At 39.9% G+C, this 282,750-nt stretch overlaps 4 protein-coding genes across 19 annotated transcripts; 1 reads left to right on the plus strand and 3 right to left on the minus strand.

Moving 5' to 3' along the window:
• Window positions 1–23,617: 23,617 nt before the first annotated feature.
• On the minus strand, window positions 23,618–96,774 carry LLGL2 (LLGL scribble cell polarity complex component 2). 5 transcript variants are annotated; one of them, XM_051995089.1, is made up of 27 exons: window positions 96,098–96,774; window positions 74,908–75,017; window positions 71,058–71,164; window positions 42,519–42,616; window positions 40,198–40,279; window positions 39,573–39,688; window positions 39,021–39,179; window positions 38,188–38,350; window positions 37,613–37,745; window positions 37,412–37,466; window positions 36,583–36,731; window positions 30,390–30,607; window positions 30,188–30,255; window positions 29,950–30,103; window positions 29,750–29,854; window positions 29,375–29,667; window positions 28,867–29,017; window positions 28,267–28,417; window positions 27,877–27,993; window positions 27,626–27,792; window positions 26,800–27,064; window positions 26,438–26,591; window positions 26,279–26,307; window positions 25,755–25,802; window positions 25,149–25,191; window positions 24,769–24,827; window positions 23,618–24,298 (listed from the first exon to the last, which is right to left on the minus strand). In XM_051995089.1, exons 3-27 carry the CDS (start codon window positions 71,130–71,132, stop codon window positions 24,291–24,293), a joined length of 3,060 nt encoding a protein of 1,019 aa, XP_051851049.1. In that variant the 5' UTR covers window positions 71,133–71,164; window positions 74,908–75,017; window positions 96,098–96,774; the 3' UTR covers window positions 23,618–24,290. The 5 variants fall into 5 exon arrangements, with proteins under 5 accessions (XP_051851049.1, XP_051851048.1, XP_051851050.1 ...); XM_051995088.1 differs by lacking the exon at window positions 74,908–75,017; XM_051995090.1 differs by lacking the exon at window positions 96,098–96,774 and having other exon boundaries at window positions 23,618–24,295; window positions 74,908–75,800.
• A 932-nt stretch (window positions 96,775–97,706) lies between these two features.
• On the minus strand, window positions 97,707–109,716 carry TSEN54 (tRNA splicing endonuclease subunit 54). Of its 2 annotated transcripts, none has more exons than XM_051995106.1 (11): window positions 109,605–109,716; window positions 109,070–109,234; window positions 108,802–108,865; window positions 108,623–108,706; window positions 104,217–104,315; window positions 102,795–102,847; window positions 101,551–101,646; window positions 100,609–101,270; window positions 99,881–99,941; window positions 99,340–99,459; window positions 97,707–98,286 (listed from the first exon to the last, which is right to left on the minus strand). In XM_051995106.1, exons 1-11 carry the CDS (start codon window positions 109,676–109,678, stop codon window positions 98,136–98,138), a joined length of 1,629 nt encoding a protein of 542 aa, XP_051851066.1. In that variant the 5' UTR covers window positions 109,679–109,716; the 3' UTR covers window positions 97,707–98,135. The 2 variants fall into 2 exon arrangements, with proteins under 2 accessions (XP_051851066.1, XP_051851067.1); XM_051995107.1 differs by having other exon boundaries at window positions 98,129–98,286; window positions 99,344–99,459.
• A 1,688-nt stretch (window positions 109,717–111,404) lies between these two features.
• On the plus strand, window positions 111,405–129,220 carry CASKIN2 (CASK interacting protein 2). 4 transcript variants are annotated; one of them, XM_051995101.1, is made up of 20 exons: window positions 111,405–111,524; window positions 112,803–113,403; window positions 117,967–118,018; window positions 118,595–118,692; window positions 119,216–119,361; window positions 119,436–119,531; window positions 119,697–119,827; window positions 119,920–120,028; window positions 120,567–120,675; window positions 120,931–121,025; window positions 121,260–121,521; window positions 121,825–121,949; window positions 122,223–122,283; window positions 122,400–122,491; window positions 125,484–125,594; window positions 125,677–125,778; window positions 125,996–126,134; window positions 126,525–127,979; window positions 128,062–128,278; window positions 128,385–129,220. In XM_051995101.1, exons 2-20 carry the CDS (start codon window positions 113,310–113,312, stop codon window positions 128,476–128,478), a joined length of 3,588 nt encoding a protein of 1,195 aa, XP_051851061.1. In that variant the 5' UTR covers window positions 111,405–111,524; window positions 112,803–113,309; the 3' UTR covers window positions 128,479–129,220. The 4 variants fall into 4 exon arrangements, with proteins under 4 accessions (XP_051851061.1, XP_051851063.1, XP_051851062.1 ...); XM_051995103.1 differs by having other exon boundaries at window positions 121,828–121,949; XM_051995102.1 differs by lacking the exon at window positions 111,405–111,524 and adding an exon at window positions 111,566–111,583.
• Window positions 129,221–129,349: 129 nt separating this feature from the next.
• TMEM94 (transmembrane protein 94) lies at window positions 129,350–176,877 on the minus strand. 8 transcript variants are annotated; one of them, XM_051995097.1, is made up of 32 exons: window positions 176,834–176,877; window positions 162,884–163,010; window positions 145,945–146,064; window positions 144,945–145,072; window positions 144,409–144,545; window positions 143,715–143,917; window positions 143,181–143,332; window positions 142,788–142,890; window positions 142,483–142,569; window positions 141,934–142,050; window positions 141,521–141,577; window positions 141,113–141,217; window positions 140,384–140,548; window positions 139,941–140,150; window positions 139,018–139,327; window positions 138,541–138,714; window positions 137,554–137,656; window positions 137,240–137,457; window positions 136,329–136,510; window positions 136,096–136,234; window positions 135,648–135,763; window positions 135,294–135,393; window positions 133,234–133,342; window positions 132,793–132,982; window positions 132,432–132,509; window positions 132,058–132,143; window positions 131,703–131,784; window positions 131,184–131,332; window positions 130,931–131,025; window positions 130,723–130,816; window positions 130,360–130,530; window positions 129,350–130,189 (listed from the first exon to the last, which is right to left on the minus strand). In XM_051995097.1, exons 2-32 carry the CDS (start codon window positions 162,902–162,904, stop codon window positions 130,117–130,119), a joined length of 4,074 nt encoding a protein of 1,357 aa, XP_051851057.1. In that variant the 5' UTR covers window positions 162,905–163,010; window positions 176,834–176,877; the 3' UTR covers window positions 129,350–130,116. The 8 variants fall into 8 exon arrangements, with proteins under 8 accessions (XP_051851057.1, XP_051851058.1, XP_051851056.1 ...); XM_051995098.1 differs by lacking the exons at window positions 162,884–163,010; window positions 176,834–176,877 and adding exons at window positions 157,436–157,501; window positions 157,783–157,875 and having other exon boundaries at window positions 131,184–131,245; XM_051995096.1 differs by lacking the exons at window positions 162,884–163,010; window positions 176,834–176,877 and adding exons at window positions 157,436–157,501; window positions 157,783–157,874 and having other exon boundaries at window positions 136,329–136,507; window positions 140,396–140,548.
• Between the last annotated feature and the right edge of the window lie 105,873 nt (window positions 176,878–282,750).

The raw sequence follows: 282,750 nt of genomic DNA on the forward strand, positions 1-282,750 counted from the left end.
CAAAATAAGAATTGTTGTCTGACCTACTTATTCTTTATTTAGTTTCCAACTAATTTTTGGTCTCTTTTCCATGGCTTTTTATAACACATAATTTTTACTACATCATGGTCTAAAAAGGATGTATTTACTATTTCTGCCTTTCTTCACTGGATTGTGATGGTTTTAATGTCCTAATACATGATCAATTTTTATGTATATGCCATGTATTGCTAAGAAAAAGATATATTCCTTTCTATCCCCATTCAAATTTCTCCAAAGGTCTATAATACCTAACTTTTCTAAAATTCTACTCATCTTATTAATTCTTTCTTGTTTATTTTGTGTTAGATTTATCTAGTTCTGATAGAGGGAAATTGAGATATAGTTGGTATAGTTTTGCTGTCTACTTCTTCTTACAACTCAACTTTTTTTCTGGGAATAACAAAGAATTGAGCAGATTTTGTTTTAAGTTGTATCCAATTTTTTTGCGATCCCATTTGGGATTTTTTTTGGCATAGATATTGATAAACTTGCTGGTATAGATGCCTAAATAGATACTTAGCGAACCAAATACAGGAGTAGTTTACCATTTTCTTCTCCAGCTCATTTTACTGATGAGGAAACTAAGGCAAACAGGGTTAAGTGACTTGGCCAAATTCATAAACTTAAGTATTTGAGGCAGATTTGAACTTAGAAAAATGAGTCTTCCTGACTCCAGGCCTGGCACTTCATCCTCTGAACCAACTAACTTCCCTAAGTTTGGCAAAGTTTGTTTGGCAACAGACAATTTTTGGATGATGAAATTGAAATTATTTCTAGTCATATGAAAAGGTGTTCCAAATCATTATTGATCAGAAAAATGCAAATTAAGACAACTCTGAGATACCACTATACACGTGCCAGATTAGCTAGGATGACAGGAAAAGATAATGACGAATGTTGGAGGGGATGCGGGAAAATTGGGACACTGATACATTGTTGGTGGAATTGTGAACACATCCAGCCATTCTGGAGAGCAGTTTGGAACTATGCCCAAAGGGATAGCAAACTGTGCATACCCTTTGACCCAGCAGTGTTTCTACTGGGAGTATATCCCAAAGAGATATTAAAGAAGGGAAAGGGACCTGTATGTGCAAAAATGATTGTGGCAGCCCTGTTTGTAGTGGCCAGAAACTGGAAACTGAGTGGATGCTCATCAATTGGAGAATGGCTGGGTAAATTGTGGTATAGAATGTTATGGAATATTATTTTCTGTAAGAAATGATCAGCAGGATGAATACAGAGAGGACTGGCGAGACTTACATGAACTGATGCTAAGTGAAATGAGCAGAACCAGGAGATCATTATACACTTCGACAACGATATTGTATGAGGACATATTTTGATGGAAGTGGATTTCTTTGACAAAGAGACCTAACTAAGTTTCAATTGATAAATGACGGACAAAAGCAGCTACACCCAAAGAAAGAACACTGGGAAACGAATGTGAACTACCTGCATTTTTGTTTTTCTTCCCGGGTTATTTATACCTTCTGAATCCAATTCTCCCTATGCAACAAGAGAACTGTTCGGTTCTGCACACATATATTGTATCTAGGATATACTGCAACATATCCAACATATAAAGGACTGCTTGCCATCTAGGGGAGGGGGTGGAGGGAGGGAGGGGAAAAAAAATCGGAAAAGAAACGAGTGTAAGGGATAATGTTGTCAATATAAAGTAATCATTAAATAAAAATTAAAAAAAATAAAAAAATAAAAAATAATAATTTGAAAAAAAACAAAAACAAAAACAAAAAAAAATTGTGGTATAGAATGTTATGGAATATTATTTTCTGTAAGAAATGACCAGCAGGATGAATACAGAGAGGCTTGGAGAGACTTACATGAACTGATGCTGAGTGAAATGAGCAGAACCAGGAGATCATTATATACCTCAACAACAATACTATATGAAGATCAATTCTGATGGATGTGGCTCTCTTCAACAATGAGAGGATCCAATTCAGTTCCAACTGATCAGTGATGAACAGAATCAGCTACACCCAGCAAAAGAACACTGAGTAATGAGTGTGGACCTCAACATAGCATTTACATTCTTTCTGTTATTGTTTGCTTGCTTTTTGTTTTTGTTCCCAGGTTATTTTTACTTTCTTTCTAAGTCCAATTTTTCTTGTACAGCAAGATAACTGTATAAATATGTATACACATATTGGATTTAACATATACGTTAACATATTTAACATGTATTGGTCTATCTGCCATCTAGGGGAGAGAGTGGGAGGAAAGAGGGGAAAAGTTAGAACAGAAGTTTTTGCAAGGGTCAATGTTGAAAAATTACCCATGCATATGTTTTGTCAATAAAAAGCTATAATAAATTTTTTTTTAAAAAAAGTTTGTTTGGCAAAGATCAGATCCTAGATAGTTCTTTAATGAGTTGGGGAATCTTTATATTTCCTTTTTCATTTCCTTTATATTTCTTTGCCCAGTATCTTGTACTAGAGAGGATCAGGAAAAGTCTAGATGGCATAGTTCATAATAAAATCTAGTATTTCACATTTTTCAATATTTCCAAATATATAGTGGCACAATTTTAAAAATAAGGATCCTTTTTTAACAAAGTCCTAATAAGTTATTTCCTGTCCTATTATTTGCAAAAGAGTCTTTTCCAACCTAAAAACCATAAGAAAAGGGAAAAGAAAATTCAAACCTATCTTTTTAGGAGAGAAATCCTAATTTCCCACAAAATTCCCTGAGCATAAGTGTTCACTGTGCAAGGACTAACAACATTGAGTGGAAGTTATCTCAACCTTCAAATAAGAAAATAAATTGAATTGGTTTGATTCTTGAGTAGCAACACTGGCCCACTGACTGTAGGGGTCTTTGCCCTCTCCCTATCTCTTGCAGGAGCCAGGTCTCTGCCAAGGCCAACTACCTTGACTCTGGACTCAATTGGATACAGAGTGCTATATTAAAACAATCAGCTGCATCCAAGGAGACTGGAGTACTTTGCCCTTTCCCTTTCCCAAAGGGAGTAAAGGGGCCTCTCTATTCTGGACCCATACATATAGGCCAGATTTAATCATTGACTAATTAACAAAAAAAAAAGAAAGAAAGAAAGAAAGGAAAGGAAAAAAAGCTCAGTCTTCCTGTCTTAAATGGAAAGCTTCAGCTTTATAGAATTTCCCAGTCCATGTGGAACTCTCCCTACAGAAATAGGGACTTTGAATCAACTTGACATCACCCTCTCACACTCTAGAAAGGAACTAAACTCTACTAGATGAAAACTCTTCCATGATTCCCTTAGTGCTTAAGGTCATCCTTTTGGGATCTAGACTAAGTCGGTTAGCTTTTTCTTTTGATTTGCCCACAGAGAGAAACCAAAATGTCTCTAGGAGTCCCTGTTGTATGAATGGTCCCCTTTTGAAGTGTGGAACTGTGGCAGTTAATGTTTTTTCTTTTTTTTTACTAACTACCTTGAGACTAGATTGACTTGGGAATCAGAAGGAGGAGACAAGCTGAGCATTCCATAAGCTGGGCACATAAAAAATTCCTTGGAAGAATTCCTTGCTGAACCTGGAACTCCCCCTGTTTTGCCACAGAACCAACCCAGATGTCGACTCCCAGCCCATTGACCAAACCTGACATGGCCACAATACTCTTCTGAAAAATAACACAGCCCCGGGATAACCTGATAAAAACCACCCTGCCCCAGTCCCTGACCTGTGAGTTTTGTCTTGATAACCCTTACGACTTTGGCCCACCCTGGGCTCAGTTCCACTTGTGCTCCTATGTATACATGTATATACATTTCTTCCATCATAGGAGGAATAAACCCATGGATACAACCTAACTCTGTCTTTCTTAGACAACTATGGGGAAAGGTTGACTAGAAGTTCCTGTTGGGATTCTAAATTCACCAAATTACAGGATAAATAAGTTAATTTAGAGATAATTGAAAATAAAATTTAATAAGTCAAGGAAAAGATTCTCAAGAAAAAGGATGAATTTCTTAGGGTCAATTACTCTGGGGTTTCTAGGTCACCAATCAAACTTTATACTATGGACCCACAGTCAAAAGAATCTCAGAGAAAGTCTGGACTAATGTCATAAATGAGGCAAAGTGAGCAGGAGGTCAAAGTTTTCTTCTCCCCATTACCTCCCATCTAAACATAATTACAAAGCACCATTTCAGTTTGTATGGTGTGCTTAGTCTAATACTTCAGAGTGTATCAATTAAGACATATTTCTTACCTTGTTAAAAGTATCAAGTCTAAAACAAGTCCCTCTCCCTTTTGCAAATTTATGATTAGAAAGAGAGAGATATACAGGTACAGGTTCAGAGGCACTAGACTATTGCAATATCGCTGTTTCAGCCAGTTTCATGAACCGATTTGGGATTTTCTTGGCAGCGATACTGGAATGGTTTGCCATTTACTTCTCCAGTTCATTTTACAGATGAGGAAACTTGGGCCTTGCCCAAGATCTCACTGACAGTTAATATCTAAGGCCAGATTTGAACTTGGGAAAATGAGACTTCTATCTTAAAGCCTAACATTTATCCATTGGGCCACCTTGCTGTGCTAAACTGTTGTTCCCACTTCTCTGTGTACACACACACATACACTCTCCCCCAATATCTTAAACTTTCTTAAAATTAAAAGAAAATTTTCTCAATAGTATTTTATTTTTCCAAATACAGGTAAATAGAGTTTTCAGCATTCATGTTTATAAGACTTTGTACTTCAAATTTTTCTCCCTCTGTCACCACCTCCCTCCCCAAAAGAGAAAGCAATCTGATATAGGTTAAATATGGGAAATCCTTTTAACCATATTTCCATATTTATCAAGTTGCACAAGAAAAATCACATCAAAAGAGTAAAAACCAAAAGAAAGAAAAAGCATACAATAAAAAAAAAGTGAAAATATTATGCTTCAATCCACATTCACTCTCCATAGTTCTCTCTCTGGATAAGATTGCATTTTCTATCCCACGTCTAATAGAATTGTCTTGAATCACTACATTGCTGAATCAAGTCCATCACAATTGATCATCATAAAATCTTTCTGTTACTGTGTACAATGTTCTCTTGGTTCTGCTCATTTGACTACACATCAGTTCATATAAATCCAGGTTTTTCTGAAATCAGGGTACTCATCATTTCTTATAGGATAATAATATTCCAATATACATCTGTATACACCATCACTTATTCATCCATTCTCCAACTAATGAGCATCCAGTCATTTTCCAATTTTTTGGCCATTAAAAAAAGGGCTGCTACAAACATTTTTGTATTTGTGGGTCCTTTTCCTTCTTTTATGGTTTCTTTGGGGTACAGACACAGTAGTGATACTGCTGGATCAAAGTTTTATACATCTTTGGGCACAGTTCCAAATTGTTCTCCAGAATGGTTGAACCAATTCACAATTCCACTAATAATGCAATAATATCCTAGTTTTCCCATATCCCCTCCCACATTCATCATTATCTTTTTCTATCATTTTAGCCAAACTGATAGGTGTGAGATGGCACCTCAAAGTTATCTTAATTTGCATTTCTTGAATCAATAGTTATTTAGAGCATTTTTTCATATGACTAGAAATAGTTTTAATTTCTTCATGTGTGTTAGGTTAAGATTTATGAATTTTCTCCTACAGAATGGCTCACTCCCACAACAAAATCTAAGATACCAGGTTGTATGAAAATGTTTAATAACAATTATAAAAATTATATTATAAAATAGGAATTATAAAAAAGGAAAACAAGAATTGACAGTACGGTTCTTACAACAAAAGCACTTAATGTATCTTATGATTAATATAACTACTACAATACAATAAGATAGACTAGAGGAGGAGAGAAGAAAGAATAAATAAATCACCGATTCTGGGAAGCACCAACTTTGCAGACCTCAGGCTGGGGAATCCCAGATTACAGCCCTGAAGGTCCTGAGCAGGAGGATCCCAAGCAGATCATCCTCTCCATGAGTGAGATTCCAATTTGGGTATTAATCTATCATGATTTAAATAGCGCAGGAAACAAAGGTGACTAAATACCAGCACTGACTTCACTTTCTTGAGAGAATCCAGAAGGAGGGCTTTACTCCTGGAGTGGTTAATTCCAGTATATAGATAACGCATCCTTAGTGGATTTGGACAGAATCCACCCAGAATGGTTTTCTTTAAGCTGTATTTGTTCCCAGCAGCTGTGAAATAGGGGTGAATAATAGTTCACTCTACTGTAAACTACTGTGAAGAAAGAAAGAAAGAAAGAAAGAAAGAAAGAAAGAAAGAAAGAAAGAAAGAAAGAAAGAAAGAAAGAAAGAAAGAAAGAAAGAAAGAAAGAAAGAAAGAAAGAAAGAAAGAAAGAAAGAAGTGCAAACACCTTCTTCCTCCACAGAAACAGCCAGTAGGCTGGCTCAGTTTGACTGGCTGGGGCTCAGCAGGAACTATAGGAACTTTCACCACTTGGACTGCATTCAGAGTTGGAGCACTGAGTTCAGGAAGAACAAGGGAACCTCTGCTGATTAGGAATGCCAAGCCCGGATGTACAACAGAGACAAGATAAGAAGGAACCAAACCTGTGAATGCAGAAGTAGGGGACCAGAGACCCTGCTGGTTGTGGGCACTTGCAAGAGGGAGGAGCTTTTGGTTTGGGGTTCTAGGTCAGAGGGAGAGCTTCAGCTAGAAGCTAGAGATATCGTCCCTCTACTCCATGATTAGATATGCTTACACTAAAATGAACTGGCAGAAAAGAAAGAACCTAATCATAGATACTTACAATGAGAATAGGGAAGACCAGGATTCATCTTCAGAGGAGGACACAAGTAAAAAAAAAAAAATTTCTTCTAGACCAAAGAGTATGGTTAAATGGCTCTCTGTATAGAGAAAATTTATAGAACTCAAAAAAGAATTTAAAAATCAAATGATTTTTATTAATCACACAATTAATCACAAAAATCACATTGAGGAAAAACTAAAAACTAAAAAAGAAAAACAAGATAATAAAAAAAGTTAACCAACTAGAAAAAAATACAGTCTGAAAAAGGAAAATAACTCTTTGAAAATTAGAATTCAGCAAGAGGAAGCCAATGAAGCTATCAGATTAAGAAATAACAAATCAGAATATAAAGAATGAAAAAATAGAATATGAAACATTTTTTAAGAAAAACAATAGATCTGGAGAATAGATCAAAAGAAAATATAAGAATAATTGGATTACCTGAAAGCTGTGATTAGAAATCATAACAATGCAAGAAATAATCCAAGTAAATTGTCCAAAAGTAAAATGTCAAGTAAATTGAGTGATAGAAAGTAAAAATAGAAAAAAAAAATCTATCCATCACTCCTCAAAGAGAACCTTTGTGTAAATCACTTGGAATATTATTGACAAATTTTGAAACCCCAAATTAAAGAAAAAATTTTGTAAAAAACAAGAAAAAAACAAATCAAATATACTGGAGCTAAGATTAGAATTGTTCAGGACTTAGCAGCAGCCACAATAAAAAAACGCAGGTCTTGGAATCATATATATTGGAAATTAAAAGAATTAGGTTTGTGGCCAAAATTATTATATCCAGCAAAATCATTTATAATATTGAATGAAAAAAAAAAGGACATTCAACAAATTGGCAGATTTTTAGGACTTTCTTTCAATCAAACCAATAGAGAATTTAACATATAAGAGCCAGTATCAAAGATCAATTTCAAGGAACTTAATGGACAAATTGTTTATGTTTTTTACATGGAAATGTATAGCATATGTCTAAAATTGACATCAGTAATTAAAGACCAGCTAATTGAGTAGCTCAAAAGAAAGATTGGGGCAGAGTTGATTATGATTTGATTCTAAAAAGCAGAACCATCTGGGAAAAGCTAAAAATAGTAATTATGTTCTATAAGGTGCAGAAGAACAGAAAAGGCACTGGGTGAGGGGGAAGGCTCATATTTCTGAAAACCTACTAACATCAGGAATTGGTTAAATTGGCAACACTACAACTATACCATTAAGGGTATGGCACCTTCTAAAATCTATAAAGAAATAAGGAAGGAGGAATGGGTAGAGGAGGAAACAAATGGTGGAAGAAGAAGACAAAGGAGGGATCCACGGGTGGGAGAAGGTCAAGTTATAGCAAGATAAGCTAAGGAGCAGAATTAAAGTAGAAGAGTTAGCAGGAATAGGAAAGAAGTATGTGTGTGGCTTTGTGGGTGATTCTGAAAATATGGCATGAATAAAAAAAATCTATATATGTTTATATAAATATATCTGTGATTAACTGTAGCCTGCTTGGAGAAGGTGGAGGGGGGGGGGGGAGATAAAAGAGAGAAAAAAAATAAAACAAAAAGTATGCAACAGAGAACAAAAGAACAAATACAAAGAAGCAAAGAAAAGGACACTCATGAATATAATTTCTTCTACTATTATATATCCTTTCTTGAACTGGTAATTTTTTATATATGTTAAATCCTCCTTAATGTTCTGCTGGACACATGACAATGTTCTGTTCTGTTCTGTTCTGTTTTGCTTTTTCTATTTTTTTAAATTCTGTTTTTAAAAAGAAAGAAAGAAAATGACTGAAGGAACTCCAAGGGGTGGTGGTTTGGTGGATCTCAGTGGAAAATAGGGCCAGCCACACTATTTAGTATATCCTGATTGCTGCCACTATGTGTTTGAGCAGTGAGAAATCTACTTTAATCTTATCCCTACCATCTGCAGATGAGGAAAAAAGTTAAAGACTGGGTTATATGTACTTTGTACTAATAGCACACTTACATCTCATACACACATATGTAAGTGGCAGATGAGAGAATGACATTTGGTAATCTTTTTATCCCTTATCAATCAAAAGTATTCTCCCGTAAATTACTTACGGGATGGCTTAATTACAGTTGGATTTTCCCCAACCTCTCTATCCTCTCACTTTAAAAACAGATCTCCATGGAAGCATTGTAGAAAGAGCCCTGGTTACAGAGCACAAATCCTAGTGTTGATGTTAAACAAGATACTTCTCTGGATCTCAGTTTCTTCATGTATAAAATGAAAGGGTTGGACTAAATGATCTCTTCCCACTCTTAAATCCTATGATTCTGCAATCAGTTATTCTAGGTGTGAGCAGAACTCACTCCTTTCTGCCTCCCTTCCCCATCCATGGATCTAGAGCTGAAAAGAAGAAAAGAACTATTCTATTATTGAAAATTTTGCTGACCCAGTGACCCTTTTTTCCCTTTTCCCTTTAAAAAATCTTTTTAGGGGGCAGGTAGGTGGTGCAGAGGATAGAGCGCCAGCCCTGAAGTCAGGAGGACCCAAGTTCAAATCTGACCTCAGACTCATAACACTTCCTGGCTGTGTGACCCTGGGCAAATCACTTAACCCCAGTTGCCTCAGCAAAAAAACCAAAAAACAAATAAATAAATTGATAATAGTTTTTTTTTTTCAAAATACATGCAAAGATAGTCCTCAACATTCACCTTTGCAAAACCCTTTGCTTCAAATCTTTCTCCCTCCCTTCCCCTCATCCCCCTCTCCTAGCCAGCAAGCAATCCAACATAGGCCAAACATGAGTGATTCTTCTAAACATATTTCTACATTTATAATGCTGCACAAGAAAAATTAGATTAAAAAGGAAAAATAATGAGAGGAAAAAAAAGCAAGCAAGAAAACATAAAAAAGGTGAAAATATTATGTTGTGATCCACATTCAGTGCCCACAGTTCTCTCTCTGGATGCAGATGGCTCTCCATAACAAGTCTATTGAAATTGGCCTGAATCACCTCATTGTTGGAAAGAGCCAAATTCATCTCTGTGACCCTTTGTTCCCAAATCTGCTTGTCAATCAGTGTTGGGGAGCGGTGTTGCCCAATCTCCTGATATTTGTGTCTTATAGTTGAGTTGTTGGGGTATGACAAAAATATTGGGGTACCAAGGCAAGCGTTGCAGTGTCATCTCTGAAAGAATTCAGACTCAAACCATCTCCAAATCAAGCAATGCATTTATTTGGGCACTTTCTTAAGATAAAGGCTGATAAGATGTGCATGTTCTAGAGAAAGAGAGAGAGAGAAAGTCAGAATATAGTAACTAAATATGAAAAGTATTGTTGCACAGCCAGAATATTGGAGCTGGGACAGCAGCTAAAATTCCATCATTCCCACCTCGATTCATTTGGGACTAGGGAGGAATATATCTTCCATAATTACTTCAGGCTGATAAGGGGCAGCGAGCTAACCCTACCTAAAGGCTCACTTAGGAGAGGGTAGAGATGGCTACGAATTGCACCTGAGCCCAATCAAGGGATCGCCCAGGGGCCTAAGTATCAGTTGATACCCATTCTGTAAGGTCATCTGGAATTTAACAGAGGCTAACCTGGAAGAGACAAATTGTGTTAGGAGATTCAACAGGCAAAAGCCAAACATAAATTGGTAAAATAATCAGAATATTGGGGCTGGGGCAGCAGCTAAGACTCCATCAAAGTCATCCCCTACCTGTCTGTACTTGAAAATTGTCAAGTACATGCTACCTTGGGGAGGAACTGAGATGCGAGGGCTCAAACTCTTTTGCTGATATGGACTTATCTGGACTGTCTCATGCCAAAAGATCCCAATGAAACCTGGATAATTTTGAAGTCCCCTCTGATTTCCAGTGATCAGTCTATCCATGTGTTGCTACCTTGATTTATTATAATTAACTTTTAATTCTTTGTCTTGAGTTTTGCCTCATTGATCAGAGAGAAAAGCTTTAATAATGTTCCATTAAATACTAATTCTAAATTAATGAAGGAAAAAAATGCAAAAGATGTTGGCCTAGCCACCAGACCTAAAACTCTATTAAAAAGCAACAGTCATCAAAACCATCTGGCTAAGAAATAGAGTGATAGATCACACAAGACAAAATAATCAATGATTATAGTAATCTAGTGTTTGATAAACCCCAAGACTCTAGCTTCTGGTATAAGAACTCATTATTTGACAAAAATTTAGTGAGCTGCCCAGGGTCACACAGCTAGGAAGTGTTAAGTGTCTGAGACCATATTTGAACTCAGGTCTTCCTGACTTCAGGGCTGGTGCTCTATCCACTGCACCCCCTAGCTGCCCTTAGTCAGACCAATTTCTGATGTTCTTATCCACTTTAGAAATGGAAACTGGCAAATGCTTTGAATCAGGGCTTGATTTCCAATCTGCAAAACTGCTCATTTATTTGCTATTTGCTTTAATTAATGAGTTTCCCTATTCACTAATTGGGATGCTCTTTTGTGTATCCAGTGTTTGGTGGGATGGGAGTTAAGCACATATAGGAGAAAAACAGACAAGGAGTGACCCACAATGATTCAATTGTAACTGAATTAATTACAATCAATGACATCAGGGAAATGATGCTAAAACATGCAAGGGAATTGGATTTAAGTGAGAGCTCTGTGCTAAGTCAACAGCCTCACTTTCTCTTCTCATCTGAATCCAGAGGCAAAATATAGATTGGGACAACTGGAGATGGCCCTGGGTGCAACGGGAGACTTTGGCCTTTAAGCTAAGGTCTTTAGCAGTCTCAGTTTGACTGAGGCAATGTTTAATCAGTGATTAAGGTTAGGCAAAAAATAAGATAAAGAATCCCTATATATCATGAAGTCTGTTGTTATGTGACTTGAAGGAAAGCAGAATAGACATCTTTAATCTCTTCTTCCTCCCATTCTTCTCCAAGGGATAAGAATCGGGATGTTGGGGCTGGAGGTCACTTTGCTCTCCTCAGAGAGATGGGACATGGAGCTAGTATTATATTTATCACTGTTTGAGAAGGGGAACTGTCTTTAGAGTATCTAAGAAGGACTGGCTGAAAACTGACCTTAATTCTGACTTCACTTTTCATGCAGGGCAGGGCATTCATCTCCACACATAAAGTACCAAAAAGAAAATTGACAGCTTAGTAAAAGAGCACCAAAAATACTGAAGAAAAGAACACCTTAAAAAATAGAATTACCCAAATGGTAAATGATGCACAAAACTTCACTGAAGAAAAGAACTCCTTAAAAATCAGAATTGGTCAAATGGAAGCTAATGATTCCATGAGATTTCAAGATACAAAATAATGTCAAAAGAATCTGGGTCATCCTGGGCAAGTAACTAAATGCTGTTTGCCTCAGTTTCCTTATCTGTAATGTGAGCTAGAGAAGAGAATGGCAAATTACTCTAGTATCTTGACCAAGAAAACATCAAATGGGGTCATGAAGAATTGGACATGACTGAAAAACAACTGAACAATTATAATTAACCATCATATAGGACCAGAGACTTCTCCATTTGCTTCCCCAGGCTTCCCATGTCACCTAACTCCAACATAAGCCCCCAATATAGGAGCCAAGACTCTCCTTCATTTCAGAGAGATTTCTACTCAACACAGACGTGATTCCTGGAGCTAAGATGACAGTGGTTGAGAAGGATGAGTACCTCAAACAATTCTTGCCTTCCCGTCTTAACCATCAGGGACTATTAGGAATCCTTCATCAGCCCTGCAAATTGGGGCAAAGAGCCCTACTCCTTTCTACTTTCTCTTACTTTAATTAAATCAACATTATCATTATTGCTGTGAAGGGAATGCTCCTGCACCATGGATTCAGACAGAATTTCTATGAATCCCAATCTAAAATTACTAGCTATGTACCCATAAGCAGGACATTTATCTTTTCTCTTCCTTAGTTTCACCATTGAAAAAATAAAGATGAACTTGTAAGAAAAACATTTTATTTGGCATTAAAGTGATACAAAAAGGTTGGGAAAGTGACTTGTAGAGTTACTGGAGGACGTCATCAAAAGTCTCATAATTTAGCATGCCGATTGAGTACAGAAAGAGAATAATAAAACTGGAGAATTAAAAAGCCATTGGAATATTTGTCTGCATGTGGTATTAAGGTAACCATTGTATATCCCAAGATGGTCTAACATCTCAAGAATTGTCTTCCAGGAAGGTGATTGTCATTGAAATCATTGTGGGTAGTTGCAGTTTCTTTTCTATGGTAACCACATTTCCACTGTATATTAGTGCATTTTCTGTTCTGTTGCTTAGGTGTGATTCCACACCAGTGGAGAGGATGTTGATAAAAAGCTGTGGGTCTGCATGAAGAAAATAGTCAATACAAAAAGAGAGAATTTATTCTTTGAGAGAATCACAAGTGGTGGTAGATTCTCTTCAAGATCAGCTCCGGAGCATAGAAAAGAGAGGGAAAGGCTTTGGGAGTTTCAGACATGTAGAAACTTCAGACACAGCTTCTCAATACATTCCTCATTTCCAGCTTCCCTCTCCAGAGATTTTGTGAAATTTCTCTTTGGGCGAGATCTCTTGCATTCAGCTAAAATATGTCATTCTAAGCAGAACTTTTTGTGTTTTGATTTATCTTCTAATTTGTATAATTGCTAATTTGTTTGCTGTTTGCTTTAACACTGTGATGGTCTTTTGTGTAATCAGTATTTAATGGAAAGGAGTTAAGCATACATAGCAAAATACCACTTTGTCTTCTGAGAAGAATCTCTTGAGTTTCATGAAGAGCAAATAGAAGAGGAATGACTCATAATGATTCAATTTTAACTTTAACTTTAAACAACTTTAAATCCCTACCTAGAAATTAAAGTTCTAAGAGACTGTTGTGGATTATCTGAGACCAAAATGAGAAGCTCTTTCAATTTTCTTTGCATATGGTCTTCCCCATTAGATTGTAAGCCCCTTGAGGACACAAATAGTTTTTTTGCCTTTTTTTTTGTATTCTCACTGCTTAGCGTAGTGCTTAATAAATGTTTATTGACTGATGGATAGATAGATAATATAAGGGAAAGTATAAAAAAATGAAATCAGAAGTCATTTCCTTGTTTGTTACTTTGATAAAACCACTTAGTTTTCTTATTTGTAAAATGAAAGTAATAATACTTATCCTAGAAACTGCATAAGACTGTGATCAGGATCAAATAAGACAATGACTGTAAAAGCTTTGTAAAACTGTAATACAACAAAGAAACATGTTATTGTTTCTATTTTATTGATATTTGATTGCGTCCCAGCAAACCTCTACCTCACCTACCCAATGTCAGTTGAAAAATATGGTTTAGGTGACAATAATAGAATTAGTAATTGCTGATATTTATACAAATAAAGTTTACCTCTCTCTTCTATAAGCAATTGGGGACCAGCACTCTACTTACTTTGTCTTTGCCCTGAATCAGTTGGGTCCAGAATTAACTCATTCATCTGTTCTGCTTACTCCTTGGTCCCATCCCTTTCTATCTTCTTATTTGGAAAATAATAAAAACCAAACCAATATTACCACTGTTATTGGGTAGAATGTGACAATCTATCAATCTGTTACCAGAAGTGTGCTGGAACCAGCTCCAACAGACCAGTGACAGTTGTTCCAAAGCTCACTGATACGCCCTCAGAGAAGGGGGTATGTGTGAAATTGCTAAGGACAGAGCTCCAGTTCTCATCCATTTTTCCTGAAAATGCAGACAAATAGTCATCTATGTAGCCTCTGTTTGAAGACCTCCATCACCTTTTCAGGAAGCCCATACCAGTCATTCACTCTTTGTGACCCCATTTGGGATTTTCTTGGCAAAGAAGGAGTACTTTGCCATTTCCTTCTCCAGCTCATTTTACAGATGAGGAAAACTGAGGCAAACAGGGTTAAGTGACTTTTCTAGGGTCACATAGCTAATAAATGTCTGACGCTAGATTCGAACCCCGAAAGCTGAACCTTCCTGATTCCAAGTCCAAACACTCACTCCACTGAGTCACATAGCTGCCCATACTTTTGGACAACTCGGTCAACAATCAGTCAGTCAGTAAGCATGTTCCAGGCATTGTGTTAAATGCCGGAAATACAAAAAACAAAAAAACAAAAAACGATACCCTATCCTTCCCTACTGTTTGAGCCCTTTGGCATCCTTAGTTACATGCCTTTCATGTTAGATTCTCCCCCCCAAAAAATTACTATATATATGTGCATACATCATATATACATTATATATACATATATATATTTGATTTATGTTGTATTTAATTTTCTATGTGCATAATGTTTCTCCTCATTAAAATGTAAGCTCAGGAGGTACTAATTAATTTTTGTCTTTATAGCTAATCCTAGCCCTTAGCACTGTGCATGGCACATGGTAGAAGCTTAGTAAATGCTTATTAAACTAAATCTGTATAGAACCTCGGGCCAACAGCACAATCCATGAGATCAGGGGAGTTCCAGCAAGTGGAAAGACAAAGCAGTCAGTCTCCGTAAGTGTGGACTGAGTGCCCTCTGGTGAGCACCGGGAGGTAGTTAAGGCACTGGGAAAGCTTTTGTAGTCACAATATGCTGGTTGGTGACAACTGTATTCCCTTTCTGCATCCCTATAGGCGGCAGAGTCTGGAGTCTGAAAACTAGAATTCAAATTCATACTTGGACACCATGTCACCTTGGACAAATCATTTACATTTTTTGCTTCAGTTTCCTCAACTGTAAAATGGGGGAAATAATAGCATGACAAGGCTAGATGGCAGGTCTCCAAATGCGAATGGGTAATTTCTATTTAGATTCAGAGGATCAAATGAAACCATGTTTGTAAAGCCCTTAAAACAGAAGGTGCCATATGAATTCTAGCTAGTATTATCTAGTTCTGTGGTTCACAGGAAATAGGGGAACTAGCCAAATATAGATGAATATTGGAAGAGTATTCCTAAAACTTATATCACATATCACTTCTGCTAAAACAAGATAATAATCCCTCCATGGCTGAAGAAGACGTGACATGATTTGCCCCCAAATTTTAGAGTCAGAATTTAAACACAGACCCTTAGATTTCTACTGTACCCTGCACCCAGTTAATTACTTTGGATCAGTTATGGAAGATAGCTGATGAGAGGAAATTATTTTGGTTGTAATACTAGGAAGTTTGATTGATCATCAGGTAGAAATGTTAGTTGTAGATCTAAATTAGCATAGGACACAACCTTTCTTCAAGTCTTTTGAAATATAGAAAAATAATGATTTTTTTTAATGACCTGTGATTTTCTTGGTATAAAGAAATTGGGGTATGAAAATTCCTTCATTAGTGAAGACAGCCTTAGAGAGCTCGCCTTAGGGAAATGTGAGTTAAAATAATTTAGACTTATACAGCCCGATGAGAGGCAAGCCTCCAACCCAACTGAAGTTCAGCACTCTTTCAGGCCAGGATGTCCAATGATAACAGAGATTTAAGTGCATATGGAGCTGACAAGGTTCTCAGAAGGACTTTTTGATAGAGAGTCTGAATTATAGTAAACAATCTGGAAGGCAAGCAGGGAGGAGCACTGATAGGATGATTTTGATTAGGTCTTTTGTTACCTTTAAGAGAACTTTCTTTACAGTCTGTCCTCTCTCCTCCCCACTGGAATGCTTACTGGAATTCTTTGCTTTGACAAAACCATCATAAGTCCACAATTACTGTATCCAATCAGAAAGCCAAGTTATGACATCAACCCCCAAGGTTATATTTCCCCTATAAAAAACTGACTAGCACTTGCCAGTCCTTGATGGTATCTTCCCCCACTGACGTTTCCTCCTGGTTAATAGTGAATTCTGCAAGAGAAATCAGCTCTTCTCTTTTTCTGGTTAATTACTAAAATGCCTTTTCTTTGGTAAAAACCCCATATATTAATTTAGTCTGCTCTTAGCAGCATAAATCTTTGTTTCTGGATCTGGAGAATGTCTAAGTCTACAATTTCTTTTGAGTCACCGTGTGATATCAGAGCCTGTAACTTCAATATGCTTTTGGGGTCCAAAACCCCCTTTCCCCATTATTTGGTGCCCAAACTCCAACATTTTGATGGCTCTTTCAGTTGTCCTGAAACCCCAATATAATTTGGAGAATCAATACTCCTGCATCCTATCATTTGATGAACCCCAATAGAGCTTTCAGATCGACAAGCACTTTTTCTAGGAAAGCCCCAGAGAATTAAATGACTGGCATGCTGAGCCAGAATTCTAACCCAAGTCTTTTCACTATATATCAAGGGTTTTTTTTTTTTTTGCTCTCCCTACCATATTTATGCACACTGTATCTTTCTTGTTATTTCCTTGCTTATATGTGTGTGTATAATGGATAAGGGGGAGGGGTTGATTTGGACACCCCTGACCAGTTTTTTGCTTCAGTTCAGAATCTCAGAACAAGACAACAACGTGTTAAAGAGGGAGAACTAGTAGTGCTCTAGATCAGAGGACCTGAATTAAAATATGACTTTACAGAAATTTACTAGGTGACCCTGATGCAAATCATTTCACCCCATTACCTTCCCCCATTCTCCAAAAAGTATATCTTTAAGCCAGTACAAAGAGAACTTTTCACTTCATTATTTTTCTATAAGATATGAAGAAATCCTCGAAGACCAGCTTGCCATTGATGGTAAGGACAAACTAGATGAAATAGGTATTTATACAGTCAAGTGCTGTATTTAATTTTTACAAATGTCTCATTTGATCCTCCCACAAACCTTACAAGGTGGGGGTATTATTATCTTCAGTTCATATTTGGGAAATTGAGGCAAACAGTAACTTGTGCAGCTCCTAAAATATCTGAGGCTCAATTTGAACTCAAGTCTTTGTGATTCTAGGATCAGCATTCTATGCATTGCTCAGCTACACTGGATGGCAAAAGATGAAATCATCTCCCCTAATAGCCTTTAAAAAGCAAGTTCAAGACAGTTTTCAGATGAAGAAATTAAAACTATCTATATTCATGTGAAAAAGATGCTCTAAATCACTATTACTAGAGAAATGAAATTTAAAATATCTCTGAAGTACCATCCTACATCTATCAGATTGGCTAATATGAAGAAAAGGAAAATGGTAAGTGTTGGAAACGTGGGAAAACTGGGATTCTAATGCATTGTTGGTGGAGTTATGAACTGTTCCAAACATTCTGGAGAGCAATCTGGAACTATGCCCAAAAAGGCTATCAAACTGCATATCCTTTGATCCAGTAGTACCACTACTAGGTTTGTATCTGAAAGAAATCATAAAGAAAGGGAAAAGGATCCATGAATATAAGTTTATAGCAGCTATTTTTGTGGTGGCAAAGGGCTAGAAACTGAGGAATGGCTGAACAAAAAGTGCTCTATGAATGTAATGTAATAGTATTACGCTATAAGAAATGATGAGCTGGTGGACTTCAGAAAAGCTGAGTGAAATAAGCATAACCAAGACAACATTGTACACGGTAACAGCAACATTGTGGAATGACCAAATTTGATAGATTTAGCTCTTCTTAGCAATACAATAACCAAGACAATTCCTTTTTTTTTTTTTTTAAATAACTTTTTATTGACAGAACCCATGCCAGGGTAATTTTTTACAACATTATCCCTTGCACTCTCTTCTGTTCTGATTTTTCTCTTCTCTCCCTCCCTCCATCCCCTCCCCCAGATGGCAAGCAGTCCTATACATGTTAAATAGGTTACAGTATATCCTAGATACAATATATGTTTGCAGAACTGAACAGTTTTCTTGTTGCTCAGGGAGAATTGGATTCAGAAAGTAAAAATAATCCGGGAAGAAAAACAAAAATGCAAGCAGTTTATATTCATTTCCCAGTGTTCTTTCTTTGGGTGTAGCTGCTTCTGTCCATCTTTGATCAATTGAAACTGAGTTAGATCTTCTCTTTGTCGAAGAAATCCACTTCCATCAGAATACATCCTCATACAGTATCGTTGTTGAGGTATATAATCATCTCCTGGTTCTGCTCTTTTCACTTAGCATCAGTTCATGTAAATCTTGCCAGTCCTCTCTGTATTCATCCTGCTGGTCATTTCTTACAGAACAATAATATTCCATAGCATTCATATACCATTATTTACTCAACTATTCTCTAATTGATTAACCAAGACAATTCCAAAAGACTCAATAGAAAATGCTATCCACATCCAGAGAAAAAGACATGGAGTCTGAATGAAGATTGAAGTACAGTATTTTCACTTTTCCTTCTCATGATTTTTCCCTTTTGTTCTGATTCTTCTTTCACGACAGTACTAATATGGAAATGTGTTTACTATGATTGTATATGTATAACCTATATGAGATTTTGGGAAGTGGGGAGGGGAAAGAAGGTAGAAAAATTTGGAATTCAAAAATCATATAAAAATGGATGTTGAAAATAATCTTTACATATAATTGGGGAAAAATAAAATAACATTAAGAATTTTTTTTAACAATTTGAATAATTTTTAATTCTTCCAAATACATGCAAATGTTTTCAATGTTTACCTTTACAAAACCTTGTATTCCAAATTTTTCTCCCTGGAGAGTAAGTAATCCAATATAGGTTAAACATGTGCAGTTCTTCTAAACATATTTCCATATTTGTTATGCTGTGCACAAAAAATCGGATCAAAAAGAAAGAAAAAAACACGAGAAAGAAAAAAAATCAAGCAAACAACAAAAAAAAATGAAAATACTTTGCTTTGGTGCACATTGGTGCACATTCAGTCTCCTTGGTTCTCTCTCTGGATACAGATGGCTCTTTCCATCACAAGTCTATCGGAATTGGCCTGAATGATCTTATTGTTAAAAAAAAGCCAGTTCCATTACAGTTGAGCATCATAATTTTGTTGCTGCTGTGTGCAATGTTCACTTCACTTATCAGCAATTCTTGTAAGTCAGAAATTTTGTTTTTTTAAAAGCAAGTTCAACAGTTCTAGAGGCAGTCGAATCCAGAGATAGCTCTGGAGTACGTGGAAGGACTTTGCTAATGGTCTTTTCCTTCTTTGCCTCTATCATAGTAGATCAATCAGGGGTAAGTTCTCTCTTTCCCAGAACTGATCCTGGAATATTGCACCTAAAAGGTTGGCCCAAGATATCCTGGAATAAAACAGCTTAGAGAAGGGTGAGCTCTTAAAAGGGAAAGCCAATCTTATCTAAAGGAACAAGCTCAAAAAACTCGGCTGAGTACGAGTCCAGCAACACAAGGATATCATGAAAAGGGACATAATGCTCCAAGAGGGCAGAGGTATATGCTGGCTTGGCCACTTATGTTGCCTATAGCTCTCTCCTTCTGCACTCTTCATCCCGATTCTGTGTTTATTTGTAGGAGTCTAAGTTTGTTGTAGGAGTGTTTCACTACTCTTACTTATGCTATGCCATCTCAGTAAATGCCTTTCTTGAGAAATAATTGGATTCACCAGACGATTGTTAAAGGAAAATACAATGGTGAACTATAGGAGTGCCTTTCTCTAGAGTACTATGGAACTTGAGGTTTCTTTCGAAGATGAAGGTGGAAGAGAAGAGTTGTCAGAGGGAATTACATGTAAAGCTAAGTAACAGCTATAGGGCTTTAAAGTTAACAAAGCACTTCACATATAGGAGTTCTTTTTAAGTCTCACAATGGCCTTGTCAGGTTATGCTATGGGTATTATTAAAGTGTCTGGCACACAGTAGGTGATTAAAAATGTTTGTCATCCTCATTTAACAGATGAGAAAAGAGGTTCAAAATTAAGGGACTTGTGCAGCTTCCCACAGAAGTAGCATAATGGACAGTGATGGATTTAATAGCTGAATTATGTAGGTGAGTCACTTAGCCTCCATTTTCTTTTTTAAATGAAAATTTATCTCTCAGGATTAATGTGAGGACAAAGTGAGATGTAAAGCACTTCCCAAACTTTAAAGATCTATATAAATGCTGTCTCCTTAGCACCGCTACTATTATTTTAAGAGGCAAGATTCAAATCCAAGCCTTTCTCACCCTTCTCAGCATTTCCTTTGATATACTATATATATATATATATATTTTTTAATAATAGCTTTTTATTTAATGGTGAAATACTGTTGTGATTCACATTTGGTCCCCGTAGTCCTCTTTCTGGATGGAGATGGTTCTCTCCATCACAAATCTCTTGCTACTGAAAAGAACTGAAAAGAATCAGAATTGATCATTGCATTTTCTTGTATAAACAAGTATTGATTGAGAAAGAACACTGGGAAATGAATATAAACTGCTTACATTTTTGTTTTTCTTCCCGGGTTATTTTTATCTTCTGAACCCAATTCTCCCTGTGCAACAAGAAAACTGTTCAGTTCTGCACACATATATTGTATCTAGGATATACTGTAACCTCAACATGTAAAGGACTGCCTGTCATCCGGGGGAGGGGGGTGGAAGGAGGGAGAGGAAAAGTCGAAACAGAAGTGAGTGCAAGGGATAATGCTGTAAAAAATTACCCTGGCATGGGTTCTAGCAATAAAAAGTTACTTTAAAAAAAAAAAAAAGAAAGAATTGTGGGGACTGAATGTAGATCACAACACATTGTTTTCACTTTTTTAGTTGTTTGCTTGCATTTTTTCTTTCTCATTTTTTTCTTTTGATCTGATTTTTCTTCCGCAGCATGATAAATGTACATTTTAACATGTATTGGATTATTTAACAGAATTCCTCTATGGAGGGGGGAAAAGAAAAAAAATTTGGAACACAAAGTTTTGCAAGGTGAAATGTTGAAAATTATATATGCATGTTTTGAAAATAAAAAGCTTTAATTTTTTAAGTAAAAAAAACCAAAACAAGTATTGATTGGTCCTGCTCATTTCACTCGGTTCATGTAAGTCTCTCCAAGCCTCTTTGAAATCATCCTGCTGGTCATTTCTTATAGAACAACAATATTCCACAATATTCATATACCACAATTTATTCAGCCATTCTCCAATTGATGAGCATCCACTCAGTTTCCAGTTTCTGGCCACTACCAAGAGGGCTGCCACAAACACTTTTGCAAGTGTGGGTTCCTTTCCCTTTTTATGATCTCTTCGGGATATAAGCCCAGTAGAAACATTGTTGGATCAAAGTTTGCAGTCCTTTGGGCATAGTCCTGAATTTATGCTGTTTCTTCCCACTTAAATACAATCGAATCAACCCCATGCCAGCGAATGTCCTTTAAATCCCAAGCTCCTTGGCGGCAGACACCGTGTCTTCTGGCACCCTGTAAGCCTTGCGAAGGTTGGCAGCTGGTGCACTCATTGCATCGACACTGACACCAGGAAACTAGCTTGGGAGACAGTGCTCGGATCCCAAAACCGCGTGGGCCACATGGTAGAAACCGAGGAACCCCGGTAAGCCTGACAGAAAGGAGCGTGGCTCCGAGCAGCCGACCACCACTGTGTATGTGCAGCCCCACTGCGTGTATATATGATATATGGGCAGCGGAACGGCGCACTGGAGAGTGCCGGGCCTGGAACCAACCTTAGACATTTATTAGCTATAAAATGAGTTGGAGGAGGAAATGGCAAACCACCCAGTACCTTTGCCAAGAATACGCCCTCCCCCCAAAAAGGGCCACGGAGAATTGGACACAACTGAAATGTCTGAACACTACACACACCTAAGCATGTAGATGTGACTCCTCCCACCCCCCCCAGGGAGCCCCCACCCCAAGGAAGGCATTTATCTTTTGAAGTAATTACCGACTCATTTGGGTCTACCAGACTTGGTCTCTGACCGCCTCAGCCCAGGTATCCTCCCCAGTCTCACCCTTTCGCCAAATGTGACTGTCCTTGAAGAAGACAACAAAGAATTATCTAATTCCATTTCTCCGAATAGTTTTAATAGTTTTGTTCTGGGGAGGCCAAAGTTTCTCCTATTCACTTCCCCATTGTGATAAAGCACTCATTTATGTAGAGTTTTATAGCTCACAAAGGCTTTCACATACAAGGCTCTTATTTGATCTTCCCAAATGACTCTGAACCTAAATAAAAATTATTATCCATTAGCACCAGGAACCCTGGCATCTAGCATTATGTTGATGTTACCCTAGTATCTGGGGCTGGCTGCTCTGTCTGACTCAGGCTAGTCTCTATTGAGTTCAGGTTTGACTTTAGACCCAAATGAGACAGTCGTGGATCAGTCAACAGTTAAGCAAAAAGTCAGGATTTCCCCCAGCCCTGGTTTCTACGCCTACAAATTCATGGTGAAGGGAAAAGAGATGTGGAATCCAAGCAAGAAGCCCTGTACCATTTCTTGATCATTCTAGGGCTCAGTCTCCTCATCTGTCAAATGAAGTTTGGACTTTGTGAGTGTAAAGGCCTTTGAAGCGTGAATCTACAATCAAGAATGTTAAGAATTATTAGGGGGGAGGGAGGAGGAAGGGGGAGTCCTACCTATGTACCTAAGCAGCATTCCACCCCTGTGACTCCATGCCTATCTTCTGATAGGAGTAGAGGCTGTCATCAACTCTCCTCAGGAATCAAGATCAGTGGGTGCATTTCCCCGGAGTTTATGTTTTTATAAACATTTTTGTTTTCTCCTAGTTTTGCCTTCAGAGGCCCAGAACACAGCCTGAAGAGGCTTGGAAAGCAACTGCCCATCAATCACACAGACAACAGCAGAGAGATTTTTTTCTTTTTTTTAATTTTTAAAACTTTTTTTATTTTCAAAACACATGCACGGATAATTTTTCAACCTTGATCCTGGCATTCAGATTTTCCCCTCCTTGAAAGATTTGGGTTAGAATGGCCCCTTGTTGGCTCACTTGGGAACTCTTACCCAGAGCTGAAATACGACTTGGGGGGCAGAAACCACAAAGAGCCGACAAAACGGAATGTTTCTAGCCGCCTCCCAACCAGGGCAAGGGTGCAGGAGCAGACAGACACACAGACACGTTCAGATAATAAACATTCTAGTCCTTTATTCCATAAAGACCAGGCCACAGTGTTGTTTAGACATGGTTTGCTCCATTTTAAAACAGCTATAAGAACAAAATCTCCCCTTAGGGGGTTCAGGGGATAAGACCCCATGCCCTCAGCCCTTCGGGGGTCCCAGCTCCCTCAGGGACTCAGCTGACAGTACATTTCTAAAAATCCATATTCATTTAAATGTAAGACCCTACAGGATTTTTTATTTTAATAAAGTACCAAATAAACCATTGGGTCAGTCCAGCAAAGAGGTAATAAGGTATTTATTAAAAACTTTTTCACCCAGAGGCAGTTAAAATTTATAATTTAAAACTCATCCCACTACAAAAAGGAGGGGAGAGGGGGGAAGAGAATAAAAACTGTGCAAATATTGACAAAAGGGACTAAGACAGACAAGGAGCGGGGGAAGAGATCACCCTGTCCATTCAGGGAGGTCTCTGGATTCCAACCTTACCCCCTACTAAAGGGGATGGGGGAGGCGTTGGAGAGGCTGGAGCAGCAGCAGAGGTGCAGGCTGGGGAGTGCTCCTATCCAGCCCTGGACAGGCCCCATCCAGACCTCCACCAGGGTCAGCACCCTCCATGGTAGGACCTTCAGTAGTGTTGTGGCACTTATGTCTGCAGGGTAGCCTCTGCCTCTGCAACCATCACTCTACTGGGGAGATAGAAAGAAGGACCACTGGTCACCTTTGTGGGAGAAGACAGTCTCTGAGAAGGACCCACCCAGAGGGATTGGGTGGGAAGGAGGGAGATGGGCAGAAAAACAACCTAAATGTCCAGGGGAGGCCGGACTCCCTCAGTGAGGAAATTCCTGCGTCTAGCCCTGAGCTAAAAGCATTTTTGAAAGCACTGAGGAGCCAGTGTGTATTGCAGTCTATGTTTTCACCTGTCCCTCCTGGGGTTTTCCATAAGCAGAGCACTTAAGAAGATGGAACAGAGAAATCCCTGTTCTCTGGGCCTTGGACACTCCCCTCGGTACCGCCCAGGACGCCTGGATGCCTGTCTGGGGTGGGGTCCCTCCTGGTTCCTCTCAGGGGGCTCCCTCCCAAAATACGCCCATACCTCGGGATCTAATGCCATGGAGGAGCAGAGAAGGCCTGCCCAGGACCCTACTGCGTCACCTACCTCCGCCGTTGTGTCTGCGTCCCATTGCAACTTGCTGGGAAGACCACTCCCCATAACTCCTGCAAAGAGAAAACTGTCACTGACTGGCTGGGACCTCGTGAGGTTAAGCAGCATTCCATTCCATTCAATAAACACGAGCCCAGGAGACTGTGCAGGTCCCAGAGTGTTATTATCCTGTGTGCCGTGGGAAATACTGGGACATGAAATAAAAATGGCATCCAGTAGGATGCAGAAAAAATGTCTCGGGTTCACTGGGACAATGTCTTCTGCAGCCATAGCAGTCACTGCTGAGGGAATCCTGGTTCTATCCTTTTTTGGGGAGGGGAGAGGAGAGAAGGGATAGAGAAGGGAACAAGAGGAAAGAATAGGGATTTTCTCACCCTCTGTCACCTTCCAAAGTGCTCTGGATCTCTTTCAGGACTCCTGCAGAGAGAATCAATTCACAAGCTTTACCCATACCCGACATTACTCCAGCTGCGGGGACTACAAAGAAGGAAATTCCTACCAAGTACGACTATATTGTATGTTTCAAAGGTTTTACTGCAGCTTCAAACTACTAAAACCTAAATACAACGAGGTATAAATATAAATAAATGCAAATCAATGGGCTGCAATGGAAGCAGGAGGGAGGAATTCAGGAACAGAAAGTGGGATTTGGGCTGTTTTATCAAGAAAGGGATGTTCTGAGGAAGACACTGCGCCATCCGAGAGGTTAGGGAGGAACTGGGATATGTTGCCACCCAAATCTCTTAGAAATGATGACACTGTCCTACTTCACACAGCCTGCAGGTGGGGATGGGTAAGGGAAGGAGGGGGAAGATGGGTTTGGAGCCCCCTCTTCCTCTCCCTGCCAACGTACTCAGGGTGTTGCCCCGTTCCCAGAACAAGCCTTTTCAGATCTCGGGGAAATCATTTTTGCTAGGATGAGGTCTAGTATGCATCTCTACTTCTTCCCCAGTTCAGATCCTCTCAAATTTCCCACTTACTCTCATCATTGAGCAGGGCCCGCTCCATCAATGGTTCCTGGCTCCTCCCTGAAAGGAAGCGGAGTCCACAGACCCACTGAACCCTGACCCTGCCTCCTCTGGAACCTTCCCCCATTTCTCCCAACCCTGACACCAGGGGAGCGTTCAAAGTCGGGGGACTCTGCTGGGGTCACCTTCAGGACCTTTCACAGAGTCCTCAAAGTCAAAACCGCTTTGGTTACAAGACTAGGACGTTTAAATCTCTACTATGGCAGATTGCTGTCAACCCACAAAACCAAAGCTTTTTGGGGAGCCCTCAACAGCTTTGGGTCAGCCTGCATCAATCTCCAGTGTGGCCAGGAGGGAAACATTTAACAAAATAAATGGAACAGAACATAGATAATGCTTCTATCCGAGTTTGGTACTGCTGTTCTAAGGGACGCCCCCCTTTCACTCCCGGCCCACAGACCCAAAGTGCACCCGGTCCCCTCCCCACCCCCGGAGGCTCCTTCTACAGACCAGGACCTACAGGGAGGTTCACTCACCGCCGCCATCTCCCAGGCTCTCCGAGTTCCTGAAGGAAGAGGACACCGAGCTTTTCTAAGAGCCAGAAGGCAACTTCCCCGCCCAGCTTCCAGCCCCCCAAGGCCCAGGAGGACAGTCCCAGACCAGGCCTGCAGACCCGGGCCCGCTCTCTCACTCACCTGGCTCTGTTTGGGGTCCTCTTGACCCCTGAGCCATTCTGAGCAGAGTAGTGATTCTTGGTATCCGCTGTATCCACTAAACACCGAGGCTCAACCAGCCATTTTGTAGAGAGAGAGAACCTCTCAAACTCTGAGGGCGAGATCAGGTAGAAGCCTGCAGAGTTAAGTGAAGGGGCAGAGAGATGGCAAAGTGAGCATCCAAGAGGGAGCTCGGACAGAGGTGAGCGACATCCCCTCAGGTCTCAGGGCGTCCTTTCAGCCTCCCTCTGACACCTGAGCCCCGCTGAGGGCTAGGCCTGGAAGCCCTTCCCCCTCCCCCTGAGGACAGCCCTCTGGGTCTGGGGGCTCCCACGCCACCATACCTTGGCCATATTTGGTGAAAACACAGGAAGCGATCCCGCTGACGTCCTCCTTGCGGATGCAGCCGTATCGTACCTGGGGCTTGAGGAAGGGCAGGGAGACCACCTGGACGTCGCCCAGGTTCGTGAGGACGGTGAGATGGTGTTCTCCATAGTCCTCCGCCTTGCAGCTGCCAAAGTGGGCCACGCTGACCCGCCGTACCCGGGAGCCCTCCAGCGCAGTGAGCTTCAGTTTCAGCTTTGCGCTAACCTTGGGCAGAGTGAACACCTGTGGGGGAGGAGGAGGAGGAAAGGAACCTGTCACCCACGCCCCTCGGAGAGCCCCTCCATTCACCAATCTCCACTTTAAACTCAGACTAACAGGAGTTTTCATCGTCTGCCTTTCCCATACATCTCCCTCTTATGGTCTCCGGGGGGATTTGGTCTTCGTTCCTCTAAGAAAGCCCATTATTTCCTTCATCTAGGTTCTGTAGGAAAATTAACTCCTTTAGGAAGTCTTCCCAAGGGATTATTCTCATTACTCCTTCAGTCCTAACATTCCCACAATGTCATTTCTCTTCCCTCTCGATGCCCAAGATCATCCTGACAGAATGCCCGGGGGGTGACCTCCAGCTGAGGGAGATTTTCCAAGGCCTGTAGCAGTTTCTACGCCCAGGAACTCAGTCCGTAAACTTTGTTTATTAATGTATTCATCATCTTCCACCTTACTTTTAAATTTATTAACTTTTTTGTAATACGCCGGTCCTGTGCTAAGAGGCAGAGGTACAAAGAAATGAGAACGAGTGGTCTGCATCGTCTCCAGGTCACAGAGCCCCTTCCTACCAACTACCTTGAACTGCTCCTCAGACACCACAAGGAGCTGGTGGCTGCCCTGCATGTCCGGGCTCTTGGAGAGGTCGTGGGCTGCCTCCAGGGGCTCAGGCAGGGGCAAGCCTCGCCCGTCCAGGACCAGGATGCCTATCACAGGGGCCCGGTGCATCAGCTGGATCTCCTTAGCTGGGGGGGGAGGGACAATGAGAGATGAGTGATCTCCCCTCCCCCAGCCCCCCCCCAGGCCCAGCCCTCCCCTCCGACACTCACCCTGCTCAGCTCTGACAGGGTCCTCCATTCTCCTGTCGGGGGGTGGGACGCGCAAGGAAAAGGCATAGACTGTGCCCCCGTTGGTGCCCACCCACAGAGAAGGGCAGTGGCAAGAACCTGTGAAAGAACAGGGTCCTGTAAGACCACCTCTGCGGCTCCATCCCCCTCACCAGACGTACCCCGGCTCACATCCCACGTTCTAGGGGGCAGGGAGGGGAGAGGGAGAATTTCATCTCAGATGGGGAAACAAACACGGCTGTGCAAGTTCCCTGCCCACTTGTACACGTGGTACATGAGGGAGCACGGCAGAAGGGAGAGCGAGGGCTCGGAGGCTGCTCGGGGGGTAACGCTGCGCCAGCCCCCCGTCCCACGAGACCGAGCCGCGCTCACTGTCGCGCAGGTAGGTGTCCGCGAAGTAGAGGGTCCGCACAAAGCCGGTGAAGGAGTCCTCCGCGGACCTCGCTTCGATCTTCCTCTGCACGGGGGCCAGCTCCATGTTCTGCAAGCCCACTCGCTCTGCCCTGGCGTTCAACTCCTGCAACTAAGCCAGAGACGGGGGCGAATGGAGAGGAGAAGGCGCGCAAAACACCGGGAGCAACTACTGGGGGCATGGGGTAGGAACGTAGACCCTGACATCAGAGACAAAACGGACATTTGGGGGAAATCGGGGAGAGCCCTGGGAGGCTGCGAAAGGAAATGGGCACAGGGTCGGAGGCAACGCCAGGGACCCACGGAGAAGAAGTACCAACACAAAGGGCAAATCCGAGCCCGGGGGGCTGGAAGGGGAAGCGGAGTGATTCACTAGCATCAAGGAACTTCGTCTCTATCTTAACCCAAAGCCAAGCAGGCTTTTTTGGACCACAGGCACTTCTCAGAGACCTCCAAAAGGGACGTCCTCTCCCTCAGGTAGCCAAGGTCCCCAGGGAAGGGGGCACTGGCAGTTGGGTCAAGAAGAAAGCAGCTACCAGCTTGGTCCCTCCCCAGGCCTACCTCTCCTGCGTTGCCCGCCACGCGCCGCTTGCGCCCAGACGCCCTGCTCCGGCTCATTCTTCGGAACGACTGCCGCAAGGATTTCTTCAGAGACTTTACCCGAGAGAGGGGGCCCTCCATGGCTAGCTGGTCACTGGGGTGCAGCGTACATCTAGGGACGGCCAGACACAGGTCAGAGCCCTTCAAACGGTGCAGCTCGTGACATTAGCTCTCAGAAAAAGGTTGAAAGGAAACATGTACATCCCTCCTTTCTCTCTCTTTAATTAAAGCGTTTTATTCACAAGACACATGCAGTAATTTTTCACCCTTGCAAAACCCTGTGTTCCAATTCCCCCCCTTCCCTGCGCCCTCCCCTAGAAGGCAAGAAGGGTTATTTTTCTAAATTGTGTTTTTTATCTAACCCAGTGCCCAGGGTTGGCAAGCCCTTAATAAATGTCTGGGTAGCCGCCCGAGCCGTCTCTGGGCCCTTCCACGTCCCACCCTTTTCCCCAAGGGAAGGGCCGCTCACTTGACAAAAACCTGTCTCTTCTGCTGGTGATCAAAGAGCCCAAAGCCATGACTGGTGCCGAAGGCCACGAGCTTCCACTCCGAATGCAGAGCCAGGGAGGTGACGACCGCGGGGGGCTGGCACTGCACCAGGATGAACGGCTGGAAGCCTGGCTCGAAGCAGATGGGCCCCGGCCGGGCCCGCAGCCTCTCGTGGCCCTTCCAGCGATAGCCTTCTTGGTCCTGCAGGAGGTTCGCTTCCGCGTGGTCCACTGCTTGCTCCGCCTCCTCGTCATTCAGCTCCAACACCAGCACCTGGGGGGAGGGGGAGCTGAGCCGCTGCCCAGGAGGCCCCCCCATCCTGCAGCCGCCCTGGCGCCTCCCGCCCGGCCCCTACCTGCCCTGCAGTGCCCGCCACCGCCAAGTAACCGCTGTATTTGCAAAGGAAGATCTTCTGAATGCCCAGGCGAGGGTCATCGCTGTAGGGATCGAAGGAGCCGACCTGACAAGAAGGGAGGGAGAGAGGGGAGTGCCCAGGCCGGCTCTGGAAATGCCCCCGCCCGGCCTGCTCCGCTCCTGGTGGGTCCCCGGCCTTACCTTCCTCAGGGGGGGCCACTCGTCCTCCCCCAGGGCGTTGAGGTTGTCGTTGGGGTCGGTGTCGGTGAGGAAGACGCGCGCCGTGCTCAGCTTGTAGAGCAGACGCAGGCAGACCCCCGAGGCGTCCCAGAACCTCACCGTGCCGTCCTCGTGCCTGCGGGCAGAGGCAGCGTGTGAGCGCCCTGGTGCCGAGGGGCTCACCCAGCCACCCACGCGGGGCAGCCCACCCCCCACTTACCCGGTGAGCAGCAGGTCCCTCTGAGGGGGGTCTGGGGCCAGGCTGGTGCCCCCGTCGATGGGCCACACCTGCAAAACACACAGCGAGGCAGAGGCTCAGCCCCCGAGTCGCCCCAGGGCCCTCAGAGCATAACCGCCCCAGGGTGGGCCTTTACCCCCCTTGGAGGGGGAGCGAGTTCCACTATGCTCTCAGGTAAACGCACCATGGTAGAGTAGTGAGAATTCTGTTTGTTCCCAGCTGCAATGATCCTCTCCCACAGCTTCAGGGAGATGCTGGAGACGTGGTGAGAGCAGGTAATGGCAGAGCAGTGCAGGGAGGCGAGGTACGGGGCTTGGATGGCTGGCCACCCCGCCGTCTTCAAGTCAATCACCACCAGTTCCTCCTCAGCCAACACCACCATGGCGTAGGGCTCGTCAAAGTCTAGGAAGAAAGGACAGGGCGACTGCAGGCTCCTCCCCTGGGCTCGCCCGCCCCCACTAGCAGGCAGTTTCATTTCCCCAAATCCAGGTCGCCATTCCATCATCCACATATATATGTAATTAATATATGCTAATATAATTACATACACATATTAATATGTTATTACATAACTAATATCTTAATTGTTATTATAATAAAATTATTAGAATAATGGTTCTGGCTGCGTGACCCTAGGAAAGTCACTTAACCCCAATGGCGTCAGCAAAAAAAAAGAGAGAGAAATATTATTCCCCTAAAAGTTGTACTTCCACCCACAGATTGTGATGGCCCAGGGTCTGCTGCTGCAAAGCAAGGACCCCAACACTGGCTAAGGCTTAGGAATCACATCACAGAGATGCCCTCTACACCCCCCCACACCACGCTCTCCAGGAGCAGAACCACGGAATTCCCAGCCCTCTAAGGTCCCTAATGAAAGGAACGATTTTCATCTATTTTTCTAAAAATATCTTATTAAAGCAACCCCAATCTCTCCTTCAGAGACTTTCTCAGAGGGGACCAGTCTTTGCCAGGAGAGTGACCCAGAGTCACTGATCCCTCCTGTACAAATTCAGATTTGGGAATCCTTCCCAGGAGACACACGCCTACCGCCACATATCGGGTCACTTGGCTCTGTGTGTGTGTAGGAAGTGGGGATAAGCTCCCAGAACAGGTGACAGGAAAGGAGCCGGCCCACCTGGTTATAAATAGTTTATGGGGTTCAATCAGTGCCTTCCTCACCCTTTAAGACAAGGTTGTTCCAAGGTTGAACTCCTTTTAGAGATGGAAACTTTGTGATCCTTGCCCAGGGGAATCCCAATGGCTCAAAGAAACCTTTATCTCCTTACCCTACAGTACTGAGCTCTTAGCCCTCTAACCCTCCACCTAAATCAGTTCTCTTTTGATTTTAGCAAACTCTTCCTTGGCCCTTGAGGCTCTTGGCCCTTTACAAGACTTTTGTATTTAGGAAGAATCTGTGATTTTATTAACTTACAGAATTTCTAGAAGTGTTACTGCCCTGAATAATACAGCTCCCAGTTACACTAAATAAGTACTACTGAATTGCCAGAAACACAAATCCAAATGTTTTGTCAAGAGTAATTTGCCCAGTGTCAAAAAGTTAATAGCTAATAGTTAATAGAGATTTTTTAAACCTCTTTTCCCATTTGATCTTCAAAACAATCTTATGAAAGTAAGTGTTAATATTAGCCTCATTTTACAGATGAGAAAGCTGAGAAGAATGAAGAGACCAGGCTCACAAAGCTGGTAAAAGTTTCAGAATTTGAACTCAGACCTTCACAACTTCTAGCCTTTACTCCCCCCTGTGCCATTAGCTGTCTATAGGACAAGAATCTTGGCAAAGAAACCACAGACTGAAAATAACAGTCATGTTTCCCATATTTTTCCCAATTGGTAAAAACAACTATAATTCAATTAAATCAAAGCAATAATAAAAAAAAATTATCAAGATTATTTGAAATAAGGATTTTATATCTATCAATAATTATGAACTTCACCCTAAGCATACATGTGCCTTGAGATGTATGAAATCACTGCAATTAGTAAGAATTAAAAACTAAAGCTTTGGGGGCAACTAAGTAGCACAATGGATAGAGCACCAGCCCTGAAGTCAGGAAGAACTGAGTTTAAATTTGGCCTCAGATACTTCCTAGCTGTGTGACCCCTCGGCTAGTCACTTAACCCCAATTGCCTCAGCAAAAACAAAACAAAACAAAACCTAACTAAAGCTTTTGCATTTTGAAAACGTGTGTCCTCTATATAAGTACTCATATCTGCATTCAAATTGGAAAAGAGAATTTTTTAATATTTAGAAATGTTCCAAGTGAAAACTTTCAGGAGTTTAAATTTGTTGAATAAAACATTTCTTAAAAAAGCAAAATCTTCTAATTCATTCGCAAGAACTACTGACATCAGAGAAGATGGACACATGTTAACCATCTTTCAATATCTTTGCATTATTAGTGGATGGAACTGAAAAATGAATATCATGATTTAATAAACCCAGCCAACAATCCTCTTATTCCACTGTGCTCCACATTTTTGTGCAACTCTGCCTTACTTAAAACTAATACCCTTGAAAGTCAAGATATCAACCTTGTGATGTCATTGGTTCCCTTTGAGAAAACAGGGGGATGATGAACATTTTTGTGAGATATCTTGTTCACCAGACACCAGAAATCAAACTAGACTGACCTACTGAAATAGTGCATTACAAGATAAAATTATTTTTAAAAATATTGCTTATTTTGTCTTTACCTCACCCATTTTAATTCCTACTTTTTGTGTAAGTTTTGTAATGTACATAATCTTTTGTAATGCACATAAATGTATGTGCATATGATTTATAAATATAGATGTATTGGAAATGTTCAATTTTTTAAAAAACTGAATGCATGATCAAAGAAGACTTTTTACAAAACAATATGAAAATACAAGTGAAATATATGAAACCATGTAAGTGATGCAAGAGCAAGATAAGCAAAAGCAAAAAAAAAAAGCATACAAACTATAAAAAAAGGAATTAAAGCTGAAGATAGCAGGGCTTTATGAAAATCCTTACTGCCTGGGAAGCAGATGCAAGAACAAAAGAATCTCTTATCTTGCTGAGGGCCCCAAGATCTGTCAAAAGGCAGAAAGTAGAACCTCAGAGGAATTGACCAGAATTCCCTCTTATTCACCACTTCTTCCCAGGAAGATTCTTTTATGAAAATATGGGATTCCTACTTGGGTGGACAAGAACCTAGTAAAGAGAGCCCTGGGAATATTTAGTAAATAATGATGTCATTCTGCTGAAAATTACAAAAGCGACAATAACTAATGATTTAAAGGTGGAGAATGTCAGGCACAAATAATTTAATCCAGCATTGTGTAATGAATAGAAGCCTGGACTTGAGAATTAGATGATGAGTGCACACTTAATTCAAAGTACTTGCTTGTGTGACCTTAGTTTCAGTTTCCTTCTTCAGTAAAAAGACTAGAAGACCTGGATGGTCTCTTCTAACTCTGGACCCAAGATCTCTTCAGTCAGGATTATCAGTCCAATTCCTTGTTCTCAATCAAATCGAAAGCAAGAAACAAAGTAATTTGGAGGCTGGGATATCTATTTTAAGACTTTAAGTGTATTTCCTTTTAAACTGAATAGAAGGAAGACATGGAGGTTTACTGAAAGCCAACATCAAGAAAAATTTTTTAAAATGTTGGGAACCCTAGTTCCTAGTGACCATGGGCAGATAATGACTTTGAGCAGTGGGTTCAGGAATGGCTAGAGTGGAGTGGATATATAGAAGCTTGTGCCTACCTATTAGCTAATGGCCAAATTGTGGTATATAAACATAAAAGAATATTATTGTGCCATAGGAATTGATGAAATGGACAATTATGGAGGAAATGGGGAACACTTCTGTGAACTGATGCCAAGGGAAGTGAATAGAACCAAGAAGAACAATTTATGCCATAACATTATGACAGAGAAAAACAACTCTGAAAGACTTCAGTGCTCTTGTCAACAAATGAAAAACAAACCCAGATTACTAAAGAAATAGCATCTCATCCACCTCTTACTAGGGGAGGTGATAGACTTAAAAACGTGGAATAAGACATATAAGTTTGGAAATGGCTAACAAAGGGTTTTGCTTTGTTGGACTATGTATTTTAATTATGAGGATTAAAAAAAAAAAAAAACTTCATTGGGGAAGGACCAATGGGAAAGTTAATAACTGCTTAAGAAATTCCCTTAACAGTATTTTATTTTTCCAATTACATATAAAGATAGTTTTCAACATTAAAAATGAATTAATTTTTTAAAAAAAGATGGGTCATATGAACAAATGATAGTTACCCATTATAATAAAAAAAAATCTCCCATTAATAAAATTCATTTGTTTTTTTCAAATACCTTTGTTTCTTGTGAAATTTTATCTTCCTAGTATGTTTATGAGGCTGTTTTTCATCCTTGTAGAGAGGAAGAGAAACTCAGGGAAGCCGATAGCATTTTTCTATATTGTTTTGTATTTTAGCATCTGTGCCTGACTTATCTCCCCATTACGTCATCGTGCCAGTCACCTGAAGGCAGAAACCCTGTCTTACTTGTTTTTTTACCTTTAAAGCTTAGCACAGAAGGTGACACCGTGTCCTGAGCTGAAGTTTGTTGTTGAATACCAGAACCACAGATAGCCAATGACAGATGTAGGCTTTGAACCTCTGGACTATAGTCCTACTGCAGGGGTCCTCAAACTTTTTAAATAGGGGGCCAGTTCACTGTCCCTCAGACTGTTGGAGGGCTGGACTATAGTAAAAACAAAAACTTTGTTTTGTGGGCCTTTAAATAAAGAAACTTCATAGCCCTGGGTGAGGGGGATAAACGTCCTCAGCTGCCGCATCTGGCCCGCGGGGCAGTAGTTTGAGGACCCCTGACCTACAGTGATAGCATGGCCAACAATAACTTAGGTATGCAGGGCTCGCCAGATGGGTAAGTAGAAGGAAGATTTAAGGGCTGAATCTTACTGGGAAAGGACCTGATAGGCCCAGGGAGGACAGGAAAATACAGGGACCAACAGGGTTAGGGTAGTTCTGGGACTGCCCTACCCTTTCTTCTCCAGCTCGAAAGGCCTCATTAAACCAGGATAATTAGGAGGAGGAACTCCTACTCTCTCTTTTTCCCTCCAGGTTTCAATATCAGCCCCCTTTGATCTCACCTAAGTTGGAAGACTGATTCACTCCAGTGCTATTCAATTCAGGCTGTGCCCAGCTTTTGCAAGGGAAGACCGGGGTGGGAGGAAGGCAGGAATCTTAAAGGCCAAACAGAACACTATCCCTCCCCCACACCTCATTTCCCTTAACCCAGGAATTAGCAGGGTAGATTTTTAAGCAGAGAAAGCCGTGAACAAGAACAAAAATTAGCACAGAGAGACAGCACAGGACAGAATCTCAGCGCCGACTCCCAGAGGGGCTACAAACTTGGACAAAACACAACTTTAAGGAGCTAAATGGCCTCCGAGGTCCCTACCAGATAGGATGTTCAGAAACAGTGGGAGGGAATGACCAAGATGGGCTCTGCCACAGGCTGACTCAGTGGGCTTAAGTGAGTTACACTACACGACTGGGGATTTACCACAGAGCCCCTTCTTCCCAACAGTTCCATGAAATGAGACAGATATCTAATTATTTTGCAGATGTGGAAGCCAGGGCTCTCAGAAAGGTTATGTGATATGCCCAAAGTAAGCCCCAAACCACCACCCCCATCACCGACTTCAATTCTCTATTACATCAGAGTTAAGTAGCAATGGAGGGAGTTGAGGAATCCAAGTTTGTCACACGTTCAGGAAGGCACAGTGCTCAGTTTTCCCCAGCTTCCTCTGTCCCTATTTTTAATTCACATACACGCTTTAAAGACTTATTATAGGGAGAGGGAGGCTGGAAGTCACTGAGACCTGGATTTGACTCTAGCTACTAATATATACTGGCTTTGTAACCCCCAGTTAGCCATTTGGCTTTTCAAAGTGCCCTAGGAGAGCTGGGTCAAATAGAAATGAAAGCCTTAAACCATATATAAGGATGCCTGCAGGTATACACTGACCTAGAAAATCACTTAATTACTATAGAGAAGGTACCAACTTGCATTGGCAAGAGGAAGTTTCCTCCCTAGTAATTCCCTATATTAATGAAATCACAGGTACAGTCCCTATCCTTATTAGAGACAGGAAGGCAACAAGTGGACATAGGGCTGGGCCTGGAGTCAAGAAAAGACCCAGACTCTGTAGTTGTGTGCCTCTGGGCAGGTCACCTAACTAATGTCTGTCTGCCTCAGTTTGTTCACCTGTGAAATGGGGATAACCACAGCACCTATCTTGCTTTAAAAGATGCTTTTTCCTTCCCTCCCCTTTTTCTCCACCTGCTGACCCCAAAAGTGTCCAGCCTACCAGAGTCAGTCTCTGTGAGGACAGTAAAATCAATGATTCGAGAGGTAAAGTCAAAAGCGGTCTCCTGGTTCCCGTGGATCACCGAGATGCTGTGCCGGTCTCCATAGCTGGCTCGGGGCATACCGCCCTGGAAGATGATGTAGGGCAGCCTGGAGGGGGGAGTCACACAAGACAGAATGAGCAACCTCAGTCCCCTCAGGCCAGGGCTTTGCCAGAAGGGAGTGGGGACTTGCCTTCAGGGCGAGGACAGATGGGAAGCATCCTTCCTGCTTTTCTGTCCCACTAAGACAATCCAAGATACCCATGGCTTGTAGAAGAGTGACACAACATGCCTCCCCTGTCAGGAGATAGTGTCCCAGGTGCTGATGGTGATAAGGACATAGTACTACAGCAGAAAGGTTTTTGTCTCATTCATTCCCTTAATTAATACTTTCCCTTTCTCTCTGAATATAGTATTTTTCAGAATAAAAAATCCCAGTGCTGAAAGGTTGCTAGAAATAAGACGTCCATTCATTGATGTTGGAGACATACATGTATGTGTAAAGGAAATTAGGGTTTATAAATGACTCAGGAATTTTCCCCCTTCCTTTCCAGAAGGCTCTGAATGTTCTTACATTGGCTCATTTTCCAATTCTTATTTCCCTACTGGGTTAGGGCCAACTGCTTCCGCTCAAGGTGGATGGTAGACTGGAAATCACCACTGATGTGTCTTCACCAAGCAGCAAAGCATATACGTGTTTAGGGAATACAGATCATTTTCTGTGTGTTGGGGACAAGGTTGGGGAATAGATGCTAGAAGGAAAAAAAAAAGAGAAACCCAGAGACGTACCCTTTCCTGGTCCTCAGCCAAAAGATTTTAGAAATAGCTTTGCAAGGATAAGGACCTGGGGTAAAAAAGGAGAAATGGAATTGATTAGAGAACACGTAGGTTCATTTAACAGATTTGTATGTCTACAGATGCAGCGATCTGCTGAGGAGACCGATGCTTGAGTCCCTGGTTCTGATTCCAGGTAGACCCACACCCACTGACCATAAGGCACTTTGCTTTGCAAGGGCTCCGGATGCTGGACTTCACTGGACACTTTCCACTGGCAGTAGCTCCCATCATAATGGCAACTGACAATGCAACCCCCATCTCGCTGCCAGCAGACATTCTCCAGTTGCTAGAGAAGGGGAAAAGTGGGAAGGATAACAAAATTGAGTAGGCAATTTTCCCCCATTACCTAAAACCCCCTTCCCCAGTTTAAATACTGAGGATTAGTTCTCTAGCATGGTGTAATGGAAAGAGTCAGGGGACCTGGGTCCCAGCTCTGAAACTTTACTTAAGAATTTCCCTTCTCTGGGTCTCAGTTTCCTCATCTGCAAAATTAGGGGAATTCAACTAGATAATGTAAAATCCCTCCAGTTTCAAATCCTAGGATTCTCTAAGTTCCTCTGGAGTACCCAGAACACTCCATAGGGTATCGAGGGCTTCAGACTATATATATATATATATATTTTTATATTTGCCCTGCCTGTGTCAATCATCAACCCCAGACACCAGCATCGTAGGAAAGTTATGCTCTTCGCCCATCCTACTGCCCCACGGCCCCAGGTATCACCTACCTGGCCACTCAGGAAGTGGTGGAGCACCCGGCTATTCTGAAGGTCCCAGATAATGATAAGGCCTCTGCTATAGCCAATCAGGACCTGGGTAGGGTCCTGGGGGTGTTCTTGCAGCGCCTCCACCATCTCGAATGCCCGACAGTGCTGTGCATCCTTGGGCAACCTGGACAAATGACAGAGAGGCTCCTACTTTAATCTGGCATTGGGGGTGAGGAGGAGGGAGAAGAAAGCAGGATGCTGACTGTTCTCTCCTTCCCCTACCTGCAGTCTCAGCAGGGAAAGGATCCCCAATTACCCCAGAAACAGCAAAGGAACAGTGGATCCTAGCAAATCTACAGATGACCTTTTTGTATAAATTGCAATATTTAAGAACTGGAAGCCAGGTTATCTTCTTGTTGGGGTCCTGGATTTCTTCAAAGGAGGCAATGGTCTCAAATGTCCCAATATGATGGTAAATCCTGCTTCAGAAAATGGCTGTACTTTGGGGCCAGTCCAAAAGCCAGATAAAGAAATAGCATGTGGCGTCTGATGGCTATCCAGAGACCAAGTTCAAATCTGAACATGTCCCAAATTACCCAAGTTTCTCCAATAAGGAGAGTATCACCCTTCCCTCTACCTGAACTCTACAGCCAACCTGCCCAGTCCTGAAATGGGTACTGAATGAGCGCTGTCTTATGTACATTGTCATTATGGTCCCAGGACACCCCTCCTTTCATCCAACTCAATCTGCCTTCCTGGCCCTTCCAAGCTATACCAAGAACACAAGTGCTTGCCCCTGGAGGGGGCTAGGCTGGCCTGAGCTTGGTTCTGGGAAGATCTGCCGGGACCCTCACCACTGCAAGACAGCCTCAGTACTGATGGTCCGGTCCTCGAGTATCTGGAAGGAGGGCAGCTTCTCCACAAACACGTTGCCACTTTCAGTACCCAGATATAGCAGCTCTTGGGAGGAATGAGGCAGAATCACTGTTATTTGGGTGGCGCTGGGGGCAGCCCTGCAAACGGGAAAATTCACTGTTTTATTCCAATTGCTGAAATCCCCAATTAAGGCAAAAAAAAAAAAAAAAAAGTAGGAGTGAGTGTGAGGACCCAGGGAAAGGAAGAAGAGCAGACTCTGTCTGTGAAGTCCCACCCCCAAGAACTCAGGCCCCTTCGGGCCTCCCTCTGTCCCTCAAGTATGCTGTGCTTTGGAAAAACAGAAATCTCACTGAGATGATTAAACAGGCCTCTGGGTAGAACACAAACATATCAGTTACTCTCCTCATCAAACCCAGACAGATGGCAGTGAACTCTGAAACCTCAGTGCTTCCCACACCGTGCTGGAAAAACACACCAGAGAATTCGGCCCTTCGTTAGCGCCTCGACAGGACCTGGGCTCTGGGACTCACCCCGGGGGCCCCCGAAGCGTGGAGAACTTCTCTTCATGCAGCTCAGAGACCCCATCTCTCTGATTCAGGCTCCACAGGTGCAGGCTGTTGTCATCCAGCAAGGTGATCAGTTGGCACTGAGTGCAGGAGGGGACAAAGACGGATGATGGAGAAGGGATGGGGGCTGAGTATGCTGCTTCCATAAGGAAGTGGTGGGGCAGGGACAGGGGAAGAAAAGGCTTGTTTTGGATCCTCTTACCACAATTGGTTTGGGGGACCCTATAGTGCAGGGAGGAGCCATAGATGTTCACCAGGAGCTTGGTAAATCAATGTAATCTAGCAGACAGGATTCTTTGTGGCTCAGTTAATGAATGATGGAACTTTCATTCTTCAGCTTGTAAAAGGAGGCGGCACCTCCTCTGTACACGGGGTAGGACCACTTCCAATAATACTTTATGGTTATTATACTGTTTTCCTCTCAACGGAAACAAGGTGGGGTAAGGGAGGATAATGGGAAAGGAAGACTTGGGACCCTTGTCAACCAGTCTGCGTTCCTTCTAGACAAGGACTAGGTGAGAGGGAATATATGCTGGGAGAAAACAAGGAGCGGGGACTGGCGATGCTAGCAGAAGTCTGACATCCTCACCTGGCCAGGGAGGAAGTGGATTTGTACCACAGCATTGTTTTCCCGGTGAAGACCCATGAACTCCACACCAGGGGCACCGTAGCTGGAAGCTGGTTCAGGAACAAGTTCAAAAGGAGAAGTCCTCCTCCATTCCACACTCCTTCTAGGAAAGCTGGTGAAAGGCGCTCCCTCCCTTCCTGTGCAGTCCTCCCTATCCCACCCTCCCCGTTTCAGGTCTAAAGACCACAAACTTCTCCAGCTCAGAAACTGAAAGAATGACGGTTTGGGTACTTTTTGTAAGGCAAGTGGCTAGCAAGGGGCTGATTCCCTGGACACACTGTCATTGTCAGAAGGCCACCCCACTCTGAGCCTGAGAGAGAATAGTTTCACTTCTTTGTTCTGTATCCAGAAAGGGGCTTGAAGACAAAGTTGCTGCTGATGCTCAAAAAGGTCCTTGGACTCCAAAGCTTCAATTAACCCAGGATTCCCATGAAGGGACTGTAAGAAACCCCTGCCACTCCCACCTCCTCACCCCCAGCAGCTGCTCCAGGCCAAGTTCGATGGGCTACACTGGTGAGCAGGATATGCCCAGCCTTCTCAGGACTGGATTGGTAATGATTAACCTGGCAGAGATGCAGGACTGATTCACTCTGTACCAGGCAGGGCCCCATGTGCTCCCAACTGTAGCTACCCCTCCCACTCAAACTCAGCAAGATTGGACCTGTCCCGTTCTGTACTGTCCTTGTCCCTATCTCCCTTCCCTAACTTAGAGCCCAGGTCAGATCAAGCAGGAAAAAAATGCAGTAGCTAGCCAAGTAGCCCAAAAGTCTATATGCTTTTACTCTAGATAGTTGTGTTCTGGTTCAGTTCTGAAGATGGCACACCTAACTGGAGAGTCCCTAAAAAACTCTTGCCTTGCCCCCTCTACAAAAAAAAGAAAGAATTGGGGGAAAAAAAACCTACCCACAAAACTCTTGCCCAGGCCTAGGTCACCCTGGGTCCAGAGCCCTTTGGGAAGTTTAAGGACTACATTTGAATAAATCTCATCTTCTGAAATGACCCAGAAAGCATTGGGGCAGAGGAAATTAACAACCCCAATCTGGTCTGTATTCTTGGCAGTTTTTAGAATACTCCCCCTCCTTCCCCCCAATCAGTCTAGCTTCAAAAGCCTCTGGGTAATTATTAAGGGTTAGAATTGGCTCTGAGATTGAGGAAAGCTCCCAATACTTAACTATTTGTGCTCAATTCATGGAGAAACCAAATTACAACCATCCTGGGCCCAAAGAATCAATTAATATTAATTAAACACATGTCCTTCACTGTGTTAAAATACTAGGGATACAAAAGATAAGAAACACAAAAGTATTTATTCTAACAGGGAAATCCTAATAGTTTCACTGGAAGGATCCTACTTAATGGATGTGGAGGTAGAGAAACGTGTACCTTGTCTCAAGGACAATCCTCTGATCCAAACCTTTTCAAAGATCATGTGGACACTATATTGCAGGAAGGAGCCATAGATGTTCACCAGGAGCTTGGCAAGTCAATGTATGTATAGTAGATATGATATTAGACTGGAGCTATCTCTCTATCATAGCCCTCCCCCCCCCCCCAAAAAAAAAGGTGATTTATAAATTTAACAGATTTATAAATTCCTTCTAGGGCAAAGGCAGCTTAGCCATTTTATATGTGTGCCACTGGCACAGTGCCTAGCACTTGATTAGGGCCTGCTTTTTCATTCACCTGGGAGTGATCCAGAAAACAAAAAACCCCTACCCCCCATTTCAAAGAACTCTACATCTTGTACCTTTGTTATACCTCAGTAGGAGCAAATGAAAGCTGTAGCTGAAATTAAAAGTCTCCTAGGAATTAAATAAAATTAACTAAAACCTAAAGTGCCAGTATAAAGTTAAGTGCTTTTTAATACAGTCAGTGGATTAGAACTGAATCTACAGAATTCAACTCTTTCCAGTATGTGTGGTCTTACCCACCCCCTATCAAAGGACAGCTCCCAGAAGATGGGGCAAAAAGCAAACAAGGGCTTTTTTCATTCACTCAAAGAATCAGGTGTGGGCGGTACAGGTGGCGAGCTACATACCCAGGATAAAATTGGAAGCTAGGAACTCCAAGGGAATAAGACAGACACAGTGGGACACAGTGAAAGAGCACCTTTCATTTGTCTAGGTGGTCAGTAGCCCTTCTCAGATAACTCCCTCCCACTACTGAAAAAGGCTGACTTTTGTAGGAGAGAAACCGAGGCGTCCCAAAGCTCTGTCCTTCCTCAGGGGGTCTGCTTGGGAGCTTTTTAAAAGGGAAGCGGGCCAAGGCAATGAAAAGGATACAGCTTGATGGCTCCAGATCTGGTCCCAATAGCCATGATTCGGAGGGAGGGGCTGTAACCCAGAGCACTGGGCTGGTGGGGGAAGCCATGTTCCACAGTCTGAAAAAGAGAGAACCCCAAATTAAAAAATTTGGCAACAAATAGAGAGAACTGCTACATCTTCCTGCCTGGGGCCAAGGGCTCACCAGGGCATGGCAGTAACGGTGGTATTAGGCAGGCAGAATTGGATAATGAACGGTTCCATCACTGGAGGACAGGAAGAACTCAAAAGATCCGCGTTCTAATCTACCTCAGGCTGGCTATGTGATATTCTGGACAAGTCACTACACCTGCCCAAGCTTCCCCTTTGTCTTGATAAAATGGAAACCATAATAGCACCTACTCTATTAGGTTGTGGTAAGGAAATGGTAAAATGCTTTGCAAGCCTTAAGTAGATGAATGATGGCTATTACAATCATTATAATTTTTTTTTTTTTTGGGAGGGGGAAAAGGTAATTAGGGTTAATAACTTGGCAGGGTTATACATTTTAAAAGTGTCAAGGATTTGAATTCAGAGCACAGCTCTGGAGTCAGGAGGACCTATCTGCCTTACCACCTAATTGCCTCTAATTGTTATAATTTAATTCATTTCTGTTATGAAGACAAAACTATGAATAACAATATTAATGATAATTAGCATTTATATAGTGCTTTAAGATTTGGAAAATACTTTATAAATATTATTTTGTTTAATTTTAACAGTCTTGGAAGACAGATGCTATTATTAACCTCATTTTATAGATGAAGGAAACCAAGAAGATAAGTGACACTGCTAAGGTTGGATTCAAACTCAAGATTTCCTGACTGCTCAGTTCAAAATGATATAATTTAAAATTTAAAAGAAACTTCCCCCTCCCTTCAAGGCATTATCATTACTAAGAACACACAAAAATCTATGAACTGATAGTTAAATAAATCCCACAGTTTATTATGGCACCATTCAGGTTTTTTCCTTTGTTAGCCTAGTGTCTTGTACAGATGTTAGGAATTTGAAGAACAGTTTCCAATAGAAGAGCCAACCTCGATCTTTGGTCTCAGAGTCAGGACCATCTCATTTATGAATGTAAATGAGGGAGGGAAGGAAGAATTAAAATAAATACAAAAGTAAATATCAAATGGTAAGTGAGGTGTGTGTTTTGAATAGATAATAGGGAGGATAAAAAAAGACTTAATTTAGGAAGTGGCACTTGCCAGGGATTCCTAGAGGCAGAGGTGAGGAAGCAAAGCATTCTGGCCAGGGGGACAAAGAGACCAGAGAGAAAAATCAAGCTGGTCAGTCTGGCTAGGCCATTGAGTCTGTAGGAGGGCGATAACAAGGCTCTGCCTCTGCTTCCCCATATGCCCAGCATAGCTTTTATAAGTCCCACATTGAACTCCATGGAGAGATAGAGCTAGCTGGGGGAAAAAAAAATTTTTTTTTTTTTAAAGACATTAGGCTTCTGAGAAATGAAAATCAGAATTAAGTCAGAAATAGGTACCTGCTACTCCAAGTTCCATACCTCGTATTTCCTGGCAGATTTTACCAGTTACCTGTTCCACTTCATACAAAAATAGATAAGGGTAGAATGGACTCTGGTTGGGGAGCAGTCTTTGATTATAGGTGTCCTGAGGGCAGGGCAGGGCTGTAAGTCTCTCTCCTGTTTTTTAATGATGATGAATTTAAAATGGAAGAGTCACTCTAAGAAAAGCTTCATTTGAATTATGAAAAAATATAATGGATTTGCAAATGAAGGTGGCTTAGCTGTGCCAGATTTAAAATTATATTATAAAGCAGCAGTTACCAAAACCATTTGGTATTGGCTAAAAAATAGACTAGTTGATCAATGGAATAGTTAGGTTCAAAGGACAAAACAGTCAATAACTTTAATAATCTAGTGTTTGACAAACCCCATAGACCCCAGCTTTTGGGATAAAAACTCACTATTTGACAAAAATTGCTGGGAAAATTGGAAACTAGTATGGCAGAAACTAGGCATTGACCCACACTTAACACCATACACCAAGATAAAGTCAAAATGGGTTCATGACCTAGGCATAAAGAATGAGATTATAAATAAATTGGAAGAGCATAGGATAGTTTACCTCTCAGACTTGTGGAAGAGGAAGGAATTTATGATCAAAGAAGAACTAGAGATCATTATTGATCACAAAATAGAAAATTTTGATTATATCAAATTGAAAAGTTTTTGTACAAACAAAACCAATGCAGACAAGATTAGAAGGGAAGCAATAAACTGAGAAAACATTTTTACAATCAAAGGTTCTGATAAAGGCCTCATTTCCAAAATATATAGAGAACTGACTCTTAATTTATAAGAAATCAAGCCATTCTCCAATTGACAAATGGTCAAAGGATATGAACAGATAATTCTCAAAGAAACTGAAACTGTTTCTAGCCATATGAAAAGATGCTCCAAGTCATTATTAATCAGAGAAATGCAAATTAAGACAACTTTGAGATATCATTACACATCTGTCAGATTGGCTAGAATGACAGGGAAAGATAATGCAGAATGTTGGAGGGGATGCGGGAAAACAGGGACACTGATACATTGTTGGTGGAATTGTGAACACATCCAGCCATTCTGGAGAGCAATTTGGAACTATGCTCAAAAAGTTATCAAACTGTGCATACCCTTTGATCCAGCAGTGTTTCTACTGGGCTTATACCCCAAAGAGATACTAAAGAAGGGAAAGGGACCTGTATGTGCCAACATGTTTGTGGCAGCCCTGTTTGTGGTGGCCAGAAACTGGAAACTGAGTGGATGCCCATCAACTGGAGAATGGCTGAATAAATTGTGGTATGTGAATATTATGGAATATTATTGTTCGATAAGAAATGACCAGCAGGATGAATACAGAGAGGACTGGTGAGACTTACATGAACTGATGCTGAGTGAAACGAGCAGGACCAGGAGATCATTAGATACTTCAACAACAATACTATATGATGACCAATTCTGATGGACCTGGCCATCTTCAGCAATGAGATGAACCAAATCAGTTCCAATGGAGCAGCAATGAACTGAACTAGCTATGTCCAGTGAAAGAACTCTGGGAGATGACTAAGGACCATTACATTGAATTCCCCATACCTATATTTTTGCCCACCTGCATTTTCTGATTTCCTTCACAGGCTAATTGTACAATATTTCAGAGTCCGATTCTTTTTGTACAGCAAAATAATGGTTTGGACATGTATACTTATTTTGTATTTAATTTATATTTTAATATATTTAACATGTATTGGTCATCCTGCCATCTAGGGGAGGGGGAGGGGGAAAAGAGGGGAAAAATTGGAACAAAAGGTTTGGTAATTGTCAATGCTGTAAAATTACCCATGCATATAACTTGTAAATCAAAAGCTATTAAAAATTTAAAAAAAAAAATAATGGATTTGGAAACAAAGGACTTAGATTCAAGTTCTCAATGACAGAAAAACTTGGAAAGACTAACATGAACTGATGCCAAGTGAAGTGAGCAGAATGAAGAGAACATTGTACACAGCAACAAGATTATGTGATGATCAGCTTGTGGTGGACTTGGTTCTTTTCAACAATGAGGTGAATCTAGGCAACTCCAAGACTTGTGATGGAAAGTGCCATCCACACCCAGAGAGAGAGAACTATGGAGACTGAATGTGGATCAAAGTAGAATATTTTCACCTTTGCTGTTTTGTTTGCTTGCCTCATCCCCCCCCCCCCATTTTTCTTCTATAGCATGAAGAATATGCAAATATGTTGAGAAGAATTGCCCAAGTTTAACCTATATCAGATTGCTTGCTATCTTGAGGAGGAGAAGGAGGAAGAGAGGGGGGAAAATTTGGAACACAGGGTTTTGAAAAAGTAAATGTTGAAAACTATCTTTACATGTATTTGGAGAAATAAAATGTATTCTAAAAAAAAATTTTTTTTTAAGTTCCCGAATGGACTGTTTCCTACCATTATGACCTTGGAAAACTCACTTCCTTTATTCTGGGACTGAGTCATCATTTATGAAAATGTAGGGGTTGGGCTTCATGATCTCTCTACATCCCTTCCAGCTCCAAGACAAAAGACAGCCTTCAGCTTGCAAGGATCTCAGAGTGCCTTCCCTCAAGGCTTGACCTTATCACTAAAATGAAGGTTCTCAGGGTTACTTTTGTCATTCATGCAATAAGCATTATTAAATGACAGGTCCTATACTTCAGGGAATCACATTCAGCAATCTGCATTTCCAGACCAGAATACCCCAAGGAGTAATGAATTGCACAAATTTATTGCTCATAATGGTGTGTTGCTGTTTTTTTTTTTTTAAAGGCTCAGTATTTGTTCTAAAACCATTCCTTTGAAGTAGAGTCAAAGAGCTGCCCCAGCTAGCCAGGTCTGGAGGGACAGGCTTGTAATCCCCAGGTAGCTTGAACGACAGTAAACCTCTAGTATTGGGGGAATTCGCAGTAGGAGTTGGCATTTTTTTTCCTAAGCCAACAGGGTGTCTGCACTTTTGGGCTTTAATATAGTGAGCTGCCAATGGGGGTCAGCAGGTTAATTCCTCTTCTCCCTCCCTTCAAAGCTCTCCCAAATTCCTCCCAGCTCTAAATCCTAGGAATATCCAAGAATATTAGGGCCTGGTGTTTTAAATACAAAACATTTGCTAAATTTTCCTGTTGGATTTAAGCAGATACATTTGGGGGTGTAGGGATAATCTGGCTTCGAGGATAGGGACTGTTTTGTTCCCTTAGTGCTTAGTACTGTGGACACAAAACTTTTTAAACAAAGCAGAATGCCAAAAGTTTACATACACCCAAATACTCCTCAACCTTGTCTAATCTCAGTAGTGGGAGAAGTGCCAGGTTGTCAACTCAATAAACCTTCTGTTCAGCCTCTCTCCCTTAGAAAGTAGCAAGCTCTTCCAATGCCAAGTGGAGAAAAAATTCTCCACAAAGGTCCCCTTAGAATTGACAGCTGAGACAACCAATGGCAGGGGCCCAACTGTAGTTTGACCGTTTGGACAAGACAAATGTGGAAGAGAGAAGAGGTAAAGGAGGAACAGAAGGCCATCGACTCTTTTCCCAATTTGAGTTATTTAAAAAATGCCAAGTCTGGAAAAGCCCAGATTAGATAGTTAGTTTGAGGAATGTAAACATCCTCCCCGTTCCCCCTCCATGCTCAATGGGAGGACACACAGTCAGGGTGAGGAAGAAGGGGGAGGGAGACCAAGTCTACAGCCACCTCAGTCAGTGCTGAATTATCCCATGTCCTATTCCATAGACTGAGAGGGCAATCCGGGCACTCCCGGCTGATCCACTAGTAGGACACAGAAAGGATTCTTGGGACCCTACTCTTTCCCATCATTACCAGAAACAGAAGACATCCTCCCTAGAGACCACAATGGCTCAGTTTGGGGAAATGTGAAAGATCGTTAGGACCTCATTTTGAATACTTTGTAACGGTGGACCAATTCATTCTGAGCATTTCTTCTTTTTGTAAAAACAGGGTAGCTGGAACTGGGTGACCTTATTTAAGGAAGAGGAATCTACACTATCAGCACTGATGATGTGTGTGTGTGTTTAAAATATTTTAAAAACTTAAAGTCAAGAAGTTCTAACTAACCTCAAGTCCCAACTTTGGTACTTAGTTGCTATGCAATTTATAAGCAAGTCACCTAAGCTTTGCTCTGTCTAAATTTCCTCATCTGTAAAATGGGAGTGATAATGACTGCACTCTTTGCCACACAAATTCCTTCTATGACACAAAATTACTGTGGATAAAGTGCTTTGTAATCTTTTCACCATTCAACCAAATGGATTCTAGAGCAATTTAAGTCTGTTTCCCCAGTCATTGGAATATTTGGTGGAGAAAAAACATTGGAAGTCAGGCTCAACTTTGCTACTCTTTTTAATCATCTGATCTCAGAAATCTCACTTTTCCAGTTTCTTCATCTGTGAAATGGGAAAGGTGCTAGGATACATAATAATAAGCAGACTACCTAAGGGTCCTCCCAGAGCTGAGGCATCTATATGGCAAAGATAAGAGTTCCTGACTCTGGAAGACCTGAGTTCTTGGATACTTATTAGCTTAACAAACACTTATTTATTACTATTATTAACTTTAAAATTTTTAAAAAATATTTTATCCCCAACCCCCCAATTACCTGTTAAAAAAACAAAACAAGTAAAAAAAAAACACCAAACCAATTCTGTTGCTACTGTTACTGAATCAAAAGAGTAGAGAAGAATTCAGGTACCGAGAAGACAGGGTGCTTGAAAAGAATAAAGACTGGGTGTAGAGAAGACATGCCTGAGCCAGGTACTGAGTTCATTGAGAGTAAAGGAGGATGTGGACAACCACTGATTATAGCAAACAAGTATTTGGACAGGAAGGAAGGGGAATAAGCATTTATATAGAGCCTACTATATACTAAGCACTGCACTAGTTCGTTTTACAAATATTATCTTGCTATCAACTATTTAAAGGACAAATAATTTCAATATTATATAAACTACTTGGAAAAATAGGTGAAGAATGACTGCTACTAAATTCCTAAATCAGGAAGAACAAAAACAGAGAAAGAAAACTATGGCCCAACTTTGCAAATGAACATTGATGCAAAAATTTTAAATACAAATGTAATCTCATTTTGAACCTCACAACAATTCTGGAGATAAGGTGCTTTACATATCTTCATATGTAGATTATCTACATGTAGATATCTTATGTAGAATATCTAGAGGGATAGAAACTGAGGCAAACATGTTAAATGACTATAGCTGTTATATGAATGTCTGAGGCTGGATTTGAACTCAAGTCTTCACAACTTCAAGCCAGGCAATTTGCCCACTTTACAACAGTTGCTTTCCAAGGATGGAGTGAACCTCAAAGAAAAAGGGGATGTTGTGTGACAGGGGCAAAGAGAGGCTCTGAAATTGACAGTGGGGGAAGAACATGCCCACGGAACATGGGAAAGAATAGCCAAGGTTAAAAAAGTCAGTTTAATGGAACATCAAAGCCTGCAAGACATCAGGGAAACTAGGACTAGGATCCAACGTTTAATGGTAAAAGGGAGCTCAGAGGTCATGTAATATACCTTTCATTTTACAGAGGAAACAGGGACTCCCAAAAGTGCCGAGACCCCAAGATCACATAAGGAATAAAGAGTAGAGCTAGTTTCTGAACAAAGGTTCTCTGACATAAAGGTAGCAATTTTTCTACTATACCATAAGACAGGAAAGTTCTCTGAGGGTACAGTGGAAAAGGAGAAGAGGACAGTAAGTTGGGAAGAACTGGAGTTCTTATCTTATAAAATTATCTTATAAAAGGTAAAATACCATATATACCTATCTCAAATTCTTCCTATTTTAGAAAGGAGAAAAAAGGAGAAATTTTGCAACAACATTTTATTGAAAAAAAAGTTAAAAACTGTCTTTTATATGCAATTGGAAAATATAAAATATTCTTTAAAAAAAAAAAAGAAGAAAAAGGTAGGTACCAAGAAAGTACCTCTCCCGAGGAAAAGACAGTTTAGGCTTCCCTTATTCGGTAGGAGAACTCTGGGACTCTGGGTGGGAGTGGGGAATGGGGATGCTGCTCAGAGGAGGAATCATAATTATCAGAATATTTACATAGTACCTATTATATGCCAGGCACTGTGCTGAGCACTTCACAATTTTACCTCCTTTGATCCTCATAACAACCCAGGAGATAAATGCTATTATCACTCCCCATTGTAAAGGAAAAACTGAAGCAGGCAAGAAGAAATAAAGTAACTTAACCACAGTATCACTCACACACACACACACACACACACACACCCACCCACCCACCCCCACCCACCCCTAATAAGTATCTGAGGCTGGATTTGATTCCAGCCACAGTATCTCTCTCTCTCTCTCTCTCTCTCTCTCTCTCTCACACACACACACACATACACACACACACACACACACACACACACACACACACACACACCTAACCCACCCCCACCCCTAATAAGTATCTGAGGCTGGATTTGATTCCAGGTCCATTATTTTACCTAATGCACTACCAAGCCAGCTTGGAATACCAACATCTGATTACCTCATTCTAGTGTAGTCTGGGCTTATTTTTAATGTGCATTTTTTTAAATTAAAGCTTTTTATTTTCAAAATATATGCATGGATAATTTTCAACATTTACTCTTGCAAAACCTTGTGTTACAAATTTTCCCCCTCCCTTCTTCCCTACCTCCTCCCTTAGATGGCAAGTAATCCAATATATTAAACATATGCAATTCTTTTACACATTAAATTCTTTTTTAAAGTAGTATTTCATTTTTCCAAATACATACAAAAATAGTTTTCAATATTCATGTTGGTAAAATTTTGTGTTCTAAAATTTTCTCCCTCTCATCCCAATCTTACCTCACCCCTAAGAAAGCAGGCAATCTCATACATGTTAAATATGTGTAATTCTTTTACATATATTTCCATAGTTAATGTTCAAATATTTTGAATTTTTGAATGATGCTACTGTAAAGGAAAATAATGACCTTACTGGAGATAGAACACCCTCAATTGGGCAAAGACAAAAGAATTATAAGAGCCAAAGATAGGGGTGTTTATTAGTGGTAGAAAATCCTCCACTTGCTGAGTTTCTGCCATGAAGCCCCATTTGAAGTATTGTTGTTCAGTCATATCTCAGTCTTTGTGACTCCTTTTGGGATTTTCTTGACAAGAACACTGAAGTGCGTTGCCATTTCCTTCTCCAGTTTATTTTACAGATGAAGAAACTGAGGCACACAGGATGAAGGGACTTCTCCAGGGTCACACAGCAATAAGTATATGAAACCAAATTTGAACTCAGATCTTTCTGACTCAACTCTCTATCCATTGCTTTATTATGAGTAAATGCCTCACTTCTAATCAAAGCTCAATTCCTTACTCTAGGGGTGACTTTATTAAACTTCTTTCCCAGTAAATTTCAGCTCCCTTTTATGTGTAGTCTTCCATTAAATTATAAGTTCCTTGAGGATAGGGACTATATTTTTGTAGTATTTGCATGCTCAGCCCAATAAAAATAATGCTCCAATTTTTTATGTATGTATATAATTTAATACAGAAAATGCATATTAAGAAATTAATCAACATACATAAGAAAAAAGCCTAAAATATAAATAATTTTATTTTGCAATTATTTTGTTTTTATGATTCTTAAAATGTAACGATCATTTAAGAAAATGAATAAACATTACTAAAAATTGTAGAATGCTCAATTTTGTCAATAAATGAATAAGCCCTTATTGTATACACCTATTTGTGCTTAACAACTAAAAAACAAAGTTAACTTCTTTACACCATGAAATCAAATAAACTTAACACTTATCTACTTTGCATACACTCACAATTTTTCATTTTCCATGTCAAGTTAAAGTGCATGGTGCCCAAATAAAAAGCATGTTAAAAAACAAACAAAAAAACCTCCCAGTATTCTTACTCTAAGGTAAATTATAATGCAATCAATAGATAAATAAATAAATAATTCTGACAGGATTCATTTTAAATGGATGAATAAAAAAGAACTGAACAGTTTGTTAGAAACACTTCAAAGAAGGAAGTTTGCTTCTTGATTAAACCTATACATATTTTCTGCCCACTTACAGTGCTTTAAATTAATCAGTGAAGTTTATCTTCTGATTCCATTAATTTATCCAGATATCAGGATGCAAAGCTAAGCGCTCTAATTTTTAAAAGGAGAATTTCTAATAGGCTATGCAGTGAGGGTAAAAAATGTAAAGAACAGTTTATTTGAAATATGAAGATAGAATAAGTGGTTCAAATAAACTACCCATATGACCTTGGTCATGGTACTTCCTTTTTCAGGACTTGGTCTATCTTTAAAATGGGAATAGAAGAAGGGAGGGGTTAGTCTAGATGGTCTCAAAGGTCCTTTCCAACTGAATTTTATTATTCTCCCTCCATCCCCCTAGCATTCATATAGCTGAAAAAAAAAATCATCTTCCTTATTATAAACAGAGCTGACAACACTCCCCTTCCTTGAATTTTTAGTAGTGGTATATGTTCTTTGGTGGCTTGTCAGAAAATCATTTGGTGTTGTAGCCAAAGGTCTATTTGAATGACAAATTAGATTTGTTGCTAAAATGCCTATAGTAATGGTCTTTCAAACTGGAGACTTGAAACAATATATCCATAATCCCCATCCCCCCACCCCCAGTACAGGAGGCACTCTGTCTAGTAGGAGGACAAGGGCTTCAGCAGCAGACAAGGCAGCTAATTTCTTCCCACAAGATGGTCCCTTGCAGTCTGACGGAAGGACCAAGGCATTGAGGGATTACATATTGTCCAACTGGGTATAGAACCGTCTGTGTCACAGGCAGCCACTAAAACAGAAGGAAGTGGCAAGGTCAAGAAACCTAGGTCAGCTCTGAAACTAAGGAAGCAGTAATGTTAGGGGGAGGAGGGCAGTGTAGTATATACAGACTCGGGGAGATGACTCCTAGACAGCCCTGTGGAAGTGTAATCATCAGCAAGCATTTATTAATTCCTTTGTGTCAGGTTTTGGTAATAGAAACAGAAGTGAGATAATTCATTGACTGCAAGGAGGTTACATTCTGCTGGGGAAACAATATGTAGAGTGGAAAAACTATATACAAAATTAAAAGGGTTTCACACTCAAAGTGGTATTATGCAGAGCCTAGAAAAAGACAAGGAATTCTAGGAGGTGAAGATGAGAAGAGAGATTATTCCAGACAGGGGAGGCAGCCAATGTAGAGGTCTGGAAGTGCGAGATAGAGAACTGTATGAGAAATAGTAGAGAAGGCCACATTAGTTGGACTAAGGAATGAATAAATAGGAGAAATATGTAAAGGTTATGAAGGGCTTTAAATGACAATGGAAGAGGCAGAAACTTATAAAGAAGAGATGAATAAATGAGGGTAATTGCTCCAAAAGAATGGTTATCCCTAAAATGAAAATATAAATTCAACAAGGGAAACATTTCAGTGTTCTAGTTAGTTCCTTTTTTTTTTGTTTGTTTGTGTTTGCTGAGGCAATTGGGGTTAAGTGACTTGCTCAGGGTCACACAGCTAGGAAGATTCTGGTTAGTTCTACCTCACAGTGATTTCTCACAGTTTCTACTTTGTAGAGGAAAAAAAAAGAGTGGCCTATGATGGAAGTTTCCTGTTCTAAATAGATTTTATCTCATTATACAGACTGAGTCACTTGGGCTGAGTCCTTTAAGAACTGTCTTCACCATTCTGGCAAAATGTTGCTGCTAAGATCTAGCCTAGGCTATAAACCCTTTTGGATTTCCCCAGATGAAACCAAAGAAAATGAATGGCATACAGTAGGCATTTAATAAACACAGGTTGACTGTCTGACTAACAAAACCAATGTTAAGATTGGTGTTTGTGTACATCTGGGAAATATAAATCGTGAATGTAGGCAGAAATATATACATACATACAAATTTAATGTCTGGATTGACAGCAATGAGATCACTCAGTCTACACATCAGATTCAAGAGATACTAAATGGAAATTGGGGAGGTCCCACAATTGGAAGGATTAACACTAGTCCTCACTTTTTCTTGTTTTTCAGGAAATTTCAGTCTATGACTGTGTTATGTGAAGTGTTAAACCAAGAAATGGAGCACATTCAATCAAACTACAAAATACAAATTCATCTGAAAAAATTTCATTAAAATGTTTTCTACTTTTACCTATGCTTTTCAGAGTATACATAACAATAGTACATGCTTATCTAGTGTTTGACAAACCCAAAGATCCTAACTTTTGGGATAAGAATTCATTTTTGATAAAAACTACTGGGAAAACTGGAAATTAGTATGGCAGAAATTAGGCATGGACCCACACTTAACACCATATACCAAGATAAGATCAAAATGGGTCCATGATCTAGGCATAAAGAACGAGATTATATAGAGGAACATAGGATAGTTTATCTCTCAGCCTTGTGGAGGAGAAAGAAATTTGTGAACAAAGATGAACTAGATAGACCATTACTGATCACAAAATAGAAAATTTTGATTATATCAAATTAAAAAGCCTTTGTACAAACAAAACTAATACAAACAAGATTAGAAGGGAAGCAACAAACTGGGAAAACATCTTCATAGTTAAAGGTTCTGATAAAGCCTCATTTCCAAAATATATAGAGAATTGACTCAAATTTATAAGAAATCAAGCCATTCTCCAATTGATAAATGATAAAAGGATATGAACAGACAATTTTCAGATGATGAAATTGAAACTATTACCACTCATATGAAAGAGTGTTCCAAATCATTATTGATCAGAGAAATGCAAATTAAGACAACTCTGAGATACCACTACACACCTGTCAGATTGGCTAAGATGACAGGAAAAAATAATGATGAATGTTGGAGGGGATGCGGGAAAACGGGGACACTAATGCATTGTTGGTGGAGTTGTGAACGAATCCAACCATTCTGGAGAGCAATCTGGAATTATGCCCAAAAAATTATCAAATTGTGCATACCCTTTGATCCAGCAGTGTTTCTATTGGGCTTATATCCTAAAGAAATACTAAAGAAGGGAAAGGGACCTGTATGTGCCAAAATGTTTGTAGCAGCCCTATTTGTAGTGGCTAGAAACTGGAAAATGAATGGATGCCCATCAATTGGAGAATGGCTGGGTAAATTGTGGTATATGAATGTTATAGAATATTATTGTTCTGTAAGAAATGACCAGCAGGATGAATACAGAGAGGCTTGGAGAGACTTACATGAACTGATGCTAAGTGAAATGAGCAGAACCAGGAGATCATTATACACTTCGACAACGATATTGTATGAGGACATATTTTGATGGAAGTGGATTTCTTTGACAAAGAGACCTAACTGAGTTTCAATTGATAAATGACGGACAAAAGCAGCTACACCCAAAGAAAGAACACTGGGAAACGAATGTGAACTATCTGCATTTTTGTTTTTCTTCCCGGGTTATTTATACCTTCTGAATCCAATTCTCCCTATGCAACAAGAGAACTGTTCGGTTCTGCAAACATATATTGTATCTAGGATATACTGCAACATATCAAACATATAAAGGATTGCTTGCCTCCCTCTAGGGGAGGGGGTGGAGGGAGGGGAAAAAAATTGGAACAGAAACGAGTGCAAAGGATAATGTTGTAAAAAAAAAAAAATTACCCTGGCATGGATTCTGTCAATATAAAGTAATTATTAAATCAAAATTTAAAAAAAAAAAAAGACAACTCTGAGATACCACTACTGAAATTGGCTAAGATGACAGGAAAAAATAATGATGAATGTTGGAGGGGATGAGGGAAAACTGGGACACTGATGCATTGTTGGTGGAGTTGTGAACGAATCCAAAAAGTTATCAAACTGTGCATACCCTTTGATCCAGCAGTGTTTCTATTGGGCTTATATCCCAGAGAAATACTAAAGAAGGGAAAGAGACCTGTATGTGCCAAAATGTTTGTGGCAGCCCTGTTTGTAGTGGCTAGAAACTGGAAAATGAATGGATGCCCATCAATTGGAGAATGGCTGGGTAAATTGTGGTATATGAATGTTATGGAATATTATTGTTCTGTAAGGAATGACCAGCAGGATAAATACAGAGAGGCCTGGTGAGACTTACATGAACTGATGCTGAGTGAAATGAGCAGAACTAGGGGATCATTATACACTTCGACAACGATATTGTATGAGGACATATTTTGATGGAAGTGGATTTCTTTGACAAAGAGACCTAACTGAGTTTCAATTGATCAATGATGGACAGGAGCAGCTACACCCAAAGAAAGAACACTGGGAAATGAATGTAAACTATTTGCATTTTTGTTTTTCTTCCCGGATTATTTTTACCTTCTGAATCCAACTCTCCCTGTGCAACAAGAGAACTGCTCGGTTCTGCAAACATATATTGTATCTAGGATATACTGCAACATATTTAACATATATAGGACTGCTTGCCATCTAGGGGAGGGGGTGGAGGGAGGGAAGGGGAAAATCAGAACAGAAGTGAATGCAAGGGATAATGCTGTAAAAAAAAAATTACCCTGGCATGGGTTCTGTCAATAAAAAGCTATCATAAAATAAATAAATAAATGAATGAATTTGAGAGTCAAAAAACAAACCAAAACAAAACAATAGTACATGCTTACAATCTGTAAATACCCATATTTTGGAGTGTGGCAATTTATGTTAAATAATATCTCAGAGTGGCAATCAATTGGTACAGTGAATAGGATACTGGGCCCTAGAGTCAGTAAGACCTGAATTCAAATCCAGTCTCAGATATATTTTAGTTATACGACCCTAGACATGTCACTTCATCTCAAATTCATCAATTGTATAATAAAAATAAAAAACCTACCTTGCAAGGTACTGTGGATAGAATAAGGTATTTGCAAAGCACTTGGGCACAGTGCCTAGCACATAGCAGACACTATATAAATGCTGGCTCCAAGTTCAAAATCCTGCTACAATCACAAAAAAAAGAGCCAAACTAGAGACCAAGATAAGCATCTGCATGGACCATTTTCCATACATTGAATTCACTCCTTTCACATGGAAATCCTTCTTTCCTCCAAGGCCTAGCTCAGGTGACATCTTTTGCAGGAAGCTTCTTTAATCCTTCTCCAAGCTGAAAGTGAATCTTAATGCCTCAAATTTTCTGAGCATTCTACATATTCTACATATTTGTAAACTGGTTATAGCATCCCCTCTTCCCTTTAATTCTAAGGTCCTTCAGGGCAGGAATAGTTTTCTGTATACTAGTCTCCAGCACTGTTTTGTACATTTTCCCCTAGCAATTATAGATTGGCTATAAAGAATTATAACTGGATTGTGCTGCTAGTAGCATCATACAGGTCTGTCTCCAAGATTAGCTTACTGCCACTACCCGAAATATGCTGTCAGCTTCTAGTTACAAGGGTCCTCAAACTTTTTAAATAGGTGGCTAATTCACTGTCCCTCAGACTGTTGGAGGGCCCGACCATAGTAAAAACAAAAACTTTGTTTTGTGGGCCTTTAAATAAAGAAACTTCATAGCTCTGGGTGAGGGGGATAAATGTCCTTAGCTGCTGCATCTGGCCCGCAGGCTGTAGTTTGAGGATCCCTGTATATGGTAGAAACTAAAGGCACTGGTGGACAAAAGGCTTACCCCCTGAAGACAGGAAGACCCAAGTTTATCCCTTCTGGTTTCTTCAACTCTCATTTTCTATGTCACTAGTTTGACTTATCTTGCACCATCTTCTTACTTTTTAAGAGATGAGAGTCCCTTGGGAGCCAATGAACTTAAGACATTCACTGCGGGACTCAGAATTAAGTCACTTAATTTTTTTTAATTATAGTTTTTTATTTTCAAAATATCTATATGAATAATTTTTGTCATTCACCCCTACAAAACCCTGTGTTCTAATTTTTTCTCCTCCCCCAGTCAACAAATGATCCAATAAATGTTAAACATGTGGAACTCTACTATACATATTCTACAAATGTGTATGATGCACAAGGCAAATCAGAAAACAAAAGGAAAAAAAGAGAAAGAAAACAAAATGCAAACAAACAACAAAAAGAGTGAAAATGGCACGTTGTGGCTCACATTCAATCCCCACAGTCCTCTCTCTGGGTGCAGATGGCTTTCTTTGTCACAAAACCATTGGAATTGGTCTGAATCATTGCAATGCTGTAAGTCACTTAATTTTTCTGTGTCTTGGTTTTCTCATCTTTAAAATGAGGGAGGTAGGACTTGATTGTTCCAAGGTCCTTCTGGTTCTGAATTTATGATCCTATTTAACATTTATTATATTGAGAGCAAGGGAAAAATCCCAGAAAAGAGAAAACAAGTAAGGCTGCTCATAGAAAAATTGATTTTTTGAAACTATCTAATGTAATTTCTTCACTTTATGAATGATAACATGAGAAAGGACTGACTACAAGATACCAAATGGCAGCCCTCAAGCTCTAGAGAGGGCTAAGACAAAAGATAAGGTACAGGTATTGGGGGGGGGGGGAGGGGAGGAGGCGTGGAGGAGAGGGGAAAACAAGGGAATTAGTTCTAGCTGAGTTGGAAATGGAGTCCAAAGAGAAATGTAACATTAATTCAGGAACCATAACGAGGGCTGAAAGCAGCCAAAAAAACCCAGCTTATTACAATAAAGTGGGACAACTAAAGAAAGCCTAATACCTAAAAAATCAAGCCATTAACTAGAAGACTATAAGTGACATCAAGTCAGAAGGCTCTTTTCCATACCTACCATACCCCAACCTTTTTGCCAATGTCTCTTTCCTCTTTAACCTTCCTGGCCAGATGCTGACCTCTCCTATCAGAGAGATACTTCTCACCTTTGCTGGAAGGAACTCAATCCCTACACACTTCACCCTCACCTCAGGCTTACTCCCCAAAGGGTCAGATAAGTCAGTTACCTCCAGGCTCCTGAATAGGGGGGAATATATCTGTTGATATACCCTAAAATCTCTTTTTCATTCATTCTATATTCCAACCTTCCTATGTATTATCATCAATGTGGCTTTGTTCGTATGCTTTTTCCCCCTTGTGATCTGATTTTTCTTATACAACATGACAAATATGGAAATGTTTAAAAGGATTGCACATGTTTAACCTATATCAGATTGCCTGCTGCCTTAGGGAGAGGGGAGGAGAAAAAATTTGGAAAACAAAGTCTTATAAGAATGAATACTGAAAACTATCTTTACATATATTTGGAAAAAATATATTATCATTGTGAGTTCCCTAGGGCCAAGATTATCTTCTCTATTGTATTGGAAGTGCTTGGCACATGGTAAGTTTTTTAAAATTTCTTTTTCATTCAGGGGCTTAAATGCTTCCTAAAATGGAAATTCCTAGATCTCTTCAATACTCAGCTTAAATGCTATCTCCTATACACATATAAATTCTTTACTGATCCCCCAAGAATATCATGGTGTCATTTCCCTCCATCAAAAATAAAGTATTTACTTATGTGCAGGCTTGCTTCTCTTGCCGTAAATTCCATAAAAGTCTTTTTATCCCCAGCACCCAGCATTGTGCATTGTACACACTAAGTGCTCAAAAAAGATTAATTCATAGGTTATGAACAAACCATTCTCAAAGAAATCACAAAGCATTCACAACCACATGTAAGAAATCTTCAAATCACTGATAATAAGAGAAATGCCAATCAAAACAACCCCGAGATTTCATTTCACAACCTGAAAATTGGCAAAAATGACAATTGGTTGATGAAGAAAAAGTTGTGGGATGATAGGCACATCAATATATTGCTGGTGCAGCTGGGAAATGGTAGAACCATTTTAGAAAGGAAATTTTGAATTATGCAAACAGTGATTAAAACACCCATACTCTCTGACCCAGAGATTTCATAACTGGGCTTAAATCTCCAGGAAGCTGCTGATAAGAAAAATGAAGCTACTGATAAGAAAAAAGTACCCACATATATCAAAAAATTTATAGCAGCACTTTCTGTGATAGTAAAGAACTGGTAACAAAGTATGCTCATTGATTGGGGAAAACAAAATGTGGTATGTGAATGTAATAGGACATTTTTGTACTGTAAGAAATAATGTGTGCAATGAATATAAAAGAAACATACAAAAATCTACATGAAAGGATCCAGAATGAAATAAGCAAAGCCAAGAAAGCATACACAGTAATAATCTTGTTTATATTATAAATTATAATTATATATTATAAAGATCATAGCGGTCTAGTAGGACTTGAATGAAGAAACATGACAGGATACCCTTAATCTACCTTATCATGGAGGTGGGAGATCCATATATTCTTAAACACTGCATAAATTTCTGAACTTTTTAAATACTTTTTTTAATATAGGGTAAGAGAAAGGGTTAGTTGGGGGGGGGGAAAACTATGGTGATATAAAAAGCAAACAATATCAATAAAAACATGTTCTTAAAAAGTTTGTTAAATTGAACTATATGTAGACTATGAGCCACATTTGTAATTTACTCCAACTGTATGCAGTTCATAATTCCCATACTCCCTCACACTTTGGGGTAAGGTAAAATTTGGCCATTTGTTTTATGTGCACTAGATTTAGTGAGAAAGGGAATGGAGGAGACGACAAAAGAATGTCACCAGAGAAGCCCAGGGGATTGGGAAAGGCTGAGATCCAGGAACACTGTCCAGGTATGATCGAAGAACACTGGCTTTAGAGGAAGTCCAACTAGATTGGAATCTAGCTCCCTTCCAGCTTTAAATTCTGTGATTTTGTCAGTTATGGAGTGGAGTAAGGGTGGTTGGTACAGGGCTAATATGCTGCAATCAGTCTATTAATCAGCATTTATTACGCACCTGCTAGGTATTGGGCATTGTGTATCACTACCCCTTTCTGGACGAAATCACCACTTGGGGTATAAAGTCTTAGAACGATTACCTTGGGGGAATAACGGCCATGTAGAGTCACTAAGGGCTTGGGACAGAAGAAAAAGTACAGGGATTACAATGCTTTAGGGAAAGCAAGTCCAGAGTTCAATAGCCAGTCCTTTCCATGTCATTCCCTTTATGGCTCAAAGTCCCAGGCAGTAATGTCTCCAAGGCTAACCTACAAATTTAACAAAAGCTAGATATCTGAGCTACTCCATTCATCTCCGCTCTCCTGTCACCCCAGAACAACCCCCATCTCAGGTATCCAGCCCGCGATGGCCCATGTCTGACTGTAACTATGACAGAGACAGCCGCCCCAGGGTATCCAGCCTGGGATGACATTGCTGTCTGGTTGCAGCAAGGGCTCTCACTTCTCTGGTTTCCTAACTTCCCATTAAAGAGTCCATTGTTCTTTCTTCCCTTGCCTTCCCTTAAGATTACCTGGGCCAAGTATCAGGACAGGTCTATTTCTAGCTATGAAACGGGAGTGCTGTGATCTATTTTATCCTAGGCCATCTCCTTCCCAGTCAGCTGTTCATTTTTCATGGAATAGCCACCAACACTGACATCTCCCAGCAGCTGAGAACAGCCCCCAGCCTGCTACTTGGCCCAGGTAACCTTTGGGGATGGCAGAGGGAAGAAAGAACAATAGACTCTTTAATACGGGCTCAGGAAACCAGAGAGCTGATCCACAGCAGAAGCCAGGCTACAATGTCACCCCCTTTCCAGAGAAAGCACCGATTCATTCTCCTCCTCAGGAGGCTACCGTGGCCTCCAGGATCCACTTCAGCCTACGAGGAACTTATTAAGATTAAAAAATTAAAATGGCTATAGCTCCAAACCTGCCTCTGAGGGCAAATGAAGAGCACAGCATCCCTGGCCGGGATCCATCACTTGTACACTAACTGAGTGACCACAGGTGTTGGAATCTTTACAAACTGCTAACTCATTAGAGTTGATGTTTTGGGCCAGAACCTGAAACAAGGTACTAAGTAGAACTAATTGATACAATGCTTGTGTTCACACCTTTACTCAATGGAGTTCACAAGTTTGGGAGATTGACAAAGTAAACTTTGTGTGTGAATTCACACCTCCCTTGAAGCTCTTAGGGCCAGAGAGCACTCTGGGAGAAAACCCATAATCCTGCTCTCTGATGTATAAGAAGAAAGCAGAGGCCCAATTGGGGAGAGATTCATTCCATTTTCTACTTGGCTGGCTGGTGGCAGAAGAGTTCAGCTGAATTACATTAGAGAGGAGCACTCTGGGCCAGACACAGAACACTCAGGGAAAGCCAGAAGCCCTCTCTCAGAGGCAAGAAAGATTACAACTTTTACCTTGGTGCTGGCTGGAGGCAGAGGCAGAAGCAAAGGACAAAGCTACAAGAGCTCTTAGAACCAAGGAGAGAGAGAGGCCTCTAAGGAAAGCTAACCGGGCTATATTGGAGACAATAAAAGATCTGAACTTTTATCACCTGGCTGCGTTTTGGGTGATTATTACTCTTAACTGATATGAAGACGGCCTCCAGAAAATCTCCCCGAGAAACCTGCTTTCTCCCAGAGACAACCACCATTATTATATATTTTAAAAGAAGAACAAGAACTCAACACATAGGCAAGTTACTTTCTGAGCCTGGCTCATCTCAGGACAAATGCTAAACGTTATATAAAAACTTATACTTATTGCATTTGATCCTCTTAAAAACCTTGTGAGATGGATGCTACCATTATCTGTTTGAAAGATCAGGAAACTGAGGCAGACAGGTTAGGTGACTTTGCCCAGGATCACACAGTTGTCTTCCTGAGTCCAAGTCCTAAACCCTATCCAAAGTGTCACCCAGATGCCCTTATAAAGGGTATTTTAAAGGGCAGAAGAATTTTGTATTTCATTCTGGAGGAAGTTTCTGAGCAAAGGAATGATGGGGCAGGATCTGTGAATTTAGGAATACTGCTATCAGAAAAGCTTGGGGAGGGGAGAGTGGAGGCAGGGAAACCAATTAGTCTAAGCCCTGTGCCAATACTTGCAATACCTCCCAGGGTGTGTGCTCTGTAACTGTGACGTACTGTGCAAAATATGAGTAGCTATTACTATTATGATTCGAGAACTTCTTTGGAGAGGTTAGAAAGGAATAGCAAGCAGGGGCCTGGCCTCCTGGGGATGAGCCTGGTTTGGAGAGCTGAGTTTTTCTTTCTCTTGTCCTGGGTGTGGTTCAGATCAGGTTCCATGCTGGCTGTAACCTAGCTCTTGTTTCTCCTGTTGTCACCTCCCACTCACCATGGGAGATAAAGAAGGCCCTCTGCAAAGAAACTAAGGCTCCTGTAAGCAGGGACAGGCTCCTCTATCTCCCTCAGAGCTTCTGCCCCCCCAACCCAGAAAGAAACAAAACAAAGCCCCCAAAGCCTACCCACCAACTGCCCAGAAATAGCACAGGTCTCTTTTGAGGGCTTTATGACAAGCAGGTTCACCTGTCATCTTATCAGCACCAGCCAGTCCAGACATGCTTTCAGTTTCACCAAAGGAGCTAGGCGGACGCAGGAGAGAGCTCAGGGAGGCAATTCTGACTGTAGGTGGTGATCCAGACCAAATTCCTCTCTATATTCACTGGCTCCCAGGGAGCTCTCCTGTTAAATTTATTTATTTTTTTAAAAGCTTTTTATTTTCAAAACATATTCATAGATAATTTTCAACATTCACCCTTGCAACTTTGTGTTCCAAAATTTTTTCCCCTTCCCTTTCCCCATCCTTTTCCCTAGAAGCAATCCAATAAATATATTAAACATGAACAATTTTTCTATACATATTTCCATATTTATCATGCTGCACAAGAAAAATCATACCAAAAAGAGGAAAAAATGAGAGAGAAAACAAAAAGCAAGTAAATAACATCAACAAAAAATGAAAATACTATGTTGTGATCCACACTCAGTCCCTATAGTCCTCTCTTTGGTTGCAGATGGCTCTCTCCATCATAAGTCTATTAGAATCACCTCACTGTTGAAAAAGTCCCGTCTGTCGGAACTGATCGTCGCATAATCTTGTTGTTGCTGTATATAATATTCTTTTGATTCCACTCACTTCACTTAGCATCAGTTCATATAAGTCTCTCCAGACCTCTCTGAAATCATCCTGCTGGTCGTTTTTTATAGAACAATAATGTTCCATGACATTCATATACTTATATATAATATTCAGCCATTTTTCAACTGATGGTCATCTATTCAGTTTCCAGATCCTTGCCATTACAAAAAGAGCTCACATAGGTCTTTTCCCCCTTTTTATGCTCTCTTTGGGATATATGCCCAATAAAGACACTGCTAGAACAACACAGTTTGATAGTCCTTTGGGCATAGTTCCAAATTGCTCTACAGAATGGCTGGATCAGTTCACAACCAACAATGTAATAGTATTTTCCCACATCCCCTTCCACATTCCTCATTATCTTATCTTTCTTACAATCATTTTGAACATATTTCTATATCATGTTGGGAAAGAAAAAACAGAACACAAGGTAAAAAACACCTCATTATCATTTCCTGTCATCTTAGCCAATCTGAGAAGTATATAGTGATACCTCAGCATTGTTTTATCCAATTTATTTTTAAAGTAAGAGGATGATGCAAATAAATCAAACTAATAAAGAAAATAGGGGTAGAAGAAGCAACAAAAGACAAACACCAATTGGTGCTTAATAAGTGCTTTTTACCCAAGTCATGTTTTTTTGTTTTTTGTTTTTCTAAGATTAGAGAGATAGTGGAATAAAAACTTGAATCTTAAGTATCAAATTCCATTTTATAAAACTGGTAGTTAAGATGAGAAATTTGGATGGATGTTGTGTCTGGCCCTATGATTTCAATAGCGTTTAGTATTTTATTTTATCAAGTGTTTTCTATGTGCTTATTTGTTTTCTAAGCAATCTCTGAAAATAGGTAGGGCAGGTATCATACTTATTTTAGAGCTGGGGACACTGGGCTTTTCAAGGTTAAATTCCTTATCTACAATCAAAGTTACTGACTCTGAATCTAATGCTTGTAACAAAATAAAAGTCTTCATGACTAGCTAGATAAACCAGTGATTTAATTACATTGATAGATCAGTCACTGGAGGGGTTTCCTTCTTGATATTAGGGATAGAACAACTTCTGTACAACAGACTGGGTATATCCTCAAGCAGAATGCGACTGTTACTATTGTTCTCTCCCTGGGCAGTGTGGGGAACAGTGGACATGGCAATTAGGAGATCTAGGTACAAACCCCAATTCTGACAATAACGATCAGTGTGAAGACATTTAACTTGCTGTTTCTTACCGTGAAAAATGGGGATACTTAAACAACGTACCCCCTAGAGTTGCTCTAGGCAAAACACTTTGTTTAGCTCTACAGTGCTACAGAAATGTTTGGTAAATCCCCTAACAGATTTTTATGAACCACTTACATCCAGATCTGTAGCTACAGATGGACTATGTAACTGGAAAGAGCACCTATATCAATAAGAACAAGAGTCTATCAACATGTTATAATAAGAGTTATTCAGCAGACCTTGGAGGGGGAGGGATGGGATAGTTAAGATGTTAGACAATTTCATACTGTTAGACTGCAAGGAAAGCAATTTGGTTCAGTCTATAACATGGCCAGCATATAACTACATTTAACAAAGGCTTTTTGATGATATGAGGAAACTAGAAATTAGAAGGTTCATCCTAATTCTCTCACTAATATGTGTTACCTTGGGAAAATCACTCATTTCTTTGAGCCTCCATTTTCTCATCTGTAAAATGGAATAATAATGCCTGTTCTCCCCACCTCACGGGGCTTTGGTGAGGATCAAATGCTATAATATATCAAATAGCATATATATAAATGAAAATGTTGTAAAGTACAAGTCAACAGGAAATAAAAGTTATGGAGTAGAGGCTAAACCATGATTTACTTCATTGTCAGAGGAAATTCTTAGAGTCAAGGAAACTCCTTCAATTAAAGCAGGTCAGAACTTTCTCTGCAATTTCTAGTCCAAAGCCCTGGAGGTTAAGTGATTTGCTAATGTGTCAAAGGTGGGGCTGCAACCAAAGTCTCATTATTACTGTTATTATTATATCTATATATCATATATATTACATCTATGCTAACATTGTATCTTATTTATTGTACAATAATACTTAATATTAATAATTACATTCTAACACATAATTATTATATAATATAGACATAAATATATAGATTTATATATCTATAAACAGATAATACAGCTATACTATATATCTATGTTGTTATAACATATAGATTGTTACATCTATATTATTATGTCTGTAACAAAATCCCTCAACTTACCACAATGTCATAGGAATTTAGTTACTAAAGATACCTGAAACTTATTATAGATCTTTAAGGTTTGTAAAAGTTTTGCTTCACCCCCTACAGCAAGCCAGATCCTCAGTCTATTCATCTCTGTACTGATCTGAACTAGGCAAAACCAGCTGTACCCTTCTGTTGTTCCTTGAGGACCCCACCCCCATTTTCCATTGCTTGCCCAGGGATTGATAGCCAAACCAACATGGTCATGCACGCCCTTCTTAATACAATTTATCGCCCTAAAACTCTCTTGTGTGGCCAGCACTCTCTGAATTCCTTCCTATCCTCCCATGTCAGCCTTATCTCTCCTATACCATTCTATTCTACCTCTATATCAGACATACCTTCTATAATCCCCATTCTATGTTAACTGTTCTTCTTTTCTAAAGTTTAGTTCTAAAGATCCTTTTCAGAAATTACTTTAATTTAAATGTAACTGGTAAATTTTGTGCAGAATCCCACTCTTCCATGAGAATGTAAGCTCCCTCTAAAGTAGGAATTGCTTCATCTGGTTCTCCTCACTCTAATCCATCCTTCCACTCAGCTGCCAAATTGATCTTCCTAAAGCACATGACTGTCTACATCATTCTTCTAAGCAATAAATTCCAGTACTCCCTATTCACCTCCAGAATCAAATATAAAATCCTCTATTGGCTTTTAAAAGCCTTTATAATCTAGCCCCTTCCTACATTTCTGGTCTTTTTACCCCTTATTTACTTTGATAGTCTGTGATCCAGGGATAATGGCTTCCTGCCTATTTAATCACACAAGATATTCCGTTTCTAGACTGAGCATTTTCCTTAGTTGTTCCCCATGCCTGGAAAACTCTCCCCTCCTTATCCCCTGCCTCCAGACTTATTTAGTTCCAAGTCTCAAGTCACATCCCACCTTCTGCAAGAAGCTTTTCCCAACCTTCCTTGATGCTGAATAATATCCACTCAATAAATCCTTGCTGAATTGAATTGGAGAGGTAAGAAAAATTATCTATGGCAATGTAGTATCAGAGGCAGAATTTGAATCCAAATTTTCTTAACACTGAGCCTAATATTATTAAATAAAATAAAATTTAAAAAAAAGAAAAAAAAAAAACAAAAAAAACAAAAAAACACTGAGCCTAATAGTGGGACAACCAGGTGCTACACTGAATAGAGGGCAGGGTTTGAAGCCAAGAAGACCCAACTTGCATCTTCTTGATTTCAAACCCTGCCTCAGACCATTTCCTATGGTCAAGTCATTTAACTTTTGCTCATCTCAGTTTCCTCATATGTAAAGTGAGAATAATAATACCACCTACCTCCTAGGATTGTTGTGAGGATAAAATGAGATAATAATTGTAAAGCATCTAGCACAGTACCTGGTACATCACTTGTTCAGTTGTTTTCAGTCGTGTCCGATTCTTCATGACCCCCTTTAGGTTTTTTTTTTTTTTTTTTGGCAAAGACACTGAAAATGTTTGACATTTTGCTCTCTAGCTCATTTAAGGAAACTGAGGCAAAAAGGTTAAATGACTTGTCCAGAATCACACAATTAAAAAGTCTCTGAAGCTGAATTTGAACTTAGGAACAGAAGTTTTCCTGCTTCAAGCCCTGCTTTTTATTTACTATACCATCTAGCAGTTCTGGAACATAATAAATAAATAAATTTTATTATTCTTTATTAATAACATATTATACATAATATAATAAACTATTTATTATTATGCAAAGCACAATAGGATGATACAAACTGCTACAGTCTATTTGAAAGGAAAATGGGCTTTCTTAGATCAGAGTGGATTCCTTCTCACTAGAGGTCTTTGAGCAAAGGCAAATGGCCCTTTCGGTCCTTCAAGCCCCTAGAGATCCTGTGATCTATTAAGTACACATATTACTATGCAATGTAGAACAAGAGGGTACAGAAACAATATGATGGGAATTTCAGAGTTCTGGGGTTGTTTTTTTTTTTTTTTTTTTTGAAAGATTAAAGTCATTCAGTCAATAAACATTTATTAAGCACCTACTATGTGCCAAGCACTAAGCTAAGTGTGGAGGAGCTCACATTGTAAAAATGAGGAACCAGAGACAGAACTGGGACAGCTAGGAAGCAGACCTTAGTTCAAATGCAGCTTTAGCCATTTACTTGCTGTGTGACCCTGAGCAAGTCACTTCACTGTTTATCTCAGTCTACTCATTTGTAAAATGAACTGGAGAACTCCAGTATCTCTGCTAACAAAACCCCAAATGGGATCACAAGTTAGACTTGAGAGAAAAATGCCTGAACAAAAGAGATGTGGTCCAAATTGGGGTTACCTCTCTGCCAAGAAATATCCCCACTACCCAACAAGAAGACCCAGAGTAGGAGAAAAAAGATTTGGAGGCTCTTTATCACACCCAGTTTTCAGGACCACCCAGCCCAAATCCTTAGGGAAGCTGGGGGATGGGAACTTCCCCATGCTACAGAAACTGCTTGGCTCAGAGAACTCTGCCAGCAGTGCTGTTCTGGGTGCTTGGGGATAGAATGTCCTATTCTCTCCCAAGCTCGTTTGGCTGGTTTCTGCGTTTGGTTTCTCTTCTGTTTTCTGAGAGACAGGTTATAGCTTCCCACCAGGGCAATTCAGGTGCCTGGTCACAGACCAGTAAGCACTAGTTTAAAAAGCAAAAGGGCTCCCTGCTCTCAAGGAGTTTTCTGTCTAATCAAATGCATGCTGTCATTTCCCAAAGGTCCAGCTTTCACTTAAACAATGAATCCGGGGCAGCTAAGCAATGCAGTGGATAGAGCATCAGCCCGGAAGTCAGGAGAACCTGAGTTCAAATGTGATCTCAGACATTTAACACTTCCTAGCTGTGTGACCCTGGACAAGTCACTTAACCCCAATGGTCTCAGCAAAAAACCAAAACAAACAAACAATGAATCCTTCCAAAGTAAGCCCAATAGACCTTAGACAGAAAAAGCTACCTTCATCCAGAAAAAGAACTATGGAGACTGTGAAATGTAAATCAACATAAGCTATGCTCATTTCTTTTTTTCTGGGGTTTTAAAAAATCTCTCCTATGATTTTTCCCTTGTGCTGTGATTTTCCTTTTCCAACATGATTCATTAAGTAATAAAATAAGAAACCAAAAATAAATAAATAAATAGATAAAAACCTTTAACAACAACAAAACAATGAATCCCACATCTGAAGAGTTCTCAAAGACTTTCCTTCCCTCACACATTAAATGCAAAGCAGTTAGTGGCACTTGGGTAGCAAGGGAATAGAAGTTTTGGATTCTTAACATAGCCAAAGATACTAACCAACTACAAGCATAGAAAGAAAAGATAAAAACAAAAAAAATAAAAGTTCCTGCCCTCAGGGAGTTCTCTTAGAAAACAGCTAGGGGAATGGGAGTGGGGCAGGACAAGTAAATCACAAAAAAACTGAGGGCCAGCCCTAGATTTCCTTATCAGTAAAACAAGAGATAATTAAACAATTACCTCACTAAAGTCATCATAAGGATTAAATGAAAAGTAAAGTGTTTAGTAAATCTCTGGCTAAGACTGACTACCTTACCAAAGGTTAGCAATTAAAGAGGTTTTACAACTGTTCACCATTGGGGACTTAACAAGGGGCAAGGAATTATTTTCTCCACACCAAGCTAAACCAGGATTTCTTAAACCTGGATTCATGGACAAGGAGTCTGTAGACAGATTTAAGGGGATGGAACTTTCATAATTAAAAAAAAAATTAATATCTTTATTGTCACTATTTTCTAACTGAAAGTTAGCATTTCCTTCAATAACACATGGATGTAGATAACAAAACAATATTCCAAGATAGGGATCTATGGCTTTACCAGACAAGACTACCAGAGTGGTTTCTGATACAAAAAATGGTTAAAAACTGGACTAAACTAACCACTTAGCCAAGTATTAGTGATCTGGGGCTTTCAAAGGAATCCCTGGATCTCCTCAAAAGGGTTAAATCCATAAAATTACAAAAGTCAGCCACTATAACATCACCTAAAAGGTCAAGAGTATTCAGATACAGGATTTGCACCCAAAACACCAGATTTGTCCTGGTAATTGTTCAAGTTCCCAGGGTTCCCCAATAACTGCTTTTCATCTACTTGAAACAAAAAAGTAATTCACAGAATGAAGGTACCTGAAAAGACTAGGGCCTGGATCAAAGAGTGAGAGACCAGGCTAATTATGCCATAACATCTCCCAAATTGTGGGGTATCTACTCCTGCTTATAATCCGCCCCCTCCCTCTTATTTACGGGAGCAGGACTCAAGAAGAGGCCTCATGGGATCCTGATTCCCATTATATATTAAGTCTTAAGTTACACAGGCTTTGGCTCCTAGGGAAATTAAAAGATAGGAGAATAGGGAAACACGTTACAGCCAAATTCTGTCTATTTTTCCTTTATAAGGAAAAAAAAAAGAACAGTAACAAAGGTAGCATTTCTCCAATGGACATTTACAGATCTACCAGTAACCTTCAACATAAATGTTTTAAATTTCTGCAAGGTCTTTTTGGGGTTTTGGGGGGAGTTTCGGGGGAGAGAAAGCAAGCAGCAACATCCTGAACTAGCATCATGGAGATAGGCCTGATTTCTCTCCCCATTTTCTCCCCTCTTCCTAGGCAGGAAAATGACCAAAATACAAGACCCGGTAGCATTTCAGGCAATGCTGAGAGCTTCCATACTTGAGGAACGCAAAAGAAAAGCCCAACATGCTCTCCCTATACAATGGCAGTTTCCACATCCCCATCTACTCACCTCCCTTTCCTTCTCAATTCCACACACTTACCTTGTTAAACTTAAAGAGATCCTGTTTCAGTCGCTCCCGGGCCTGATCATGTCCAGATCTCAAGAATCTTTTCATCCTCTTCGGCTCCTAGCTGCCCCACCAATGACCTAGGGAAAGACCCCAAAATTCCAACTTTGAAGTGGTGCAAAGTATTCCTGATTATGGTTAAAAAGCCAAGACAACAACCCCCTGGGGATTCTCAGATGGTACTAGGACAGAGCCCACAACAGTGACAAGGTTATAATCATTTCAGGATTTAATAGCCACAGGAGGCCATTGTAAGGTTTTTACTTTATTGAATGAATAACTCAGAATTCCAACCTTCCTCTCTATTAACCCATATCTTAACTGCCCTTCCCCTCAGTCCTATCTGAGGTTTACAATTCTTTGGGATAACAAGTCTGGGAAAACAATTGACCAATACTCACAGATGCCACCTGCTTCAGATCTGGAGTTCAGCTCCTAATGTTTTGTGTTACTTTTTGATAACTAGCTTATCCTGTAACCAAGACAGCAGCAGGAAGGGCTGGAGGAGGCAGCCATTTAACCTGACTTTATAGGTACAGCTCTGCCTAACAAGATGGGCCCAGCACTGCCTGAAGGTTAATTGTTAACTTGTTTTCTCAAAAACCACAAGGCTTTAGTTTCATAGAAAGGGACACTTCCTAGGTTTCTCACAGGAGACAAATGGGAGTGACAACCCAATAGCTTCCTTTAATTTTTTTTCCCTTCAATTGGAAACTAATCAACACAAATATTTCAAGATACAAAGATCATTAAAAACTATGTAAGAAATGAAATTATGTATAGTGGATTAAAAAAACAATATCGAGTTCATCAAGGTAGTAAGAACAATGCTTCGTGTCCCCTTTTGTACACTTTTTTCCCTTTCAGTGCATTAAAAATGTTATTGATCTTTTTTCTATGTCTATTATAACCCACAGTAATTACCTTCTTTCTCCCCATTCATACTTCCCACCTCATTCCCAGCAAAATCCCTTCCTAGAATTCGCTCTTTCGCTCTCTCTCTCTCGCTCGATCTCTCGCTTTCTCTCGCGAAAAAAAAAAAAAAAAAAAAAGAAGAAGAAAAAAACCCCATCTCTTTCATATGTACTCCAAAGATCTAAAAAGGGCTCAAGATAGAATAGCAAGATCAGAAATCCAAAGATAAACAATAATAAGCCCTTTCAACCAGCTAAAGTCTACACAAAACACTGAGGCATCTAGGGCTGGGAAGAGAGTATGTAGGTGATGTCTCCTCTGTAGAGTGCTACAGAAAGGCTGGAAGCACCCTGACTAGAAGGAACACAAGCCACCAGAGACTGTTCTTAGTACGGATAGTACAAGGGAAAGAAAAGCCAGCAGCAGAAACAAAGGAAATCAAGGACTACTGTGTGTGTGTATATATATATAGTACATATATATATAGTCTGACCCACCCTAAGAGTACAGAAGGGATCAATCTGTGGGTTAAGAACAAAGTCCCAAAGTCCCAAACTCAGAACTAAGGCTATAGATTTGAAGAAAAAAAAAATACACAGAAGAGCTACTCCATAACAACTTCAACTATAAATAGTTGTGGAAAAACAAAATATCTTAAAATCAAGGAAGAGGGGGGAAAAATGAAGTACAAGTAAGGGCTCTAAAAGAATTGGGAGAATAAAAAATTCAGAAAAGATTTTTTAAGAATCTTATTCAATTATCCAACTCTCTGAATTTTAATATAGACCAATATAACTATGATTATTAGACAAGAAATACAATAACAAAATCAAAATACTGAAAATCTAGATTATCTACTATAAAAAGTACTACCTAGAAAACAAGGTCATGGAGAAAAAAATTTAAGAATAAGCTTTTTTATGTTAAAGTATATGTTAAATCCAATATACGTATACATATTTATAGTTATCTTGCTATACAAGAAAACTCAGATCTAGAAAGGAAGAAAAAAAATCTGAGAAGGAAAACAATAATGTAAGCAAACAATAACAAAGAGTGGAAATGCTATGTTGTGGTTCACACTCATTTCCCATAGTTCTCTCTCTGGGTATATTTGATTCTTTTCATTACTTAACAATTGGAACTGATTTGAATCATCTCATTGTTGAAAAAACCACACCCATCAGAGTTGATCATCATATAATCTTGTTGTCGCCATGTAAAATGATCTCCTGGTTCTGCTTATTTCACTTAGCATCAATTCATGAAAGTGTTTCCAAGTATCTCTGAAATCATCCTGCTGGTCATTTCTTACAGAACAATAATAAAGAATAAGGCTTCTTAAAAAAACCATGACCAAATTAAAAAAAAAAAATCCTGGGTAGTATATTTCAAGAAAATAACCTGGTTCTATTAGTCAGAGGCAAAGGGAATATGGAAAGAATCCTTTTGAAATAAACTCCAAAGTAAGAATGTCTAGGAATGTCATAATCAACATTCAATGCTTTCAGGTCAAAGAAAATATACTGCAAGCAACTACAAGGTGGGAATTCAAGTAGCAAGAAACAACAGGGAGGATCATATATGACAACATCAATGATGATAAAGGAGAGAAAAGTTTGGTGTAAAATATCCAAAGGGCAAATGATAAAAAAGCTTGTTTTGCAACTAACAAAGAAAGAAGGCATTCCACCAAACTGCTTCTATGAGACAAATATGATCTCACTACCTTAACCAGAGAGAGAAAATAGAAAACAAGAAACCAATACTTGTAGTGACAATAGCTCTTTTTGTTGTAGCAAAAAGCAAAAATAAAATTCAACAATGTCAAAAAGATGATATTTATCAATCAAAGCACAGCTGAACAAATTAGGTTTCTGAATAAAATGCGATGTTATCACAATATTAAGAAAGGATAAAATATCTGGCTTCAAAACAAAACCTTGCACAAAGCAATATACAGAAACAGGGATCAATTTATACAATGACAATATTATTAAGGAAAACAAGTTTAGACATTGCATTGATTAGAGTTCTTAGGTCTTTCAATCCAAGTTCTAGAAGGTTGAAGATGGAATCATGTTTCCCACTTCTTGGTAGAGAGATAATGGATTAGAGGTACAGAATGAGACAAATATAAGGAGAAAACAGGTAACCTACTACCTCAAGTTGTGACATTATAGTAGACACATTGTAGACGTGGGTTAAGCAAGCTTGGGGGAGATAACCTGAGACTTTCATTCAAGTGCTGACCATGTCAGGTACTTTTTACAGTTTCTATGGAATTATTGACGACTGAGGAAAAGGAGAAAGTAGGGTTAGCCACTGCAGCAGCATGGTATAGTAAAAAGGACTTCAGGCTTGGAACCAGATAAAGTAGGGGTTCCAGTTCTCCCATTTGCTAATTATGTACTCTTGGGAAAATCACTTTAATTCTCTCTGGGCCTAAGGAGGTGGAACTAGCTGATCTCTAGGCCCCTTTCCACTCTAACATTCTGGTATTCAAAGGAAAACAAAAACATTCCAATTTAGTGCTTGTGACCCATGATTGGATCCCTGGTGCTTCCCCAACTGTGTCTGCTCCCCCTACCTTCCACTGGCCCCAAAGCAACTTTCTAAAATTAGCTCTTTAAGATTAGACTTGGCAGAGCTGGAATCCTGGGCGGGCTTCTTCCACCATTAGCTAGCACTTCTGGGTTGCAGCAGCCCAATGCTTAATTCCCATGCGTTTAGGAAATGGGAACTCATTTTCCTATTAGCCAAAATGAAACAGCAGAAAATTGGAGGCCACTGGATATAGTAAAAAGGTAGGCTTGGGTTCAAACACTAGTCTGCTTCTTACTCCCTGGGCAAGTGTGACTTTGTGAATTCCAGTTTCCTTATTTGTAAAAGGAAGGAAATGGCCTACCTCAGGAGTTGGGTTTTTTTTGTTTGTTTGTTTCTTTTTCTTTTCTTTTCTTTTTTTTTTTTTCACCACAGATTGTTCTGGCAGTCTGATGAAGTCTATGAACTCCTCCTCTGAAATTTTTAAAAATTCATAAAAAGCATTGGCTTATAAAAGAAATCAATTATATTAAAATACAGTTGTCAAAATACTTTAAAAAGGTAAGAAACTCTGGGTTTTATGATCTGAGATCCTCCCCTTCCAGGTGAACCTATGAAATTAGAAATCAAGATAAGCAAAATTCTTATCATGCAAACCACTTCAACGTCTACCATAATTGAGTATGAAAGCGGTTATTAGTCATTGTTTCTGGATTATCTGTCCCCAGTTCTATTAGCATGAGCATCTAAACATTATCCAAAATATAGTCTATTCAACATGTTCAAATTAGCACGCATCAAGCCTTTGAAACTCAAATGCAAATAGCAACAAATAGTTCACAGAAAAATGGAAAGCAAATTGAATACCAGCTTATATTTGCAGTTTGTATTTGCACAGTGTTGCATGGGGAGCCATTTAGTAAGCAGTTAAGCACTTCTCTTCCCCTCCCTTCAGAATTGTAAATACTGTTATATTTAATATAACTAGCTGGGGACCTGCTGGGGAGAGTAGGCTGGCTTAGAGTCCTAAGGTCAGTTCCCAACTTACAGATGGGCAGGATTCCAAAAACCCATTTGTAGCTGGTTATTTAGAACCATAGAAACCACATTACACATTGTGGCTAAGGTTTCTGGCTATCTCTCTAAAGTCTCCTTATCCATAATATTCTCCTCCAAAGCCACAGCTTGAGGAGGGTTAGAAGAAAAACTTGTTTTCTAAGGATGGGTCAAGTGGCATATAAACTCCAGTAAGTCTTACATCAAACTTACAAGTTTCAACCACAGGCCCAGTGACAGACTCTGCACATTATCAAAGTTTTTCCCAAAATGAAAAAAATTTTTTTTGGCAATAATACCTCAAAGTCTGTCTCCTTAAGTACAAAAAAATTGTGAACTGACTTTGTGAAGGGGACTACTATTTCTAATGAAATCATTAATCTTTTGAACTGTAGAAATAGTTGAAATGGGAAGAAAAGTAGTTGAAATATTGTTAATACTAGTCCCAAGTACCACTAGGACCTCTGAACCTCTTTTGGTCTTGAGGGAGGAGAGGAATGGAATGCTAATGGTTTAAGATGGAATAGCAGAGCAGGCAGAAATAATATAGTAAAATAGAGGAGGTATGGAAGGGGCTAGGGAGAGAATGTTTTAATGGTTCCTGCAATAATGTCAAGTTTTAATGCAGGAAGGCTTCAGGAAGAACAGAAGTAGGTAGCCCAAGGCGACCTGTGCTACTGATAGATGCCTAAATGGGAGGCAGATTAATGATATCTACTCCAACAAAAACCTGAAATTTGCACCACATCAAATGATCAAGAATTCCAGTGAAAAATTATAGCCAAGTGCTTCTTTCACCTCAAAACTGCACAAAACAGAGTCCAGAAATTCTTGGGAGATAGAAAAGGGGCCCCACAAAACCATATCCAATCTAAGCAAGCACTCATGCAACTCTAACCAGAGACAGATCAAAGACACTTATATGGCAAGAAACAGCAAGAAAAACACATGGAGATTTAAAAAAGAATGTCCCAAAGTTTATTGTAAGCCCAGGAAAATGACTGCAGTTATCGTGTAGGGAGTGGAGTACCAGATCAGAATAATCCAGTGCTCAGAATTCTTTTCTGAGATACTATGTTAGGTCCTGAATTCAGCCATGTAAACCCCAAAGATCCAGGCTGGCCTAACCTTGGGACAGGGAGGTCAAGTAGGGCCAAAGATAGTAGGATGGGCTCTGGTACTGATCCAAAGGCAATTCATTAACTAATACTAGAGAGACAAGCTCAAGAATAATGGGAAGATGTAATGTCTATGCTCTGATCTGGGACAGAAAAATTTACCTGTATCCCTCAGCATATCTACAGTCAATCCCCTATACCAGCCTGAGTCTTTTAAACATATTCATCAAATTTACTTTGATTGGATGAACATTTCTTTTCCTGCTTCTGTTTCATTTCAAGGAAGCCCAAAGATACTTTCTATCTCTCCCAAGCATGCACACAAGGATGCAGCTAATGAGCAAAAATCAATCTCAAGACATTACACTCTGCCATGGGTCATTTACAGAGCAACTTTGTAGCCAAAGGCATTGACAGAGAGGTAGGGGCTAAAGTTCTGGTGGATTAATAAATTGCTTACCATCCTGGCAGGGGATCAAACCCAGTCTGAATATATCCCAATGCGGGTAGTGGGGGTCAGTGTTTCTTCATGAATGAACAGAACCAGCCACGTCAGGAGTTTTCAAAACAAACAGCATATGCCAGGCAGCAGAGACAAGTCCCCGCCATGCTGCTATCAGCAGCCATCCAGGGAACAGAAAATGGTTCTCTGTCACTCAAGCCTTTCTGGAGCCTGGGAAAGAATGTGTGTCTGTGTATTTGTTGACCTGCAGCTGTAAATCAAGCCTGAACACTTAAAGGGACCTTGGAGAGCAAGGCTCAGGATGGGATCTTCCCTGAGACTTGGAAGTGGCAAGTTTGGCCCCATTGCAGGAATAGAAGGCTCAGCAGTGAGGGATGCCCTCCTCCATTATTCCAAGTCAAGATGTCAATTGTAGGTTTCAATGGAAAGTGGTCAAGTTTCAAAACAGGATCAAAGAATTGCTGATGTAGAGCTGGAGAGTAGGGGAAGACATCACTTAACCTCAGATTGCTCCAGGCTCCTTTTTAAGACAATAAAGTAGAATTGTTGGGGGAGGTTTCTCTGTGGTAATGAAATCCCATCCTAAAGATAGGGGGAAATTATTTCAACCAGCTCATTCTCTATGAGACTGACCTTTACTTTCTCAAGGTCACACATCTTGTACTAAAAACCCAAGTCTTCCAATGACATCCACTTTCAATACTTTTTCTTTATAAACATGTTGCCTTCCATTTAAAATATTCAAAATTCCCAGGTAGTTCATTTGAGTGGAAATTCCCAGGATAAGTTTAGTAAATAAATACAGACTTGAGGGAGGAGAAAAAAAAGCAGAAATTCTGAGACTCTTGAGATAGGAAAGAGCTCTCCTGAAATTACTGCCTTTCTTGATAAGCATAAAATATTTTCCCCTACCAGCTAAGGGAGAGAAATAATTTTTTTTCCTTTTTCTATTTTTTTTTTTGGGGGGGGAGGGGGTATAAATGGAAGAGCATGTCTTTGTGTCCTTAGCATAATACTAGCACATAGCAAACACTTTAAAAACTTGTCATTTCCCCAAAAATTGTCCAAAAGTTTAAGAGAAATGTAAATTAAAACACCTCAGAGGTTCCCACCTCCCAACCATCAGGTTTACAAAAAAGATGATTAAAAAGGGAAAATGACAATTGTCGGTGGGGCTAAGGGAAGAGAAGAGGTAGAGCTGTGAAGTGGTCCAACAACTTTCAAAAACAATTTGGAATTTTATCACAAAAAGCACTAAGGTATATTTTTGTTAAGTTCATAATTTTTAAAAAAAGTTATTTTAAATGCTTGCTTGATAATTGACTGTACAGCTGCCACATTGCCTCTGGAATATTAGTGGGGAAAGGGCAAAGAATCAATCAACAAGCTCTTAATAAACTCTAGGTAGGTGCCAGATACTGCTCTAAGGGAAGGGAAGACCTTAAAAAAAAAAAAAAAAAAAAAAAAGAACACGGTTCCAGCCCTTAAAGAATTAACTTTCTAAAGGCAAAGGGTGATTAGATTAAAGGTGAGCTGTAGAATTCAACCAGCAGTCCACAAGTCCAAAGAAAGTACATAAAAGTTCATTAAAAGTGCTATTTGGTGGCTGAACACGTTATGGTATATGAATGTTATGGAATATTATTATTCTATAAAAAAGATCAGCAGAATGATTTCAGAGAGTCCTGGAGAGACTTACATGAACTGATGCTGAGTGAAATGAGCAGAACCAGGAAATCAATGTACAGGGCAACAAGATTATATGAAGATCAATTCTGATGGACGGGACGTGGCTCTTTTCAACAATGAGATAATTCAGGCCAGTTCCAAGGATCTTGTGATAAAGAGAGCCATCTATATCCAGAGAGAAGACTGTGGGAACTGAGTGTGGACCACAACATAGTATTTTCTTTTTTTGTTGTTGTAGTTTACTTGCATTTTGTTTTCTAATTTTTTTCCTTTTTGATCTGATTTTTCTTGTGCAATGAGATAATTGTATATATATTCGATTTCTTGCCATCTAGGGGAGGGAATGAGGGAAGGGGGGAGGGGGATTTTGAACACAAGGTTTTACAAAGGTGAAAAATTATCCATGCTTATGTTTTAAAAATAAAAAGCTTTAAAAAAAAAAAAAAAAAAAAAAGGTTGCTATTCAGTTCTCTAGGCCCCATTTAGCCCTTAAGAGATCTCACTGAAAAGTAGGAAAAAAACCCAAAAACTAAAGATCCCATTTTGAAAGCCTCAAAGATAATACTTGCTGCTTCATCTTTTGTGATTTACAAAATCATCTACAATTGAAATAGACTGGGCAAATATCAAGGAATAAATAAGTTCTTACTCAGGACAAATGACTAACTAATCTGAGACATGAATCCAGAGCCGATTCTTAGCTCCAAAAGGTCAGTGCTATTTCTCATGTGTCAGGTGGTGGCTGCTGCTAATCTATCTAGAGCCAGGTTCTTGGGGGACCACTCCAAACTGTGCTAATACTGAATGAGATAACCCCAAAGTCAGCATTCTTTGGTGTGGAGAACATCTATACGCTCCTTTATACAATGCCTTCCAAATTTGTCCCCCACCCTCAATCTAGGAACCAGAAGAACTGGGCAGGAAGGTCACCATTTAATGGAGCTCCTAAAAATTCGCCTTTGTAAGCGTACTCAGGAAAACCATACTATCTCCTGAGAGTTAGCTGTTTTCTCTATACTTTATATAGTGATAGATTTCCTGAGAAAATGGGAATTATTTTAGCAGTAAATACACTTCAGCGCACCCATCAGAGGGACCCTTATAGTTAGGTCTTTGTAGAGATAGATCTTTCTAAATCACATTATATAAATAATTTGTATTAGTCCCAGGGAGTGACGCCAGGCCCAGAAGCTGTTACAAGACATAGAAATGACTGCTACTCATACCTCTAACAACATACTACCTGCTTACCCAGGACTTCTTCCAACACATATCTCAGGAGCTTCAATAGTAGCTTTCTTCCCGAGTATCAATTAGAGATCAAATCTAAACCCCAAAGTTCTCATCAAGTGGCCTCCTAAATTTCCCTTTCAAAATGTTCTAAATCATTATTGATCAGAGAAATGCAAATTAAGACAACTCTGCACCCCTCTCAGATTGGCTAAGATGACAGGAAAAGGTAATGACGAATGTTGGAGGGGATGTGGGAAAACTGGGACACTAATACATTGTTGGTGGAGTTGTGAACGAACACAACCATTCTGGAGAGCAACTTGGAGCTCTGCCCAAAGGGCTATAAAACTGTGTATATCCTTTGATCTCTAATTTATCCCAAAGAGATCATAAAAAGGGAAAAGAACCCATGTATGCAAAAATATCTGTAGCAGCCCTTTTTATGGGGACCAGAGACCAGAAACAGAGTTGGATGTCTATCAATTGGAGAATGGCTGAAAATAATATTATGCCTGATCTTTTTGTCCCAGCAAATCTGGTTATCTGGTATGTCTCTGTCTTCCTCTCTCTTTTACATTTTCTGCCCCCCACCCCCACCCCATCTTTTTATGTTCCCTCTGGAGTACCTTTCAAGAACAGAGTACCTACTAAGTGTCAAGCGTTGGGAGTGGGGGGGAGATGTTACTGTGTGAGGGTATAAAAAGAATAAAACAAACATACAAGTAACTATGGTATGATGCAGAATATAGAGTTCTTGCCATGAGAGAAATGCTATACAATTTAGAATTATATCCAAAGGACTACAAAACTGTGCATCCCCTTTTATCCAGCAATATCATTGCTGGAGCTGTATCTCAAAGAGATCATAAAAGTGGGGAAAGAACCTACATGTGTAAAAATGTTTGTGGCAGCCCTTTTTGTAGTAGCAAGAAACTGGAAACTGAGTGGATGCCAATCAGTTGGAGAATGGCTGAATAAGTTATGGAATATTATTGTTCTATAAGAAATGATGAGCAGGCTGATTTCAAAAAAGCCTAGAAAGACTTACATGAATCAACGTTGAGTGAAATGAGCAGAACCAGAAAAACATTGTATATAGTATATAGATTATGTGATGATCAACTATAACAGACTTGGCTCTCTTCAGCAATATGGTGAATCTCAGATAATTCTAATAGATTTGCGATGGAAAATGCCATCTGTAAACAGAGATAGAACTATGAAGACTTATTGTGGATTGAAATACAGTAGTTTCACTTTTTTTTTTTTTTTTTTGTAAGTTTGCTTTTTCTTTCTTGTGGTTTTTTCTCTCTTTTGGTATGATTTTTCTTGTACAATATGACAAATACAGAAATAAGGAGGGAGGGAGAAAAAATTGGAACATAAAATCTTACAAAAATGAATACTGAAAACTATCTTTACATGTGTTTGGAAAAATAAAAAAAATATTGAGAAAATGAGAGAAATGCTATAAGTGGGGTGTATGTGTCACATCTGTAATAGGAGGGGGGGAGGAGCAAAAAAGGGATGGGACAGGATGAGAAAGCTCCTAAGAAACAGTAGGTGAAAGAAATCCTGAAAAAAATCTTAGAAAAAAGTACTGACAGCTAAAATTAAAAGGGAAACCAGTAACTGGGGAAAAGATTTTTGTACCAAGTTTCTCTGATATAGTTTTCATTTACAAGACATATAAGGCAGAACTTCTTAAACTTTTCCATTAACAACTGCTTTTTACCCAAGGAATTTTTCTGTGACCCCATCTGGAATCTGACCCCAAATGTTTCTGGTTATGTTCATGCATGCACAGTGCAAAATGTACATGTACATTTAGAGCCAAAGCTGCAGTGAAGTTGAGCAATACAACATGAGCAAGCATTGCTAGAAACACACAAGATACATTACATGTCTGATTTTGAATAATTTTTGGCCATTGCATTGAGAAACCCTTTACTATTGACAATTTTTCACAACCCTCATATTTAGTTCCCCAGCCCCAAATGGGGTCAAAATCCACAATTTAAGAAACTTTGATATTGAGAAACTGACATTTATTAAGAATAAGAGCCACTCCTCAATTGTTGAATGACCCAAGAATAGGAATGGCTCTTAGTTCTAAGGAAGAACTCAATATCAATAGCCACATGAAAAACTGCATGAAATCAATAATAACTAGAGATATATAAATTAAAACAATGAGGTCCTATACCTCACACCTATTGAGTGAGTAAAGTGGATGAAAAAGGAAAATAGCAAATGTGGAAGAACTATGAATGGTAAGGCCATTCTGAAAAGCAATTTGGAACAATATCCACAAAGTCACCAAACTGTATATATGAGGCAGTGAAATGACTTCACCAGAATGTCCAAAAGGCCCATGACTCACCCAAAACAGGAAGGTCAATACAAGAGAGACCTATGATTATATAGGTTAGAGAAGTTCCTAGTTGAGGAACTTTCTTTACCAAAACAGATGGGCCCCTTCTAGGCACCTTTAAAGGGCCTTAAAACTTCCCGGTATAACACTGAGAAGATTGTCTATTCTAAGGTTCCACAGTCAGTTAGATATGTTTGAAGCTGGAATAATTCAGATGAAAAGTTCTAAAGGAAAATAGGGGGAAAGAGCGTATGAAATCTGAGAATAGGATGATTTGTTTGGAGATTGTGGGGTAAGGTAGAGTCGAAGGTACCACAGAAGTAAATGATCACCAGAAAGGAAAAATGTTTTAGAACTTTTCCACAATGAAATAAGATTCCATAATAAGTAGTGAACTCTCTCTCAGAGATATTCAAGTAGAGGCTAGAGTTTATTTGGCAGAGACGTTGTAAAAGGGAATCCTATTCATGATAAGTGGTTAAACTATATGACTTCTGAGGTCCTTCCCAGAGTTCATGATTTTGTGATCTTTAGTGATTCTCATTTCTTTTTAAAAAGAAAATTTTAATTGTTATCTTTTATTTTTATTGTCTCCTACAGCATTTCTCCCTTAAGAGATATGTCTCATAACTAGTCCTCTCAATTGCATTTCTTTCACCTTTTAATTATTTTCAAATATATATGTATGTATAGATCTTGCTTTGTATACATCTGTTTGCATATTGTCTCCTCCATCAGACTATAAGCTCCTGGTATCCTCAGAGCTTAGTGCAATGCCTAGCACATAATGGGTACTAATAAAGCATTTATTGAAATGAAATGAGCTAAGAAATTTTTAAAAACAGACGAGAAAAATCCAACAAAACTAATGAACACCTTAAAAAAAAAAAAGTCCCTAGACAATATATGTGATATTACACATTCATATTCTTCTGTAAAGGGAGATGAAGGGAGGTGTCCTTTAACTGCTCTTCTTTGGGGTCAAATGTGGTCTTTGTAATCTTGCAATATTTAGTTTCAGTTATTTTAATGTTGACTGTCTTTTCCACTTATATTGTAATCAGTGTGTATATCATTTTTTTGGCTTTGCTCACTTCATTTTGTATTAGTTCATACAAGTCTTTCCCCTGTAGTTATCATGTTCTTCAATTCTTACTGTAATTATTTCATTATTAAAGTAATATTCCATTATATTTGATACCATGAGTTTGTTTGGCCATTCCCCAATGGATGAGAATATATTGTTTCAGGCTCTTTGCTACCACAAAATTGTTACTGTCAATCATCTGGAGTATATGGAGCTTTTCTTTTCACCAATGGCCTCAGAGCACGTGTCCTACGCTGGTAGAATCTCTGAAAGTCTAAAAGTATGAGCATTTCAGTCTTTTTCTTTGCCTAATTACAAACTGCTTTCCTGAACTAGGTTTTCCCAACTTTTATTTCCACCAATTCCTTCATATATCTGGATTTCCCTAAACCTTCCAATATGGACTACTCCTGTCCTTTTTAAAAATCACTTTTGTCAATTTGTAGCTCCTATATTTCAAAACATCTAATTTAAATCTCCCTTCTTAGGGTTTTAACTCTTCAAAAGTTACAAAACTGACAAAAGTTGACAAAAATTACATCTACCTTGTGCATCTCCCATAGGACCCACTGTGCTGTATTGAAAAGAACATGATTAGAAGTCAGGAAATAAAGTTTCTAGACCCAAGTATGATCACTAACTGTGTGACCTTGGACAAATTATTTCACCTCTATGAGTTACATCATCTATCAAAGAGGGATAATCCAACTTCCAAGTTTGCTATGAGTATTCAATGAGATAATCTGTAAAGACATCTTTGAAAAAAAAAATCACTGTCACCTAAATGTTTGATATTAATAACAGAATGGCAAATAGCAGGTGACTAATAAATATTTGTTGAATATACCTCCCTTCTTTCTAATTCTGTATGGAGACAAGATGAAGAAAATATCACATAGCCACATAACTAGGGCCTCAGATGTCTGCCACAAAACCCCAACCAGCAAAAAAATGTTAAAATCAGGCAGGCTGAGAGGAGAAGGTCACATCCAGACTAGCCACCACGACTCACTAAAATGACCTCTAGGAACAATGGACAAGGTTGGGAGAGTCCTACAAGAATTCCTTTCTGCTTCTTAGGCCCTAATATCTAGGAACACTTTAAGGAAGAATAGAATAGCTCTGGAAAGGAAGCCAAGATAACCAAAGTCCACTGATTTTAGAAGGCAAATATACTCCAAGACAAGAAAAGCAAATTATCTGAGACTATTAAGGAAAGAACAAATGTCCCCTTATCTCTCATTTCTAAATTTTCTACTTTCATTAGCTTCATTCCCTACTAATCCTAATCACATATTCTCCTTTCAGTTGAGTTATTTCTCTCCCCCTACCACCACCCAGAGAAAAATTAAACAATGCAAGAAATGATTTTAATCACATGAATAAAGTCAATGTTGGAAAACTGAAAAATTGTCCAAACACAACATCAGCAGTGATACCATACTGTCAGTGTCAAGGTAAGCAAGTGAACCTTGATGGAGCAAGTTGGCTAACTGATTATTTTTCTAATTTTGAACCATTCTCGCATCCCTAATATAAATTCTACTTGGTCATCATGAATGATTTCTTGGATAAATTGCTTAAGTCTGTCAGGATTTTATTTAAAATTTTTGAGTCAATGATCATCAATGATACTGGTTTTTTCCCAATATTTTATCTTTTCCAGGTTATATATTAGGACTATGTATGTCTCATTTCTGTCTCATTCTGGCTTTCATTCTCAATATTTGAGAATAATTTGTAAAGTACAAATATTATGTTCTTTAAAAATTTGGTGGAATAAGGGCAGGTAGGTGAAGCAGTGGATACAGCACAAGCCCTGAAGTCAGGAGGACCTGAGTTTAAATCTGGTCTCAAGACACTTAACACTTCCTAGCTGTGTGACCCTGAACAAGTCACTTAATCCCAATTGCCTCAGCAATTGATGGAATTCTCATTGTGAATCCATTAGGACCAAGAGGTTTTTTTCTTTGATAGTTCCTTTAAAAGCTGTATCTCTTTCTTTTTTTGAGATTAGGTTATTTAGAATCTACCTGGTCTTCTGATGGTTTGGGTATTTTTATATTTTTGAAGGTATTCCTCCATATTATTTATAAATTTTGTTGGCATATTAACCATGCACAATATGTTCCGATTATTCTTTTCTTTTTCTTCTGGTTTTGCTGAGATTTCACCTTGCTCATTTACTATTTTAAAGAATTGATTTTCTATTCTCTTTTTGTCAAGACCCCATTCTGCCACAGCACAATATTCATTCCTAACTCAAAACAAGAAGTCAGTGGAAAAGGTATCAATCAGCAAAAGTAACAAGAGTCATAAGGTTTGACTAGGAAGAGAAGAAAACAATCGAGAGTAATCATCTCAAGAGAAGGAAGGAAATATATTTATTTACATATCACCACAATGTGACAGATTGGGGAAAGGGAGGAGAATAAGGAGCATCTCTGTACTATGATTCTTAGACCTATTTATCTAGTATTCCTGCCCATCTCTTGATTTCAATTGCCAATTCATTGTACAATCTGTAGACAACCTACACTTAATTTAACTGAACTTTCCCCAAAATCTTCCTCTCTTCAAAATTTCTCTATTACAGTTGAAAATAGCAATATCTTCCCAGTAATCCAGGTCTGAAATCTCAAGGCCCTCTTTGACTCATTTTTCTTTTTTTAACATTCCCCTCATTATCCAATCTGTTGTCAAATCTTCTTAATTCTATCTTCACAATATTTCTCCTATATTCTATTGCAATAGCCTTCTGTTTGGTATTTCTGCTTTGGGTTTTTCCCCATTTGAGTGCAGGATCACTAAGAAGCTAAAGTGATTTTCCTAAATATAGAACAAGTATGACCATGTCATTCCTCTATTCAAACTCCAATGACTCCCTTTTATCTCTGGGATCAAATATAACATCCTATTTGATTTGTAAAGTCATTCACAATTTGATTCCTTTCTAGTTTCTAAGTATTCTTTCACTTTATTCCCTTACTCTGTACATGACAATCCAAGTCTGGAGCTCACTAGAGCACCAGATTTGAGAATTATTTGTAAAGAGATGATAATTAAACCCACAGGAGCTACTTTTCCCCAAGGGAAAGTATATATAGACAAGAGAAAGCTCAGGACAAAATCCAGGGGTAAACTCCCATAAAGAGGCAGAATATGAGAAGCCTCATCATAGCAAGAGCTGAGAAGTTAGCAGAAAATTAAAAACCTTTACTTGATCCTGCTATCACCTCAAGCTAAAGACTTGTATCTTTCCTCTCTTAGAAAGTCTTGTAATCACCTTTTTAATGTAATATTATGATTGTTTTATTCCACAGATTAAAAAGAAAAGAAATAAAACATTTTTTAAAAGTCAGTCTGCATCATCCCAAGTCTAAAATCTTAAGAGCCAGCCTGTATTTTTCCCTCTTGCTCACCTCCCATTTCCAATAAGTCATCAAATATTGTTGATTCTACCTCAGCATGTTTCTCCTCATTCACATCCACACCACTCTAGGTTATCATCCTTTGTCTGGGCTACTGCAATTGCCTTCTTGCATCCAGTCTCTCTCCTCTTCAATACATTTTCACGTGGTGACCAAACTGATGTTTCAGAAAGGCTTGAACACATCACTCAAGAGGTTTTAGTAAAAAGGTCCCTTTTCCTTTAGGATAAAAAGCACTCTCTATTAGGCATTTAAAGCCCATTATACTCTAAGTTTCCATCTTTCCATCTTTCCAGCTGCTAGGTCATCAACAGTATTCTTGACTTATGTGTAGTCACTAGACTCTGATCATCAGACTCTGAAGGGAAGAACAAGGCTGATGACCTTGCACAGCACTGCCTCATTTAAATCTAATTCACTTGCAAGTCAAGACATCACTCTTCTGATGTCATTGGTCCTTTCCACCAACGATGTATGAACAATCTTTCCACCCTTATGACATTTTATTTCTGTATGAACTCTAGAAGTCAGACAAAATGGGCCATTTAGTATTCCTCATGCACATTTCTCCTTAGTCTTTGCACATTGCCCCCACATGCCTGGAATGTTGAAGTCCCTCTTCTCAAGGTTCACCCTCTTAAATGTCACAGCTTTGAAGAACTCTTTGTTGCTTCCTCTCTAAAAAATTCTGCCCTGTGTGTACAGGGATACATATATACACACACACATATGTATACATACATAAACTTCTCTCCACTCCCCAGCCTTTTTTTCTCTCTCTCAATTTCCTGTAAATATTTATTGTTCCTCATAATAGAATGCCATAAGCTCTTTGAGAAGCAAGGGGCTGTCTCTCTTCTGTAATTTCAAAGTTTCCCTAGTCCAAAGGATCTCCAAAATTTTCTGGAACAGAGTAGGCACTTGATGAAATAAAATTTTTGCCTATAGAGAAATGAAAGGGCAGGAGTTTAATTCTTTTAAGCTGATACTTTTTGGAGATGTCTGAGCAAAGTGGCCAACTCATCCTGGTCACTGTTTCAGAGGTCAAACCATAGCACAAGACTGGGATGAGCAACTCTGGCAGAGACTGGGGAAGGGGGCTCTAAGCCGCACAGTACAGTGGGGAACTGCTGAATTTGAATCGTGACTCAACCACTCAGTACCTGGGTAATCTTGGTCGAGTTACTCCACACTTTAAGTTTTAGTTTATCTTATCTTAAAAATGAGGGGATTAAATAGGATGATATCTGAGGTACAGCCAGCTCTGAATCCATGATCTAATGCTCCTGTGGAATCAGTTTCAGCCCAGATAGTGAGCCAAAAATCTTGGGGGGCAGATGGACATAGGAAGCAGGTCAGAGACAATGACAGGAGGTCCCTGCCCTTCTTCAGAAGGAAAGGGCCCAAATGGAGATGAATTTGTTCTAGAATAGACAGGACCACTGTTATTTTCTGGTTACATGCCAGTTTCATAGTTCCCGGGCTTGCTGAATGAATGAGCTTTCTAAAATACACTTACTTCCCTGATGAGCAAACCCTACAGTCTAAGGCGCTAATTTAAGAAGCTGTCCTCTCCCTTCACACATCCTGTGAAGCTGTGGCTTTGGCATCTCATCAATCACATCACCAAACGTCTTCACTAAGAGGCGGAGCCTACACCAAATGACAGGTAGAGGCAACCAACAGGCCATCTGGCTCGTGTCATTATTTCCATCACTAATAATCACCTTCAGGATCCAATATAAAATCCTCTGGCTTTCAAAGCCCTTCACAATCTGCCCCTCCTCCCACCAAGTTTCTACTGTTCTAACACCTTCCCCTCCCCCCAAATAAATACATACTCCAGTTGAATTAAATGAGCTTTCTAAAACATACTGATGCTGCTCTCCTATTCAGTGACATAAGCCTCCTGAGTCAGGGTATTTTCATGTTTCCCCATGTCTCCGATTTCTGATTTCTGGCTTTCTTCAAATCCTGGCTAAAATCCTATTTTATACAGGAACCCTTTCCCAATTCCCCTTAATTTTAGTGTCTTCTTCTTCTTCCTCTTTTTTTTGGAGGCAATTGGGGTTAAGTGACTCACCCAGGTGCATACAGGTAGTAAAGTGTCTGGTTTTGAACCGACATTCTCCTGACTCCAAGGGCAATGTTCTAACCATTGCATTCCCTACCCACCCCTAGTGTCTTCCTCATGTTAATTATTTCTAATTTATTCTGTATACTATCTACATGGTTCCTCTCCCATTAGACTATGGGCTCATCCTTGAACTCAGAGGCTATCTTTTGCCTTTCTTTGTATCCTCAATGCCTGGCAGGTGGTAAGTGTTTAACACCTGGTAGGTGTTTAACAAATGCTTACTGACTGGCGATTTGTACCAGCCAACATCTAAAACAACTTTTGTGGTGCCCAAGATGCCTAAGAAGGCTTAATTTCTCAGAAGTCTCACCAAGATTCACTCTCCCTATCCCCGAACCTGAAAGAAATGTCACCTTTACTAGGAATCCCCAAGACAAGGGAGGAAGGTCAGCTCTGACAACAAACACGACTGCTCTTCAGAGGGTGAGGCTCGCAATGCACTGAGGAAAATTATGATAGCTTTTCCTCCTCCACCACTCCTGCTTCCACATTCAATTAGGTTTAACCACAACTAAGTCCCATCTTATTAAGGAGAGCTGGTCAGAGATGAAAGAGATCTACATTCCAACACGTTTAGAAAGTCAGATTGGAGAGATTTAAGCCCTAAATTCTCTTCACATTAGTCCAGACAAACCAGGATTCTTACTATCCCTCATGCATAACATTTTATCTCCCACTTGCATAGACCTCGAATCCAGTTCCTTTTTGCCTTTTGAATTCACATGCTGCCTACAAATGTGGCTTTGTGAGCCTGTGCCTCTCCCCCAAAACTGCCTTGTCTATATATTATCTCCCTGGATAGAAAGCAAATATCTTTGAGGGAAAGGTACTACTTATTTAACTTTTATTTTTGCACCTCCCAGGACCAAGCTCACAGAAGGATATTAACAAATGCCTGTTATTTGACAAATACAGGAATTTGTTTGAAATGACTGTACAAGATTAACCTATATAAGGTTCATCTTATGAGGTTTTTTATTTTTATATTTATTTTATATTTTTATATTTTATGGCTTTGGAGGGAGGAAAAAACATGCTACACAAAATCTTACAAAAATGGATGCTGAAAACTATCTTTACATGTATTTGTAATAATAGAATACCACTGAGAAAAAAAAAAGTGCCTGTTATTGGTAATTAATATTTACCTATCACCTTCCATTGCCATTCTAGCATGGCAGATAATAATGCTAAAATCCCAAAGCAAAAGACAGCAGCCAGAGGAAAAATGACAAGTCCAAATACTCCCAGAGAAAAGAGTTCAAGTTGAGGAAATAAGGAATGTAAAGCTTCCACTCTGGGATTGCTGTCCCTTTAAATTCAAAATTTCAGTTTCTTTGCCCATGCCCTCTGTGCTGTACCATTAATTTAAAGGGGTGGCAATACAGAGGAAATGGTCAAAAAAGAGAGGCAAGAACATGGAAAACAGAGGGAGCAGCAAGGAAAGGAACAGACAAGCACCCCTATTTGTTTTGGCCAACAAAGCATGGGTTCAGTTGGGTGAGCCATTGGGAATATTACTCAGATGCCCAGTTCCATTTCCAAGTTTCTTTCCCTTCCTTGAATTTAAATGGCTACAAGAATATGAAGAATATCTTCAAGAAAATGGGACAGTTAGTAGTACAAAGAGGGAATAGCTAGTAGTGCAGTGGATAGTGGTTTGGAATCAGGAAAACTCATCTTCATGAGTTCAAATCTGGCCTCAGACACTTACTAATTGTGTAATCCTAGCCAAGTCATTTGCTTCAGTTCTTCATCTGTAAAATGAGCAGAAGAAAATGGCAAACCACTCACTCCAGTATTTTTTGTAAGAGAACCCTAAATGAATTACAAAGAGTTGAGCAGGAATGAAAATGATTCAAACAACAGGCGCATCAAAAATATGGTTAGTCAAGGTCTCCCATTTTCTCTGCCCCAGAAAAAGACTGAGATAAAGCCACTTCCCAGGCTCAGTTTTTTAGGACAATAAAAGAGCATAGCTCAGTCTTCTGGTTGAGGTGGGAACCCTGTCCAGTGGGCTGGCAATCTGAGGATTTTCCTAACCTGCTTTAAAGGAGATTAACTGGTACTGCTGCAGGCCTGGGCCCCACATCACCCAAGCACTCAGTCATATTTCCAGGATGTCCACCTACTCTAAATGCTGGGATTGTTGGGACAGTTGGCTCAGGAGTAAACTCTGGTCTCTAAATTCCTGAGGGACATAGTTTAAAAAGGAGCAGTTGCCCTACCCACTCCTTAGAAGCCTCTCCTAGACCAAGAATTCAATCTAGATCCTCTGAAAATGGAAGAACTATTGGGGTGATTCTCCAGAACCCTGACTTAATCTTCCACCAACATAGAGCCGGGTATGCAGTGAGTACCTTACACTGTCTTGGACAAGCCATTCTTGTCATTGAAGCCATATACCCCAGGTCCTTGGGCTCTGAAAAGTGAGTTTATTTTATTTTGCCAGGAACCAGGCCATCATATTGTTTCTTGGTCACCTTCAAACCAAGCTGCCAGTAAAGTATACCTCCCTTATCTTTCCAACTCCCCTTTACTTATACATTTTTTAAAAATCTCTTAAAAAATAAGCTCATAGAGAGAAGTACCCTTCTAGCTGGCTAGTTAACTCCCAGCACATTTAAGTCCAAAAGAAATTCATTTCACTGCTAAGCCTAGAGGGAAGATCTCCCTTGAGGCAGATAGACCAAATCCCCAGAAAAGGCCACTACAGGGCAAGTGTAAACAAGAAAGAGAGTCCCTCAATGCCCTCCAGACAAGGTTGTAGTCATTCCCCTTCCTCTCACAGCTTTTTATGGAGGGCTAGGCCCTCCACATGTCCTGTGTGCCCACATGTCCTGGGCACACAGTAGGTGTTTAACAAATGTTGCTTCTTGTTGGCCCAAGAATCTCTTAAGAGGGTTGAATCAAACAAGATCTGTCTTAATAAGCTGTAAGTCTTTGAGCGTCTGATAACTGTTCACTCAGAGTAAATATTTAGAATTCATTATATATATATATATATTATATATATATATTTATTTTCTCCATAGCTGGTTCAAATCCTACTCCTTTCGGCAGCAAATTTTAAAAAATCACAAAGAAGGTTAAGAAATACTCTGGCTCATGCCGGATAAAGGATTTAAGAAGTGAAAACTTTTTTTGTTCAGACAAAATTCCTTAACCAACTAATGAAGAGACTTCTCCCATGGTCCTTCAAGGGGCCACCAAAATCACTAGCACTTAACTGGAGGTTAAGTTGGCTAGCCAAGTTCCAGGACATTAGGTGCCTCTGCAAGAATTGTTCAACTCCAAAAGCTCTGGGTGTTTGTGCTCAACTTCTCCTAACTCAGAGATTCTTAACCTGCAGTTGGTAAATTTTTTGTTTGTTCTAATACTTGATAACTGTATTTCAATATAATTGGTTGCATTTGAAATGATGTATTTTCTTTTATGTATTTACAAACTTCCTACCTTCAGACAGGCAAAGGAATCTATGACAAAAATAAAGGTTAACCAACCCCAGCCCTGGTCCATAATTTTTGGCCCAGGTTCCAGCAGTTCCCTGAACAAGCACATAAGCGTTACCAGTTGTGGGACACAGCATCAAGGAAACAATCAGGACAACCTAGAGATAGAGCAGGGATTTCTACTACATATAAACAGGTCCAGTGACCAGATAACCCCAATAGTTAAGGAACCAATGCTATTTCTTGCTTTTCTTTTTTTTTTTTTTGCACGACCCAAAACACTATAGGTCCCAGGTAGCATTTTTCCAATGTGTGGAAGGCTCTGGAACTAAGATCTCCACAAAGTCTTGACCGTGGTATAGGAGGATCCCCTCTCTCTTTCTTCTCTCTCCAGAAGACAATAGGAGAAAGCAATTCTACCTAAGCTCCTAGAAAACTCTAATGACTATGCACTCTGGGATTTCTACACCTGAAACAGTGAACCCTCACATCCTCTCTCATATTTCTTAACAATCTGACTACTTCCAGCAGTGGTTACTTCCTCTAACTCAAGCTAGCTCCTCTTTTCCCAAGTTAGTCTCAGGAAAGTTCTGTGACTCGGCCATAGAGAACCCTGGTCTTAGAAATCCTGTCTTCTATGAAATGGGGGGGGAGGGAGGGAAGGGGAATGGGAAAGTCCACATAAACACTTCACTGGGCACTGTTCCACCAGGTTCAGTCCTTGATTCAAAAATACAATGCCAATTCTAACTCCATTATGATTCCCCCCAAAAAGCTTATTAGGTTAAGACTCAAAGAATGCTGAAAACAAAAGATTAAAATTTTCTTGAGTCACTACCTGGAAGATGTATAGAAAGAGTACTGGCCTTTTAAAAAATGGGTAAAAATGAGTCTCTCTATAGATACTCTATAAAGACTCTATAGAGTATATTTTAAAGCACTCTATAGTACTATATAAATACTTAAAATATTCATCTCAGGTTCTATGCTATGTCACCTTAAAAAGATGTAGACATTTTTTAATCCCCCTCATCCCAACAAATCACCAGTGATTTCCATCTCTTGAATATTCTGACCAATCTGCTTTGGCCATGCTATAGATCCCAGTTTCTGAAACTATGGGGTGACACCCTAGATGAGCGCTTGTAAATGAATGTGGGAGATAGCAAAATTATGATTTATTATCAGTAAATGTTTGATTTGTATACATATTTTATGTACTTGATATCATGTAAAAATTTCTCAAAAAAAGGTCACAAGTGGAAAAAGTTTAAGAAGCCTTACTATAGATAATAGCAGTTAGGTGATACAATGGAGAGAGTGCAGGACTCTGGAGTTCAGAAGGCTGAAGTTGAAATCTGCCTAAAGTAGCTATAGAATTATGGGGAATTCATCTGAATTCATCTGGCCTCACTTTCCACATCTACAAAATGGGGATATGTAAAGGGCTTTTCAAACCTTAAAAGATTACGTAAATAGTAGCTATTATTACTATTATTATTATAGATGTGCTAACCTGATACAAAGGAAACAAGTAAGGGACTGGGAGGAGACAGAGCCCTGTGATCTATTCATGGCTCTCCCACTTACTGATTTTGGGACCCTAGGTCATTTCATTTCTCATGCCAGGTCTTGGGAGTATTTATCAGTAAATGGAGAGTGTTGGATTAATCATCAGCTGTAGTAAAATGGAAGAGATTTGAAAGGAAAGGATTGACTTCAAATTTTGACACATATTTGCTACCTATAAAATCATAATTAAAAATTCCTTTCCTTTTTACAGTCTCCTTATCTGTAAAATGAAAAGTTTGGATTAGATTATTGCTTAGATTCCTTCCAAAGCAGTGATCCTACAATGAGATGACCTCTTATCATTACCCAAACCTTTCCTTGAAATCTCATTCTGGACTATGTGTTGACCCTGTGACCTAATGAGGTAATGTTTAAAGCACTTAGCATAGTGGCTGGCTCACAGTAGATGCTATCCACAAGCTTATTTCTATTGCCTTCCCTCTATTATCTTTAGACTATGAGCTACTTGAGAGCAGGATCTGTGTCTTACACTTTTCTTTGAATTCTCAGCATTTGCAGAATGCCTCTAACATAAAAAGGCAGTTAAATAAAGGTTTGCTGTCTGAACTGAGCTCCATCCTTCCTCTTCTAATTTTTCTATGCCTCAAATTATTCTCTTTTGCTTCTCCTCTCTCTCTTAGTCCCAACACACCAGCCCGGGTCTAGAACCTTGTCAGACTTTGTATACTTTGTAGACAAACTGAATCCCTTCCTCAGCAACAGGCATTTTCATTAACTCCAATTTGCCAACAACCACGTGCAGTACTTGGTCCATAAAATCACACAACATCATTCCAACCCACTACACCAGAAGCACGTGTGCTAAGGCCCCAAATAAATACTAAGGCAGTTCCCTGATTTTTGAAAAACTCAACCCAACCTCAGAAGACGGAGGTCAGTTCAGCAATTATTTTGGCACAGAACTGAGTTGCCCTTTCAAAACCATTCCAGAAGCAGAAGGGGAAAGAGTGGGAGGGGAAGGAAAACTGGCTATGAGAACCCTCTACTAAACCTTTGTAGATCCCCAGCTCATTATTATTACAGTGGTCAAACATTCCAACCACATCAAGAATTTAAAATGACTCTTAAGATCCTTTTCCCCCCCTGCAGAATCACGGGATTTTCCATTTTTGCTTAAATCTCTGCTTTCTGCCAGCTTCCCTATTACTTGGTGTGGGCAAAGGTACTCGATTCTCCGACTTAAGGTCCCAGTTTTTCTACCCAATCAGTGTCCAAAAACAGCCTAGCAGGGGAAGGATGTGTGGGAACGTAGGAACCGCGAAGGGCGAGAGAGAGAGCTAAATAGTCCGTCGGGCTTCCTGTGTCTGCTCGGCTGAGGATTAAGAGGCTCGCAGGGTCCAGAGCCCCAGCGCGCAGAGAGCCGGAGGTGAGTCGCAGGGGTTACATGACTGCAACAGGTCCCTTCTGGAGGAAAGGAGAGCTAGAAAGTTAACTCTCCCGATCAGGAAGCAGGAAAAAGCCCCCAAAGCCAGCAACTGAGTGTGGACGCGGCAGGGGATTGGGGACTCTCGGACCAAGCAAACTCTGGCGTGCCCCTGGGCGCGGCACCCCCTCCCCCACCTGGGGCCGGGCACCTGTTCCACCACAGCCAAACCCCAAAAACGATTGTGCAAACTAGAAACCCAAGTTCCACAACCAATCACGGACGGATTACGCGGAGGGAAGTTCCGGGCGGGCGCCGCTTTCTACAGGTGCTGCGCTCTCCCGGGAAGCCGCCTGGAGACCGGACGGTGAGAACCACAGCTCTGAACCTACCACCAGCGTCCCGGTACGGAATTCCTCGGATCCTCGAAGGTCTCGGCGCTGGCCTCGGTCCGCGCGCATCCTCACCCCGCCCCGTTCAGTTTGGCCCCTGGGTCCCCGGGGACCCACAAAGGGCAGGTTCCCCAGGTGGAGCACGCAACCCCGCGCCCTCTCTCACCTGCAACTCTGGACCGGCCGCTGCCCCAAGGCCTCGGCGTCTCCGGGAGCCTGCAGCCGGCTCGGTTAAGCTCCCCTTCTCCTGGCCCACGGGCTGCTAAGGAGCCGTCTCCTTCCTGGTCACCTCCACCGCCCCGAGCCGGGGAGGAGGTGGAGCACGCCCAGCTATTTACATAAAGAGAAGGGAGGGGCCTCGATTCTCTGAAATAAGCGCGGGGCCCCGCCCCATCCTCCCTAGAAGCGCCGAGGAGGGTGTCCCCCCTGATCCCGCCCGACGCTCCCCTCGAGACTCCCCGAACGAAAGTTCGTGGAACTGGGAAAGAACAGCTGAAGGATGGGCGAAGGAGCCGTGGAGAGAAGGGTGGAAATATCCAATCCCTGAATCTAGAGAAGGCAACGGGCCGGCCAAAAGCTGGACGTGAATATTCATGAGCTGGAGTTCCACGCCCACCTCCTGGCCTACCTGGGAGTACCTGGGAGCCGCACCACTGTCCCCGCCCCGCCCTGTGTTCCACCGCCCGTGGGGGAAGCATGAAGTAGTTCTCTTGTTACTCTCTAGTTCTCTAGGCCCATCCCCCACTACCCTGGACGGTTCGGTGGGGAGGGGCTGTCCTTCCTATAAACTCACAAAGTTCCCTTCTGCTCCAGTCAACCCTATTACCTCACTAATAAAGGCTTACTAGCGGACAAAATGTCCTGTTTCTAGAATGAATGGAAAAAAATATTAAGTGCTTGCTAGATGCCAGGCAATACCTCAAAGGCTAGGGAAAGGAAAAATTTTAAAGGGACAGTTTTTGCCCACAGGGGGCTTACATCCCAATACATGACAGCCGCACTGAAATCCGAAGTAACCAATGAAGATGAGTTTTGTTTGGGGGAACGGGGCTCTCAATGGACAGCTAGACTTGAAGTGAAGAAGCAGCATTATCCGGCATCTGCTTGTCCCCACCACCCTTAACCCACCTCCAGTCCCCCAGGACACAAAAAAGGCTCTGGAGCTCCGCTCTGAACCTTCTGTTGGTAGCAGTAGAACCAATGTGATCGAGCTGGTGAATGTGGGAGCCTGGAAGGCAGGGGACACATGGGGACTCCATGATATGTCCCACAGAACAGCTGTTTCCAAATGGAATAATTTAGAGCCTTGTTGCAGGGCAGAGGATGGTTCTCTTTATACCCATCCTCTTTATCCGGGCACCTTGAAAGTTGGCAGAAGCTGCTACCATCCGGCTACAGAAATCAATCCATCATTTCTGACATGGAAGGGGTAGGACCAAAGAGAAGGGGTCTAGAGGGATAGAGAGAGAAAGCTAGATTTCATCCTATTCTCCTTGTTCCATACCCAAAAGTAGAGGAAAATATTTTAGAATCAGTGCTGCCTACTCATCTGTTATGAAGCAGATAAATTCTTGTCGTTGTCCCCCTTTGCCCCAGAAATGAGTTTAGATAGGAGAGTAAAATAAAAGTGGATGGCACCAAACCTTTGCCTTCTAGGGAAGGTCACAAAGTAAAAATGAGAACAGATTCAACCATAGCTTCCAAGTCAGGAATGGGTGGGAAGTGGATGAGTAAGATTTGACAAACTACCCTAAAATACACCGTCACAGCAGACATAAAGAAAGAGGTTTAATGGTTTTAGCCTCATCCAAGTTTTCCAACCTTTCTTACATTAAAACAGGGCCAAGATTCCACCTTATTTGGCCTATGAGAAGAAAGGTACTGGGTCCTAAGGGCACCACTGAAAAATCAGAACAAACATGAGGAAGAATCCCTGACTAAGGCAATACAACTTGCCCAGCATTTTTCAAGCCTGCTCTCCTGTGGGAAGTGGCTTAGACTGGAATGAACAACAGGAAAATATCACTCATAAGGGCAAAAGTTCCAATACAGAGGCAGCTGAGAATTGGGAATCTGAGTAGGAAATCATTCCTGAGAGCAAAGCCGGCCAAAACTGTAGCAACGCTTTCCCCCATCATATCATCTGGGTAGCCATCCCTGATCAAGGGCAGAAGCTATCCCAACGAGATGTGGAGGTCAGTTGGTCAATGTGTCAGGTCCACAGGCAGTGTGAAATCCCTGAAGCTATAGAAAGCAATGTCACCATGATCCACCAAGGCAAAGATCAAGGGAACATCCCCACTTTGGAAAGACAGCCGCTTGAGGGTGTGCAGGTCTGGGACAGGTTCATCAAATCTGTAGAGAAATTGAATGAGGCATTGAATGAGACCACAACAATGGACAAATCTCCCAAGTTCCCTAGGCCCCTTCAGCCCAGTGCTTTAAGCCAGGTTAAGATGAAACAAAGCTCAAGAGTGTGACTTTGTGAGTCTCTTTCTCACATGACCTGCCAACCTGACATGATGAAAAATGTAGCAGAAACACCCGCAAAACCACCACCCCAACACACAAATGGTCTCAGAATATACAGGTGGCGAAATGAAGCCCTGGAATTCAAATGTGACCTCAAACATTTACTAGATATGTGACCCTGTCATTTAACTCCAATTGCCTCCAAAACTACAACAAAATAAACAGAAGAATACACAGGGCATACTCTATACAAAGTCTTCTTTAGGATACATAATGGAAGAAAATGGTCTCTTAAAGGCTAGGACTGGAACAGAATCACAGAATTGAAGGATTGGGAAGAACCTCAAAGACCACCTCCCAGGGATTCAAAATTTTTAGGTATGACAAATTTCCTGTGCTATGCACTTACTTTATGCATTTAAAAAACTGGTTCTGAAAAAGGTTCAATCGGCTGCACCAGAGGGGCTGCCACAAACAAGGTTAAGAACCTCCTGATCCATCCCCATATATGCATCCCTTCTGCATTTCTATAGATAACCTTCACTTGAAAAATCTCTAATGAGGGGAAACCCCACTACCTCTGGAGGCAGCCTAATTCACTTTTAGACAGCTCATACTGTTGGGAAATTTTCTTGATTAATGCCTATATTAGTCCCCTTTGCAAATTCCTCATCCCTATTTCTCTAATTGTTCCGAGCTTGGTCCTTTGGGGTCAAGCTAAACATGCTTAATCATTTTTCCATGTGATGGTCCTTAAAATATCTGAACACAGGTATAGGTCCCATAGAGATCTTCTTCTATTCACCAAGTTAACCATCCTTCCTTGCTTTAGCCAATCCCCTAGGGCATGATCTCAAGAAAAAAGGGGCTGAATGGTAAGAATGAAAAGAAAGAGCTTATTTGTTTCAAGATCTCAGCTCTTATTCTGGTTCATACCTACTGATGCACATCCGAGCATATGGTCTTCCTGGGTCATTTTTCCGGAAACTGGATACACTATCTGCCTGATAGATGTCAAAACTAATCTCCATGTCCCCAGACTTTTCCAACAGCCTCCTGATAGATAGAAAGGAGATTAAGGGGTGGTGAGACTAAAATGGCATTAGAGAAGAAGAGAGGGAAAGGAAGAAAACATTTAGAAACTGCCTACTGTGTGCTAGGCACTACGCTTTATAAACATTATTTCATTTGCTAGGACAGGAACTAATTTTCCTAGACACTTCCTCCATTCCAATCCTAGAGGTTGAGAGCCCACATATGTCCATTTATTCTAGAACCTCCACCCCCATTTAGCTCCTAGAAAGGATAGCAGTTGCTGAGCTTCCCTGGTTCTGGAGAACTCGAGGGGGGATTTCTCCTTCTATCTTATCCTTCATGGATAAAGTCAAAACAGGACATATAGGGTACTGAGGACCAAAAGCCCCTAAGAACTTTGAGACTCTTCAACAACTGGAGAAATAATTCTCTAGAGACCTACCCATCAACTCCATCAGTGAGATGAGTGGTCTGCAGTAAGGAGATCTGTTGAAGAACAGTGGCTGTATTGGGAAGGAAAAAAAAATTAGAATCTAGTATGGATCTGCTCTCTCTGAATTAATCTGAATACTACCAAACCAAAGAAAACAAGAAAATTGTATATTTCTAGCCTGTATTATTTTTTGAAATAATGAGTACCATAAATATTTGTAAGGGCATTAAGGCATATCCATCTCCTGTCCTAGTAGACAAGTCTATTTTTACCATTTCTGTTTTCCTGTTCATGTGTTTGTAGACTTCATTTCCCTATTCAACCTTTATCTTTATAGTTGGACAAGACCTATTTTCCTCATCCTTCCATTAATTAATTCCCTTGATTGTTTGAATTTTCTCTCTCTCTGGTCCTTTCTATACGGCACTTTCTCTTGGTCTAGGGTCCTGAATGACTCTGGACAATGGCCAATTTCTCCTGTTAAGTTTCTTCCATGCAATAACTCCCCTGTTGAGTCTGCAATGACTTCTGTGAATTTTAGGCCCAAAGCTGCCCCACACTCTCCAACAGCCCCTACCAAATCCGCATCCCATCACAAAGCAGTAAGGCCTTCTTCTTGAACTATGCTCATCCCATATCACAGCATTTCACACTGACTTTCCTTCAGAATTTAGTGAGGGACCTGGCTGTGGATGAGGGCCAAAAAATCAGATCTTTCTATTACATTACAATTATACCTGGGCTGGCTGCCTGGCCAGGGTTCAGGAGGGGAGTGACTGACTGGTCCCACAAGTTTGGGGGGCGATTCCAGGTCTTCCGCTGCCACCGCCGCTGTAGCAGCTCCTTATATGCCCGCCAGCTGGTACAGCGCTGAACCTCAGGGTCCGCATTCACATCATTTCGGAAGGGAGCAGTCCCCCTCTGCTGCTCCTTCTCCCTCCGGGAGAGCTTCTCTTTCCGCTGATTGAGCTTCTGGCACCAAGGGGCTGCATCAATCTCCCGTGCAGTGACATTCCCTGGGAGCAACTCCGGAGCCGGGGTTAGTAGCAGGGTATGGGGGCGATCACAGGCCATGTTAGGGAATGCGATTTTCTCAAAGTCCCATCGAGGCTTACAAGCTCTGTTGTTCCCATTGTCATCTGTTGCTCTACCCCAGCTTCCTTCTCCCTCCTTCAGAGTCCTCCCAGCTTGCTCTGCCTGGCCAGGGACCTGGCCAGGGGACTCAGGAGGCTGGCTAGAGCCCCCTGGGTCGTTCTTATGGCTGGATTCCTGAGGCTTCTCTTGCAGGAACCTGTTGTTCTGGCCGGGGGCGGACTGGACTGAAGTTGTCTGACTTTCACACGTACCATCTGCCTCTGGCAGAGGATTCTCCAATGCTTTGGGTTTTTTATCAGCAGGCCTGAAGGATGTGGGAAAGAAGCATATCTGATCCCACATGTGTCATCAGTGGGGCACACACACCATTAAAGCTGGCCCTAAAGAAGAATTTCTGGTGGCTCACTTTTCAGCCTGATTGGCTGAATGTTTGTTATTGGTGAATTCAGGAATTTACTGCTGGTGGGGTCACACACACTGCCCTCATTATCACCTCTTCCCAGGGATCCCCACACCTTTCTCTAAACCGCTCTCTCTGCACTCCCTACCCCCAAGAATAGCTATGATGCTATTATAACCATTACCGAGGACTAGAATTCCTTCTCTTTCTCTTGCCATGCCATTTTTCAGAGCTGCTGCTCTCCAAGTTAAGCTGCCTCTCGTAGGGAGACTGGACCAAGCTGTGGAAAAATAAGAGAGGTTCTTATCTGCATCCCCTCAGCTGTAACCCCCAAAGGCAGCTTAGACAAAAAGAAGAGATGGAAGAATGAACAAGATAAAAAAACTAGAATTTTATGTGCATTAGATGAACACATTGTGGGGTGGGAGGTAGGTTTCTATAATAAGAGAAACTTCCATTTATTCTTGCCTAGCCCTATTTATAACACTCAATAATACAAAGCTATAAGAGGGCAAGTTGGGATTTGGGATATGGCTTAAACTAACTAGCTCTGAATTTGGTGAGCTTAAATATATTAATAAACATATATAATATATGTAATAATAATTATCATGTTATATATGAAATAATCAATAAAACCTATCAACAGTGAAAAACTTTTAAGCCTGAGAATATAACAGATTAAAAAAAAACAAGACTGCCAATTCCTTAAAGGAAATGATACTCATTTATTGAATAATCAAGTTAATCTGAAAATGGTTCTAAACTGGATACTTTATAAAGACAAATGAGATTTATATAATGCTTTAAAGTTTGCAAAGTATGCTATATATATCTGTATATACACACACATATGTATGCATACACCCATATGTATAAATACATGTTGGTGTGTATACACACGTTTATATGCATATAGGTACACATACACCTAGATATCAATATACATATGTACAAGTGTGTATGTGTATGTATAAGTGTATATACATGCACATATGTATGCATATATAACTGCTCCCTTGTACAAGGGAGCAGAGAAGGAGTTTAATGTACCGCATATCCCCATTCTACCCCCAAGGGTAGAGTTGCAAGACACAACATTTTTCCCAACCCTATTCTCAGCTGTCAAGTTTCCTCTCTGAGTTGTGGCAGGTGGCATAAGATTCTCATCATTCCCAATTTTTTTGCTTCTTTTTTCACGGATTGACTTTAGATTGTGATCTTTAGCCACCCCCATTAGTCTGCTAGCTTTTTTCCTACCCCCTACTTGACTTAATAAGGTCAAGATGGGGCTAGACCATAAAATATTTAGGCAATGTATCTATTCTAATCACAGAGTAGAGAGCCCCAGCTGAAAGGTCCTAGGATACACAGACAACAACCAAATTGTCTAGCATCCCTGGTCTACAAGAATTCAAAAGGCCTTACTCAGGTTGGAACCTCCGAACCACATAGCCTAGTCTCTTCAGGTGGCTGAAAACCTAGAAGAAAAGGGAGAGGTCAGAAATTCACCCAAATCTGAGTAAGTGGGAAATCTCTTTCCTGGCACAGTTCCATCATTGTTACTCAATATTCCCTGTCTTATAAGCTCCCCAAGGACAGAAAACATAATGCTAGATTCCTATTTTCTCCCTCCTGTCCTGTTCCTTTATATTTCCCTTCTTCCCTATTTCTTTCTTCTACCAAATGCTTACAGGGCTTTACATACACATTTCAACAGCCAGAAGGATAGAGCCATTAGTTTTAAGGTCTGTTGTGTTTTAAATGCTGAGGTGTCCTCCTCCCTCTAAAACTCAAGGAGCTAACTCAGGAGGACCTGAGTTCAAATCTGACCTCAGACCCTTAACACTTCCTAGCTGTGTGACCCTGGGCAAGTCACTTAAGCCCAATTGCCTCAGCAAAACAAACAAATGAATGAATGAAGACAGAAAAAAAGAAAGAAAGGAAGGAAGGAAGGAAAGAAGGAAGGAAGTTCAAGGAGCTGATGAAGGAAGAATACTCTTGGAGTATCTCAATATTAGCACTAGCTTACTAAGTAAAATTCTCAGTCAGTCTAGACAGGATATCTCCTCCCATTTCTCCAGAATATAAACTTAGGACAGCATAAACAACATCTCACATTTATAGTTTTATGGTTATTTAGCCGTTTCAGTTATATCTAACTTTTTGTGGCCCCCCCATTTTGGGGTTTTTTCCTAGAAGAGATACTGGAATGGTTTGCCATTTCCTTCTCTAGTTCATTTTACAGAGGAAGAGACTGAGGCAAATGGGGCTAAGTGAGTTGCACAAGATCACACAGCAACTAAGTGTATAAGATCAGATTTGAAGTTATAAGAAGAGTCTTCCTGATTCCAGACCCAGTGTTCTATCTACTATTCCATCTAACTGTCCACACACACACACACACACACACACACACACACACACACACATATATATATATATAGTGCTTTATAAATAAAACACTTTTTAGGACATCCTGAAAATATCGCAGTGACATAGGTCTTCTAACAACCTATTATTTTTATTTTACAGATAAGAGGACTGAAACTCAACAGTTAGAAGACTTGCCCATGGTCACTTAGCTAATTTAATACAACAAGCACTTATAAAGTGCCTATATGCACCAGGTACTGTGCATACAATAACAGGAATGACAAGTCTCAGCTCTTAAGGGATTTATGTTTAACTGAGATAATAAATGTTGGCTCTAGAATTCTAATTTGAGTCCACAGATTTGGATGCCACTTGGGCTCTTTGCTAAACAGATACATGCTGTTCCTCACTTGTGTATGTGAAGTTCACCCAGTGACATCCCTTTCCCTTACCTAAGGGGCAGTGAGGGAATACCTGGTACTGCAAAAAGCTTCTGGTACCCTGGGCTAGTAGCATCTCATAGGCCTCCTGGATGGACAGGGGCAGGTCTTGGTAGAAAAGCTGAATGGATCCCTGAACAAGAGAAAACAAAAGCTCTGATTATAAGCACTCCCTCTTCCACTCTAAACATACACTTATATTTCCCCAGGCTGTGAGCTAAAGGTTAGGGATAAAAAGAAAGGCAAAAATAGTCCCTGCTCTCATTCTAATGAGGGAGACAAAATGGAAAAAACTGTCTGTGTGTGTGTGCATGTAAATGGGAGGAAATTTATCACCCATGCTGATGCAATTCAAGAAATGGAACAGAGTGTGACTTCCTAAAAGTCATGCTTTTAAAGCACAAATCTCGGGTAGGTTCTATACCAAGCTGGAAAAACTTTTGAGCATGGATCAAATGATGGACTACAGTTCATTTGGGTCAAAGACTAGCATAGCTAAGCTCATTGTGGCTCATTACTGAATTAGCTTCACAGTGATACATTTCTCAGCTACAACAGCTCTTGAAAAACATTTAAGTTATGGGAAAGTTCAGCTTTGCATCAATAAAAGAAATGGATAAGAATGCGTTGAGAAACATACAATAACAAGAATAATATTAAACCATAGATTAAAAAAATACTAATAATAAGATGCAGATTAAAAGCCTTCTGAATTTGTGGAGAGGGGAGAAATCTGGGGGATAGGGTAAGAGAAGGACTTTAGAGGATTGTATAGATGGGATTTGGGAGAGTGGGGAAAAGAAGGGACTCTTAGAGAGGTAGGAGGGATAGGGAGTGAGAGAAGGTAAGTTAACAAAAATAGGGTAAAAAGAAAGACTGAGAAAGAAAAGAATGAGTCAAAATAAGATGGAGGGAAATTCACAAGTAGTAATTATAACTTTGAATGGGAATGGGATGTTTATAGTAACTTTCTTTATAGTGGCAAAGAAGTGGAAATTGCAGGGTTGCCCATCAATTGGGGAATGGCTGAACAAGTTGTGGTTTATGGTTGTTATGGAATATAATTGTACTATAAGAAATGATGAGCTCAATGCTCTTAGAAATGATTTACACAATATAGTGAAGAGAACCAAGAAAATATTGTTATACAGTTACAGCAATATTGTTTTAAGAACAATTTTGAGTGACTAAGTCATTTTGACTATTATAAATTTACAAATTAAAAATAAAGGACATAGGAAGAAAGATATTATCTGCATCCAGAGAAAGAACTCATAAATAGAAATATGTGACCATCTCTAGGGCAGGAAAAGATGGGGAGAAACATGTACATGGTAAGTTTATTATATATTTTAAAAGGATGTTAAGTTGTACATAACAGATGTGCAGTTTAATGTGCAATCATCTTTTTTATTATACTATGTTATGGAAATGCTTTAGTCCATAAATTAAAAATAAACTAAATTTTTAAAAATATATTACTTAAAAAAAAAAAAAAACCACCATAGACCCACATGGCTAATTCCTTATCTCCATAAAATCTACATGGAAAGTTATTCTTGATGAAGATTAGATGCAAAGACCACATACTTATACAAACAATAGATAGAAAGTCATATTGAATATAAGATATTGCTGTGCTTTTTGTATAACTATATTTGTATAACTACTTTTTAAAAAAGGAGAGGTAATGTGGCACAATAAATAGAAAATAACCTTAGATATGGAAGACTTAAATTTAAATTCCACCTTCAGCATACACTGGCTGTGTGACCCTGGACAAATCACAATCTCTCAGTGTTATAGTTCAGACATGTCAAACCTAGCCCAGATGCAGGAAGGAAGCTTCATTATCTAAAGTTCTTTAAAACACAATAAAATCAGAGATATGTTTCTTATTAAAAATATATTTGATTTGGTAGAACAAAACAGAGTCTTGAAAGCTATCTCCCAATAAGATATCTCTCATCCATATGTTAAAATTCTGAAAGATTCCTTAACAGAGGCAAACACAAGAGTTAACTTTATCCATGATCCTCCAATTAATAATATCAAATGAGGGGTTTAAAAAAAAAAAAAAAAAAAGGCTAACGTCCAAACAGTAAAGAGATTCTTATAGATGGTGAAATACTACATATGATAAAATACAGATTGCAATAAGACCCAGAATAATACAGAGTTTCTTCAATGAAATCCACCATCATTCAAAAGAAATCCAAAACTATCCACCCAGGAACAAACCAATGAGTAGAGAATGCTTTTTGTCCATAGAATCCAAGTTATCTGAGTGGTTCATTGAATTAGTCTGCCAGTACAAGTATCTTGGAGAGTGACCATAAATGGACAATGACTTGGGGCCCAGAATTGAAAGAGACAAAGACAGCAAGGCCAGATTATATTTGGGAAATGGCATAATGCTCTGAATGATGCTAAATGGCTAGAAATCACAGCAAAATATAATTTGCAAAAGCTCAAGTTATAAATGACCCAAAAGGACCACAGAGATATATATACATTGGGCCTAAGTATTGCCCAATCCATTCAAGAAAATATTCAAGAAATGCAAAATTAAAACACAAAATGGGCTGATCATTAAGACCTCCAAAAGGCCTTTGAGTAGAGCCCTGATGGTAAAGACATAAATGAGAATAACACAGGATATGAAGGCATGAAAACATTACCATCTCTATTTCTGTGAAGAGTAAACAGGGTGTCTCTAAAGTTTCAGTACAGTTGAAAACTTTAATAACTTCAGAAGTATAAATGCTCCCAAACTTGCAAAAAACAACATTTGAAAGGTTGTTTAAAATTTTAAAATACAAGTGTTTCTTATTAAAAGTAAACATAATCCTCATCTTGTACTATATAAGTTGATTTTTGAGATTTATAAAAACTTTCATTAGATGTTGCTCAGTGTCTGAAAAGATTTCATTTGTAACTCTGGACTTATGATCATCCAAAGAACAAGGTTTTTATATATACATGATAATTTTGACCATATAATTAAAAAATTCTAATGAATATGATAGGTTAGGTGACTGATGTGGCAAAAGGAGGAGCCCTTTTTTTTTTTTTTTTTTTACAAATCCATTCATGGGAGAAAATGTCATTCAGAACACATGCATATATGCAATGCATAATGACATCAAGTGCCTTGTCTCATTAAAATTAAAATTTTTAAATATATTATTCAAATTTTGCCCATTTGTGAAAATGAAATTTAAATAAATTTTCAAATGCTAATTTTTTGTAAGCTTGTAACTTTTATATTTTGATGGCTTATGTACTAAGACTCTTGGGGCATCCTGTATATTGTTCATTCAACTGATCCCTACAGTCAATAAACATTTATTAAGCACCAATTATGTCAAGCAGCTAGGTGTCAAAGTGTATAGAGTGAGAGTTCTAAAGTCAAGAAGACCTGAATTCAAATCCAGCCTCACAAATTTCTAGCTATTTAACCTTTGGCTAGTCACTTAACCTTATTTGCCTCAGTTTCTTCATCTGTAAAATGAATTGGAGAAGGAGGTGCCAAACCACTCACTCCAGTGTCTTTATCAAAAAACTCCCAAATGGGGTCACAAAGAATTGGACATGACTGAAAAACAACAATGTGCCAGGCACATAGTATATATAAATATAATTGAAGTATGTGTCTTATGTTATGGAATATTATTGTTCTGTAAGGAATGACCAGCAGGATGAATACAGAGAGGACTGGAGAGACTTACATGAATTGATGCTGAGTGAAATGAGCAGAACCAGGAGATCATTATATACCTCAACAACCATACTGTATGAGGATGTATTCTTATGGAAGTGGATTTCTTCGATAAAGAGAACTAATTCAGTTTCATTTGATAAATGACGGACAAAAGCAGCTACACCCAAAGAAAGAACATTGGGAAATGAATATAAACTGCTTGCATTTTTGTTTTTCTTCCCGGGTTATTTTTACCTTCTGAATCCAATTCTCCCTGTGCAACAAGAGAACTGTTCGGTTCTGCGCACATATATTGTATCTAGGATATACTGTAACCTATTTAACATGTAAAGGATTGCTTGCCATCTGGGGGAGGGAGGGAGGGAGGGAGGGGAAAAATCGGAACAGAAGCGAGTGCAAGGGATAATACTGTAAAAAAAATTACCATGGCATGGGTTCTATCAATAAAAAGTTATTTAAAAAAAAAAAGAAGTATGTGTCTTAGTTTTCTAATCCTAACTAGTCTGCAAATTTCTTTTTACTCAGACCTCCCTTATAGAATTGCTTACTCTAACAAATTAAATTTCCACAGACCCAACAGAAGACACGGTTACGGTTTGCAAAGCACTCACCACATAAATTTTTATTCCCATTTTACAGATAAAGCAACTGAGACTCAAGGTCAGGCAAAATATTCAGAAGCATTAAGGCACCCATCAAATGCTATGGCAACTTACACATTCCAGCAAGTACACAGCCTCTTCTGGGTATAATCGCTGCTGACCCCCTTCAGAGAAGCCCATGGTTTGCCAGAATTTACCCTATATGAAAGAAAGTGGAAATTTTTAAGGGGGCACCTAGTGGTCACCAGGGGTCTCCCCTCCACCTGCTTTTGGCAGAGGGTAGGAACACTCACCGCAAAGGTCTTCAAAGTTACCACCCCATCCTGAGGACTCCACTCGGCAGTCACCAAACTGCCCCTAGTAGGGAATGGAAAAGCTTTGTGAAGATCTAGAAAGGGGCGACTCCCCTCCCCCCGAAAACACATACACAGAGACAGAGAGAAGAGTCGGTCTGTCTGTGTCTGTCTCTCTGGGCTCTGTCTCTTCTCTATCTGGGAATCTGCCTCTGGTCCCTCTCTGTCTCTCTCCTACCCACCCCCATCCCAGAATCTATCTACCCACCGTCGCTCCACTCGCTCTTCCGCAAGAAGGGTCCAAAGCTCCCGTCTACACAACTGCAGCTGCTCCTCCTGGGCCTCGGAGCCGTCGGGGAGGAAGACCTTCTGGCCATGTGAGCGCAGAGGCAGCTTCTGGTCCCGGGATCGGGCTGCGAATAACTCCTCGGAACTGCAAGAGAAGGGAGGGTTAGAGAAGCGGGGGGAGAGAGACCTGAGACCTACGGGGCCACTAGGGACTCTGCCCTGCTTGTCCTGCCTCCTAGACTTTGCCTCTATTCGGACCTAGCTGGTCACCTTACGCTCCGGTACCAGCCCCACTTCTCCCCCCTATCCCCTTCCCAGAAGCCCCCGGATCCTCACTCCTAACTGCCCCCACTTTTTCAGAACTTATCCCTTTTTCTCTCTCTAACCCACCTCTCCCTCCTGCCTAAAATGAACTCCCTCACGTGGTCTGCCAGCTGACTCACGAGGATTTCCCGGGGCTTCAGCCCCCTAAGGTCAGCACCCTCCCCTGTCTCCCCCTTTTCCCTCAAGTTCACCTAAGCACGCGGCCAGCGGGTACCAGCACAGCCCCGGGCTCGGGCTCCTGCGGCTGCTCCAGCGCAGGCTCCATCAGGCAGCCCTAGACAACTCGGAGCCAGGCAGGCCCATTCTAGCTCCACCCCCTGGACTCCGCGAGGCCCAAGCGCCCGCCAGATTCCAGGTTCTTGCAACCATCCTTCCTCCTCCCCTGGTCCTAGTGCCGACAGATCTCTCTTCCCGCCGGGTCGGAGAATTCCCGGGCTCTTCCTTACGCAGCTACTACGGTCTGTCCGGTTGGGTGCAAGAAATTTGAAGACTCAGGGGTACAGTAAACAGTCTGACTTTCGGAAGAGCCCAATCTCCACCCCATCTCAACTCCACTATGTATGCACACTTGTTTGCTTCCCAGCACGCTCTCTAGGAGTATTTCTAAAGTAGAACTGAAGAGCCGGGTGTCTGGGGGGTGAATAGGAGGGAGAAAGAAACGCACGATTCTGGGGCACCTTATGCTTATCTTGGCACCTTCTAGGAGCTAAAACTACTCCAGAATAGGACTCTGGGCCAAGAAAACTTGATTCGAGATAGAGAGGTGAGTGCCTAGGTCTGAATTTGAAAAATATTTGAATATTTTCTAAGATGGACGCGGGAAATTCTAGAACTATCATGGAGGGACTTGCCTATGTCTTCCTTTAGCCCTAATTTTAGGAATAAGGGGATAGGGGTTTGGGGGTGTTGTGAGAGCTGTCCGACTCTAGATAGTGCTGAAAACGAAGCTTTGACCCGTCCCCTCCTTACCAAGGTCCAGGAAAATGTCCTCACACTGCCAAAATCCACAACTCCAAACCCCAAATTATGGGTTTCCCAGAGGCAAAGTTGTCTTTCCCAAAGATTTTTTGTCTCGGGGCGGGAACTGGAATACTTAATGGAGTGCCTTCAAGCTAGAACTAGTCTTGTACAAGTCACTCTAACTCACAAGATCATAAATTTGGAGTTGGAAGGAACCTAAAAGGTCATTTAATTCAATCAGAAGCCCAGAAAGGAGAAGCATTTGGTCTAAGATCGCACAGGTAATGAACAAAACTGGGATTCGTATGCAGAGGTTGCTGCTTCTAAATTCAGTTTTTCCTAGGCCCCTCCTTCCACCCCTCACCACGCCCCCGGTAAAATCTAAAAGAACCCAGGATGCCTAACGGTAGAATTCCTCCCCCTCCTACGCCTCTCCGGAGATGTTCTTAAAAATCCTTCAGATCGCTCAGGGATTTGGGGGCGGCCCCTGGGGCTCCCTAGTGCTTGAATCGGAGAACTGCTCGACGGTCTCAGGATCTTCCGCGAGATGGAGCCATTGCTCCGATTAGACACATGGGGCAAGAATAATTGGGGAGTCACAACTTTCTTGGGGTGCTTTTGGAACTCGGGAGTGAAAGGAAAGAGGGGAAAGGAGGTTTCCCAAGTCACTTTTCTTTTCTTCTAATTCCTTTGGTGCCTTCTTAAGATACGGACACTAGCCACCTTCTCCGCTCCTAAAGATTCTCTCTGGCGGGGTAAAGGTAGCCGGACGAGTTGGGAAAGGGTGTCGGGGGAAGAGGAGGAATGGAGGGTAAGAGACGCGGCTCACCTGGGCGCATGCGTCATGTCAGTTTTGGATTCCCCGGGTCGGGCAGGGACAGGAGCTAGTAGGCGGGGCAGAGCGGGCTGAGTGACAGTCGGACGGCTCGACCGGGAGGGCCCCAGAGCTCCCGAGCTCCAAATCCGGCTGGAGGGAGAGGAGGGTGTGGGGAGGGGGATGGGCGGGATTTCCTGCTGGAGGCGCCTAGCCGGCCGCGGAGGAAGAGGAGAAGGAGGAGAAAGGAGAGGGGCCGGCGGGAGCTGTGCTTTGGAGTAGCCGGAGGTTGTGGGGGGCTCTGAGAACTTAGGCGAGGCGGCTGGTCCTGGAAACGGTGAGACCGACGGCCCGGGACTGAGAGGGGGCAGAAGCGAGACTGGAGGAGGATATAAAGTAACTTTCCCTGCGGGATAGTAGTCTCTTGTCCCCACCTCCAGACTGGGCTTCCCTTCCTTTTCTCTTATCCAGACTCCCACCCCTCCCAATCCCCAGTCTAATCCGACTGTCCCCTGTTCCCCCTTTCCAGTCCTGTTTACGTTGTTTTTCCTCCCGGGGTAGGGGGCTCTGAAGGGGTGGAGGGAAAGAAGGAGAGTGAGCCGCGTACCCAGTCGCGGGCGCCCTCTTGCTAGATAGCTGAGATTTGGGTCCTGGAAGCGGGATGGGGGTGGGGGTATCCAACCTGCCAGAGGGCTATTTGTTTTGGAGGAGGGAACCCCCTGTAACCTAGGTTCTGGGTCTCCACCCCCAGCTTCGGGGTGGGCGAAAGCTTGGGATTGAGAAAACCGACGTTGACTCGTTACCAGTTTGAGAGGTTAGCCCTTGGATCCTTGAGTGAAAGTTAAGGGGTGGGCAGCAATTGGGAGCAACGTCTTAACCCTTTTCTGTCCCCAAAAGCAGACTGCTTTATTCTCCAAGCACCTTCCCTTCCTCGCCCCTCCAACAAACACACAAATCGGGGATGGGCGAGCAACAGGTGTCCCGCATCTCTATCCAATAATTCAGCGCTGCCTCCTTCCACTCACAGATTCTTTTGGGGGTCACAGTCCTGTTCTGTGTTCTCCTCCCATCCCAGCCTTCCACAAAGAGCCCTAGAATACCTCGTGAGGTCAGCGAGGGAACGGCAATCAGATCTCTAGAGAGCGGCTCAGGATGTGGACGGAAGATGGGGAGTCCTTAATTTCAGACAGAATCTAACTCCTACCCCTTGGGATTCATGCCCAGTGCCCTAGGCCCCCTGCTTTCCACACCAAGTCAGTTGTCTGTGGGTGTTAGAAACCTGGGCTTATGGGGAAGGGGGTTGCTTTACCCTAGTCCTCATGTCCTGCCCCACATCTGAGGTACTGCCAGATGCCCCATGGATACGTGACTCAGCCTCCCCTTCCCAGAACTCACTGCTTCCTCCCATTAACCCAGCACCCCCACCCCTTCCCACTTTTTTATATCATAATTAACTTCTTAACCATCTCAGTCCCCTTCTTCATCATAAAGCAAGAGTCATCTCCTGAGATTTCCTTGGAGTTGTCCTGGGTTGGCAGTGTATCCAGGGGGTACTGGGTGTCTGGCTCTTGGCCCTCCTTATATCTGATACCTTCTTTCTCTTCAATTTCTTTAGGTCATAGCTGAAGATTTGAGCCTTCCTCTCCTGCAAAGAGACCTCTGTTGTGTGGGGGATGCCTTATCTTTCCAGGACAGAGACAAGCACCATGATCTGCCAGAGGGTATGCTGGCACTTTTCAGGATAGGCACTGGAATTCCCGTGCCAAGCAGGGAAGGGTGTTGTGGCCAGTTCTGGCCCATCCCAGAGCTGTCAGAAGCCGTAAGCTGGTCGCAGTCCAGATCTTCATACATCCCACGCGCCCTCAAGATTGGTTTTCCTGCTTGTGGTAGCAACACTCTGAGCACCTGGAACCAGGACCAGTCAGCTGCTGACACCAGCCAGCCAGCGGCCCAAAGGCACCGCTCCTCCTCAGCTCTGGACTTCCAGCCCCAGGACTTTTAGCTGGATCTTTTGCCAGGCATTCTGAGGAGCTGGGTCATGGCATCTTGAAATCCCGGCTATTTGGGGCCATCTCCCATTCTCCAAGCCCTGCCCGTCAGAGCCCCAGACTTCCACATCAGGATGGGGCGGGAGCAGGACCTGATTCTTGCTGTGAAGAATGGGGATGTTGCTGGGGTGCAGAAGCTGGTGGCCAAATTCAAAGCAGCTAAGAGCAGTGAGTGCCCCTGGTGTGACTGGAAGGTTGCCACAGGGTTTGGGGGGGGATGGCAACTTTGGGTGTAAAGCCTTGTATTTGGCAGCAGGGAGGGAAGGTTGGTTAAGGTACATCAGTGGTTGGGGGCCATGTCTTGTTCTAAATAGTGACACTGAAAGGGAGGAGGAACTCAAATTGGGGGAGGGGGGTAAGAGAGAATCCCACAATTCTTGTAGACACTAAGCTTTCTTGTTATGTGGCCAGGACCGCTCTGAAAGAAATCATTCCATTAGTAATGTTATCCTTACAGTCTTGTGAGTGGGATGAGTTGGGAAAAGACCCAAGAAGATTCATGGCTTTGGGAACTTTAGCCCTCAAGGGCCACATCTCCCAGTTGTATAGAAACTCCAGAACACCTAGTCTTGAGAGCTAATGGGGAAAGCCCCTTAGTTATGGTTGTTGTTGCTTTCTAATCGTTGTTCATTTGTGTCTGATGCCTCATGACCCTATTTGGAATTTTCTTGGTAAGGATACTAGAGTGGTTTTACATTTCCTTCTCTAGATAATTTTACACCTGAAGAAACTGAGGCAAACAGGGCTAAATGACTTGCCCAGCTAGTGTCAGGTGCCATGTTTGAACTTAAGAAGGCGAGACTTCCTGACTCCAGGTCTCAGTTACTTTTTACCCTTCTAGTTGTCCCCACCTTGTTCAGTTCTGAACTTAGAGCAATGAGGTTATTGTTGGCATCGACATATATATATTTCCTTTCATGGGATGTGAGCTTCCAGAGAGGTCATAAAGAAGATTTTTGGGAGGCCAGGAATTTGGGGATCTTACAGAGACAGGTTTGAGCCTTCCTCTCCTGCAGAGACTGAATTGGGCTAACCCCAGATTCCAGCCCCCAAGGAGCAGCATTTATCCCTGACTTTTGAGAATTCGCCACATATTTTGCCTTTGGCTAATGGGTCTCTGAAATCACATTCAGCAAGAATTTATTGAGTCTATACTATATGACAAGCATAATGTTAGGTGCAGGTGCTGGACCTGGAGTTAGGAACAACTGAGTTCAATCCTGCCTCAGATACTAGCTTAGCTGTGTGACCAATGGCAAATCTTTTAATCTTTGCCTCAGTTTCCCCAACTGCAAAATAGGATTGTTGTGGGGTTAGAAAAGGTAACATTATAGAGTGCTCAACACCGTGCATGGTAATGCAGTAGGGGGTATATAAGTATTGGTTATTGTTTTTATTAAATATAAAAATGACCCTCCTCTCAAATAGCCTACATTCTACTTGAGGGGGTTACGATATAGGGACCTGTGAAAAGCGAGTTGGTCTAGAGCTGAAGGTTGTCATGCCCTTCCCAATGACAATGGTATATTGACTTGGGCGAGAGTGAAAAGCTTAAGGGGAGGGGTGGGTGCTTGAAGCCTGGGATTGTTGTATGAGCCAGAGGAAGGCAGAGGTAACCACCTCCTTTTAAACACTTGAGTAGGCTTGAGTCTTGCTGTGCTTTGGGGTCTGCAGACTGGGTGAGAGGGTGCTGCTCTCCCCACACCCTGACACTGTTTCCCTCCCTTTTCCCTCCTTCTCTGTGTTGTTTTTGGCCTCCTGCCCAGCATGGCCTTGATTGAGCTGCCTCTGTCCTCGTGGTTTATAAGAATACAAAGTGAGAGCTGCTCCCCCTGGGACGGGGAAGATGGTTACTGGGTCTTAAGTGCCTACTGTGTGCCGGGCCCATGCTGAGTGCTGCCTTAGGCTGGCACTAGGGGCGGTGTTGATGTGACCTTGCCAAGGCCAGGCAGAGTTGCTTGTGACTCGGCACTAACCGGGCATGGTGGTGGTAGGGGAAGGGAGGGCACCAACTGGCCGGCTGCCCTCTCCCTTTTCCCACCGCTGCTCTGGGTTCCACATGGCCCTGAGTGAGAGAGATTATCTCGGTCTTGGTATGGGTACTTTCCAGCCTCCTCCGGGACTATGTGTCAGATCCTGCGCTAAAAACGAGGGCTGCGTAGGAAGGCAAAAACAGCCCCTACCCTCGTGGAGATTGCGTTCTAACGCGGGAGGCAAGGTGCAAACACTCGTGTCCTTGAATAAAACATGTCTGTGTGTGTGTAAATTGGAGGTCAGTTAGTCGTTCAGTCAGCAAGCACTTATTAATAACTTGCCATGTGCTAGGTACTATGTTAAGAACTGATCATACAAGGAAAAAGAGCTTATACTGTAATAGAGCAAACAACGTGTAAAACAACTAGGAACCCACAAGTTCTAGATGTACAAATTAGATAGAAAGTAATCTCAGAGGAAGGGCATTAGGAGCAAGGCAGGGCTGAACGGAATAGAAGGGAGGGGAGTAGGGCATTCTTTATTTTTCTGTCACTCCTGCCCACCCTGAAATCAGAAGCAGCTAGGAAGGGGAGGCACGAGGACCTGGGTTCTTCCTCCTGGGGCCAGAATTTCCCCTACCTGAGGAGGCAGAAAGGCAGGCCCTTCCTCTGCCCGACGCCAGGATGCTGAGTGAGGTCTTGGAGCAGGGTCAATGGGACCTCTGCATGTATAGCTCTGCAGTGTCCCTGCTGGGGATTCGATAACCTCACCCCTCCTCCACTGCGGTTCTGGTCCCCTTAGGCCCAGATGGAGTCCCTGCCTGCCTTCCCTTGGGCTGACAATACAAGAGCCCCCTCCATCCTGACTGAGAAGGGGGGAATGGAGCAGGTGGCCTGGAGGAGAGGGGTGGGGTTGCCTAGGCTTGCCCTGCCCGCCCTTTTATTCCTCCCCACCTCCATCCCTTTTCTGAACTCTTTCCTTTTTTAATCAGAGGAAGGGGAAAAGCATTTCCTGGTTCCTAGAGCCGGGAGGGGGTTTGGGAAGAGGTACTGACCTCATATCCTATCTTCCCAGGCTGGCCTAGCACTCCCCACCCTGTGTCACCAAGGGTACCGAGACCCTTCAGGGGAAGAGGGATTTGGGCAGGGCTCCCCGGGGGAACATCCCTCCCTCCCTGGTACTCTCCTTGTGGTACTCCACCCCCACAGGGTAACATTCTCTCCCCTACCACCTTTCCGGCCATTGTTCTGTCCTGGCTGGAGCGATCCAGCGTGACCTGGCCCTTGTTCCTGTTCCTGGCTGTAAGACAGTTTTTCTGCCGCTCCCCAGAGGGTCAGCCTTTGGCTCCTCTCTGCGGCAGAACCACCTACATGTCCAGGAGGAGGTGAGGTCTCCTGCCCCGGGGCAGTTCTGACCTTTGAGCCTCGGCTGAGCCATCACTGGGGTTTCGCCCACAACAGGGCTGAGCTGGAGATACTCTCTTATCTGGGCCTTGCGGAGCTCCAGAACAGGACCGATCCCTGGATCGGCTTTTCCCGCCCTGACCACCAAACGTGTCAGCAGCCCTTAAACTCTGCCACGTGTGTCTGCACGTGGCCCCTTTGGGGCAGTCGGACCCATCTCCGAAGACAGGGAGCTCGGGAAGGAGCCGCGCTACCTCTCCCCCACATACCCCCCGGCCACTCCCCAGTTGGCTTGGCTCATCACTAGTGGAATGACATCCTGTCCTGCCTAGGCTGCAGGGGCATTTAGGGGGCCCAGCTGGGACCCAGGGGCAGGCCTAGACCAGTGCGTCTGGCTCCCTGCCTAGGCCTGGGGTGGGCCAAGCTTCCTCCCTGGCAGAGAGGGAACGAGCAGGAGAAAGGGCCTTCTAGGTGCTCCCATCTCTGACAGATCCTTCTTTGGTGGCTTGCATAGAGCCCCTTTTCAAACCCTTCTCTCCCTCCCAGGTCTAGTCACAGCAGACAGCACAATTATACTTCTCATCTCCAGAGATGAGAGGCTCCCCCGAGAACTGGGGGGTGCCAGTAGACTGTAAGCTACTTGAAGGAAGGGCGTATGTTGTGTTTTGTCTTTGTATCCCCAAGTTAGAACCCAGCGTCCTGCACCTAGAAATTCTGTGATCAAATATGTGCATGAATCGGATTTTTAGCCCAGCCCCAAAATCTCATTGGGGGAGGGGGAAAGGGGACGATGAGAGAAGTTTCTCAATAATTTCGGTAGCCAAAGAGAGTCCCCAAGATTGAATAGTGGGCGTGAGATTAGCAAGAGATTGTTTCTGGGGCCCATAATAAAGAGATGGCTCCCCCAAAGCATGGATGGCATTTGCCCTTACATTCCTAAGCCTTAGACCGCCCCCCCCCCCAAGGTTTCTCTCCCTCTCCTTTGCCTATTTCAGCAAGAATGTCAACCATGTGCTCCATGAGCTTGTCCGGTATAGGGCACGGCGAGCTGGCAGCGCCACCTCCCCCATACGCCCCCACGCACTGCATTGTCCCTGTAGGCAGAAGCCAGTCTCGGGATGTAGAAAGAGGCAGCCCTGGGCTGCCGGGGTAGTTCCTCGGCTTTGAAGAGAGAGCACAGTGGGGAGTGGGCCTGGGGCCATGGGACTTGTGCTCTCCTGTACCCCGAGAGGTCAGTGCCAGCCTCGGGGGGACCAGGGCAGGCTGGTGTGTGTGTGCTGGGGCAGGGGGCGCAGGGCGTGGGGTGAGCTCTCGAGGGGCTCTGGCCCTGACCTTGTTTTGCCCCCTCCCTCAGAGCTCCTCGGCTCCACTAAGAAGCTCAACGTAAACTACCAGGACACAGATGGGTGAGTGAGCACAGCTATTTTCCCACAGTTGGGAAACTGAGGTGGTAGGAATTAGGAGGCCCCGAGGGGCCGGCTACTTGGGGTGTCGTTGCTTGGATTTCTGGGATCTGAGGGGTGGAGAAGGGGAGCTGAATGGGTGGGATGGGGTCACAGAGAGCCACAGAGCTTGCAGGCATGTGGCTGGGTGGTCAGGGGGAGGAGCTTTTCATTCTCTAAGAGGGTATTCCTTCAGGTCAGATTCCTGCTGGGCCCCCTTTTCTCCCCTCTAGGGTAGAAATCCTCAGGCTCCCGCTCCCACGGCCCCCTCCTCTGGGCCCACTGAGTAGGGGGGAGGGAGATGTCCAGACAAACAGGCCTCTCAGCCCAGACACTGAGCCCTTTCATTCAGCCAGCCTCTCGCTGCGCTCCCACGGTGGGAGTGGGGGGGAGGCGGGGAACATCGGGCAGAGATAGCCCAGCCCTCTCCTGCCACCCCGTTCCCTGGGTGGCTCTGGGGCCCAGCGGATGGGCTGGGAGAGAGCTGGTCTTTAGGGCTTGTGCTAAATTGTGACCCCGTCCTTGCGCTCCGTCCCTCAGGTTCTCAGCTCTGCACCATGCAGCCTTGGGGGGCAGCCTAGAACTGATGGCATTGCTGCTGGAAGCACAAGCCACAGTGGATATCAAAGACAGCAATGGTGAGAGCTCGGAACTTCCCACGGACACTGTGCCCCAGCCGCAGTTGTGGGGCAAAGAGCCCTGGGCTGGGAGGCCGGAGGACCTGACTCCAATCCCACCTCAGCTTCCCTCGGTCTGTAAAGGGAGGACAGTTACAGAAATGTGGCTGGGAGGTGCTTGTGGATAAGGCGCTTTATAACCCGCACTGCCATAAACGAGCCCTCTTAGTGTCCCTATAGTCCGAGAGCTTTTAGCCTTTCTGGTGTCATGGATGCCTTTGTGACATTCTGGCGAAACTTATTCCGCTCCTTCTTAAAATGATGTTTTTAAATCCCTAAAATAAAATACACTTAAAGGAAACCAGGTCTACTGAAACGCAGTTATCATAGGATTGAAAGCCCACCAAGTTCATGACGCCAAGCCGAGAGACCCCGTTCTGCCCTTAGCCCTCCCGGTTTGGGTCCCGGGTCAGACGCTTCAGTCTGGCACCTTGCCCCTGCAGCCAGAGAATCTCAGCGCGCTCTCCTGCCCCTCTCCTTGCAGGCATGCGCCCCCTGCACTACGCGGCGTGGCAGGGCCGGCTGGAGCCCGTGCGCCTGCTGCTGAGAGCCGCTGCCGCCGTCAACGCCGCCTCCCTGGACGGGCAGATCCCCCTGCATCTGGCCGCCCAGTACGGGCATTACGAAGTGGTGAGTGAGGCGCCGTCCTGCGGGGTTAGGGGAGAAGGCCGGGCCGAGGTGCTCACTCTGTGTCCCCTCCTCAGTCAGAAATGCTTCTGCAGCATCAGTCGAACCCCTGCCTGGTCAATAAGGCTAAGAAGACCCCGCTGGACTTGGCCTGTGAGTTCGGGCGCCTGAAGGTGAGCCTCGCCGTGTCCCAGGTGACCCGTACCTGTCCCCGCCCCCTGTGGCCCGGGAAGGCTTCCCCACTCGTGTCACGCTGGGGTGTGGGAGGGAGGGGCTTGAGCGATCTCGGGGGTGTTTCTGGGATTGAAAGGCTCCTGACATGGACACGGTGCCCACAGGTAACCCAGCTCCTCCTGAACAGCCACCTGTGCGTGGCTCTGCTGGAGGGGGAGGCCAAAGACCCGAGTGACCCCAACTACACCACGCCGCTGCACCTGGCTGCCAAGAACGGGCACAAGGAGGTTATCAGGTAACTCTTGTTCGGGGGCCTCCCGCCGGCAGCCCCTGGGACGGACGCCCCCTCCCTTCTTCCTCCACAATCCTTCATCTCCCCTTCTTCAGGCAGCTACTGAGAGCCGGGATCGAGATCAACCGCCAGACGAAGACGGGCACCGCCCTGCACGAGGCGGCGCTCTACGGGAAGACCGAGGTGGTGCGGTTGCTGCTGGAGGTAGTGCCAGGAGGGCTCCTCGGGGCCGCGGGCGGGCAGGGGCATTCCCTCATTCAGAGTGAGCGTTGGGCAACTCCTGTGCTCCAGGGACAGCATCCTGGCACGGTGGGCGGCAGGGGGCAGTGAACTCGGGCTCCAAAACCCGTCCCAGGTGCTTACTTCCAAAAGGCCAGCAAACAACAGAAGGAGTGAGAGTGCCCTGGGGTGGTCCAGCCTCAGCTCCCACGGGCCTCGCTCTGGGTGCAGACGGCTCTCTTCCTCTCTGAACAATTGGCACTGAATCATCTTGTTGCGGAAGAGAGCCGCGGCCGTCAGAATTGGTCATCACAGTTGATCATGCAGTTGCCGTGTACTACTTCCCTCTATGATATAGGGCAACTCATCTTTGAGATGGAGCTGGTCCCTTCCAGCTTTAGGCCGGATGTAACCTAACGGGGTGACTCTTGGGGTCGTTTCCATGGGAGCCGTGCCAGCTGATGTTGGAGTTGGGGGGAGAATTGTGATCTTAAAGGGGACTGATACTCAGTGGTCATCACAGGGTGGTGTGGATGTGAACATCAGGAATACATATAACCAGACAGCCCTGGATATCGTGAACCAGTTCACTACCTCCCAGGCCAGCCGGGAAATCAAGCAGTTACTGCGGGGTGAGTGGGATTCAGGGGATGGGGAAATAAGTGCCCAAGGAGAGCCCAGAGCACGAGGAGAGATAAGGAAGTCAGCAGAGTTAGGGCCGAGCTGATGGAAGCGGCGATTCCCAGAGAGAATTTCACCTTTGACTTTAGTTTGGAGCTTGGGAGGGAAGATGGTGACCAGCACAACAGAGGGGAGGGAAAGAGGGGGTGAGTGGGAGATGATCCCCAGTAATTTTCACATCATCTCTGCTTTCTGCTCTCTCTCAGAAGCGTCAGGGATCCTGAAAGTCCGGGCTCTCAAGGATTTCTGGAACCTCCATGATCCTACCGCCCTCAATATCCGGGCTGGAGACATCATTACGGTGAGGGAGGGATAGATAGTAAAAGAGTCCCGGCACGGACGGGGAGGTGGAGTGAGACTGGACTGCCATGGTCTGTTGTGTGAACAACGAGGTTTTATGATGCGTTAAGGGGAAGAGCAGGGCCAGGAAGACTATTAGGACATCAGAGATGTAGGAGAAGGTGGCTACCTGAACGGGGAGGTCTGCTGGAGGCCTCCAAGCCCCGTTGGACCGGTTCTCCATGCACGTCTGCAGGTTCTCGAGCAACACCCTGATGGACGATGGAAGGGACACATACATGAGAGCCAGCTGGGCACTGACCGGGTTGGGTACTTCCCACCGGGCATCGTTGAAGTGGTCAGCAAGCGGGCCGGGGTCACCATACCGCGCCCCACGCCTGGGAGCATATCTCTGCGCCCAAATTTTGCCAGGACCCCTCAGCTGCCAGCCGATGACTCCCTGCACCCTCTCACCTATAGCCAACTTCCTCGGGTGGGCGTTAGCCCAGATAGTCCAGGTTAGTCTCCTGTCTGACTGGCACTAACCCATTCCTTCTAGCATCTAAAACCGGAGGGAGCAGGGAGAGCCCTGGTCATGGGGGCAGGAGATGGGAGGGAAAATCCCAGGGTTCTGTGTGGCCCTGGAAAAGCCAGCTCATAATCTCCCTCAGCTTCAGGCCCTTCATCGTGAGTCTGGGGACAGTCATTGTGAATGTATGTAAAGTGCTTTCTGCAAACCCTGAAGTTCTCTACAAACGTCTCCCGTCATACATCGCCAGCAGCGCCAGGCGGGACTCTCATCCTTTTCCTCCTCTTCTCAGCAGCCAGTGACAGGAACAGTGTGGGCAGTGAAGGGAGCGTGGGCAGCATCCGAAGTGCAGGGAGCGGTCAAAGTTCAGAGGGCACAAACGGACACAACACCGGCCTCCTCATCGAAAACACCCAGGTATGGGGCAACTCCCTGCGCAAGGGGCGCTGGGCAGCAAGTGCCCCCTCCTGGCACGACTCGGAATGCCTGGCCCAGCGAGGGCTCATGGACTCCTGCTCAGGTCCCTTCCAGCTATAAATTTCTCTTTTGGGGGCGGGGGAGGGACTGAGATAACCAACTCTAAATCTCTCCCTTTTTGGAGGAGGGAGTTGGGTTAAGTGACTTGCCCAGGTCACCCAGCTGGTAAGTGCCGGGTGCCTGAAGGCCCCTGACCCTGCTGTTCCCTTACAGCCTCTGACCCCCGCCGGAGAGGACCTGTCTCTGCCCGGCCTGCACCCCACATCCCTGCCAGGTGAGGGAACACTAGGCGGCCAGAGGGTCATGGGCACCCGGGGCTCAGAGCGTGGGCAGAATTCAGGAGGCCGGGATCCTGCACTCATCCTCCTGCATCTCCCTTGCTTCTCCCAGAAAACTTGAGCCACTGGTCTCTGACAAACCACCGCCCCAGGGAGCAAATCTTCAACCAGGACGTGAGACCAGAACAGCTGCTGGAGGGGAAGGTATGGCCCCTGTCTGGGAGGGCATCCCTGCCTCTTAGGTCGGAGGAGGGCGTGGTCAGACCCGGGTTATTGGATACGGCCAGGAAATGCTTCGCCCCCTGGCTTCTCTGGGGGGTGAGGAGTCCTCCACACGAACAGAACCCAGAACTAAGGGGCAGGAGTCCAAGGAACGCAGCCCGGGGCGGACACTCCCTAGTGCAAACAATGATGCTCGCACTCTGCTCTGGCTGGTTTTCCCCTTCCTTCTCCAACTACTGCTTCTCAGCCTCCTCTCCTGCTCCATCATCTAGGTCACGGGCACTAACGATGGGCAAACCCCAAGCCTCTTTTTCTCTACACTCTCTTGGTAACTTCATCCACTTCTTTGGATTCCGTTACCATCTTTATAAAGATGACTCCTTGACCTACAGTACAAATGAACTGGGACAAAGTAAAACGATGAAAAATTATTGACGTACATTAAATCTTTTCAATTTTTGCATCTTTCCAAAACTTTGAATGTGCCCTAGGTCCTCTTTTGGCTGCAGTTATTTTCCATGATTTGGCATTGAATTCACACTTTGCAGTTCATCAGGAAGTCACATTTTTATTCCATTGGATTTAAGTGCGCTTTTGACAAACAATTAATTTTCCCAAGTCTAGCCTTGATTATTTTCCATAAGTTTTCATTGGTGCTTAAATCCAGACTACTGAAGTTAGTTTCTCTCCATCTTTTGGTACATGTCTTAACCTTTTATGACACAAGCTGATGTGAAATCATGGAACAATACCCATCTCCATCTAGGAATTTCTATAATTCTGTTTCGGAGTGTATCAACATGTTCATCATTTTCTCAATGCAGATGAGACTTCTGGGCCCTCTAGAAATTAAAAAAAAATTCCCCAAACATTTTTTTGAGTAGTTGTTTTGCAGTCTGTGAATGAATATGCTCAGATATCACAAGATCACTTTTACTTCTTCTGACGGTAGTTTTGGTATTACCTTGAATGAAAGTAATTTCATTTAAAAAATCACCTTCAGTCTAGTTTTTGTATTGTCTTATTCATGACAAGCATATAAAATTTGTAGCAAGGGGGCAGCTAGGTGGTGCAGTGGATAGAGCACCAGCCCTGAAGTCAGAAGGATCTGAGTTCAAATGTGGCCTCAGACACTTAACACTTCCTGGCTGTGTGACCCTGGGCAAATCACTTATCCTCAATTGCCTCAGCAAAAATAAAATAAAATAAAATTTATAGCAAGTTAATATTTGGCTGCTCCTTTTCTTTTTCTCCAATATGAGGAAGCCTATATTGCCCTATAGAGGAATCAATAATAAGTGTTTCAGCTGCCAGGTCCCTCTGAAGGTTTTCAGTTAATTTCTTAGGTGCTTAGCAATAGCAGTCTGTGCTTCACATTATTTTTCATTTTCTGCCACTTTGCTTTCTACTTTGCTTGTTTTGAAGGATTCTTGAAATACTTGACATCAACAGGGACTTAGAGAATTGTCATTGAAATGTGCTTTTTAAGAGCTACAACTTTAGCACATTTCCTTGGAAAACCACAGAACTAAAAACACAACAAATAAGAGTAACAAAACACATGTTCAGCATGCAATCCATCACACACCTGACTGATAGTAGGAGAAACCAGCCCAAATGGTGTCATCTGGTTAGACATTTTATACTTGGACTAGTATTGGTAAAAACATATCCACCCATCTGTGGCTCGTCACTAAATATAAACATATAAAAATTCAACAAATCAGTTGTCTCAAGTAATTTGTATTCCATTATATTTATCGGCCCGAGTCTCTTGAGCTCCATTTCACCAACTTATTTACTGGACAACTTTAACCAGATTTGCAGTTGTAATAAGAGGGACCTACCTTCCATTCTAAAAACTCAGTGCTTCCTTGTCTGTGCATCAACATTTCTCCCAGTTACCCAATTTCATTATGGTATCATCTTCTTTTTTATTGAAGCTTTTTATTTACAAAGCATTTGCATGGGTAATTTTCCAACATTGACCCTTGTAAAACCTTTTTTTCCCTTCCTTCCCCTCACTCTCTCCCCTACCTGGGAGGTAGTCCAATACATGTTAAATATGTTAAAATATATGTTTAATATATTGGTATCATCTTCAAGTCTTTACTCTCATCCCACATACCTAATCAGTTATTAAACCTGAAATTATTTTCTCCCCAGTATCTCTTGAATACTCCGCTTCTTCTTCATTCACATGGTCAACAGCCTTATTCAGATTTTCACTGAATTTGTCCTAGAGTATTGCAACATCTCTTACTCATCTCTCTGCCTCAGTCCTTTCTATACTCCAATCCATCCTTCATGTGACTCTTAAAATAATTTTCTTAAATCACAGATCATCCATCCACCTGCTCAAAAAATTCCAGTGGCTCCCTATGACCTCTAAAATACACTTTGATATTTAAATCTCTTCAAAACTTGGCCTGTTCCTTCCTTCTCAGTCTTTACATCCCTCCTCAAACTCTTTCATCCAGCGTACAACACTCCATCTCCCCCCTTCTTGTCTTTGTACTGGTTAAGAGTACAATTCATTCTCACTTTCATCTCTTGTAATGATTCAGCTTAAGTACCATCTTCTACTTGAAGCCTTTCTTAGTCCTTCCAGCTGCTAGCATTCCCTATCTCAAACCTATTTTGTATGCATTTTATGTATTAATTATATATAAACACTATGTATATTTTATTATAAGTAATTATATATAAATGTATATTTTATGTGTTATATATATATTATTATACATATAAGTATACATGTTGTCTCTCCCATTAAACTGAACTCACTGAGGACAAGGAATTTTAACTGTACCTTTGTGGTCCCAGGACTTAGCCTGGTGTCTAGCACACAGTAAGTGCTTACTAGGTGCTTGCAGACGGATTGGCTGGGGTCAGGGCAGACCCAGCCTTGGGCTGCTTGGGGAGGGACTCCGGGCACAGGACGTCCTGAGTTACCATCTCCCTTCTTCCCCAGGATGCTCAGGCTATCCACAACTGGCTGAGCGAGTTCCAGCTGGAAAGCTACACCACTCACTTCCTGCAGGCTGGGTATGACGTGCCGACTATCAGCCGGATGACGCCGGAGGTCAGTGCCGGCGGGGAAGGGCGAGGGACAGGGAAGGGCCAGGAGGGGGAATGGGAGCTGATGGGCCTTCCCCCACGTACAGGACCTGACGGCCATCGGGGTGACGAAGCCAGGACACAGGAAGAAGATTGCCACCGAGATCACCCAGCTCAACATTGCGGAGTGGCTCCCGAGTTACATCCCTGTGAGTGTCTGGTTTCTGGTATTGAGCCCAATTGCCCCGTTGGCCAGGAGCACAGTCCCCTTCCCCCCCTCCCCCAGCCCCCCTCCTCCTCTATCCTTCCCTGCACCAGGACAGACCAAACGCTGATGGGCACTGCCCAGGGCTGGCCGGCACTCCCTGCCCTGGGCCCTGGACAGGTGCTTGTCCTGAGGCTTGGGGCTGACGGCCACTGTTGCAGGCGGACCTCCTGGAGTGGCTGGGGGCCCTGGGGCTGCCTCAGTATCACAAGCAGCTAGTGAGCAGCGGCTATGACTCTATGGGGCTGGTGGCCGACCTCACCTGGGAGGAGCTACAGGAAATCGGAGTCAATAAACTGGGTAAGCAGGAAGAGCCTCCCATGTTGTCCTGTCCCCCATGGTGTCCGTCTGGAGGCAGCTGGGGCCGGGAGCTGCCAGGGTGCCCGCTCCTCCCCCGAAGAGTGCCAGACTTGGGGTTGAAATACCTGGGTTCAGGTGACTGAACTGTCAGCTTTCTGAGCTGTATGATGTGGGGTTAGAGCATCTTCATCTGTGAAACGAGGATCAAAAACACTTACTCCAGCTCTGACCCTCCCAACAGCTGTGAGCCTAAATGAGACAGAATGCGTATAAAAGGCACGGTGTCCCGCAGGAGGGATTCTTTTTCTTTTTCCTTTCTTTGAAGTGACTGGTCTGGGTGGCCAGGGCCTGGGACCCCCCGGGCCTGAGTCCTTCTGCCTTCCTCTCCAGGTCACCAGAAGAAGCTGATGCTGGGAGTGAAACGTCTGGCAGAGCTTCGGCGGAGCTTGCTGCAGGGGGAGGGTCTGAGTGGGGGCGGGGGTGGGGGTGGGAGGCGAGTGGCAGGGGGCCCAGAGGTGATGGCTATTGAAGGGCTGGAGAATGGTGAGGGCCCTGCTGGGCCCCGGCTGGTCACCTTCCAAGCCAGCGAACTTAGCCCTGAGCTACAGGCCGCCATGGCCAGGGGCACCCCAGAGCCTCTGACCTTGCCCCCAACCCGTTCTCCCAGCCAGGAGAGCATTGGGGCCCGTTCTAGGGGTTCTGGGCACTCTCAGGAACAGCCTATCCCTAGATCCACTACGGGGCACCCCAGTCCCCCTCCAGAGAGGAATCTGCCAGAGGGCAATGAACAACCTTCCAGCAAGGACGCCCCCCCCTACGTGCTCATGCATCCCCATAGTTCACCCCCTAGTCCAGCTCCTGTGCTGCCTTCTAGTGGCCCCAGGGCCTTCTCCTACCTGTCTGCTTCCCCCTCTACTCCTCCCGACCCTCCCCGCCCCAAACGCCGCTCCCACAGCTTGAGCCGCCCAGGACTGACCGAAGGGGAGGCTGAAGGACCTGTGGGTAGCGCCTTGGACAGCTACGCCACGCTGACCCGGCGCCCTGGCCGGAGCACCCTGACCCAGGTCAGCGCCGGCTCCGCTCTCACCAGGGGGGCTCCCCGCAGCCAGTCCTTTGCCTTACGGGCTCGCCGAAAAGGGCCGCCCCCTCCGCCCCCCAAGCGCCTCAGCTCTGTGTCTGGTACTGCACCAGATGGTCTTCTGTCTCCTGGGAGCCCAGGGCCCCAAGAAGAGGCTGTGGCGTCGCGGAGACGCACGCTGAGCGAACCCACTGGTCCTTCCGACCCCCCCAGCCCTGGCCCTGGGGGCGCTGCATCGGACACGGAAGAGGAGCGGGCTTCTGAAGGGACATCCCGATCCCGGGGCAGCTCTGGTGAGGGGCTGCCCTTCGCTGAGGAAGGCAACCTGACCATCAAGCAGCGGCCCAAGCCTGCCGGGCCCTCCAACCGGGAGGTCCCTATCCCCCCGGGGCTGGATTTCAACCTTACAGAGTCAGACACTGTCAAGCGGAGGCCCAAATGTCGGGAGCGAGAGCCGCTGCAGACGGCGCTTCTGGCTTTTGGGGCTGCCAGTGCTCCCCCAGCCCCCTCAGCCCCTCCATCTCCACAGCCCACCGCCGATTCCCCAGCGTCTCCCCCACCCGACTCGGTGCCTCCCGCTCCTCCGGCCCCCCGCCCCAACAGCCCACTGACTCTTACCACTGCGCCCCCCCCCTCCAACACCTTGACTCAGACTCCTGGTCCCCAGTTGCCTGGGTCTGGTCTGGAGGACTCGGCGGCCACCCAGCCAAAGGGGGAGACAAAGTCCCCGGCTCCTCCCTCGGGCCTCCTCAAGGTGCCAGTAAGAGGTATGCGGGGATGGCCTGCTGGGGGGAGAGGGAGGGCCCCCTTCCCGATGGCACCTAACTGTGGGCTTTTCCTTCTCCGCAGGTGCCTCTCCCAAGCCCGTGTCAGTGGCTTGTACACAACTGGCCTTCTCGGGGCCTAAGCTGGCTCCCAAGCCCGGTCCTCGCCCCGCCCCCCCTCCGAAGCCTGAGAGCGCGCCCGTTGCTGCCCATGCCCATCAGAGACTGGAGCAGACCAGCTCCTCCCTGGCCGCCGCCTTGAGGGCCGCTGAAAAGAGCATCACTGCTGAGGATCGGGAAGGGTGAGAGGGGGAGGGGAGGTCGGGAAGCGCCCCCTGGAGGAGCCGGGCACAGGTGAGGGCCCTGGGGGTTTGTCCCACTGATGCCGTCCTCTCCCCTCCCCACCAGCCTCTCCCCGCCAGGTAACTCCAAGCACATCCTGGATGACATCAGCACCATGTTCGACGCCTTAGCTGACCAGCTGGATGCTATGCTGGACTGATGGGAAAGCAGCCCTCCGTGCAGGTGGCAGCCTTCCTCCAGCAGGGAAGAAGTTAAGAGTGCCGGGAGGGCCGGAGCCTGGAGGAGCAGCTGCCCCCTCCCACGGCTGCGGCTCCTAAACCAATACCTGTCAGGGGCCCAGCTCCACCCCTCAGCCTCGGCCGGAGGGCAGAGCAAACTTGTTGGAGCCTGACAGACTCGGGGCCCAGCGCCAGCACCTGGCCTGTGTAATCTGACCTGCCTGCTGGGCCCCTTGGACATGGCCTCCGGGGCATGGGGGACAGAGGCCTTCGTTCCCTGCCCCCGGGAGGCACACCTGAGGGGAAGGACTTCCTGGCTCCGGGCACACAGATCTGCCCTGTCTGGGATGGGTCTTCCTCACTGTCCCAGCGCCCACCCGACCAGACCTCTGTGTGTATATAGGACTTGTAAATAGGCTGTGCGGGGTACGGGACCTGGAAGCGAAGCCGCCACGGCCAGGTGCTGTCAGTCTCCTGACTCACTTTCCCCTTCCTCCCCCTGCTCTGACAAAGCTGCTGGGATGTAGGGCGGGGTGCCAGGGCTGTGTTGTGGGCCAACTTGTGTAATTCCAGATTTTTTAAGCAGAGAGAAAGGTGTATATTTTAAATGGAATTTTCTCTATTAACAAGCAGGGAAGGGCTCTGGCAAGGTCAGCAGCCCCCTCTCTCTGACCATTAACCCCTTCCCGACACTAACTTCAATGAAAGACTCATTCCACTTAATGCAGTTGTGTTTTGAATCTCTTTTCCTCCTCTACTAAGGTTTCTGCCCTGATGCCCCCGTGAGCTCAGCCTTTCCCCAGTACCTTTCTGCTCACTCTCCCTCCCCTCCCTAAATACCAGTCAGTGACAGAAGCAATTTACAAGTTTTAATACAAATGGAGTTTTTACATTCATCTCCAAAAGGCTCATTTCTGATAGAAAATATACACCAGTAAAAACACTCTCACATAGGAAAGACATTGGAGGAAGGGCCGGGCAGCCTGCCTGTGGTGGCATCCAGCTGTTAGGGTGCGGCCGGGGCTGTGCTCCATCTTCACTCCCAGAGAAAGGAAGGCAGGGAGGAACTGCGGGCTTCTCTGGGGGAGCCGTGCCCCAGCCCTGGGAAGACAAGCTGAAGGGGGTGCCCTGTGGCTACCGTCTTCTGTGGAGTCGGGGACAGGACCAAAAAAACCCCGTCTTCAATATGGCCACCTAAGGAGAAGCTCAGGATGATTGCTTAGGTGGGGCAGAAGCCTCCCAAAGGCTGGTCTGTGCCATAAGCTCAAGTGAGGGGCCCTTTGCAAAGGTGCCTTTCGTTTAAATGTACCCCAGGCTGGAGTCAGAAAAATTGGACACTGGCTGAACCCCTGCTGGGCTTTAGGACTCCTTTGAAAGCATGTGGTAGAGGGAGAAATGGAAGATGCTAGGGTCTAACAGGAACAGGGCAGGAAGGCTCGATCATGAGCCCTGGCTGCTGCTCCTATCGTGTGCAACTTTACAGGGCCCAAGGACCATCTCCCCAGGAGTTACAACCTGAATCCCCAAACCTAGAAGTGGTGGAGGGTGCAGGGGACAGGTATAAGGTCCCCAGGACAGTTAGGATGACTAGGCCAGAGGAACGTGATTATGTCCACAGCTCAAAAAGGGGAGTTCATGCCAAGTTTAGTTTCAAACTGTAGTTTCTGCCTCTTCTGATATCGGACCCGGACCCTGACGGCACAAAATGAATAGAAGGTTAGGACACAGAAAGAAGAACAAGAAAAGGAGGTGAATCCAGTGGGGAGTAGCGAAGGGCTCAGGTGTTCTTCCATTATAGGTTATAAGGGACAGATGGGGCAGAGAGGAGTTTCAGAGGTGGGGCAGACTGTCTTGTTCCTCACCGGATTTCATGCAACTTGACAATTTCATTGGTGACTACCACCAGGATGAGGGAAAGGCAGCCCAGGAGCCATGTTATCAGGGGCACGTCTGCCAGGCCAAAGTGAGTAGGGCTGTCCCTGTTTGTCCAGAGCTGCAAGTCCACGGCTGTCTGCACGAGTTGCCCCAGAAGCCTGAGAAGGTAGGACCAAAGATGTAGCGCCTGTGAGGCGTGCTCCTCACCAGCTCCCCAACCGTGGTGGTACCCATGTCTGCTGTGACCCCTGGAAGCACCAATGCCCAGCTCCAGCCCTGACATGATCCAGAACCCGGGTCCCAACTCCTAACCAAAGCCCTCAAGGAGCCCCGGGGCTGCATGTACTCACACCACAGGCACGGTTATGGTCCACCAGAGGTTGGAGAAGGGGCTCTTTCTCCACAAAGGCTTGGTGCGGTGCACGTGGGTGATGGAGATGAACACTGTTGGGGAGGAGTGACAAAAGATCCTCAGCACCCGCAGTAGCCAGTTACCGCTGCCCAGGGGCTGCTGTCAGTCCCCCTCCACCAGTCCTGGGGGAGCAGCCAGGCACTCACCAGTGTGTAGGACGATCAGGGCGGCTGTGAGTTTCTGGGCCAACAGGAGTCCATTGGCAAAGTCATTAAACCAGTTTGGAGCCAGATCATCTTTACTGTCAAATCAAAATGAAGACTAGCTACAGACTAGGGCAAGGAAGCAGGTGATGGGGAGTTAAAAAGGGGGAGGAAGGGGGGGGGGGGGCGCGGAGTGCTCTTAGCAGGTAAAGGAGCAGGGAGGGCTACCGGCGGTACGGAGGGTCGGGGGGCCTACCTGCGCAGCATGATGGAGGAACAGTTAGTCATGTTTCGGGCCTGTGCAGTGTCACAAAAACTCTGCAGGACGAAGCCAAAGCAGATGAGGCCTGAGCCAATGGTCAGGCTAAACTTGAGCAAGAAGCAGAGGAGAAAGTAATGCTGGGTCTGCGGGAGAAGAGGGGCCATCATTCACAGGAGACAAGACCACCAGGCAGCTGGCCCCACCCTTTCCTGCCCAGCCCCGAGCCAACTCCAAGGAAGTTGACCAAGAACCTCAGGGCCTTTTATGATGGCTAGGGGTTGGCAATGGAGAATGTCAGAGCATTTGACGTCCACTCCCCCTATGTCAGACATTTGCTGATCTGGGGGGTCAGTTAGGTCCTACCTCACCAGAAGATGGATCCCCCCAAACTTCCCTTCCCATAAAGATCTTGTCTCCAGATGCTTCCCAGCGTGTTCAGTCTGTGCTACAACATCACTACCACCGAGGGGTGAGGAAACTGGTTAAAATCCAGTGCAAAAGGGTCTCGCCTACCTTCTTGGGAATGGAGAGAAGATTCTTCCCTGTAGCTACAGACATGACTGAGCTGTGTGGCGGCTTCCCTAGTAAGGAGACACTGCAGAGCAGACAGCGAGGTCAGGGGATGGCCGGCTCCTTGGAGCTCTGCTTCCCCAACTCATCCTGAAGGATGACAAAGACCAGGCCAAAACCTCTGGGAGAAAACACATGCACCTTCACCTGGAATGGCTCCAGGAGGTCCCATTGGAGAAAAGGGAATAGGACGTAAACCATGAGGAAAATGGGGTGAGGAAATGGGAAAGAAATTCTGAAAGGAGCCACCCCCTACCCCCCAAGCTTCCCTATTTTGGAATGCCGCATGACCTCTCACCTTAGAAGGGGATAGCAGAAACAGGACAGCCACAGGATGTCAGTGGTGCCCAGGAGAGGTGGCATTTGGACCAGGCAGGAAAGGAACTAGATGGAGGAAAACAAGCCAGAAACAAGGATTAAAGAAATGAAAAAAGGGAAAACCTTTAGGATCTATGGCACTGCCCCATTACAACTTGGCCCAGCTGTGCTTATTTTCCAGGAACAGAGAAACTCAGCGGGGTGCAGGTGAGGGAGGGTGTCAGAGGAAATGAAAGCACTTCAGCAGGTTCCCACCCTTACCTAAGCCACTCACAACCACAACTGTCCTCCTCAGCCCTCTGCTTTTCTCTAGGGGTGCAGAGAGGCAATACTTCATGCCTTGCCCAGCCTCACCTGGATAACCACCAGAGTCAGCTGGCATTGCAGCAGGAAGAGGAAGCACTTGCGGATGCCATAGGTAGCATGCCGGGCCTGCGGGGATAATCAGACAAGATCCATCAGTGGAAAGGACCACTGAGAGGTGAAGAAATCCACCATCACTTCAACTGGAACAGCCCTTCCCTACCCTCAGTCCTAGGCTCCTCTGGGCATATGGAGGAAAGCCTGAACCAAGAGCCAACAGGACAGCTGTCCCCATCACTCTAATTCAACAAAAAGTTAATGAATATCTGTTATACTCAGAGCACTATGCTAGACTCTAGAGAAAGAAAAATGAAAAAAAGCGGGGTCTCTATGCTCCGTCTCGGCTCCTCACCTGCTCAATAAGCCGGATGATACTGATGCTCTCCTCCTGCCTAAAAGCCATGGAGCAGGCCAGGCTGTTGAGCTGCCCCGAGAGCTGCAGAGGAGAGAGGCCATCTGAGGCCTGGGCCATGCTGGTACTGGTGGCGTAGCCAAAGGTCTCCCAGGAGCAGCGGGATGGATAGAGGGGATCCAGGGCAATGCTGCTTGGTTGGGGGGAAAGAAGCCATCAGGTTCCATGCTACAACAGATCTGCTGGGCTCAGACCCTTTACTCTCATTCCCAGCACACTGTGAGAACAGCCATGGGACGTGAAGTGGATGAGCGCAGGTGGGGACAGGAATAACCCCTCCCCTTCTAGCATAGCCCCTCCTGCCATCACCACCAACCCAACCCAACCCAGTGGTGGTCTTCCCCGGAGACGGCCCGGCCCCAAGCCCAAGCTCATCCAGACCTGATGTCACTCTGCAAGAAGAGGCAGCTATTGCGCAGGTTGGCAGAACTACCCAGGCAGCATGTCACTTCTCCATACTCCTGCATGATCTTAATCATCTCACACATGGCTGAAGAAAAAGAGAGTAGGAAAAGACAGTCAGCAAGAGAGGAGATGCTAAACAATGAGGATACTCATTCACAAAACCCAGCAGTGGATACTATGACATTCATGCAAGACATACTCTTCTAATCCGGGTCAGAAGATCTAAGAGTGAGGGTGTACGTAACCACGGTTCCCCTGGAGCCAGCCATACTCACTGCAGCTCACACTTAGGGTTTATACCCCTACTTCCCATATTATCACATTTACTTTCCAGCTCACACAATTCCAAGTTCCACCCTAACACCCTCCCTCCTCTGCCAAAAAAAAATAAAATAAGCTCCAGTGAGCAAGACCCCTGCTGGCTGATTACAATCCACATTCTCCTCACAGACAGCATCTTGGAGAGAAGAGGGTTCAATGAGATGGCTTTGAATTATAGATCATCTTTAAACTATAAGAGCCAGATAATTTTATTAAATGAGTTACATTTTTAAAACTGCTTTCAAATAGTCAAATATATAATAAAGAAGAGGGAGGAAAACCAAGTTAGTAAAATTTAAAATGAACAAGGTGAAATCACAATAAATAAAAAACTTATCAGAATCTACTATAAATAAAAAACTTATCAGAATCTACTATATACAGAATAGTGTGTTATATATACATACATACACACACATATAATTTTGTATATATAGATGACAACAAAACTGAGAATTATCAACAAAAAAGTAAGATACCAAATTAGCAGAACACTAAATAGAGATCCTGAATGGTTCAATTTAAAAAACAAAAACAAAAACAAAGAAACTATCAAAAAGTCTGGGGGGAGAGAAGAGACCCTAGTCCATATGGAGAATTCTATCACCTCAAAAAACAATGAAATACCTATACTATGGAAAATATTCTCAAGAAGTGGGGGAAAAAAAAAAGACTACCCCAACTCCTTTAATGAAACAACTGAAATACTAATATAAAATGGTGAGATTTTCCTTTTGATTTTTTTTCATAGATACAACCAAGAAGATAGGCAGAAGAGCTTCAAGACATCACTGCAACTTAAGACTTTTGTTCTTTAAAGTAAAAATTCCAATGAGGTTATCTCCTTCCTTTATCAAATCTGCAAGAGGAATCCCAGAAGAGATTTGAAGCAAAAGGAAGAAGTATGGTAGGATGGGGGATGGGAAGGGAGGGATTATCTGCTTCCTTCCCTAAGCTAGTCTGCTGAGAAGGAAGGAACATTCTCTCATCCTACATCAGAAACAATGCCAAGGAAGCAACAGCTGTTTGGGAAATGGAGTGTCAGCTCCCTTTGGTGAAAGGGGACGCTCCATAGTTTATGATAGACTTCAATGGAAGCCATTCCTTGGCAGGGATTGGGGGGTGGGGGAAGGAAGGAGAAAGAAACAAACAGAAGGCAAGGAAGAAACTGCCCCATCACTCCAGCTGTTACAACAGGTGTATATACGTATCTTGCTCAATGAGGATAGGGTCAGGAAGTCCATGGGATATGAAAATGATCCAACAGCCAGGGGCACCTGTATGAGCTCAGTGTGTCTGAAATGTAGTGCATGGAGATGGCAGCAGACTTGATTTCTCTCTGTTCCCTGGGCCTGGTGGCCTTGCCTCTATGCTGAGCTGGAAGCCCCAGGTCCAAATACTGGTCAGCCAAGGGATGCAGAAGGAGGTTCAGTCAAACAGCTTCCTTAAGGCCGTCTAACTGACTATTCATACTTTCCTCAGGTTTAGGTCAGTTTGACAATGGACATGTCCAATAAGAATTCCAATGCACCAACTTTCACCTGTACATTCATCTTGTGTAAAAACTATAGTCACCTAGTCCCCCAGAATTTACTAAGCCCTGCGGGAGTTTTTTCCAAATTCTAGTAAGAACATAACCCAGAAGTACTTAGTTCAAGGGATGTGACTCCTCCTCTGAGGGAGGCATCCTGAGTTGCCCTAACAACAAGACTCACTTTCAGGGGTGCAGTCAGTGAAGAGGGGCACCAGCAGAGGAACATTATCGATATTCTGTAAGTGTGGCCGTACTTGGTGGATACCCCGAGGCAGCTTGGCCTGCAAGATAGAGAAATATAAATAGCTCAAATTGGGGCGTTGACTGACTGAATGAGATTCCTCCAGTCTATCTGAACAGATCTCAACAAGATCAAGAGCTCTCCCAACACCTCAGAGTCCTCCATACCAATAGTGCAATGCATAGGGGACTGAAAGCATGCAAATATCAACCATTCAGGGAAACTGTGGGATAAGGGAGGCAGGCTCCCCACTATTTCTGGGCAGTCCACGAGAAGCCAGCCTAGCCACCATACCCGGTTGCAGTCTTCTAAGAAACTAGGGATGTCACTGTCAGTAGGTTGGAAACTGATGAGGTCAGAGTGACCCTCTTCCTCCATAAGCAGGAGCCCTTCGGCATCATCTCGGGACACTGCAACAACAGAACCAAACCACCCTCAGTTCAAAGTTAAGTTTTCTTGAACCCTTTCCTTTCTCACACTGTTAATGACTAGTGCTTCCTGTAAGAGGTTCAGAACTTTGTACCTGGAAGTTTCCTCTTCTCTTTCTGTGAGGACAGCTTTTTGTCACAGGATAAAAATCGTAGCTACTTTAACGGGGGAAAGCCTTTTCAATAGGTGATTATAGGGGCTACATCCAGCAACATTCACTCCAAGGAGATAAGACCTCTGACTCCCTGCTGCCCTCTCTGTCTCTTCCTTCCTAATCACCCTCCTCCCACAACTCAAGGGGCTATGTGCTCACCCTGATTCAGGTCATCATGAAAGGAACCTGCATGACTGGGGCTAGAAGGTGGAATCTCAGAGCCTGGAACATCACCATTTGGCGTGAGGGAAATGTGGCAATTCCACCCTGTCTCAAGGCCCATCTTTTCTGCAAACACCTGAGGAAGAAGCAGTAAAAATGAACAGAGAAATAAAGGAAAGGAAGTAGCCAGCTCTCTCAGATTGCTAAAGTGGGGGAAAGGCTAGTCCCACCTTGCTCTTGAGCTCATCCTCCAGGGAAAAGTAAACAAAGCGGATGCAGGCATTGACCAGCCCGTCGATGAGGCGCACGATGTCCAGACGAGCCTGGTACTGGGATGACACCATACCCATGAAGATCTGGCCACTCAGAGCTTGCATGCAATCCTCCTTCTCCATCACTTCACCAATTCCTTCTTCAGACAGTGCAACCAACACGTGCAGCCCAGCCAAGATACAGCCACAACAGCCACATATCACAAAATCCAGATGGGAAACCACACATGGCATTGCCACCCAAATACAGATATTCAGTGCATCATGTACATAGCATAGCACACAGATAAAAATCAACATCAGCATAGACAGTCAATCAGAAAGACACACAGACACACACACATAAGAAGAAAAAAGACAACAAAAGACAACTATCAGTCAGGTTGTGGAAGAAAGGCACGTGGATGCAGGTGTCTACCTAACTAAATCCTTTCCCTTAGACAACCCTATACATCCAAATGATTGAATTCCCAAATTCCTGGGTGCAAGAGATTCCATGAGAAGATCAAGGAGGAAAGGAGTTTCAGTCCTTTGAGAAGTTCTGGTCAGGCAAGGGAAAGAAAGCTGGCTAACAGGAAACTAAGAAATCAGTCCAACCCTTGAATCTTACAGATTGCGATGTGTGTATCTGACAGGTGAAAAGTCTCACCACTCACATATGGCAGAAACAGGTTTTGAAACCAGGACTACCAGACTCCAAGTCCGTTATGGTACACTAAAAGAATAAAGGCAGACAAGTGCTAGGATCCTCTCTGAGCCTCCCTCAGCCTGGAAGGCTTCCCTCTGGACCTAGAGGGCCAGGCCAATGGCAATGACTAGCTCAAGCTACCCCAGGAGAGACAGAGAAGGCCCCGAGGCTGCCCCGGTACCGTCAGAGCTCCAGCTGTTGCGGCGAGTATTTTGCTTGATGGGGATGGTACCAGGAAGCTCGCAGGAGGTGCAGATAGCCCCGTGGCCAGGCATCTGCATAAGCTCGATACACTTGCCATTAAGCTGAGAGGACAGGGCACAGTGCATGGGCTTGTAGGCAAAGGCAGAGCAGTAGCCTGAGAGGCAGGCGCGCTGGTAGAAATCTAGCACTTTCTTTCTGTCAGGGAAAGAGAAGAGAAGAAAATGAGCCCAGGTGGCAGGGCTGGGGCTGGCTGCTCCTGATCCCACAGGAGCCTCAGACAGGGGTCCCTACCTGTCTGAGCCAGAGAGCGGGTAGATGTCTGCGCCATCCCAGAAGTCTGTGCAGGCTTCCAGGACCACGTCGGCGGTGCCATGGGACAGCATCTGCTCAGTGCCTGGGATAGAAGGGGCCAAGACTTAAAGGTGAACTCCAAACTCCAAGCCTTAGACCTTCCACAGCCCCTTCTGACATCATGGGCCCAGCATTCTGAGACTTCTGCTAGAGGCCATCCTTGCAAAGGTGGGCCGCACCCCTGGTGCCAATGAGCCAGAGGGGAAATCAGGAACCAGGCAGCTCCACCATTCAAAAAACAATTCTGAAGGCTCCTGGCAATTGGCCTGCACCCAAGGTAATTCTACGCCAGGCTGCAACTACTAGTTACTTACCCAGGTCTCACATTCAAGAATGGAAGAAAACAGGAAGACCAGTGTCTGAAAGCCTCCAGCTAGGCAAGGGTTAGAAAACTCATTCCCATTACAGGCTCAATCCTGAACACTATAGCAAATAACTCTCCCAATCCTCTCTCACCCCTCAATGGTCCTTACAGATCCTCCAGGAAAGCTTCCTGAAACAACAGCACTGCCTTAATGAAAATTACTGGCGGGGACCATTTTTTTGGAGGAAACTACAGAGGGTTCTCCTCTAGATTTCCAATGAGCTCCCCAGAACTTGGACTATTGGAGAAGCTGTTCACTTTGATAGGAACAGCTCCAAGAAGCTCCAGTGAGCTAAGCTTTGTAGCTAATCCCCAAACCTTGAGCCTTGCCATAGACTGGTCCTGGGAAATCTAAGCACTTCTCTCCCCCTCTTTCCCTGGAAAGAGTCTACAATGGCAGAGCTGCGTCTCCATAGGCTGCTCGGGTGACCAAGAGCAGTGAGACAGGTAAGACGGTAAGAGAAGCGGCTAGCTGTCAGGGAGGGTTATCATCCCCTTCCAGTAACAAGCTTCCCACCTCAAGGGTGACTTGGTTTGGGACGTAATGGGATAGAAAGGCTTACTGGTGGTCGTGTCCTTGATGAAGAGGCTGATCATGTGGCTCAGTGGGGGACGCCGCTTGGTAACGCGGGACAGTTTCCCCAAGGCCGTCTCCTTCACCATCTCAGCGCTGGGAAGGCGATAGAGTGCCAAGTGGTTTTCCTGTTTGAAGAGCTCTTTGGCACCAGGAGTGAAGCCTGTGGTAGATTGAGAGGGAAGAAGCGGCTCAGGGTCTCCAGAAAGGGACCTCAGGCATACATCTCTCCTCAGAGCTTATCTGGGCTGATTACATCTATCTTCCTGTCATCTCTCTAAAATGGGCCACATCACCTCAGCAGGGGCCACTTAAATGGAAAGGAGCAGAAGCAACGGCCAATTTCTGTTCCCTTTTTTGTGCAGAGGAGTCTCACATAGCACACAAACATTAGAGAGAGCAGCACAGCCGTGCTATCTCTGCTAGCTCCCCGTCCCCGTTGTTACTTGGGCTCTCCCACCCGTACCAATGAGCCGGGCCAGCTCGCAGAGCCCCCAGGGCACGTGGACGGGCAGCACGGCACTGTGGCTCTCCTGGAGGGCAATGTTGCAGAGGTGGTCAGAGAAGCGGCAGAGGCGGTCAGTGACGCTGGCATTGCACAGGTTCAGCAGGACGTTGAGCCCCAGAGGCTTGAGGGAGGTGAGGTGCAGCTGCCAGTTGGAGTCATCAAACTGGATGCAAGAGGGATTCTGCTGGTCCTGGCTCAGGCTCAGCATCTCCAAGTGGTAGTCACATACGAAGTCCTCTGCCTCACAGGCATCCCCTTCGCTCACGGCCTGGAGCGAGCAGTCGAGGCAGCAGAGGAGGCAGCGAAAGGAAGAGATGGGAAATAGACCCATCAGGCTGGCAAAGACAAAGGTGAGACTGTTCCAAGCTCACCCTCGTCCCCAGCTTGTGGGAAGGAGATTCTCAGGACGTTATGAGACAGTCAGCCAAACTCAAGGCCTCCCTATTCAAGAGGCAGTCTGAAGGATCTTCCTCAATCATCCCCTCCATGTTTCCCTCTTTGCCTCTTCCAGCCCTCTGAATCTCAAGGAGAACATAAAGAACCATTAGAAGGAAAACCAAAGAAGAAAGGAAGGAGGAGGAGAGATAAGGAAAACTTAAAAGGTATTATTTCACTTGGAAAAAAGGCTTTAAAGGGACCCACCAGCTTCCTCTCTCTGGAGAACTGTAAGAAGAATGGCAGGGAGCAGGACCAAAGAAGAGGAAATTAGCTTATATTACAAAAGAATGTCAGGTTAGGGATCAGAGGAATCTTCAGGATTTAGAAACAAATTCCATAGAGCTCTTTTCTGCAGGGGCTTCCAAATCCCTGCCATTTGTCTGGATTGCCAAAGGGGCAAGGAAAAGGACAGAAGCACTCTATCCTTTTTTTTCTCCCCTCACCTTAAATGGCTCCTCTTCCCCACCCTCAATGTCCTTGCTGAAGCTCACATTGGAGCCAGAGGGATGTTTATTGCGCCCATGCAGCTTTCGGTGAGGGTGAGGTTCAGGTGGTTTGGGGCCATCCCCAGGCCAGTCACCCCTCTCCTGCTCATTGGAGAGGTGCAAGGTGTCACTCAAGGGACCAGACAGCAAAGCATCTCGCTCATGGGGCTAAGGAGAATGTGGAGAGGGAGGCCTAAGAGAGAGACCCCAGTGACCCCCTTCTCCCTTCCCAGTAACTGGAGAAGAGGGTTATTCCCTCTAGTGCTTTTGCCCTCTTTAATCCTCCCCAGGGGTCCACACTCGAAGCCTCCAGTCACTCTCCACCTTCCCTGAGGCCACTGGCCAGGCTCCAGAGGCTAAACAGCCCAACCCAATTTTGGGCCTACAGGAGCTGGCCGTACCTCCTCCTCTACCTCAGGGTGGCAGAAGGAACGGGTGGACAGATCATCAGTCAGGTCTTCATGGCTGCTATGAGGTGGTTCCATCTTCCCACTGAAGAACAGGACAGTCTCGGGGCTTGGATTGGGCCAGGACAAGATTCCTTGCTTGTCCACACAGCACAGCACCTGCAGCAGGAAGGGATCTGATAAGGGAAGTGCCCAATGCTACCTGTGACTCTGCATGGGACATCCTGAGTCGCAGAAGTGTCTTCCTGTCTTTGGGAATAAACTGGCCTGCAGAACCTAGAGAGGACAGACATCCTGCAAGTCCAAAGAACATTCAATTTCAAAGGAGAATTCCAGGAAGGGAAGGAATAGGGAAGTGTCGGGCTAAAGCAAAGCTTCTCTCGTCTAGGGGCTTAAAATCTAGGTGGTATCAAGGATTAGAGTGCTGGACCTAGAGTAAGCAAGATCCAAGTTCAAATCCTGCCTTCCTAGCCATATGAACCTGAGCAATATGCCTCAGTTTTCTCATCTGTAAAATGGGAATAGTAATAGCACCTAATTCCCAGGATTGTTGTTAGGATCAAATGAGATAATATTTGTAAGTTTTTTTGCAATCTTAGCTATTAGTAGCACTGCTATTACTGAAAGACAGCAGCTTCTTCCTCAAAGCGTGGGGTTCCTATAGTACCCCATCCTCTCCCCAACTCTTCAGGGTCTCTCTTTTCAGACAGGGATGATCCTCACCGTTACAGAGCCCAAGCTGTGCAGCAAGCTAGAGCTGTAGCTCAATGTAGATGACTTTCCTTGGATCACCCTAAGGAAGTGACCCCAAATGCAGCGGAGCATTTCCTAGTTGGAAGAGAAGACATTGTGAAAACCATGAGGATTTGGGGGCTCAGATTACAAGGGAATCAAACCTAGAGCTCAAAGGAGAGTTCTGAGGTAGGAGAGGCATGGAGAAGTATCAGTTTCAAGCAAAGCTTTTCTGGTTCAGGAACAGGAAATTAAGGGAAAGGGCTCAGATTCAGTCCACACAAGACAGGGACTATTAGACTACAGAAGCCCCAAGAGAAAAGTCAGGGTCAAAAAGAAGAGAATAAGTTCCCAAGGTTTAGGGGAGGGAAAAGAAGAATTTGAAGATGGGGAAATCACCTGAGAGGAGACCACTTCTGTGTAACTGCTGAGAGTGTCTTCTGAAAACTTGGCCAACTATATCAAGAAATGAAAGCTCTTATCAGTGAAACAGCTAAGACAGGTTCAAGCAGTAGTAAGTGTAGGCAACACCAAGAGCTCTGTCCTAAGTTAGGGTCGTCAGTTCTTCTGGAAGAAGATACATCAGGAGACAGTGTGGACCACATACAGAAGAGAATGTGGGGGATGGGAGGAGGACCACCAATGGCAAGAACCTCATATTAATGTCCTTCTCCTAGGCTAACTAACTCACTACACCCATCAATGGTCTGATCCCAGTATGTAGAAGTCAAAATATCCCTAGGACACACAATCAAACCCCCTCTTCTCTTCCTTCTACCTCTCCACCTTGAAGGTGTCAAAACTTGACTTACCAGGGAGCTGGGTGAGGCTTTGCTCATCTGAGCCAGGACTCGGGCCTCCCCACAGGCTGTGGCCAGTACCCAAAGGACTGGAAACAGCAGTGGCAGGATTGGCAGGACACCATTCACCTGAAGAAAGAAAAACCCACCACCAGTGTAGCCTAAAGAGCTATTGTATTACCCCACAAGGGGAAAGAAAGGGAAGGATTTTTCTGGTTATGTGGCCAATTCATAGGTAGAAGAGTAGGAAACAAGGACCACCATGAAAGATTTTCTGACCAAGGAAGGAATACAACTCAGGCGTAGGTTTAGGTATCAGATTCTAGATTCCCACCACATTTGAAAGATGGTCTTCTTTTGACCATTCCATTTAAAAAATGATCACATCTTGCCTCTCCCCAAAGAAAAAGAAAAATCTAGCATCAGAGTAGTTCAATGGGAAAAGTCTTCACATACTTGGAATAAATCTGAGCAAAGGCTACTCTTTGGTGAGAGATATAACAGAGTAACCCAGAAATGTAATTAAAGAAAGAAGCAAGCTCAAAGGAAAGAATTCCTTACCTGCAGCTGGAGTAAGGTATATTGCCAAGAGGTGACTCCTGGAGCCCTGAACACAAAGCGCAGGGCATTAGTGATGAGGAAGCTGGCCTGTTGGGAAAAGGACAGAGTCTCAATTCCTTCTAGCCTCCTTACGCACAAGGAGCAAAGCCTACACTCTCAAAAAGCAGCCTCCTCTTTCATTTCCCCCCAAATTTGCCTGGGCATCTCTTAGGCAACACCTAGTCACATGCACTTGTGCACAGAGTCTCTGCCCTGTTCATCATGCCTGTGGCTCCCGGCCTGACCCACCCTCCTGTCCTCCTCACCAGGACCACAGGCACCGCGTATCGCAGCATCACTGACTGCACCGTGAACCTCTCATTGTCTAGAGCAGTCACTGGTCGAGCCAAGGCCATATCCAAGCACCATCTGAAGAAAAGAACAGCCTCAGCCTCGGGCTTCATCCAGATAGCCAAGAAATATCACATGGACATGTCACTAGTCCCTCAAACTGACTCATTAGCTGGCAAAATGTCCAATTTCTAATCCCACTCCTGCCCAGCTCAGTCTCCCACTGCTGGCTCAGAGATCAGTCCAATGACCAATGTCTCCAAAAAATCCACACTGAGAAGAGTGAGTGTGTGGAACTAACAAATTTCCATCAGGAGAAGAGTAAGAAAGAGAGCAATTTTTTGTAAGAAGGGCAGCATCTCTCTCACCTGATGTTATCCAACACAGGGGTCTTAAGAACCCGGAAGAGTCGGTGTTGTTGGGGGTTCTGTGGTCCCTTCTTCACTTCTCCCCGTGGAGAGGGAGGAGGAGAAAAGGGGGGAAACAGATCACCTGGCTCCAAGACAATGTGCTCATCATCCTGTCAGCAAAGGGGGAGAAAGATGGACAAGAGTAGATGAAAATGTGAGTACCCAGCCAACTCTATAGCATCCTAACTTATAGTCATAGGTCCTCTATGATTCCTGATAATGGGGAAGATTGCTTAGGGTAATGTAGCTATTGGGAAGTAAATAAGCAACTGGGATAGTGCCTTTTAAGGTTTCTGGCAATTTAAAGACAGCAGAAAGAAGAGGGTAGGGATAAGAAGACATAAAAATAGCAAACCATGCCCTATCCTACCCAAAGTCACAGCTGAGAAACTGTGGAACTAACTATGGCATTGAAGCTTCAGGAATAAACTGATATCCTCCCACTATCCCAACAATATTTCCCAGGGAAGGGGAAGAAAAACCCTGAGTTACCTTGATCCCCCTCAGGGAAGCAAAGGATTCCTGACCTGGCCTCAGGGCAATGACATCTCCCTCCACCAGCAGGCTGACTGGCAGATTTACCAGGTGTCCATCTCGGTAGGCCCAGTGCAAGGACCAGGATGGGGCAAAGGGCATATGAAGATCAGGGTACATGGCATTTGGCCACCTGACTTCCTTACCATCCCTAAGGGTATCTGCAGAAAAGAGGAAGAAGGAAACAATGCAATCTTTGACAACTCCCCAAAACAAATGCTCCAAGATAATCAAACCAATCTCTTCACTTTACCCAAATCCAACTAGCTCATTTTCGTTTCTCTACCTTTAACACTTTCTTATTCATCTCTTGGAATGTTTTCTCCACATCTCCACATATTCTCAATTCAGAATCATCCTCAAGACCCAGCTTAAATCACTACCATCTGAACCAATCAAGTGGCACTTTATCATAAACAATCTTTATAATGGATCATGAATCTCTGGCTCTAGAGCTGGATTTCAAATTGTTACTTAACTTTCATTCTTAATCTTCTAACTCACTCAGAATTGGGCCAGAGCAGGGACAAGCACCAAGTTGCCAGCCTTGGTGGTCAAAGGTCTGAATGACAGTAAGAGAGGAGAAAGCCAAAATTCTGCTATCCCAGGGTACCCTCCTCAGCCCCCACAAAGGACCAATTCCTACCCTTACCGCTTATTTGATCAATGATTCCCCGAAGCCTTCTTTCTACCTCCTGGCGTTTCAGCCGCTCCTGCCTCCCAATGAGGATGAGGTTCAAAAGTAGCAACAGGAGAAGTGCTGTGGCATTCACCAACTCTACCCCTTGGCTGTGTGAAGAAAGACCTGTTTGGCTCAGGGGCCATGGGCAGAGCCTCCAATCCAGCTCACTCTCAGAACTCAAACTACTTTCTCCCAGCTCTGACTTCCCTCTCCAGCTAGGAGGCTGCCTCACTCAAATTGCCCAACCTGAGCCCGGTCTTCTGGCCTCAGGCACAGAACAGAAGAGATGTCCATGCAGCTCAGGGGCCCTGGCCCAAGAGATAGCACATGGCCACAAGTCTTTGTTCTCACTTGCCCTAGCTCATGGGGCAATTTCTGCTCTCCCTTATTAGCATTATGGATGAAAGAGGAATTACTTTCTTCTGGGACTGGGAAAGAAAACAGGAGGGGGAGGAAGAAGGTAGAGAATCACTTCTTTCTAGTGGCCACCAGGGTACCATGTTTACCTCCCAGCTGGCTGACTCCCATAGCAGCCCAGCAGCAACAGCACTGCCAACAGCATCAGAGAAGCACCCGGCCAGTGAAAACAAGAACAGCGGTTACCATGGTGCAGGAAGCTCCTTTTCCATATCTCCTAAGGAGGGAGTAAAGATGTTGCAAATCAGTAGCTGGACTCAGGTGCCAGAATGGGGCACCAAGGGATCATTCAGGTCATATATCTAGCCTCCTTCTCACAGACACTTGCTCCTGACCTTCTGCTCATCTCTCAGGCAAAGTTATGAATAAACCAGAGACCTGCCTGTTGTTACTGGAGATCAGGATCCAGGAAATCATTAAAAGGAAACCTTTACTTTTTTAGGCTTTTAATTGATGGTACCCAGTGAAAAGTTCTAGATTTACAAACTTCACTTTGCAAAGGTAAGAGTAAGCCACCCCTTAAACTTATGCTGATTCTTTCTTGTGCTCTATAGTCCCCTTGGCAAATAAGTTTCCCAGGCATCCTCCCACTCAATTGTCTGGGCCAGGATCAAAGGATTTAGAGCTGCAGAGTACCTCTGAAATCATTTAACCCAACTCCTCTATTTTACAGATCAGGAAACTAAGAAGTAGAACAGTTAAGAAATTTGCCCTAGCATGATAAATGTGGAAATATGTTTATAAGAATTCACAGGTTTAACGTATACTGAATTGTTCTCTAGGGGAGGGGGGTGAGGAGAAGCGAGGGAAAAAAAATTTGAACCTAAGGTTTTGCAAGAGTGAATGTTGAAAACTTTCTTTGCATGTATTTTGAAAATAAAAAGCTATTATTAAAAAAAATTTTTTTAAAGAAATTTGCCCAAAGCCATACATGTAGCAAATAACAAAGCTGGGATTTGAGCCAAGATGTTTTATCAAATCTGGGATTCTTTCTACTATACACTACTTTGGCCTAAGCCTGGAAGGGAGAAAGGCAATATCAGCTCCTCTGCTAGCAGTCCTGATACACAAAGCAGGGAAAAATCTCACCTTCCACGTCAGGCTTTTCTTCTGCTCCTTTAGGTGCCCTTCTAGCACTGCCTCCAGCTGCTCCTTCAGGATACTAAGGGCCTTACCTGTGGATAGGCCCAGGGCCAAGGGAGGATCGCCCTACAGAAAAAAGCACAAAGCATCATAACCATCTTGTAGAAATTCAGTGACCTAAAGGAAATCCTTTAGGTCACTGCCAGAAGTTATTTAGGCTTGGATTTCCCTAAGTCCAACATTGGGAGAACAGACTTTGGGAGACTGAAGGCCTCCAGAAAATTTGAGCTCTACTCCATGTTCCAGGTTGCTAAAATGACCAGGGAAAAAAAATCCCACCCCTATTGCCAGACTAGGAGGAAATGAGGTCTCAATATCTCTGGGAGGGCCCTTAGGAGATGAGAACATAACTGCATAAATAAGAGGACTATCAAGGGCTAGCAAAAGAGCATCAATGTTTAATATATACAACGACTACAGCAATTTAAATAAAGTCAAATTGGAGAAGCTCTGTTCAAATATAAGAGTCAATGCTAGATGATCAACATTAAAGGACACATCAAACTTAACTGTTTGGGGGGGAAGACACTTTTAAAGGGGGTTTGTTTGGACATATGTTGGGAAATATATAGCTATTTTCACACTCATTCAAGTAAAAGTATGTATGAAGACTAAAACAAAATTATCAATTAAACATTTTTTAAAAGAAGAAATAACTATTGGTACAGGGAGTCCATATTCAAGGTAGCCATCCATTTTCCTAGTGGGGAATTCCAGTGGACTTAGGCTTCATAGGAAGTACCAGTTGAGACTAAAGTTTATCTCATCTAACTTTTTACTACTAGCTTAAAAGTAGAGAAAAATCAACAAAGAGGTATAAATAAAGGCTTCCAAGGGAAAAATCAAAATGAAAAACAAAACGTCTGATTACCTGAAGCACTGGGCAAGAGAAATGTATCCCACCTCAGGGAGGGGAGACAGTGGAATTATAACTGGCCTTGTACAAATGATTCAGGTTTAAAGACCAAGAACCTCTTGCATCCTCCGCCTTATCTCTACACTTATATTGAGGCTTCGATTTTTACATAAGGATGCTAAAGCTCAGCATAACTCTCAGACAGGACTAGATAATCAGAGAAGACAAGAAAACAGCCTGAAGCAAGAATAGCCAACCAATTAAATAATAAACAATGAAGAATAGCCAGAATTGGATTAGATTAGAGCACCAGGCCAAAAAAATCTTTCCCTGAGAAAACTTATATTTTATAGGAGACAATACACAATTAATAAGCAGATATAAAATAAATACAAGGTAAGTTCTTTTGTAATGGGTGGGGATGGGGCACATTAGCAGTTTGGGCTTCACATAGGAAGTGGTCTTTGAGTGGAGTTTTGGAGAAAATGAGGGATTCAAAGAGGGATGGGAGATATTGCAAAGGCTTGAAGATAGAAGACAATTATATGTGGTGAATAGCCAGAAAGCCAGTTTGAACTATAGTACTTGAAAAAGGAAGTGAATAAACATTTATTTATGTAGTGCCTACTAAGAGCCAGGCACTGTGCTATGTGCCTTTACAAATATTACCTCATTTGATCTTCCAACAATACCTACACTCTTATAACAGCACCTACCTCAAAGGGTTGTTACAGAAGCCACTGGTCAAATCAGAATTCTTAGAAAATTACTTTCACAAAAAAATTTTTGTAGTGAGTTTCTCTGATAAAGACTTCATTTCTCAAATACACAGAAAAGTCAAATTTATAAAAATAAGAGTCATTCCCCAAGTTGATAATAAAAGGATATGAAGAAGCAGTTTTCAGAAGAAGTAATCAAAACTATCTAAAGCCATATGAAAAATGGTTCTAAATCACTACTGATTAGCGAAACGCAAATTAAAACAATTCTGAGATACTACCTCACCCCTATGAGATTGGCTAATATGACAAAAAAAGAAAATGACAAATGTTAGAGGGGATGTGGAAAAATTGATACACTGATGCACTGCTGGGGGAGTTATGGATTGATTCAACCATTCTATAGAGCAATCTGGAATTACGTCCAAATGTCTGTAAACTTATACATAACTTTTGATTCAAAAATACCACTATTAGGTCTGTATCCCAAAGAGATTAAAAAAAAAAAAACAACAAAGGGCTTATTTGTAAAAAATATTTATAGTAGCTCTTTTAGTGATGGCAAAGAATTAGAAGTTGAGGGGATATCCTGCATTGGGGGGTATATCATTGGGGAATGGCTGAACAAAGAGTGGTATGTGGCTGTAATGGAATACTATTGTGCTATAAGAAATGACAAGCGAGACTCTCCTAAAAAAAAAAAAAAACCTGGAAAGACTTACATGAACTGATACAAAGTGAAATGAGCTGAACCAAGAGAACACTATAATACATAATAATAGCAATGTTGTACAATGATCGACTGTGAATGCTTTATCAGCTATCAGCAATCCAGTGATCCAAAGGATTCAAGGCAATGCTGAAGGACTTAGGATGAAAAATGTTATCCATCCCCAAAGAAAGAACTGATGGAATCTGACTAAAGACTAAACCATATTAAAAAAAAAAAAAAAAAAAAAAAAAAAAAACCACTTTTGTTTTTCTTGGGTAGTTTGTTTTGGTCTATGTTTTCTTTTACAATATGGCTATATATATTTTTTTTATTTAATAATAACTTTATATTGACAGAATCCATGCCAGGGTAATTTTTTACAGCATTATCCCTTGCACTCGCTTCTGTTTCAATTTTTCCCCTCCCTCCCTCCACCCCCTCCCCTAGATGGCAAGCAGTCCTATATATGTTAGATATGTTGCAGTATATCCTAGATACAATATATGTTTGCAGAACCGAACAGTTCTCTTGTTGCACAGGGAGAATTGGATTCAGAAGATAGAAATAACCCAGGAAGAAAATCAAAAATGCAAATAGTTCATATTCGTTTCCCAGTGTTCTTTCTTTGGGTGTAGCTGCTTCTGTCCATCATTTATCCATTGAAACTCAGTTAGGTCTCTTTGTCAAAGAAATCCACTTCCATAAGAATACATCCTCATACATTGTTGTTGAAGTGTATAATGATCTCCTGGTTCTGCTCATTTCACTTAGCATCAGTTCATGTAAGTCTCTCCAAGCCTCTCTGTATTCATCCTGCTGATCATTCCTTACAGAACAATAATATTCCATAACATTCATATACCACAATTTACCCAGCCATTCTCCAATTGATGGGTATCCATTCATTTTCCAATTTCTAGCCACTACAAACAGGGCTGCTACAAACATTTTGGCACATACAGGTCCCTTTCCCTTCTTTAGTATCTCTTTGGGGTATAAGCCCAGTAGTAGCACTGCTGGATCAAAGGGTATGCACAGTTTGATAACTTTTTGGGCATAATTCCAGACTGCTCTCCAGAATGGTTGGATTCATTCACAACTCCACCAACAATGCATCAGTGTCCCAATTTTCCCGCATCCCCTCCAACATTCATCATTATTTTTTCCAGTCATCTTAGCCAATCTGACAGGTGTGTAGTGGTATCTCAGAGTTGTCTTAATTTGCATTTCTCTGATCAATAGTGATTTGGAACACTCTTTCATATGAGTGGTAATAGTTTCAATTTCATCATCTGAAAATTGTCTGTTCATATCCTTTGGCCATTTATCAATTGGAGAATGGCTTGATTTCTTATAAATTTGAGTCAGTTCTCTATATATTTTGGAAATGAGACCTTTATCAGAACCTTTAACTGTAAAGATGTTTTCCCAGTTTGTTGCTGCCCTTCTAATCCTGTTTGCATTAGTTCTATTTGTACAAAGGCTTTTTAATTTGATATAATCAAAATTTTCTATTTTGTGATCAGTAATGGTCTCTAGTTCATCTTTGGTCACAAATTTCTTTCTCCTCCACAAGTCTAAGAGATAAACTATCCTATGTTCCTCTAATTTATTTATAATCTCGTTCTTTATGCCTAGGTCATAGACCCATTTTGATCTTATCTTGGTATATAGTGTTAAGTGTGGGTCCATGCCTAATTTCTGTATGGCTATATTTTGTATGATTACACGTATATAATCTATATTAAGTTGTTTGCCTTCTCAATGAGGAGGGAAGGTAGAAAATGAGAGAACTAGGAACTCAATTTTTAAAAACAAACATTCTTTTTACATGTAATTAGGGAAAAAACAAGTTACTAAAATAAAAAAAGAAAAGAGAATTACTTTCACAGCTATGTGGAAGATGAAGAAAGGAGAGATTTAAACCCAAGAGATTAATCAGGAGGCTATAGCAATAGCAATAAGAGAGGAATATTAGGATGAATAGAGATAATGGAAAAGAAGGAAGAGGTGTGGAGACATAAATAGCAAGATTTGTCTATTGATTGGGTAAATAGAGTAAAGAACAGGCTAACAAAGATAATACCAAAGTTAAAAACTTAAGATGACTGAAAGGACAGAAGGGGCCTCATCAGAAATAGAAAAGTGCAAAAGAAAGTGGGCTTCAGAAGAAAGATAATGTACTGAGTCTGAAAAGCTTATAGGACATTCAATTTGAAATATCTGAGAAAAAGTAATATATAAGAGAATAGAAATCACAATGAAACTCATGGAAGCTAATGAAGTCGTAGAGAGAACGTTGTTTGTTCTCCTTGGTTCTCCAAGAGGACCATGGGAGGTGATGTCAGGACATACACATCAATGGAATTTAAGTGAGTGCAAGGCATCTGCCTCACTTTCCCTTCCAGAGGCATCTGAATTCCAGTTACAAAATGCACATCAGGAAGATTGGATTTGGCCCTGGATCTTTTTGGGAGGCCTTGGCTTTTTTAAGCTAAGGTCTTTAACAGGTCTCAGTTTGACTGAGGCAACACCTAAACAGTGATTAAGGCTGGTAAAAAATGAAAAGAGACAAAGGCCTTTTTTATCTAGTCCAAAAAACAAAAACAAAAACAAACAACCAAAAAAAAACCTGATCTGGGAGGAAAGACCCTCAGGGTTTCTGGCCAAAATAGAAATAGTTGCTATTTATATTCATTCTGAATCAATCAGGGCCCAAAGACTAAGTGGGGCTTGGCCTGGGACCTTTTTTTTTTTTGGCCAATCAATGACAACCACACTGACAAAGAACAGAGGAGGACCAAAACAGAATTTTAGAGAATATCCACAGTTAGAGGGGTGATATGGATGATGAGCCAGCCTAAAGGAGACTGAGTAAGGAGGAATGGTCAGACAGGTAGGAGGAGTGCCAGGTAAATCTAGAAAAAAGAAATTATCCATGAGGAAAGTGTAGTCAACAGGGTCAACCTCTGCAGAGGGGTTGAGAAATGTGAAGTTTGAGAAAATACCAATGGGTTTGGCAACTCAGATCACTATGGATTTAGATGAAAGGAATTTCAGGGAGGAGAGTGGAAACCAGATTGTAAAAAACTAAGAAATAAGTGAAAAGAAGACAAATAGAACAGTTAACTTATTCTAGGAGTTTAGGTATGAAAAAGAAGAGAGGTACTGGACAACAACTTCTAAGGGATGGTTATTAAATGAAGTTTTGTTTTGTTTTGTTTTGTTTTTTCAGTATAGAGAAGCCTTGGATATGTTTGAAAATGGCAAGAAAGGAGCCAGTAGACTGAGAGTTCAAACATTTTGGATCAAGGGCACTCACATTGGAGCCTTGGCTAGGAGAAAGGTCACCTCTTCATCAGTCTAGAATAAAGAAGTGAATGAGAGATAATGTCAAAGGCTTTTGAAAAGAGGGGACTAATGAAAAATGGCCTATTTTCTATGTAAGGTAGGAGATAAGGGACTCTACTGAGAGGGAGAGATAAGATTGAGAGGCTTGAGGAAAAAAGTGAAAATCTAAACAGCCCAGTCTGTGGGAAGAGAGCAGAAAGATTGAATTAGGGAGAAGAAGGGTCATCGTGCTATATCGAGGGCCTACCTGAGCTTAAGTAACATAAATTTGCCTGCATCCAGTAGCAAGATTGCATGACTTCATTTAGTTCCATTTAGGAGTGAGGAGACAGATGGTGAGAATAATTTAGAATTGGAACTTGGTAAGGCATGGAGTTGATAGAACAGAGTAATAATCCATTCAAGAGTAGAAGACAATTTAGAGTTGAACTGGATAACTATAGGGCTGAGAATGGCAAGAGAAGAAAGTAAGGTAAGAGCAGAATGATGTCCGGGGACCAAACTGAGAGATGGAGGGATTGGAGGGTCAAATAAGGAAAAAGAATAGATGGCAGAAGGTTATAATCTACTAAAGGAATCAGAGGGTTTCTGTTTGTTAAAGTGGAAGCTTGTGAGATGATCAAGGGTATGGCCACCTATGTCTGTAGCTAAGGAAATAAGGAGAAATCATGGGAGCTAAGAATATTTCAGAATTGCAAAGTCAAAGTATTTGTCCCCTAGTATGAAGGCAGGTGTTGAGAGAAGAGATTGTGAGTCAAGCCTCCTTGATAAGAAGGAAGAAAAACATTGGGGCTGGAAGAAAAGTAGTAGGCTCTGAATTAGGCAGAAAATTTGAAAGGAATGAACCTTAAAGGACAGCTGCTGAGTGGCAGCCCTCTCCAGAATCTATGTCAGGGAGTAGGAAAAAGTGCAGCCAGTGATCGAAACATTGGTCAAGGTGGTAGTGTCATATGGGGGAAGCCACCAACACAACCAGTAATGGGAAAACTGCACAAAGGAAAGAAAAGTAGGGAAAGGACATCCATGTTGCACAGAGCTAAAATTTCACTGGGGAACCACTAAAACTGAAGTGAGGACCAAACCTAAATGATTTCAACTAGAGAAGGAAAAGAGAACTACAAAAAAAGCTTAGTCTTTCCAAACAAACTAGGCTGCTGTCACACAGTCTCTTCTCTGACTAGGTATTTGTATCTCTCTCTTTAGGGACCACAGAACTGTAACCCTCTCCTTCCCAGCATCTAGAAATCTTTAAAGCTAGCTTATTTTCTATTTCAAAAAAAAAAAAAAAAAAAAAAAAAACAACAACTCACAAACAACCAAAAACCAAAAACAAGGACCAATGTTCCCCCTCTCGTAACAAACTCTAGCCTATCTGAGACCTTTCTCTGACTTCTTTCTCAGTACTGTCTGGACATCCCATTTTCTTTCTTAGGGCAGTAGGTGTGGTAGTGCGGCTCCACTCCCAGACTGGCCAATCAGGTTCCAGCAGAAAGCAGAGAAAGTATCTTTAAGCATTTACTCCATGCCCCTACCTGCTCCTATTGTGTCTAGCCTGGGGCACCAATCTCTAGACTGGCTATTAAGAAAAACAAAGCAAAGGAAAAACAAGGCGTTCTATAATTACATGCCTTCCCAAGAAAGTGCCCACATGCACAGGCTGTTGGTAGGAGAAAATGTAGTTTTCTGTGCCTGATTGCTCCCTATAGATTTTACTTTATTCTGCTGTCAGTCAAGCTCATCTAAGTGGGGGCAAATTACAAATAGTAAGTGGCAATATCTCACCCCATCTCCAGCAGGCATTTCCATGTTTCAAGTCAACTCGTTGTTTCCTCTTATTGTTACTGAGTTTCTCCTTCTGCGCCACATGCATGGGACTAGTCTTAGGGCTGAGGGACTGAGGTAGTAAACATCTTTATATTCTTCAATGGTGAATCTTGTCACTTGTGACCAAATGGCCAGAGTAAGGTCCAGGGCAGAGCTGGACCAGGAGAGAATGCCAATCTGCTGGCAGGCAGGCAAGTTCTACTGGCATTTCTAAGAGCGTAGTGTGAGAATGGGCTCCTGAGAGTTCCAAGCTGCCTCTGGAGAGGCCATGGCAAGGGAGAGAATAGAGTTTGTTTTGGAAATAAGAACCTGGGTCTGCAAACTCAACTTGAGGTTCAATACATTCCCAGGGTTACCATTCTTATTTATAGAGGCCAATGATCAAGTGATTTGGGAGACAGAAAAATTTGCTCTAGTTTTAAATACTCAGTTTGAGCAAGATCTTTTCCATGTTCCTTATCCATGCCACCGGATACAAAGAAACTTCAAACCCCTCAGCTCAGCCCCTCAAAAAAGTAAAGAAATAGTAAAGAATTAAGAAGTACTGCAATTGTTCTGGTCACAGTGACACTTTTCAGTTTAAACCAATTTCTCCCCCTCCCCCCACAATGTTTATCCTTTGTACTCAAGTGGGGAAAAATGAAAAGATTTATATGAAGCTCTGCCTCAGCAAATCCAGCTACAACGCAGAGAGAGGATATCAAGAAACCCCCAAATTCGAAATCCTCTTCGTCTCACCCCTATCTCCACCATTAGAGAGGCTGGGCCCTGGGGAGCCTTGAGGATCAAAAGAAGCAGAATGGCTAATTGCAGTTGCTATAATGTATATACCAAAAGAGCAAAAAATTTCTAAAACAGCAGTCCATGTTTCAGGGTTGAATCAACCAGGGGTTACGTCATTGTTCCCAGCAGAAATCTGACTGCCAACCATGTGTTGTCTCTCTTCCAGAACCCCTCAACACATCCATGGCACCCATGGTCAACATCACAGTTGTCCTTTCTCCACTGCCTCTGAAAGAGGCAGAACAAGACAGCCCGGCTCAACAATAGAATAGAAACAATCTAGGATTTCGGAGCTCCTTGGCTTCACAATTACTGCTTGGGATGGGAATGACAAATTAGGGCTTTCAGTTTGGTCTTAGCAAATCCCCTACCCACCAGGCAAAACACCTCCCAAATGGAACTAGTTAGGACCTGAATGCCCAAGTCTCCAAGGACAGAAATGGGGAAGCACAAAGGTCTAGAGTTAGCTTCCCAGACACATCCCTCTCTAAAGTACAGATCACCCAACAGGCAGGAAGGGCCTAGTGATGTATATTCTTCATTGCACCCAAAGACCAGGAAGGAGATAGGCTCAGCTTCCAAGAGCCAGCATGGGGAAAGGGTGGAAGCGGGGAGGAGTGCAACACCAAAAACCAAAGATCGGCATAGTCTCCAACATTTCATGGAGACCTATCAAGATGACCTCAGAAAAACCAATTCCTGGCTGAGAATCATGAAAAGAGAAGAAGATATTAAGTTCACTGTGGAATGACAAATTTGGGACACACTGAGTTTAAAAGGCCTCCATCTTGGAGACAGTTAGTTTAAAATATCCAATAGGCATCTGAAGAGGAAAGAACAGAACTAAGTGAAAAGACTGGAAAAAACAAAAGTAAATATAAGAAACCTATCATCTAAAATACCTGGCCTTCAAAACAAGTCAAGGAAATAATAAGAATTATTAGACTCTTTGAGAAATCTGAATATATTTAAAGGAATCATGAAAAGAAAATTGCCTTGATTAATTTATTAGCATTAGAAGGCAAAGTAAAAATAGGAAGAATCTACCTGCTGAAAGAAACTCCCAATTTCAGTAAATTGTACATACATACCCCTTGGCCCCAAAAATCTCACTACTAGATCCATGCCCCAAAGAAAGAAGAAAAATACAAAGCATCCTGAACAAAAATATTGTACATAAGTACAAAAATATTTATAATAGTTCTTTTTGTGGTAGAACATAACTGGAAACAAAGGAGATATCAACTGAGGAGACTGATAAACAAATTATGTTATATAAATGTATTGTGCTGTAAGAAATTATGAATGGGCCAGGTTGGGATTACTTCTATGAGTTGACTTAGAGTGAAGTGAGAAAAAACAAGAAAAATTTATACACAAACAGCAGCATTGTAAAGAAACAGAACACACTTGAAAGATTTCAGAACTCTGATCTATGAAATGACCAAACAAAACTCAGGAACAAGTAGACAACCTATAGCCTAGGGGCCAAAAAAAAAAAAAAAAAACAATTTTAAAATGTCAAAACCATTCTCAGTCCATAGCTGGCAAGATCAGTTTGCCTTCTGAATCCTGCTCTAGAATACTGATCAAAGAATGCTACTTATCTCCTGACAGAAAGATGATGAACTTAAGGTATAAATTAAAACTATATGGCAAAAGTGACAAAAAAGTAAAATGTAAATTATTGGAGGGGCTATAGGAAAATGAACTCTTGGGGAAATTATGAACTGATCCAAAAGTTCTGGAAAGCAATTTGGAATTATACCCTCAGTCACTAAACTAGGCATGTTCTTTGTCCCAGTAATAACACCATTAGGATTATACCCCTCAATATATATCAAAAATATAGAGAAAGGATCCATATATATCAAAATTATTATAGAAGTATTTTTTGTTGTAGTAAGGACCTGGAAAATTGGGTGTTCACTAATTGGGGAATAACTGAATAAATTATATGTGTATATAATATTATACAGCAAGAAAGAGTAAAAAAGGATGGATTCTGAAAAGCCTGGGAAGAACTGTATGAACTGATACAGAGTGAAGTGAACCAACAGAACTATTTATGAAATAATCAAAACTTTATAAAGTAAAACAATTTTGAAAATCAAGAATCCTATGAAATGGCCAATTATGATTCCAGAAGACTTAAGATGATACATGCCTTCCACTGCTTGATGGAAGGGTGATAAGCTATAGATACAGAATGAGACATTTTCAGGCATGCCCAATTTAACACAATTTTTTTGTTTGTTTATCTACATTTATTTGTTACAAAGAAGGGCTTTTCTAGGATAAGGAACAAAGAAGAGGCAAAATGAAAGAAAAAAATCACCAATAAAACATTTTAGAAATACAAAAGAAAAGAAAAAGGGCTCATAAGAGAACACAGACAAGTAGGATAATATAAGTTATCATCACATCAAATTTATCTATGTATATATTTAAAAGCTGTACATAAATTAATAGTTTCATATACAATCTTTTCCTGACCTTCTTTGCATATGGAAATAACCACATTTATTAATTATTTCCTAGTTCATAATACCTTTTTTTTTTTTTTTTTAAGAGAAATGACCAAAAAATCTCTGGTTTTTAGCAAATCAACTCTGTCTGAAGCTAAAAGACAGCAAGATTGAACCTATAGGTCTTTTCTCCCTCAAACCTTCCTTATCCTAATTCTAGCATTTTCTCTTACCTCCTTCTTTCCATCTTCCAGAGCCACTAAGAAACAGGAAGATATTAAGGATATATCCACATTTTTAAAGGAATCCTTCCATCTCTCTACCCTCTAACCATAAGGAGGCATGGATTTAATGCTTCACACACTTCCCCAATGCTATCTTCAAGGAAATAGAATGCTGACATTCCTTAACATTATGCCCCTCAGGCAGGCCAGAGTAGATGTTGTCCATGTTTTCACTCAGCTTGGGGCTGGGTCATTTTGACTTTCCTCTTATCTTCTCCAACCAACTCATGAGCCTCTTTGCCAACTCAATGGGTACATCAGCTTTCTGACTGGGAAGCCCTGGTACGTTCCTGGGAAGGCCTGACTGCCTTTGCTCCACCTGAAGCTATTCTAACTATTACTCTCAGGACCCCTGAAATGTTCACAGACCTTAAGACAAGAGCAAAATAGGAGACAAGCCACTTTCAACAGAAATATGAAAACCAATGAAGCATACTCACTTTGCTGCACTTGCCCTGATTGGGCATCCACAGTTCTGCCTGCTTAAAGAGCATCGAGGATAAGACCTGAGTAACCAAGAGTTAAATAAAACAAGTTCCAATACTGTTCTTAAAGAGACAGAAGAAGAGTTAGAGGACAAAGAAGGAGAGGGGGTCGAGGGTGAAGGGAAGAGACAAGAAGGGGAAAGGAATGAAGGAGAGAGAAGGAAAGATGAAAAAGGGAGGGGGAGAGAGAGAGAGAGAGAGAGAGAGAGAGAGAGAGAGAGAGAAAGAAATGAGGGAAAGGGAAGAGAAGAGGAAAGAGAAAGGAGGAGGAGAGAGACAAATAGACAGACAGACCAACCGACCACAGAAAGCCAGAGAGAATATGAACTAGAAGCTCGGTGCTGCAGAGAATCAGGAGCTGCTCCAATCTGCTGATTAATTCAGCCTATTTCCAGTCACGCTGAAGATTCAGGGAGGGAGGAGGCAGCAGCAACAGCAGCAGCGGTAAGAGGGAGGGTGGGAGGCAGAATAGACAGAGAAAGGAGGGAGGAGATTGAGAACAGTAAGGACAAAGTTTGTATAGTGTTCTGCCAGATAATCAGGAGCTTGGCCTATTTGTCATATGAAACCACTAGAATTGAGTTAACTATATCAGGAGAACAGAAGGTGTATGTTCAAAGATGATATGGATAGAGAAAGGAGTTAACAAGCATCACAGAAACTGGCATCCCTACAGAAGCTATAGATGGTCACCAGCTCCCCAAGGGTTACTTTACGGCCCATTTATTCCACTATCTCTGAGGCTTTTGGAAAGGTAAGAAAAAGGATGGGGGGCAAGGTAGCTTGGAGTGACTTCCTTACTGCAGTGGTTCCTAGTCCTGGGAATAAAGGAAGGAAGAGAAAACAGCAATACAGAATTTTAATTCTGTATTGTACTGTAATGAGAAAAAGACATTGAAGTGGGGGAAGGAGGCTATCCTCAATTAGAAGGGATTTGGGCAGTGGAAGCTAGAAAACAGAACTTTAGGCCTAGATGAGTCAAGTAACTAATTGAAGCAAGAACTGCCACAAAGAAGGGGAAAGTCATAAGCCTAGCTTAGATGAAAGTCCTTTTTCCATGCAATATCTGGATGCGCCCCTTCCCCTCTATTTTCCTTTGGGGGGGGGAGAATCATCATAACTCAAATTTATAGTGTTTTGAATATATAAAGCAGTTCCTCCCTATCCTGTGAGATAGGTAGTACAAGTATTATTATCCTCATTTTAAAGATGAGGAAACTGAATTTTTGAGTGACTTGCCTAGGCACATACAGCTAAGCAGAAGTAGAGACTGTCATTATGCTGAGCAAGTGATGACAAATCCCAAACCCAGAGTGAGACAGGCCTGGAGGACTATTGCTAGGGAGCTCTCCTGAAGGATAGTCAGACCACTTCACCTCCAAGACACACACAAGGGATCTTACTTAGGATTCAGACTGAATTAACTAACAGAATTAACAAGTTGTTTCATGAGATGTAGAAGCCCCAGTCTTAAGTGAGTGAACATTCTTGCAATGCACAAAACACTTAGATATGGCTCAAAGAAGCAAGAGGGTAGCCCCAGAAGAATTGATGAAATGCATTTCCACACATCCATTGCAAAAGTGGTGGACTATGGATATGGGACACTGCATGTACCAAACCAGTACAGTTGAACGTGTCTGTTGGTTGGTTTTATAACTCGCTTCCCCCTCTCATTTAAAATCTTTGCTATAAGAGAGGAGAATGTATTTAGAAATGAATGTGATAGTTTAAAAACAAAAAGGCTTAATATTTTGGAAGCAAAAGGAATATGGGGGAAGAAGAGATGAAAGGCCATTAGAATAGATGGTCCCAGCTGCCTTTTTAGATAGTACCTCAGAGAGATATGATAGGAAAGAGAACCTAAAGCATCATGGCTATAACTGCAAAGAGGAGAGAAGCAGAAGAGCGACAGAGAATGAGTCTGAGCATCTTTCTCTAGGGTACTCCGTTTCCTAGACGACACTATTCCATGCCACAGGAGGGAAGAAAGAACCTTGATACAATACAAGCTGGCCTCTCCCCTCCCCCTTTCAAAGACAGCTCCAGGTAGGGCCCCAGGCAAACTCACTGGCATAATGGGGACAGAAAGGAAGACCAATTCAATCTAAAGGTGAATACTGGTGAAGTTCCAACACTCTCAACCACTCAGAGGATACAGGGAAGGGCAGTCAGCTCCTTATTCAGATCACTTCTGTTTATACAATCTGGCAGCAGTTTCAGGAGTCAGCCCACAAGAGTCTTGTCTGATATTCCCAAACCACGAAGACCAACTTCGTCTGCTGCTGAGGCTGACCACATAGTGGTATTACTCATTTAAAGAGACACAGTTGCAGAGATGGCTAGCTAAACCCTTGGTGCTGTGTGATGTAACCTAGGAAGAAAAGCTCACAGGGCCTACTTTGACCAGTGATACTGTATCATGTCGTGTATGGCAAGCCATAGCACTCATTTCTCAGCAATAGAAAATAGAAACACTAATTCTAAGAGACAGGAGTTTGGACAGCCACTGTTATAGGATATACTGTGGGCTGCAGAAAAGGGAATTAGATACAGGGAAACACAGCAATAGATGTTGAAAAAGTAAGGAGGAAGTCAGGGGTCAAGAAATCAGCCAGTATCAGCCAAGCTGATCTTTAGTTCTGTAGCCAGCAGAAAAGCTACCCAGCTACTAATCACAATCAGGCCAGCTTCATACATTTCCAACACCACAGAGGCAGAAGAAGATTGATTTCCCACTCTGGGCTCAGAAAGTCCAGATCTGGCCCTAGCAAATATAAATTATAATTTTCCAGCCAGAATAGGAAGGGAACAGAAAAATTCCATCATCAGCCATTTAAAGTCCAAACTCCTTAGTTTGGTTTTCTACAATTTGGCTATTACCCCACCTCTCCAAATGTATTTCTCACTACTTTTCTACATAAATCTGCTTGAGTCAAACTGGTTTACTGATTTTTCTTCAAACACAAGAAAAACAATCCCATTTCAATCAATTTGCTTATGCCTCTTTCATTCACCTACCCTCTCATACCTGTGCCCAATCCATATGTATAAATCTGGCCTTTTCTTCAAGACCCAGGTCTTCCAAAAAAAAAATCCCTTTTCTGAATCCTTTCTCTGATTTTTTTCACTCATTTGGCACATGCTACCTGAACAAGTATTGCTATTCATCTATTTTTATATTTGTCCCCACTTCTCAACTGGATTTGAATGACCCTCTCTGCCTGCCCACTGGTAACACAATGCTTCACACAGAGCATACATTTATTTAACAAGCAGCTGATGATACACCCACCCAGGTCTCATCAGCTCAGGAAGGGAAGGAGGAAGATGCAGAGGAAACATGAGCAAATAACTTCCCAGAGATGAACCTTCAGACTCTTTTTGGGCTCAGCCAGTGGATTTTTCAGGACTTTGATCCCCATGACAACAGGAAATGGTGTTTCACCGTCAGGGTCAATCCAGACAACAGTATTTTCTTCTTACATAAGAGCCAGGGATGGGCTAAAGATCTATAGCTATAAGGAATTCTTTCCTAAGATTTTTACAGATAAGATTAACTTCGAAATCAGCTGAGATAAACTACTGGCACAGCAAATAGGCAGACATATATCTCGTTCCCCTCTGACCACACTTCAGTGTCCAACAGTATCAGCCACGGAACTCAGATAACTAGATGATATCTTAGTTTCCACCTGTCCTTCTGTGATATAAGCAAGTACCAGACCAACAAGAAAAGCTACTGAATGGTTCTGCTTTACTATCTTTGAAGGAAATTTGCCAGTACACTTTATCAAGACATAGCTGTCGCAGCAATACCACTGTATTCCAAAGACAAAAAAAAAAAAAAAAAAGGAAAAGGCCACATACATATAATATATTCATAGCAGTAACTGAGGGGATATCTCATTAATTGAGGAATAATTGAACAAGTTATTTATAGGATTGTGATGGAATATTATTGTGCTATAAGAAAGGATGAGGATGCTTTCAGAAAAACCTAGAAAAACTTATATGAACTAATGCAAAGCGAAGTAAGCAGAAATAGGAGACCATCGTACACAGCAACAACAATACTGTACAATGATGAACTGTGAATGGCTTAGCTATCCTCAGCAATACAACGATCCAAGTCAGTTCTGAAAGACTTGTGGTAAAAAATACCATCCATCAGAGCAGCTAGGTGGCACAGTAGATAGAGCACCAGCCCTGAAGTTAGGAGGACCTGAGTTCAAATCTTACCTCAGAAACTTAACACTTTCTAGCTGTGTGACCCTGGGCAAGTCACTTAACCCTAGTTGCCTCAGCAAAAACAAACAAACAAACAAACAAACAAACAAAAAAACCCCATTCATTTCTATAGAAAGAATCGATGAAATCTGAACACAGATTGAAGTACACTATTTTTTTACTTTCTTAATTTGTATTTTCTTTCACAACATGACTAATGTGGCAATGTTTTACATGGCTATACCTATATAACCTATATTCATTGCCTTCTCAATGAACAGGGAGAAGAGGGAGAAAGTATTTGGAATTTAAAATTTTGAAAAACAAATGCTAAAAAGTTTTTATGTGTAATTAGAAAAAATAAAATATTAAGAAAAACAAAAATAAAAGAATAACAAGATTAAATTAATAAAGTCGTCAACGATTAGATTTTTTTTCTTTAAAGCAGCTCAGAGCAAAACCACTGGAAAGGAAATTCCTGATTCTGTTTATAACAAAACCTCCTTCCTGACAGAGAAGGATGGGAGAGTTATAATAAGATACAAAGACAGTCTGGTAGTTGCACATAGAGAACACCCAACTCTCAATTCACCATTAGTGTCAGTGGCATAAACAAAATTATTCTAAAGTGAGGACAAGGTAGAACACTATACTGAAAATCCATGCCACCAGCCAGACTTACTTTTATAACAAAGCCATTAATTGAGTTTGAAAGGTGCTCTGGATTCTCCCCATCTTTATATGATTATTCTCTTTAGTCAGGGAGGCCATGTGTGGTAGTCAACTAAACTCATATGAATCAATTGGCAAGACCTAGTAAACATCAAAACAATCCAAATTACAACCCTCTGGGCAAAAGCTGTAAGAAGCTGCTCTGGATGCTAATCAGAAACCGTAGTATAGCTTTATGTATTCTATCCATTAATTCCACCTCATTTGTCTATTTTGTATTCAAGAATTTCTACCTCTCTACCTTCCAACCAAGTAATATTACATGACCCCATCACTGGAAGAGAATAATCACATTAAAAGGGCCCTCTCTATTCCCTACTAATTTAAAATTCAAGTCTCCAAAAGAGTCCTCCAGATAAACAGAAATCAACTTGAAGGACTGAATGGAGGGGAGGAATCCAACAGAGAAAAAGAAATAACCTCAAGGCAATAAAGACCTACCTGGTGTTTCTTCAGGTCCATGGCTCCAAAGTGCAGTAGGCATACCCAGAAGAATGTGGTAAGGACCCAGCAAGAGGGTCCTCTTTCACATGTACAAGGCCGAGTGGCTATGTCACAGCCACATCACCTGAACAAAGGAGGCAGGGAGAAGGGGAAATCATATATCACAGATTTAGAATCATAATTTTGATGAATTACAAATTCTGAATTATAAATAATGAACTTTAAAGTTTTTTAGAATAAACTCTTCCATTGTTCATTTGAGGAAACTGAGGCAGGGTAAGGTTAAATGACTTGGTCAGGGTCACAAAGGGTAGTAAACGGCAGAACTTGGTGACTCCTGACCATAAAGCCAACATGCTTTCTACTACCCCTGACTGCTTCCACCTGTACATCCAGCTTGCTGGGGTGGTAGCCAGTAATAAGATTAACCACTTATGTGTGCTCCCACATACTCGGATGGGAACAGAGAAGGCAGTGAGACTAACTGTTCCTACTTAGTATAGTGCCCACATTCCAGGATTTTTCCTAGCAATCTATCTAGAAGTAGTCCAATAACAGTACAGTTTTTTGAAACAAGAAATGGGATTGACATCTCATGGAACAGGAGCTGATATATGGAAGGGATATGAAAGATCAAGGAAAAGGAGAGGGTGGAATAAAGCTTAAGGGGTGGTCACATGATTGTTCTGCTGTCATCCGAAGCTGAACACTCAGTTATTTTTATACATTTAGGTTCTGGCCAGCTACTCTCCTCTGAAGCCTCTGTAATAATGCCTTCCATTGGCGGGGACAACACCACAACATCCTCTTCCCCCAGTTTGGTGCAATTTATCTACATTCAGTAAGAACTTACCAGACACAGGTTAGGGAGCTATAGGATGGCCAATGACCCCAAAGCTTTTGCTGACCGATTTGAATACGGCCACCTGGCAAAGGAGGTGGATATTATGCCAAAAAGAGCACCCTCCCACCCTCACTCCTAGATCTCTCTCTCTATTCAATTGGGCGCCATCAGCAGGAGGCCACATGAGGATGTGCTTGGCCTAAGTGAATGGAGTGGGGAAATAGGGCTTCTTCTTCTGAAAGTACCCTTCTTCTGAAAGGTTTCTGAGAGGTCTGGACATAGCTTTCTTTGCCATTCTTTCTCCAGCTCATTTTACAGATGAGGAAACAGAGACAGAGTGAAGTAACTTGCCCAGGGTCACATAGGTAGTAAGTGTCTGAGATGGAATTTGAACTCGGGTTTTCCTGACTCCAGATCTGATGCTCTCTCTCCACTACACCGTCTCAGCTGCCCTAGCTGTCCTACGGCAGAGTGATGAAGAATTAACATGATGCCCTACCTACATGTTTGCCATGCAGCACACACAGCCCAGAAAACCATGCACTGCAGGGATTTGGAGATCACCTCCTCCTGTCCAAACACCAACCATTCTTTCAGCCCATGCACTGATGCAATCGCATCCAAGTTTTGGTCTGGTTTTCCTTGTGAAGTTTCCTCCGCAGTACCCCTCTGACCAGACCTCAGCATTTATTTGCTACTAAGATTAGGTGGCAGCAAAACAATGGACTGCACAATGCCTGTCATCATCTAGATGTCACTGATCACACAGAGTTGGAGGGGAAGATGATGTATTATTGTCTTCAGGGATCAACGTGGGTTGAGGATTGAAGGGAGCAGAAAGTCCTCATTTCAATTGTTCCTAGTGTTTGAGATGCCAGAGTTTTACAAAGAACGATACTTCTTCTTAAAAGAGTCTTTCAACAGAAATAGAATGTGTACAAGATATTCCTTACCATCTAATTCCCAACCAGCTCAGAACCAGATGCAGACACTGAGGTAGAGAAAGGAATATTTGTTATTTACAAAGGGGGAAATGCCCAGATGAACATGCCCCAAGGATATACTGAATGCTAATGGCAAATTCAGAAGGGGACCCAGGAATTCAGACTCAGTGTTGGACTCCCCTGGGGAAAGTTGCCAATTGGAACAGCTACCTTTGGGGCTTAGCAGCTTCAGGGCCTCTTTAAAGAGGGGACAGCCAAAAAACCTCAGAGGAACTGGCTCACAAAGGAGCTGTCAAGAAACACAAAAGCCCTGTCCTGAGGACCCTAGCAGGGAGGCCTGAGGCTCAGAAGCAGCCAACTCCTCGGAAACTCTCATTCAGATTCCCCATAGGCCAGCATCAGTGATGGAACAGTCCAGATCCAAGGCCAGCTCTTTTCCAGCTCCACCCCTATTCTCTTCCCACCTCTAAACAATACTCTGAAACCAGAGGTAACCCAAGAGGGCCATGGAGAAAAGAGAAGCAGTGAACTGGCTCTGGGGTGCAGCCATGTTTTTTTCTTAGGCAGTCCAATGAAATGGGCTCCTGAGAGGCCAGACCCACTCCTCCACAGACCTATTCTTCACACTCAGTTGGCCTTGAGGTATGTTTTCTATGCCTAGTGCCAAGGTTCCCACATAGTAACCCAGCGTTTTTCAGAGGAGTCATCACAAAGAAGCCAGATGAAGATTGTTTCTGTAAATTCCTTCCACAATTATCCAATGAGGAATCCTAACAGTTATAAAGCATTTATGCTGTCAACTAGGACCAGAGTAGTACAATAAAGATAAGATAAAAACAGAGGATGTTTCTAAGAGATGATGTTCTTCCATCATTTCATACATTAGTCTACTAGACTAGACTCGAACTTAGGAGTTATTTTTAAAGCTTAAGGCTTTAAAGGCTAGTTCCACTTTTGAAGGAAAGACAGTTCTAGGGTCAGATGCTCTGGGCAGGTTTCATGAAGGAGATGGGACTTGGTACATGGAAAGGTATATAGGATTTATATCATGAGAAAAAAAAATTCAAGCCCAAATTATGAATGACCTTAAAAGCCAAGGAGTATGAACTTTATTCTTTAGGCAGAGGGGAATCCTTAACAAATGTTATAAGCAGGATTTTTAATATATGATATGCTCTGATTTTTTTTTTCTTTGCTGAGATAATTGGGGTTCAGTGACTTGCCCAGAGTCACACAGCCGGAGTGTTAAGAGATCAGATTTGAACTCAGGTCCTCCTGACTTCAGGGTTGGTGCTCTATCCACTGTGCCACTTAGCTGCCCTATGCTCTGATTTTAAGATTAATCTGACAATGGTAGAATCCCCAGTAAGAAGACCAAATAGGAGACTTGTACAGTAGTCCTAACTTGGAGCTGAGTTTTAGACTAATCTGATGGTATCTGAAATAGAAAGGAAGAGGGAACTATTTTAGAAGGCAGGCTACCCAACTTCCTATTCCAGCAAAAACCTAAAAATAGTACAGACCAAATAATGACTAAGAAATTAAATGAAAATCTATAGCAAGTGTCTTCCTCTACTCCAGAATCACGTTTTTGTTTTTTTTTTAAAGTCGGTCAGAAACTTATAGCAATAGGAAAGTGGGTCTGCCAGAAAAGCCAGGCCCCAAAACGAGAAAGAAGTCTCCCAAACACAACTGAAGACTTAAGTAACCAGTAAAGTTCTGTAACCAGGAAACAAGAAAATAGGGCTCCTATGAGAAAGCTCCAGAGTGGTTAGAAAGTCAAAATTCAAAAGGAAGCAAGGTTGACCAACATACTCAAAGGCAAAACAGGAGACAGCTTGCCTTCTAGTACAAAGCTCCAATTCTAGAACTGGCTGAAAATATGAGTAAAAAGAAGATAACTACTACTATAAAGAATTATTACAGATCCAAATATTCTAAAGGACAACCCAGAAGAAAATAACTCAATAATTTCAAGTAGGGGCTCAAAAAAGAAAAATGGATTACATAAGGATAACATGACTATTTAGAAGAAATAAAATAAACAATAAAAAATGAAATTAAAGCTCAAGAGAAAAATGGACAGAAAATTAAGTGACTTTGAAGAAAAAGTGGTAAACCTTACCCAAGAAATGGAATCCCTGAAAACCAGAATAGACCAAATAGGAATCAATAACTTCACGAAAATTAAAAAATATTAGAATAAAATTAAAAGACTGAAAAAGAGAAGAAAATGAAAGACATTTAACATTAAAAACAACGCATAGGAAACAGGTTAAGGAAAATCATTAGGAATTACTTAGAATGTCTGAAAACAATTTTTTTTTAAAGCCAACATGATTTATCAATAAATCATATATGAAAATTGCCCAGATGTATTTGAACTTAGAACCAAAAGGCAAAAGAAAGATATAGAAAGAATCCTCTAATCATCCTTCCCTGAAAAGAGCCCTCAAAGAGAAAGTTTCCAAGATGCCACAGGCATCTCCCACAACTCCCACATCAAAGAAGAAAAAAAAATACTATAAGCATTCAGAAAGGAGGGGTTCAAGAAAGGGACTAGTCAAGATCATACAAGATCTGGAAACTTCTACTAAAAACCTGAGATCTTGGAATACAAAATAACAAAAGATAAAAGAATAGGCCCAGTAGCAGGAATAATTTGCCCTAAGAAGCTGAATATAATCCTACTAGGGGAAATGGACCTTTAATGAAGCACAAGTCTTTCCAAGCACTTCTAATGAAAAAACCAACCTGAACAGGAACTCTGAAATACAAACACAGGAGTCAAGAGAGACTTAGGAAGGTGAATTTAGATCTGCAATTGGAAAAGATTATAAAATGATGGAAGACTAACATTCCAAGAAAAAGAGAAACAAATATCCATTCAGAATGTTTTCAAAGGGGCTGAGAAATTAAGTAAAACAAAGGACCTGTGGGTAGATTGCTTGTTAGAGGAGTTTTAAAGTGATAATGAAGGGAAAATATTAGTGTAAAAAGGAGGAAAGAGATGGAACTTACTCTGTTTCTCATAATGTAAACTTAAGAGGAAGTGGTAGAGGAATCAGATGGACCTTATTCTTACATGACACTGGAAAAAAAGAACACACATTCATTTACATGAATACACACAGAATTAAATATAGGAATACATTAAACTCAACAGAAAAAAAGGGGGGGGGGTGCGGTATGTATAAAGATTAAGAGGAAAGACATCACCAGGGAGGGAAATCAAAATAAATTTTAGCTTTGAATACAAAAAAGTGAAGTGGGTGGGGTGGGGATGAATAAGGAAAACTGGAAAATTGCAGAGCAAATTTTGGTATCTGAGTGTAATGAAATTATTAATGAATTATTAAGGAATGAGGAAAGAGATGATTTCTGAGAATCACAGGAAGACTTGTACAAAATTGATGCATGGGGAAATAAGTAGAACAAGTATAGAATTTATCCAATAATAACATGGTAAAGGAAAACAATTTTGAAAAGTTCAAGAACTTAGATCCCCAGAGAGCCCACAATAAAACAGGTTTTACCTACCTTTGGACAGAGGTGGCAGGGTTAAGATGCAGAAGGAGACACAATGACATGGCCAGGGTACAGATTTGTTTTTCTTGACTAAGTTTATTTATTATAAAAGTTGTTTTTCCTTTTTTCTTGTTTTTAAAGGAGAGACAATTTGGAGAGAAGAATAATAGTGATCCCCACCCCAAAAAAAGGCAAGAAAAAAGGAAAAATATTAATTTTTTAAATGCACATACAACAGAAGGAAGTTCAGAAGAAAGAACAAACAAGCAGGAGAACTGTAAGGCAAATTTGCTGAATTTATCCATACATATACTTTTTTAAAAGTATATGATACTATGATTCTATGATACGATCTAAGTATATGATACTATGATATGATTCTATGGAATAGATTCATTATTTCATATACAATCCTCTCACATTCTACGTTGTGGCATCTGTTAAAATCAGAATTTCTTAAAGGTCATGAAAAACATGAAAGGAAGGGGGAGATGTTTCCTGTGGCTGCATATAATAACAGGATCATATGTTAGTCCTTCTGAAAGCAATCTAATGGAACAGGCAGCTAAAAGGCTTCCCAAGAGATGTTTAGGGTAAAAAGGAGTTGAATGATCCAGTTTTTAAAATTCTTTTAAACAAAATCTTAGAGTGGGCACCACGGATAGCCAGGAGACCTTGCATGGGCAGCTTCCAGTTCTGATTCAGCCAGAGCCTTCTCTCTCTGTACTTGGCAACAAACCCCTTGACCTTAGGGTCAGGGCTTCAACAGCAAAATCTATTTAAAGCAGTGAAGTTGGTGGAAAAAACATAAAACTTGGAGCCCTAAGTCCTGGGTTCAAGACTCAGCTCCAATATTTAACAGCTGAGACCAAGAGAAGACATTCCATCTCTCTGAAACTCATTTTCCTCAAAATGGATATATTTGGGTTTTTATAAAAAAAAAAAAAACAAACAGATTTCTAAATGTGAGACTGTAATAATTGTATGACTTTCCATGATCTTTCTCGTACTTATTCTTCCTCTTTTCAACATCTTCTTCCTACTCAGGAAGGCTGATACCATTAACTCCACTTATAGAAGAGAGTGAGCTTAAGTGGTGTAGACTACACCATTTGGCCCCTGCAGCAGTCTCCTCCACTGGGCTGATTGATCCAAGGGTACTTCACCTTGAACAGACATCTGCACCTTGAGTAAAAACTCAAAAGTGACCTTTACCCTTGTCATGTCAGGTAATTGGTGCTGTTTACTACTGTCTTCAGTAGCCCCAATAAAAGCCAGTTTACCTTTAAAGGGCACTGATGGCCAAAACAAAACAAAACAAAACAAAAAAAAACCCTCCACCATCCACAATGGCTTCATTTTGAGGAAAAACACATTTCTGCTTCAATTACAGCTTATCCTGCTTAATGGAAAGATGACTGGCTGCTTTCGCCTGCTATTGTCCACCCCCAACAAGAGTTGTAAAATTGGAAGCAAAATACACCCCTGGCAACAGCCTTATTCTTCCAGGGTACACTGCTGGACTCAAAACACTAGGTTAAATAAAGCCTCCAATTTGCAGAACCTTTACTTTAGTGTTCCCTTCTTTCCCCACACAAATTCTTTCCTAAGTCCGTCTCTCTGGAGGGGACAGTGGGGGAAATGCAGAATACCACTTTCACTCATCATTAGCTAGGCAGGAGTTAAGCTTTCCAGAAGAATGATTCTCGGCACCCAGGGCTGGCACTCCTCAGCAACTGCTCAAAATAGAAATGTAAAGTGCTTTCTTCTTTGTCTCCTCCTATTGCTTTGACCCTTGTTCTCTGGATCAGTATTCTCCCTTTACCCAAGTCCTCACAAGGAGGACAGACTCAAACTCCATCAGTTCTTATTTATTCAAGGGTTTATTCAAGACCCTTTACCCCTCACTAACATCTCTCAGTTTTCCTGCTCCTAGTTCTGGTAGAAGATTTAATGTGAAAATGAAAGTAGCCTAAATATATAGTAGTCTGAATAAATGTGATTTTTGGATTTGAAGTTCAAATACTGTCTCTTGACATATCCTGGCTGTGTGGATGGCCATGGACAAATGACTTAACCTCTTAGTGTCCCCAGACAACTAAAACAATGAATTTCAAGTAGAGAGGGTTTCTTCATTGGGTGTTCCCCACAACACTAAAATCCTGAGTCAGGGCCAAAAAAAGTACTCTCTCCATAAAGTAATATAATTCATTGCTAGAAGGAACAGTAGGAATCATTGAGTTCAATAGTATCAGCTGAAAAGAAATGGGGGCCACTAAATAGTACATAAGGACCCTTGCAGGCCACATGTTGCCTTAGTTTTTAAATGTAATATTACTTACATTTTATTATTGTTTATTTATTTTGTTAAATATTTCTCAACTACATTTTTAACCTGGTTTGGCCTTTACCTGGGAGAGTTGCCCCACATATGGCCATGAATCATCTTTCATTTAGTCCCATCTCTTCATTTTATAAATGAGAAGACAGATCAGATAAATGAAATAATGTTATATTTGTTCAGGGTCACACTGATAAAAATGGGCAGAAGCAGGATTCATACTCTATTATCCAGAGCATATCCTCTCCATAATCAAGTATTAACCATAAAATGTAGGTGACAGGTACTGCACCAGGAGTCAGGAAAACCTGAGTTCAAATCTCCCTCCCTTCAGATAATTGCTAGCTCTATGACTTTCAGCAAGTTCATTTCTCTGATTAACTCAGAGATTTTCATTTATTCACAAAGAAGAATAAAACTTTTTAACACTTTCACAGATTATGATAATCGGATAAACAGAAATTATCTCAAAAACCTTAGCATGATCCATAAAATATCAGGCATTATTATTTCAATAGAATAGCATAGTATATGAAAGGATCAACATATTCCTACCTCTGCAACATCTCTTTAATCTGCCAGTCAATAAATAAGCACTTATTAAAAACCTACTGTTTATGATGCTGAGTGAAATGAGCAGCAGATCATTATATACTTCAACAACAATATTATATGATGATCAATTCTGATGGACCTGGCCATCTTCAGCAATGAGATGAACCAAATCAGTTCCAATGGAGCAGTAATGAATTGAACCAGCTACACCCAGAGAAAGAACTCTGGGAGATGACTATGAACCACTACATAGAATTCCCAATCCCTCTATTTTTGTCTGCCTGCATTTTTGATTCCCTTCACAGGTTAATTGTACACTATTTCAAAGTCCATTTTTTTTGTACAGCAAAATAACTGTATAAATATGTATACATATATTGTATTTAACTTATACTTTAACATATTTAACATGTATTGGTCAACCTGCCATCTGGGGGAGGAGGTAGGGGGAAGGAGGGGAAAAATTGGAACAAAAGGTCTTGCAAATGTCAATGCTGAAAAATTACCCATGCATATATCTTGTAAATAAAAAGCTATAATAATAGGGCACTAAGTCAAATACCAAGGTTACAAAAAAAAATGAAACAATCTCAGCTCTCAAAGTATAAGTTTATATCACATGTATAAGTTTAAGTAATAAATACAAAATCAATATACACAGTAACTGAATACAAGGTAAATAGGGAGGGAAGTCACCAGGAGTTGGGAGCATCAGGAAGGCATACCATCCCTTTCTAATTATATAGAGCCAATACACTCACATTCAGGCCCTCATGACCTCTAACTGGGACCTGTATCAAGCTTAATTGATCTCTCTATCTCTAATATCTCCACATTCCAATCAATCCTCCACTTTGCTGCTGAGACTGTCCTAAGGTGCAGATCTGGCAATGTCACTACACTATCCAAAAAACTCCAATGGACTTTAGAATTAAATTCCTTTAAAATATGAATTCCTCTTTTTGGCATTTAAAGCACTCTACAATCTGGTCCCCACCTACCTTTTAAACCTTATTACTCATTATTCTCCTTCAAGTGCTGTACTGTTACCCAAACTGGCCTTCTTATTGTTCCCATACATGACACTTCTCCACACAGGGGACTGTCTGTCCCCTCCACTACTGGCACGTGCTTCTTCCTTCCCTTTCCATCCGTCCCACCCCCATGGCTGCTAGTGGCTCCCCTTCAAAAAAAAAATAACCTTGTAATTATTTTGTTACATACAAAGAATCCTCTGAAGTGGCCACATATATTCAAACTCACATTATTCAAAATTATAATTATGCAAACTATGGTAATTGGCTCCAACCCAATGGAAATATGCAGGGACAACTTTGGGGGATTCATCATTTGTACTGATCAGGACTTAGCTATGCATATACATTTACACACACACACACACACACACGTATTCCTATTAACTTTTATTATCATCTACTATCATCCACCAAATGATTATGAAATAGACATGATGGCAACTAGGACAAGATAGATTGTAAATGTGGTCTCTCCTGAAAGAATGTAAGCTCTATATGGACAAGATCTATTGCAAAAGAGAAATAGATATTTTAGCATTTTGCCAATTAAACTGAAGTACAGATATATAAAGAGACTTCTCAGGGGTCTTATGTGAACTCCAGAAAAAAATTCAAAAATATCTTTGTATCCCCAGCATCAGCATAGTGCTGTGGCATATAATAGGTGCTTAATAAATTCTGGCTTATTGGCTAGGGTTGTGTCCTGATTCTGACACACTATAGACAATTCTCACTTTATATAAATTCACATCAGAAAAATTCAATTTTACATAAATTATTCTGAAAGAATTAAAATTTCTTTAAAATTACAAAAAATAACGCAAAATTTCCTGATACAAAGGAAATGCTATGCTGCAACATGATAAGAAGCTGCACAAATCAGGCAGCATAAATGCTGGTGGGAAACTAAGAAGCATCTTTTAAATCAATTCCCAACTGTCTATAGGCAGTGAGTGATACTGTGATATTGTGCTTTTCCCAATAGTACTATACTTACATTTTCACCATGGTTGGTGGCGAATGTGCTCTTAAGGGGGAAAGCAAACCATCTCACAAGCATAAGTCAATAGATTTGGAACAAAAAAAAATTTGAAAATATGAAAGAGGACAAAAATTGTCATTGATAGCACGTGAACTTAATCTTATGGCAGTGAATGTGAACATCATAGTGAAGAATGCTGCCTGGATAAAGGAGCAGGCAAAAGACAGTGTTTGCATGAAATCTATTTATCTATCAAAACAAAGAGAATGTTCCATTCTAGAAATGGAAAATATTAACTATATGGATAGAAGATCAGACTGGGAAGAATATTTCTTTAAGCTTACTGACAATTTAAGCCAAGTCTCAAAGCCTCATTGAAGATCTAAAAGAAAAGTACCCTGAAAGAACACAGACATTTACAGGAAGCAGTATGATTTTTAAATGGCATAATTTTAAAATCATGCAGGATTTTATAATGTGTAAGTGTCATGAGAAGCTGCTGGTGAAAAAATTGAAGTGGCAGAGACATTTTCAGAGTTTCTGTAAAAAATAATAGATGATGGTCCTTATTCTCAGGCTATTTTATTAAAGAATGCTATTTTGAATCTATATTTTGAGGGAGGGAAAAAAAACTATGCTGGAGCACAAAGCTTCTGCTTGGCGGGAATGCATGTAGAACTTGCAAATTAAAACCTGTTCCTGGGCACAACTTAGAAAATCCCAGAGCACTGTGCATTATTTCACTAACTCTAAGATAACACCATCTTTAAAGATTTTATTTATTTTAGATAATGCCCAGGTCACCCCTGTCTAGCTGGATAATTTTAATGAAAATGTAAATCATCCAATACTACCTCAATATACCATCTATGGATGAGGGAGCGATTGCCACATACTACATTTGCTCAGGCAGTTGCAGCTGTGGATCAAAATAAGAAATTGACATTGAGAGGTTTCTGGAAGTCCTAATATTTATAATTCAATCTGGAATATTGCTAAGACATGAAAAGATGTGACAGATACATGTATGAAGAGAGTTAGGAAAAAATTAGGCCCACAGTTCATTCCCTATCTTCATGGATTTGACAAAGATGAAAATTTTGAAGAAGTGAGTAACAATATTCTAAAATTAGCACAAAAACTGGAGCTAGAAGTGGATGAGAATGACACTGTAGAATGTAGAACTGATTGAAACTCTAGCTGCATAGACTGTAGAAGAAAAGGGGAAGCTTAGGAACCGGAGACTGAAACAAAAAAGGTCCACAACAAAACAGTTGGCAGTAGCATTTCATCATTTGAGTGAATTTTTTCCTTGTATTGAAAAGCTGGATCCAAATACATCAAGATTTTTAAAAGTTCAAATACTAGTTCAAGAAAATATTACTTGATATTGTCAGATATACAAGGGAAAAAAAAGAACCACTGCCCCAAATAGCTTTCTATAGTTGAAAAAAAAATTGCTCAACCAACCACTAGTGAGAAAAGCTGAGTCCATTAAAGACAGACAAAATTGCCAGAATAAATGGAATTAATCTTTTTTTTTTTAATTGGTCAAGCCACTTTGTTTCTATCATAAGGGCTCCAAAAACTATCCATTCTTGCTAAAAATTGCAATATAGCCCTATCATGTTATAGATATTACTAAAGAATAATTATGAACTACCTGGAAGATCCTTAAAGACCACAAACTAATTCTTTGAGAACCATTGTTCTAATGGAAAAATCCAAACATTTGGATTCTCTTCTAGATTGTTAACACATGAACTATAGTTCAATCTCATGTGCGAGATGCTAGAATATCTGTTTTCTAAGGAGTATCTGAGGGACACCTTCAATTTAAATCTTTAAAACTGAATTTCCACAATAAAGGTATATAAGAACTGCCAGATAATCATTTTTTCATCAGGATAAAGAAATACCTACAGTGAAGGAAAATAAGTGTAGTGGTTTTTTTCTCTTCTGGAGAAGTCACATGGTAACTAGAGGGGAAGAAAGGGATAATAGGAGACTGACAAGATCAATAAAAAGTATGGGATAGTTAAGGCTGAATGAACTAGGCAAAGCAATGGAAAGAGTGCTGGATTTAGAGTAAAATTTCTGGTCTGTTAGGTGGTGACTATACAATGCTTTGCAAACTATAGAGAGCTATATAAATACCTGCTGTTATTATTAACTAATTGTGTGATAATTATATGACTATCGGCACATTAAAAGCACTCTGAGCTTCAGTATCCTCATCAAAATAACAGAAATGGACTAGATGCTACTAAAAGTCTTCCAGCTCTGAATCGAGAATGAATAAGAAAAATTTTCTTCTACTCCTTGCCCCAGGAGTAGCCCTGGGAATGGCTGGAACTGGAGAGTTGCTCAAGTAGACTAACAACTGGTTCCTTAGGATATTGTGGGGTAAAAATGGATGACCCATACATACATATGAACTAGATAAAACAGTTTAAAAAAAAAAAAAAAGAACTTTTGATTTTACTGGATGGGAACTATTGTGTTCAATTTGTTGTCTAAGGAGAAGGTAAGAGAGTTACCATTATTCCTGATTGGTTGGTTTGGTTGTTGCCCTTATGTTAAGAGTCCATTTACAATGTGTCAATTGGCTGATCAGACCAATCCCAGCCTGGAATGTCCTTCCGCAAGTTGGGTACAAATAGTCCCTATGAACATTTGGGGTGGATTCTCCAACTTTGCACATTTCGCACTTCTTCTGAGATAATTCAATTCTGCAGAGGCTGTAGACACCGTTACTCTTACCTTCTCAGCCAAGACAGTATGAGGAACTCTTTCTCATTTCTGTCTCCAGGTTTCCCTAACATGTAGGGGAAACATGTAAAAACCTTCTGCAGGAAGCTTAATTTCCCTCGGAGATGATCCATCTCCAATTTATCTGGTATATAGTTTGTATAATTGTTTGCCTATTTCCTCTCTCATTAGACTGTGAGCTTCTTGAAGGAAGGATTTTTTTTTTTTTTTGGGGGGGGGTTCTTTGTATCTGCAAAGCTTAGAGCCCTCCACGAAGGTAATAAGCTCTTAATAAATTAATGGTCACTGACCAAACTTTGGAACTGCAGCAACAACAAACTAAGTTTATGAAAGAGGTTCAGGAAACAAAGCTGAGCAGCTCAGCTGCTCCCGGGGAAACAAAGCAGGTGTAGGAGCTTTTGGGGGGTGGGAGGGTGAGGCTGGGCATAGAGCTGAAGTTCTGCTCCCAGGCAACAGCTGAGCGGAGGGAGGCGGGAGAGGGCAGAAGGAGAAGGGGGAGTGGACTGAGATTTGGCTTGGCCTTGGGACTCCCCCGGGGACTATAAATATATATATTACATCAGAGCTGAAAAGCTCAGGGTCAAAGCCCAAGCATGGCAAACCTGAGGCCGTGGGCCAGGGATCCCACCCCCCGTGTGGGGGGTGAGGGTGAGGAGGTTTCCTGGACAGCTGGACCCCACCAGAAGGGAAGCCTGGGGCAGGGGCCCTAAGGGAAGAGAATAATTAAGGAGAGGGGAAGGAGAAGAGAGGCAGTGACCAGCCCCTTCCATTCATTCCAAATCTCCCCCGGGACGACCTCCAGGAGAGGCCCATTTTCTCAAGTGCAGACCCCAGACTCTCCTGGTCTTGGCCAGGACGCCAGAGGAGGAGGGAAGTAGAGAGGGGTCAGCCCTGAACCAGACTGCTCCTCCCCACGGGCCGGTCCCTGGCCTTCTTGTACTTACCAGGCCCTCGGGGGTCCTGTCCTCTCGCCAGAGTCCTCGTCCCTCCCTCCCCTGTGTCCCCCCCCACTTTACTTCACCTCCCCTCCACCAAGGGCCGCCGCCATCTACATTCCTGGCAATACTAAAAGGGAAACCCTTCCTCCTCCCCTTCCCGATTACGGAGATGCCGGGGGACCGAGAAGCGTTCCCTGATTCTATTGGTCAAGGGCTAGTGTGGCGGCAGTTTCTCAAGATCTTATTGGTTCTGGGATGAAAAGGGCTGAAGTTACATCCGCCCTTCGAGGCCGGGGTAGGGACAGACCTCTGGGTATAAAGTGACACCTGAGGGAGAAAGGGAAGAAGGGAGGGAGGGAGAAAGAGAAAAGAACCTTCCTGGCTCGGGGCTGGCTCCCCGCCCCCGCCTAGACGCGGGGTGCTGGGCACTGGAACTGCTTAGCCCCAGGGTCGAGAAGGACAACCTGCCCCTCTTTTGTGCCCTACCCGCGGAGAGAAAACAGTCGTTTCCTTGCACCGAGAAACCTAGCGCGGCAATCAGTATCTCAGCACTTCCCTTCCCCGCACCCTGTTATCTGTTCAATTGAGCCAACGTCCATTGTACCAGATTCAGCTCTGAAGGATGTTCTAGGTCCAGCCCTGGAGATGCAACTATGTAAAGCTCCGCTCTCGGAAATACCAAAAACCCGAATGGTTCCTGCCTTCGGAGAGCTTACATTTTCCTAGGATATACAAAATATGTGTCTATACGTTAAATGCAAGATCATTCCAAGAGGGCGAATGCCCCAACAAGGGGGGGAGGGGAGCGACAGAACCAAGAAAGGCTGTAATACCATAGGAAGTGACATATGAGCTGAACCTTGAAGGAAGCTAGTCATCCAGGCACTGGATGGACATGGAACGCTGTTTGGACCTACAGAACGTAGCGGAAATCTTTCCCAAATTTTTCCTCTCACCTACTAGGACTTCCTAAGTTTCTTCCTGCCTGCCTGGGATAACTGGGGAGCTCAGATCACAGAACGAGGACCGTCCATCCCTCCTCCCCCATATACAGATATTTCCTCGAATGAATGAATAAGCGTTTAGGCGGCTACTGTGTGTCGGGCATTTTGCTAGGCGCGATGCACTCATACAAAAATGATAAAAAAAAAAAGTACATGCCCTCGGTTCTAAAGGAGCTACAGCACAAGTAGGGCTCTGGGGTGGGAGAATCACAGGACTATGAGGGGGACTATAGAAGAGACGATTCTTAGGTTCTTTCAAGCAGTAATGGTAGCATTGATTTAATACTATTCCCTAGAGCAAGGGCAAGAGAAGCGGGGCTGGGTTTGGGGGGAAAGTGAGGAGTTAGGCCACAGAGAGCAAGAAGGGCTCCAAACTGAATGGATGCTTGAATGGGAGGTGAAGAATGAACTAGGGCTCCACAGATCTCTGGTAAATTTTCATCCACTCACTCTTGGTATAATGCCAAACCTGAGTGGATTATCTCATCCTTTGGAGGGGAAAGAGGGGCAGGTCTTCCCTCACTTAGATCCAAGGAATCTATATGGTTCTCTTCGAGAAGAAGGACAATAACAAGCCTGTCCTTTGAGTTGCAAAACCTGGTGGAGCAAAGGAAACAACAGTAGAGTAGATGGTACCTGCACTGAGTAGACTCATACTAATAACGATCACAATATCTCACTTATCTATTTAACAGTTAAAGGTTTATACAGTGCTTTCCTCAATATCCATTAAACAGACTATCTTTACACTTTCTTCAACATCCTCAAGTTTAGCATAATACCTAGTTGTTATTCAGTCATTTTGTTCTTCTCTATTTCTTCATGATCCCATATAGGATTTTCTTGGCAAAGATACTGCAGTGGGTGCTTAATAAATATTTATTAATTGACTTATTGACTATCCCATTTGGTCCCAAGTAGCAGAATCTCATGCCCAGACAGTGCAGTTTTTCTCTTTCAGCAAGAAAATCCAAGTTGTTAGGGGAATTACCTGGCTAGTAAAAAAAATACTGTCAGTTTCTAAGGACCCAGATATATTTATACAGAGTTGTGGTTTCATGTTCAATTCTAATTTTTAACTCTACAGAAATATTCATTTTATCTGGTATCTAAGTTCAGAATGTATTTTTTTTTTTAAAGAAAGGTAATCAGTTTCTTTGTGGATATGATGAATTTGAGGTGCTGGTGGGACATCCAAGATGGAGATATCCAATAGACAGTTGGAGATGTAGGTCTGGAATACAGGAGAGATATATAATGCTGGAAATAATTTGTATAAAGGTTATTACCCATTTTAGTACTGCTTCATTTAGAATTACTGCAATACTTGCCCTCAAACTGCTCATGTTGCCAATCCCCACTCTTAATCAGTTTCACTGCATATTTTCTTTGCTACTTCTCTTGAACCATAGAATACTGCTGGAAAAAGTCCTAAAACCACACAGTCTGGATCCTCTACAGATTAATGATCTCTAACCTCACTGCACTCTGACATCCATTTATTTGTGTCTCATTGGTTTTCTAATGTACTCTCCATGATACCAGGTCTCAACCTTCCTTCTAAAGCCTCTAATCCTCTTTACTCTTTTTCATGTGACCTTGCTTACTAATTCACTGAGAAGATCAAGGTTAACTACCTTCCTTTTCATTTTAAAATGTCTCTGAGTCTATGCCAATCATCTAAGCTCTGAGGAAAAGATGTCCTTTCTCCTTTTTCAAGGTTAATTTAATCCATCCCTTTGAACCTCCTTTAGGAGACCTAGCTTCCTTCATTATGAACTTTAAAGACCTTAACTTAAAAAGGCTAAGGTCTCCCACTGCATCTAGGACCATCTCCCATTATCCTGATCTCTATCTGGCCACTGGACCCAAATGGCTCTGGAGGGAAAAGTGAGACAGGTAACCTTGCCCAGCTCTCCCTCACTTACATCCAATTCACTTGCATATCACGGCATCATCTCCCTGATGTCACAGTCCTCTCCAAGAATGAATGACAACTTCTTATCCTCTTCAGTCCCTTTCCACTAGATCCTTTCTTCATGCTTGTAAAATATCAGAGGTCTCTCCTATCATGAAAAATGACTTTATATGGCTCAGCTTCCCCTATTTTTTGCCTTCATTTCACTGCTAAACTAATGGTTTCCATTTCATCATCACCTACTCCAGAAACTCCTGTAATCTGGTTTTTATTCCCAATAATCTATCAAAAATGCACTCTTAAAGTTCACCAGTCATCTAAACACCAAAATCGGTGGCCTTATCTAAGGCCTCATTTCCCTTGACATCTATGTAGCATATGACATTCCCTATCAATCCTTCCCTCTTGACATTGTCTCTTTATAACATTACAGTGACAGTTTCTTCCACTATATGTGCCCTTGGCAGGTATCCCAGGTGACATTTGGAGTGCTGCAGTTGCAATAGCAGCAATTTCATTTGCTATTTGACACTATCTCTTGGTTTGCCTTCTGAAAAACTACAGTAATACATAAGGTGTCATTTTACCACTAACAGCAAGAGAATGAAGTTTATAATTTCACTAGGTAGCTCACACAGGATTATATTAACACAATGGTCCCATCAGTATACCCTTGATGCACATATTAAATATTCTTTTTGTGTCCATGTCCTATAAATCAACAAGCCACCTGATAGGAAAGAAACCTCTTCTGAACAAATCTGAATTATAAAAATAAAAAAACCTTTAGTTCTAGGTTTTACTCTCTCTCTGGGAAATTCCTATCTCTATTTTGGTGCTTTATATTGAATTTACAAAGGTGATCAACTTTTTTTTGGCCAAATAGTTGATTTAGAATATCAAAGTTGTAAAGAAATGTTCTCCTGTCAAGGAGGAGTGTTCCATCCAATTATACTCCCAAACATCCTGCTTCACCCCAAGGTCATGGAAAGGAAATGGTAAATGGGGGAGGAGCAATGCTGTTGCAGAGTGCCCAGGTCCAAGTCCTGGACCCTAATAGTGAAAGCAGAAACAACAGGGAATGCTTGGAGTTAGAATGATCTCCCTGCCTTCCCGCCAAATGACTGAGATTTCATGTGCAGTCCCACACACCCTTCTACGATGCCTTGTTTTAGCTCCAAGTTCTCTGACTCTGAAACAATAATTTTTTGGGTGTGTTCCAGCTTTCCCTCCTGCTCCTGGTCTGAAGGAGAAAAGAGCAAGAACCAGCAATCTCTCTCTTTACTTCACCATGTTGCAACAGCATCAATCAAATACCATCAGTATGGAGAAGAAAAAGAAAAAAAAAGAAGTCTGTATCTCAAATTTATTAGTATGGGAGAAAGGAAAAAAGAATACTATACTGTTGGTTTATTGACTTCTGAGTTCTGACTTCACATGTGGCTTGAGCCAGAGCAATTATCCACTCCCCTGGTATTCCACAAGTGTGGGTGGGGAAAGTCAGTCCAGAGTCTTTCCATGATGGAGAGAAGAAAGGAAAGAAAGACCTCAGAATGCTCCATGCTGTCCCTCCCTCTGTTCCTAGATGCCTTGTCTCTCCTTGGAAAACATGACAATCTGGAAGAGATAAAGGAGTCTCCTGTGGACTATGGATTTTTGTGGACACTATATTGACTATAACAATAAAAACTCTTTCAGACTACTCATTCTTCTGCTCTAAGTCTTCTTCCCCTATTTCATTAATAAAAGCACACACTAAAGTTCAGTTTTTTGATCTTCTATGTATTCTATTTTAGAGATTTCATCTTCTCTCAGCTTCAATTACTGTACTAACTCAATGAAATTTATTGCTAAATCATAGAAGTCAGACTTGACCATTTCCAAACTATTCTTGCTTTTATCAATTTTCATCACTTTGTCCCTTTGTAGCTGGGCTATGAAAGAAATCTTGTTTCCTCACTTTTAGGATAATCCAAGGATGTGTTTGTTAATACAATTTCAAAATATTGAATATCTTAATTAATCAACTAAGCTCAGAGCTTCTGTCAGTTCATTAAATATTAAATATTGAAGAAATTGAAGAAACTTTCTTTTCCAATAATAGTTACTCATAAGGGGTTTAAGATATAAAACCCCTTAATTTCCTAGGATAGATAAATATGTGGATAAGAATTCTTGCTTCACTCTCTCAGAAGCTATAGCTCTTCCTCATGTTTCTAGCAGTACTCCTGAGAGATTGGAGTGTATCTCCTCCAATGCTACTAGATCAAGTCCTCATTCTGATATGATCACCCCACTGCTAGCCCTTCTTCTATTTAACCACTTAATCTCAGCTTTTACCAAGTGATACTTACTTTGAACAGAAAACAAAAACAGAACTAGAACATTTCCACCCCATTTCCCAATATTTTGGGAACATAAACTCCCTTATGCCTCCTCAGTTCTTGGGAAGAGTAGACTGAGACCCAAAGTAGTTTCTTCATAGCTTTGGTCCCATCAAGTTTATGTTCAAACCTATACTGTTGGATAAGCCCGATCTCAATTACCACTAGGCTGGATCCATAGAGCATTCTTAGCTGTTCCTCAGAGCCTCAAAGCTGGATAAGTTGGCTGAAAACCGAGTATACATTCCATTTTTTAATCTCCTGACAGCTTTCAAAACTCACAGGGCCATAATCTCCAATCTCCTTTATCTATAAAAAGTAAACAAACAAACAAAACAAGCAAACAACAACAACAACAAAAAAGCCAAACAAAAAAAAATCACAGAGGCAAAGGACCAACTCCATATTCATGGATCACATGTCAATTGGATAAGACCCAAAGTCTTCCCCGCAATAGCATTGTCTATCTTCTCTCACTAGAGTGCTACCAAGCAGTGAGAAGATAGCGTGAAAGGGAGGAATAAATTCTGGTAGATTAGGACTTTTTTCAGTGAACCCCAGTTCTAGCTACACACCCTCACCCACTCAAAGAGACTCCTTTTCACTACATAGAAAACTAAAGGTAGTTATAGAATATCTGCACCTGTTACAAAGTCCATAAGAGACATTGCATCAGATGAACACACTGCAGATTCATAAGGTCTGTATTAACTCCCTTTAATAGGTAGGGAGAGAAAGAGACACTTTATAGGGAGAGGGGAAGGAGGAAAAGAAGGAAGGAAAAAAGGAGGGAGGGAGAGAGAGAGAGAGAGAGAGAAGAAGGAAGGAAAGAAGGAGGGAGAGAGAGAGAGAGAGAAAGACAGAGAGAGAAAGAGACAAAGAAAGAGAGAGAGAAAGAGACACAGAGAGACAGACAGACAGAGAGAGAGAGAGAGACAGAGAAAGAGAGAGAGAGAGAGACAGAGAGACAGAGAGAGAGAGAAAGAGAAAGAAAGAACCTTAGGCCACAGGCCTAGAAAGACAAATGCTTCCAAATATGAGGGGTTCTTAGAAATGGGTAAAACAGGGCATTATCATACTAGGGCCATTTTGTTGTTAAATAGTTTTTCGATAATCTTCAACTTTTCATGACCCCATTTGTGATTTTCTTGGCAGAAATACTGGAGTAATTTGTCATTTCCTTCTGTAGTTCATTGTAGTGATAAGAAAACTGAGGCAAACAGGATTGTGACTTGCCCAGGATTGTGTAGTAAATATCTAAGGCTGGATTTGAACTGAGGAAGATGAGCTTTTCTGATTCTGGATCCAGTGCTCTATGCATTGTGCTACCTAGCTGCTCATTAGATCCATTGAAGCACCCACTGATGGTTTGTGAGAATGTCAAGAACAATCTTCTGGTTTTATTCTGGAATGAGTGTATTTCGTGAATAGACATCGTGGACTTTTAGGAGCCGGCACTTTTATGGACACTTTTAAGTTGGATCTGATAAGAACCCTCCACCCCAGCCAGCTGATTGGAAGAGAGGTGTTACTTTGCTGATTAGTTGGAGAAGGGTTGGGATAACTACTGGAAGCTCGTTAGAATAAGTAGGTGAATTCTGTGTAAATAATCATCTAGGCTTATTGCTCTCTAGTGCCATCTTTGGTTTAAAAAAGGAAATAGCAAGAATTAAATAGGGAATTCTGCATTGTCTTAATCTTCTCCAAAACAATACTCGCAGTAAAGTACATCTAACTAATAGCAAAACAGATGCAAAGCTTTTGTTTTCCTCTCTTTTTCTCTCTCTCAAGTCACAAAGAGCAGTAGAGATCAACAATACAACCTGAGAAGCGTCTTTTTTCAACTTACTTTCCTAATCCTTCTCTCTATATCTACCTATCTATAGCTCCTTGGCAAAGATTCGCCTATATTTTTTTTTCTAGCACTCTTTGTCTAAAATCAGGTTCCTGGTTGTCTTTTTTTAATTCATCTTTACCTTATGAAATAAAATTCAAGAAATTAATTTTTCAATGAGGTATGAATGTAATAGTTCTTATATAATCCTCCCAAAGATCCTAAACAAGTTATTATTATTATTTTATTATTATTATTTTTTTTTTTGCTGAGACAATTGGGGTTAAGTGACTTGCCCAGGGTCACACAGCTAAGTGTCTGAGATCAAATTTGAACTCAGGTCCTCCTGACTTCAGGGCTGGTGCTCTATCCATTGCGCCACAAGTTATTTTTAAAATTCTAAAAAATCACATGCAAATGAACTGGTGAATCAGAATGCCCTGAAGCCATCCTTACATTAATCATTACTTTGCCTTTTCTACATTTATCTAGGGGTCAATTTCCTATCTTCTCCTTAATCTGTTTCTCAAACAATCTATTTGAGAAACTGTATTTCTTTTCAAACTATTTTTACTAGTTTTTTAAATATGATTTAAAATATTTCTTCAGTAACCAAACTATTCACATAAAAAGGAAGCAGTATCTTAAATTGGTGTAGCATTTCTTTGCTCAACTCTACCTCTTGTACTGAGCCTAAGTTTAGAACTTAAATCCTTCAGCATCACTTCTTTGCTTCTTGGCTTGTATTACTTTTCCTGGTCCTTTAATAATTATTTCCCCTTACTGGAAGTCATATACTGCCAGCTGAGGCAAAGAAAGTAAAAATGAAAAAACTTCAGATATGCAGCTCTCATGGTATCTGGAGTGGAAGCTCCTCCCAAGTTCTAAGCAATATTTCCAACATGATTAATCTTTGGGTACAGACGAACAGACAGATTTGTTGTTCAGTGGTTTAGTCTCTCTTCACGATCCTGTGGATATCACATCAATATGGAAAGCCCAGCAACACTGTCCATGGGATTTTCTTGGCAAAAATACTGGAATGGTTTGCCATTTCCTTCTCAGTGGATTAAGGCAAACATTTTGGTTAAGTGACTTGCCAAGGGCTAGTAAGCTGAATTTTAACTCTGAAGTTCCTGGCTCTAGACCCAATATTCTATTCACTGAGCTAACTGCTGCACACACACACACACACACACACACACACACACACACACACACACACGTTGTGTGTGTATATATATATGTATATCATCTTTTAATATCATCAAAGCTTTATTGTTATGTAACCTTCAGTACAGAGCATCTAGCCTGTATGTATGCAGAATTCATAGCTGGCTAGTGCTTCTACCCACCTCTGACATTGCACCATCCAATTTGGCATTGTCAAAATATGTCACTTGATTGTTTTCACCCCACGCTTGGAATTTTGTTCCATACACACACTTTGAACTTTTCAATGACATCCCACTTCAAAGCCAAGAACTACAGTTTGTGAATGGAGTATTGAATCTCATTGTTGGTCAGTCTTTTGCTAGTGAATGTAATTGGTTTCTGGTTACCACCACTGTCTTTGAGCCAGACAACATCCCCGCTTCCAAGCTGGAATCTGTATGTGGGACAAAAGACTTGCTTGGATCTATATAGGTCGACTCTGACACATGTTGAGACAGTTATCCAAGTCATTTAAAGCTTTGTGTGTTTCAGAGAAATTTGGCATTTGTTCTCCCTTCTCCTTTTGAGGCTCTTCAATCAAGTCCCAACACAAAAGATATTCAGTGGCTTAGTAACAAAAGTACTGCTCTTAACAAATTTGCAATGATAACCATTGAATGCTAGGAGTGCTGGTTCTTGAAGATTCTGTAGATATGACCAATTCAGAAGCACTTCTATATTCTCAGGGTCAGTACTCCCACTTTATAAGACTCATAATATGTGAGTGACTCACGTATCTAAAAGAAACTTTACAAAACTGGCACTTGTCAAATGATAGTTTCAAACCAAAATTCTCTTTTAAAAAAATAATTTTTAATTTTATTTTTTATTGAATTTTAAAATTTTCAAAACATATGCAAGGAGAGTTTTTCAACATTGACTCTTGAAAAACCTTGTGTTCCCATTTTCCCCCTTCTCCCCACCCACTCCCCTATATGGCATGTAATCCAATATATACTAAACATGGTAAAAATATATATGTTAAATCCAATTTGGCATACATATTCATACAATTATCTTGCTGCACAAGAAAAATCAGATAAAAAAGTTTAAAAAATGAGAAAGAAAATAAAATTCAAGCAACTCACAACAAAAAGAATAAAAATGCTATGTTGTAATCCATCCTCAGTTCCCACAATCCTCTTTATGGGTATAGATGGCTCTCTCCATCACAGTTCTGTTAGAACTGTCCTGAATCATCTCATTATTGAGAAGAGCCATGTTCATCAGAATTGATCATTGTATAATCTTATTGTTGCCATATATAATGATCTCTTGGTTCTGCTCATTTCACTCAGCATCAGTTCATGTAAGTCTCTCAAGGCCTCTTTGAAATTTGCTCTTCGTTTCTTACAGAACAATAATATTCCATAACATTCATATATCACAATTTATTCAGCTATTCTACAATTGATGGGCATCCTCTCAGTTTCCAGTTTCTAGCCACTACAAAAAGGGTTGCCACAAATATTTTTGTACATATGGGATCCTTTCCCTTTATTAATATCTCTTTGGGATATAAGCCCAGTAGAAACACTGCTGAATCAAATGAGATGCACAGTTTAATAACTTTTTGTCATAGTTCCAAATTGTTCTCCAGAACACAGTTCTACCAACAATGTATTATGTCTCAGTTTTTCCACATCTCCTCCAACATTCATCATTATCTTTTCCGGTCATTTTAGCCAATCTGATAGATGTGTAGTGATATCTCAGACTTGTCTTAATTTGTATTTCTTCTGATCAATAGTGATTTAGAGCACCTTTTTATATGACTAGAAATAATTTCAATTTCTTTATCTGAAGATTGTCTGTTCATATCCTTTGACCATTTATCAATTGGAGAATGACTTGAATTCTTATAAATTTGAGTCAGTTCTCTATATATTCTAGAAATGAAGCCTTTATCAGAAAATGTTTTCCCAGTTTATTGCTTCCCTTCTGATCTTGTCTGCATTAGTTTTGTTTGTCCAAAAACTTTTTAACCTAATATAATCAAAATTATCTACTATGTGTTTAATATTGATCTCCAGTTCTTCTTTGGTCACAAATTCCTTCCTTCTCCACAAATCTGAAAGGTAAATTATCCTATATTCTTCTAATTTGCTTACAATATCACTCTTTAAGTTATCGACCCATTTCTTGGTATAGGGTGTTAGATGTGGGTCAATGCCTAGTTTCTGCCATGCTAGTTTCCAATTTTCCCTGCAGTTTTTGTCAGATAGTGAGTACTTTTTCCAAAAGCTGGAATTTTTGGGTTTGTCAAACACTAGATTACTATAGTCATTGATTATTTTGTACTGTGAACCTAACCTATTCCACTGATCAACTACTCTGTTTCTTAGCCAGTGCCAAATGGTTTTGATGACTGCTACTTTATAATATAGTTTGGGATCTGGTATAGCCAGGCCCCCTTTATTTGCATTTTAAAAATAAATTCCCTTGAAATTCTTGACCTTTGTTCTTCCAGATGAACTTTGTTATTATTTTTTCTAGATCTGTAAAATAATTTCTTGGGAGAAATTATTATGGGAGTTTGGTATGGCACTAAATAAGTAGATTAATTTAGGTAGTATTGTCATTTTTATTATACTCACTTGTCCTATCCATGAGCATTTGATACTTTTCCAGTTGATTAGATCTGACTTTATTTGTGTGGAAAGTGTTCATATAGATTGACTTTGCCTTGGCAGATATGCTCCCAAATATTTTATGTTATTGACAGTTATTTTAAATGGAATTTCTCTTTGTATTTCTTGATGCTGGACTTTGTTGGTAATATATAAAAATGCTGATGATTTATGTGGATTTTGCTGTCTAGGGGAGAGGGAGGGTAGAGAAAGAGAAAATTTTGAAACATAAAATTTTGCAAGGGTGAATGTTGAAAACTACCTTAGCATGAATTTTGAAAAATAAAAAGCTTTTATTATTACAAAAAAAAAACCCACATAGGAACATTATTGCTAAATTTCAAACCCCCCAGTTCAAAGAGATAATTTTACAAGACAAATAAACAAAAAACCAATTCAAATATGCTGAAGGTACAATTAGAATTGTACAGTATTTATCAGCAGCTACAATGAAAGAACACAGGTTTTTTCATCAATCAAAAGATCTAGGTCTATGGCCAAAAACATCATATTCAGCTAAACTAACCATAATATTGAACAGAAAAAAAAATGGATATACAATGAACTCAGATTTTCAGGATTTGGTTTCAATCAAGTCTGAACTCAATAGAAAATTTAACTTTTAAGAGTCAACATTAAAGATTAATTTTAAGGGATTCAATAAGGACAGTTTATGTTTTATATGTGAAAATGAAATGATAGGTCTAAGATTGACATCAATAATTGAATAGTTCAAAAGACAGATTGAGTCAAAGTTGAATATGATCTGACTTTAAAAAGCAAAAACTGTTTAGGAAAAGGTAAAAATAGTAATTTTATTATACAGATGAAGTGCAGAGAAGAAATGATTCAGAGGCATTAGATGGGGGAGAACTGGTAGTTCTGAAAACCTATTCACATCAGGAACATTTTAAATAGGGAATAAACACATACACACATGTACACTATGAAGGGTATAGCATTTTTCAAAATCTATAAAGAAATAAGGGGGGAAGGAATAGGATAAGGTGAGTTATAGAAAGGTGTGTAGATTAATGGAAAGTGGGACAAAGTGTATAGATTAATGAGAAATAAAAAGGGAGGGAAAAGGCCGGGTGGGGGGCAACAAGGGGCATCCATGAGTAGGAGGAAGTTAAATAATAATAGCAAGTCAAGTTAAGTCAAGGAGTAGAACTAAAAAAAGAAGAGTTAGCAGAGATAATAAATAAGAGATTTGCACAAACACAATAGCAAGGATCAGTTGCAGAACTTATTAGAAAAAAAAAGTAGAGCTAGTAATCATGGATCTCAAAGTCAAACTTAAAGATTCAATCAATCAAGGCAAATTCAATAGACATTCCAATAGAATGGAAAATGTCATCCATATCCAGAGAAAGGTTTAACTATAGCCTATGTGCAAGGAGGATTCAAAATATTTAACAACAAATTTTTATTTCAGGAAAGGAGATGTAATCATAGAAAACATTATGTTCTTTTCATGTAGAAACTGCTCAATATTGTGTTATCCTGACTGTGGCTCCACAGTACTTGAATTGTTTCTTTCTGGCAGCTTGAAATATTTTCTCCTTGACCTGGAAGCTCTGGGATTTGGCTACAACATTCCTGGAAATTTTCCATCTTGGAATCTTTTTCAGGAGGTGATCAGAGGATTCTTTCAATATCTATTTTACCCTCTGGTTCTAGAACCAGTTTTCCTTGATAGTTTCTTGAAAGATGATATCTAGGCTCTAAGATCTTGGCTTTTAGATATTCTAATAATTTTTAAATTATATCTCCTAGATCTATTTCACAGGTCATTTTTTTGTTGTTGTTTTCATTGAGCTATTTCACATTGTCTTTTTTTTTTTATTCTTTTGATTTTGTTTTACTGTTTCTTGATTTCTTATAAAGTCTTTAGGTTCCATTTGCTTAATTCTAATTTTTAAGAAATTATTTTCTTTAGTGAGCTTTTAAAGTAACTCTTTTTCCATTTGTGCTACCTACTTTAAAGGAATTGTTTTCTCCGGTGGATTTTTTTTTTTCCATTTCACCAATTCTACTTTTTAAGGGGTTTTTTCTCTCCAAAGAATTTTTGTGCCTCTCATTTCATTTGGCCAATTCTGCTTTGTACTTTATTTGTCATTTGACTCTTTCATGACCTGAAACCATTTCATATTTTTCTTGGAAGTTTTGGATGTAAGAACTTTGATTTTGTTATCTTTTTCTGAGTGTGTGTTTTGATTTTCCCTATAATCATATGGTCAAAATCTATCGTCAAAATCTTTTTCTGTTGTTTGCTCATTTTTCTTAGTCTATTATTTGACTTTTTAATTCTTTGTTAATGTAGAGCTCTGCTTCCCTGGTGAAGACTGCATTGTCCCAAACTTGAAGGAGGTAGGATTAATGCAACTATTTTCAGAGATATTTCTAGTAATCTCTTTTCTTCCCTAAAACTGTGAGGAGAGTCTCTTTTTCTCACAAGTGCTGATGTGATAGTGCTCCTTCTTTACCTGGGATTGCTACCCAGTGGCAGTGTTTGATTCCCTTACTGTTTATGAGCTGAGAACACTGGAAGCTGCTGCAGATTCAATAGTTCCCAAGGCCTGCTTCTAATTTACTTGTTCTGGCATGGCTTACACCTGACTGCATCCCACTCTCATCCTGGTGCAACAGACTTTTGCTCCTGACCTTCTCAGTTGTCTTGTACTAGAAAGTTTTTTCACTCTATCATTTTTTTTTGGTAGGATCTGTAGTTCTAGAATTTATTTAGAGTTATTATTTAAAGGTATTTGGAAGCATTTAGGGAGAGTTCGTGCAAATCCCTGTCTTTGTTCTGCCTGTTGGCTCTCCTTAAGCATGTACCCATTTTGACCTTATCTTGGTATATGGGATGAGATGTTCTATACCTATTTTGTGCTCTATTGTTTCCCAGAAGATGTGAAATAGTGAGTTCTTATCCCAAAGACTTAGTCTTTGAATTCATCAAACACTAGGTTACTATGGTCATTTACTACTATGAGTAGTAAATCTATTCCAATGATCTACCATTTAATTTCTTATCCAATACCAGGTAATTTTAATGATTACTACTTTATAATATAGTTTGAAATCTGGTAGTGCTAAGCCACCTTCCTTTGGATTTGTTGTTGTTAATTCCTTTGATATTCTTGACCTTTTGTTCTTCCAGATGAATTTTGTGGCTATTTTCTCTAGCTCTATAAAATATTTTTTTGCTAGTTTGATGGGTATGACATTGAATAAGTAAATTAACTTAGCTAGAATTGTCATTTTTATTCTATTGATTTGGCCTATCCATGAGCAATTGATGTTTTTCCAGTTGTTTAGAGTTCATTTTATTTTTCTGAAAAATATTTTGCAATTGTGTTCATATAGTTCCTGGATTTGTCTTGGTAGGTAGAATTCCTAATATTTTATATTGCTTACAATTATTTTAAGGGGAATTTCTCTTTCTGTATCTTGCTGCTGGACTCTGTTGTTCATATAAAGAAATGTTGATTTATATGACTTTATTTATATTCTGCAATTTTGCTAAGGTTGTTAATCATAGAAAACAGCTTTTTAGTTGATTCTTTAAGGTTCTCTAAGTATACCATAATACATTTTCAAGAAGTAATCGTTTTGTTCCCTCATTGTCTTTTCTAATTCTTTTGATTTCTTTTTCTTTTCTTATTGCTATAGCCAACATTTCTAGTACTATGTTGAATAATAGTGGCAATGATGGACATCCTTGCTTCACTCCTGATCTTATTGGGAAGGTTTCTAATTGATCTCCATTACATATAAGGCTTGCTGATGGTTTTAGTAGATACTGCTTTCTTTTTTTCTGTTTGCTGGGGTTAAGTGACTTACCCAGGGTCACACAGCTAGGAAATGTTAAATGTCTGAGGCCAGATTTGAACTCAGGTCTTCCTGACTTCAGGGCTGGTGTTCTATCCACTGTGCCACCTACCTGCCCCTGCTTATTATTTTAAAGAATGCTTTCTTTGTTCCTATTCTTCCTGGTGTTTTTAATAGGAATGGGCACCACTTTTCTAATATTCCATTTACCTCCTAATTTTCTTTCTTTTTTATTTTTTATTGGATTTGTCAAGCTCTGAGAACGTCAGTTGAGGTCTCCCACTAGTATAGTTTTGCTCTATTTCTTCTTGTAATTCATTTAACTATTCCTTTAAACCACTTGGTATGAATGTTTTTAGTATTGATAGTATTTCATTGTCTATTGTAGCTTTTTTTTTCCTTATCTCTTTTAATTAGGTATATTTTTGCTTTTGCTGTGACTGAAATCAGGATTGATAATCCTGCCTTTTTTTTTCTTAATTTCAGCTAAAGCATGATAGATTCTGCTCCAATCCTTTCTTTACCTTTACTCGGTGTGTGTGTCTCAGCTTCAAGTATATTTCTTGTAAACAACATATTGTAAGATTCTGAGTTTTGATCCACTCTGCTATTTTTATAGGAGAATTCATCCCATGCACATTCACAGTTATGATTACTAACTGTGTATTTCTCTTCATCCTGTTTTTCCTCCTATTTGTCCTTTCATTTATTTCACCCTTTTCCTCCTCAACAGTGTTTTGCTTCTACCACCTCCCCATGTCTGCCCTCTTTTCTGTCAGTTATTCTCCATTTCCTATTTCCTCCTATCTTTACTTAATCTCCTCCTCTCCTACTTTCCTGTTGGATAAGAGAGATTTCTATATTTAGCTGATTGTATATATTATTCCCTTTTTGAACCAACACTGATGAAATTAAGATTCAAGTGATGCCCTTCTCCCTTTCCTTCCACTGTTTTTAATTTTTCATGCTTCTTCATATGAAGTAATTTACCCCATTCTCTCTCTCCCTTTCTTCTGTACCAGAATACTCCTCTTTCTCAAACCACAATTATTTGCTTTATTTAATTCCCTCAAATTCATCTTATACTGATATCCTCTGTCTATATATATTCCTTCCAGCTATACTATTAGTGGTATGATTTCTAAAAATTACAAGAATCACTTTCCTGTGTAGGGATGTAAACAGGTTAGCTCCATTGAACCCCTTATATTTTCTTTTCCCTTTTCCCCTTTTTAGCCTTTTCTTAGGTCTTAATATTGGAGATCAATTTTTTGTTTGGTTTTGGTCTTTCCCTTATGAAAACTTGAAATCCTTTGAAGTATTATGTTTATTTTCACCAAGTTGCTTATTCTTGATTGTAATCTTAGTTCCTTTGCCTTCCAGAATATCATTTCCCATTATTTTTGATCCTTTAATATTGCAGCTATTAAGTACTGTGTAATCCTGATTGTGGCTTCATGATATTTGAATAGTTTCTTTCTTTATCACTTTTCCTTAACCTGATAGCTCTGAAATTTGCCTATATTGTTCCTTGGAGTTTTTATTTAGGGATCGCTTTTGAAGTGATCAGTGGATTCTTTCAATATGCCTATTTTACCATCTGGTTCTAAAACATCAGGGCAGTTTTCCTTGATAATTTCTTGAAAGATGCTGTCCAGATGCTCCTTTTGATGATGGTTTTTAGGGAGTTCTGATATTTTTTTCTTTTGGATTTGTTTTTCAGGTCAGTTGCTTTACCAATGAGGTATTTTACATTTTCTTCTATTTTTTTTTTTGTTCTTTTAAATTTGTTTGATTGATTCTTTAAAAAAAATTATGTAAGTACTTTCATGTTTGAAAAGGGTTTTATATTAATATACATGAACAACTCTGTGAAATAGGTGTTATTTTTAGCTGCATTTTCATATGGGAAAACTGAGGTTTAGAAAGGTTGTCAGGGTCACAGAACTATAAAGTTGTTTAATGTAAAATTTGAATTATTTGATTGTTTGATACTTGATGTCTTATAGAGTCATTAACTTTCACTTGTCCATTTCTAACTTTTAAGGAGTTGTTTCCTCAGTTAAATCTTATATTTTCTTTTCCCATTTGACCAATTCTACTTTTTTAAGCAGTTATTTTCTTTTTCCAAGTTATTGACTTATTTTTTAAACATTCTCTTGTATCATTCTCATTTTACTTCTTTCTTGCAATTCTACTTTTTAAGCAGTTGTTTTCTTTTTACAAATTTTATCATTCTCATTTTACTTCTTTCTTTGTTTCTTCCTTTCTTTCTTGTGTGTGAAATAATCAGGAATAAGTGACTTTTCCGGGGTCATACAACTAAGTGTCTGAGGCTGGATTTGAACTTAGGTCCTCCTCACTCCTCACTCAGAAGGAACTCTTCTGGGCTTGAGACCATTTCCATTTTAGTTTGGGTCTTTGCCCATAGTTTTTTGACATTAGTGTCTTGTTCTGAGTTTTGTCTTGGTCTTCCCCATCATTATAACTGTCTATGATCAGATTCTTTTTTTGTTGTTTTTTGTTTATATGTATTTGGCCTTTTTCCTTTCTTTTCAATTTGAGTTCTGCTCTTGGGGTGGAAGGAGCATATTTCAGGCTTTTTGTGTTCAGGAGTTTCATGCTTTGGCTGTTTACTGCTGTTGCCCTGAATTCCATGGGGAATTCTTGTGTCTGGTGCTAAATAAGGGTGATGGATAGGGGGTGGTTGGTGCTATGGTAGCCATAAGGGTCTCAAAATTTCTTTCAGACTCTAACATTCTAGGATCACATAGATTCAACTGGATTTCATCTTCATGTCGAGTGCTATGCCAAGAGTTGTTTGTCCTTTCTTGTTCCTGTGGCCCACATGGGGACTCTGAGCTCTGAGAGCAGCCATGTGGTTACCCAGTACTGGAAGAACTTGGTGGGTTGGCATAATGCAGAGCACACTGAAAGGTTCTTTTAGCCTCCCCCTGCCCTGTGATGTGGCAGATAAAACCAAGGAGCAGTGCTATATGACTTCTGACTCAGCCTTGATGCCTTCTTGAGGGGATGTAATATAAATTTGGAACTTACAATGAGAGCTTTAGATAGCTTTTCTTCTACTCCTGCATCCTAGTGACTATGTCACACGGCAGTTAGCAAACAAACATTCAAATAAGTGAGTTTGTCCCTGGATCCCTAGAGGCTTTTCTGCTTTACTTCTTCTCTTGAGTAGATGATTGAATGTCACCTTTGAGGTAGAAATGACCATGTTTGAAGGAATGAATCTATGGGATTAGCAGGTCCTAGGTCCAGTGAGAGGAGCAGTTGTAAGAACCAATGGTTATGGCAAAGGTAGTAAAAGAAGCTTAATGTGAATTTCAGAGGAGTTTCAGGCTGTAGAGGTTCAAGTTATTTAGAGAACAGCTTGCTCTGCAAAGGCTTTTTGATCACTGCTACTGAGAACATTTTGTTCTACAGTACTAGAGCACTGAGGTGAAATATAAAATATCTAATTAGCAGTCTTGTGAACTACTTTATGTTGTGATGAAGTTTAAGTTTCAACTCCCAGTAGATTGTAATGACATTTGTAAGTTGTCACTCAATCCTGTTTTTAAAGGTTTTAAAAATCAACTACCTGCAAGTGTTTAGTATCACTTTTGTGAGTAGGAATAAATCACCTGTCCATACCTACTTTATATTGCACATCAAATATCTTTTCTTATTGTACCAGAGACACCTGGTGGCACAGTAGATAGAGTTTTAGGCTTGGAATCAAGAAGACCTGAATTCAAATCTGACCTCAGACACTTAGTAGCTATGTGGCCCTAGACAAGTCACTAGAATTCTCATTTTCCTCAACTGTAAAATTATAATGATAATTGTACATTCCTCCCAGTGTTATTGTGAGGATTGAATGAGATCCTCATTCTTGGAACCTAGGGAAGCACTACACAAACGCTTATTTCTACTCCCCTTTTATGAGGAAATCTTAAGTATGAGAAAATAAGTAAAAATATTCCCAAGGAATTAATGAAAAGGACATAATATATCAATGAATTTGAAGATCAGAGAGCCTAATTCCTCTCTCATTAGAGAGAGAAAATAAATATTGAGAGAATCAAGAGTAGGTAATGTTGGATAAATAAGGGAGGAAAGAGAAAAGGATCCTTTACATTTTACAAAAGGGATTTGAGACAATGTTGACTTAAAAAAATCATACTCTGAGACACCCCTGTTGGATTGTCACTCCAGCAGCGAAATATCTCAGTTATGGTCTAAGACAAGTGTTCTTAACCTTTTTTTGTGTCATGGATTTCTTTGACAATCTGGTGAAGTCTGGGCCCCTTTTCATAGCTATGGTTTTAAGTCCTTAAAATAAATAGGATTATAAAGGAAATCAATTATATCGAAATAAAGTTATCAAGATATTAAAAGAAAAAAAACCCTCACAGATACCCAAGTTAAGAATTCTGTATTAGAAGGAATCTTTCCCAGGATTGACTCTGATGTAATCATATACCTCAAGTGGGGCAGGGTGGAGTAAGGGGTTCCAGTGAGTATTATGTATCTTTTCCCTACTGTGCTCACTATATCTGTCAAGTTACTAAAATCAGTAAATATACTTTAAAATGAACAACAGTGTAGGCAAGTGGATGGTTATGAAAAGAGAATTTATTATTTTAGGGTTATCCGATAGCCAAAAAGAAAGACTAAGCCCACAGTTTTTGAAGTCACTAAAATGCACTTTCTGTGGTTTTCCCTCTAGTTTTGTTTTTCTTTTCAAAATGCTAAGTTCCTGTCTTGTTCATTCCTAAATGTTAAGACATTTGAGCATAGAAAACATTTAGGTGTCTATCATTTCGTAGGTGCTTAATAAATGCTTGTTGATTGTTGACAATTCCAAACAGTCACCACCAGATGGTGATATGATTCACAAGATATATGAGGTAAGACTGGCTGTAATATCAGTATCCCACCTAAATGCCATTCAAGGCTCAGATCTGGGGATTCCTCCTACATGAAGTTTTTCTGATTCCTTCAATTACTAGGTCCCTTTGTAACCCCGCAATATTTCATATTTTCCTTGTATATTTTTGGTGTTTATAAATCCTTATAAAGTATTACTACATGCATACAGGATAGACCAGAAAAATGAAAAGGGGACACCTTGGAATTCTTTTTTTAAAAAATGAATTCTGATGGAATCATGATGAATTCCATAATATTAATCCATAATTAAAGGGGTGTGTTATTGATATATTTTCCATAACCCACTGATTAATAGAAAATAATTTCTCAAAATTATGCAATTTGTGGAATGTATAAATCGAGGTGACATAGACTCAAAAATTGATTTGAATCATGGATTTGAACCTAGCATTAGACTTATTAGTGGTATGACTCTGAGAAAGTTACTGAAATCTTTCTGAGTCTCAATTTCTTCATCTGCAAAAAGGAAATAATAATAGCTTAAAGGTTATTGTGAAGGTTAAATGAAATTATTCATGTAAAGTATTTTGCAAACCTTTTGTTTTCATTGGATTTTGTTGTTGTTGTGTCCAGATCTTCATGACTCCGTTTTCTTGGTAAAAATACTGGAGTGGTTTACCATTTTCTTCTCCAGCTCATTTTACAGATGAGGAAACTGTAGGACAGTAAACAACCATTAAAACAATCAGAAATCTGATTATGAATGCAAAAAAAAAAAAAAGTTTATTTCTTTCTCATGAGAAAGGGTACACAATCTCTGACACCAAAACCTGGTTTGAGAGAGAAATGCACATCCAGGTAAGAGTTGGTCCTTTTTTTATTCCCTAAAACGAGCTCCCCTCCCCAACCCCCTGGATCTTTCTCCCATTGCCTGTGGTTTCTAAAGTAGTTTCTAAAAAAGCCTGAGGCTATCAAATGCCTAATGGGGCAGGGTGTTTCCCACTGGATTCAGTCCCTACTCCCAAGAAGCTTCCTTTCCAGAAGGGGAAAATAGCAACGGAAACTAGGGGCAAAGAACAAAAGATTTTTTTCAAATCTCAGGTCACCACTCCTGGTTATGAAAGTCAGTCTCTGCTCCTAAGGAGCTTACATTTTTAGACCTCTGATGTCTTTGTCAGTTTCGATTTTCTAATTTCAGTTTCATTTCTCCAATTTAATTTTTATACTGTGGAAACCAAATAAATGCCCATCGATTTTTCACAAAACTGAGGCAAACAGGGTTAAATCTAAAGTTTGCCTAGAATCACACAAGTAGATTTGAATTTAGGAAGATAAGTCTTTCTAACTCCAAGCCTGGCTCTCTGTCCATTGTGCCACCTAGCTACAAGCCTTGATGAACCATACAAATGCCAACCATTATTATCAAAAACTTAAGTGTATTGCACTATGAAGTTGTTTATGATTATACTCAACTTTATGTTAAAATTATAACTTGTTCTGTCCAAATCCATTTAAATTGAAAGGAGTATATATATGAGATTGAGAAGTAGCTTGAGATTAGTTATTTATTTTTTATTAGAACATGCTTATAAAAGTTGTCATGAATAATGATTAATGTCCTTTGGATAATTACCTTTGATTTGTTTATGGAAAGAGTGATTTTTTTTAAAGGTTCATAAAGCATTTACCTCAACTTCTTAGCTTGAGCAGGTGAATGAAATAAAAAAGAAATTTTAAAAATCAATAATACTATAATATGGGATATATGCAAATATTATAGTATTATAGAATTATATCTACGTGTGTATGTGTTAAGCACATAAAAAGTGCTGTCCCAGACAGGCACTGGAAAGAAAACCAGAGTCTTTACACTGAGTAACTTGTCCTGATATGGTGTGGAGATGGCGTGTGGTTAGTTGGTTGCTGAATTCCAGACGGATTTTGTAACTCCCCTCCCATAGCTTTGGAACTGTTTGTAGTTTCAGTGATCCTGGGCTGCTTTTACAAATTTTCCCCTTTTCTCCCAAAATATCCCCAGGAGGTTGGTAGCAGTAAAGTATTATTAGCTTCTTATTTGATGGAAATAAACATATTATGAGATGCAAAAAGGTTATTTTGCTCAGGATCACACAGTGACTCAGTTGTGGGCTGAGGATTAGGATACATTCCAAATCTCTTTCCTCACACTCTTTCAAGAAGCATAGAATATGCTGCTTCCCCCTGCTCTCTCTGAGTTTGCAGTGGGAGACATTATTTAGAGAACAGCTTGCTCTTTCTACACATGCTTCTCCATCATTGTTGGCTGAAATGTGCTGCTGCAAAATTCCCAGAACAGAAGTGAGATTTTTGAGCTTAATTTAAAAGCATGGTATGCAGAGTCTTGCTTTTTTTTATCCTTGGCAAGCTATTGAGTTACTGAGTAACAGAATGAAAGATTTTATTTATGAACCACAGACTTTAAATATTTTATTCATTGTTCATATTAATATCATACCATTTAATACTAATAGATTGGTATTCATATTAATATGGACAGCTAGTTGGTACAGTGCATAGAGGGTCAGGTCTGGAGTCAGAAAAACTCATCTTCCTCTGAAAACTAGTTTTACTAGTTGTGTGATCTTAGGCAAGTCACTTAATCCTGTTTGCCTCATTTTCTCAACTGTCAAATGAACTGGAAAAGGAACGGGCAAATCACTTTAGTGTCTTTACCAACAACAACAAAAGCAATCACCAAATGGGGTCACTAAGAGTAGAACACAACTAAAAACTACTGAATAGTAACATAGTCTGTTATATCTGATTAATATGAAATTAGAACTTATCACTTAAAATTTTTCTACTTACTACTTAGGAATAGTTAGATAATACCCTGACCTTGAATCAGGAAGAACTAAATTCAAATTTGGCCTTAGATACATATTAGATATGTGATCCTGGACAAGTCCCTTAACCTGTTTGCCTTAATAAAATGTAGAGATATATAAACGCTCAGGATTGTTGTGAAGATCAAAAGCATTATACAGGTGCTATATTAGCTATTCTTCTCTTCCTGAGGAATTATCCCTTTTAACAAAAGAGAAAAAAAATTTCAGCAAAACTAAATCCAACACTATACATAATTAAAGCATAGATTTTTAAACCTATGACAAAATAATTGAAAATGAATTTAAATTGGTCAAAATTTAGATTTGGGAGAAATCGTTGCAGAGAAGGAACTGACCTTCCTCAGTTTCCCCACTGACCAAGTATAACCAGTAGGAACATAAACATAGGAATGCTGGAGACCACCAGTGCTACTTCTAGCCTTCACCATCATCGTGGAAAGAAACTCCTGTGGAGATGAAGCCTGGAAATTGCTCCTGCAGATGCTATAGCCATGTTTATTGAAGACCCAGAAAAGAAAGTTCTGGCCACCAAAGATCCCAGCATTGTCAAACAGTAAAACATCAGAAACTGACAGGATCTTATCAGTGGAAAGGACTTTAAAGAAGAGGCATTACTATGTGCTTTGCTAACACCACCTAAGGATCATGGGACCCATTTACAAATGAAACTTTCCATACATGTTGTTTTCCCCATTAGAATGTGAAATCAAGGAGAAAAGGACTTCTTTTATATCCATATGCTTAGCACACAGTCAGCACTTAATAAATGCTTTATTTACTTATCAGAAGTTTGACTTGTTACTATATAGTTCTTTGTGCTTTTATTGCATCTTCACATTTTGCATAGGATAGTTATTTTTACATATAACATATTTCTACTGGGCTATAAACTCCATAAATGTGAATAATGTGACAACTTTTTATTAAACGCATTGCCTTGCACATAGTATGACTCTAATCCCCTTCGAATGAGTGAATTCTATTTAATATTTGAATATTGGTTAGCAAATGAAAATTACTTTCCTCATTTTTCAAGAATAGTGTATGTGAGTAGCCATTTAGGAGAAGAGAAAATAATATTCCTTTTAAAAGTATAATATTGCCTATTGACAAATGGATTTGTTAAAAGAAAGAACAATTTTTAATTTTATTTTATTTTTTATTATAGCTTTTTATTTACAAGTTATATGCATGGATAATTTTTCAGCATTGACAATTGCAAGACCTTTTGTTCCAACTTTTCCCCTCCTTCCCCCCATTCTTTCCCCCAAATGGCAGGTTGACCAATACATGTTAAATATGATGAAGTATAAGTTAAATACAATATATGTATACATGTCCAAACAGTTATTTTGCTGTACAAAAATTTGAAATAGTATACAATTAGCCTGTGAAGGAAATCAAAAATGCAGGCGGACAAAAATAGAGGGATTGGGAATTCTATGTAGTGGTTCATAGTCATCTCCCAGAGTTCTTTCACTGGGTGTAGCTGGTTTAGTTCATTACTGCTCTATTGAAACTGATTTGGATCCTCTTATTGTTGAAGAGGGCCAAGTCCATCAGAATTGATTATCATATAATATTGTTGTTGAAGTAAATAATAATCTTCTTGTCCTGCTAATTTCACTCAGCATCAGTTCATGTAAGTCTCTCCAGGCCTTTCTGAAATCATCCTGCTGGTCATTTCTTACCGAACAATAATATTCCATAACATTCATATACCACAATTTATTCAGCCATTCTCCAATTGACAGGCATCTACTCAGTTTCCAGTTTCTGGCCACTACAAAGAGGGCTGCCCCAAACATTCTTGCAAAAAGAAAGAACTATTAATGTTTTCTGAGCTGAATTATTAATTTCAATTTTTGAAAACCTCATAATTACTTATTGTGGGGAGACATATTTTCCAGACCCAGACTATGGAACTGGTGGCAAGTCAGCATGATTTGCAAATTGACTTTTAACTTGTATTTGCCTGGGGTAGAGTACCTGAACAAGGCTTTTAAAACTGAAACTGAAAAGTAGATTTGAGTGGTATATCCCTAATCCTCCTCTCCCACACTTTACTTTCTCTATACCATTTCCCTACCCTCTTCCTCCAATCTCTACCTTTCTGTGCCCTACAATGCTTCTCAGTCACCACATGGCTTATCCTGGTGGGTGGTGTTTTTTACACTTTCTTAGTTGGGATACCTGAGAAGAGCATCATGAATCAATAGTTAAGGGAACAACTAAGAATCAGCACTCTTGTGTTCTACTCTTAAAGTTGACACTGCGTCATTCTGACCTTAGATATATCTCTTACTATTTAACACTGAATAAATTTCAAGTTATCTTCTGCTGGTCTGAGCATGCCTACATTATGGTACCTGTTCTTTAAGAGCTAGAATTCAAAAGCAGCCAAAGTTAGTTTTATTTATGAAGGTTTGTTTTTTTTTTTTAATATAGAGTTTTTTCTTGACTTTTTTTGGAGATGAACATGGGGTCTATCATTTGGACCCATCATAGTACAGTGTTTTGTGCATATTTAGTACTTTGTTTTCTGAAAGAAGGAAGTAAAGGAGGGAGGAAAAAAAGAAAAAGAGAAAGAAAGGAAGGAAGGAAGAAAAGAAAGGAGGAAGAAGGAAAGGAAGAAGAAAGAAAGGGAGGGAGGTTGGGAGGAAAGAGGAGGAAAGAAGAAAGGGTGGGAGGAAGAAAGGAAGGAGAGACTGTTTGACAGAAGAATTTGGACAGAAGGATCTTCAGTCATATCTTCTTACTTCCAGTGTAGTTATGCTTCCTAAAGAAAGGTCTTTAAGGAGGATTAATTTTTTTTTTTTTTGCCTCATCTTCCCTAATCAAAAACTACACCAAAGACTTTGTAAAGGACTTTGCTTATAAAAAACTTTGTCACTAAGTGGCAGGGTCTTTATTAGGTCATACAAAATGTCAGCTGTCATTCCACCTGGTAGTTCTCTTTCCATGTCTGAAATTAATTGGGGCTTAGTTGTTCTTTTCCCCTAGCAATCCTGTCCTGTCTGCTTGTGTCTACAGAAACAAGTAATAAAGCAGAGACTTGCCCTTTCTTAGATCCTTTTAGAGTCTCTTCAATGTGAGACAGAGAAGTTTAATTTATTTTCCCTTTTATTAGGGAACTTGGTTTGAGGTATTTGAGGTAGTCTCTCCTCTACTGAAATAAAGGGGTTCCCTTTCAACCTGAGATGAAACGATACACTTAGTTCCTTTGAGATGAGCCTTCTCTGTTTTAATCTGTAAAATCAGATATGCTATATTTCAATGAAGTTGTCTATTTGACCATTTTATAGCTAACAAATATACTCACCCACAGTAATAACCTCATGTAGGAGAGCTAGAAGAATTTCAGAGTATGAAGTCTAAAACAATACAAAACAAACAAACAAAAATTTGAGTGTCTTTTAGGCATCTTAGAGCTGGTTTTCAAGGATCTATTATTAAAGAACTCCTAATGTGTTTGTAATGTGAATTGGAAGTTCAATTCTCTGAACCCCTTGGTATTTGTTCTCAGCTATGCCGACTCAGCTGTGTCCTAATAGTTTAGGTCCAATATTGAAACAAAATTAGATATTCAGTTCATTCAAAGTTAGCAAAAAGAGATTAACTTAGTCATAAGCATGAGGATAATTAACAAGGACAAGTAATGAAGATACCTTGAGCTGATTAACCTGAATGAAGCTCTGTTGCCTCAGTTGCCCCCTGAGACCCTCCAATTAAGTTTTAGAGCACCCTGGCAGATCCTTGTGGCTATTTTATACTCAGGCAAAGAGGAAGTAATATGAACAGTCAGCCTTTAGCTCTCTAAGCCAACCAAATTTACATGATATTTTCAAAACTTTTAAAGGAAAAACTAGCTTAACTTTCATGGGAAGAAAAGTTAGGCTATCGCTCCTATCCCAGTATAGGATGATAAATATGGAAAGGACAGTGGGTCTGGTTAGGAAGAGGATGGGAGCAATATTTTCTAGTGTCCCTACCATGTAGGTTTGGTTAGTTTCCCCTTAAAAGGCAGGAAAGTTTTCCTCAACATTGCTTGATCTAGAGAACTAGGACTCAAGCCAATTGGCTTCCCAGTTGCCAGAACATAAAAAGCCCCACCCTCAAGGAAGTCAATGTCCCTCACACTTGAGTGATATGAGTCAATCCCGCCATATGAGTCAGTTGACACTTCTGACTCACACCCTTCTCATCAGTAGTATTTTCATTTGGAGAACAGGCAAGCTGCATCTACCTAAACTACTGTTGTGACCCTGATGCGGTCAGGGAACCAAATGATGCAGTTAGGGAACCTAATGTTGCGGTTTGTGGCAGTGCAGAGAGTTGTCAGAACCTCAGTTTGGTCAGTGCAGATTCAATGTGCTAAGAAGACTGACTTCAGAGTGACAAAGTCCTGGCAGAGAGATAAAGGTCCTAGCAGAGAAATCCTGGCAGAGAGACAAACAGAGGTGTTAACATTGAAAAGAGAAAGTCTTCACAGTGGGCAGGGATCCTGACAGGCAGCTATGCCAGGGAGAGAGGTTCCTTGATAAGGCTTGGTCCTGCCTTTGGGCCTCTGCAAAGAAATGAGCCCAAAATTGCCCTTTAATAGGAAATCTGAGACTGAAGTTTCAATTGAATGAAACCACTTTAATGTTGTCACTGCCCCCAGGCCTAGATTCCCAGTTGAATAAGATCACTTAAATTCAAGCTAAGAAGGAGTGGTCTTGGACTAATTTTCAGCTCAATAGAGGGTGCAGCTATTCAATAGAAATATCAGGTCCAGATCTCCAGCTAAATGAGACCACTTAAGTTCCAGTAAGTAGGAAGTGGTCTTGAGCCCATCTCAATGAAAGCACTTAACTTCCCTAAGGGTGGGTCCTTGTCAGGAGAGTTTCAGGGCTCACCCCAAAAGTCAAGGACAATTTCAGGGTTCACCCCCATCGACTCTATTGCCTTTTCATGTTACTCTCAAGTTGGTTTCTTTTTTGTTAAATATTGGTTGGAAGTATTTCATTTTGTTCCAATCTTTTTCCTTCCAGCTCAGGGTTCACAGTACTATAGCTTGATGTGACTGAACTTCCTTGGAAGTTAGTAAGGGATGTACCTAGCAAGGCATTTTCCCTAAGCTGAAGACTTTATCATGGGACAGACAAGATAATTTTTTTTCTAAATGTTTTTGTAGTAAAATTTTAAAAGCTATAAGAATATTAAGAACAAATAAAACAAAAAAACAAAAACAAAACCAGTCTATTCTGAGTTAGACCTGGTTCAGAACAAGGGTCTAAGATATATTTATTTCATTGAGCAAATAAAAATTTTACAGGCTTTTAGAAAAGTATGTCAATATGATGAGTATTATTAAACACTATATATCAATAGTGCTTCAAAGTGCTGGGTTTGGGATTAGGAAGATCTGATTCCTATGGGAGCTATGGGATTTTAGTTAAGTCACTATACTCTATGGGTCTTGGGGACCTCTTTGTATGCAAACTAGTTTGTTAATAAAAGATATTACTGCATCTAAGAAGACATGGAACTTCTTTTCTTTTTACTGTTTATGCAAAGTGCTATAATTAGTATTGAACATATAAAGATTTTTTTAAATGAGTATTTATGTTCAAAGAACTTACTTTTATTGATAAGGCTCTTTCTATGCCATCAAGGAAAATAGGTTTGAAAAAGTAAATACTTGTAATCTTCCTCTTCTAGAATGTAAGTTCCTTGGAGGCAAGGACTGGCTATGTAATGAGGAATGAAGATTCAGGTCCTGTAACTTCTGTACTATCTAATTAATGGAGAATCAGGATAGAAAATAAAATCCTGCCTTTGGAGTTTCAAAGATGTGTGAACTAACTCAGGCACTTATTCTTGCAAGAATATAAAATAAATCATCCAAAAAAAAAAAAAAGAAAAGAAAATGGTAAGTACTATAGTGGGAGTATTTGTTTCAGATAGTTTAAAAATATGAGAAACCAATTTTGTAATGGAAACAGCCACCTGTACATTCCTATTTAATGTCCTCTCACCTCCCCCCGGCTCCCTCCACTTTTTGGTGATTTATTCTCTGCATCATGAGATGGATTTAATGTGGCATCTCTAAGCTATAATAAGACACATGTGTTCACTTGAAGAAAAAAAAAAAATGTGATTCAGAGGCAGTGATCAAATAGTCCCAAAGCAGAGGAACTCTTAAATATCTAAATAGATTTTATTTTCATTCTTAAACTGGCGAGGGTAAATGTCAGGGCAGGGTGAGGCAGAGCTGGGATATGCCATTAGAACCCTAGTGTTGTAGCCTCATTCCCATCATTCCCTACTTGCCAAGCCCACATTTCCTACATTCTCATGGGCTGATGCCCGTTTTTCTTCTTTCCCGGGGGGATGGTGGGGTACTTAGGTCACATAGCTTTACCCTCAGCTGCTGGAGTGTCCAGCAGAGAGCGGTGATCAGAGCCTACTACATAGAGGGATACATCTCCTTTGGCATTTCCCACTTTGTCCAGTTTGGGTTCTGTTAAATGTAAGACCTTGCAGTTCCCTAGGATTTACTTGGTAAATTTAAACATGCTTAAATCTAAAAGCACACCTGTTCGGTGGATAAATCTCACTATTTGTCTCTACACTATTAGTTAAGCATGTGCATGTATTCTTCTTTGTCTGCTCCTTGTCTCCTGCTTCTAACCTATTTAAAATAGATGACCATTCACCTTTTTGTTTTTTAAGTATGATATATTTAATGAAAGATGAGTATTCACTGGGCAGTGTAATACCACAAACTTTCTCAGATGGTTGTGTTCAGGGATGAGACACCCTAACAGGGTTTGGAGGTCCCCAGGTCAGTGTCCCAGGTTTTGCAAAAAAATTTGCAGTCCCAGTCACCAAGTTAAGTTGGCAAAAACAAGGATTTATTTTGACACAGAAAATTCTTAGTGAACTAGGTTCCTGATTGGAAAATAGAAAATGATTGAAAGATAGAGTACAGCTTTATCCAGTTTTGCATAGCCTAAGGCTAAGGAGGTATGTCTATGACCCAAGGCTAAGAGTTAACCTCCAGGTGAATTAAGGGTGGTGAGTATCCTAGGAGTTTCTGAGGCTAGAAGACCCAGAGTGGTCAGAATCAGGAGAGTTTTCTGAGACAGCTTCAAAAACCAGAAGATTCAGGGTTTCCTGACCCAGCCCCTCCCTAAAGATCAGGGGTATTACTGATGCAGTGCTAGAGAATTGGGTGGGGAATCCCCTCTGGTTGGTGCAGTTCCAATGTGAGAGAATTCACAAAACCCAAAATCTGTTTGTGGCAAGAAAAGGGATTTTTATTAGCACTGAGAAGCCAGCTTTGCTAGGAGGAGAGACTTCTTAATGGCAAAAGGTCCTGTCAGGGAAATAAAGGTTATCTCTGAGGAGAGGGTATCTTCACAGAGGGGAGGAATCCTGGCAGTAGCCTTAGCAAGCTGAGAGCTTCCTTGGGAAAGCATAATCCTACTTTGGACTTCTGCAGAGATTTGGGGTTCAGAGTTGTCTTTTTATAAGAAGTCTAAGTCTGGGACTTCTGTTGATTGAGATTCCTTCAAGGTTGTCAATGCCCCCAGGCCTAGATTTCCAGTTGAAAAGAGAGTACTTATCTTGGAATTTCAAGCCACTCAATAGGAATATCAAGCCCAGGTCTCCAACTGAATAAGACCACTTAAGTTTGAGCTACTGGGAATGGTCCTGGGCTAATCTTAATGAAACCATCTAACTGCCCCAAAGGATAGGTCTCTGTCAGAGGAGTTTCAGAGTTCACTTGCTTCCCCCCAAAAGTCAAGGGGGACATAATTTGCATCATTATATCAGTTTAAGAAGGAAATTATCACTGACTCAGGTTCAATATTGATCTAGGGGTAATATGGAATATGATTCAGGATTATTAAAATGTGGAATATATAAAACTCTCTATGCTTCAGCACCATACCTCAAGTTTTATAGGAGAGGGTTTATCTGATGACCTAGAAAGCCCAAGTAATCAAACACAAGTTGTTTTTTGTTATCCTTGCACTTGCTCAGAGCTTACTTGATCCTTTTTTTTCCCTCTCAAACTGAACCTTGAGTCTATGTTGGGTGAGGATGAAGTTCTGTTAGCATTGCCCTTGCATTGGCAGGGGCCCATTGGAGAATTTTGGTGTTTATATGTAAAAAAACCTGGAAGATTTTGTCCAGATTTCTGATTGGGGGATTCCCTATGTGTTTCAGAAACCCCTGGAGAATATATTAAGTGCCCTATACTGTTGCATGGTCCTAGAGTGTTGGAATCTTTACAAAGTGTAAAGTCATTAGAGTTGATAGAGACAATAATTATCTAATTTAGCATGGTTCGGTATGATTGATCTGATCCTACAAGGAGATATTATGGGCCAGAAGAAACAAGGTACTAAGTAGAACTGATAGACAATAATGCTTGTGTTCACACCTTTAGAGAGCTCATATAAGCAAGAAGTATTTAAGTACTCATTGGAATTCACAAGTATGGGAGATTCACAAAGTTAACTGTGTAACTTGAAACCCTGAAATCTCCCAAATGTGTGAACTTCAATGAGTAAAGGTATGAACACAAGCATTGTTTCTCAGTTTCTCAGCCCCATGTTGGGTGCCAAAATGCAGTGTTTTTTTTTCTTTAATATAATATAAGATCGTTCTCTCTGGGAATGAGCAGGTTTCTTGGGGAGGTTTTCTGGAGGCAGCCTTAGTTTGAGGTGAAGTAATTATCACCCAAATGCAGCCAGGTGCTAAAAGTTCAAATCTTTTATTGCTTCCTCCAAAAATTGCCCGGTTAGTTTTCTTGGCCTATCTCTCTGCTTGGTTCCAAGAGCTCCCTCTGAATGTCTCCAACTCCAAAGGTTTGTCCTTCAGCCTCCACCCAGCCAGGTGGAAAATGGAATGAATCTCTCTTGCCTCCGCGAGAGGGCTTGTGGGCTTCCTCCCAGAGTGTTCCTCTCCAACCCCTGGCAAAGGTCCGAAGTAACTCAATAGCCTGAAGCTAAGAGCCTCTTTATATATGACTTCCAAAGGTTGACTCTTCCTTCTGGAGGCAGGGATTAAGGGAGGTGTGAATTCGGATATCTCATACTAAACCCTGAAATCTCCCAAACATGTGAACTCCAATGAGTACTTAAATACATTAGTGAGCTAGAGAATTTGCTAAGTACCATGCTAAATTAGCACTTTGTAAGGATTCCAACACTAGAGGAAGTGGATTTAAAAAGGCCATTTTGAGCCCTTGTTAGAGACTAAGAAAGCAATAATTTTTGACGAATTGTAAAAGAGTCTTTGTAGAATCTATATTATTCTGTATTGAAGGGTGGAGGGAGATAAATATGATTTTCACCTATCCATGTGGGACTGTATGAGATTGTGCCACAGTGACCATTTTAAAAACTCTTTTTTTGAATGGTAATGAATTCCCTGGAATCTCCCAGGACTATTTTGGATCGGAGATATGGACAATGTGCTAAAAATTCATCCCAATCAGGATTAAGTGACTCCTCCAGAATCACATACCTAATAATTATCTGACTTGAACTCAGGTATTCCTGATTCAATGCTCTATGCACCATGCCACCTACCTGCCCTAACATTCTATTTAAAGTGTCTATGTTATTTTTATATCAATCCACATTAGACTTGGTGATACTTCTTCCAGAAATACATGATATAGTGGTAGAATCATTATCCTCCTCAATTCAGAGGATAATACTTACATGTACAAGTATTCTGACTGTTTCCTGTTAGACTATGCTGTAATTACCAAAAAATCTGGTTTTTGTTTTTGTTTTTTTCTTGTCTGTTAAGGTGGAAATAAATGTGTCTATGAAGGCTCAAATGGAGAAATGCACCTCTATGCTTTTAAGTGAGGAGAAGAATAGCACTCTTCTTTAAATACAATTAGTTCTACCTAGCACTTAGCCACATCTACTTCCATTTGGGGCCAAGAGTGGTATTGAATTTAACTAGTTAGGAAAGTAACTGCTTCTGGATTCAGTTCCACTGCCTTGTCCAAATTAGGGTCTTTTCCAGCCCAAAGCAGAATTGATGGGTTACCGTACAGTCTTCTTCATTTGAGACATCACCTTCTCAATTATTATCTGTCTGAATCTCTCTGTACCTGGCAGATGATCTCCTCTCAGAATCTTCTTGGTCAACTGTCTATCACTTGGTTTTTTCTGTTCATCAGGGAATAGGTGACTGACTCTTTCCTATGAGGGCTATCTTTCAAAGAGGCAAATTACTTCAATTCTCAGCTACGTGATCTGGCATGGTTTTCCATTTCTGTAGTTGAGCAATGGAAACTTTGTGTTCCTTAAATATCAAGGTTTTTTAGAAAGACTTTATTATCCTGGGGATGTTCTTGACAATGACCTTGAGAATCACATGATTTGTTTCTTTTTTTAAAAAAATTATTATTTATTTTTAAAAAGCTTTTTATATTCAACTATGTGCATTCTTCTTCTTCTTCTTCTTTTGCTGAGGCAATTGAGGTTAAGTGATTTGCCAGTGTCTAAGGCCAGATTTGAACTCAGGTCTTCCTGACTTCAGAGATGGTGCTCTATCCACTATACCAGCTAACTGCCCCTATATGATTGGTTTCTGCCAAAAATATTTTCTGAATCAAGTCATAGCTAGTTGGTAGGATTGTTTTAATTGAGATATTCTGCTTGTGAATATTTGTGATCACTCATTTTCTGAGACCCCAAAGCACAAGTCAAGAAGCAGACTTTATTTTCAATGCCTATACATGAGCCAGAACAGTAGCTTGTACAGTATACCATTTATCCTTATTCTCAGTAGTATTGAATACATGTACCAGAATTCCCACAGGTTCATTCCATTAAGATCAGACCTTAGTATTCCTCACAAAGATCCAGACAAGCCTTCTCCCAGTGGCTTGGGGTGTCCCTCTATAGGACTGTGGGAGAAAAAAATGGCAGGCTTACCTTGACAAGGAAGGAATCAAGTCAGGGAAAGCAAGACTCTCCACATACCAGGCCACCAAATGTTGAGGTTGGGAAGGGGAGACCCCAAGAGTTTAGGGTCCCAGACCAGTGTCACAAGACATCTCAAGAGAATTTGCAAGCTTGAAACCATTTCCTAGTCAAGGGGCCAAGTTTTATTGTAATTGTAATGCCATTACAAGTGGACTAAGTTCCAAAAGAAGTCCTAAGAGAGAGGAGATCCCTTTATCCAGCTTTTTATCACTGGCAGGAAATTTTATGGCCCAGAGTCTCTGGAATTTGGTTACCACTGACCAACAGATTATCTATCTGACAGTCAGCAATGAACTGAGGAGCGGTCTATTCACTATTGTTTCAGGACTTTGATCTGTGGGACTATCCTGAGACCAGAAGCTATCTGACTGAGGAGTGGTCTACTCAGAATCAGACAGATTTGAGTGTGGGAGTTTCCTGAGGCAAACTCGAAAGCCAGAAGATTCAGGACTACTCACCTAACAGAAGTCCCCCTAAAATCAGGGGATCACAAAATCATATTGCATCATAACTATTCTATCAAACTGTGTCTCTTAAGATAGCTGGATGAGAATCATAATATTGTGGTTCAGTTGTTTTTCAGTCATGTCAAACGCTTCATTGATGTGGATGATATAATTAGGATTTGGGCACTTGAAGAATTTACAGTGGCCATTCTCTTTGGCAAAAGGTAGATTTACTTAGGGAAGAAATTACAAATGAAATGAAGGGATATGATAGAATGGTATTGTGCAGTGTTTTTCTTCTTTAATATATAATATATAGATGGTTCTCTCTGGGGGAGAGCAGGTTTTTCGGGGAGGTTTTCTGGAGGCAGTCTTAGGATCAGTTAAAATAATAATCACCCAAAATGCAGTCAGCTGGTAAAATGCAAATGTTTATTTTCTCCTTCCAAAATAGCCCGGTTAGTTTTTCTTAGAGGCCTATCTTTCTCCTTGGTTCTAAGAGCTCTTGCAGCTTTGTCCTTTACTTCTGCCTCTGCTTTCTTCAGCCTCCAGCCAGCACAAAGGTGAATCTGGTACCTGTCTCTGAGAGAGGGCTTGTGGGCTTCCTCCCAGAGTGCTCCTCTCCAACCCCAGTCAATGTTCCAAAGTAACTCTCTTCTGAGAGAGGGCTTCTGGCTGAACTCACTTGATGCTCCCCTCTCAATCTAATTCAGCTGAACTCTCCACTGAGTCTGCTTCTTATATATCATCTCTCAAAGGTTGACTCTTCCTTCTGGAGGCAGAGATTAAGGGAGGTGTGAATTCGGATATCTCATACTAAACCCTGAAATCTCTCAAAGGTGTGAACTCCAGTGAGTACAGGTGTGAATACAAGCATTGTTTCTCAGTTCCTCTTAGTACCTTGTTTCTTCTAGTCCATAATATCTCCTTGTAAGATCAGATCAATCATATTAAATTAGATAATTATTGTCTCTATCAACTCTAATGACTTAACAATTTGTAAAGATTCCAATAGTATTGTATGGTAAAAATGAAAGAGGGGGAAAGCATAGAAAAAGGTTTTACCAGGAGAAAAGAAACACCCCATGAGGTTGGGGCATGCTGGCTAAATCTTGACAGAGACTTAGCATCCCAGAAGAGTAAGCTAGTTACAAGGAGAAGTAGGTTCAGAAGAGATATCACAAGTCATGGTAGGGTTAGGAGAGACACAACAAAAGATGGTGGGGTTAGGAGAACCACAAGAGGTAAGGGGAAAAATACCATGATGCAAAGCCATGGCCCATAAATAGCTGTTATGGAGAAAATGTAACCTCAGGGACATCATTGATTTTTGATGGGAGATTGCTCAAGACCCCTACAAAGGGTCAGTCAGGGTTTTGACATAATTTGGATTTCTGACTGGAAGAACTCTCCAGAGGATGGGGCCATGGAGCTAAACTGATCTCTGCTTGGCTGAATGATCAGTTCTTCAGTTTCTCTGTCCAACACATCATTCAAGACCCCATATGGGATTTTCTTGGCAAAGATCCTGGAATGGTTTGCCATTTCTTTCTTCAGCTCATTTTACAGATGAGAAAACTGAGGCAGACAGGGTGAAGTGAGTTGTCGAGGGCCACACAACTAATAAAGTCAGATTTAAACTCAGAAAATTGAGTCTTCCTGACTCCAGGCCTGGCCACTTTGCCACTTAGCTGCTCTATGGAAAGGGGCGAAGCTATAAAAATGTGCAGTTGGGAGATGGAGTGTCTTGCTCCAGAACAAGATGTACTTTGCCAATCATGTTAAAACTCAGGTCTTTTTCACGTCCAAAGTTTTAACTACTAAGCCACCTACTTCATTGGCCCAGGTTCAACAGTGGTCTAAGGGCAATAGGAAATATGACTCAGTATTGCTAATGTATGGAAATCTTAATGACTCATCACACCCACACCCCATATCTGGGAAATTTCCTGCTCGTTGTCAAGCAACCCTCACATCCATAAGATACAAGCAAATGACATTCTATATCACCATATGGTTTATTAAACATTGTAAAATTGCATAGAAACTGTTGTCTCTCTGTGATGGTTTTATGTGGGCTGGAGAAGAGAATCATCAGAGCTGTTAATCGTTCCCTTTTCCTTGTTCTGCCGAGCTTAGAGAGATGATGCTACTTCTCCTTGGCCCATTCCTTGTCTTTGCCCCTCCAGAGAAGTGGTTTTCCTTTTAAAACTAGGCCAGAGGAAACATTGAAGGAAAGTAGTAAAACTCCACCTCTGATACCAACCCAGTTAGTCATAATCCCATCGGCCAAACTGCTGACTCATTCATTGCCTAAAGAGAGGTCCCAGAACAAGTGTTCCTTTAGCCTTTGGAAATTGTAATAAATAAGTCAATAATCTTCTTTTGTACGGTTTCAAGCCCCCAGCCAAAAAACTGCTCTGGCAAAATACTGTGATTCTAAATCTGTCTTTTTCTCCTTCCTGAGAGATGGTTTCCTCTTCACTCTTCTCAGCTATGTTGGAACAAAGAAACACATAGGTCAGGAATACATAGGTCATATTATGTTTATCATACTAAAAAAATCAACTGTAAAAAGAAAAGTAAATGACCTTGTAGCATTGCTTTGGCATTGGCAAAGAGATTATGGCTCTGAAATGAATTCTATTGATAACTAAATACAAACCTCTATGAAAATTTCCTTCCTACTTAACTCCTAAGGAGTAGCCTTGACCTTCTTACTCATAAGCTAGCTTCTCCTATTCTAAATGATGAGAAAAGTCCTAGGGGAGAGGGATAAGTGCACATGTATGGAAAAATTTGGGGACATGGATGAGGTCAGGAAGCCAGGTGGGCTTTAACAGAAAGTCTGAAGCACTGATTGATAGGATTACAATACCCCTGAGGCAAACTGGGAAAGGCACAGATGGGATCTTCTCAGCCTTAAGTGGATCTTTTGTTCTTTAGCAGGTCTTTTGTTCAAGTGGAGCTTTTTAAAAATTATTATTACTAAAGCTTTTTATTTTTCAAAATATATGCATGGACAGTTCTTCAACATTAGCCCTTTCAAAACCCCGTGTTCCAATTTTCCTCCTCTTCCCCCATACCCTCCCCTAGATGGCAAATAGTCCATATATGTTAAACATGATAGAAATAGATATTAAATCCAATATATGCATACATATTTATATAATTATCATGCTGCACAAGAAAAAAAGAGAAGCAAAACAAAATGCAAGCAAACAACAACAAGAAGAGTGAAAATGCTATGTTGTGAACTACACTCAGTTCCCATAGTCCTCTCTCTAGGTGAACAATTAGAATGGATTTGGATCATCTCATTGTTGAAGAGAGCCATGTCTATCAGAATTAATCATTGTATATCTTGTTGTTGAAGTATATAATGATCTCCTGGCCCTGCTCATTTCATTCAGCATCAGTTCATGTAAGTCTCTCCAGGCCCTTCTGAAATCAACCTGTTGGTCACTTCTTACAGAACAATAATATTCTATAACATTCATATACATAACTTATTCGGCCTTTCTCTAATTGATGGGCATCCACTCAGTTTCCAGTTTCTGGCCACCATAAAAAGGGCTGCCACAAACATTCTTGCACATACAGGTCCCTTTCCCTCCTTTAAGATCTCTTTGGGATATAAGCCCAGTAGAAACACTGATGGATCCAGTCAGGGAACCAAAAATGATGCAGTACTAGAGGTAAAGAATTAGGGTGTGGAATCCCCTCTAGTCGATGCAGGTCCAATGTGAAAGAATTCACAAAACTGAAATCTGTTTGTGGTTAAAAAAAAAAAAGAGAGAGAGATTTTTATTAGCACTGAGAAGCCAGCTTTGCTAGGAGGACAGATTGCTTAGTGGCAAAAGGTCCTGTTAGGAAATAAAGGTTAACACTGAGAAGGGGGTATCTTCACAGAGGGCAGGAATCCTGGCAGGCAGCTGTGCCAAGAAGAGAGCTTCGTTGGCAAAGCATAATCCTACTTCAGACTTCTGCAAAGATTTGGGGTTCAGAGTTGTCTTTTTATAAGAAGTCTGAGGCTGGGGCTTCTATTGAATGAGATTCCTTCAATGTTGTCAATGCCCCAGGTCTAGATTTCCAGTTGAAAAGAGAGTCCTTATCTTGGAATTTCAAGCCACTCAATAGGAATATCAGGCTCAGATCTCCAACTGAATGAGACCATTTCAGTTCCAGCTAAGTCCTGGGCTAATCTTCAACTCAATGGGGTTGCCCCTGACAAGATTTCCAACAGAATAAAATCACTTAATTGCCCTGAAGGGTAGGTCTCTGTCAGAGGAGAGTGTCAGAGTTCACTTGCTTCCCCCAGAAATCAAGTAGGATACAATATGCATCATTTTCCTCCCTTCAGAAGCCCCAACCCCAAATTCATTTGGGGTAAAGGGACGAAGGTCTCATCTTCTGTAATTGCTTCAAGCTGACAAAGGTCATAGTGGTGTGCCTAAGTTCACTGGGGGTTCCGGCCAGGAGGGGAAGGCAGCAGCAGCATCCAAGGGGTGTTGTGTGTCCCAGTCAGTTGTCCCATGATCTCCAGAATGAAGGAGCAGTTGAAAATTTGCAGATTGAAGCTTAGATGAAACAAATCTCAGGAGCAGATTAAAAGTGGGGAGTCCTGTAGGGTGGAGATGGTGACATTTGGGAATGGGGCCTTTGTTAAAAAAAAATGCTTCAGATCCTGTTTGTGGGCTGCCTTAAGGATGCCCAACAGTGCTGAGCATCCTCACTGCCCACAGAGCTCCCTAGCTAAAAGTCTAAGAAGGAGTTAACTACTGGCAGGGGACTTAAAATGCTAAGGAGTTAGTTGCTAGCAGGGGCCTTAGAATGACAAGAAAATGCTAGGAGCAAAAGTTCTCAAGCTAGGAGTGAAAAAAGTTAGATAGAAGAGTGAGAGTGTGTTATGGGCCAGAACTCTGAACTCGAAACAAGGATGCTTACAAGGTATTAAGTAGAATTGATGACACAATGGTTATCTAGTTTAGCATGGTTCAGTATGATTGATTTAATCTTACAACAAATAATGGTTTCCTAGTGATATAATGATTGGTTTATACTCAGTGTGGATCCTATAAGCAGGGGCCGAGAGCCACAGGACAAGCACACTAGAAGCTTTTGGAGCCAAGGAGACAGAAATTCATTTCACCTTTAGTCAGGCTCCTGGTGGCTGGCCTGGCCTCCTGCATTTCCCCCACTGAAACTGAGACTGAAAAGCTCTCCAGAAAGCTGCCCATCCCCAGGAAGGAGATAATAAAGCATTTGGACTTTAACCCCTGGCTACTCTTGTGGTGATGACTGAACGGAAATGAAGGCTGCTCCCAAGAACCCAGAGACCCCCCCAAGAAAACCGAGCTAGAGAACATTACATTTTGGTGCCCAACGTGGGGCACAAACCCACAACCCTGAGATTAAGTCTCATGCTCTACTGACTGAGCTAGCACAGGGTCCAGTGCAAGCAGCTCCACTATCTTTAGATAATCGCCAGATGCTGTGGAGAGACCCAGAAAATGGTGAATGGAAGGGACCAGATAGGCTAACTGCTTGGGGAGAGGGTTTGCTTATATCTCTGCAGATGGAGAAGGAATCAGATGGGTACAATGAGCTGTATTCACCTTGTCCATCAGAGAGACAGAAAAAGAGAAAAACCTTGAAACAACAGAGAGGGCCTAAAAAACATCTGACACTGAAAGAGCATGGCTGCTAATAAGACTGTTTAATGGCTCCCTCAAGATTCACTCGGGCACAAATTGAGCAGACCTGGCAGACCTGTCTGATTGCTTCCCAGCTTGTGACCAGTGAAAATGCGTTTCACCAGGGACTGAAGAGCATTTCTCCCTAGGTGTGTGCCTTGAAGACCAAAGATCAGTTTCCACTGACTTGGGATCAAGAAGTGATCTGAGGGTGTTTGAAACCAGCCAGAGAGAGAAAGGATGTGCCCCCTTTCCTCTGCAAGGGCTTGTTCCTGTGAGCTATATGAAGGGGTAAAAGAGTCAGGGAGCTGGGGGATTAAAGGTGCCATGGTCAGGGGTAAACGGGTAGCAGTTTGAGCAGCTGAATCTGCAAACCTATTCCCCTTGCTTGAGGTGAACCTCCCTTCTGCTGTCCTTTACCAAATATGACTAAAACCTCCCTGGGTTCATGGACAGCCTGTAATAGCTGTAGAATTTCCCCTGCATATTTAATAAGAGAATTCTTTGCTGTCAAAAGTTTTTTCTTTTCATATAGTCCCGTGAGCATGCAGAATAGGGAAAGCATGTTTGGAGTCAGCGTAGATGCTCACTCTCCTTCCCTTCCCCAGTTCCAAAGCTCCGGTTAGGGCAATGAGTTCAGTTTTTTGGGCAGAAGTTCTAGGGGGCAGTGGCTTAGCTTCCAGGGTGCCATTGGGACTTACCACAGAATAACCTGCCTTTCTCTCACCATTTTCAAGAAAGCTCTGAATGATGTCTCCCACCTGGGTGGTGGCAGGGAGCCAGGTGGCAGGGTTAAGGGCTGGGGTATTCAGAGAGTCAGGTCAGGGTGTCTAGCAGGAGGGCCTGGTACTTAGTAAGCCTCCCACCAGTAAGCCACTGATGCCCTTTGGCTTCTAAAATGCTCTGAACCTGGGGGGGGGGGGTGGGGTTGGAACCTCTAATGGCTGTCCCAGGGTTAGTTTTGAGGTCTCCTCAATTAAAAAGTTCATGGCAGCCACTGCTCTGAGACAAGAAGGCCATCCTAGGGAAATTGAGTCCAGCTTCTTTGAGAGATAAGCCACAGGGATCAGATCCCAGAGACTGAGTAGGGACCCCCAAAGCCTGCCCTCGCCTCTCATCCACATCCAGGGTGAAAGAAGGGCTTTTCTAAATCAGGGAGGGCCAAGGCAGGGTCGAGGTCAGTTTGGCCTTCAGGGTTTTAAGAGCCTTGGCCTTATCAGGCCCCCATTCAAGAGGAAGATTATCAGGACCTTGAATTAGAATCATAGAGGGGTTTGGCAATAATCTCAAAATGGGCATCCAGCTCCTGCAGAAACAGCCATGCCCAGGAGAGTGAGCAGCTGCTTCTGTGAGGCAGGGTCTGGAAGGCCTAAAATCGGCCTGTTTTCTCTCCTTGGTTAGAGAGCGAGAGGTGGGGGTGAGATTGTGGCCCATTACATTTGACAGACTGGCAGGCAACACGGGCTTTGGGGAAGGAGACTCTGTAGCCCCTCGAGGCTACAAAATAGACCACCAGTCTGGGACTGCGTAGGGCGTGGTCCTGCCTGTCAGGACTGCAGACCAAGATAAGACTGCTGTGAAGCAGCTCCAACTCTCCGTGCTTAAGAAGTTCATCTGGGCGTCTGAGAAGAGAAAATTGGGTCCCCATTTCACCATTAAATCACACCACAATAAGGGAGTAGGATAGGAGGGAATAATAACAAACAAGCATTTAAATGATAGGTTACCAGGCTGGCGAGGCAGAGGGGGGTCTCAAGGCAGCTCTTAAGTTCCCCTGCAAGCCCCACTCTGTGGGGGCAGGGGCAGGTGAGACCAGAGAGCCAGAGCCCGAGTGAAGGAGAAGCCCCTCCCATAGCAAAGAGAAATGCAACGGTCCAACTGGCCACATCCGCGGATAGCCCGGACTCCGATGTCGATGTCGCATTGAGCTGGAGCAAGAGGGAGCCTTGGGGGTGCTGCTAGTCCCCCTTAGGCAGTCCCTCTTCCAGTACTCCTCCTGCTCAAACTCAGGACAAGGACTGGGGAGTTTAAAGCAGGGACCTCTGTGGTTCTCAGAGCCAAGAGTAGGGACTTTTCTCCAAATCTCGCTTTAATTCCATGGCCTCTCTCCGCATCTACAGCCTGATCCCAATCATTGAAGATCCAACAGCTGTTTTTAAAGGAAGAATTCTGAGGGACCAAATGTGGCTTCTGCAGCTTCCTCTATATATCTGGGGCAGACAGATGAAGGAGGCCATTGGCCTTGGACCCCTCAAAAGACTGGGTGTGGTCTCCAGAGCAATTTGACATTAAAAGAGGGGGGCTCTCGTGTCCTGGAGGAACAGGAAGGAGGGAGTTTGATTCCCTTCCAGCAAATTTAAGCAGCACCCTACCATGATGTTTTAATTTAAGCTTTTTAGTTTTGAGATCTTTCAAGCTGAATTTGTTTCTGCCTAAAGAAAGATTCTTAGAAATAGAGGTTTTGTCCCATTTTGCCACAAGCCTTAGTTTCCCCAATTCTATAGCTCCTCATTCTTTTCTAGACATCTTTAGAGATGGAGAGATGACAAAATGCTTCCTGATTAAGAGAACGTTTTTGGTCAGAGAATGCAGGAATTCCCATTTCAAGCATCCTAGAAAGAATTCTGCTCGAGCCTGGGGCTCCAATGACTCAAATCTTCTTGGGTATTTGAGTGTCCAGCTATAGAACAGACAACAAGAAAAGGCTTTACCTCTTCCAGATTCTCAGGGATCCCTAGTTAGGGAGCCAAAAATGATGCAGTGCTAGAGAATTGGGGTGGGGAATCCCCTGTGGTCAGTGCAGGTGCAATGTAAAAGAATTCACAAACCTGAAATCTCTTTGTGGCAAGAAAAGGGATTTTTATTAGCACTGAGAAGCCAGCTTTACTAGGAAGACAGACTTCTTAGTGGCAAAAAGTCCTGTTAGAGAAATAAAGGTTAACACTGAGAAGAGAATGTCTTCACAGTGGGCAGGAGTCCTGGTAGGCAGCTTTGCCAAGAAGAGAGCTTCGTTGGCAAAGCATAATCCTACTTCAGACTTTTGCAGAGATTTGGGGTTCAGACTTATCTTTTACTGGCAGTCTCGGGGTAGAGCTTCCATTGAATGAGAATCCCTCAATGTTGTCACTACCCCGAGGTCTAGATTTCCAGCTGAAAAGAGAGTACTTATCTTGGAGTTTCAAGCCACTCAATAGGAATATCAGGCCCAGATCTCCAACTGAATGAGACCATTTAAGTTTGAGCTACTGGGAAGTCCTGGGCTAATCTTCAACTCAATGGGGGGGTGCAACTAGTCCCCAACAAGATTTCCAACAGAATGAAAGCACTTAACTATCCTGAAGGGTGGGTCTTTGTCAGAGGAGAGTTTCAGAGTTCATTTGCTTCCCCCCAAAAGTCAAGGGGGACACAATTTGCATCACTATCACCACCAAAACTATAATATTTTGCTGGAGATTGCTGAAAATATGTTTTTCTGCATATAATTCTTTATAACAAAACATTAATTCTGATAATATGCTCTTTTCATAATACAATAATCATGATATAACCTATAAATGCAAAACAAAATTGGTGACGTGCAATAGAAATTTTTTTGCTAATAATCTCTAGAATTCTATGACCTTCTGTGCTCACATTTAAAAGAAAAACACTTTTGTGCGTTCTGGAGTGGACTCACTAAGATTTATAAAACTACTTTCCTCTTTGATTTGAGAACACCAAACTTGTGGCCACAGATGACAATGACTGCATATGTTCAGGCAAGAAATGTATCTAACAACTTAATTTTATCACTAAACCATATCACTGATTTTGTCCACTGATTATGCTCCCAAAGCAAATGCAAAAGCAATTGCATTAGCTTTGGCTATAATTATAACACAAAGCTTATATTTTAAAGGCAAACAATGAAAATATGCAACAAATACATGGAGAACTCTTTACAATGATAAGATGAACAAAACCAGTGAATTACCTAGAAACATACCAGCTCTCCACAAGCTTGCATGCATTGTCCCCCTCATTTTCTTCTATTGTGCATAACCAGGAATGTGCATAGTTGCTAAAAGGCAAGTGAAAATGAGGTTACTGATAAAATCAGTAAATGCTTAATTTCAAGAAATGTAAGTGTGAGTTTGCTGAGGATTGACTAGATATCTTTTCTAGCATATATTTTCTCTACATATAGTTGGTCTAATCCAAATGCTTTTCCCTTTTTTGTTTTCTTTAAAGTCATTAGAATCATTTCTAGGTATTCCATAAACACCTTGGACTGTGATGATATATTCAATATAGGTAGCTTTATTCTCTTTGATGACACAAAAAAACTTATTAAAAATCTATTTTCAGTGGAAAGTCTCCTCTGAACTGATGAGCAAAGTAAGCAGATCCAGGAAAACACATATATACAAAGACTACAACAATGTAAATATTGAACAAAAAAAATCCAAACTGAGCAATCTATTTGTAATGACCATGAAACTTAGCCCTAGAGAAGAGTTGAGAAAATTAATTTCCCTTTCTTCTTTTGCAGAGGTGATTCACTCCTCATATCTTTGCAACTTGACTTTCAATCTCATTAGTTAACTGAAACTACTTTCTTCAAAATTATCAATGATTTCTTAATTGCCAAATCTGATGCTCTTTACTCAATCCTCATGCTTCTTGATCTGTCCTTTATATTTGATACTGCGGATCATGCTCTTCTTTTAGTTATGCTCTCCTCTATGGATTCTTGTATATTACTTTTTCCTGGTTCTCTTCTTAGCTGATTAACCATTCCTTCTAGGTCTCCTTAGCTAGTTTCATCATCCATATTACACTCCCTACCCATGAGTATTACCTAAGGCTCTGTCCTGAGCTCTTGCTTCTTCTTCCTTTACATTTTCTATCTTAAATTCATTAGGTCTCATGGGTAAAACTATTTTTTTTTTTTTGCATAGAACTCCCAGATCTATATATTCAACTCCAGTCTCTCTCAATCTTTAGTGCCACTGATACATTGTTGGTGGAATTGTGAATACATCCAGCCATTCTGGAGAGCAATTTGGAACTATGCTCAAAAAGTTATCAAACTGTGCATACCCTTCAGCAATGTTACTACTGGGCTTATATCCCAAAGAGATCTTAAAGAAGGGAAAGGGACCTGTATGTGCCAAAATGTTTGTGGCAGCCCTGTTTGTAGTGGCCAGAAACTGGAAACTGAGTGGATGCCCATGAATTGGAGAATGGCTGAATAAATTGTGGTATATGAATGTTATGGAATATTATTGTTCTGTAAGAAATTACCAGCAGGATGATTTCAGAAAGGCCTGGAGAGACTTACATGAACTGATGCTGAGTTGTGGTGTTCTTTTTCTATAATATGATGGTTCTCTGGGGGAGCAGGTTTCTTGGGGAGGTTTTCTGGGGGCAGCTTTAGTTTCAATTCAGAGTAATAATCACCCCAAATACAGCCAGCTGATAAAATCCAAACATTTATTTTCTCCTTCCAAGTCTTATCTCTTTCCTTGGGCCCGGGTAGCTTTCTTAGAGGCCTATCTGTCTGAATATTGGTTCTGCCTGACTGCAGATTAGCTTCTCAATCTCCCGAACTGAACTCTCAGTCTGTCCATCTTCTGAAGTGACTTCTGGCTTTAGCTCAACTCCGACTCATGGCTTCTGAACTGACTGACTGGCTCACCGAAGCTCTTTTTATGCTCGGTGTAAAAGGTTGACTCCTCCTCTGAGAGTGGGATTATGGATTTTGGATTGTGAATTCACAAAGTTACGAAGTTAAATTTGTGTATCTCCCATACTTGTAAAACTCCAATGTGTGAGCTCTAATGTGTAAACTCTTAAAGATGCAAACCCAAGCACACAAACATTGCTTCTATCAATTCCACTTAGTACCTTGTTTCAAGTTCTGGTCCATAACATCTGCTTGTAGGATTAGATCAATCATACCAAACCATGCTAAATTAGATAATTACTGTCTCTATCAACTCTAATGAGTTTTTACTTTGTAAGGATTCCAACACTGAGTGAAATGAGTAGAACCAGGAGATTATTCTATACTTCAACAACAATACCATATGATGATCAATTCTGATGGATGTGGCTCAACAATGAGATGAACCAAATCAGTTCCAATAGAGCAGTAATGAATTGAACCAGCTACACCCAGTGAAAGAACTCTGGGAGATGACTATGAAGCACTACATAGAATTCCCAGTCCCTCTGTTTTTGTCTGCCTGCATTTTTTATTTTCTTCACAGATTAATCACACACTATTTCAAAGTCCAATTTTTCTTGTACAGCAAAATAACTGTATGGGTATGTGTTGGAATCTTTACAAACTGTTAGGTCATTAGAGGTGATAAAGACAATGATTATCTAATTTAGCATGGTTCAGTATCACTGATCTGATCTTACAAGGAAATGTTTTGGGCCAGAACCTGAAACAAGGTACTAAGTAGAACTAATTGATACAATGCTTGTGTTCACATCTTTACTCATTGGAGTTCACAAGTATGGGAGAGTCACAAAGTAAACTTTGTAACTGTGAATTCACACCTCCCTTAGGTGTGCCTCCAGAAGGAGGAGTCAACCTTTGGGAAATTATATATAAAGAGGCTCTTAGCTTCGGGTTAGGGAGAGTTCAGCTGAATTAATTGGAGAGGAGCACTCTGGGACAGACAGAGCATTCTGGGAGACTGAGAGCCAGAAGCCCTCTCTTGGAAGCAAGACAGATTCAACTTGGGACTGGCTCTGGAGGCTGAAGAAAGCAGAGGCAGAAGCAAAGGACAAAGCTGCAAGAGCTCTTAGAACCAAGCAGAGAAATAGGCCTCAACTAACCGGGCTATTTTGGAAGGAGAAAATAAATGTTTGCATTTTTACCAGTTGGCTGCATTTGGGTGATTATTACTTTTAACTGAAACTAAGGCTGCCTCCAGAAAACCTTCCCGAGAAACCTACCTTCTCCCAGAGAGAACATTTATTATTTTAAAGAACAAGAACTCCACAGATATGTATATATATATTGTATTTAACACATACTTTAACATATTTACCATGTGTTGAACTACCTGCCATCTAGGGGAGGGAGTGGGGGGGAAGGAAGGGAAAAGTTGGAACAGAAGGTTTTGCAAGGGTCAATGATGAAAAATTACCCATGCATATATGTTGTAAATAAAAAGCTATAATAAAAAAAATAAATAAAAGGAAAAAAAAAAGCTTTAGTCTCACATCACCATTCACTTATTAGTCCCTTTATCTTGGATATTCTAGAGATATCTCATACTCAACTTATTAAAAACTGAACTCATCTTTTTTTTCCCATTTCCTCTGCTCTTCTAAACTTCTCAATTTCTGTCAAAAGTACTGAATTTCTTGCAGTTCCCCAGCTTTGCAGTCTCAAACTTGTTCTAGTTTCTTAATTCTTCCTCATCCCATTGTTAAATCCTGACATTAATCAAAACCACAAGTTGAGCAATAAAATGTCTTTAACTGAGATAAGAACATAGCAAACCTGCTACCCAGGGAGATGTCCCATGACTGGAGAGCACAATGGAGGCAAGTAAAGTAGGAGAAATACTGCGTGGTTTGAGGAAAGGGGAAGAGGAAAAACACCAGGAGGAAGAATTTTGTTGAGGGCTGACTCAAAGGAAGTTAGCAGCAAAGCCATGGGCCTCAAATTGTTTTATAGCAAAATATAGCCTCAGGGTCTTGACATAACTTGGTTTTCTGACTGGATTACCTTTAGAGATTACTTTTAGGGACCAAGAAACTAAACAGATCTCCATTATCAGAGCCTTCTTCCGATTGCCTAAGAGAATAATTTTTGTCAATTCCTCTGCTAACCATTCCTAACATTGAAGACCTCATCAATTATATTAACAATTTTGTCACCATAGTTGACATATCTTGGTTCTGTCTTCACAGCCTCACATATTAACATCATATCAGTTTAGACCCTCATCTATTCTCACTTAAATTATTGCAACAGCTTCCTAATTAGTCTCTTTCTCAAATCTCTTGCCACTCAAGTTCATGCTACACACTGCTGCCATAATACTTTTTGTTAAGTGCAGATCTGACCATGTGATTTCCCTATTCAATCAACTCCAATGATTTCCTTTTTCTTCTGCTTAACTTTTAAAGACCTATGCAACCTGGCCCCAACCTATCTTTCCAATCTCATTAGAAATTACTTCCTTTATTTTGAGATCTAGCCAAACTGACCTTTTTTTTTTTTTTTTTAAATAATTTTTTATTGATAGAACGCATGCCAGGGTAATTTTTACAGCATTATCCCTTGCATTCATTTCTGTTCCGATTTTACCCCTCCCTCCCTCCACCCCTTTCCCGAGATGGCAAGAGTCCTTTACATGTTGAATGGGTTGCAGTATATCCTAGATACAATATATGTGTGCAGAATCAAACAGTTTTCTTGTTGCACAGGGAGAATTGGATTCAGAAGGTATAAATAACCTGGGAGGAAAAACATAAATGCAAGCAGTTTATATTCATTTCCAGTGTTCTTTCTCTGGGTGTAGCTGCTTCTGTCCATCTTTGATCAATTAAGGCTCTCTTTATCGAAGAGGTCCACTTCCATCAGAATACATCCTCAAACAGTATCATTGTTGAGGTATATAATGATCTCCTGGTTCTGCTCATTTCACTCAGCATCAGTTCATGTAAGTCTCGCCAGTCCTCTCTGTATTCATCCTGCTGGTCGTTCCTTACAGAACAATAATATTCCATAATGTTCATATACCACAATTTACTCAACCATTCTCCAATTGATGGACATCCTTTCATTTTCCAGCTTTTAGCCACTACAAACAGGGCTGCCACAAACATTTTGGCACATACAGGTCCCTTTCCTTTCTTTAGTATCTCTTTGGGGTATAAGCCCAGTAGAAACACTGCTGGATCAAAGGGTATGCACAGCTTGATAACTTTTTGAGCATAGTTCCAAATTGCTCTCCAGAATGGCTGGATGTGTTCACAATTCCACCAACAATGTATCAGTGTCCCTCAAACTGACCTTCTTTATCCTTCACACCACTGGCCATCTCACATGCCTGAAATTCACTTCTTTCTTACACCTATCTCAAAAGTTCCTCTCTTCCTTCAGAATATAGCTTAAATGCCATCTTCCCTGCTAAGTCTTTACTACAGTCCTCTATTGCTAAACTTGATTGGTGTTGGTTTTGCTGAATTGCTTTTCTCTCTTTCTCCTTTAAAAGTTCTTATTATAGTGGCATTCCTGGGTAGGAGATATATTTGAAAATAAAGATGATACAAACCCAAAAGATAGTATTATAATTTTTAATAATCCTTGAAGAAAAAAATCCCCTCTTCTTTTCCCCCTTCCTCCTCTTCCCTTCCCTCTCAACCCACCCCACTTTTGTCCTTAAATGCCCTGGAAATAACTGTTTACTTTGCCAAGCTTTCTTTTACCTAGTTATATGGCCTTTGTATCAGTCCAAGGGGAGGCTCCATAAGCCTGTTTTCAGAAATACGTCATGACATATAATTGAGGGGCTCATTTCTAACCTCATTGTATTTAGATATTTTTCTGCTTCCTGTCAGCTTACTGGATAATGAAGAAACTTTTTTTTTTTGGCTAATAACCCAGAATTGAATGTGCATATAAAGGGTGCAAACAGATGAAATCTTCCTTTTGAGAGAAGTATTTGCCACATACTTCCAGGAAAGAACTAATAAGTGCTGCTGCTACCAGTTGATTTATCTTCCCACACTGATGGTGTTATGACCTTTGCAGCCCATGGTCACCTCTGTCTCTCATCTGTCATTCATATTTCTTTCTTGATCTTAGATGCATAAGTATTGGGAGATAGAATGAACTAGATTATGATTATGTCAACTTCAGAAGGTTGAAAGCATTGCAAGAAGCAACTAGTGTCCATAAAACAGTTTGTCTATAAATCAAAAGAGCTAAGCTTGGTGCAGAGCCAACCCTGAGGAGCCTCTTCCTTGAGCAACGTAGCAGTGAATCAATTTGGCATCTGAGACACTGTGTCCAGCAAATTAGGGAGCTACTCTCCCATTAGCTGTGCCACAGTTAGCTACTTCACATCCAGAAATCAACTTGGTGGAAAGAATGCTTTGTCACAACATTTTCAGTTTCAGCCCACTCTTCCCAAGGACCAACTGGGTATACAGTGGAAAGATATGCCCTAGTTTGAGAGAATGATTTTGCACACAGGATTTTTCTACATCATCTCCATAAATATCTCTTTGTAAAAGCTAATTGGTGTTAATAGGCTAATTGACATTGAAGAGAGGGCAATTGGGGAAATATTAAGTGGCTGTTGATACTAGAGGGAATATACTGAATGGGGAATAATGATTACAAGGACTTAAAAAAAAAAAGATTCTTCAACCCCTGAGGGTTGTCTCTAAGGGGAACAATAGCCTGAGGACCCAAACTGCAAAACTGAACACAATTTGAGGAAAGTAGAGTTTATAAATAAATCAGAGTTTATAAATGCTATACTGGTTTTACTCTTCACTGTTTCTCTTTTTTGTGAAATTAAAAATTTTCCATTGTTATTTTCAGTAAAATTTTACAAACAAGTTTACATTCTAAATTGTCTTTGATTATCATCTTTCTCTGGCTGGCAAATAATTCTAGTTTTTAATATTTAAGGTGTTTTTAGGCTCTTTTGCCATCTCTCTCATGATAATTGATTTACATTGATTAATCTTATTGTGAAATTACCCTTTTCAGTGTTTGTGTCCTTTCTTGTAGTCATTATCCATTTTTCAGTGCCAATAGATTTTTTAATAGGTCAGAATTGAATTCTTTCAGGTAAATTTCTTTAAAAGAAGTTTTTATTTAATATCTTTTTATATCATTTAGTTTCTTCTATATCAGTATTCCCCTGCTTTAGAATAATACCTTGTAACAACAAAAATTTTTAAGGGAAAAAAGCAAGTTAACCAATATGCTGAAAAAAAAATCTGACTTTATATGCATCACTTACATTCCTCATATATTCTCATTTTCATTTTTCCTTCTATCTTTGTACTATCAATTTTGATCTTTATGCTAATGTTGCTAGTCTGACTAAACAGAGACAGATGATTCAGGAATATCTTCCACCTCAAGAACAAGTCATTTCCTATCTCTGGAGATATAATCAATTTCATTTTTTTGTGATGCTATTTGGAACTTGCTATGTGTCTACTGATTCTCAGGCCAAAGAAATCATCCATGATACACAGGTGAGGGCTTCTATGTCGATTACAAGTCTTTGGTATTTCATTTCTTATTTATGACTGATGTTTTCCAATTTACACTCAACATCCTCATCTATTTCCAATTTTTCATTCAAGTTAATGAGTATCAAAGAATATGTTGATTTAATTTGGAGAGTTTTGTCAAGTTCTCTAGATAATTTCTCCTCCTCTTCTTTCTTTGCATCAGGACACCGTGAATAAACTACAATTTTTTTTTCCCATTACAAACTTTTTTGCAGACTTATTATGGGCATTGCAATGGGAGATGATCAAATAACCTGTGAAATGATGTCACCTCTTTTGCCTTTGAGTGCACAGTAAAACCAATTCTGCCAGTACTGTTGCTTGTCTCTCCAAGAGGAAACCTAGATATTCTTCCTTTAGCTGCAACTCTTTTCTTTTGCTTATATTTCTAGTGAGAATGTCCAAACTGATATAATTCAGTCCTCCCAGCCATATATCTGTTCATTGGTCACTGGTCCAATTTAGAATCAGATTAAAATATATAAACAATCTAAACGTCTGTGATTCTTATAATCCTTTGCTTTCTTTTTTGTTACTTCTCCATTGTTATCAATGCAATCTGTGGAACTCAGCAGGGTTGGGGAGTAAGCCCAGGACAAGCTGCCACTGCCCAGAGCTTCCTCGATTGTAAGCTGGTCCAGAAATAATCTTACATCTAGAGCTCTTTAGAGTGAGAGAAGAATCCTTTATTCAGCGATTCTTATGAGAAGTGTATACTCATGGATGAGACATCCAGAGAGTACTACCTGGAGTCATACTTTATAGCTTTATATTGGTAGTTCGGTTCCTTGCTCCTCCCTTCAAAGTTTGGATTGGTCAGCTTTACAGTCAGAGTTAGTTACAATCAATGGGATTTACCCTCTGAATGACAATTAGACTGGCTTACATTGTGTCTTGTTACTGACCATAGCTGTTTGTTTAACCCTAAACCCTTTTGTCAGGAATTTAGTTGTCTAACCAGTTCCTTAGCCCACAAATAATTTGTTGGAAGTATCTTTTTTTCCTCCTCTACTTTATTTATTTATTTTTTTTAGAGTTTTGTAGTAAGTTTATTTATTTTTAATACACATTGCTTTATGAATCATGTTGGGAGAGAAAAATCAGAGCAAAAGGGAAAAACCATGGGAGAGATTAAAAAACAAAACAAAACAGAAAAAAGAAGTGAACATAGCATGTGTTGATTTACATTCAGTCTCCTTAGAACTTTTTCTGGTGCAATTGGCATTTTCTGAACAAAGTCTATTGAGAGTGCTTTGATTATTGAACTGCTGAGAAGAATCAAGCCTTTCATAGTTAATCGTCACATAATCTTGTTGTTACTGTGTACAAAGCATTCCTGGTTCTGCTTGTTTTGCTCAGTATCAGTTCATGTAAATCTTTCCCAGCCTTTTTATAATCAGCTTGTTCATCATTTTTTATACAACAATAATATTCCATTACCTTCATATACCACAGTTTGTTCAGTCATTCCTCAATTGATGGGCATCCACTCCTTTTCTAATTCTTTGCTACCAGAAAAAGAACTCTACAAACATTTTTGCACATGTGGGTCCTTTCCTCTGGTTGGAGATATTTTAACAAAACATTTCACACCCCACTCCCTTCATCCTGTTTTGATAATATCTGTGAAAACCCAACTTTTTTATACTTCTCATATGCAACATCACTGCAGAAGGAAAAGAGGCTACAGAGAACTAAACTAAAGGAGATTTTGTAGTTGTTTTTGTTACCATGTCAAAGAATTTATTGTCAGGTGGCCTTTCTAATGGTGATCAGCCTGTGTGAACTTAGGCTGGTGCTCAAAAAGCAGAGTTGGTTTGTTGTCTACACTGTGCTTGAAATCTTTTTAGTTTGAAAAAACAGTGATTTCCACAGACACAACCTTTGAGAACCCAGGGGGCACTGCCTGATGAGGCATTAAAGTAGGACTTGGAGTAGATCGTTTTGAGGGTTTAGCATCTTCTGCTATATATACAACTCTTGCACCAGCATACATTCTCAGCAACAGAAATATTGACTTGACTCATTTCCAGAATGTGGGTTTCTTAGTATCTTATAGAACAGTTTTATAAAGTAAAAATTATTTACTCTCTCCTCACACATTTAAATATCCAGCATGTGCAATATAGGCTCTACTCTATAATGTCCAGTAGCAAGATGGTACAGTGAGGAGAATACAGGGCTTGGAGTCAGGAAGACTCATTATCCTGAGTTCAAATCTGGCCTCAGTCACTTACTAGCTATGATCTGGGGCAAGTCAATTAACCTTGTTTATCTCAGTTTCCTTGTCTATAAAATGAGCTGGAGAAGTAAAAGACAAACCACTCTATTCTATTTATGCTAAGAAAGTCCCAAAATAGAGTATAAAAAATTTTATAGGACTGAAAGACTGAATAACATCAATCCAGTAGTATCAACCTAAGGAGAAACAAGGTCACTAAACCTAATAAGGACCATATGTAAGTATTCCTGCCATAGTGTATTATTGATTTAGAAATCTACATTTTAACATTATTTGTGGTCTATTGTATTTTTAATTATTTTGTTAAATATTTCCCAATTACCTTTTTCTTTGATTTGGCTGCAATCTGGAATGCTAGCTATGGATTTTTGACACTTTTACTCTACTCATTGGTTTTTGGCAGAATGGTCAATTTAGGCTCAGAATGTTTGTAGAGGCTTAGTTGCTGTAAAGAAAGTTCCCAGCTATTACTTAGGAGTAGGATGTAATTTCTTGAACTGAGCCAGAGATCCAAGAATGTGATCTATTCCTAGATCAATTTGGGTCCTCCCTGGGAAACTTGGAGCAAATTCCTTTATTTCTCCATGGCTTAGGTTTCCATTTAAAGATTAGAAGAGAAAAAAATGACATTGCCATATCTTTGTGATATAGTATATTTAATAATGAGGATTGCTGCTAATCTCCAGGGCTTGGCACATTGCTTCCACTCCTTCTCCATGTAGGACAGGGATTCTTAACCTTCATTTTGTGTTACAGACTCCTTTGGCAGCCTGATTAGGCTCCTTAAAGGGAGCCAATTATATTTGAAATATAGCTTGCTCTCTCTCTCTCTCTCTCTCTCTCTCTCTCTCTCTCTCTCTTAAAACCAAATTTACAGATCCCAGAAAAAGAACCACTGATCAAAGTGAATGTTCTGGAGTCAGGCGTGTTGTATAAACCACATTCAGTTCTAGAGGAACGTGACCTCCAATGAAAAGGGTTAGATTCCTTTTCTCTTACTTTTTAGCTCATTAGTTCCCTCCCTTCCTACCCCGCAAAAAATTTACTTTAAAAATATCTATGGCCTCCCTAGAAGGAGCAGAAAGAAGAAAGATTACTTGAATCAGGTGTAGAATAGATATTTATTTTCAAGAACAGAAATACTAAATATATTGACAGGAAAATTCTTTAAATATAATTCAGCAATTTAATTTTATTATTTTTTATTATAGCTTTTTATTTACAAAACGTATGCATGGGTAATTTTTTCAACATTGACCCTTGCAAAATCTTCCCCAAATAGCCCCCTTCTTTCTCCCACTCCTTCCCCTAGATGGCAAGTAGTCCAATACATGTTAAATATGTTAAAATATAAGTTAAATGCAATCTATGTATATATATTTATACAGTTATCTTGCTGCACAAGAAAAATCAGATCTAGAAAGAAAAAAAAAAAAAAAAACCTGAGAAGAAAAACAAAAAGGCAAGCAAACAACAACAGAAAAAGTGAGAATGCTATGTTGTGGTCCACACTCAATTCCTATCATCCTCTCTCTGAGTATACATGGCTCTCTTCATTACTGAACAATTGGAACTGGTCTGAATCATCTCATTGTTTTAGAGAGCCATGTCCATCAGAATTGATCATTGTATAGTCTTGTTGTTGTTGTGTACAATGATCTCTTGGTTCTTCAGCAATTTAATTTATAATTTCTGTTTTAACATCTGGGAAGTTGAGACTTAAATTTCATCAAAACACAAAGTAGTTTGAGGAACTAATAAATAGCATTATTATATTTATCCTGGCTCTTGTACAGTTTCCTTAAAATCCATATTTTCTGGCCAGCTGGACCAAGAGCTTTTCCTCTTGTCAGTCTTCATCTTTTCCCATACAAAAATGAGATAATATTTGTAAAGAGCTTACCATAGTGCCTGGCATATAATAGACACATAATAAATGCGTGTTTCTTTACCCCTCCCCTCCTTTACTACCTTCAGTTCTGACCAAGAACTTCTAATACTCCTGAATTCACAAGATCATGTCCATGCTGGGACATAGCCATCTCAAAGTTGATGTTAAGTCATCTAAACTCAGGAATAAAAAACAAGAAAGGAAACTAGAGCTTTGAAACCAGTTTCAGGCTTGCCAGTTGAGATGAGATTAAAAGATAATCTGGCCTTCCTTCCAACCCACATAGAAAAAGACTCAAAGATTTTTTTTTTTTGATACATAAATGGCAAGAAAGGAACAATCACTCCTTGTTAAAGGGTCTAACATTTCTCTTGATGACCAAGAATGCTTCATTATCCTGAAAGTAATCTAGGTGATAGTTAAGTGGCTAGGATAGTCCTGGAATCAGGGAGAGCTGAATTCTATTTTGCCTCAGAAATTTATTGCTGTGTAGCTCTGTGCAAGTCATTTCTCTTCTCAGTATCAGTTTCCTCATTTGTAAAATGAGACAGCTGATGTACATTTCTTCTAAAATTCTTTTTAATTCTAAAGCTGTGATTTGGGGGGGGAGGCAGATTATATTAAATGAAAACAAAACCACTTTTCTTCTTTATATCTAAATCATGTACCTATTTTGATCTTCTGCCATATTGTTTTTGTCAAATATTGAGTTCTTATCTGAGAAACTGGGGCAGATGAGGAATCTAGGACCTAAAGAGTTAATGTGACTTCTCTGAAGTGATGAGTTGCAAACTTAGGATTTGGAGCCATGTCCACTCCAAATCCAGAACTCTAACAATTGAAATCCAGGTGATCCAGCAATCTTTTTTTTTTTTTTTTTTAAATTAAAGCTTTTTTTTTTTTCAAAACATATGCATGTATAATTATCAACAATCACCCTTGCAAAACTTTATGTTCCAAATTTTTCCCTTCTTCCACCACCTCCTTCCCTAGATGGCAAGTAATATATGTTAAACATGTGCACTTCTTTTATACATGTCTCCACAATTATTATGTTACACAGGAAAAATCACATCAAAAAAGAAAAAATGAGAATGAAAACAAAATGTTAGCAAACAACAATAAAAAGAGTAAAAATACTATGGTGTGATCCACACTCTGTTACCACAGTCCTCTCTCTAAGTGCAAATGGCTCTCTTCATCACAAGACCGTTGGAACTGGCCCAAATCATTTCATTGTTGAAAAGAACCATGTCCATCAGAACTGATCATCATATAATCTTCCTATTGCTGTGTACAATGATCTCCTGGTTCTGCTCACTTCACTTAGCATCAGTTCATATAAGTCTCTCCAGTGAAATTATCCGTGAAATCTGTGAAATCATCCTGCTGATCGTTTCTTACAAAACAGTAACATTTCATAACATTCATATACCATAACTTAATCAATTGTTCTCCTACTTAAGAGCATCCACTCAGTTTCCAGTTTCTTGCCACTACAAAAAAGGACTGCCACAGACATTTTTATACATGTGTGACCCAATAATATTAATTGGATCCTAGATCCTAGGTAAGCCTTGGGAACCTTTCTGAGTTTTTAATCCTAATCAATGAATTCTATTCAATTAGACATCCACTAAAGTCTTTTTCTGATATCTCATTTGAAGTAAGAAAATGATATTGGGTTCTCAAAGTTGATACCAGTGTAATGGTAGTTCTGGGAAGCCAGAAAAATATTGAGTGGACACAGGGCTGGAGATGGATCAGGAAACTGCAGTCCAAGGACTCACTTACCTATTATGTTGAGGGCCTCTCATTACCAAATTGGTTTTAGGGAGTTGAACTCTTTTTTAACCATATCAATCATCAAAGACCACCTAGTAGGTGATAAAATGCTTATGCACTTACTACTTGGATAAAGAATGTATCCATACCAATAAAATTATTGATCTTTTATGCCTTAACAACATTTATGTGAGGGACTGTTTTAGGCCTTACCAGTACAAAGATGGAATAAGACACAATCCCTATTCAGAAGGCATTTATAATCTATTAAGGAGAATAAGATATGGACATAAATAATGATGCAAGAAGACAAAATGTGATCTCAGTAATTCAAAATCATACCACTTTAATGTTTATAAAGTTGAATGAAAAGCAGCATGGAGTTGCTGAGCTTATAGTGAGGATAGATTGACTCTTAACCTGTCTCTAGCATTTACAATCTGTATTACTACGGGAAAGTCCCTTTCTGAGTTTCAGTTTCCACATCTATAAAACAGGATTAATAATACCCCTGATTACTTACCTTGCAAGGTTGTTGTAGCAATCTAATAGGATAACCTGTGGAAAACATGTTGTAAAGATCAAAGCCTCATATGAATTAATGTCAGTTTTCCTCATAACCTGAGTCCTGTATTTTCCACTATGTTACATTGCATGTTTATGCAAAGGAAAAATATATACTGTGTCCTGGAAGAAATGTGAGGCTGGAGAGATCTCTTGCAACTAGAAGAGGAAAAGGAAAGACTTCCTGGAGGAGGGGAGCACTTAAGTTCAATCTTGAAGGAAAATTTTCTTTTAATTCTACACTTAACAAACATAAAATTAAAAGTACATTTCTACATACATTGCAAAACAGAAGAGTGTTGCCTGTGAATTTGTGAATCTCTGTTACAGAGAAGTTGCTTTTCTTTTAAAATATATTCTCCTTATATAATCTTCAAAGGTGTTCTATCTGTCTGTGATTTGTACTTTTTTTTCTGTTCTTTTCTTATAAAAAAAGGAAAGAATCACTAGATAATATACTATGTCTAAGTGGGATTTATACCAGAATGCAGGGCTGGTTCAATATTAGGAAAACTATCAGCATAATTGACCCATATCAATAACCTAACAAACAGAAATCATTTAATTATATTAATGGATGAAGGAAAAACATTTGACAAAATACAATACTCATTTCTATTAAAAACACAAGAAAGAATAGGAATAAAAGGAGTTTTCCTTAAAATGATAAGTAGCATCTATCTAAAACCATCAGCAAGCATTATGTATAATGGGGATAAGCTAAAAGCATTCTCAATAAAATCAGAGACAAAACAAGATTGCCCATTATCACCACTATTATTCAATATTGTACTAGAAATGTTAGCTTTATCATTAAGAAAAAGAAATTGAAGCAATTATAGTAAGTAATAAGAAAATCTAACTATTGCTCTTTGCAGGTGATATTTAGAGAATCCTAGAGAATCTACTAAAAAAAGTGCTAGAAACAATTAACTTTAACAAAGTTGCAGGATATAAAATAAATCCCACATAAATCATCAGCATTTATATGTTACCAATAAAGTCCAGTAGCAAGAGATATAAAGAAATTCCATTTAAAATAACTGAAGACAAAATAAAATATTTGGAAGTCTACTTGCCAAAACAAAGGCAGGAACTATATGAACACAAAAAACACTTTTAATACAAATAAAGTTAGAGATAAATAAATGGAAAAATATCAATTGCTCATGGATAGGCCAAGGTAATATAATACAAATGACAATTACACCTAAATCAATCTACTTATTCAGTACCATACCAATCAAACTGCTAAAAAAAAAAATTTACTTTATAGAGCAAGAAAAAATATAATAATGAAATTCATCTGGAAGAACAAAAGGCCAAAAATATCAAAGGAATTAATGAAAAAAAAATGCAACAGAAAGTGGTCTAGCCATACCAGACCCCAAACTGTATTATAAAATCCATCAAACCATTTGATACTAAGAAATAGAAATAGAGGATCAATGGTATAGGTTTGGTATGCAAGACTCAACAGTCAATGACTATAGTAATCTAGTGTTTGATAAACTCAAAGATTCCAGGTTCTGGGATAAGAACTCACTATTTGACAAAAATAGCTGGAAAAATTAGAAAACAGTATGGCAAAAACTAAGCATTAATCAACATCTAACCATATACCAAGATAAGGTTGAAATGAGTTCATGATTTAGACATAAATAGTGATAGTATAAGTAAATTAGGAAAGCAAGGGACAGTCTACTGTCAGATTTGTGGGGAAGGGGGAATTTATGGCCAAAGAAGAACTAGATAACATAAAATGTAAAGTGGATAATTTTGATTACATTAAACTAAAAAGCTTCTGCACAAGCAAAACCAATGCAGATAAGATTAGAAGAGAAGCAGAAAGCTGGGGAAAAATTTTTATAGCCAGTATTTCTGAAAAGGCCTCATTTTAAATATATAGAGAGAATTTGAATATAAGTCATTCTTCAATTGATAAATAGTCAAAGGATATGAAGAGACAACATTCAGATGAAAAAATTCAAGTCACTTTTAGTCATATGAAAAAATGCTCTAAATCATTATTGATTACAGAAGTGCAAATTAAGACAACTCTGAGGTAACACTTCATACTTCTCAGATAGACTAAGATGACAGGAAAAGATAATGATAAATATTGGAGAGGATGTGGGATAACTGAGACACTAATGCATTATTGGTAGAGTTGTGAAATAATCCAACCATTCTGAAGAACAATTTGGAGCTATGCCCAAAGGGCTATAAAACTGTACATACCCTTTGATCTAGCAGTCTCACTATTGGGTCCATATCCCACAAAGACCATAAAAGAGAGAAAAGAACCCACATGTACAAAAACATTTATAGCAGCTCTTTCTGTAGTGGCCAGGAACTGGAAATTGAGTGGATGACTATCAGGTGGGGAATAGCTGAATAAGTTATGGTATATGAATGCAATGGAATATTATTGTTCTATAAGAAATAATGAGCAGACTGATCTCAGAAAAGCCTGAGAAGACTTACATGAAGTGATGGTGAATGAACTAAGCAGAACCAAGAGAACATTGTACACAGCAACAAGATTATGTGATGCTCAAATGTGATGGAATCAAAAAATATAGTGATTCAAGGCCATTTCAATGGACTTGAAATGGAAAATGCCATCTGCATCCAGAGAGAGAACTATGGAGACTAAATGTGGACCTTTCACCTTTTATTGTCATTTTGTTTGTTTTTTTCTTTCATATATTTTTTTTCCCTTTTGGTTTGATTTTTCTTGTACCACAAGACAAATATAGATATAAATTTAAAGGGATTGCATATATTTAAGCTATATCAGATTCCTTGCTGTCTTGGGGAGCAGGGAAGTAAGAGAGGAGGGAGAAAAATTTGGAACACAAAGTCTTAAAACAATGAATGTTAAAAATTATCTTTACATGTATTTGGAAAAATAAAAGATTATTGAAAATTTTAAAAAAGGAAAGGAAAGAAACAAAACAAAATCCAACCCTATTCCTATCCCCTCTTCTCTTTTCCACCCCATCCTACACTGAAATGAAAAGAAAAACTCTTTTAACAAATATGTATAAATAAGCAAAACTAATTCCCATATTGATCTTGTCCAGGTAAGGGAAAGGAAAATAAGCATTTATATGGCATCTACTATGTTCCAGACACTAAGCTCAGCACTTTGTAAATCTTATATCATTTGAGCCTCATCAACCTTAGGAGGGAGGTGCTGTGATTATCTTCATTTTACAATTGAGGAAAGAAGGCAAATAGAGGTTAAGTAAATTGTCCAGATCAGACAGCTAGCTAATAAATATCTGGATTTGAATTCAAGTTTTCTTGATTCCAGGCTCGGCTTTCTATTCACAGTAGCACTTAGCTGTTCAATATGCACTTTGAGTCCATCCCCTCTCTATCAGAAAGTATTTTTATGGGTCCTCTAGAACAAAACTGCATAAACTTTGGATCATGACCCCATATGAGTCATCTAATTGAATGTGGGGATTGCAAAATTATGATTTATTATAAGTAAATGTTTGATTTTTATACCTATTTTATATACCTACATTCCTGGAGCCACATAAAAATTACTTGCACAAAAAGAGGTTGTAAGTAGAAAAGGTTTAAGAAACCCTGAGAATTGTGATTGGTCATTGATCAGAGTTCTTAAGTCATTCAAAGTTGTCTTTCTTTACAATATTGTAATTATTTAAATTGTTTTCCTGGTAGTGCTCACTTTATGCTGCATCAGTTCCTAAGAGTCTTCTTAAATTTCTCTAAAGTATTCCCCTTCATCATTTCTTACAGCACAGCAATATTGCATTGCATTCAAATACTATAATTTTCTTAGCCATTCCCCAGTTGATAAGAACCCTTTTAATTTCCCCTTCATTACCATCACAAAAATATTTACCTGCTATAATTTTTTGTACTTATTGGTCCTTTTCCTCTTTCTTTGATTTCTTCAAGAAATAGGCCCAGCAGAAGTATCACTGGATCAAAAAGTATATATAGTTTAATGATGTTTTAGGCATATTGCCCAATTGCTTTTCAGCATTGTAAAAACAAACAATTCATAGCTCTACCAACAATATATCAATGAGTTTCTTTTCCTTAAGACTTTCCAAAGGTTTCTTTTTTGTTATTGTCTTTTCTAATGATAAGTGTGAAGTGTAACCTCAGATTTGCTTTAATTTGTATTCTGCAATTATTAGTTATTTGAAGCATTTTTCTATATATGTCTATGGTTAGATTGGATTTCTTCCACGGAAAACTTTTTCATATCTTTCTACCAATGATCATCTTGGATATAAGGCTTTTATGAGGAAAAAAGCTTTCTGTAAAGATTTTTCTTAGTTAATTGTTTCCCTTCTAATTTTAGCTTCATTAGTTTTGATTGTGCAAATGAATTGTTTTTATGTAATTCAAAATTGCTTATTTATCTTAGTAATTCCATCTCTCTCTTATTTGGTTATCAACTCTTCCCTATCCATAGACCTGATAGGTAATTTTAAAAGAAGAATTTCAGTGGGTAGAGATAGGGAAGCAATTTATTCCAATCATGTGGGATAGTGTGAGCAAAGACTCCAAGACTCATAAAGTCAGGATGAGGCAAGGGGGGATAATGAGTAGTCCAGAATGGATTAAATTTAGAAGGGAGTAACTAGAAGATAAGGATAGAAATAATAATAAAAAAAATTACTACTAAAAAAATTAAGAAAGAAAGATAGATTGCTACCAGAATGTGAATAGTCTTGAAAGTCAGGACAAGACTAATAATTTTTAACAAAAGTGGTGGGGAGACCACTGAAGTCCCTGAATTTTCCTTTTTGATCCTGAGAAATATTTCCTTCTGTATATGATGTAACTGGATACTTCCTATATATTCCAAACCGCCTGGCACAGAACTTTTCCTGTCATCCTGAAAGAGTAGTCCAACTATGGTGATAATAACTAGTGTGTTTTTGGAGAAAAAAACCATAGCATTCCTTTGCTATTTTACACTCTTTCCAGAAGAAGTTTTTGTGTCTACACTGACACCTAAAGGTAAGAAGACAAATTGTTCTATTTTCTTGTTTTTATAAGAATTGCCTACATTTCACAAAATTAATTAAATGTTAAATGCTTACACTAGAAAAGATCTTAAATATCATTTAGAGCAACATTCAATTTTATAAAAGAGGAAACTGAGACCCAGAAAAAGTAAGCAGTTTTACAGAAGTTGATTGCATAGTTAGTAGCAAAGCCAAGAGGAGAATTCAGGTTTCCTGACTCCAAATCCAAAGTTCTTTCTTATGTTAAAACTTTCATTTTTTTCTTCTCAAAAGAAATTCTTTTCTGATTTCTGTCCTCTCAGCCCTATTCCCTCCAAATACATATATAGTTTGCTAAGCTGTATAGAAGGTAACAAGAAGTGTTACCTTCTATATATAATTCTACATTATCAGGTAGAAATTGTTTGGATTGTGGATTAAAACTCTAAATTGTATTTTTTATCCATACAAAATAGAAAGTTTGTTCGTATTGAACCAGACAGGAAGGAAGGAAGGAAAGAAAGAAGGAAATAAAAGGAAAAAAAGAGGGAAGGAAGGAAGCATTTATTAAGTGGCTACTATATGCTGACACTATACTGAGTGCTTTATAAATATTGTCTTATTTGATCTTCACAGGAACCCTGTGAGATAACTGCTACTGTTATGTTCATCTTGCATGTTATTTGCCCATTAAGTCATTTAACCTCAACAATATTGAAAAGAGTACGGAATTTGGATTATGAGGAAAACTGACATTTATTTATGTGGGTGGATGCTTTCCATCTTTGCAGTATAGCACCATCTCTTCACCCCTCCCCCAAACGCGTATATTGTTACCCCAGGTTCTAGGACTATATCTCTGACTAGCCACTCTTCTAAAATTATATCTCATGAGCCTTCAACAGATATTCTTTCTATTAATGGACAGTCAGTAGACTCAAATGGCTTTCAATAAAAACATATGCTGGAATGGTATAATTAGACAGGAACTTCAAAATATTCTTCCCTTAAATGTGAGATGTACTCTCCCACAAATAAGCTCATCATACATAGAGGAAATGGTCAGAAATAGAATAAAGTGATTATATAAGCTACACATGTTGGGAATGTAGCCAAAGCAATTCATAATTCTAGAATATTCTAGAACTACAAAAAGTCAATGTCTTTGATTTTCTGTTCTATTTTTTACAAAACTCTCCTTTGGGTGTATGGCTTCTCTAGAAGGATTGCTCATCTGGAGTCCCAGGATCTTCTTTCTACAACTCAATTGCTGATTTCCAGGGTTTGCTCTATCCTGGATCTGAATTTTTGCTTCCTTCTTTGTTACCAGTCGACCTTTTCATTGAAGCTATTTCCTTGAGGAATTGTCTTTGTATTCATATCTGTGAGATTGTACCTTTGATCCCTTGGCTATTTCCAACTCTCTGGAATAGATTACCCAATTGCTAGATAAAGTGTCTCCTTCTCCTTCTGGTGAGTATAAAGGCAAGGGTTTTGTGGATTAAAAAAAAAAATTAATTAAAATAGAAAACTAAAATATAACTGCAACAGCTATTGGGGGCGAAGGGGAATTCCCCTTCTTTCTATTGGATGAAGAGCTAGGTTCATCCTATGTGCTGGCTTCTAACTCAACTGCCTCTGTCTGAATTATATCTTTTAAGAGTCATTGGAGGGCATCCCTGGTCATTGTTCTTTACTTTCTTCTGACTCACTCAATTGAATTGATTAAACCTCATAAAGAGATCTTGTGGTTAGCTGCATTTTTACAGTTAATTTTCTGTTTTCAGGGACCAACTCCTTTACACCAGTAATGTGTCATATAGTTCTCAAGTATTTTTATATAGTCTATTAGAGTTAGATGTGAATAGCTTAATGAGGGCAAATAAACAAAATATTTGCAAACTGTTTTGAGATCCTTAGGTAGTTGGAAGAAAAAGGAAAAAGTCGGTGGAAGAGATGAAATGTTACAGATTTTAAATGACGATGGAAATTGTCCTAATGAGAATTTGTATGACTAGACAAGGTCATACACAGAAGGAAAATTAGATTCCATCAAGTCCAATCCCTTCATTTTGTGTACATGTAAACCATGTTGTCATGGGTAGGCCACTGGACTCAGAGATAGGGAAAAATAGAAACAAAACATGGGTTCAAATCCTGCCTTGGATACTTACTAGCTGTGTGATCTTATGCAAATCCTTTAATGTCTCCAGTCCTGAGTTTCCTTATAGGGAAAATGAAAGGGTTGGATTTGAAAGTCTTTAAGGTTCCTTTTAGCTGTAAATATATGATCCCTATATTTAAAAACAACAACAACAATTCTGAAATCTAGAAAGTAAAATGGCTCATCAATCATCAAAAGAAGAGTAAGTTAAAATATTCAGGATTCAAACCCATATACCCTAATTCCAAATACTTTACTGAATATCTTACCAGAATGACTCAAATCAGAAAAGGGGAATTTAAAACACAGTAATTGTGGCCATCCCTGTGCTTTCTGTCCTCTCTGTTCTTATAACATATCCATTCTTTGCCTGTTGAACCTTATTCCTCCTATATGTCAAATACCATGACTTCCATGAAGTCTTCCCTACTCTGATCTTCCTGGTTAGTAAGATCCTTCTTTCTTATATGCCTCTGAAAGTACTTTATTTTGTATTTCTCTGCAATACAAGTAAGTTGTTAACTGTGATTCATAGAGAAATAAGATGGGCTTTGGGACCCGAGCTACATCTAATACACTCATTATATGTTATTGAAAAGTATAGTTATCTTTGTATGTATCATATCCCTCTACAAATTATCAAATCAGTTAATATACATTTATTAAGTATCTCTTATATGGCTGACACTGTGCTAAATGCTGGGGATACAAAAAAAAAGGCAAAAGACAGTTCTTCCCTGAAGGAGCACATAATCTAGTGGAGGGGCTAACTTGGAAGCAAATATACAAACAAACTATATAAATATAGGATAAATACGAAATAATCACCAGAAGGATGGCATTAGAATTCAGATGGATTGGGAAAGGCTTATAATAGAAGGTGGAACTTTAGCTGGAACTTGGAGCTAGGAGACAGAGATGAAGAGGGAGAGAGTTCCAGGCATTTGGAATGGCCAGTAAAAATGCTCAGGACTGAGAAATAGAGGGGAGTGTCTTGTTAAAGGAATAGCAAGAAGACCAGTGCCACTGGATCAAAGAATATGGAGTGGGAAAGTGTAAGATGTAAGTTTGAGGAGGTAGGTTCTAAAGGACTTTGAATGTCAAACACAAAAATTTATATTTAATCTTGGTGGTAATAATGCGCACTAGAGTTTACTGAATAAAGGATTGACATGGTTGAACCTGAATTTTAGAAAAATCATTTTTACTGCTGAGTAGAGAATGGACTGCAGTGGGGAGAGATTTGTGGCAAAAAGAACAACCAGTATGTTATTGCAATTATACAAGTGTAAAGAGATGAGAATCTACTCGAAGGTGTTGGTGGTACAAGAGAAGAGAAGAGAAAATATGAAAGATATGCTACAGATAAATGTATGGCAAAAACTGAATATGGAGCCAAGGATGACATCTGGGTTGCAAGCCTCGGGTGGGTACTGGGAAGTTGATGGTGCCTTCAATAGTGAAAGAAAAGCTTGGATTGAAAGGGAAGGAATTTGAGGGAAAGATGATTTTGGTGTTGTAAATGATGAGTGGGACCATATCTTTTTTCAGCTGTGTACTTCTCCCAAAACTTTGTACATCACTCTGAGCAGTAGTTTTAAGTATATTTTTGTAGAATTGGATCAAATGAATTGAAGTTAGGCACCAGAATTTTATTTATGTGTGAATTAACACTGAAGTTACCAAAACATTTTAACCATTAATCTTAAAAAGATAAAATATATATATATATATATATATATCCTTTAACAAGATAGACATCCATCTGCTTAGATGACTTGAGAATAATATTTACATAAAATGGGGAGTGAACTAAGTAACCTTTCAATAAATCTCATTCTAGATTTTTGAGTTACCCATATTTAATGAGTAATTTGGGTCACCACAGATTCTGTAGAATGCAATATATAGAAAATTATCTTCTCATGGGCAAAATTGTATCAGAGAAAGACTTGTAATACTGTTTTCCTTAAACATAAAAAAATGGAAAGACTTAATATAGTAGGATGGTTTCAGTTTATGACTGGAAATGTCCAACCCAAAGTTTACTACAGAGGTCATGATGACTTCAGAGAATCTTTAAGGAAGCTGAGATAAGTGTAAGGAATGCTTAGATCTTACCCAGATCCTGGGTCTACCCCAAACCACTTAGATCTTACTTCAAAAGCTTTTATTGAACGTTTATATTTATCTTCATTTTTACATTTCAAGCAACCTATTTGTATTTGCTAGCGATCTAGCTGCTTGTTCTTATGCCCTTGTTTGTACTCTATAGAATGTAAATACCACAAAGACTCAAGAGGGAGCTACGCCTTTTTTCAGGGCTCTCTCCTCTGCCAAATGACAATAAAATTCTTTTAAAAAACTTTTTGAGGTTTTGGTATTTGGTCTTGACTGACAAGTCTCAGCAGATACTGGACTATAGGTTATTTTAGTAATTCAGAGAATGTGTAGTCTCAATTATGTGGATGCTTCCTCCAGGAGTGCAGTTTGCAACCCATCCATGTCTTTTCATCCCATTTATCAGGATACTTTTATTAGTATTCTGCAATAAAACCTACCAACTTCACATGGTGATGGCCTTAGGCATCTTGACATTTTATGAATACTAATATAGTGTTTGGGTCAATCACTGATTATCCTTTACTCTTCCTTCATGCCCAACTCATCTAATTTTTAAGTCCTATATCTCATTTCTAGCTGCTTTTATGCATAATTTTTCTTTAATAATTTCTTTTAAATTTTTTGCTTTTAAAAAACATTTCCATCACTCCAACCACTTCATAATCCTTTCCCTCCACTAAACCTTCTCATAAAAAACAATAGCTAAACAAAACAACTCAACAGCTATGTCTGACAATTAGCAATATAATTATAGCCAATATTCATATTTTATGATTCTGCAAATAGCTTTACATATGTTATCTCACAACAGCCTTCTGAAGTAGGTTGTATTATTATTCTTATTGTAAAGTTGTATAAACTCAACCTCAAAGAGTTACTAAACATCTAAAATGTGATTCAAAATCAGATCTTTCTGACTCCAAGACTCTATCTATTATATTATTTAACTGTCTCACAATATGTTTGTCTATTGACTTCCACCATGCACACCTCAAATGTACTTTGGATGATATAAATTTTAATTCTCTGTGGATTGTAATATTCTTATGATTCATTGTCATATAGTATCAACTGAAGAATGTTGGTTATAAAAGGAGTTTCTGTTTCAAGAAGAAGTTTCGAGTCATTAAAAACCCAAATTTCCCAAATGCAATCTAGTCCACTACTTTCTTTCTGTTCAATTCTGAGCCCAGTTCATTGTCTTTCTGTAGGATCTGTCCAATGTACTAGTGAACCAGATTTATAGGCTAACAGTAGTTCTCAAATTTTTTCTCCCTTTACATTCTTATAAATCCTCAAGAACTCTAAAGAACTATGTTTAAAAGACAAAATTTTAAATCTTTATTAATTTACTTAAAATAACAATAAATTACTTTAACATATTCAACATGTATTGGTCAACCTACCATCTGGGGGAGGAGGGTGGAGGGAAAGGGGAAAAGTTGGAACAAAAGGTTTTGCAATTGTCAATGCTGAAAAATTATTCATGCATATATCTTGTAAATAAAAACCTATAATAAAAAAAGGAAAAAAATAAAATAAAAAGGGAAGAAAAAAATAAAATAACAATAAATTCATTAATATTAAACAAAAACAATTTTAGTAAAATAACCATATTTTCCAAAACAAAAATAATTAATTAGACGGATGGCAGTATTTTTGGCAAATTTCTTTAATGCCTAGCTTAATAAAAAACAGATGGATATCTGTTTCAGGAAGAAGCTTGGAGTCACTAAAACGCCAAGCAATTCTAGCCCACTGACATTCTCATGTTCAATTCTGAGCCCAATTTATTGTACTTCTACAGCATCCTCCCATGTACTGATGGACCAGTTTTATGAACTAAGAATAATTCCCAGACATTTGCATTCAATCTATAGCAATATGTTGTTTTGGTTGACATAGATGAAAAAAATCCAGCTTCACATAGATATGTAATTGGAAAAGGGAATAGTAAGCAAATAACATCTTAGCATTATTATTGTTTTATTTTGTATGAAGCAATTGGAGTTAAGTGATTTGACCAGGGTCACATACTAGTAAGTGTTAAGTTGTCTGAGACCAGACTTAAACCCAGGTCCTCCTGATTCCAGAGCCAATGCTCTGTCTACTTCCCCATCTAGCTGCCCTATTAGCATTATTTTGAAAATAGTTTTAACTTTATAGAATCCCTGAAAGGATCTCAGGACAACAAGGATCTTTGAGCCACACTTTTCAGTTTGGAAAAGAGACATTATTTACAGAGGCCACTAGGCGGCACAATAGATAGAATATTGGATTTGAAGGCAGGAAGACCAGCATTCAAATCCCATTTGAAAAATTAATTGTGTTATACTGAACAAATCCCTTATTTCTCTTTGAATCTCACTTTGCTCATGATATGAGGGGGTGCTGCTTGATTTTTCTTATGTGAAGTTTGTTGAGGAATTAAAAATCTTATTCAAGAGACTAAAAAAAGGAAATAAAAAGTCTATAGAAGAAATATAAAAATTGCTAACCCATATGCCTACTTCCCCATCCCTACTAAATCTTTTTTAAACTAACTTTTTTTTATATATATAACTTATATCAGATAGCTTGCCATCTTGGGGAGGAGGATGGGAAAGAGGGAAGAAGAAAAAAATTTGAAGCTCAAAATTTTATTTAAAAAAAGAATATTGAAAACTATCTTTACACGTAATTAGAAAAAATAAAATACTATTTACTAAAAAAAATAAACTAAATGTCTTGTCAGAAACAACATTAAATGTCAATGTGATCAACTATATTTAGTTCATAACTATATTTTTGAAATTTTATTTTACTTTTTCAATGAACAAATCCTTATTTTCTCTTCCTTTTATATTCCTTTCCCAATTAGGGGAAAAAAAAAACACTATGTGACAAATATGGAGCAAAAATCAAGCAAAACTACTTCCCACATTGATTATATTTTTAAAAATATGTCTTGATATGCAAGTCCATTCCCACTCAGTCAGAAGGCAGGCAGTATATTTTATAATGATACTATGGAATTGTGTTTAATTGTGACATTGATCATGGTATCTAAATCTTTAAAATATTACTGTTATTGCAGAAATTATTCTCATGACTCTATTTACCTCACTTCATTGATTTATATGAATCTTCCTAGGTTTCTCTGAAATTGAGCCCTTTATCATTTTTTTTTTTAACAAAACACATATTATTTGTTTAACCTTTCCTTAATTGATAGGTATTCTTTTAATTTTTGGTTAATTGACACTGCAAAAATACCTGCTATAAATTTTTCATACACATGGGCTCCTTTTCTCCTTGGAGTTTAGATATTCAAAGACAGGGATATCTTTGTAGAGATATCACTGGGTCAAAGGGTTTACTAACTTTAGAAAAGTAGTTCCAAATTGCTTTACAGAATGGTTTGGATTACTTCACACTGACTACTACACCAATAGTACATTGATGTATGTTTTCCCACAGTGCTTCCAATGTTTGAAGCTCAAAATTTTATTTTAAAAAAGAATATTGAAAACTATCTTTACATGTAATTAGAAAAAATAAAATACTATTTACTAAAAAAATAAACTAAATGTCTTATTGAAAAAGTAAAATGTCAATGTGATCAACTATATTTAGTTCATAACTATATTTTTGAAATTTTTATTTTACTTTTTCAATGAACAAATCCTTATTTTCTCTTCCTTTTATATTCCTTTCCCAATTAAGGAAAAAAAACCCACTATGTGACAAATATGGATAGTCAAGCTTTCAAAATTTTATCTTGTTATGGGGGAGTAAAGAAACTGAGTAACTGCATCCAGCAATGATTTATTTGGTAAGGCATGTTATTGAAAAATGAACTGGTAAATTGAATAGATATTCATCAATTGGGGAATGGCTGAACAAGTTATATAGCATATGAAGTTAATGGAATATTTTTCTATAAGCAGTGATAAGCAGGCTTGATGCAGTCAGGGGACCAAATGACACAGTTAGTGGCAATGCAGAAAGTTGAGGTGAGAGAATCCTCTTCTGGTTGGCACACAGGTTCAATGTGAAAGAATTCATGAACCTGAAATATTAGACTGGCAAAAAGGAAGTTTTTTGGCACTGAGAAGTCAGTTCTAGAAGAAAGATAAAGGTCCTAGCAGAGAAATCCTGGAAAGAGATAAACAGAGGTATTGACACTGAGAAAAGAATGTCTTCACAGCAGGCAAGGGTACTGATAGGTAGTTATGCCAAAGAGAGAGGTTTCTTGACAAGACCTGGTTCTGCTTTGGGTCTCTGCAAAGAAATGAGCTCCAAATTGCCCTTTAATAGGAAATCTGAGACTGAAGTTTCAATCTAATGAAATCATTTCAATGTTGTCACTGCCCCCAGGCCTAGATTCCCAGTTGAATAGGATCACTTAAGTTCCAGCTAAGTAGGAGTGGTCCTGGACTAATTTTCAGCTCAATAGAGGATGCAGCTACTCAATAGAAATATCAGGTCCAGATCTCCAACTAAATGAGACCACTTAAGTTTAAGCTAAATAGGAAGTGGTCCTGGACCAATCTTAATGAGACCACTTAACTGCTCGAAGGGCAGGTCCCTGTTAGGAGAGTTTCAGGGCTCACCCCAAAAGTCAAGGACAGTTTCAGGGTTCACCCCATCAGGCTGATTTCAAAAAATCCTGGAAAGACTTACATGAATTGATGCTGAGTGAAGTGAGCAGACCCAAGAGCATATTGTACACAGTAATAGCAAAATCATGGGATGAGCAGCTATGATAGACTTAGCTCTTCTTAGTAATTTACATTGGTCCATGACAATTCCAATAGACTTGGCATGGGAAATGTTATTTGCATCCAGAGAGAGAACTATGGGGATTGAATGCATATTGAAGCATACTATTTTTGTCTTTTAAAAAAAAAGATGCTTTTTCTTCCTGATGGTTTTTCCCTTTTGTTCTGATTTTTCTTTCACAATATGACTAATATGGAAATAAATTTAAAATAATTGCATATGTATAACCTATATTAGATTGCTTGCTAACTTGGGGAGTGAGAAGGTAAGAGAGAAAAAATTTGGAATTCAAAATCTTACAAAACTGAATGTTAAAAACTATTTTTATATGAAATTGGAAACATAAAATATTATTGAGAAAAAGAAAAGGAAAACAAACTAGTATCCAAAGACCCAGAAGCTTGGTTTCTCAATTAACATATAATTTGGAGGAAGTGAAAAACAGAAAACAAAGCATTTATAGGGATCAAGATATCTGGTTTCTTATTCGTGGCAGTTGTGGTGGAACGGGAGACAGTGAAGTAAGAGAGAGAAGGGTATTCTTGTGATATTCTTAAGTCAGTGAAAATGAGGAAGGAAAATATTCTTGTGAAACCTTCTAAGTCAGGTGACTTATATTGAAACTTAAACTTCACAAAATGGGAGATAAAAGCAAAATGGAATCACCAATGCTAATTTTTAATATAGCATTTACACCTCCCCTTTGATCCTGGGTTTCTCACCACCTAGGATCACTTATTAAAACATTTTATCTAGTAGGAATTTCTGGACCGAATGATAGTCTGTCTTAAGAGACACCAAAGGATAGAGAAAGTTAAAGCAGAGACATAATCTTATTTAGCCTTTAAGGAGACAAACCTTGTTAAACAGATTCTCTGGATGAATTAAGTGAGGATACAGATCAAATTACTTAGAGGGCCCATCATGGACTAATTTGAGAGGAGAGATTTACATGGCTCCAAAGTATACAAGAATATTCAGCAAACATAACAATTATGAAACTAAAGGTAAAAGTGATACAGTGATGATAAATAATATCAAATCTCCTTGTAACCTGGCAACCTGATCCCAGTGTTCATTTAATTGGTATATTTCATCCTGAGTCCCAAGTAGATATTCCAGGTAGTTGTTCTGTCCCTGACAACATCTCCCCTTAGACATTCTGGAAAAGGTCTCATTCTCAGGGCAATTCTGAAGGGGACTCCTCCTAGTAGATCTAATCTTTGGTTACAAGTCATTTGCAGTAACAAAGCTCAATACAATTTAGTACAACTTTCTAAATTTGCTTTTCCAATAACTAGTTCACATGTTTAAAAATCTACTGAAGGAAGAATCTTAAAAAAATTTTATGAGGATCTATCTTAGAAAATGAGTTTTTATATAGACTTCAAAATAGGAAAGTAATTTCACTTTATGCATATCAATGTAATTTTATATGTCAAATCTTTAATCTAGAAATGATTAATTGATGCTAAAACATACTCAAATCCTGTATATTACATTAGAAACATTTGGAAATATAAGTGTATGTGTGAATTTAAGTTTTTAGAAAAAACAGTTGATCCTGTTGCTTTCTTGAAATTTATTATTACATTTAATTTAGAAACCTTTTTCATATTTGTTTCATTCCCCTCTTTTGAGGACATTATTTCCATATCATTCTGAAAGAATGAGATACACCAAGAACCTAATCTTATACATGAATGTATAACTAATGTCAAGTGGATAATAAAACTAAGAACTCCTTTATTTAGTTATATAGGATAAGGAATTGACTGCAAATTCAGTTTTACATCATATTTACATTATATCATAACTCAGAGATGAGTATTGCAAAAACTTCTATAGTTCATCCCCCCTGATTATGGAAATTTGTTATTAAAGGAAGAGTTATGACATATGATATAAAGGAAGAGTTATTAAGATTATCTACTCAAAGGCATAGACTTACCTGACACAGGCCATTAATAAGGGGGAAAGTTAGCTCTATTGGATTCCAGACTTGAGTTAGAGTTAGCAGCCAATCGTGAAAAAAAATAAGTTCCACATCATTCACAGAGTATTAGAAAGAAAAAACTACAATGGAAATCTGACTTTTTAGCCTACTCCAAAGTCATCTCCTCAATTTTTTCCAGGTATAGACATCCACTCACAAGAGTTCCCAGATTACACTGACTTTGGGCATTTTGGGGGCACATTGGTCTCATGACAAATTAGACAACCATACCTGAAATCAAAACAGAATAATATTAAATTATACTTCATAGAGATTTTACCCCAATAGCAAAATTTCACTCATCACAGATTAGGACTGCATTATTATCACTATTTTCCCCATGTTGCAACCACAGTTAACATTGAGTACATATAAGAATATTTTGATTACCTTTTATTTATAATTTAAGAATAATTATATTCTTAAATTTTATCCATATAGTGAATACTTGTTAATTAACTCTAAACCCCAGAAAAAAACGCTGACTGTAGCAAGCCTCTAATCTGTATTTCCTAAGGTAGCATTGAAATCTTTGTATCTAAAGTCTATTGTTATTAAGTTGATTCAGAAATGTAACTTCAATATAGACTATTTCTTAATAGGTATAATTTCATAATTTTCACAAGTGATAGCCAAATAATATATAAGATAAAGATCAACTCTTTACTACAAGCAAACTAGTAAGTTTCCACACTTTGGTTGGGTGTGGCCCCAGTTTCTTAAATTTCAGTACTTTAATGTTACAATACATGGTCAGCAGGACTGATAAGATTTTATGACCTTGTCAAAGTAGAAAGTCCTAAGGAACCTCACAGTTTAGGACAACTTAAAGAAGACTTTGCTACTTTTCCTCCCAACAGTAAATTATTGCTTTAGTTATTAATAAAATATTAAATAAGTTTTCAAACATTTTTGCTGCATTCTTTTAAGAGGTCAATTTATAATCTAACAGTATCCAAATTAAAAGAGAAGTTACTTTTCTGATTTCTGCATTTCTGATAGATTGATTTCTCAAACTTTACAATATAAGAAAAATGTTAAGAAACATAATAACAACATACAAAATATTAGATATTTAAAAGATGAAACAAAATTTGTCAAGTGACATCAATTCAGTTTAATGCAGCTCCAGATTATTTTACATATAAAATCATTCATTTTATCACTTTGGGCATCAATATTTATCTCATCTAAAACCCAAAATAGAGTAATCCTGTATGGAGTAATTACACTGAATGAAAAAATTAATAATAATAACTATTATTATTTAACACATATATTGTTTACCACATGCCAGATGCTATGTTAAGTACTTCACAATTATGTAATCCTCACAACAATCCTGGGAGATGGATGCTCTTATTATTACTCTCTTTACAAATTAGGAAACCGAGGAAAACAGAGATGAAGTAACTTGATTAAGGTCACACAACTAATAAATTTCTGAAATCAGATTTTAATTCAATCTGTGAATTTTCCAGTATGTTAGCTTAATGCTAAATAGCAAATGTATTAAGGTCTACTCTAGCATAATTAACCTAACAGGAGAACATATCTTATTGTGAGACCACATGATTTTTTAGTTCAGAACAAAATTTCAACCAAAAGAAATCTAAATTTATAATCATTAATAGTAATATTTAAATCTCATTTTTTCCAAGGATCCATTGTTTTCAGCTAGCTCATATTTCAAAAATTTGTGGTAGCACACCCAGCTCCCTAAACTTTGTATTTATTTCTTTTTAATCACCCAAAGAACCAAATTAATTCTTTTGTGTTCTTGATACAGCCCTACATTTTCATGTGACTTTTCAATTGGAATTCCTGGAAAATCAAAGAAGATAGGACAAACAAAAAAAAGTTACTTATTAAAAAAGAAAGAGTATGTTATCCTCAAATAAGTAAAAGCTACACACACATTTCTATATTTTCCATATCATAAAAAAACAACTTTTCTTATATCCTTCTTATCTTAAGGAGATCAAAACCTCTTTTCCAAAACCCTCTTTCAAATCCTTCATTCATATTCAGTATAAACAGACTATAACTTTAATTAGTTTTTTTTTACCTATTCTCTTCTCATTCTACATGCTAAAACTTCTTTTCTTTTTACATACTCCTAGTAGAAGTTGATTAAAGTTCTTCAAAATCATATCTTTCTTTTTTCTTTTCATATTCTGATTCAACACTTCTCTTACTTGCTTCTACTTGCTTGATTCTACTAGTCTTTATTTCTCAATCATATTTCAGATTATCTATAAAACTTATCTTCATTCTATTGTTTTTTCCTTACATTTAGCATAAGTTTTTAATGCACAAAACCAATTAATTGCAATAATCTTGTCATTGAGGTTCTTAAAAGATTACAAAAATAAGGTCTATTACAATATCTTTTGGTAATTTTGCCACTAGTTTATCTCAGCAATTAAGTTTTATGACATCTTTAACAGAAGAAATACAATGTAAAACAAAATATTTTCCCAAATTAAATCTTACCATTAAGTTTCTTCTTGATTTAAACAAGCTTCTAGAAAAGAGTTAATAATAGGCAGTTCTTACATACCAGATAATTTTAAACTGCAAACCTATTTTTCCCCCACTTTGGAACTTCACTGATAACTTTTTTCAAACTAGCTCTAGTTCTCTTTCTCTAATCAGTTACCTTTTCCTCTTGCACTAAAACAATAAATCTGTTACTCTCCAGGGAAAGAGTGATGGGAAGTCTAAGTACTGTTTTTATGTAGTAGTTGCCACTGAATTTTGTTCTAATTTTTCTTTTAAAACAAATTTTATAGAATGGGACCCTAAAACTCATTAAAATATTTAGCATTTATAGAAACATTAAAACCACAATTTGGAAATTTATAGTGGAGAAAATAAATTTAGTCTCTAATTAGTTTTACAATTCCATAAATTCCTGCAGATTGGAATTAAAGATCCCCTTCTTTCTTATCTGTGTCTTGTTTGTCTCCCTAATCTGACAAGAGTTCAGAAGGCAGAGGTTTACTTTCTGAAGACTTAGATAAGTTCCTCAGAAAGATTTTCACTTCTACCTTCTTTTTCCTTTTGGCTGATCAGGCTACATAAAAACACAAACAATATGACAAGAGATAGACATAAAAGAAAATTTAATCTAAGAGTCAATGCATGTAACTTTCTAAAAGCATTCCTGAAGATGACAGAGAAAAGTCAAGAATTTGCTTGTGTTCTCCCTAGTTTTTCTCAAAACAACTTTAATTCAAGCCTCAAAACAAATAGTGGAGTGGCAATGTGGTGTTTTTCTTCTTTAAAATATAATGATTCTCTCTGAGAGCAGGTTTCTTGGGGAGGTAGCCCTAGTGTCAGTTCAGATCAATAATCACCCCAAATGCAGCCAGGGATTAAAGTACAGTCTTTTATTGTCTCTTCCAAAATCTTATCTCTTTCACTTGGGGCTCAGCTAGTTTTCTGGAGGCCTTCTCTCTCCTTGGTTCCAAGAGCTCTTGCTGCTAGTCCTTTGTCTCTGCTCCCTTCAGCCTCCAGGCAGCACAAAGGTGGAAGATGGAATGAATCTGTCTCCACCTCTGAGAGTGGGCTTGTGGGCTTCCTCCCAGAGTGTTCCTCTTCGACTCCTGGCAATGTTCCGAAGTAACTAATTTGAAGCTCTAAGAGCTTCTATATATATGATCTCCCAAAGGTTGACTCTTCCTTCTGGAGGCAGGGATTAAGGGAGGTGTGAATTCACAAAGTTACAAAGTTAACTTTGTGAATCTCCCATACTTGTGAACTCCAATGAGTACTTAACTACTTCTTGATTATAGGAGCTCTCTAAAGGTGTGAACACAAGCATTGTATCTATCAGTTTCACTTAGTACCTTGTTTCTTCTGTCCCATAACATCTCCTTGTAAGATCAGATCAATCATACTGAACCATACTAAATTAGATAATTATTATCTCTATCAACTCTAATGACTTAAAACTTTGTAAGGATTCCAACATGGCAGAACTCACAAAAGAACAAGATGAGGCAATTTTTCAGCCCAAGATAACTTAGAAGGTGTATCTTAATTGGGTAAAGGGAGAGTACAGCCCAGTGCAAGTGATGTCTGAGCAAGTCAGTGGGAGGCTCTTGGACCAACAAAGGTCAGTAACTGAGGCCTGTGATCCTGGCTTAGTAAGCTAAGTAGCAGTAAGTCAGCTGTAAGGTTATCAGCCCCAGGTGAGCAGGTGAAGTGCCAGTTCCACAACCATCAGTGCAATAGGCTTGGTTAGGCTGGGCAACCCCAGTGCAGGGGGCAAACCAGCACTGATACCCTGAGTCCTGGCAAAATAAGTAAGCTACCAACTATGGAGGCCCTGGCATAGAAAACCAGGGACTGGGCCCCTTTCACTGGAGCAAGAATTTTGGGACAATGCTCTAGTAACCCAAGAACTGAGTTCAATTTTAAAAGTTATTAAATAGTCTGGAAAATAAGGGGAGAAATTACACTAAAATATCCCTGACCATAGAAAGCAACTATGGCAGCAGGGAAGATCAAAACATAAATTCTGAAGAGTTTAGCCATGTCAAAATGCCTATATGTATAAAATTCCAAAGACAAACATGAATTGGTCTCAGGTTCAAAAAGTCATCCTGGAAAAACACAACAAAGATTTTTAAAAATAAAATAAGAGGTAGAAGAAATAGGAAAAGAGATGAAAGTGATATCAAAGAATGATGAAAAAAAAAGTCAATTCCTGGTTAAAAAAAAAAAAAAAAAAGAACTCCTTAAAAAGTACAATTGAGCAAGTGGAAGCTAATGACTTTGTGAGATATCAAGAATCAATTAAACAAAATCAAAAGAATAAAAAAAAACTATAAAATAGATGCAGGAGAGATCATTTAAGAATTGTTGGACTGCTTAAAATCATGATTGAAAAAAAAGAACTTGGATACAATCCTTCAAGAAATTATAAAGGAAAATTGTCATGATATCATACAATCAGAGGGTAAAATATAAATTGAAAGAATCCACCAATCACTTTATGAAAATGATCTCAAAATAAAAACTCCCAGGAATATTGTAGATAATTCCAGAACTCTCAGGTCAAGGAGAAAATACTGTAAGTATCCAGAAACAATTAAAATATTGAGGAGTTACAGTCAGAATTACACAGGATTTAGTAGCTTCTACATTAAATGATTAGGGGGCTTGAAATATGATAATCCAAAAGGCAAAGGAGTTTGGATTACAACCAAGAATCAACTACCCAGCAAAACTGAGCATAATCTCTTAGAGGAAGGCTTGGGAGAGAGGGGGAAGAGAATGGCTATTCAATGAAATAAAGGACTTTCAAACTTTCCTTATGAAAACACCAAAGCTGAACAGAAAATTTGATGTTCAAGTACAAGACCCAAATGAAGCATAAAAAAGTAAACAGAAAAGAAAAAACCATGTTATTCAATAAAGTTAAACTGTTTCCATCCCAACATGGGATGATATTTGTAATTCTTAAGAATTGTATTTAATTTATACTTTAACATATTTAACATGTATTAGTCAACCTGCCATTTGGGGGAAGTGGTGGGGGAAGGAGGGGAAAAATTGGAACAAAATGTTTGGCAATTGTCAATGCTGTAAAATTATCCATGCATATAATTTGTAAATAAAAAGCTATAATTTAAAAAAAAGAGAATTGTATTTCTATTAGAGCAGTTAGAAAGAGTATATATAAACAAAGGGTACAGGTATAAATTGACTTTGATGGGATGATATGAAAAAAATTGAGAGGTGAAAAGGAGGATTGTGCTGGGAAAAGAGGAAAGGGAGAGGCAGAATGGGATAAATTGTACCACGTAAAGAGACATCAAAGATTTGTTACAGTAGAGGAAAAAAAGCTGGAAGTGGTGAGCATTATTTGAACCTTACTCCCATTGGAATTGATTCAAAGAAGGAATAACAAATACATTTAGTTGGATATAGAAATCTAACTTACTCTATAGGTGAGTAAGAAGGGAAGGGGACAAAAAACATGGGAAGCTGACAGAAGATTGAGAGAGAAAGTAAGAGAAAAGCAAAACACTAATGAGAAACAGAATAAAAGTACAGAAAGATAAAAAATATAAATAGGATGAAGGGAAATAAACAGTAATCATAACTGTGAGTGTGAATGAAATGATCTCTCTTACAAAAAGGAAATAGCAGATTTTATTAAAAAACAACAACAATAACAAAACCCACCACCAGAATCTTACAATATGTTAAAGGCAAAAGGCTGGAGCAGAATAATTTATGTTTTAGCTGAAGTTTAAAGTAGAGGTAGCAATCATGATCTCAGACAAAGCAAAAGTAAAAGTAGATTTAATTAAAAGAGACAAGGAAGGAAACTACATTTTGTTAAAGGGTACTATAGAGAATGAAGTAGTAACGATATTAAATGTATATGGACTAAGTGTCAGAGCATCCAAATTCTTAGAGAAGATTTTAAGCTAGTTAAATGAAGAAAAAGACAGCAAAACTACATTAGTGGGGACCTCAACCTTGCCTTCTCAGAAATCAGACAAATCTAACCACAAAATAAACAAGAAAGAAACGAGAGGTTAATAGAATTCTAAAAAAACTTAGATATGATAGATCTCTGGCAAAAATTGAATAGAGACAGAAAGGAATACACCTTTTTCTCATCAATACATAGTACCTAAATAAAAACTGACCATGTATTAGGGCATAAAAACTTCACAATCAAGTGTAAAAGACAGAAATAGTAAATCAATCATAGTTGATCATCACACAATGTTATTGTTACTAAGTATAATGTTCTCCAGATTCTGCTCACTTCACTTAGCATCAGTTTATGAAAGTCTTTTTAAGTACAAATTTCATGCAAGCATAATTTCATGTAAGACTTTTCTGAAATCTTCTTTCTCATCATTTCTTATTGCACAATAATAGCCCTTTACATTCATATACCACAATGATGGGGATCCCCTCAGTTTTAATTTTTTTGTTAACCACAAAAGAACGACTATAAATATTTTTATGCATGTAGATCCTTTTCTCTTTTTTTATTATCTCTCTGGAATAATGACTTAGCAGTGATATTGCTGGATCAAAGGGTACATATAGTTTGATTGTCCTTTGGGCATAATTTCAAATTATTCTCCAGGATCAGTTTACAACTCTACCAACAATGTATTATGTTCCAATTTTCTCTCATCTTCTCCAACATTTATCATTTTCCTTTTGTGTCATATTAGCCAATCTCATATGTGTGGGATGGTGCCTCAAAGATGTTTTAATTTGCATTTCTTTAATTAATCATGATTTGTATCGTTATTTTATCTGACCACAAATAGTCTCAATTTCTTACAAGATCTGCCTGTTTGTGCTCTTTGACCATTTGTGAATTGGGGAATGACCTGGATTCTTACAAATTTGACTCAGTTCTCTATACATTTTAGAAATGAGACCTTTACCAGGATCACTTGCTAAAAATTGTTTTCCATTTTTCTTCTTTCCTTTTAATCTTAGCACCCAATTTCTAAAGAAGCTAAATGAATTACAAGAGCAAAAAGACAGTAAAACTATACTAATGGAGGACTATAACTTTCCCCTCTCAGAACTAGATAAATCTAACCATAAAATAAACAAGAAAGAACTTAAGGAGATGAGTAGTATTTTAATAAAATTAGATATGATAGACCTCTCAAGAAAATTGAATGGGAATAGAAAGTAACATATTTTTTATTAGTGGTACATGTCACTTCGACTAAAATTGATCATGTATTAGGGCATTAAAACTATATAATCAAATGCAGAAAGGCAGAAATATTAAATGCACCTTTTTCAAGTCATGATGGAATAAAAATTATATTTATAAAGGATTATGGAAGGATAGATTAAGAATTAATTAGAAACTAAATAATCCAAGAATGAGTGGATCAAAGAATTACTAATAGAAACAATCAACAGTTTCATCAAAGAAAATGACAATAATGAAACAATATACCAAAATTTATGAGTTGCAGCCAAAACAGTACTTAGAGGAAAATTTATATCTCTAAATGCTTACATCAATAAAACTGAGAAAGAACAGATCAAACAGGAAAAAAAGCTAGAAAAAGTACAAAATAAGAGCAGTTTTAAAGTTCTTTTTTCCAAGTCAAATTTGAGAACTGCTGAGTTAAAAATTTTTTTAAAAAGTTAAAAAATATTTTAAACTAATTTCTGCATAATTTGATAACTTTATTTTTAGTCACCATGCTCTGAATGGAAAATTTCCTTTGTTCTCAGGCCATACTTCCATAATGGGGTTTCTATTGGCTTATTAGAGTTGATTCTCATGTCTCCCTCATTAGGGACCTTCTGGATTTTGTTTCAGGAGATTGTGAAGGGTCAGGAATAGGTAGTCCTTCCCTGAAGAAGTCTATCAACAGAAATCTTACTTTGCATATTCTTTCAGCTAAATTCCCATCATTATACAGAATCTCTCAATGTGAATTCCTTCATAATCACCAAAACCATTACGGAAGAATAAAGAAACTGAGTAATTGTATCCAGGCAATGATTTATTTGGGAATATATGTGGTTGAAAAATAAACTGGTAGCCAACGACCCTGAAGCTTGGTTCCTCACAATTTGGAAAAAGTTAAAAATCAAATTATAGAGATTGAAACATCTGGTGTCTTTTTATCTTTTTTTTTTTTTTTTTGGAACTTAAAATTTTTTTGTATTTTATACTTTACTTTTCCCAGTTACATGTAAAACAATTTTTAACATTTGTTTTTAAAAGTTTGAGTTCCTATGCCCAAAGGGCTATAAAACTGTGCCTCCCTTTGACCCAGCAATACCATTACTAGGTCTATATCTTAAAGAGATTTTGTACCTACGTGTGCAAAAATGTTTGTAGCAGGTCTTTTTGTAGCAGCAAAGAATTGGAAATTGGTTGGATGTTCATCAACTGCAAAATGGCTAGAAAAGATATAATATATGAATATACTGGAATTTTATTTGTTCTATAAGAAATGATGAGCAGACTGATTTAGAAAAGCCTGGAAAGACCTGCATGAACTGATGCTGAGTGAAGTGAGCAGAACCAGGAAAACATTGCACACAGTTATAGCAAGATTATATGATAATAAACTTTGATAGACTTCTCTGCAATACAATGATACAAGGCAGTTCTGAGACTTGAGATGAAAAATGTCATTTGAATCCAGAGAAAGAACTAGCAAGACTTAATATAGATTGAAGATTGAATATTTTATTTTCTTCATATGTATTTTTTAAAATTATCACAACTTTTTATCGACAGAACCCATGCCTGGGTAATTTTTTACATTATCCCTTGCACTTACTTCTGTTCCAACTTTTCCCCTCCTTACCTCCACCTCCTCCCCCAGATGGCAAGCCGTCCTTTACATGTTAAATAGGTTACAGTATATCCTAGATACAATATATGTGTGCAGAACCGAACAGTTCTCTTGTTGCACAGGAAGAATTGGATTCAGAAGGTAAAAATAACCCGGGAAGAAAAGCAAAAATGCAAACAGTTTACATTCATTTCCCAGTGAAAACATTTTTACAGTCAAAGTTTCTGATAAAGGCCTCATTTCCAAAACATATAGAGAATTGACTCTAATTTATAAGAAATCAAGCCATTATTCAATTGATAAATGGTCAAAGGATATGAACAGACAATTCTTAGATGAAGAAATTGAAACTATTTCTAGACATGTGAAAATATGCTCCACATCATTATTAATCAGAGAAATGCAAATTAAGACAACTCTGAGATACCACTACACACCTGTCAGATTGGCTAGAGTGACAGGGAACGATAATGGGGAATGTTGGAGGGGATGTGGGAAAACAGGGACACTGATACATTGTTGGTAGAATTGTGAACACATCCAGCCGTTCTGGAGTGCAATTAGGAACTATGCTCAAAAAGTTATCAAACTGTGCATACCCTTTGATCTAGCAGTGTTTCTACTGGGCTTATACCCCAAAGAGATACTAAAGAAGGGAAAGGGACCTGTATGTGCAAGAATATTTGTGGCAGCCCTGTTTGTAGTGGCTAGAAGCTGGAAAATGAATGGATGCCCATCAATTGGAGAATGGTTGAGTAAATTGTAGTATATGAACATTATGGAATATTATTGTTCTTAAGAAATGACCAGCAGGATGAATACAGAGAGGCCTGGCGAGACTTACATGAACTGATGCTAAGTGAAATGAGCAGAACCAGGAGATCATTATGTACCTCAACAACGATACTGTTTGAGGATGTATTCTGATGGAAGTGGATCTCTTCGATAAAGAGAGCTAATTCAGTTTCAGTTGATCAAGGATGGACAGAAGCAGCTACACCCAAAGAAAGAACACTGGGAAACGAATGTAAACTGCTTGCGTTTTTGTTTTTCTTCCCGGGTTATTTATACCTTCTGAATCCAATTCTCCCTGTGCAACAAGAGAACTGTTCGGTTCTGCACACATATATTGTATCTAGGATATACTGTAACCTATTTAACATGTAAAGGACTGCTTGCCACTTAGGGAAGGGATGCAGGGAGAGAGGGAAAAAATCGGAACAGAAGTGAGTGCACGGGATAATGTTCTAAAAAATTACCCTGGCATGGGTTCTGTCAATAAAAAGTTATTTTAAAAAAAACATTCATTTCCCAGTGTTCTTTCTTTGGATGTAGCAAAGCATAATATTTTTACCTTTTTTTGTTTGCTTTTTCTTTCTTGTTTTTTTCCCTTTTGGTCTTATTTTTCTTGCACATGATAAATATGGAAATATATTTATTTGTTTATAATAATTTTTTTATTTTTTGCATGTGTTTTGGAAATATAATTTTCAGCATTCACCTTGGCAAAAAAGGTGATTTATTCCAAATTTTTCTCTCTCTCTTCCTATCTTGGCCCTCTTATAGATAGTAAGCAATTCAATACAGGTTAAACATGTTATTTTTCTAAACACATTTCCATATTAATGACTTTGTGCTAGAAAAATCAGGTAAAAGGGAAAAGAAAAACATGAAAAAGAAAAAAATAAGCAAACAAGCTACAATAAAAAATGAAAATAACTGTGCTTTGATCCGCATTCAGTCTCCATAGTTCTCTCTCTAGATTGGGATGGCTCTTTCCAACACAAGTCTACCAGAATTGCCTTAAATTACCTTATTATTGAAAAGAACCACCTTCATCACATGATCTTGTTGTTGCTGTGTACAATATTTTCTTGGTTCTACTCACTTAGCATCACTTCATGAAAGTCTTTCCAGGCTTTTCTAAAATCATCCTGCTTGTTATTTCTTATAGAATAATATCCCATTAAATTCATATACCATAACTTATTCAGCCATTCTTCAACTGATGGGAATTCACTCAAAGGAAATATGTTTAAAAGGATTGTACACATATAATCTATATCAAATTGCTTGCCATCTTGGTGAGGGGGTCGGTAAGAGAGGAAAGGAGAAAAAAAAAATTGGAACACAAATGTGAATGTTGAAAACTAACTTTACATGTATTTGGAAAACAAACTATTATTAAGAGAGAAAAAGTTTGAATTCTAGATTCTCTTCCTCTTTCCCTATTCCCCACATTATGAAGTTATGCAAAATATTTCCATAAAAGTCATGTTGTGAAAGAAAATATAGATCTTTCCTCCTCCAAAGAAATCCTCAAGAAAAATAAAGTTTTAAAAAAAAAGTGTTCTTCAATCACTAGTCAGACATAATCTGTTCTTTCCCTGGATATGGATTTCATTTTTCATCATAAATCCTTCAGAGTAGTCTTGGATCACTATATTACTGAGAATAGCAAAATCATAGCTGATCATTCTACAACATTGCTATTACTTTGTACACAGTACATTTCACTTTGCATGAGCTCATGGAAGACTCCAGATTTTCTGAGAGTATCCTACTTATTATTTCCTATAGAAACATCTGGTTTCTTATTGGTGGGACAGGGTTCAGGAGACTGAGATGAAAGGGAGAGAGATATTGAGACACTCTTTAAGTCAAGTGAAAGTGGGAAGGGGGAATACTCTTGTGAAATCTAAATCAGATGACTTAACAGAGGGTTGAAATTTAATTTTTTTCTTTTTTGTTTGTGTGAAGCAATTGGGGTTAAGTTGCCCAGAATCATACAGTTAGGAAGTGTAAATCAAGTCCTCCTGACTCCAGGGCTTGTGCTTTATCTACTGTACCATCTAGCTGGTCCCCACCTTTTTTTCTTTTTCTTTTTTAAATTAAAAAAGCAATTTATTTGTTTTGTTTGTTTTATTTAAAAAAATAGAAAAAAACAGAAAAGGAATACAATACAAAAAAAAAAAAAAAAAAAAGAACATTGTCACGTGTCCAGCAGAACACCAGGGAAGATTCAAAATATATAACAAATTACCAGTTCAAAAAAGTGTAAATGTTAGTAGAAGAAATTACATTCATGAGTGTCCAACTTTTCTTTACTTGTTTGTAAATTCTTCTTTTGTTCTCCTCTTTGCACCTTTTTTACTTTACTCTTTTTTCCTTCCTTCCATCCCCTCCACTACCCTAAAACAGGTTATAGTTAACAAATGATATATTTATGTATAATGTATACATATGTAGATATATGCATACATAAACAAACACATTCCTCCCTTCCCCCACCTAAACATTGACATATCTTTCCTATTCCTGCTGATTCTTTGCTTTAATTCTGCTCCTTAACTTGCCTTGCCATTATTTAACCTCCCCCTATTCACGGATCCTTCCCTTGTCTTCTTCCCTCATCCTTTGCTTTCCCATCCACTTATCCTTCCTCCCCACCCTTATTTCTTTATAGATTTTGGAGGATGCTACACCCTTCATGGTATATATGTAATGTTACCTATTTAACCCATTCCCAATGGTTGGTGAGGGGGTAGGTAAGATACCTCACCAAATTAGAGAAATGCACATTGAAACAACTTTAAAGTTTTATCTCAAAACTCTCAGATTGACAGAACTGACCAAAAAAAAAAAAAAAAAGATTATACTAAAAATTATCATTGATGACTCCATTTTGTTTTTATTTATCATTTTGTGAAATTAAATTCCAAGGAGGATTCTGGGAGGATATGAAGTAGGTTGATAAATTTCAAGCTCTTCAGATTTCCCCCCAAAGTGAGTAGGTTTTTCAGAATTGCTAACCCTTCTTCCCCTCTAATACCCCTGTGTCTATTTCAACTCTGCACCTTATTTGTGTAACATGATTATGATTTTTACCTTCCTTCTGCCCCAATCTTTCTTTCGAGCTACCTTATTGTTGATATCAATCTTAAACATATGGTATATTTTCCATATAAAAAAACAATTTGCCCGTGTTAAGTTTCTTGAAATTGAACTTTGTACTGGCTCTTATATGTTAAATTTTCTATTAAGTTTGGGTTTGGTTGATAGAAAATTCCAAAAATCTGCAAGTTCATTGAATATCCATTATTTCTCATTTAATATTATTGATAAATTTGCTGTATATGATAGTTCTTTTGAGTGGTAGATATGATTTCAAGACCTGACATCTTTTATTTGTAGGCGCTGATAAGTCCTGTACAATTGAAATTATAACTCCAGCGTATTTGAATTGGGTTTTTTCTTGTTTCTTGTAAAATTTTCTCTTTGATCTAGGGGTTTTAAAACTTGGCAATAATATTCCTATGTGTTTTCCACAAAGGATCTCGTTGATGTGGTAATTAGTGGATTTTTTTTCTATTTCTATTTTCCCTTCATGTTCTAATACTCCAGGACAATTTTCTTCAATTATTTCTTACTTTATTGTGACAAGGTTCTTTTTTTTTTGGTCACGACTTTCAGGCAGTCCAATTAGTCTTACATTTTCTCTTCTTGATTTGTTTTCTAGAATGCAGTGGCCTATCCATAACAATATGGTTTACATATATGCAAAAATGAAAGGATTAGACTTGATGGACTCTAATCTCTCATCTGGGTATAACCTTCCTTAGTCATAAAAATTCCCATTAGGACAATTTTCATTGTCATTTAAAAATCTATATTATTTTATCCCTTCCATTGACTTTTTTCTTCTTCTTTCAATGATCTAGGGATCTTAAAGCAATTTACAAATATTTTATTTATTTGTCCTCATTAAGCTATTTATATCTTACTCTAATAGAACAAATAGAAATACTTGAGTACAAGGACTTGTTCAGAACTATATGACACATTACTGGTGCTGTTTTTCTTATAAAATGTTTCACAATGGCAGCGCTGTTTGTAGTGGCTAGAAGCTGGAAAATGAATGGATGCCCATCAATTGGAGAATGATTGAGTAAATTGTGGTATATTAACGTTATAGAATATTACTGTTCTGTAAGGAATGACCAGCGGGATGAATACAGAGAGGACCAGTGAGACTTACATGAACTGATGCTAAGTGAAATGAGCAGAACCAGGAGATCATTATATACCTCAACAACGATACTGTTTGAGGATGTATTCTGATGGAAGTGGTTCTCTTTGATAAAGAGAACTAATTCAGTGTCAGCTGATCAAAGATGGACAGAAGCAGCTACACCCAAGAAAGAACACTGGGAAACGAATATAAACTGCTTGCATTTTTGTTTTTCTTCCCGGGTTATTTATACCTTCTGAATTCAATTCTCCCTGTGCAACAAGAAAACTGTTCGGTCCTGCACACATATATTGTATCTAGGATATACTGTAACCTATTCAACATGTAAAGGACTGCTTGCCATCTGGGGGAGGGGGTGGAGGGAGGGAGGGGAAAAATTGGAACAGAAGTGAATGCAAGGGATAATGCTGTAAAAAATTACCCTGGCATGGGTTATATAAATAAAAAGTTATATTAAAAAAAAAAAACCAATTAATTAGTAAAAAAAAAAAAATTGTTTCACAATGAATGTAAACTGTTTGCATTTTTGTTTTTCTTCCTGGGTTATTTATACCTTCAGAATCCAATTCTCTCTGTGCAACAAGAGAACTGTTCAGTTCTGCACACATATATTGTATCTACGATATACTGTAACCTATTTAACATGTATAGGACTGCCTGCCATCTGGGGGAGGAGGTGGAGGGAGAGAGGGGAAAAATCAGAACAGAAGTGAGTGCAAGGGATAATGTTGTAAAAAATTACCCTGGCATGGGTTCTGTCAATAAAAAGTTATTTTAAAAAAATAAAAAATAAAATGTTTCACAAATTCTATTCTATTTTTTCATTTTTTATAATCTGTTTTATTATTTCTTGATTTATCATAGCTTCATCAGCTTCCCCTTGCCCAATTCTAATTTTCAGAGTTATTTTTGTCTTTGAGACTCTGTATCTCCTTTTCTAGTTGGTAACTTTTTTTTTCATAATATTGTTTTTCTTGGGTAGTTTTTATTTACTTTTTAGGGTTTTTTTCAATCTTTCTCATTTGATTTTTTAATTATTTTTTGAGTTCTTCTATAAATTCTCTCTGGGCAAGAAGCCATTTCACACTACTCTTTGGAGTAGAAGCTTTTTTTACTTCAGTGTCCTCCATTGAAGATGTAATTCTGTCTTCCCTGTTCCCATAGTAAGTGTCTAAGGTAGGGTTCTTTCTTCTTTGATAGTTCATTTTTTAAAAACAAGAGGTATTAGTGCAAACACTAGTGTAAACTCTAATAATGGGGTAGGAGATAGGTGCCTCAAGCTTCACTTCAACTCTCTTCTCTGATCTGGAACCTCAAACCAAGAACTCCCCACTCCAGCAAGTGCTAGCCAGTAGTGTTCTTACCCCACTGCCTCTTCATTTAAGATACTTGTTTTGCCCAGGGCCCTAGTTCTGCTGCATAACTAGGCCTGATGTTCCTGATCAGCTGAAGTTCACTTAGTCTTCCTGGACTCAGATCACAGATCTACAAACAGTCCAGGAAGTGAAAGTTTTCTGTGCTTCTGTGGAGCTAAAGCTCCAAGGAAATCCAGACAGCCCCAGGGCTTCTCACCTGGTGTTTCTGAGGAGTTAGCCTAGAGATGTTTGTTCTTTACATAGGTTAATTCCCAGCCTGGGGGTCTTTCTTCATATCTTCTCAGGTTGTACCTGGAAGATCCCTGTTCTGCCCCAAGACTTCTTGATTTTTCATCAGTCTATGTTTGCCCTGAAGGGCAAAATTGTTCTCTTTGTGGAGGGAAATCTGAAGAGCTTGAAATTTATGAACCTACTTCATATCCTCCCAGAATCCTCCTTGGAATTTAATTTCACAAAATGATAAATAAAAACAAAATGGAGTCATCAATGATAATTTTTAATATAATCTTTTTTTTTTTGGTCAGTTTGGTCAATCTGATAGTTTTGAGATAAAACTTTAAAGTTGTTTCAATTTGCATTTCTCCAATTTGGTGATTAGGAGCATTTTTTCATATGGCTATTGAATATTACTTGCTCAATCCCCTTCCAAATAATTTTTAAAAATTATAAAATATTTGAGGGACAACCTACCAAAACCCACAAAATACTTATAGAGATTCATTACAAAATGTTTCTTAAAGAAATCAGAAACAATTTATATTGTTAGAATAATATTTAATGTCTATGTTGGACTGTATCCATATAATAAAATGACAATATGGAAAAAATAGCTTAGTTTTAATGCTGTACTAATCAAATTATCAAAAAAATTGTTCTTCAAAAAGGTTGGATCAGTTCACAACTCTACCAACAATGCATTAGTCTCCCAATTTTCCCACATCTTTTCCAACATTTATCATTTTTCTTTTCTGTCATATTAGCCAGTCTTATAGGTGTGAAGTGGTACCTCAGAACTGTATTAATTTGAATTTCTTTAATCAATAGTGACTTAGAGCATTTTTTATCTGATTATAGATAACTTTAATTTCTTTATTTGAAAACTTCCTGTTCATATCCTTTGACCATTTATCAATTGGGGAATGACTTGGATTTTTTTTAAATAACTTTTTATTGACAAAACTGATGCCAGGGTAATTTTTTACAACATTATCCCTTGCATTCACTTCTATTCCGATTTTTCCCCTCCACCAGATGTCAAGCAGTCTTATACATGTTAAATATATGACTTGGATTTTTATAAATTTGACTCAATTCTGTATTTGAGAAATGAGATCTGTAAGGACCACTTACTGTGAAAACTGTTTCCCATCTTTCTGAGTTCCTTCTGATCTTGTTTGTTGGCTCTATTGTTCAAAAGCTTTTAAAAAAAATTTTAAAAGAACTTTTAATTTTCAAAATACGTGTAAAAATAGTTTTCAACATTCACCCTTGCAGAACTCTGTGTTCCAAGTTTTTCTCCCTCCTCTACTCACACTTGTCCCCTAGACACCAAGTAATCCAATATATGTTAAACATATGCAATTCTTCTATAGATATTTCTACATTTATCATGCTGCACAAAAGCAAGCAAAGAACAACAAAAAACGTGAAAATACTATGTTGTGATTCATATTCAGTGCCCACAGTCCTCTTTCATAATGGAGTTGCCTTTTCACAAGTCTATTGGAATTGGCCTGAATCACCTCATTGTTGAAAACAGCCATGTCCATCAGAGTTGATCATCACATAATTTTGTTGCTATTGTGCACAATGTTCTCTTAATTCTACTTACTTCATTTATTATCAGTTTATGTAAGTCTCTCCAGGCCTTTCCAACATCATCCTGATGATAGTTTTTCGTAGAACAATAGCATTCCATAACATACATAAACCATAATTTATCTAGCCATTCCCCAACTGATACGCATCCACTGAGTGTTTAGAAATTTTTTAATTTGATGTAATCAAAACTATCCATTTTATATTTTATAATGTTCTCTATTTCTGATCATAAATTCTTTCCTTCTCCAAAGGGAATTCTTCCCTTCTCCTTCCTCTCCTAATTTAGTGTGGTATCACTTTTTTACCTCTAAATCATGTACTCATTTTGACCTTGACTTGGTATATAGTGTGAAATGTTGGCCCATGCCTACTTTTTGCCATATTATTTTCCAATTTTCCCCAGCTTTTTCTCAAATAGTGAGCTCTTATCCCAGAAGTTAGAGTCTTCAGGTTTGTCAAACAGTAACTTACTACCATCATTTACTACGTGTCTAATATATTTAATCTATTCCATTAATCTCTACTCTATTTCTTAGCCAATACTAACTAAATTTAATAATCGTTGCTTTATAATGTAGCTTTAGATTTTCTTTTGTATTTTTAAACATTCTTGATCTTGTATTAAATTCTTGACCTTGATATTCTTGATCTTTTATTTTTCCATATGAATTTTGTTAAGATTTTTTCCTAGCTATATAAGTTAATTTTTGATACTTTTATTGGGAAGGCACTAGATAAGTAAATTAATTTAAGTAGAATTGTCATTTTTATTATGTTGGCTCAGCCTACTTACGAGCAATTAATATTTTTTAATTGTTTAGATCTCACTTTATTTTTGTGAAAGGTGTTTTATAATTGTATTCATATGGTTACTAGATGTGTCTTGACAAGTAAACTTTCAAATATTTGATATTGTCTACAGTTACTTGAAATGGGATTTCTCTTTCTATCGTCTTCTTGTTCAACTTTCTTGGTAATATATAGAAATATTGATAATTTATGTGGTTTTATTTTATATGCTACAATTTTGCTAAAGTTGTTATTTCAAATAGTGTTTAAGTTTATTCTCTAGAACTCTCTAAATATATCATCATATCATCTTCTTTTGACCAGTTGAAAGTGAGATTCAAGTGTTCCCACTCTCTCATCTTTACTTTATTTGTTTAATCTTCTATTTTTGTAGTTAGGTATGTGAGATTTTTTCCCTCTTCTTTCTTTTTCTTTCTTTCTTTTTTTTTTTTTAAGTAACCAAAGCATAACAAAATCACTTTTAGACTCTCTTGTTTGACCTAATGAAATTTGAGCTTTCCCAAATCTCCCCGAACTCTCCTAAAATTCTCCTCCAAGAAGTTTTAAAATAAACATATCAACAGAAATTCTGGATCAGCAGAACCAACAAATCCTCTCTAACAGTTGTCATTTTCCTTTTTGTCATATTTGCCAATCTAAAGGATGTGAGGTAGCAGCTCAGAGTTGTTTTAATTTGAATTTCTCTAATCAATAGTGATGTAGAGCATTTTTTTTCATATGATTAGTATTATTAAGAACTATATTAGTTCAGGATCTCAGAAGCATCTTAGGCTGGAGATCTGAAAGCTTTTAGTGCTAAAATGGTCTGATCCAGGACAAGGTCTGTATACTATTTTTCTGTCATGAGTTCTGCAAGTTTCTGATCTGGGTTTGAATCTGAGCACCAAATCTGTGGTCTTGCCCTATTTGAAATTTCAGGAGACTATTTTAGGATACACACTATCACCTAGCTGGAAAGCTCTGTTCATTCCTATCAAAAGAACTGCAGGTTCCCATTTGGTCTAGGATTCTTATTCTGGTTATCCCACTTTAGGTTTTATACTGTACTGAAAGTTGGAATTGAGATCCTGCCTTGCTTTTGGGGTCAGAGTCACACAGCTTCTGTTTGTTTCTGAACTTGCTCCATGTTCAGTGTACAGTCTATGTCCTTGTTCCTTACCCTGGAATGCTACCTCTAGATGTAGGACTTTTCCGCAGTCTGTCCTGGATCTATGTTCTGGAATTGGGTAGTCCCTGAAAGAGATGCCTATTGGAATCTATTTTTTAATACTGAGCATAGAGGTAGGTTTCTGTTTGCTAGATTTAGAACCTCTTCTTTCCCTGGTGCCCAGTCTCTCCCTGCACTGGAATGCTCTATGTAGGCATTTCTGGCTAGACACCATATTCACTAAACATAGTCTTCTTCCTCTTTCTCTTTATACTAGCCTGGTTTGGAAAAATGACTCATTGTGATTTTTTTGTTCTTGGATTTTCTAATCATTTCAATTTGGTGCATTTTCTAAATCTATTTGGAGAACTGTTTGTGAGATAAAACTTGGCTGCACTTCTACCATCCTCCTTCCACTTTATTTTTACATTATTCTGTCTCTGTGTATATGAGTATTCAATCCTTATCTACTACTCAGATGAGTGTGGTCCATGAATTCTCCATTTCTTCATTTCTGCCTCCACATTTATGTATTTTTCTTCTAATATACACCAATTGTGAGAAATAATAAGTTGTTCTCTCTTCTTAATTTCTACTTCAATATGTTCCTTTTTCTTTATTCTCTTAAACCAAACAAAACAATTCCATACCAGTCCTGAAATAGACTTTCTTTGTTCTTTCTTTGGCTCTGAGGTTTTCAAGGGCCAATTATTTTTTGTCTTCTTTTAGTATGTAAACAGTTTATCATTTATTCTTTTCACATTGCTTACAAAAGTTCTCTCTCTAGGTTTTCCTTGAATTTTGATTCTGGTTTGAAAAGTTTCTACTCAGCTCTGGTTCTCCCAGTCGGAATGCTTAATGTATTTTGTTCTTTTATTCTATGATCCAATTTCTCCCCTACAGAATTATATTTATACAGGATCTGTTATTATTGGTTATAAACCTTTTTCTTTTGCCCCTTGGTATATAATAATCCAAGACTTCCTTTCTTTTAAAGTAGATGCAGCTAAATCTTCTGTGATCCTAAGGTTCTTTAATATATCATCTTTTTATTTCTGACTGCTTGTCCTATACCTTTTAAATTTAATCTGAAAACTGTGATCTTTGGTTATGATATTTTGCAGTATGTTTGATTTGGGGTTTTTTAAGGATATAATTGGTAGATTTTTTTTTCACTTCAAAATCTAGTTGTAGGCAGCTTTAACAAATCAACAATTTCTTGAGATATGGTGCTCATGTTTTTCATTGGATTTTCCAGTGGTCCAGTGATTCTTAGATTTTCTCTTTTTCTTATTTTCCAGATCAGTCATTTTTGATTATTGATAACCTAACTTTTTATAACTTTTCAATCCTTTGACTTTGTTCTAGCATTTCTTATTGCTTCATTGAATCATTTAACATTTTTATTTGTTTTATTCTTTTTCTTAGTTTGTTGACTACTTAAATAAGCTTCCCCATTTTTCTTAAAAATTGTTCCATATGTCCTGTCATTAAAAAAAAAATCTGTTTTAGTTCTTTATTTATTCTACATGTTCTTGGAGAACTTTTTGCCAATCTAGGTGCATTTTTTCCCTTGAACTCTGTGATTTAGTTATTTTCTCTGTCTTAGACTTAACTATGTTTCATCACAGTATTGCTTTATTATAACAGGGTTTCCCTCCTTTGTTTCATATTTATAATGAATTAATGTTTTGGTTTTTTTGTTTGTTTGTTTTGTTTTTGCCTAGGGCCAGGTTCTGCCTCCTCTTGCAATATTAGATGAACTGACTAAGTCCACTAGTAGAAGAATGTCCAGAGATTGCTACTGTCTGGTCTGTAAGGAGAAGAAGGCCCGGAACCAGACTCTGACTTTTTCCACAATGATGTTCTGATATTAATATCCTGGCCTAGGAACAGGAACTGGTTGCACACTCACTCTGACTTCTGAGACTTCCCCAACTAGTCATGCTGACTTTGTCAATTTCTTTAGGCAATTCACCTACTGGAGATTTACGGCTTCAGGTCTCAAATCAATTGATCGCTTGACCCACATGAGCAGTCAAGCGATTAATTGATTCAACCTGGTGCCCTATGGAGTCCCAGGACCCCTAGTAATGCTAGTATACATAGTTAACCTGTTTAATTACCAACCCAGAGATGTGAAGTTTCAAGCTCTGGTCTGAACCTTAGTGGTTCTACCAGAGTTGAGGCTGGTTTGAAGCTAATCTCTTGGGGGATCCCCAAATACCAGACCATCACAATTGGCCAGTTTCTTTGAGCTGGCTCCACTCAGAGGTCTCCTGGAGATGTTTTATTTAGGCTTATTTCCTTGTGTTGTTCTTTATAGGTTGAAAGATCTCAAAGGGGTTTTTCTTTGGTTTTCAAATTCCACTTGGAATTTGTTATTTGTTATTAACAGGTGTTTCTAAAATTTTTAGGTTCAGCTTAAATTCCTTTGAGTAGCCATCTTAGTTAGGAGTGTAATTTTTGCATATTTCAAAGCATTTTCATATATATTTTCTCATTTGATTTTTATAGTAGACAATATAGCTATTAATATCTCTATTTCACAGAGGAAATAAATAAAAGTTTAAGTGACTTGATCAGAGCCATACAGCTAGTTGGTGGCCAAGTGTAACCTAGACTGGGATACATCTTTTACGTGCAAGATTCTTTTTGCTCCACCAGGTTGCTTTTTATTATTATATTCTATCATCACATGCATTTAAAACTTTTTTTTTCTATGTACTTTTTCTATAAATAGAATGATCTTGGGCTTTGTTCTCTCAAATTTTCATATCTATACTGGTTTTTAAAAGTGCCCAGAGGCAGTAAAAATTGAGGTCCACTCTGATCTTAGACATTTAGTAACTGTGTATTCCTGGGTAAATCATTTAACTTCAGTTTGCCTCAGTTTCTTCATTTGTAAATGAGGTTAATAATAGCACCTATGTCCCAAGGTTGTTGTGATGATCAGTTGATAAATAATAATTGTAAAGTATGTAACATACAGTTATTATATGTTCATTGTTTTCAAAGGGGATTAACACCTTCTTGGATGATCTCTTGACTTGCTCATGAATTTGATTTGTGAGGCACATTTGCACGAAGCTGTCAGACTCATTCTTTCTTTCAGAGTTCTCTAAATCAGTGACAAGACAAAAGTCAAGATGATTGGCAATGCTTCAGGATATACTATTTAGGGAGAACTAGCACCTCTAGGATGAGGGTATTCTGAGACTTTTTCAGAGCTTTGGAATGCACTTGTCATTTGTGGCTCCAAGAAGCTGTAGCATATGCAGCAGCCACATCCCAGGAAAACCTTTTTGGCAGAGGGGCTAAATCAGTTGAGGGTAACTGATAGTCCTCAAACTCATGGGTTAGTTAGAGGGATGTCTATCCCAAGCATGTGAAAACTTCTCCTAGCAGAATGTGTAGATAGGAACAGTTTGTTTCAGTAGCTATGAAAGCAGTTAGCACATAGTAATCACTATATAAATGATGGCTATTATTACTTTTTCCTTTCATCTACTCCGGGGACTTCAAATATTACTTTTCTATATTTGCACACACCATATCTATTAATTTCACTTTAATTTTCAGTAAGTATTTTGGAAGCACTTGCAATGAATAGAGCTCTATAATAGAATGGTGGGGAAATGGAAATGGAGATACTAAGTTAAAAAAGAATGCTACCTTTGCCTTCATGATGCTTAGTGGTACACCAATGCCATTAATCTGCATTATTAACATTTTCTCCATCACTTTCTTAAGTCTAGAAATCAACCAAACAATAAATCAAAACCTGATTTTCAGCACTTCATAATCTCCAAGATATAAATACTCATATAGAAAATTTAACAATTGGCTCTCTGAGATGACTCCAACATATTTCTAGATGTGGAAACATTTTTCTCTTAGAACCTATAATTTGGTATGGATGTAGGACACATACAAATAACTATAATATAGAAGAATACATGGTATGATGAGTACATTAGAAAGATGCAAGTATTAGAAGTCTAAGGGGAAAGAAAGAACATTCCTTCCCTGGACATATCAAGACAGGCTTCATGGAAGAATTAATATTTGAATTAGGCTTTAAAATGTAAAAGAAGATGTCTAGATCTACAGTTTGTTTACCGCTGATCATATATGCTAATTTAATGCTTGGTTTCTTTGGGGATAATGAAGTCTGTACTTCAGGCATAACTGACTCAGAACTAAAGGCTTTGGTTCTTTGGGTATGACAAAGCAAACGCTTTACTAGCCACTAAGAAAGAAAAGCCAGCAACACTGTGTATCTTTAAAAGGAAATGAACTGCCCTCAAAAGTCTCTTTCTGTCTGCATATCATAGCAGTATTATTAAAATCTGTTCCTGTAGGCGTGGAAGAGAATTCCGGTGCCCTTCTTACAAATGAAGAGAGTTGATGAATTGTTGCTAGCACGTAATAGCTAGGAAGGGCACTAGATGATCTGAATTTAGGATTTGGTATTCCACACTGCTTTCTCCTCTCTGCCCTGCATCTACTTTGCATTTCCTTTCCTGAGTCCAGATGACTGAGCAGTAATTCCAAGAGAGACACAGCCAGTTTTGGAGGCAAGTTTGTGAGTTCAAGAGGTTGGAGATTCTGGGTCATTTAGTCATGTATGTTTGACAGAACCAGATGAACTATAGATGGAAGATGAACCCAGGTCTTTATCTGCAGTCATGAAAACTTCATATTCTGAGGTTTAAGTTCCCTCTCTCTAAAGAATATAACTGGAGTTATTATTGCCACTTAGTTAAGTTTCTTTTGGTGTCTGCTGAACATAGCAGTAATTATGATATTGAATTATGTTTCAAATCCTTTGATCAATTTGTGCTTGTGAGCCATCTGTATGTTAAACATTTCTTTTGTGTGGAGGAAATAAATATCTGTCTCCTATTTGATTTATATTATATGTTAGTACTTTTTTACTCCCCCTTTTGGCAAGACCCTAGACATGGCAAAAACCTAAACTTTAAGGAATTTTTTTTTCTGGGCATTTGGAATGGGAGTGTGAAGAGCCAAAAACTTTGGGGAAATGAATATGACCCTTGTTTTAGGGTCGTTTCCCCAAGAATAAATCTGAACCAGATCACACATGTTTTAGAACTGAGTACTCTAGTGTCTCTAGAGATCACCTCCTCATGCCTAGCAGCAGTTGTAACATATTGGAAAAGGATAGTTGGGAATTCAATAGAAATGGTTCAAGAAAGTCACAGAGGTAAGAAAATATATATGGAAACAAAGAGTAATTCATTTTGTCTAAAGAGCAGAGTATATGGAAGGGTATAATATGGAATAAGGCTGAAAAGATAAAGTTATTTCAGATTGTACAAGCATTTTAATGACAAGCAAAGGAATATGAACTGTACATAAAGGATAATCAATTGTCTGGAAAGTTTTAAGCAAGGGAGTGACATGATTTTCCTCCTTTCATAATCCTGACCCTTTAGTTAAGCCTTTCAATACTATACTATTCTGTATTAATGAGTTTTGGCCCCCTCATTTTATTTCCAACCTTTTTATTAAGTTGCTCAGTTGTTTTAGTCACATCTGACTCTTTGTGACTCCACTTTGGGGGTTTTCTTGGCAGAGGTACAGGAGTGTTTTTTTTTTGTTTGTTTGTTTGTTTGTTTTTTTTTGCCATTTCCTTCTCTAGTTCATTTTATAGATGAAGAACTGAGGCAAAAAGAGTTAAGTGACTTGCCAAGGTCACACAGCTAGTATTGACATTGCTAGATCCTAGCACTGAATTATTACTACTATCTACTTACTCTGCTCCTATTTGCATGTTGCTGAATGGAATTGGAAGGAATTGTGATCTTCAGATGAGTAGGTACATCCAGTTATGTATTATGTATTTTAATGAGTCTTTCACTGCTGCAAGGCAATTGCAATACTTCTTACAATTTGATTCTCTAGTACACCATAGTATCTGTAGGTGCTATTTTAATTCCCATTTTACTGATGAAGACCTATGGCAGATAAATGTTGAATGACTTGCATGAGGTTACATATTTTAAGTTCAATTCTCGTTCAACAATTCTAGTTCAACAACTAGTTCACCTAATTGTTCAGTTTTTTCCTTCCTTCTTTCCTTATTCCTTTTCTTTCCTCCTTTCTTCTCTTCCTTCCTTTTAATTTTTTCTTTCTCTTTCTATATTTTCTTTCTTCCTTCCTTTTTACTATTTATTCTTATTTCAAGATTAGTTTTCTTTTTTCAATAAATGGAAATATACTTTTCTCTTTTTCTTTCTTGCCTCTTCTCCTGTCTTCATTGAGTAAGATTTAAAAAAGCCAAAACTCCCTGTTAAAAACATATATATATATATATATATGTATTTAACCCATATCGGATTGTTTGCTGTCTTAGGGAGGGAGGAATAGGGAAGAGAAGGAGAAAAATTGGAACACAAGGTTTTGCAAAAGTGAATGTTGAATATTTAACATGTATGGGACTATCTGCCACCTAGGGGAGGGCATGGAGGAAAGGAGGAGAAAAATTGAAACAAGTTTTTCCAAGTGTCAGTATTGAAAAATTACCCATGCATAAGGTTTTTTTTTTTTTTTTTTAATAGAAGGTACTCTTGCTTATTTATTTATTTATTTTTAAATAACTTTTTATTGACAGAACCCATGCCAGGGTAATTTTTTAGAACATTATCCCTTGCACTCACTTCTGTTCCAATTTTTCCCCTCCCTTCCTCCACTCCCTCCCCCAGATGTTAAGCAGTCCTATACATGTTAAATAGGTTACAGTATATCCTAGATACAATATATGTGTGCAGAACCAAACAGTTCTCTTGTTGCACAGGGAGAATTGGATTCAGAAAGTATAAATAACCCAGGAAGAAAAACAAAAATGCAAGCAGTTTACATTCATTTCCCAGTGTTCTTTCTTTGGGTGTAGCTGCTTCTGTCCATCCTTGATCAACTGAAACTGAGTTAGAGCTCTTTGTTGAAGAAATCTACTTCCATTAAAACATCCTCATGCAGTATCATTGTTGAGGTATATAATGATCTGATTCTGCTAATTTCACTTAGCATCAGTTCATGTAAGTCTCACCAAGCCTCTCTGTATTCATCCTGCTGGTCATTCCTTACAGAACAATAATATTCCATAACATTCACATACCACAGTTTACTCAACCATTCTCCAATTGATGGGCATCCATTCATTTTCCAGCTTCTAGCCATTACAAACAGGGCTGCCACAAATATTCTTGCACATACAGGTCCCTTTCCCTTCTTTAGTATCTCTTTGGTGTATAAGCCCAGTAGAAACACTGCTAGATCAAAGGGTATGCACAGTTTGATAACTTTTTGAGCATAGTTCCAAATTGCTCTCCAGAACGGCTGGATGTGTTCACAATTCTACCAACAATGTATCTGTGTCCCAGTTTTTCCACATCCCCTCCAACATTCCGCATTATCTTTCCCTGTCATTCTAGTTAATCTGACAGGTGTGTAGTGGTATCTCAGAGTTGTCTAAATTTGAATTTCTCTGATTAATAAGGATTTGGAGCATATTTTCATATGTCTAGAAATAGTTTCAATTTCTTCATCTGAGAATTGTCTGTTCATATCCTTTGACCATTTATCAATTGGATAATGGCTTGATTTCTTATACATTAGAGTCAATTCTCTATATATTTTGGAAATGAGGCCTTTATCAGAACCTTTGACTGTAAAAATGTTTTCCCAGTTTATTGTTTCCCTTCTAATCTTGTCTGCATTAGTTTTGTTTGTACAAAAACTTTTCAATTGTACAAAAACAATCAAAATTTTCTATTTTGTAGTCAATAGTGATCTCTGATTCTTCTTTGATCATAAATTCCTTCCTCTTCTACAGGTCTGAGAAGTAAACTATCCTATGATCTTTCAATTTATTTATAGTCTCATTCTTGACCTTATCTTGGTGTACGGTGTAAAGTGTGGGTCAATGCCTAGTTTCTGCCGTACTAATTTCCAATTTTCCCAGCAATTTTTGTCAAATAATGCATTCTTATCCCCAAAACTGGGGTCTTTGGATTTGTCAAATACTAGATTATTAAAGTTATTGGCTGTTTTGTCCTTTGAATCTAATCTATTCCATTGATCAACTAGTCTATTTCTTAGCCAGTACCAGATGGTTTTAGTAACCGCTGTTTTATAACATAATTTTAGATCTGGTACAGCTAGGCCACCTTCATTCCATGCATATGTTTTGCATATAAGAAGCTATAATTTAAAAAGTGAATGTTGAAAATCATTTTTGCATGTATTTAAAAATACCATTTATATATATACATATGTAGTCAAGCAAAACATATTCCCTAAAATGACCTTGGCCACTTCTAAGTCCCAATGTCTCAGCCTATAACTATGAATCCATTACTTTATCTCAGGAGAAAGGTAGCATGCTTTATGATGCGTTCTCTGGAAACAGGTGGTTATTGCACTGATCAGAATTTCCAAGTTTTTGAAAGTTGTCTTTGCAGTATTATTGTTATTGTATAAATTATTCTTCTATTTTGCTACCTTCATCTTGCATCAAATCCATACAAGTCTTCCTAGGTTTCTTCAAAATTATACCCTTCATTCCTTATAATATGATAATGTTCCATCACATTCACATAGCATATTTGTTCAGCTATTCCCCAATTGACTGGAACTCTCTCAATTTCTATTTCTTGGCCACCACAAAAAATGCTGCTATACATATTTTTACTGCCTAGTTCTTCCTCTTTTTTTTTTAAATTAATAGTATTTCATTTTTCCAAATACAGGCAAAGATAGTTTTCAACATTTACCTTTGCAAAATCATGTGTTCCAAATTTTTTTCCTTCTTCTCCTCTCTTCTCTCCCCAAAAGAGCAAGCAGTCAGATAAAGGTTAAAAATGTGCAATTCTTCTAAACATATTTCATATTTGTCATGCTATGGAAGAAAAATCAAATCAAAAGGGGAAAAAGATGAGAAAGGGGAAAAAAGCAAGCATACAAACAGCAACAACAAAAAAGATGAAATTATGTTTTCATTGTATTATATATTATGCTACATTCAGTCTCCTTAATTCTCCCACTGAATGTGGATGGCACTTTCCATCATAAGTCCATTGGAATTGCCTTGAATGATCTTATTGTTGAAAAGAGCTAAGTCCATCCCTTGTTCTTTCAACTAATGCTCATATACCATGGACTCAGTGCCCTTCACCATTCTGGTTGCCCTTCTCTGGATATTCACCAGCTTATATTGAACTTGCAGTTCATTAGAACCCTCAGGTCTTTTTTGGAAGTGTCTAACCTTAATCTTGTACTTGGGAGATTGATTTTTTTTAATACCTAAGTATAACACTTTATGTTTGTCTCCATTGAATTTCTTCTTTTAAAATCAAATCCAATGTTCTAGGTGCCAAGATCCTATTGTATTCTGACTACATCATCCACTGTTAACTATTCCTCTCAGTTTTGGGTCATCTGAAAATGTGATGAGCATGCCATAATAACTTTATCCCAAGTTATTAATTTAAAAAAATGTTAACACAGAACCAAGCACAAATCCCTAGGGCACGCCACTGGAGATCTACTATATTGACAATGAATGACTGGTAATTACTCTTTGATTCTGTCCATCTGATTAGTTTGGAATCCATCTGATTTTGTTATAATCTATTTCATATCTCTTAACCCCTTCCATACGAATAGTATGATTTTTACCCCCTAAGGCAATTAGAGTTAAGTGACTTGCCTAGGGTCATACAGTTAGGAGGTAACCTGTCTTCGGTTAGATTTGAACTCAAGTTCCCTTCTGACTTCAGTGCTGGTACTCTAGCGACTACACCATCTACTTGTGCCTTGATATCTTTTTTTTTTTTTTTTTTTTTTATCAAAAGCATCACTAAAATCTTGGCAAACTATATTTTCAATAGTGTCCTCATCTACCCATTTAGTAATACTGTCAAAATTTTAAATAAGGTTAGGATAATATGATTTGTTTTTGATGAAACCATGCTGTCTCTTTGTAATCACTACTTCCTTTTCTAGCTATTCACTTACCATCTTTTTAATGATCTTTTCTGTAATTTTCTTAGGAAATTTTCAGATGCAGTCTCTCTCCTGAATGATATTCTCATATCAACTACTTGTTGGGCATTCCAAATTGGATGACCCATAGACACTCATATCCAAATGATTAATTAATTAGTTACATTTCCCTGATTACAATTTCCCAGGTTCAGTCTGGTTTCATGGTTTAGGATGAAGTTAGGATGAAATAAGCTAAATGAATACCATGTAACACTTAACCAAAAGGAAATTCAATGACCATGGAAAGGATTTTTGGCAAGTATGCAACATTGGTTCAACTAAGTTTAGCCTCACCTTGTCTCCATTAGAAGTGCTTTAAATAGGAAGATTGAGTTGACTCTCATGGCAAAGGGAAATCTGTCAATCGAGCTGCATGTGTTGGTCAGTTCTTTCAACCAATCCTCATGTTATGGATTCAGTCAACTTAAGCCAATTTCTCAGGGGAATCACTTTCCTACATAATAAATTTCACTAGTTCCCCATTATCTCTAGGATAAAATAGAACTTCTCAATTTGACATTTAAAGCCATTTACATTTAACCTCAGAGCTGGTACTCTATCTGCTGCATCACCTAGCTGCCCCCAACATATTTTCTTGACACATAGCCTCATTTGTTGTTTTTCCTTCGTTTTTGAAGACATTATAGATGAAGACTTTCATATGAATTGAATTTAAGTAAGTTAACAAAGTCATCAGCTTCATTCTCTCTTCTAGAATCATGGAAAATTGGTAAGATAAAATTCCAGACAACTAGCCTGGTTTGAATTGGGTGACCTTGACATCTTTGCTGTCTGACCAAGCTCTAAGCACTTCACTTGCTTCAGCCACCTTCATAGTAGTTGGAACAAATTTTCATCCACCCACTCTGTGGTGAGGGGTGGGGAAAGAATTTTCAACATGCTTCAGGTAGACATCTCCTTAGTTCACCAACTGGTTTGAGGCCCGTTGGTTACCTGCAGCCTGCTTTAGCCCATCTGCTAATTGGTTTACTAGTATATCATTGCTGCACATGCTACAGATTTTTGGAGATACAGGTAACAGTTGGGTGACAGATGGATACCAAAGGTGAATGAACAGTCTTGAAAAGTTTTCAGCAAACTCTCAGATATCCTATGCATACCCCCAGTACCATATATGGGCTTATTCAGTCCACTAACACTGAGTATGTTTTTGGGAGGGTACATCCCAGCCTTAATGTAAAAAATATTTTGTAGATAAAAGTCCATAATCTAATTACTTCCAGCCTTTCTAGTTTTTTACTCTTTACTTCCTTCTACAATCCGGTAATATCGAACCCTTTGCTTTTCCTCATATAAGACACTATATTTCTAGACATTTGCCACGACTAGAATTTTCTCCTTTTGGTCTCCTAGCTTCCTTTAAACTCAGCTAAAGTTGTTTGCTTACTTTTTTCTTTCTTTCTCATTTTTTTTCCCTTTTTGGGCTGGTTTTTTCTTGTACAGCATGATTGTTGTGGAGGTATGTATAAAAGAGTTGCACATGTTTAACATATATTAAATTGCTCGCTGTCTGGGATGGGGGAGAAAGAGGGAAAATAACTTGGAACACAGAATTTTGCAAGGGTGATTGCTGAAGACTGTCTTTGCATGTATTTTGAAGGTTAAGAGCTACTATTAAAAAGAATTTAAAAAGCTAAAATTCCATGTTATGTAAGAAGCTGTTCTTGGTCCCTTTTAAATGCAATATCTACCTTTTATGATATTCTCCAGTATATTCTCTATACATCTTGTTTGTACATAGTTTATATGTTATCTTTCCCATTAGATTGTGAACTTCTAAACAAGAACTCTTTGGGGAATTTTGCTTTTCTTTGTATTCTCAAAGCTTGGTACTGTGCCTGGCACATAGAAGGCACTTATTAATTAAACATTAATATTTGTTGACTTGATTATGCTATCTTAATTAAATACCTCTGCTAAGAGTTAATTGAGTCTGTTGACTAATTGTTAATGATAAGCACCCCAGTGGAGGTTCTTGAATTGTAGTTGTAATAATAGGTACCTGAAGTCTGTACTCAATCTGTACTCCCAGCTACCTCTGGAATCCATTCTCAAATATGAATGCAAGCTGGGGGATAATCCAGAGAGGATGTTACATAAATAATACTCTAAACCCTATTATTTACAATTTGTTTAAAAAGCTGTATACACAAAAACGTCCTTTTTGTTTCCATTTCTCCTTTTGAATTAATTTTTTTTCTGTGAAGTAATTTTCAGGCATTTTCAATGTATTTTGATTCTCTTTTTTCACTCATTAAGTTTGCCAATATTTTTTAAAATGTGTTATTCCATTATGTTGATATACCACAATTTATTCAAGTCATTCCCAAATCTTTAGACAAAAAGATTATTTCCAGGTTCCATCCCTATTAAGGATGATACTGGCATGCGCTTTTTTTTTTTTTTTTTTTTTTTTTTTTTTTTGGTATAAGCCTTTTTCTCCTATCTTCTCTCTTGTCATCTTTAGGGTATTCTAATAATGGGTGATATGTTATCTTTCATCTTTTACAATTCCTAGTCGGTGCGCTGTCGGGAAAAGACGGAGAAAACGGTCAAGGCTAGGAAAGAGTTGCAACCACTTCAAGAAGGCGAGAGGGAAGTCTGGAGGGCAGGAGGTGGCGTCTTTGCTCTGGTTCTGAAAACAGTTACAGCTTCCTTTTGGAGGTGGGGGAAGGGTGGATGCCTGCCCGCCTGCCCGCCTGCCCCTTGACACCTGCTCGGAGGCGGGCCGGGACCAGCGCTT

The sequence above is a fragment of the Antechinus flavipes genome, chromosome 4, assembly GCF_016432865.1.
Source record: "Antechinus flavipes isolate AdamAnt ecotype Samford, QLD, Australia chromosome 4, AdamAnt_v2, whole genome shotgun sequence".
NCBI lineage: Eukaryota > Metazoa > Chordata > Mammalia > Dasyuromorphia > Dasyuridae > Antechinus > Antechinus flavipes.

Coding starts and splice junctions, on each gene's coding strand:
- LLGL2 (XM_051995088.1), bottom strand. CDS start 71,132: ATGAAAAGATTCTTGAGATCTGGACATGATCAGGCCCGGGAGCGACTG. Junction 42,617..71,057: donor ATCTCTTTAAGTTTAACAAG/GTAAGTGTGTGG, acceptor TCTCTTTTTCAG/ACTGTGGAACATGGCTTCCC. Junction 38,351..39,020: donor ACTGAGGCTGTCTTGCAGTG/GTGAGGGTCCCG, acceptor TCATTTGTCCAG/GTTGCCCAAGGATGCACAGC.
- TSEN54 (XM_051995106.1), bottom strand. CDS start 109,678: ATGGAGCCTGCGCTGGAGCAGCCGCAGGAGCCCGAGCCCGGGGCTGTG. Junction 104,316..108,622: donor CTGTGTACTTGCTGGAATGT/GTAAGTTGCCAT, acceptor TCTCTTGTTCAG/GGATCCATTCAGCTTTTCTA. Junction 99,942..100,608: donor TGGCCAGGCAGCCAGCCCAG/GTATAATTGTAA, acceptor TTCCCAATACAG/CCACTGTTCTTCAACAGATC.
- CASKIN2 (XM_051995101.1), top strand. CDS start 113,310: ATGGGGCGGGAGCAGGACCTGATTCTTGCTGTGAAGAATGGGGATGTT. Junction 118,019..118,594: donor AACTACCAGGACACAGATGG/GTGAGTGAGCAC, acceptor TCCGTCCCTCAG/GTTCTCAGCTCTGCACCATG. Junction 118,693..119,215: donor GGATATCAAAGACAGCAATG/GTGAGAGCTCGG, acceptor CTCTCCTTGCAG/GCATGCGCCCCCTGCACTAC.
- TMEM94 (XM_051995092.1), bottom strand. CDS start 157,489: ATGCTCTTTAAGCAGGCAGAACTGTGGATGCCCAATCAGGGCAAGTGC. Junction 132,144..132,431: donor TGACTCTGGTGGTTATCCAG/GTGAGGCTGGGC, acceptor TCCTCCATCTAG/TTCCTTTCCTGCCTGGTCCA. Junction 130,817..130,930: donor CCTGATCGTCCTACACACTG/GTGAGTGCCTGG, acceptor CCTCCCCAACAG/TGTTCATCTCCATCACCCAC.